The sequence below is a fragment of the Cupressus sempervirens genome, chromosome 8, assembly GCF_028749045.1.
Source record: "Cupressus sempervirens isolate cs-2001-9-10 chromosome 8, ASM2874904v1, whole genome shotgun sequence".
In the NCBI taxonomy this organism is placed as follows: domain Eukaryota; kingdom Viridiplantae; phylum Streptophyta; class Pinopsida; order Cupressales; family Cupressaceae; genus Cupressus; species Cupressus sempervirens.
The window spans coordinates 351,478,615-351,766,972 of record NC_143125.1 but is presented as its reverse complement, the minus strand read 5'-3'; the positions used below and the strand labels follow the sequence as shown (position 1 = coordinate 351,766,972).

At 35.8% G+C, this 288,358-nt stretch overlaps 1 protein-coding gene across 4 annotated transcripts; it reads right to left on the bottom strand.

The window, feature by feature from the left end:
• Positions 1-99,967: 99,967 nt before the first annotated feature.
• On the bottom strand, positions 99,968-226,115 carry LOC149542784 (sterol 3-beta-glucosyltransferase UGT80B1-like). 4 transcript variants are annotated; one of them, XM_089797679.1, is made up of 15 exons: positions 225,894-226,115; positions 224,196-224,734; positions 222,525-222,694; positions 196,465-196,707; positions 183,528-183,639; positions 172,516-172,686; positions 154,370-154,433; positions 153,274-153,331; positions 152,998-153,175; positions 146,618-146,748; positions 138,731-138,833; positions 138,020-138,096; positions 137,610-137,657; positions 135,216-135,365; positions 99,968-100,493 (listed from the first exon to the last, which is right to left on the bottom strand). In XM_089797679.1, exons 2-15 carry the CDS (start codon positions 224,605-224,607, stop codon positions 100,302-100,304), a joined length of 2,109 nt encoding a protein of 702 aa, XP_089653805.1. In that variant the 5' UTR covers positions 224,608-224,734; positions 225,894-226,115; the 3' UTR covers positions 99,968-100,301. The 4 variants fall into 4 exon arrangements, with proteins under 4 accessions (XP_089653805.1, XP_089653806.1, XP_089653807.1 ...); XM_089797680.1 differs by lacking the exon at positions 225,894-226,115 and adding an exon at positions 224,913-225,059; XM_089797681.1 differs by lacking the exon at positions 99,968-100,493 and adding an exon at positions 116,102-116,695.
• Between the last annotated feature and the right edge of the window lie 62,243 nt (positions 226,116-288,358).

Below are 288,358 nucleotides of genomic sequence, written 5' to 3'. Positions count from 1 at the left end.
ATGGAAATAGTGTAATATTTGGTAATGATGCACCCTTTTTGATAAAAGGAAAAGGTTCTATCAAATTTATAGAAAACATTTTATGTGGCAACATTTATTATGTTGAAGGACTTAACTATAATTTGTTGAGTATGTCACAACTAAATAGTTTAGGTCGTAAGGTTGAGTTTGAGAACAAGATTGCTAAGATATATAATACTAATGGAAAACTAATGGGAAAAGGTGATCAAACTAGAGGCAATATATTATATCTTGATATGAATGATGGTACTTGTCTAGTTGCAAAATTTGATCATGTGGGGCTATGGCACAAGATGTTAAGTCATGTTAATTTTGATAACTTGGTTAGCATCAGTAACATGAGAAGAGTTAGAGATTTTTCTAAGTTGAAGAACCTAACAATATAATTTGCAAACAATGTCAGTTAGGCAAAATGACAAAGTCTAGTTTCAAGAGTAAGACTCATACCTCTAACAAAATTTTGGATATTGTTCATATTAACTCGTGTGGACCAATTGATGTGCAAAGCTACAAAAGTGATAAGTAAATTATGTTATTTGTTGATGATTATTCTAGGATGATGAAAGTTATATTTCTAAAATAAAAATATGATGCTTTTTAAATTTTTAAGTGGTACTTAGAAAGAGTTGAGAAGGAAACAGGGAAAAGTCTAAAATGTTTGAGATCTGAAAAAGGAGGAGAATTTACATCAAATGAGTTTGAGATATTTTCTAATGAAAAAGGAATCAAAAGACAAACATCTACCTGTAAGAGCCCTCCACAAAATGGAATTATTGAAAGGAGGAATAGATCTATAATGGACTGTGCTGGGACACTCATGATGGAGAAAAATGTTGTCTTAAAATACTAGAGAGAGGCCATAAGTATAGCTATATATACCTTGAACTATGTGAAATTCAAAATAGGTACCCATTCAATACCTTTTGAACTATGGTATGGATACTCACCCAATGTAAAATATTTTAAGGTATTTGGAAGAAGATGTTATATTCTCAAAGATTCTAGGAATGGTAAACTAGATGCAAAAAGTGAAGAAGGTATATTCCTTGGCTATTTCACAAGAAGTAAAGCTTATATGTGTTTCAATACTAACACTGACAAAGTTGTGGAAAGTGAAAATGTGAAATTTGATGACTATATAAAATTACATCAGGTTGAACCTATAAAGGAACCAAAAAAATACAAATTATTTGTACATTTTTATGAAGGTACGCCTGCTAATGAAGATTTTGTAAATCAAGTTGAAAATCAACAGCAATTTTTAATGACTGTCGAGTCACATATTATGAATGTCAAGTTGTATTTAGGAACCAAGCTATAATTAGATACCGAGTTATAGAATGAAGTTGAGGTACATTATGATTCTAAGATTAGTGTACAAGAAAGAGATGTTGAATTACCTGATAAAGAAGTACATAGTGATTTAGAAGTTGAAAGACCAAATGAGGAAAATAAAGTAGAATCAATATTTTCAAAGTATGTCAAAAGACATCACCATGTTGCACAAATTATCGGAGATAAAGATGTAAGACCAATGACAAGGAAAATGTTGAGAAATGATACATGTTTTCTTAGCATGCATGAGCCTAAAATAGTGAAAGATTCCTTACAACATGTGGACTAGAGTAAAGTCATGAAAAAAGAGATTGAACAAATTGAAAAGAATAAGACATGTACTCTAGTTCCTAGACCAGAAGATAAAAATGTGATAGTGGGTGTATAGAAAGCAAGTTAGATGAAAATGGTGAAGTAAAAAGGAATAAGGAAAGATTAGTTTTCAAGGGGTATGCACAAGAATAAGGGATAGACTATGGAGAAACATTCATTCATGTTGCAAGACTGGAAGGAGTAAGAACTCTGTTTGCTTACTCTACATTCACAGGTTTCAAAATTTATCAAATCGATGTTAAGTCTGCATTTTTGAATGGCATATTAGAAGAAGAGGTCTATATAGAATAGCCAAAAGGATTTTTTGATGATAGCAAAGAAAACATGGTATGTAGACTACAAAAAGCTTTATATGGTTTGGAGCAAGCACCAAGAGCATGGTACAAAAGGCTTCACAATTATCTTGTGAAGATTGGATTTGAAAGGGTTGATGACAACAACAAACAATACTTGAAGACAGAGAAAGGAAAAGGTATTTTACTATCTAAAATTTTTGTTGATGATATCATATTTAGAGGACAAGATACTCTATGTAAAACTTTTGCAAATGAAATAAAGAAAGAATTTGAGATGTCTATGTTTGGAGAGATCAAGTTCTTTGTGGGTTTGCAAATACATCAGATGAAATATGGTATATACATCAGTTAGTCAAAATATGTAAAGGAGATACTAAAAACTTTTTGATTGAAAGATTCTAATCAAGTAAGCACACCTATGGTGAAAATACACAAATTGTCAAAGAATGATGATTTAAGTGAGGTGAATCAAATATTGTATAGGTCTATGATTGGTAAATTGTAATATGTAGTACATAGCAGACCTGATATTGCAATATTTATTGGGATAGTTGAAAGATTCTTTGCTAATCCCAAGGAGAATTTTTTGATGGTTGTTAAGAGAATAATGAGATATCTGAAAGGAACAAAAGGCTATGGTCTATACTAAAAGAAAAATGAAAAATTTGAATTGAGAACCTACACTGATGTTGATTACACTGAAAATATTGATGACAGAAAGAGCACTTGTGGAGGAGAATTTTTCTTAGGAAAAAGGTTGGTTACATGGACTAGCAAGAAACAAAATTGCATATCTCCATCTATTGTTGAAGCTAAATATGTTTTTGTTGCACTAAATTATACAAACATTGTATGGATCAAGCAACTACTCAAAGGTATGAAGGAGGAAATCACTCAACCTATGATACTTTATTGTGATAATACAAGTGTTATAAATATATCAAAGAATTCTATGATGCATACAAAGACTAAGCACATTGCAATCAAGTATCCTTACTTGAGAGAGTTAGTTCAAGATAAATAGATGAAGATGGAATATGTGAGTCAAAAGAGAAAATAGTTGATATCTTCACAAAAGTATTACCTAAGGATGCTCATGAGTATCTAAGAGGTAAACTAGGGGTGATAACCCTATCCAAGGCTATTTAAGAAGCATGAGAAGTGCCCTATGTCAATTGAGATAGTTAACATATGTTGTAAATTGATGTAGTGGATCTTACTTTAGGAGCTGCCTAAAGTAATCAAAATGCTAGAGCTACATATCAATCACAAGCTAGGTGATAGAGGAAGAAGCTAAAAATATGCATATTTACATATTAAGATGACAACTCTTTGGCATTGTTTTCAAAGAGGGAGATATTGGTGGAGATATTATACGAAAAAGAAGGAACATGGAATATTTACTCTGAGGGAGATATTGTACTTGAAGGTTACTATAGAGAAAGAAATGATTACATCTACCTAGTAAGAGGGAGATATAAGAAGTTCATTACAAAGAAAGTGATCAAGAGAAAGTCATAAGGATGATTTGATTGTTTGTCAATCAGAAAGAATTTTGTAACCTATATAGAAAATGAAAGTTGCCGATAGAAGGAGAGATTTCAATACAAGGACTTATTTTCTTTTTGGTATTTTTGTTAGTTGTACTAGTTATATTGGTTTTTCATCAATGCCAAAGAGGAAGATTGTTGAAAACATATTGATATAAGTATGAGAATGTGTTTCAATCACTATTTTTTCATTGATGTCAAACTTGCTACTTGCTAGTAAGATAACCGGTTAGTTGATTTGAGTACTATCATTTGTTTGATTGATGAGAAGGTTTTAATCAAATGACATAAAAAAAGAACCTAGAGAAAAGGTTGAGTTATGGTATGAGAAAGGAATAAAAAGATCAGTTAAGACAGTGATTCTATAGTGCATTGATTCTCTACTTTAGATTGCAAAGGTTGGATACACTAACAAAGTCTAGAAGAATTGAGTTTGCCAAGCTTGACTGAGTGGATAGTAGGTGTCAAGAAAAGTTAGTGCAAGCTAAGCATAAAATTAGTTGGAGCCAAGAAAAGTCAAAATTCAGCATATGTCGAGTAATACAGTAAGCTGAGTAAATTTTAGTTGATGTCAAGCACTAGTAAAAAAATTTGTTTACATGGTGATCTAGTTGATGATGAGTGGAAGAATAGTATGGAAGCCGAGTAACAACATATTGATTTTGAGTGCCACTATTCATGTTAAATTGTGAATTTGACAAATCTGAGTTGATTATTTTGTTTTTTTAAATTTTTTGAAGTGTGTGGAAGATAACTATGATGAGTTGATGGCACAAAGTTCATGATAAACCATTTTTAGGTGAATTCAAAGAGGATTGAAGGAGAAGTTTCTAGAAGGGAATAAAATGAAAAGATGGTTAGCTTCATTGAATCATACCTAACCCTATAATGGATGATAAAGGATGAATGACCTAAGATCTTAATTTTCTATTTATAGAGATGGTTGGTCAGAAGCAAAGGTTGTAATGTGTGATAACCTAAGGAAGACAAGGAGTCTAGGGTATTGCTTTATCAGAGACCAAATAGAAGAGACTTCTATTAGAAAGAAAAGAAAAGGCTTAAGGGTATGGATGCTTGAAAGGTGAACAAGCTATTAGAGTCAAAGTTGTAAAGAAACTTGCAACAAAGAAAATATAACCATTTTCACATTACCCATAATAGATCTGAAATAAATACGAAATTCAAATCTACATGCAAGAGAATAGAGAAAATATCCAAAAAAATTGTGACACAAGATATACCTTGGGAAGCCCCCATTGAGGGAAAAACTCAGCCTCCAAAAGCATCCACTATTAGGAATAAGGTGTCTCAACGTTGGATAATTCCTATTTTTATTATTTGTTTTGTAAAATGTATTTCTTGCAAATAATGTTGATGTGTTGGCATCTTGAATTGTGTATAAGGAGATCATCACTAAAATAGCTATGACGGATTCCTATGACATGTTATAAGCATTTTTAGGGTTGCAAAGAAATGTGATGCAAGAAAGCGTATTGTTGGTACTGTGAGTTGTTATTTTGTGTCTTCTGTTGTCGTTGTTGAACTTGCATTGCAAGTGTATTGTAACCTTGTGTTGAAGATAATATATTGTTCAGGTTTTGGAGGGGTGGAGTAGTTCTACTAAAAGGCTTTTCCCCACCGAAAAATCTTTGTGTTATGTGTTTCCTTCTCTATCTATTTTCTTTATGCTTGGTTTGCTGAAATATTGTTGTTTACATGATATTGAATCTGTAAGTGTAAAAGATTTTAATAGGATTTGCACCATACTTCTCTTAAGATATTAGTGTAGGAAGTTGTTTTTGCACCTGAGTTTCCTTACAAGTGGTATCAGAGCCTGATCAAATTTTGATCCTAGTTGTTGGGTAGGGTTTTTTGAGCTAATCTCAAGTTGAGTGAGAGTCTTGTGTAGAGCATCCTAAATCTTATTTGCAGATTGAGATGGTGAGTTCATCATATGGAAGAATGGAGGTGGAGAAATTTAATGGCACTAATTTTGAGTTATGGAAACTCAAGATGGAAGACATGTTCGAAGATTGTGACCTATGGGAAGTGATTTCAAATGCTACAAGACCAGCAACTGTAGCTCAACCAGATTGGGATATCAAAGATCGTAAAGCTAAGGGTCTCATAAGACTCTATTTAACTGATGTAGTTCTTCTGAATGTTCTAGATGAGAAAATTGCATATAGTTTGTGGGAAAGACTTGGGGTCGTGTATCAGGCCAAATATTTGGTGAACAAGTTGTTTCTAAGGAATAAGTTGTACTCTCTGTGAATAGAGGAAGATGGATCCTTAACAGATCATTTAAATACATTCAATCTTCTGGCTGCACAGTTGACATCAGCTGGTGTCAAGTTAGAGGAGGAGGATCATTGCTACACACTTTTGTGTTCTTTACCAAATTCATGGGACCATCTTGCGATGGCTCTTGAAAGCACGTTAGTCACTTTCAAAATGGATGGTGTGGTGTCTTCGCTGCTATCAGAGGAAATGAGGAGAAAGGCTTGCATTTTGAAAAAAGAAGCCCTTGTTGTTCGTGGGAGATCCACGGAAAGAGGGAAGAAAAATGACAATAAGTCTAACAATAAGGGTAGATCCAAATCCCGTGGGAAGTCAAAGACTTCCAATAAGTCCAAGGAAAAATGTTGGAACTGTGATAAACCTAGGCACTTTTCCAAAGACTACAAAGAGCCGAAGAAGAAGAAGAAAGGTTCAGATTCAGCTTTAGAAAGATCTCAAGAAGATGGTGATGCATTCATCGTAGCTTTGGTAGCCCATGCATCTAATGATGTGTGGTTGGTTGACTCGGGTGCATCTTTTCACATGACCTCTCATCGAAACTACTTCTCAAAATATGAAGAGTTTGATGGTGGAAAGGTGTACTTGGGTGATGATTCTCACCTAAAGATAGTTGGATGCGGAAGGCTCACTATCAAATTTCTTGATGGACGAGTAAAGGGAATCAATGGAGTTATGTACATTCCAGATTTGGCATGAAACCTATTATCTATAAGTATGCTAAATGATGTAGGTGTGCAACTTTTTTTTCTGAAAGAAGGATGCAAGATGATGAGAGGATCAATAGTGCTTGCAAGGAGTACTAGGAGAGGTAACTTATTTTAGTTAGATGCATGTATTCCTCTATGTAATAGTTCTTCATCCTCACCATCTGAACAAGTAGTGAAGAATTATGTGGTTATTGGTTCTTATGGCAATGCAAACACTTTGGAAGTCAAGCTTCCTACAGAAAAGACAATGTTATGGCATTTGAGATTTGGTCACATTGGTGAAAAGGGTCTCAGAACCCTAAAAAATAAAAATCTCGTTGAGGGGTTAAATCATTGCAATCTCAAGTTTGACTTCTGTGAACACTGTGTCTATGGTAAACAAAATTGTGTTCATTTTTACTCTAGTTCTCACAAATCTTCTGATGTTTTGGATCTTATTCATTATGATGTATTTGGTCTTGTAAAAGTTCCTTCAATCTCCAAGTCTATATTTTTTTTATCTTTCATCGATGATTATAGTAGAAGGACATGGATTTATTTCCTTAAAATTAAGACACAAGTCTTTAGTTGATTCAAGGAATTTAAAGCCCTTATAGAGAATCAGACTGGTAAGAAGATTAAGTGTATGAGAACTAACAATGGTGGTGAGTTTTGCTCAGCAGAGTTTGAACAATTCTGTAAAGAACAAGGTATCAAGAGGCATAAGACAACTCCTTATACCCCAAAGAAAAATGGATTTGTAGAGAGAATGAACATGACACTGATGGAGAAGGTTAGGAGTATGCTTAGTGGAGCTAGTTTAGAACAAAGGTTTTGGGCCAAAGCTATGGCCACTGCTTGCTATCTGGTTAGCAGATCTCCTACATCAACCCTTTTTGGTAAGACACCCATGGAGGTGTGTTCTAGTAAGAAGCCTTCAATTAGACATCTTCATTTTTTTGGTTGTGAAGCTTATGCACATGTCCCAAAGGAGAAAAGATATAAGTTGGAAAACATAGTTGTTAAATGTATTTTCATCGGATACAGTGCTAGTGTGAAAGGATACAAGCTTTGGGATCTTGTGACTAGTAAGGTGGTGTATAGCAGAAATGTTATTTTTAGAGAGCTAACATATTTTCCTATTGTGCTACAACCAGATGAAAAAGAAAAGGAAAAAGATGTTGTTTAGTTGCCTCCCACCCCTGAAAAGACTAAATAGAGAGACCATGTTGGGTCTAATGATGAGGAGAGCTCTAGCAGCTCTGATAGTTCTAAAGAAGAGGAAGAACAACCTCAACTGCAACCCTTAAGGATATCCACAAGAGAAAGAAAGCAACCAAAAAGGTTTGGTTATTCTATGTTAGATTCCAGTTGTGCTTTTGCTTTGATTACAAACACTGATGAGCCTAGATCTATGAAAGAGGCTTTGGGCATGGAAGATGCAGGTTCTTGGATTGAGGCTATGGATGATGAGATGGCTTCATTAGAGAAAAAAAAAACTTGGGACCTTGTACCTTTTCCTAAAGGGAGAAACTATGTTGGTTGTAAATGGGTGTTCAAGAAAAAATTCTAAGCAAATGGCAGTGTTAAAAGGTACAAAGCTAGATTGGTTGCAAAGGGGTATTCATAGGTAGAGAGAATAGATTATGGTGAAATATTCTCTCCTATTGCAAAGTTGACATCCATTAGATTTCTTTTATCTCTTGTTGCATCATATGATTTAGAGATAGAATAGATGGATGTGAAGATAGCTTTCCTTCATGGTGATTTGGAGGAAGATATTTATATGTCACAGCCTGAGCACTACATTGTTAAAGGTAAAGAATTCTTAGTTTGCAAATTAAAGAAATCTCTATATGGTTTGAAGAAATCTCCTAAGATGTGGTACCTTAAGTTTGATGCCTTTGTGTTGTCAATTGGATTTGTAAGATCAAAATTAGATCATTGTGTTTATTTCAGAGTTGAAAATGATCGCCTTCTTATTGTTACATTATATGTTGATGATATGTTGTTGTTTGGGAAGGGTAAGGGTATGATTTCTTATTTTAAATCTCAGTTGTCAACATAGTTTGAGATGAAAGATCTTGGGGTAGCTAGGTACATCTTGGGTATGGAAATCAGTAGAGACAAGTCTAACAAAAAACTTTGGTAGAGTTAGAGTAAGTATGTGAAGTCTGTGTTGGATAGGTTCAGCATGGCAGATTTTAGACCACTATGTGTTCCTATTTTTGTGGGAACAAAGTTATCTATAGATGATTGTCCAAAATCTCCTAGTGAGATGGAGGACATGAGTAGAGTACCTTATACTAGTGCATTTGGTAGTCTTATGTATGCTATGGTCTGTACTAGACCAGACATTGCTCAAGTAGTGGGAGTCCTGAGTCAGTTTATGGCTAATCTTGGACGGGTACATTGGGATGCAGTTAAGCGAGTATTCAAATATTTGAGGGGTACATCAGATTACTCCATATGTTATCATGGTAACTCTTTTGGATTTCCACATTCAGTTTGTATTCGTGGATTTGAGGATTCAAATTGGGCAGGTGATATTGATCGCAGGAGATCCACCAGTTCTTATGTGTTCACTATGTTTGGCGGTGCCATCAATTGGATGAGCAAGCGACAACCTGTGGTTGCTTCATCCACTACAGAAGCTGAGTATATGGATTCTACTCATGCTTTTAAGGAATCCATTTGGCTTAAGAGATTTTGTTCTGATGTTGGTGTTGATGCAGAACATATTACTATTTGGTGTGATAGTCAGAGCACTATTTTCCTTATGAAGCCAACTTTCCATGCCAAAATGAAGCACATTGATGTGCAGTATGACTTTGTGAGAGATATGGTGGAAGATGGAAAGGTAAATTTGGAGAAGGTAGATACTATGAAGACTGTTGCAGATGCATTAAGGAAACTAGTGGGCACTGAGAAGTTCAGATGGTGTTCGGAGTCTATGGGCCTTTTGGCCTATAGCGGTTAGTTCCTGTTATGTTCCTGTTGCTCTTACAAGGTGTTTGACAAGTGGGAGAATGTTAGGAATAAGGTGTCTCAACCTTGGATAATTCATATTCTGATTATTTGTTTTGTAAAATGTATTTCTTGCAAATAATGTTGACGTGTTGGCATCTTGAATTGTGTATAAGGAGATCATCACTAAAATGGTTATGACGGATTCCTATGACATGTAAGAGTTATGTCAAGAAGATTCAATGATAGGTGAAGACATGTGGCAACTGATAAATTTGAGTACTGTACACTCTACCCCAATAGTGGGGTTCCTATTTTCTCGAAGAATGGTAAAACCCTAATATAGTTACCTTTCGGAGTAACCCTAAAGTGAAGTGCATGTTATAAGAATTTTTAGGATTGCAAAGAAATGTGATGCGAGAAAATGTATTGTTGATACTGTGAGTTTCTATTTTGTGTCTTATGTTGTCACTGTTGAACTTGCATTGCAAGTGTATTGTAACCTTGTGTTGAAGATAATACATTGTGCAGGTTCTGGAGGGGTGGGGTTGTTTTATCGAAAGGTTTTTCCCCACCAGTAAATCTTTGTGTTATGTGTTTCCTTCTCTATCTATTTTCTTTATGCTTGGTTTGCTGAAATATTGTTGTTTACATGATATTGAATCTGTAAGTGTAAAATATTTTAATAGGATTTGCACCATACTTCTCTTAAGAGATTAGTGTAGGAAGTTGTTTCCCAACCTGAGTTTCCTTACATCCACCACCATGTATTTAAGCATAAATATCATTGCAATATAACCATGGAAACCTTCAAAGCGATAGTCATCACCAAGCAATCTATGTCAACATGCATGAATCCACACATCGCATGCCATGCTTCCAACCTTCACAAATGCTCCCTTGGCTAACCTATCAAGCCTTATCCCGTTCAACTCTTTCCTTTTTCCCTGCTCACTTTTGACACCAACAACTACACTTGTGGCTACTTATTTAGTAGAAAGTCTCACAAAACCACCAAGTGGTACATAAACCATGTGCTACCTAACCCATTGACTCCACATTTAATATTAAAATTTTTAATTATTTTTTTCAATATTAAATAATTGCATGAAATATTATCACAATGTTACAATACAACTCATCAAGTATATCCCATGAGAATATTTAAATGTTGCATATCCATCTAAGTGCTCCTAGATAAAATATTACATAATAAAATAAAATAATACAATATAAAAATATTATACAATGTATGCAACGCCCATTATCTCAACAATCTCCCACTTGTTGTATACATTGCATAGGGTCAATTTGTAGCCACATAAATTAACAAGGAAACAATCCATCCTAACACATCCACCATCAAGGATCAAAGTACACCATGTGGTCCATCCTGGTACCTACAGAAAAACCAAAGTATCTAGCATTTCAAACATGAATGAAGCCACTTTCTATTATGCCATTGCCACTGAACCTACATAGAAGCCATCCAAAGAGAAAGCCACCCACCCTATCACATTAGAAGATCATAAAATCCTATACCAACTAAAATCTCAAGCACATAAAAATGTAATCCAAAGGTAATCACATGTATCCTTAATTTTCAAAATATCCATAGCTAAGATAGGACCCACAACAAGTGTCGAACCCATCCAACTATCCATACCTCCAAAGGTTTATCAAGTGAATCTCACATCATCAACATATCAAATCTGTAGCCTGTAATTATAGGTCTCAAGAGAAATACCTACCACATATATGCCAAGAAGCTCCCACTGCAAAAGATAATGTCAAATCTATAACCAATCCACTCACAACATCTCAAAAAAGTGAGTCCATGTAGTATCAAGGACATCCACAATACATAAACCAATAACCTACAAGAACAACTCTCATAACAAGTCCTCAAAAATCTCTCAAGCTCTCCACAACCAATAGAGGAAAGAGATAAATGGATAACTATGTCATCTCTCACATGACATACATGAACACAAACTAGTGATCACAATCTCTAACCAATCTCAAATCGAACATCTAGGAAGATAACCAAGACCAAAGAGAAACCATGCAAATTGTATGCATGAAAATGTGGCCTATGCTAACACACACACTTCTACACAGTCCTTATTTGTGGATTCATCGCGGAATGAACATTGAATTGTTCATCCAAAATTTGCCCTACAAAGTGACCTGTTGCCTTCTATCTAAAGGGATTTTGCCTGTTAATATCCTCATAATTGAGGTGTAGGCAACCAGACCCTCTAAGAACAAAGGATTTGACAAGGGAATTAAGCTAAGAATGAGTATACAGATTAATCTAAGAAAATGAAAGATGCAATGTAATCTAAGAACAAATGAAGCAAACTAGATTAAGCATATGCATGATTAAACTAAAATGAGATTAAACTAAAAATGAGAATGTATGCAAGAAATGTAAGTAAATATGAGCATGAATTTCAACAGCAATTTGATAGCAAATCAATTCATCCTCCTCCAAATGAAGAGATGAGGGTCTCTTAAATAGAGTTTCCTGGAATCCATCAACTGTTGAGATCGATTTAGATCAACGGTCAGGATTGAAGATGAGTTTCAGTCATAAAGGGAGATTCCCAAGTTAAAGGGAGTTAACAGACTTAATTTGAGATAAATAAGGAGTTAACTGTTTTAATTTGAGTAGAAAAAGGAGTTAACTGTGTTAACTCATTTTTTATCAATAGTGAACTAGAAATTCCCCTTTTTTGAACTGAAGAAAAATTTTGTTAAGATATTTAATTTAATAAAATGAAATATGCTCTCATAATTACTTTTTCTCCTCCAGCTATTCATATCCTGATGATGAATCACAGAGTGTGATTCGAAACGTTGATGCAAAAAAAATGGCACACAATCGAATCCAGAATGTGCATCTTCATACTTTATCTGATTGTGGAAATCTATTCTTGTCTATAAATAATCTTTAATTAATTAGAGACACTTTTGTTTAATTAAATAACTTTATTTAATTAATTAGGAATGTCTTCCCATTTAATTAAATAACTTTGTTTAATTATTTAGAAGTAAGTACTCTATTTAATTAAATAATTTCTTTTAATTAATTAGAAATACCTTTCCCATTTAATTAAATAATTACATTTAATTAATTAAGATAGGCGTATTTATTAAATTAAATAAATTTAATTCCATAGTATATTAGCCTTAGGATATAATTTAATTTAATTAAAGTATAAATACTTAATAATTAAATTAAATATTAATCAAGTAGGTTTAATGCAACCAATATGAGTACGTACTATAGGAATTAAATAAGAAATATGATGAATGCAGATTAGGGTTTTTCTGCATCTGACAATTAAGTCAAGTAGCGAATAGCAGAATGAGAATTGCCTATTAGAATAGGACTTTGGAATTATCAGAAATAGACTAGAATTGGTATAATGGCAATGAGCCAATTTTGGGGTATTACATTTTTCCCCTCTTTGAATGAATGTGTGAGCAACACGTTCAATTCAAAGATAATCAGAAAGCATGATGTGAACATGAGATTGGTTCCGAAGGTGATGACATGGAGACCAATTGATAAGCTTTTTAAGGACCTTCTCTAGAGCAGAGCTTAATCCTAAGGAATTCAAGCAGAGCACTTAGATACCTAAGATCGATAGCATTTAAAAGACTATCTTCAGAATGAAGCGTAATCTTTAAGGATCCAGACAGAATGTCTAGATACCTAAAATTGATAAGCATTTTAAAAGTTTCTTCATAACGAAGTTTAACCTTTAAGGATCTAGATAGAACACCTAGATACCTGAAATTGATAGTATTTAGAAGATTATCTCTAGAACGAAGCTTAACCTTCAAGGATCCAGATAGAACACCTAGATACCTGAAATTAATAGCATTTAGAAAGTTATCTCCAGGACGAAGCTTAACCTTCAAGGATCCAGATAGAACACTTAGATACCCGAAATTAATAGCATTTAGAAAGTTATCTCCAGAACGAAGCTTAACCTTCAAGGATCCAAATAGAACACCTAGATACCCAAAATTAATAGCATTTAGAAAGTTATCTCCAGAACGAAGCTTAACCTTCAAGGATCCAGATAGAACACCTAGATACATGAAATTGATAAAAGATAGCAAGGTCTCATTAGAGTCATAGAATCATCCCCAGAACGAGGTTTGATCCTCAGGAGTCAAGGTTTAGACTGTCCCAATACCTGTCCATCGAACTCTGAGAAGAGTTGTTATAAGGTTGATCAATTGATGAAAAGATAAGATAGATGGCAGAAATGTCAGATAGAAGGGAACAAAAAAGCCCCAAGTGATGAGATGCCCCAAGTGATGAGATGCCCCAAGTGACGAGATGCCCCAAGTGACTAGGACATAAGATGGGAACTAAATGCCCTGAGCAATAAGTATTTAATGATGTAATCATCATGCCCCCTCAGGAGCAAAATTGAAAGATGACACACCAGAAATATGATTTGAAGCAGTATATCATGTAAAGTTGACTTAAGTTGACTATTTTCAAAATGAATTTTGAAAAAATGGAGAATGTAAAGTTGAAAAGATTCCAAGAATTATAAAGTATCAGAAAGATTTGACTGCACAAGCGTTCGATCACATTGGTCAGTTAAATTTTAAAATGCATTTTAAGGCTTTTGGGTGTTTCAGATCTCAAATTTGATCCCGAAAATGGATCTAGAATGGTCCAATTAGCCAAGGGTGCGATTTTTGCGCAAATCCGAGCACTTTGAAAATTTTGGTCAACACCTATATAATGGCTTGAAGGGTCATTTTCAATTCATTTGTGCTTTTGTCTTTTAGTGATTTTGAGCTCTGATATAGACATGGCAGTGAACTTGAGATATCATCGTTTTGAGTGCTCCAGATGACACAGTCGGCCAGCAATGATGGGGACACAACCCAACAACAGAATGGACACAATAGAAAAGGGAAATTATATTAACTGAGAAGATAAGCTAGTACAAATAGTGCAGAGAAAATAAACTTCAAAACATGCCTTACGGGCTTACAATAGCATAAATCTGGAGAATATTTCTCCTTTTAGCACCTCCTCTCAAGCTCCAATCCGAACTACCTTTTACAATGCCAGAAATCTCCTTAAATAGACCCCGGAGGGTTAAGGACTAGGAGTACATTCTAGAAAGTGCTAGTAGGCATCCATCGACAAAATAGAAGGTTCCAGAAGCTGCGTTAGAAGTCGGTGCAAATCTAGAAGAATCCAAAAATGGTAGCCGAACTTTCGGGAGGCATAACTTTTGAACCGTAGCTCCGATTGATGAACCGTTTACATTTTCAGAAAGCTCTAGAAGCGCTCTATAGCCCTATGGACCAGCTTTGCTTGTCCCCCATTTTTTGACCCTTTTCAAGGTCATTTAATGCCCCAAACCTGACTTTGAAGCATTCTTAGGAGGTCTCCAAAACCTGAAAAACTGCAATAACTTTCAAACCGTGGGGCCTATTGACCTGATTCTTTTTTTGGAATTCTCTAAATCATGATTACATTCATCTGGCCAATTCACACCTTCTAGTTTACTGAAATGATGGCCCAAATACATGCTCCTATTTTTTTAGGATTTTCAAACGCACTGATAGTTGAACTATGAGAGTTGGAACCTTTATTTGAGCCAAATGGGTATCCAAAAATGTAAAGACATGAAACAGAAACTAAGTCTAAGTACATTTTTTTGGGTGACACAGGATTGCCTTATACCTCTGGATGCTCCTGCATCAGACACCCAGGGTAGATTGAAAAGTGACCCTGTCACTTTATGGATGGTAGAGGAAATCCCAAATGGGAAACCTCAGCTACTGAAATCCAAGTTGAGTCCTCGATCGGCCGTCCTTTCCATTTGACCAAATACTCTTCATACTACTTGTTTCTGGTACTCCTACCCACACGATGATCTAGAATGTCTTCTATCTCCTCCTTCTTAGAAGCAGGAATTGGACATGGCTCTAAAACTAGCTCCTCATCTGCACCATCATCATGATACTCTGTTAAATCTGCAATGTTGAAAATGGGAGAAATGTGAATACCATCTGGCAGCTCCACCTCATATGCATTTCCTGAGTTATGTTTCTTCAAAACTTTGCAAGGGCCAAATTTCTTCATTTTCAGCTTGTTGTAAGTACCAACTGGAAATCTTTCTTTTCGTAAGTGCACCATGACTAGATCCCCTACTTGGAATTCCTTATGTCTTCTCCTTTGATCAGCCCTAGCTTTATACTCTTGATTCATCTTGATAATGTGTGCTTGAACCTCCTCATGTAGACGCTTGATGTGTTCAGCAAATTCCTCAGCTTCAGCACTTGTCCTCTCCCCTTGTTCTATCTTCCTCAATTCTGGTGTAGTCCTTGGGCTATTCCCATATACAATTTGAAATGGTGATTTTCTAGTACTCCTATTTACAGAGTTATTATAAGCAAACTCTGCCTATGGTAGAATCAAATCCCATCCCTTGGGCTTATCTCCAACTAAACATCTCAACAAATTGCCTAGACTTCTATTTACCACTTCTGTTTGGCCATCAGTCTGTGGGTGATGCGTGGAACTGAATTTCAAGTCTATTCTCAACTTCTTCCACAATGTCCTCCAGAAATACCCCACAAATTTAGTATCTCAGTCAGAAACTATACTCCTTGGAAGACCATGTAGTCTTACCGCCTCTTTGAAAAACAAGTGTGCAATATGGACAGCATCATGAGTTTTGTGGCATGGAATGAAATGTGCCATTTTGGAGAACCTATCAACCACCACGAATACTGAGTGTTTACCCCTTTGTGTCCTTGGCAATCCAAGAACAAAATCCATACTTATGTCCTCCCATGGCCTTGATGGAACAGGCAATGGCTGATATAGGCCAGTATTTTGACTAAACCCCTTGGCAACTTGACAAACCTGGCAACTCTGTACAAACTTCTTCACATCCTGTGTAATTTGAGGCCAAAAATAATGTTCTCTAAGAATGGCAATGGTCTTATCTCGACCAAAATGTCCTGCCATCCCTCCACTGTGTTTCTCCTTAATCAAATTTTCCCTCATGGAACTCCTTGGAATGCACAATTGACTACCTTTGAACAACATGCCATCCTGAATCAAATAGTCTAACCACTTGGTTCTATCTACAGCAACAGGTTCTTTACAAGCTTTCCATGCTTCAACAAAATCAGGATCCTCGGGGTACAAATTCTTAAGTTCATCAAACCCAACTACTTCAACCTGCATTGTTGTAAGCAACAGATGTCTCCTACTTAATGCAACTACAACCCTGTTAGATTTTCCACTTCTATGTTTCAACACAAATGTATAAATCTGCAAGAATTCTACCCACTTCATATGCCTCTGATTCAATTTTCCTTGGCTATTTAGGTACTGTAATGCCTGATGATCAGTATACAAAACAAATTCCTTTGGCAATAAATAATGCCTCAATTTCTTTAAGGCCTGAACTATTGCATAGAACTCTTGATCATAAACAGAATACTTCTTCATTGCATCATTCAATTTTTCACTAAAATATGCAATAGGCTTACCTTCTTGGCTTAATACAGCCCCAATAGCGCTACCACTAGCATCACAATCCACCTGGAATACTTTTCTAAAATTTGGAAGTGCCAACACAGGCTATTCAGTCACCTTGTTCTTCAGCAATTCAAAACTTCTCGCAGCTACTGTAGTCCATTTGAACTCTTTTCTATCCCCTCTTATTGTATCAGTTAAAGGTGCACATATGCCACTAAAATTCTTAATAAACTTCCTATAAAAACTAACCAGACCATGAAATGATCTTACTTCAGTAGCAAACCTTGGAGTAGGCCATTCCAAGATGGCTTTTACCTTCTCTGGATCCATTTTGAGACCTTCAGGTGATATAACAAATCCCAAATAGACTAACTCCCTTTTTGCAAAGACACACTTCTTTAGATTAATTAACAGTTTCTCTTCCCTTAGCCTTTCAAGGACACTACGAATATGTAGTAAATGTTCTTCCAAAGTCTTTCTGAAAATTAAAATATCATCCAAATAGACAATAACAAATTTTCCCAAGAACTTCTTAAGTACCTCATTCATGAGTCGCATGAAGGTGCTTGGGGCGTTCGTCAATCCAAAGGGCATGACTAACCACTCATAAAGACCCTCCTTGGTCTTGAAGGCTATTTTCCACTCATCTCCTTCTCAAATCTGTATCTGATGATAGCCACTCTTCAGATCTATCTTTGTGAAGTACTGAGCTCCACTCAAGCAGTCCATAAGATCATCCATCCTTGGTAAAGGAAACCGGTACTTGATGGTTATCCTATTTATAGCTCAAGAATTTGTACACATCCTCCACTCTCCATCCTTCTTTGGTGCAAGTACTGCAGGTACTGCACATGGACTCAGGCTCTCTCGAATCAAGCCCTTCCTCAATAGCTCCTGAACCTATCTATTTAGCTCCTCTGTTTCAATAGGAGTCATCCTGTGAGCAGCCTTGTTAGGCAAACTAGCTTTTGGAATCAAATCTATTTGATGACTGATTTGCCTTACTGGTGGCAATCCATATGGAACATTATCAGAGATAATATCTCCAAATTCCCCTAGTAAATCTGAAAATTCAAATGGTATTTCACTACTACCTTCTTTATCTTTCCTAGGAATCAAAGCATAGCACATACGCTGATGTTTCATGCCATCTAAAAACTTCCTTCCATCAACAAGACAAATCCTAGCACTGCTACATACCTTTTCACCTTCCTTTTTCATGGGCTTCAATTTGTGGTGAACTCCATCCTTTGTCAGAGAGTATGTGTTTGCATGTCCATCATGTATTGCATGTCTATCAAACTGCCATGGTCTACCCAACAATAGATGGCAAACATCCATCGAAATAACATCACAGAGAACTTCATCATGGTAACTCCCAATTTTGAATTTTACTAAACATTGTTCACTTACCAGGACCTTATGATCATCTTTTACCCAAGAAATCTGATAGGGCTGCGGATGTTTCTCCCTCTTGAGCTTCAACTTAGAGACCATCTCTTCTGATACCAAGTTATCAGTGCTACCACCATCAATGATCACATCACAACATTTATCCTCACACTTGCATCTGGTACAGAACAAACTCCTCCGTTGTCCTGGTTGATTCTCACCACTTAGTAAGACTCTTTCATTTACCAAGGTCTCTCCTCTTTCTGCATCCTCTGAATGTGATGATTGTGCATCCTCATCCACATGAGCAACCCTAGCTTGGCCCTCAGCTCTCCTATATGTCCTTCCTTGTCGTTGAGGGCATTCAAAGGCACGATGACCTTCTTCATTGCAATGGAAATAGGTACCACGAAAGCCTCCTCTTCTTTGTCCACGTCCTCTACCTCTTCCTCTTTGATTTCCAAAGTCTTGATCACGGGAGCGGTTGAAACCCTCATTCCTCTGGTTCCTGCTAGTACCCTCATCTTCTTTTTTCTTTTGAGTTTCATTGCAGCCTCCAGATGATCTACCACTTCCCCTTCCTCCTTGACCGTGCCCTCTTTATCTTCCTTCAAACCTTTTACTCAGCTTCTCTTCAACTTGTAGGGAAAACTGGTATGCTTCTTCAACGCTGGTCATTCTTACCAGACTTAATTCCTCCTGGATGCTAGGTCGCAACCCACTGATATAACGAGAAACCTTCTCCTTATTTGCTTCTGCGTGCCCCGCTCTAATCAGGAGTTGGTAAAACTCCTCTATATATTCTTGGACTAATCTTCCTGCTTGCTTTAACCCATGCATCTTCTTAAATAGATCAAGCTCGTAGTCCACAGGAATGAACTGCTTCTTCAATTTGTCCACCATGCGATCCCATCTGGTGATCTTCTCCTTTCCTCTTCTAAGTCTTTCCAGTTGAATCTCTTGCCACCAGATTTTGGCATGGCCTTTCAGTTTGGCCTTTGCAAACTTAACCCTATCTGGGTCCCTCATATCCTCATACTCAAAGTATTCTTCCAATTCATTGATCCAATCGATCAACTCATCTGGTTTCAAATTTCCCAAAAATATACCCACTTCAATTGTAGGTCTTTTCCCAAACTTAGTAATGGCTCTAAAAATCCTTCCTCTACAGGATTCAGAACTTCCCCGTCAACTTCCATTACTTCCTCTTCATTGTCATCCTCACTATTGTCATCTGCGGCAACATTTGCTCCTCTACGAAGCTCCTCTTGCAATGCTTGTACCTGTCTCCAGAGGGCTCTAACCTCCTCAGGATCAATAGCTTTGGCCCTTCCACCATGCTCTCTTCTTGGAGGCATCTTCTAACTTGAACCCACAACCACACAGTCCTGGTGCAAACTACCTCACAGTCGGCGCTCTGTCTACACACTCAGGAAAACCCGCTCTAATACCACTTGATGGGGACACAACCCAACAACAGAATGGACACAATAGAAAAGGGAAATTATATTAACTGAGAAGATAAGCTAGTACAAATAGTGCAGAGAAAATAAACTTCAAAACATGCCCTACGGGCTTACAATAGCATAAATCTGGAGAATATTTCTCCTTTTAGCACCTCCTCTCAAGCTCCAATCCGAACTGCCTTTTACAATGCCAAAAATCTCCTTAAATAGACCCCGAAGGGTTAAGGACTAGGAGTACATTCTAGAAAGTGCTAGTAGGCATCCATCGACAAAATAGAAGGTTCCAGAAGCTGTGTTAGAAGTCAGTGCAAATCTAGAAGAATCCAGAAACGGTAGCTGAACTTTCGAGAGGCATAACTTTTGAACCGTAGCTCCGATTGACGAACCGTTTACATTTTTGAAAAGCTCTCAAAGCGCTCTATAGCCTTATGGACCAGCTTCGCTCATCCCACATTTTTTGACCCTTTTCGAGGTCATTTAATGCCCCAAGCCTGAATTTGAAGCATTCTTAGGAGGTCTCCAAAACCCGAAAAACTGCAATAACTTTCAAACCGTGGGGCCTATTGACCTGATTCTTTTTTTGGAATGCTCTAAATCATGATTACATTCATCTGGCCAATTCACACCTTCTAGTTTACCAAAATGATGGCCCAAATACATGCTCCTATTTTTTTGAGATTTTCAAACGCAATGATAGTTGAACTATGAGAGTTGGAACCTTTATTTGAGCCAAATGGGTATCCAAAAATGTAAAGACATGAAACAGAAACTAAGTCTAAGTACATTTTTTGGGTGGCACAAGATTGCCCTTATACCTCTGGATGCTCCTGCATCAAGCAGACTACGGACCACCGGTGATTCATCGATCTCCCATCTTTGTACTTTCGATTACACATATTTCGAGATCATTTATGCACATTTTTAGCATATTTTAGGATGTTCAATTCTTTCTTCACGCGAGACTGATCTCTTCTCGCGCGAAGATATTCTTTCTTCGCACGAAGAAACAGGATGTGTTGTTTCTTCGCGCGTGGTCGGGATATCTTCACGCGAGGCAATTTTGGCTTTGCGCGAAGATGTAGATTCTTCACGCGTGGCAAATCCTATTTTGCACGAGAACCTCTTTTCTCGCGCAAGGAGATCTATTTTTGTGCGAAGGAGAGTTTCTTTGCGTGAGGAGAGAACTATTTCGCGCGAAACCATACGTATTCACGCGAGATTTCAGAAATCTCGTGCAAAATTCTGTGCCAGTTTTTTGATTTTCGCATTTAGAAATCGCATTGTATTTTGTTTTGATGCTTCGATTCGACTTGATACTGATCGTTTGTTTATCATTTTTTTTTTGTTGTGCGTGCAGGAGGTATTTGGAGACATATCATTTAGATCTCATTATCTTCCTTATGGAGAGTTATTGCAGAGTTTGGATGACGCAGATCGGGCACACATTGCCCGATTGGGTTTGTCTTCACTATGCCGAATTCCAGCCGTGATGGTGAATCACGGTTTACTGACTGAATTGGTAGAGCATTTCCATTTGAAGACGAACACATTTCATTTGCTAATGGGTGAGATGACCATCACACTAGAGGACATATGGAGGATCTTGAGGATTCCCTTTCACAGTGCCCGAGTTGTATATGATACAGTGCCTCGATTAGGGACAGAGGCACTATCCATTGTTTTTGAGAGAGAGCTACCGAGGGGCAGGGCCATCAACTGGGATGAGCTGATGCATACTTATGGACCTACACACAGGTTAGCATCTATGTTGGGTATTTTCTTGAGCTGCTTCCTATGTCCTGACAGGGGACAGCATGGGTTGGAGTGTGGATGGGGTGTCATGCTCCGTAGGATGGTTGAGGCACCTGAGATCTTTGGGTGGGGTCAGTGTATGTTGGCCCATCTTTTTCATGAGATGCATGAGGTCATCTTCCATGAGAAGAAGACCATGGCAGCAGGTGTTTATGTGTTACAGATCTTGGCTTGGGAGCATCTCCCTATATGTAGACCAATTTTTGAGGATTCTCAGGAGCCCATAGAGCCCTACATTTGCAGATATCGAGGGCATATTACCTAGGCCCACCTAGGTAAGACTGAGCATTTGCAGGCACATCTCGATGACCTGGTGTCTGTTATATGGTGACCCTGGAGAGAGACAGAGGATTGGGATGATGCCCCAAGAGAGCTTCCCTGGATGTTTAATTCTCGACCTCTGGCAGGCAAGACGACATCTGTCATAGAGAGATTTGTCATCTCTCGAGTGTGGCGACAGTATGGTAGACCATAGGACATTGCGGCTGAGTACTGTGCCTATGCCAGGGTACAGAAGGATATAGAGAGGGGATGGCCTCCACGGATGGATCCACGACGATCCATGATAAATATTCGTAGTTTGGTTGCAGTTCAGTGGGACTACCTGCCAGAGGTAGTAGATGTTGGGATGATGCCGCATATCAGGCATTTTTGATGAGCCATCCATTCCCATGCTTCACAGATCCATTAGGGATGGCAGGGCAGGTACAGGGGCAGGGACAGGTATCACAGCAGCAGCAGGCACAGCCACAAGTGCCGCCATAGGTCCAGCACTGGGTACAGTAGATGCCTATTCCCCCATGGAAGATGGGATCAAACCCAGGTGCTGGGGGTAGTGGAGCAGGACACAGTTAGCAGAGGAGGCAGAGGACAAAGGAGCAGGTTCTTCAGCATGAGGTACCATAGCAACAGGCACCTCCACCGTAGTAGGCACCTCCACCTCAGCATGCACCAGAGATGGTCGATGAGGATATGCCGGATCAGCCAGTAGGTGGAGTACAGGACGCAGTATGGTAGTACCGAGAGCGAGTTCGTGCAGCCTCCTAATAGTTGGGAGAGTTGCAGATTGCAGTGGTAGTCAGGGATGCGTAGCTGGTAGAGAGACAGAGAGAGATAGATCGCAAGAGAGAGCGCACGGAGGCTGCAGAGTGAAGGCTAGAGTTGGCACAGGATGAGATTCGCTTCCAGTCTGCTCAAGCTGCATATTATTATGCTGCATACACTAGTGCAGTACCTTATGAGACATTGCAGGTGCAGCGATTCTCTCAGTATGCACGAGAGTCCGAGGGTGCACGACCTCCTGTCAGGTCAGATATGCCACCACCGCCTCCACCACTTGTTGCCCCTGTTCCTCCTGCTCCTCTCGGAGGTGAGAGTTTGGGACAGAGTTAGATGCTCTATGCCTGACTCTTATTTTGATCTCTGGCTATGTATCGATTGGTGTGCCAACACCAGATATATCATTTTTGATCGATTGCGCTCGAGTAGCGCCCATTTTATTTGTACTGACCCATTCTTTGACATATATATATATACGAGATTTTGAGCCGAGTATTCCTGTGTACATGTCATTGTCTATTTTGTTTTGCTCTGATGTATGTGTAGAGAGAATGCATATGTATGAACTGACATCTAACATAGTGTTGTGTGTTTTTATTTGACAGTCACAAGTATTCCATTGAGGAACAAGAATCGATGAACCAAACGCTTGTGCAGTCATGGAGGAATCTGATGCATGTGGAGTATGAATAGGATTACCATCGAATTGTGTGCTAATGCAAATGAAGTAGACAAGACTATGTTAAATGCAGCCTTAGGTCTAGTCACCAAGCCTCGATGATTTATCATCATTGGATATAAAACAAAGCTCGTATGTTACACAATTTCCACTGACATTACAATCATGAAAATATGAATGTAACATACGTTATTGGAATGTCGGGATTAAATGTAAGCATTCGAGGCACAAGAAGCCAGAATGACCAGAACATTTGTCCCTTTTAATGTAACAAGTTAACATAAGCATCAAAGCATGAATGCTAGGATGACCTGAATGTTGCTTGTATGATAGGCACACCAAACACACAGGAGATTGTTCTTATGCAAAGTATTCAATATTCATGTTGTCCACAATGACCCTTGCATTCGTAACTTGAGACAGAAGTGTGCTAAATATACTCGCAGTGACCCGTACGTTCACTTAATAGGATAAGTATCAGTATGTACTATAGCATGAAGAGTTCACTCCAACAAACAAGGAGAAGAACCAATATTGTTGACATATCTGTATAAAAGGAGTCGAGGTACACACGGCCATCCAATACGGAATGGAGGCTCTTATAGTGGACACCCCTCTATCAGAATGTATCAACTTATTGGAACTAAACCGCAAATAGAAAACATATGAAAAGATCATGCCCCCAGTCATTACTTCTCTAGTCGGAGATGACATCATCGATGTTGCTCGAGGAGATATGATAAAGCAAAACAAAGCAATAAGAGAAAATGCTCAGAAGATCCAAACAAGTATATCATTGAGATTAATGTTTTCGGGATGATGTCAAGTGTCAATGTCCAAAATATGTAAGAAAGAAATCTCTTCAGTAGGGTGACAACAGTAGGCAGACGTAGTCAGAACAACTGGTGACTGTCGTGAAGGAGATTCTATGAGGAAAATCTCGAAAAGAGTGACACTGGTGACAGTAGGCAGACGCAGTCAGAACAACTGGTGACTGTCACGAAGGAGATTCTATGAAGAAAATCTCGAAAAGAGTGACACTGGTGACAGTAGGTAGATGCAGTCAGAACAACTAGTGACTGTCACGAAGGAGATTCTATGAGGAAAATCTCAAAAAGAGTGACACTAGTGACAATAGGCAGACGCAGTCAGAACAACTGGTGACTGTCACGAAGGAGATTCTATGAGGAAAATCTCAAAAAGAGTGACACTGGTGATAGTAGGCAAACGCAGTCAGAACAACTGGTGACTGTCACGAAGGAGATTCTATGAGGAAAATCTCGAAAAGAGTGACACTAGAGGGGAATGCCCTCGACCTATGACAAAACTCAGTCCATGGATACATGAGCAGGAAAAGCAGGAAAGCAAAAGCATGAAAGTGACTAACAAGAGGCGCCTATTTACCAGGTTCTCACCTTCTTGGATTTTTTTTTATTTTTTTTTAGGACTTTTTCTAATTTTTAGGATTTTTTCAGGACATTTTCTAATTTTTAGGATTTTTTAGGACATTTAGATATGTACAGAGAGCTTGCTGAGATTGAATCAACTGAAAAACCACTTTAGGTGGAGAGTGTTCATAGGCTCTTTAAGCACTTCTCCTTCAGTTGTAGAAAGTTGATAGGCGCCAGATCCATATACTGCAGTAATGATGTAAGGACCTAGCCAGTTTGGTTCAAACTTTCCCTTTTGCATTCGTTGTTGTTGATTCTTAGGATTCTCTCTTAGGACGAGATCACCAAGCTGGAAGTCACGTGGCCTAATCCTCCTATTGTAGCTTCGTGCCATTCTTTGTTGATATGCTCGTAGATGATCACAGGCCACTTGTCATTGTTCATCCAGCAACACAAGTTCTTGAAGTCGGGCTATCCTACAGTCATCATCTGTGATAAGGCCTTTCATAGAGATTCTTAAGGTAGGAATCTCAATCTCTATCGGAAGCACGGCATCTGCCCCATATACCAACACAAAAAGAGTTGTGCCTATTGGAGTTCTAATGCTTGTTCTATATGCCCACAAGACTGGATTGATCTGGAGATGCCAATCTCGCCCTGACTTACTGACTGTGCGATGAAGAATTTTGAGGATTGCCTTATTTGATGCCTCAACTTGCCCATTACCCTGGGGGTAATAAATGGAAGACCAATGTTGTGTAATTTTAAATTTTTTGCACAGTTCCTTAAGGTCTTTATTTTTGAATTGTCCTCCATTATCAATAATGATTGAGGATGGTATACCATATCTACAAATGATGTAGTTTGTGATAAAAAGTGCTACAGTATTTCCATCAGCAATTGTGAGAGGGATTGCCTCTACCCATTTCGTGAAATAATCTGTAGCGGTGATAATAAACTTATGTCCATTAGAAGAGGTTGGGTGAATCTGTCCCACCAAGTCAAAGGCCCATTGTTGAAATGGCCATGTTGAAGTAGAGGGAATCAACTCTCTAGCTGGAGCGTGAATGAGATTCCCATGTAGTTGACACTGTTTGTAGGACCTAGCATATTTAATAGCTTCTTGCTCCATTTTAGGCCAGTAGTAACCAGCACGAAGGAGTTTGCGAGCTAGTGTTAGGCCATTGGAATGAGATCCACAAATTCCTTCGCGAACATCAATTAGTGCACGTTTGGACTCGTCGGGTTCTAAACACCTAAGGAGTGTTCTATTGAGACCTCTCCTATATAGATCGTCAGCAATAATGACATAATGTGAAGCGTTACAGATTAGGTAACGTTTCTCATTCTGGGTCAGACCTTTCGAAATGGTTTGATTACGAAGGTAGGAGTAGATGTGATGGTAGCAGGATGATTCTTGTCCTATAATAGAATAGATCATCTTGGAATCAGGTGTGTCATAGGCTGGGTAGTGTAACGCTTCCACCAAGAACTCATGTCGGAGATCATTTTTTGGCATTTGTAGAAGGGAGGCCAGAGTGGCCATGGCATCAGCCATTTTATTATCTGCACGTGGAACCTATTGGAAGGTGATGTGTGAAAAATATTTCATCAAGTCATCAACCATGCGCTTATAAGGAATTATTTTTTCATCCTTTGTTTGATACACATCATTTACTTGGTTGATGACAAGCTGAGAGTCACTGAAGATATCCAATTTATCTACTCTCCATTCAGCTGCAATTTTCATACCATTGATCAAAGCTTCATATTCAGCAATGTTATTTGTACAAGGAAACAGAATCTTGTATGCTTTGGGCAATGAGTATTTCTGTGGTGTGATGAAAAGTAATCCAGCACCTAATCCTTGTTGTGTGAAGGATCCATCGAAGAACATAACCCATGTATGGTGAGTGAGTTTTAGAATTGACTCATCTGGAAAATCAATGTTTATTGGTAGGAGACTCAGTATGGGTGCCTCAGCTAGCTGGTCTGCAATTGCCTGTCCCTTTATAGCTTTGCATTCAACATATTGGATGTCAAACTCACTTAGTATCATGACCCATTTAGCCAATCTTCCTGTGAGAGCTGCCTTACTGAGCAAATACTTTAAGGGATCTATTTTAGCCACAAGTCATGTAGTGTGAGCAAGCATGTAGTGTCTCAACTTTTGGGAAGCAAAGACAAATGCCAAGCAAGCTTTCTCAATAATATTGTAGTTTTTCTCATAAGAGACCAATGTTTGGCTCAAGTAATAAATAGCTCTTTCTTTGTTATCATTGTCTTCCTGAGCCAATAGGATTCCCAAAAATGTTTTAGTAGCTGAAATGTATAAAAGAAAAGGTTTCCCATGCATAGGAGGCATCAGGATTGGTGGATTGACAAGATACTATTTAATCTGTGTTAAGCTTTACTCACAATCCTGGCTCCAATTGAATTTCACACCCTTATGTAAAGTATTTGTGAAGGGTTGTGATTTATCCGCCAATTGTGAAATAAATCTGTGAATAGATTGAAGCCTTCCCTGTAGTCCTCTAATCTGACTGATGTTTTGAGGTGGTGGCATGTCCATTATTGCTTGTAATTTTTTTGGATCTACTTCAATTCCCTTTGCAGAAACAATATATCCTAACAGTTTTCCTGATGTGACACCAAATGCACATTTCTTAGGATTGAGCCGAAGACTAAACTTTTCCATACGCTCTAGAATTGGTCCCAAATCGTGCAAATGGGTATTGTGTTTAGCGCTTTTGACCAAAGTATCATCAACATAGTCCTCCATAGTTCTATGCATCATGTCACGGAAGATTGTAGTAACAGCCCGCTGATATGTAGCTCCAGCATTCTTTAAACCAAATGGCATTACATTCCAACAAAAGGTTCCCCATGCACATGTGAAGGCTATTTTCTCTTGATCTTCTGGTGTAATTTTTATCTGATTGTATCTAGAAAAACCATCCATAAGTGAGTACATCTCATAGCTAGCTGTCATGTCCACAATCATATCAATATTAGGGAGTGGGAAGTCATCTTTAGGACATGCCAAGTTAAGATCACGGAGATCTGTACAAACTCTAATAGACTTATCATGCTTGGACACAGGGACAATATTGGATATCCATTCAGCATAATCAATTGCACGAATGAAACCAGCCTTCAAAAGTTTCTCCAATTCGGCTTTGACTAGCAATGCAACATGAGGATGCATTTTGCAGAGCTTCTGTTTAACTGGTTTTATGCCTGGCATTATGGACAAGTGGTGCATAATAAGATCAGGATCCAATCCTAGCATGTCAGAATATGTCTAGGCAAAATTTATTTTCTTTCCCTTGAAAAAGGCAATGAATTGTTCTTTTTCTTCAGTTGACAATGACTGAGCCAAATGTATCACATGAGGATGTTCTTCTGTGCCTAGGTTAATCGGTTGTGTTGGCTCTATTAACACTGATGATCTCTCCTGAAAGTGACTAGGAAGGACATCAAATATCTCATCTACGGGTGCCTCAGAGAGGTTTTCACCCTTGAATACGTCTTTTGTTTTTACTATTTTTGGATCCGACACTGCCATAATGTTGTTTTCAAATCGGACCTCTTCCAATTTTTCCTTTTAATAATGTGACTAAGATATTTGATGTCGGCCTCATTCATGTTGATGCTCTACTCATTGGTGGAAGACGTTACAGGTTTGATAGCATTTAGGTAACAGGCAAGAGTATAGTCATTCTGGAACATGGGGACTTCGTTAGATGCATTGGGGTTCCAGTCTATAAGCTCGAGATGTGCGAGTGAGAGAGTAGTGGTTAGTTCAATTGCGTTCATAGTATAGTTATTAAATGCGCGGACCAACAATTTAAGACCTACGGCGACCTCACCCACAGGTGTATTCAAATGTCTCAGAGTACGAACATTAGTAATTGATGAATCTAAGACACTAGTTGGACCAGACCCCTACGACCTATCCCTAGACGTTTCACTCACTTTGATTTGATTTTCATAGACATGCACTTGGTCAATGTCTTTATCAATAGTCGCTTCTGAAAGATTGTCAAATTCATATTCATGAGAATCGGTGCTACATGGTGAGAAACTATAGAACTCCTCAACAGTGATAGGGATATACTCTCCTTCAGCCTCTGGATTCTTATACAAATACTCAATATGACATGACTGACTAGATTCTCCCTTTTTTGAATGATATTCGAGTTGCTCAGTATTGTCCTCAGAAGAATCACTAGTATCATCCAGAGTGCTAACACATGGCACAAAGTCATCTGGCTTAGCAAAGAATTTAGCAAGATCATAAGGAATAGGATGAGGGTAAGAATCCTCATCATCAGATTCTTCCTTTTGAGTACTTGATTCAGATTGTGACTCATTTTCAGATGAACTCTCAAGTATAGGTATGAATTTATTGGATCCCAAATGGAAAGGAACCTTCTTGAACCCTAGGCCAGTTGTGCCACTGTTGCTTCGAGCTGTTGCTTTGACAGGATCTATTAAACCATTGTTATTGCACCCCATAGGGCCAGTTCCCTTGTAGCCAAAATGCTTCATAAGCTTAAGACCAGGTCCATACTTCTTAGGAGTGATTTCTCAAACTTGTTCTATTAGGTCTACTGGAGACTCTTCTTTGTAAAGCCATGCAGCAATGGCTCTATTTTCGCTTTCATCTTCTAAGGGAACTGTAGCTTTGACAAAAGAACCATTAAACTTGGTATGAGGTGTCAACATGAATGGCTTCTTTGCTAGTGAGGGTCTCCCAAAATGTTGAGGGGATTCTGGAATTGATGTTAATGATAACACTGGTTCCATGTGGTACTCTCCCATACTAGTTTCTTTCAATTTAAATGACTCCTCAATTTGTTTCAACTTATTGTTGTGACAATCAGTAGACTCACGGTTAGCAGGGATGAAAGATTCAGCATCTTTGAGCATATTGCAAGTGTAGCTAGTAGTTGCTGGAATAGTAACTTCAGAGCCATGAAATGGAAATTTAATGCATTGGTGGTATGTCAATGGCACAACGCGCATCTCATATATCCATGGCCATCCTAACATAATGTTGTAGGCTAAGGGAATGTCGAGCACCTGACAGGTGACATCCCTTTCGATAGGACCGATGCAAATTGGTAAAGTCACAAGACCTAGTGACTTTCGTTCTACTTCATCGTATGCTTTAATAGTGATATTTCATCGAGGATCGATAGAGTCCTCAGAATAACCCAATTATCTAAGCAGAGTTGCAGAAACAATATTTAGGCCAGCGCCATTGTCAATGAGTACCCGACGAACACGTGTCTGGTGGATCATAACCTCAATGTGTAGAGGTTGATTGTGTGGGTGATTCAATGAGTTGTCATCCTCCTCGAAGAAGGTCATAAGATGAGGTGAGGTTAGGTGACCTACCATGGATTGAAATCGTTCAAGATCAAGATCCTGAGGAACGTTTGTCTCAGTGAGGGCTCTGTCCAGAATTTGGTTATGAGCGGGCGAGATTTTAAGCAGCTCAAATATAGAAATGTGAGCATCGGTTCATTTCAATTGATCTAGAACACTATAACTGGTTACAGTCAAGTTCGTCGTGTGTTTTGCACCTTTATCGGATGGACCAGCAAGGGCTTTGTCCTTGTGTTGTTCGAGATTTGAAGTAGGAGATGTAGGGCCTTTGAGCACCAATTTCGCATGAGAGCAAGTAACAGCATTAGCACAATGTTGCGAAGATGTATTATCCATGTTATTGAAAGTAGGGCCTCTCAAGACAAATGGTGTCTTGGGTTTATCGTTATCTTGTTTCCCCTTTATGGTAATAACGTCACAGTATTCAAAATCTATAGGTTCAACCATGTGAATGACATTGTCATCATTGGAATACGTATAGTTGACCTTATTGTAGGGTTCTAGTTTCGAAGTCTCTCCTTTTTCATAAGGTGGGAAAGGCTCTTTGAATTCCTTGTGGTCCGAGTTTTTGTTATGTCCATCTACCACAAGTTCACCAGCATCAATCATGTCTTGGACTTTATGACGTAAGTTTATACAGTTGATGGTTTTATGACCCTTGTTTTGGTGATACTCACAAAATGAGGTCTCATTCCACCATGGTGGATGTGGTTGTGGATCATAGGGACAAGGGTTATCCACTCGTGAGATAAGCTTGTGTTGTAGCAATGTTTTGTAAACCACATCCAAAGGTTCTCCTAAAGGCATATACTCTCACTTGGGTCATGTTGCCCATGAGTTTCTTGATTTATTCTCAGATATTTTATTGTCAGGAGGAGGCTTCTCAGCACTTTTGGCCGCTTTGAAGCAGTCTGTGAGATTAAATGCTACTTTAGCAGGTTTTGGTGTGACATTATCAACAACCCCATCATGTACAATTTCTTGATTCTTGTTGACATGTTGTCATGTCCCCTTTTCAAATAATTAAAAAATAATAATCTTTGCTAAGGCAAGCAGGCCCAAGAAAGTGAAGTTTCAGAAAAAGGGGGTTAATCTTAGGAAACCGTTGGACTAATAAATGAAAATTATTATTAAAATATGTTTCATTAACCTCTCTTGGACGTGAGTTACATTTATGCCCTCTTTTAAGGGGTTTGGAGGCATTTTGGGTGGGGGGAGAACTTGATTTTCGCTCATTCTTTGTTATTCTTCAGAGGCTGCCAAACCTGTGGAGAAGGAGACCCAAGAACGGGAGTTTGCAAGTTTCCAGGGAGACCCAAGAATGGGATTTTGTAGGTTTCTAGGAAGGCTAAGGATGGGAGTTTGAAGCCATTCCATGTGCATGCTCATACAGAGTTTGCCTTTGTGCTGAACAGTGTAGATTTGTGGGTTTTTGGGTGTGTTTTTTGCATGAGTTTGGTGTTTTCAGTTGAGCATTTCATATCAGTTTTGGTTGCTGCTGTATTTCAGACTTTAAGATGTTAAAATATAGCTGAATATATGTATTGGGACATGATTAAACTTCTAAGATAGTTTATTAGTGTTTTTGTGGAGTTTTCGGGCATTTTTGTGTTAATTTCGGGAGCCCGATGAGCATAGTTTTTGTCCTACATTTTTGAGCTGTTGTGTAAAGGCTATACGGATCTGGAAATGTCAATTTGTAGGCTTTTATGCTGCTGAAAGTTCTGTAAAAATTTCCATTTTCAGATTTATTAATAATTTGTGAAGTTGTGAAGCTTTTAGCACTATTTTCAGCATACCCGATTTGGGGTTTCATTGAGAAATTGGTGGATCTTTGGGATATTAGTTGTTTGATCTTGAAAATCTGATTAGAGGCATGAAATATCATACAAAATCAGAAAAGGGACATTTCACATGTTTGGTTTTATCCTTGTTGGAAGTGGAACCTTGTTTTGAGTCTCTCTGAAGAGTGAGCTCACCTTTCTTGACCATAAATTCTTTGATACGGATAGCTTGTGTAATCATGTCTTCAAAGGTATGCGGACCTTATATTTGGACTCTATACCCGAAATTAGGTAAGAGGTTATCGGTGAAAATGTTGAGCTTCTCTGTTTTTGGGATTTTACGGGAGTAATTGGTATAAAGCTATCTCCACCGTTGGAGGAAAGTGAGAAAAGGCTCACCCACCTTCTGTTTAAGGTTGCATAGATCTCGAATATTTACAGGGTGTTGAATGTTATGAGAATATTGCTGAAAAAATGAATTAGCAATTTCGTCAAACGTCTTGATGCCAGGAGGTAAATGTGAAAACCACTCCAAAGCTTGACCACCTAGGCTTCTAGGGAATAAACGCATGAGGTACGTTTGATTGTGTATAAACTCCATAGACAAAGCACCAAATTCTCGCAAGTGATCTTGGGGATTAGTAGTACCAAAGTACTTGTCATATTTGGGTAGTTCTACACCTCTTGGGAAAGGCGGCATGTTTATACTTTTGTCAAATGGAAATGAACAAAGAGTGTCCAATGTGTATGTCTTTTTGGGTTTCTCTTTCTCATGCATCATCTAAGCCAATTGGTCTTGCATAATTTTCAGTTTTTTTTGGAGTTTAGTGGTCTTGGTTTCTTCTTCACGTGTGATAATGGTCTCCACATTGAAATGTGTGGGCAATTTAGCTCCCTCTTGGGCGAGTTTGAGAAAGTACTTTTCTTTCTCTTCGTTGATTAGGATTCCCATGACCTTCTGAAAGTTTTTGTCTCATTGACATCTTGCTATGTGTTCAGGAAGGATTTCCACCTCTTCTTGTTCTTCATCAGTGTCATTTTCTTTCTCTTTCTCCTTGTCATCCCTAGGTTGTTCTTGATATCGACTATGGCTACCCCGTTCAGGTTCACGATTAGGCATTATAGGAACTTGTTCAGTTTTTGTATGTTGTGTTTGCAAAGGGTCCGTGGAGAAAGGGTCATACATTGTGTTTGAGAATGCAGGACTCCTACCTGTCTCAGTATCCTTTTGGTAAAAAATATTCTCAATTCGTTGCAAATTGGGAAATGTTCGTTGATCTTGAGATGACCTTGCAGGTGAGGAAGACCGTGAAGGCACCTCACTAGCCAAACTAGATATGGATTGCATAGCGAAAGGTAAGCTACCTCTGTTGTGATTACGACCCCTTGCATGACCATGTCTAATGTTATCAGGATAAAACACGTTGCCACTTCTGGTTGTGATAGTCATAGGCAAGGACAAGAACCTAGAACCTAGACAAGGACTATACTAAGACTGAGTCTCAAAAAGGACAAGATAGTAACAAGAATGTTGTTCACTAAGGCACAAATGGTCTGATTTAAAGGCTAGAATAGCCAAAGATTATGACCACTGCAGCACAAAGTATGGCAAGCATTAAGACGAGGATGTATGAGATGAGACTAGCCAAGGTATAAGACACAAGTTTTCAATTAAGCGAAGTGTCGCTGTTTCAGGACTGTTTGCAAACAGAGAGTGATAAATGGACGCAAAAAAGGACAGCGTGCAGGCTGCAGATAGCTAAAATAGACCCAGATTATAAATGCTGATACAAAACTTCACGCAAAAAACCTTTACGGGTCGCGCGAAGAATTTTTACGGCCCGCACGAAGATGTTTATGTCTCGCTTGAAGATCAGTAATAGTTTTTAATTTCACGCGAGAATGTTTCTGTATCGCACGAAGATGCGCAACAGAACTTTAATTTCACGCAAGGGAAAAATGGCTTTGCGCAAGAGAAAAATGATTTCGCACGAAACCAAAATGATTTTGCGCGAACGAACAGAACAGTTTCACAATAGCAACTAATTTTGACAAAAAATTTGATCGATCCAATAACCAGGCAGATAAACAGGCACGTAGAACAACAAGCAAGTGATTTCAAGCACGTTCGAAAATAATGAGCAAGGGCAAAAGCAACCTTGCGCATGAACAATCAAGTGACTTAGTTTGTGTTTAATCCATAAGAGAGCTATTTGTGTACATTTTCAAAGAGATTTGCAATCATCACACACATTCCTTAGAAAAATAAAAGTTGGCTTCTCTAAGGTATTTAATAATGGTTTGACTCTGCAACTTTTATGACTCACAGGGGTGACCTCCAATCCTGACGCACCGAGGTTTTGACACAGTCTGAGAACTTAATCTTCAAGAGCTGCTAGGGAGATCTGGCAACCCACAATGAACCACACTCGTGGAGATTTCTTCCACAAGGACATTTATATAGCGGTTGTCACTACCATGGCAAAAATGGCTATTACCGCTTGAGGTTCCGTCACCACAATTTTCCCTGTAGATGGATTTTCTGCTATGGTTAACCCTCTCTAAAGGTGACCAACTCACAATAGTATACCACAAGGGGACTTAGCTTCCAGATTCAAGGTTTTGACACCTTTTCACCTTTAGCTCAATCAAAGCAAACAGATTAATTCGACACGCTAGACTAAGATTATCCCTTAAAGATCTATGATATCATCTTCCTGTGATTTATCAACCTCTCCGGAGAAAGGATGCCTTAATCAACAAGTCAAAGATTCATCTATCTCTAAGATGCTCAAAGTATCCTCCCCACCCATAAGGAATCCGTCTTAGAGAGGAGTTTCACTAGGAACCCACTCCCTCAAGATCCATGAATAGTGTTCATGGGGGCTTAATTACTATGTGTGTACAGATGTTAATTCCTGAAAGCAAATATATCTAAAAGTAATCAAAAAGCACAAGGTGATACACTTAACGCTTTAACTAATGTGAGGTGAGTCCAAAGATGTGGAACATTTAACCCCTCACACAAGCCAAAACGAGTCCACAACTCAAAAATTAGTGAGTTCTAAAAAGCACAAAAGGGTTGCCTTGTGGAGCCTTTAACGCTTATGTTTAGTAGACCCCTCCCCTATTTAACGTGGCGCTGAGCTTGCAACCACAGGGTGGAACAAGGGGCCGGCGGATTAGCGAGTCCAATAACCCAAGATAGTTAATCAGATCTATCACTAAAGACTAAGCTTGCTAAATGAATACTAACAGAGATTACACCCTAGTATGAGTTTATGCATGTGTTGTAAAATGGAAGTACAGAAGGAAACACACAAGCTCAACACAAAAGATGTTTGTTTTAGATCCAAATGAAATGTTATCAGCTGATCAAGATTACCTGGTGATCCTCGCAACGCGCTTAGTAGATTCTTACCTGTTTCTGACAACTTTAGCACGCTTTTCCCATTATTCCACAAACCGCTACTATGTTGTTCAAAAAAATAAAAATAAAAAACAAAAACACTAGAAACTGCTAACAGTCAGTAGAAAAATAAGAAAACACGCAAATCAATGCAAAAAAAAAATGTGCCTCTATTAGCAGAGTTTCGCGCAAAATTTCTAACAGTCCACGCGAAGAAGTTTTACGGCCCACTCGAAATCAAATCTGGTTTGCGTGAAATTAAATTTGGCTCGCACGAAGATTTGCGCGCCAAAGAACTTTCTCGCGCGACATGGAAAGAATCTTCGCGCGAAGATTCTAAATTCTCATGCGAAAATGAACAGTTTCGCACGAAGATTCAAACCTGTACGGAACAGTACGGACAGAGAACAAAAATTGATTTTTAAAATATAGAAAGAGGCCAGAAATTTTGATTTTCGCAGCCCCACGGTGGGCGCCAGAAATGTATGCGTGAAAATGTGGCCTATGCTAACACACACACTTCAACACAGTCCTTATTTGCGGATTCATCGCAGAATAAACATTGAATTGTTCATCCAAAATTTGCCCTGCAAAGTGACCTGTTGCCTTCTATCTAAAGGGATTTTGCCTGTTAATATCCTCATAATTGAGGTGTAGGCAACCAGACCCTATAAGAACGAAGGATTTGACAAGGGAATTAAGCTAAGAATGAGTATACAGATTAATCTAAGAAAATGAAAGATGCAATGTAATATAAGAACAAATGAAGCAAACTAGATTAAGCATATGCATGATTAAACTAAAATGAGATTAAACTAAAAATGAGAATGTATGCAAGAAATGTAAGTAAATATGAGCATGAATTTCAACAGCAATTCGATAGCAAATCAATTCATCCTCCTCCAAATGAAGAGATGAGGGTCTCTTAAATAGAGTTTCCTGGAATCCATCAACAGTCAGGATTGAAGATGAGTTTCAGTCATAAAGGGAGATTCCCAAGTTAAAGGGAGTTAACAGACTTAATTTGAGATAAATAAGGAGTTAACTGTTTTAATTTGAGTAGAAAAAGGAGCTAACTGTGTTAACTCATTTTTGATCAATAGTGAATTGGAAATTTCCCTTTTTTGAACTGAAGAGAGATTTTGTTGAGATATTTAATTTAATAAAATGAAATATGCTCTCATAATTACTTTTTCTATTTAATTAAATAATCTTTAATTAATTAGAGACACTTTTGTTTAATTAAATAACTTTATTTAATTAATTAGGAATGTCTTCCCATTTAATTAAATAACTTTGTTTAATTATTTAGAAGTAAGTACTCTATTTAATTAAATAATTTCTTTTAATTAATTAGAAATACCTTTCCCATTTAATTAAATAATTACATTTAATTAATTAAGATAGGCGTATTTATTAAATTAAATAAATTTAATTCCATAGTATATTAGCCTTAGGATATAATTTAATTTAATTAAAGTATAAATACTTAATAATTAAATTAAATATTAATCAAGTAGGTTTAATGCAACCAATATGAGTACGTACTATAGGAATTAAATAAGAAATATGATGAATGCAGATTAGGGTTTTTTTGCATCTGACAATTAAGTCAAGTAGCGAATAGCAGAATTAGAATTGCCTATTAGAATAGGACTTTGGAATTATCAGAAATAGACTAGAATTGGTATAATGGCAATGAGCCAATTTTGGGGTATTACATTTTGCCCCTCTTTCAATGAATGTGCGAGCAACACGTTCAATTCAAAGATAATCAGAAAGCATGATGTGAACATGAGATTGGTTCGGAAGGTGATGACACGGAGACCAATTGATAAGCTTTTTAAGGACCTTCTCTAGAGCAGAGCTTAATCCTAAGGAATTCAAGCAGAGCACTTAGATACCTAAGATCGATAGCATTTAAAAGACTATCTTCAGAACGAAGCGTAATCTTTAAGGATCTAGACAGAATGTCGGATTTGACAAGGGAATTAAGCTAAGAATGAGTATACAGATTAATCTAAGAAAATGAAAGATGCGATGTAATCTAAGAACAAATGAAGCAAACTAGATTAAGCATATGCATGATTAAACTAAAATGAGATTAAACTAAAAATGAGAATGTATGCAAGAAATGTAAGTAAATATGAGCATGAATTTCAACAGCAATTCAATAGCAAATCAATTCATCCTCCTCCAAATGAAGAGATGAGGGTCTCTTAAATAGAGTTTCCTGGAATCCATCAACTGTTGAGATCGATTCAGATCAACGGTCAGGATTGAAGATGAGTTTCAGTCATAAAGGGAGATTCCCAAGTTAAAAGGATTTAACAGACTTAATTTGAGATAAATAAGGAGTTAACTGTTTTAATTTGAGTAGAAAAAGGAGTTAACTGTGTTAACTCATTTTTTATCAATAGTGAACTGGAAATTCCCCTTTTTTGAACTGAAGAGAGATTTTGTTGAGATATTTAATTTAATAAAATGAAATATGCTCTCATAATTACTTTTTCTATTTAATTAAATAATCTTTAATTTATTAGAGACACTTTTGTTTAATTAAATAACTTTATTTAATTAATTAGGAATGTCTTCCCATTTAGTTAAATAACTTTGTTTAATTATTTAGAAGTAAGTACTCTATTTAATTAAATAATTTCTTTTAATTAATTAGAAATACCTTTCCCATTTAATTAAATAATTACATTTAATTAATTAAGATAGGCGTATTTATTGAATTAAATAAATTTAATTTCATAGTATATTAGCCTTAGGATATAATTTAATTTAATTAAAGTATAAATACTTAATAATTAAATTAAATATTAATCAAGTAGGTTTAATGCAACCAATATGAGTACGTACTATAGGAATTAAATAAGAAATATGATGAATGCAGATTAGGGTTTTTTTGTATCTGACAATTAAGTCAAGTAGCGAATAGCAGAATGAGAATTGCCTATTAGAATAAGACTTTGGAATTATCAGAAATAGACTAGAATTGGTATAATGGCAATGAGCCAATTTTGGGGTATTACACAAATCATAACCTTTATCATGTCGTTCTACACATACCTCTAGATGTAAACTATGTAAGTATAATCTCCGCCATCAAACCCCAACAAGAAGCCTCAACAACACCCAAACCATACCATATAAATAATCATGGATTTAAGCCTCTCACAAGAAGATCATACTCATAGACCATTCCTAATCCAAGGAATATGGCCAATATAAAATCATCTCCCAAACTTAACCAACATAACAACATATGAAAATGGAGATAACTAATGCTAAACCATTTCTCAAATAAGCCCTCCAAAACTAACTCATGTACAATAGCTCAAGATCCATATCCATGAAAGACAAGCATAAATATAATGCACCTAAGAGAAACAATAGACTATACCTCTCAAGTAGAAAACCATCGAGTAGACCAAGAGTGGGGAATGAGAATGCTCATCAAGATATCTAAGTCTCTAATCAAGACTCATCTAAGAACAATCTCCTCTCAAGTCTATTTCAAGTGAATGGCCCTCAAAATTTCTATGGAAACCAAATAACTATCCCAACAAATACATCTATAATCCAAGAGAAATCAACATCATCACTGCCTGTAAGTATCCATGCACACCTATAACCAATCAACCCATGCCAACTTCAAATTTAACATAGAAATACCATGAAGTATCCAACTTATGATCAGTGTACTCAATACCAAGAAACTAAACCATGATCAATGTCAAAGTTCCAACCATGGCCTCAAGAACATAAACATGACAACATGATTTAACCATCTCAATCAAAGAGATAACATGTTCCATATGAGAATACTATAACATGTCAAAACTCTAAATGTGTATCAAGAGTATATCATGACATAATAATGAAACCATCCTCACACCAAGTATAACATGTCAAATGAAAGCATAAACGACACCTTTACCAAGAACCTTGTGAGTCCTCAAGATGCAACCATCTCCACACACCATAAAGAAAAATAATCTCCACATACCATGAAGAATCATGTCCATACACCATGAAGATAACCAAGAACCCATGAGTCCTCAAGATCTAACCATATTCACACACCATGAAGATAAACAAGTGCACCATGCAAATGTTAAAGATGTTTTTGTAGCAACAGGATCTAAGAAAAACCTCTAACATCTATAAACACTCAATAAATATATCAATGTCAAAAACTCCCAGTCAACCATTGTAGCAAGGCATCATAAAATTTATCTCCTACATGAAGATTCTCTAGGTCTACACTCACACAACCAAAGTCTTTACACCAAGTGAAACCAAGATCTCCAAACCAAGAAGATACAAACCAAAATAGGAACTAATCATGCACTATCACCTCATCACTAACACAAACTCCTACTAAATTGTGTGTCCAAGCTATCCATGACATTGTGATGAAAAACCATCCTCTAATCAGGAGAATCAACCAAGGCATCAAATCATCAAAGAACTCAAAGTGCACATCATGAACTCTTCAAAAGAAACCAAATAACGATGATCCTCAACCAAGAAGATATACCACCATAATCAAATTAGGAATCCAAACCAATGAACATCAAGGATGTACCTTCATATCCAATCATGTCATGCCAAAATATATGACACCATGATCACATCCCTGAACTAAGCATCTAACTCTCAAAGTGTCCAATCTGTCAGCATAAAAAATTCAACCATAATCCTCCACCATGATTATACCTAATAATAACATCTTATCCCTTCTACATGAAGAAAAAATTAGAAAATCATGTGACTTAGGGCACATATTACCAAAATCCAAGCTACCAATCTGAATATGTATCAATAATGAAAGATCAATTGGCAAAGACAACTCATAACCAAACCATAAATGCAACCTATAAGTATAGACCACTTACAACACTGCACAACTTTTAGACCCAAAAAGACATCATACATATCCAAACCAAAACACTAATAATCATATCATCATGAAATCAAACTCAAATATGAGTTGAGTATACAATGACATCAAATCTTAAATCTCCAAACATACAATGCCATAAACTCACAATGTTACCATAGTCAATATATACCATAAACTATTTAGATTAATATATCATCAAATAAACTATGTCAAACCTACACCAAATCTAAACCAATGTGTAAAGCTCTTCAAAAGCTTTCTATTGACTATTCAAATTCCAAAATCTGACTTTGTATGCCCAAGTTATGCCCTAATCTATACTCAAAATAAATAAATAAATCCAACTTTTAGGCTCTTAAAACCTGATAAAATGTCAAAATCATAGAAACAAACCTACACCATGTTGTAGTACTTTGAATTAGCTTTCCAATGCCTATAAGCAATCTGAAATCTAATATCCTAAGAGAAAGTTATGGTCATTTCAATAAGATAGTCTTTTTACCATTTTTACTACGATTTTTTTTTAACGAAAAATTTTGATGAGATTAAATTTGATAGCCATCACGGGCTAAAACCAAAAAACTCTTACATTTCCTCTAAACATGGCCAAACTAGTGCATATTATATATCAAAATTTGTGGAAACATCAACTTGGATCCAATGGTGAGGTCTGTTTTTATCTAGGAGGTCATTTCAGCAAGCTACCTCATAAAACCCTCATTTAAATGAAACATCTAAAAAAATCTTTTGTCCAACAATTTCACATGCCAAAATCTACCAATATCGCATCATAAGAGCAAAAATAAAACTCTCAGATCTGAAATAAAAACTTATATATCTTGTCATTTCTTTTATCCTCGCATGCATTCTCATGGATTCAATCTAGGGTTACAACAATGAAACCATAGCTCTAATACCACTTGTAAGGAAAGTTGCAACAAAGAAAATATAATTGTTTCCACATAACCAATAATAGATCTGAAATAAATTTGGAATTAAAATCCACATGAAAGAGAATAGATAACGTACCTACAAAAATTGTGACAAAATATACCCTAAGAAAATCTCATTGAGGAAAAAACTCAGCCTCTAAAAGCATCCATCACCATATATTATTCAGCAAAAATATCATTGCAATACAACCATGGAAGCTTTCAAAGCCATAGCCACCATCAAGCAATCTGTTAGGATTAAACCACAGATAGAAATAACAATTACATGCAAATATAACTGATAACAAAAAATAATAGATCACATAGAAAAGGACACAAGGCACCAATATTTAACATGGTTCACCCAATCCCTAGGCTACGTCCACCAAACAACAAGTTCGATATTATTATGATCCAGTGATTACAATCTATAATCCCTTACAGCTCAATACTACTGCAAGAACCAAATTTCTATCACAACTTAATGAAAAATACCTAACCCTAAGCCTTTTTATACAAGTATTTTAACCGCTTTAGGGTTATAATTAATAATTACATGTCGGTCCAAAATCTTGATAAAATAGAGCCCAAAAAAAAATTTAACCCCAAAGAATTTATGAAGTATGTATAGTACTTTCCTCATCAGTCACCACAATCTAGCAATCTCCCACTTGGGGACTGATCAAGCTCCACACTAAAAAACAATCTCCCACTTGGAGATTGATCCTGTAGCAATACCACTACCACATGGGGCTCCCACTAGATCAAACCATCCTGGACTCTACTGTTCATTTATTCATATTCAGTCTAAAAGACCAACCAAAGCTGAAGAGGAGTTCAGCTTCTCCCTAGTTACTACCTTTGTCAACATATCTATTGAATTGTCATTTGTATGTATCTTCTCGAGCTTTTAACTATCCATCCTCCAAAATTGACTGAATGAAATAGTACCGCAACTATATATGTTTGGTCTTAGAATGCAGAGCTAAATTCTTTGCAAGATGAATGGCATTTTGACTATCTGTAAATAAATAATTGTCCTTCTAAGGATGTCCCTATTCTTTCAAGAAGAACTGAAGCCATATCATCCTTTGTAGCAGCTATATATTCTGCCTCTATAGTGGATAAAGCATTAACCTTATGTAACCGAGAAACCCAGCACACAGATGCCCCACCAATAGTAAAGATTTAACCTATAGTACTTCACCTGGTATCAATATCCCCTACCAAATCTAATTCAACATAGCCCTATAAATCAATAGTAGAGCCCCCAAAGTGTAAACACTTATTGGATGTTCCTCTCAAATATCTGAGAATCCATTTGACTGCATTCCAATGCTTAATTCCAGGATGACTCATATACCTGCTAATGACTCCTACTGCATGTGCAATATCTGGCCTAGTACATACCATAGCATACATCAAGCTTCCTACAACTGAAGCATAGGGTACCTTGGACATCTTATCCTCCTCTTCCTATGTCTTGAGACACAGCTCCTTAGTCAACTTCCAATGACTAGGTAAAGGTGTGCTGACAGCTTTAGCATTCTCCATAGAGAAACGTTGCAACACCTTCTCAACATAATCAGCCTAAGATAGTGTCAATATTCTATTTTTCCTATCTATTTGAATCTTCATACAAAGGATTTGTTTTGCTGCCCCCATATCCTTCATAGAAAATGCATGTGCCAATTTCCTTTTTAGCCCCTTAATGTGATCCATGTTAGACCTAGCTATAAGCATATCATCAACATACAAACATAAAATAATGTAGCTATCATCATCCAACCTCTTAAAGTAGACACAATGATCTAAATGACACCTACTATAACCATGCTCATGCATAAAACTGTCAAATTTCAGATACCATTATTGAGGTGCTTGCTTCAAGCCATATAAACTTTTCTTTAATTTTCACACTAAGTTATCCTTACCTTTGACTGTAAATCCCTGTGGCTGAGCCATATATATTTCTTCATCCAAATAACCATGAAGGAAGGTTGTTTTAACATCCAGCTACTCTAAATGAAAATCTTTAGTAGCCACTAGACTTAAAATAGTATGGATAGAAGTCATTTTAACAATAGAAAAAAATATCTCATCAAAATCAATTCCCTTTTTCTGTGCAAATCTTTTTACAACTAATTTGGCTTTAAATCTTTTCTTACCTCCATCCTCTTCTTTTAACTTGTAAACCCACTTATTCTGTAAAGCCTTTTTACCTACAGGTAACTTGCACGAATCTCATGTCTTATTCTTTAGCAAATGGTCCATTTCATCTTTCATTGCAGACTCCCACTGAATCTTAGAATCCACCTGCATAGCTTCATCATAACTTTCAGGCTCATTAGCATCAATAAGTAAAATAGAATACCAAGAGGGGGAGAATCTTTTTGGAGGTCTAATTTTCCTTGTTGATCATCTAACATTCACCGATCTATGTGGTATTTGTTGTTGCAGTTGTTGCTGTAATCACCTAAAAATGGTCATCTAGACTTTTGGCCCCCTTCTCAGCATTTTGGCTAAATTAATTTAATCATTTACCTAGACCAAATTGCTAATAATCAATTTATTTGATTATAACCTATAGTTTGACTATGCTATCCTAAGTTCATTATTTGATTAAAAGAATATGTCCCCTTTTAATTAAATAAAAGACCCCATTCTTCTAAACCACTTAAAGTGCACACATAAAGTCCTTTTTCTATTTTACAATTAAAAGAAAAGGCTTTGTGATTTTTGTCCTATATGACAAGTCAACTTATATTCTACTGGTTGACTTGTGTGTGCACATGGATCACTCCTCTTTTCAAATTCCACCGTTGATCATCCACCATCTTCATCTTGATCTCTACCATCCATACATCTTTAAAAGGGAGAGAGCTTTCTCCCTAAATCAATCCTCAGTTTGAATATTGTTATGATGCAGGTTTTCTAACAGGTTTCTTTGGAGCTTTGTGGAGAATTCTATTTCTTGTCTACATTCTCTCATCCATGGCATCATGGCATTCTAGCTTAGCTTAGCTTTCATTTTTACATGTAGCTTAAATCATATAGTCTAATATTTGGATTATAACACTCTCATCCATGCTTAAAATAGCTGCACTTTTCATATTGATTCTAGCTTAATTTTCATTTGCATTGCATTCTTGAGGAACTCCTTGAGACATTTGCATTCTTGCATCTTGTCTTTGGAACCTCCCATTGCATGGTTTACTAGCAAGAAGAGTATCTCTAAGGCTCATCTAAGAGCCTTCTTATTCTTGAAATATACTCTTTTGCACTCTGTGGATAGGGAGCTCTAAGCCGACATCCAAGCGTTTCCAACTCATGGAATCATTTGGATAGAAGGGTTTAGAGTGGGACACTTTCGAGTGTACATTTTTGGCGCCCATCATGGGGCTTGAATCAAGTTTCTAGCTCCATTTTCTTTTATTTTTCATCTCTGATTTTTTAGAGCAGCATATTGGATCTAATCAAATGCTTTTGTAGAATTATCACTTTGGTTTGAAGGCCAAAAATCTAGTTGGTTTAAAGATTTGATCATATCTTTTAAACCGCTTTGAGTTTGGTTCTGAAATTGTTTTTTCGAGTTGGGTATGTGTTCAAAATATTTCAGTCCGATTTTTAGAGCATTTTGACGTGATTTGCAAAAGTTATGATATTTTTTTATTTTTTCATAAAAAGTCATTTCTGGTCGCACATCAGTATTTTTTTCAAAAAAACTTACATTTCCAAAAATATTATTCAATTCTAATGGGGGTTCTTTCTTTGTGTTTTGAATTTTGAGGTCGTATTAAGGATCAAAAACTCGATTTGAGAAATTTGTCCTGTTTTGACAAAATCAATCTCTAGAGCGCAGATGAAGAGATTTTTTTAAATTTCTTGCATTTTTGGAAAGCTCTCTAATTTTTAATAGGGGTATCTTCTTTTCATTTTCATTTTTTGATACAAAATCATAGTAAACAAGTCCAATCTTGTTGACTAGGTCAAAATCAAAGAGTAAAAATGAGAGCATTTGTGATTAACTTGCACTTTCTTTGCATGCACTTGATTGGAAGATAAATTGGATTTTTGAGATAGCTCACCACTTTTTATTGCAGATTTTTATTTTATTTCACACTAACTTTTGGTGCTAACAAGTTGTGATTACAAGTTGCCATCCTTATGAAAAAAAATTGAAACATTGCATAAAAAGAACGCATGTCAAAGCTTCAAATGCACAAGGGCTACTAACATTGTTTGCAGGGCTGCCCAAAGCATAAAAACCCAAAATTTCTTGCTTTTTTGTTTTTATGTGTGGCATTGACTAATTTTTCATTTTTTATAGGCACATAAAACTTGTGATTGGAGTCTTTTGGTAATAGGAGAGTATGCTCTTCACCCTTGTGATGAATCAGAAATCTTGACTTGCCATTTGGTTTCAAATGCAAGGGGTAACTGAATCTTCTTGACATTTTTGGGAGAAAATAATTGGAATAGGAGAGTATGCTCTTCACCCTTGTGGTCAACCATAAATCTTGACTTCAAAAATTTGATCCACTTTGTGTAGTTAGAATCTTTTAGAGGGCCTGCTCTCGGACAACCTGAGAGGAACGACCCAAGTGGGGACAAGCCGATTACCTGGCTCTTCCAACCCACTATAAACTCAAGGCTACCAAGGACATAAAACTTTGGTAGACGTAGTGTTTGTCTTCACCTAGTGTGATTGCTTATGGGATTTCGACCATAGGGAGATCACTAGGCAAGAATGCTTAAGGTACTCTTGTGATCGTGAGATTGGTTACTCATTGCAAGGTGAGGTGTCCCATAATTGGGAGCAAGAGGAACACTATGAATGGGAAGCCCGATTTAAAAACTCTAAGTTAGTAACTACCTTTTTTTTAGCCACTCAACTTCTTGGTGCAAGGATCGATCCTAGTGGACTACCCGGATCACCCCAAGATTTACACTCACGATATGTGTTCTCTTGGTTGTGCTTATGGAACTTCCATGACAAAGCCAATATCTCTTGTGGGAAACCACTTGGTGTGAGGAAAAGGAGCATCAAGCATGGGCCAAGTTGTTGAGTAATGAACCATGACTTTTAGGTAGATATTGCTTGATGTGTTCTCGAATGTGCTATACCAGTGAAAATGTTTTGAACATACACATGACGATAATTCTAGGGAATTCTTTTGAGACGTCACATATGCTTGTATCATACAAGGTTTCTTTGTCCCTTGCTTGATTGTTTGAAGACTACTTCATGTGTCACTATCTTGCTTGGAAAGAAATTGCTTTTGAACATCAAACTTGCTATGCTATCAATTATTGTCAAACTTTTTCAACCAAGTCAAAGCATCATGTCTTAACATTTTTCTTGTGTTGCTTGCTAAGGGGAGTTTCATCATTTGGCTGTGATTTGTTATGTCTCTAGTGCTTAAACATGCTTAAAGTGGCTCTTTGGTCTTAGTGCTCTTGGTTTTTTTTTGTCTTCATGGTCTATGCATGCTTGCTAGTTATCCTTTTGCTAAAATGGTTACCTTGATTTCTTGACTACACTCTTGGGTTGGGAAAGTTGTTCACTTGTCACCCTGCTTGCTCTATCTATTTGGCTATTTGGGCATCTTGCCTAGCTATTGACTTGAGTCATTCATGTCGTAAGTTTCTTGGACATATTGTTTGACAAGTCACTTTAATCTCTCTCTATTATCTTGGCAAGTGAACTCTCTACCTCCTATAGTTTCACAATGAAGTTATCTTCTAGGCTCTTTTATGCTTGGCTTTGCATCTAAAACTATGGGATCTAAACCTTATGCTACCAAACCTCAAACAAATCTAGATGATCGTGATATCCTTCATATCACTAAAGAGTTCCAAGATCTATATGTGCAATACAAAGAACTAGAAGAGACAAATGATCTTTCTTACCTTCATCTCTCTAAGCGCATGACAGAAATGAAGTCTAAACTTGAGAAAAGGTTGGAGGAGAAGATTACATTGTTACATGAATCTTCCTTAAGGTCTTTATATGCATGTGAGTCACCTTCTTTGAGGTCATCCTCTTCTTCTAGGTCTACATGCTCTACTTCAAGACATCAAATGTCTTCATCTTCTAGATCTAAAGACCTCTTTAGAGAACAAGCAAGTGATACCTTCTTTGAGCCTATGCCAAAATTTCATGATGGACCTATATTTGACAAAGATAATGATGAAGACATGAATACATTCTATTCACTTGAGAAACAACCAAAGGACTCTAGACATACTTTTAATAGAACTTTTTCTCCCTTGGAAGATTCTTATGATGACACTTTGCAAAAACTTCTTAGCAATAAGACCGTCATATTACCAAAGTCTAGCTCATATGAAAACCCATTCTTGGATAACTATTGTGCTTACCATCAACATAATGAGCATAGTACTTCAGATTGCATTGAGCTAAAACATAAAATCCAAGATCTAATTGATGATGAGATTGTTGATCTTGGAACCTATAGTGACTCATGTGCTGAGGATACTTCTCTTGAGCAAGATTACATTGATGAACCTATGTCTAGTAGTGGCTCTATTACATCTTCCACTTCTTCCAACACTCATGCATCTACCAACACTTCAAAGCTTTCCAACTTGCCTCCATCAAATAAAGAACCTAATGATTTCCACATTGAATATGTGTATCATCAAGGGCTACCTCTAAAAGAAACTCAAGCTAACCTTCACTTGGCTGCAAACCTTTTCCATGCTACTAATCCTAAATATCCTCAACCTTCATGCACTACTATGCCTAATCCAAGCACTACTCCATTCACTCTTCATTCTCCCTTGTCCTTAGAAGTGGCTCCATGTCAAGAGGACTCTCAAAAATAAAAAGCTATAGATGTCAAGAAAGATCAAGATCAAGCATCCTTTCATCTCTTTCAATATTTTTCCCCTCCATATCCTAAATCTTGTCCACCTCCTAAGTATGATGAAGATACCACTTCCATTATCTCCCTTGAGCTTACTGAAAATTATGAGAAAAGTTCTCTTCATATGCTATCCAAGGCTACTTGTCAAGATCAAAGCATCTCCTCATGTTCTACTTCTCCATAGCCACTTCAAAATTGTGCTCAAGCTTCAAGTGTTTCTATTAAAAATGTTGTTCCTATCAATGGTATTCATGAGTCTATTGATGGATTTGACCACGTTGCTCACTCTAAAGATGTTGATATCCCTTTCCAATATCCCTTTGTATCTTCTAAATCTATCCTTGGTCCATATCCATCTAAGCTAAAGCATTCAAACCTTCCATCCATTTTGGGGCCTTATGTTCCTCCATCTCCTACATTCACTCATAGCTCATTCCCTAGCTCTCCTATATTACCTCAAGATCAACAAAGACACTCATCCTTGATGACTTTTCACCCATCTATACATTTAAACTAGTCATATCAGCCTTATTCATCCACAAAGCCCAAGTCTTTTGGAAGTGAGAATAAACATAAGAATCCATTGAAAAACAAAGATCACTATGTCCCATCTAATTGACATGTGAATGCTAAGAAGGAGAAAGCACAAAAGAGACTGCAAATGTCCACTATTATAAAAGCTAAATCAAAGAAAATATGGGTTCCTAAATCCATTATTGAAGAAATGTGTTTTGAAGTATCCAAAGGAAAATCTAAAGCTATATGGATTCCCAAGTCTCTTTTAAAAGACTTGAATATTGAAAATACTTCAAAGTTGAATTCAAGCTTCCAAAGGCTTCCGTTCCATCTTCTTCCAAAAATCTTTCTAAAAATATTCCAAAGCCTTCCACTCCACTTTTTTCCAAATCTCTTCTACCAGCTCATACATCTAAATCTCAAGCTATTTCATCCATGATTCCTCCATCATTCCAATACCCTTCAAGGTGTGTGTCAACATTGATCTTGTCCAATATTTCAACTACCCTCATGAAATCCTTTAAAGCTTACACTTACTTTCTATACATGAACTCTTATCCTCCATATACACTTCCTACTACCATTTCTCTTTCATCAACCTATCAACATCTTTGAGCATACCTTTCTATGGTCTTGGCTTATCATGACTTATCTTTCTTATAGGAGCACTATCTACATTCAAAAAGCTTGAGCTCTTTCTAAAATTTCAAAAAAAAAAGAAAAAGAAAAGAAAAAAAGAAAATGTGCCTTGGTGAAAACCACTTCTTGTGGCACCTTGGTAGCAAAAGTAAAGAGAAATAAATCCATCCTATGGTGAAAACTACTTCTTGTGGCACCTTGTATAAGTACCATGATGAAAACCTGGCAAATAGGCATCATGCGTAATTCTTTCATCATCCATCTATCCCTTCTTCTCTCTTTGATCTTGACAATGTTGAGCTATCTTTGCATATTGGCTATCTTATCCACCAGATTTTCTATTGTGCTCTCCCATTCCCGCATAGCCTCCATCTTGAGCTTTATTTTTATTTCTCTATGCCATCACTATCCTATCTAGTTGACCCCTTGGTCTTGATCATAATAAATGAAACATGGTTCTCATAGGTCTCTTGACATGGCTACTCTTTTGGACTACATGCTTTCATGCTATCTTATTCATTAGCTTCCATCGCTTATCTTATATGCTATCGCACTTGTTGGCTTCCACTGCTTATCCTACATGCTTTCTTTCTCATTACTTCCATTGCTTATCCAAAATATGCTTCATATGACTATTTCACTTCTTTCCCTAGCTTGGGTACTCTTAAGGAGTCAGTCCTTGAGGATCACTTTCACTTGCTTCATACTCTTTTTTCATCCATCTTTTCTTATCCACTAGCTCATTGTTCCATCATATCCTATACCTTGCTAGACGTTGGGAGAAAATGATGTGATCTTGCTTGAGAACTAGTAATCTCTAAATTATTCTAAAAAATCCAAAAAATCATATATGATGCTAAAAAAATCCTTAAAACTAGAAAATGTCCTGAAAAAAAGATCTTCTTAGTGAAAACCTAGCAATAGGCACTTTGATGTATCACCAAAGAAATCAAAAATACAAAAATACAAAAAAATTGAAAAAAAGTCCTGAAAAAATCTATCAAGTGGTAAAAATTTGGAAACAGGTGCTACTTGAGACCCTTGCACCTCTGTCTATCAGTCTCAATCACCTCTTTTGCTACACATTTCCTAGCTTGGAATTGTTTTCTATACACACAACTTTCACAGAAATCCATATTAACACATTTTAGACCTGGTAAAACTTTCTTTGAATGAAGTACTTTCATACCTTTCTCACTCATGTGCCCAAGTCTATTGTACCATAGCATTGTATCATAATCTACAATAGCTATTTGTTCTCCCTACTCAACTGCAACAATTATTCCTAAACATTCATTTTTCTCTGAAACAATTAAAGTAGAAGGAACAATATGACCTGTACAAAGATATAAGGTGCCTATTTTCACACCTTTTGCTACTACAAGGGAACTTTTTGAAACCTTCCTATTTTTATTATTAAAGTAACTACACAACCCTCATCACCGAGTTGCCCTACTGAAATTAAATTTCTACTCAGCCTTGGAACATGTCTTACCTCATGTAGTACCCAATGATTCCCATTCTATAACTTAATCTTAATTTTTCCCTTTCCAACAATCTGATAGGGTTCATTATCTCCCAAATAAACAAGCCCAAAATCCCCTTGGACATAATCAATGAAATAACCTCTATGAGGTGTAGCATGAAATGAAGCACCAGAATCTAAAACCCATGAATCATCAACACTTTTTAAAGACAAAAGCAAAGCACCCTCTTCGGATTTGTTACTTACCACATTTGCCTCCTTGTCTCCATCTGATTTATCTCCTTCATTTTTTTTTCAATTCCAACAATCTTTCTTTTTGTGCCCTAGTTTCCCACAGTACCAACAATCGTTTGGTCCTCTCAATTGAGACCTCCTCCCCTTTGACTTTCCTCTTGATTTCCCATGATTTCTAGAATTACTTCCTCTCTTAGTCGTTCTGCCCCTACTTTGTGCATTCAAAGCACTTCCTGATATAGATCCACCTGAGGTTTTCCTACGAGTTTCCTCAATCAAAATAACACCGATCACACCATCATATTTTAGGGTACTAGATCCAGGAGCAAAATTACTCACAGCCATTACCAAGCCATTCCAGCTTTCAGGCAAAGAACACAAAATCAAGAGAGCTCTAATTTCTTCTTCAAAATTGATGCCCACAAAAGATAACTGACTAGTAATAGTATTAAACTCATTTAAATGATTTTTAATAGATCCACCTTCTTCCATTTCATATTAAATAAATGCTTCATGAGAAATACCTTGTTTGAAGTGGAGGGCTTTTCATATAGTGTCACTAGGGTTTTCATCAATTCTTCTATCATCTTTGCTTTTGTAATATTAAATGTCACTGATGGTGCCAAGCATAATCAAATTCTTTCAAATGCCTTTCTATCCAAAAGATCCCATTCATCACTTGACATAGATCCTTGATTCTTAGCTTTGCCTTCCAACAGCTTCCATAAATCTTTCTGATACAGATAGTCTTCCATTTACATCTTCCATAACTAGAAGTTCTACCCATTAAACCTATCAACCCTTAGCTTACCCTCATCTTCCATTGCTCCCACTCAACCGTGAGACTCTCACTCAACCATGAAACTTTCCTACAGAGGATAACTGAAAAATAACTAGGCTTTGATACCACTTGTTAGGATTAAACCACAGATAGAAATAACAATTACATGCAAATATAACCAATAACATAAACTAATAGATCGCATAAAAAAGAACACAAGGCACCAAGATTTAACATGGTTCACTCAATCATTGGGCTACGTCTACCAAACAGCAAGTCTGATATTATTATGATCCAGTGATTACAATCTGTAATCCCTTACAGATAATATTGTCGCAAGAACCAATTTTGCATCACAACTTAATGAAAAATACCTAACCCTAAGCCCTTTTATACAAGTATTTTAACCACTTTAGGGTTATAATTAATAATTACATGTCATTCCAAAATCTCAATAAAATAGGGCCCAAAAAAAAAATTTCAAAGAATTTATGAAGTATGTACAGTACTTTCCTGATCAGTCACCACAATCTAACACAATCTATGTGAACAAGCATGAATCCACACATCCCATGCCATGCGTCCAACCTTCACTAAGCTGTTAAGCCTTGTCCTTCTCGACTCTTTCCTTTTGCCCTTCCCACTTCTCACACCAACAACTACCCTTGTGACTACGTATATAGTAGCAAGTCCCACAAAACCACCAATTGGTATTACATAAACCATGTGCTAAAATCAAGTGCTACCTAACCCATTGACTCCATATTTAATATTAAAATTTTAATTCTTTTCTCCAATATTAAATAATTATATGAAATATTATCACAATGTTACAATACAACTCATCAAGTATATCCCATGGAAATTTTTACATGTTGCACGTCCATCTAGGTGATCCTAGATAAAACATTACATAATAAAATTAATTAATAATATAATATAACAATATTATACAATGTTTGTAACACCCATTATCTCAACAAACATGTGTGAAATCCAAGTAGAATGGAGGAATGAAATAGAGATTTGAAATACGCAAGTGTGTTGTAAGTTTTTTTTAGATCAAGCCTTATTGTTACTTTCTAATCATTGTACCTATTTAGACTAAATCCTTTGGATTAAGGTTGACCTAATAGTCATTTGTAAATCCTTTAACTAGATGACATTCCAAGTGAATGATCTAAAGTCATCTAACAATTCTCACTCCTAACAGAGTGATTGAAATCCTCTAACTAGATCACATTTAATAGTGTGCATAGTAACCCTTAACAGGGTTGGCATTTCACAGAGCATCATTTCAAAAGAATGAAAATGAGTAGCTTGTTTCTAGTGGTTTTTCCCAAACTAGGTTTCCACATAAAATCATTGTGTCAAATGTGTTATTGAATCTATTATGTTTCATGCTTATATTTCTACAAAGTTGATTTGATAGTAACCTACAAGTTTAAGTGATTGTATGATCTAATGGATGCATGCCTGATGAATATGTTTTATGGATATGGGTTCACTAAGCTATGAAAAGTTTTATTTGTACATGTGGACCTTGGATAACTAATTCAACCCCCCCCCCCCCCCCCCCCTGCCCCGGCAGTTGTTCTAAAGAATTCTAACACTTTCAACCCTGCAAGCACTCAAATATGAGGTAGTCTCATAAATGAGATTGAGAACTATCGACCCTAAACAAATATCAGTGTATTCTATCACAATACATAAAGTACTTCCCTATGAGTACAAGGGTGAGAGTATTTTTTAAATGAAATTGAGAGTAAAATTCCCCAAATAGTCACCAAAGTAAATAGAATAGAACAATTGTCTCCTAAAGGTTTCTTCTCAATAGGAGGCATGTGATTATAGTGGGTTGGATTGGTCAGGTTTTCTTGCTCCCACTTGATTCATTCCCACAAGATTTTTCCCTCAATGATGAGCTTGCTGCAAGAGACACTACAAGTCTTGAAAAGGATCAAGGGCCTAGATTTTTTATTGGACCCAAATGGCTAAGAACATACTCTCTTGTCCTCTAACTTGTCCAAAATACACAAGATAGATCTAGTACCATTAATTAACCAAGCTTATTATACATGATCAATCTAATGCTTCTAGGTTCTCTGATAGGACCGAGATGAGAAAGAGTATGTTCCCCCAAAAATGAAGTAAATGTGATACATGAAAACCCTTTAAGATGCCTAGAAATGAAAAGGAGTAAAGAAGATAGAATTTTTTCTTGTAAATCTAAGGCAACCTACAATATAAATCTATTAGTAGTCTGTAAGTGGTATTCTTCACCAAGTGTCCTACACAAAAAGTGTTGTGTTACACAAGAAATATCAAATAAGAGAAGAATAGAAAAGTGTTAGCATCAGTAATAATCCAAAAATCAATTCAAAACCCTAGAATCTCTCTCTAGAAACAAAATGATAGTTTGCAATTTTTAGTAGAAAATCGTACAACTAAATGTTGACCATATACTTGTTTGACAAATAATCGTACGAGTCAATATCAACCCTTGTATGATAAAACACCAAATTGAAAATGCTCATATGAGCCTAAATTAGGCCTAGTATGATTATATGTAAAATTGCAAAGGCTCATACAAAGATTCTCTGAATCCCATATGACATTGTATAAAAGTATATAGACGAAAAATTGAAAATCCAAAATTTGAAGAAATGAGGCCACACATCATAAAATTAGGCCCCACAGTGGGTGCTAGAAATGTGTGTGAAAATTGGTCACGCAAATGTGACACAACAATAAGTCATTACATTCATAGTTAGAAACAATAAATAATCAAATAAATTAATGCAAAAAAATCATTATAATTCAACCTATTGCCTCCTATTCAATAGTAGTATAATTTCTCTCAAATTCTTCAAGCTATAAGTGACTATAGATGTTCTCGAAATAGAGGATTTGAATTTATGCAAATTACTTTATTTTTCCATAATTTATGTACAATAAGGATGAATTAATCTACATGGGAGAACCAATGATTTAAGAATGAAAACATGATTGATAATCCAAATGATATGCAAATTAAACTAAATGAGCATAGTAATCAATTCTCAAAAATGTGATACACACTATCTTCATAGAAAAGCCAACATAATAACTTTACTCTTCAATTACACATGAGAAATTAGGAAAAGAGTCCTATTTTTATACAAAAGATAAGAAAATATACAATCTAGATTGATTGAGATAAACAGTTAACATTTATCCAAAGGTCAGATAAAGCTGATTTTTAAAATATGCACCTTCACTTGAGTATTTTTTTTAAAGAGGTGAAAGAATAGTTAATCAATCACTCTTTTAGTATTTTAGAAGATAAGGGAGCTAACAAATTAAATATCTAATATGTAAAGCTTAGTTAACAACTTTATCAATTTTTAAAATTATACATTCATTAGCTAACTTGCTTTTTAAATTTATGCATTATTGAGTTAATTGTTTTATTCTCTCTTTTATATTTTTATTTTTTTATGGAAACTCAACTTCTCACTCAAACTTGGATTTATCCTTGTTTTATCAATTTTGGAGGATAATTGAATTATTTATCTCAACTAATTAGATTTTGAATATTTTGAATATTTAATTCAATAGGTTAGTATTTTTAGAGATTTAATTCTATTTAATTACATAAAAAAATAAAATCATGTGTAAATGAAAAATGAGTTCAATTTAATCAATGAGCGCTAGGATATTTAATAAAAATAATTAATTTAAGAAGAATTTATTGCCAATTAATGTCAATATTTTGAAATTAGTTGATATTCCATGATTTTGCAAATGTTGATGATTTATGTAATGTAATGATTAGATCAAATTGATGATGGAAACTGAAATTCCTTTTGGTTAGGGCTTTTGTGATTTTGATCAGTATTTCGTATTAGGGGCCTATGGTTTAGAGTACCAATTTTAGGTGATTGCAAGCATGAGATTTCTAGAAGCTCTGCAATCCACTAGACAATTGTGTATGTTCTTACCATAGATTTTCAAAATGAATAAGAAGGGAGCATTCTTAGTACTTTCCTAAAAAATAGTCACATTAGCATCATCAAAGGTGGGTTCTCCAATTTTTACAGGAGATCCCTACTCTACTTAAGAGAGTAAGGCAACACGTCCATCAAGGCCATGGTACTGGTGGTAGCATTTTCCATCATCTGCATGATGTCAAACCATCCCTTCACAATGCTCTATCTCTTCATCATATATTATGGAGAAGAGTTAAAGATGGGCCCCTTTGGAGGGGGTGGGTACATTTTGGCATGGGGATTCAAGGAAACGACAATATTACTTGGTGTGTTTGACATCAAGAAAAGGACCTTTGTTAGATTAACTTCTCATATTGCAGGGAGGCAATGAATTGGTAAAAGAGTTAGCCTCAAAGGCAAGTATGGATTCATCAAAGATCCCTTCTAGATTGGTGATGGAGGGCCGCTCTAATACCACTTGATGAAGGGCCACACCACCCTACCAACTCATGACCAAAAATACAACAATATGGAGACAAGAGATGACAAAATGCTTCCCAAGAAATTATATTATAATTTAAAATCCAATAGCAATTACAATAACATTTCTGCTAGATCTCTCAAGATCCAATCCAAACCCAAGCTAGTCCAAATCCACACTTTGGTAGAAACCTCCAACATCTCAACTTTTTCTCACAAGCCACCAAGCAACCTCCTTGTTTCTAAACTGCAGTCACTAGCTCTTCTCCAACTTTATCCAAGATCCAAGTATAAACTGCCTCACATTCGATGCTCTATCCACACACTCACAACTCCAACACAATCCTACTGTAAACTGCCTCACATTTGGCGCTCTGTCCACAAACTCAAGAAAACTCACTCTTCACTTCCTCCTTCTCTTTCACACCTTGAAACCTTCACACCTTCCAGCTTTCACACCTTGAAGCTTTTCCTTCCAAAGCTTTCACCTTTCCAAGCTTCACCTTCCACAGCTTTCACTCCTTGAAGCTTTCACCTTCCAAAGCTTGATGAGAAATGCTCATATGCCTTGCTTAAATAGGCATATACCACCTAATGCATGACTTATCTACAACCCTCTAGAATTCCACCTACACAATATCCACAACCTTCTAGAATTACAACTAAGCACCACCATGTGGCCCAATTAGAAAATTACATTTTCTTTATGGATCACAACAAATATTAAATGCAAGATTTAAGAAACTTTCCAAAAGCTTCTAAGATGCCACCTACACACCTTGATAAATGGAATGACAACTATTTTTCTTAATTTTCTATTTATGCCACCTTTGAGCCTCGAAAATAGAAATTCCTCTTTTCTCCTTTTTCCCTTTTTTTTTCCTTCTATTTTTGTCACTTTCTCTCTCCTCCAGATTTTTTTTTTTTAATTTTTTTTTTTAATAAATAATTTTCCCATGCAATATGCTCCTACATCAATTGGGTTCTTCTTCCTCTTCTCCAAATAAGAATGTCTCATAAACAAAGGTGGAACTATGAGGTTCTATCAAGGAATCTGGAGTAGCCAAATTAGTATGTGATTAAAAGTTTGACTAGGATATCTAGATGAACTTCTCCAGTATGGACCAATTCACCTCTAAATGTCAACTACTTATTGATTTTTTAAAAATTCAAAAAAAAATGATATATTATAAAAATAAAAAAAATAGAAAATATCCTAAAAAATGATCATTTTAGTGAAAACCTAGCAATAGGAACTTTGATATATCTCCAAAAAAATTATATATTCCAAAAAAAAAAAATTGCAATAAAATCCAAGTGATGAAAACCTGGAAACAATTGTTTCTTAAGGTCTTTGCACCCTTATTTCTTAGTGTGTGTCCTTGACACTTGGCCTTTCTCCATCATGTCTTGTCTTTGTTGCCTTGGCTTGGAATTGGTCTTTGTCTTTGTCTTTGTCTAGGGGGCATAATTATGTTAGCTTTAGTCTCTTGGATGTGACAGTCTTTGGGACACCTCGCAAATGGTGTTTTTCTTTAACACCACCCCAATTGTATTTTTCAATACAACCCCTGACATCGAGAGTTTTTCAACACTTGTCAGTTTGGTCTTACCCAAGTTTGTCATGTGATATTACCTACTTGCAAGGATTTGATCCTTATCCTCAAAACTTGATATTAGTTAACACACTTAAACTTTTAACACAACACTTAATGCTTGAGCTATGTCATGATTTTTCTTTGTGTGCTGATTGTTATTGATTTTCATTGAGTGTCCTTGTCTAAAAGGTCTCTCTAGTATGCATAGCTAGAGGGCTTTGGAAATGGGGCATGTTTTTATTTACTTTCTTCTTGTGGGTGTGGCCTTGAAACTCTAGTGTCTCTTGTTTTCCCCTTGAAACACTTAGGATATTTGAGGCATCATTCTTGACTATTTTTGCATAGTCATTCTTATGGTCATCTTGGCATCCATGCCTTGATGTAAGCCTAATTTTGCTACATTAAATTGGGTAAGCAAACATCGAAGTCATCTTGACCTTAATTTCTTTGATGCTTATGTTAGAATCTTTCCACATTCCAATCCAATATAAATCACATTCATATCTTCATAGTTGCACTTGTGACTAGTGATTATTTTGTGGTTTTATGATGTCAATTAATAATCGCCCAATGATGAAAAATAAGTTTCTTAACATTCTCTAATGAATGACAAACACAAAATCCTATGTTACAATTTCTCTATTGCAAGTAAACCTTTGCATTTTTATGTAGCTTGCATTTTTATTTTTATTTTGTTTGGCAAAACTTTTCATGTAGCTTGCATTGTTAGACTTCATGTTAATTTGCATTTTTAGGCTGCATTATGAGTTTGAGAGGGTTTTCTTCCTTCATCTTTCTTGTGTAATTTTAATCAATTGTGGTCATGTTTTGGTCTTTATTTCCTTATCTTATTTCATGATCCTAAGCAAAGTTTTCCATCTTAAACAATTGATTGATCTTGGGACATTCTCTTTCGTAAGGAAAATTCTCTTTCTTCTCTCCATTTATTTCCACCTCTTCCAAACTTCTATCTTCCATTCTCTTTCACCCCACTTCTTTTCTTATAATTCAACCTTGGGGCATAATCTTTCATGCTTGATGATCTACCTTGGTTCTATGATCCTTATATCTTTCATCTTACATCAAGAACCTTATCTTTAGTTTGATTTTATCAAAATTATCAATTTTTTGTTTCTCTTCTATCTCATTTTAATTTCGGTCACGAGGGGTAGTACCTATCAAACTTCAATCCTTGATTCAACTTTATCAATCCTATTAATTGCTTCACTTGAGGAAACATTGCTTGATATTCTTATCTTGGACATGTCAATTAGTTATTTATAGGGGTGTTGACCTTATCTTTTTCAATCAGCTTATCTTTGTCCTAATGTGTTCTCGTTCATTGATCACACGTCTAGGTTGTTTTGTGATCCCAAATCGATCTCACACTTCAACTGCATTCTTTGACTACATGTATTCCCATAAAGATCACACATTAGTCAAAGAGAGGAAAATGTATGTACCCTAAAATGGTCACCTACGCTATGGGCCCTCATTCTTCAATTTATCAAATGATGGAATCAATTTATCAATTTCCTGAATCAATGTCTTACAATATTTTCAATTCAAATCAATTTTCTTGATCAAATCATAATTAATTCAATTATTTTAATATTTCCTAAGGTTTGATCATTTCATCAATAATCTTATTTAATTAAAAGAAAACATCCCTTTTAAATAATAAAATAATCTTATTTAATTAAAAGAAAATCTCTCTTTTAATTAAATAGTTTTATCTTATCTAATTAAAATCTCTCATTTGATTAAATAATTTTATCTTATTTAATTAAAATAAAATCCTTTTTTTAGTTAAATAAATCAATTCCCACTTAAAGCTCTCTTTTTTATGAAAAAAGGAAATAAATTAAATAAATCAACTAAAAATAAATAAAGATTCTTTTTTGCATGTATTTCTAAATGGTGGGCTTTTTCCTCTCACTTGACTTTTTAGGGATTTATCTCACATTGCTCTTGAGGATGCATTCCTCTCCACACTTTCCTTTATAAGGAGCCCTCTCCTCATTTTCATAGATCAAGATTTTATTATTATGTTGCAGGTTTGGAGAGAAATTTTAGAGAAGATTTTGAGCACTTGAGCTTGGACATTGCAACTTCTCTTTTCTTGTCTTCTCCTCTCATGCATCCATGGCAATCCATTTAGATTACTCTTGAACTTGCATGTTAGATTTGATTTATGTTTTCTTTCATATAATAATCTTACATTTGCATTTCCTTTCATAGATTAGTTTTCTTTCATGTTTTGTTATCATATAGAATAGCTTTCATTTTTATTTTCATGTATATTTGATGATCATGGAGACTAGCACTCTTACTTCTCCTCTTTGAATCTCTCATCTAATGGTGTACTTGCATGGGCAAAAACTAGGTCTAAATTAAGAGCCTCCATTATAAACCCTTGCACTCCATGAATAGAGAGTTATGAGTCACCATTTGAGACCTCATTCTTGAGAAATCTTGGATATAATGATTCATAGAAGTGTGTCAACATTTTAGCACATATTATGTAGCTGAAACCAAGTGGTCAAGGGATGAAATTCAACAAGATGTATGGAGTGACTAAGACTTGCACTACCCCAAGAATCAACTTGGTTAATGTCTACACCCCCATTTTTTGGGTGTGTTCTTCAAATGTCAATTTCTTGGCAATGGATTGACGTTGTAGTTTCCACTATTATAGTTATGTTAATTTTAGGTCCTAGGGTTGTGAGAATTCAGGTGTCCCAAGAAGATTTTTCCTTGTTGGGAGGGGTAAATATTTTGGGATTTAGGTTGTCTCATCTTCATTTTATCCATGTTTATAGTAAGTGGGGACATGATTTACCACAGGGATTCCACCTTGATGGACAACTAGTTGTTTTGGTCATATTGTGATGATTAAGGTTGCAAGCTTTCCATGACAATAAATGTTGCAAATGTCTATCCACTAGGGCCAACCACGAGGTATGAAGGGGCTTCTTTTTATGATGGTTAGACATGAGTGTTAGGTTAAAGAAAGAATTTTTAGGTGTTGGTTGTATTAATTGTGATTGATTATTGGGAGTAACATCACGAGCCAAAGGGGGAGCATATGCAAAGAATAAGTGTATTGGGGGACCAAATTAGAGGTTGAAGCACCCACAACCTTATTAGAGTTATAATTTCTTGGGTAGGGAGGTCCTATGAAATGTGTTTTGTATGGAACAATTTTTCATGTTTCGAGAGAGCATTGGTTGAAGTCCCAAGAGATTTTGAATGCCAAAGAATAAAGGCAAGAGTATCCCAGTCAGTTGTGGGGATTGTCTACCAAATGATCTTTGCAATGAAAGAATCTAATACTTTGAGGTATGTCAACATTTCCACCTCATCCAGAGGATGAATGATGTGGTATGATGTTTTAGGGATCATTGGAATCCATGGTTGTTAGAGGCTCATGGGATTCCTTGTGGATGAAAATGAACTAGCTATGGTACAAGAAGGATCTACATGGAATTGAAACATTAAAAGGATGGTCGTCTCCATGTCATCCCACTTGTGAACAGAATTCTCAAGTAGATTCAAGTACCATATTATTTTGTTTACACCCAAGGAAATGGGAACAACCTATAGGCCTAATCTTCATGTAAGATAGCATGTTGAACCATGGCATCTTCATAAGCTTGGATGTTCTCTTAGGTGGTTTTTGCACCTAGGTCTAATACTTTAGAAAAATATTTTTAGGGTATGTTAGGAGAGCATGCATTCCTTGAGGGAATGTTCTCAATGGGAAACTAGTACCTATGGAGCATTTCATGAGTGGGTTTGGATTAACTAGGGTCACAATAGCCCCACCCAAAGGTTAATAAATTTGGGTACTCTAAGTAGTGGTTGGTCAGGTCCCAAAAGTTTGACCTTTGTTCTTGGATTTATTATTTTTATGTTAGATAGGAGGTCCAAGTTATTTGAACTTAATGGAGTTGATCGATAAATGCAAAAAATGTCAAAGACAAATCAATGAGAATGAGTCCAAATGAAAAATATTTTGGGCACTTACAAGATCACTTAGAAATTTCTAAAGTGGATTATGTTCAAGATCTTCCAACATAGTGCTAAGAGTACCCTCCTTCTAGTTGTAGTTTATGTTGATGTGGCTTGATTGCATGTTATGCCAATAAGATGGAGCTAAGTTTTGGAGATATCTAACTACAGTCCACCTTCATTATTATTTCTATCAACAATACATACTTGAACAAGTAACCTACTTAGCACACGGATGATCCAGAATCATTAACACATGCAAGCACAAGAACGAAACATTTACTCAAAGAAAATAACATCATTTATATAATGTTCAAGAGAAGGAAGAATAGAAAAATAAAATAGAAAAATTTTGATGCATTCAAAGATAGAAGACACCAAGTATGAGGCATTAAAAAACTCTTTATTCTGAAAATAGCTACAAGGGGCCAACATCACTAGTTCAAGATCAAATATCAATGCTTTAAGGAAGCATTCATTATTCATAAATTGGAAACATGATACTAGAACTGAAAAAATATGGACAATAAAATAGTCAATTTGGCGGACCCTTAGGTGTCAAGCATCCTTCTATTTATACACAAGTTTACTATTTTTTATTGGGAAACCAACCCTACTTTACCAGCCTACTACCTATTTACCACTATTTACATGCAAGTACTACCTACAAAATATGCACAATCTTCTATTTACATCATCAAAAGGAACAAAGGAGAAAGGGGGAGAGAGAAAGAGGAAAGGGATTGCAAGGATCACGATCTTGAGGGAGATCATACTCATGTCATCTAATAGGTTGAACCTAGTTATTCTTCTTGAGCTATCTGCCCCATAACAATAGCTTCAACCCCAATCTTCTAGTAGTAAGAACCCTAAATTCTCTAGTAGTGTCTTGGAAAATGTGTGAACACAATGACTACTTATCACCCTCCATAACAAATCTTCATTTCCACATATCTCGGACAACACTGTGTGGGCAATGGATGATCTTCAAAGAATTCATTAACACTTCTCACTGCAAAAGAATAAATGAATAAAGAATATAAACCTTGAATCCATAGTTTTAGTTGCTAATTACTTGAAGAAAAGAATAAAAGAGTATAATTGGTTGGGGAGACAAACTCCCTGTCACCTAACATTTACCTTAAACCTTTCATAGGCCTTAATATAGTAATTTCATAGGCCACATCCTCATAAATATTCTTTAAGCACTTTAACTGGGTCAAGGCCTCATCTAACTAGAAGTGTGTATCTTTAATTACTTTCTTCAAATGGTCACACAACTTTGACAAATCATGAGTGTCAACAACAAAACTCATGATACTTTTATCACCTTATCATCAAAATCTTTGGATGGGTAGAGCCATTGTTCTAAACACTTTTCAAATCTAACAAGTAATGAATCTATCAGGGAAAAACACCTTTCTGCCCATAGATATGCAATTGTGGCCTTAATCATATATTTAGGAAAAATATCCAATAGATGCTAGAGTTCTACATTCCATGGCCATAGGGTATAAATTTTGGCTTCAACATTCTATTTCAGAAACCAACCAATTAGTAGGAGCTCTAGAGGAATTATGTTTCCAAATTTCTCAATACTCTAGACTTCTTAATCATCAGTATGCCCATATTTATTATCTCGTTGAGGGTGTCTCTTTGTCTAGGAAAGATTTAATTTTCCATCTTCTACTCTTCATTCCTCCTACACGTTTTTCCAACTCCACCCCTTGGTAAAATATTTGAAGGGACATGACAAAAAAGCTTCTTATTCTATCTAATTGGTTGGTGACCAAATATCCACTACCAGCATTTTATTCTTCATTATTTGCACCCCTTCAACCTCCCCTAGTGGTATAGGGGTTTTTGAGAATGAAGACTCTTCCATTACCACTAAAATGGATGTCATTAGCTCATTAAGGAGCACCATAAGTCTTACATTTACTTCCTCTAGGGCCCTTTTCTTCCACCCATGATTCTCATACCTCTCCTTTATGAATTCTTTCAACTAGTCAATCATTTGTAAATATATTTCCTTGATCCTTTGTTCCAAGGGGATATCATGAATAGATTATTCCTTGAGATGAACATTAGCCTCATCCTAACCTTCCAAAGGAATCACAACATTGGCAACCATTTCTTCAATTGGCTTCCTTTAGATATTGTAGAATGTCTAGGCCCTCTTCTTCAATTTGTCGGTGGGGATCTCCACCCTCACTACCATGCTACTTAACAATGGGATGGGTGGATGATCTTCACACCTCTTTCTCCATCTATCTTCAACCACCCAATCTAGTAGAGCAAGAAGTGCCAACTCTGTAGCTTTGAAATCTAGTTGTGCAGTCATTGCTTCTGACATCTCAAACATCATTAGTTCTTTTCCCCTTTCAAATTCTTCAGAAGCTAATCCTTTTGGAGTTATCAATCAAAATTTTTGTACATGGCCTTTCTTCTTCTAGTTTTCCTACCCCCACCAAAATTATGAGTGGAGTAAGGATGGATGTTAGAACCTCGGATCTTTGTAACCTCATTTTCATGTTTCTTTTGAGCCTCTTCCTTCACCTTTAACTGGGCTTCATTATCCTTGGTACATTTTTCCTTCTCCTTTCAGAACCTCTCCTTTTATTGTGACTCTTTTCCCTTTCTTTTCCTTTCCTCCTCTTTGAGACAGAGACATTCTACTTCTTTTCTTCTTTCTTCTTCATGGCAGAGGCACATTTCTTCTACTTCCCAAAGCTTTTCCTCTTTTTTCTTCCAGTGGGCTTTCTCTTAATTTTTGTCTTGTGTCTCTACCACTTATCATGATTTTTCCTCAACTTATTTTTTTAATCACTCTTCCTTGGCAAGGCATTATTTCTCATCATCTGAAATCACATTGAAATTTTTCTAAGACTAGTAGTCAATGTTCATTACCACTGGGAACCCTAAGTTAGAAATTCATCATTTGTTATTTCCACCGATATCTCTATGTTACCTTCCCCTAAAGAACCTACATCTCTTCCCTTCAATCCCTTTCTCTTTTTCTTCATCCTTGTTCTTCTCAATAGGAGACTAGCTTCTTCTACACTTGCCCCAACTTCAACATCTATATTTATGGGTATGATTTTTGATGCTTCATCAACTATTAGTGGTGGTGCATTTTCTAGAGAGACAACCACCCTTATTGTCTCAACCTCTACTACAACAATTATCCTTCTTCCTTATTGTATACTTTGTCTCCCACTTCTCCAATAGTTTTCTCATAGGGAGCATCTCCCTCCTTGGGCTCAATAGAGGTCCCACACACCTTTTCTTCCCTTTCTCCTAACATGTCAATTGATAAGAGACTTGTATATAGATGGTTGTTCTAGGTGGAGTGAGAGTCTAGACACTTTTGGGGCACACCTTCTCAAAATAGGTGACTTCATTCCATCACCTAGCGATTGACTGTCTCTATTTTAACCTCTTTCAAAGTGTTCAAATCTGTAATCACCTAAAAATGGTAATCTAGACTATTAGCCCTCTTCTCAACATTTTTGCTAATTTAATTAATCATTTACCTAGATCAAATTGCTAATAATCAATTAATTTGATTATAACCTATAGTTTGACCATGTTATCCTAAGTTCCTTATTTGATTAAAATAACATGTCCCCTTTTAATTAAATAAAAGACCCCATTCTTCTACCCCACTTAAAGTGCACACATAAAGTCCTTTTTCTTTCTATCGTTCAAATTAAAAGAAAGGCTTTGTGACTTTTGTCTTATATGGGAAGTCAACTTCTATTTTATTAGCTGACGTGTGTGTGTACATGGATCACTCCCATTTTTTAACTCCACCATTGATCTTCCATCATCTTCACTTTGATCTCTATCATCCATACGACTTTAAAAAAAGAGCTCTCCCCTTGTCGAAGGATCCATCTTTTGACTGTTGTTATGTTGCAGATTTTCTAATAGGTTTCTTTGGAGCTTTGTCAAGAACTTCCATTTTATTTTCTTTATCCTCTCATTCCACCACATTCTAGCTTAGAATCATGTTACATGTACCTTAGCTTTCATTTTGCAATAGCTTAACTCATATAGCTTAATAGTTGGGTCTATAACACTCTCATCCATGCTTAGTGTGGCTACATTTTGCATACTCATTCTAGTTTAGTCTCAATTTGCATTACATTATTGAGGCATACTTTGTAGACATTTTCACTCTTGCATCTTGCCTCTAAGAGAACCTCCCATTGCATGGTTTACTTTCAAGAAGAGCATTCCCAAGGCTCAATTGAGAGCCCTTACATTCAAATCATACTCTCTTGCACTCTATGGATAGGGATCTCAAAGCCAACATCCAAGGCTTCTGAATTTATGGAATCACTTGGATAGAATGGTTTAGAGTGTGGCACATTCTTAGTGTACATTTTTGGCACCCACTATGGGGCAAAACACTGGGTTTTGTCTATTAATTTGTTACTTTTTGTTGCATTCTCTACATGTTGTCTGCACTTTTCTTTCTTTTTACAACTTCAACTTTTGGGAGACATTTTTTTAGTTTTGTACAATAGTTCTTATAACTATAGGGCGATACATTTTCGAAAATAGTATCGCATGATAGTACTAAACTCTGTTGCACTACTATAGCATTTTTGTCAACCATCTTATATAGAAATATCACCTAGAAGTAAACTGTCATATGTGTATATTGAGAAATATTGCATGACATACTTCTACCAAAAACTATCGCCTGGCTTGAATTTTCTTTTTGTTTGGGTGATTTCTCAGTTGTACTTGTTGTTTACTAGATTTTTATAGGTCTGTAGTTATTTTACACAGGTCTATTTATAGATTATATGTTATTTTGAAGCTAACTTGTGGGGCTAATGGTTGTGTTTGTAGGTTGCTACCTTGAGATGTTTGCCTAATTGTCTTTAAAAAAGAATGCATGCCAAAGCTTCAAATGCACAAGGGCTACTAACAATTATTTGCAAGGCTGCCCAATGCATAAAAACCCAAACTTGCTTGCTTTATCTTTTATTTCATGTGTGGCATCTACTAGTTGTTTCATCTTCATAGGCACATTAAACTTGCAATTAGGATTCTCTGGTGATAGGAGAGTATGCTCTTCACCTTTGTGGAGAATCACAAATCTTGACTCACCTTTGGATTTTGAGAACAAGAGGAATAATTGAAGCTTCTTGGTGTGTTTGGGGGAAGTGATTAAGGTAAGAGAGTATGCTCTTCACCCTTGTGGTAAATCATAAATCTTGACCGTTGAGAGTGGATCCAATCTGTGGTAGTTAGAATCCTTTAGAAAGCCTACTCTTGGAAAACCTAAGAGGAATGACCTAAGTGGGGACAAGCTAATACTTGGATCTTCCAACCCACTATAAACTCAAGGCTATCAAGGACACAAAACCCTTGTATATGTAGTGTTTTTCTTCGCTTACTGTGATCACTTATGGGATATTGACTAAAAAGAGATCACTAGGAAAGAACGCTTAAGGTGCTCTTGTGACCACGAGGTCTATTACCCACCGTAAGGTGGGGTGTCCCTTAATTGGGTGCAAGAAGAACATTATGAATGGAAACCTTTTCTAGACACCCTAAGTTAGTAGCTACCCTATTTTTTCCACTCAACTTCTTTGTGCAAGGATTGATCCTAGTGGGCTACCTAGATCACCCCAAGATTTTACACTCACCATTTATGTTCCCTTAGTTGTTCTTATGGTACTTCCATGACAAAGCCAATATCTCTTGTGGGAAACCACTTGGTGTGAGGTGAAGGAGCATCAAGCATGGGCCAAGTTGTTGAGTAATGAATCATGACTCTAAGGTAGATTGCTTGGCTAATGCTTTTGAACGTGTTGACTAGTGTTAACGTTCTTACAAATCAAACATCTTAGTAAAATTGGTAGGAAGGCTATTCTACTATCACAAATGTGTATTGGCAAGGTTGTTTTTACCCTTGTTCAATTGTTTGAGACATATTAAAAACCCCTACTATTTGCAAACCTTGTTGTTACTTGACATGAACTAAAACTTGAAAATGTCTAGTCCTAAAACTAGTTGACTGTCAAACTGAAACACAACAAAATTGGAGTCAAAAACTTGTCTTTTTGCACAAAACTGGCACATTGTCACCCATTCTTTGAAGAAATATTGCACAAACTTTTTTTAAAAAAATTGTGTCACCCTTCTATTATCAAGTATATCACCTTGCTATAGGGAGATTTTGTGTTCCACCTTGTGAGAACTATCACTCAAGAGAAAAATGTCACCCAATTATTGTAAATTGTGTTATATGACATATTGTGTTGTCATACTATCACCTGGCTACTGGAAAAATATCGTCTGAGACTTTTTTCTACCAAAATAGGGTCTATATTCCATTTTATCCAGTCTAGGGTCTTGTCGCTTAAGTCCTTCCTGGTCCTAGTCACACATCTATATGTTAGGTGTTGACCAAAGTTGAAAATATGGGTTTAGTCTGTCAGACGTAAGTCTTGAAACATCATTGATGATCACTTGTCAAAAATTTGGTTACCATTTTATGCTAGTTATTCACTATTGAGCTTCTTGCTCGCTTTCTCAACATGAGTCACTAAGTGTTGTAAATTCTTGATCACCTTTGATAATTCATTTATTCTATCTTGACAAGTGATTTTTCTTTATTCTAAGAACTTCAAATCTGAAACACTTTTCTCATCCTATTAAGAAAAGATACATCCTTACATACTAGTCACAAGTAGGTTCCAAGTTGGTAACAATAGTCATTCCCCTTTCATTTTCACACAATTAGAGACTCCAGCTAGACGTCCTCGTAGACAACCTTGTGTGAAAGACCCTGATTCTAGTCAAGCATAGATGGCCAATGTTCAGCACAATCTTCTTTATAGTTTTGAGAATCCATTTGGAACACCCTTTGACACATCCATGGGTGAAAACACTTTGATTGACATGCATCCTGAATAGATCAAACACTACTTAGAAGAGCAAGCATGTGAAAATGAAGGACTTTTGGAAATTATCTGTGCTAGGGAAAGAGTGGATCAACAAGCTGATGCTAACCACCATGCATATAATGAGGAAACTAGAAGAGATTATTATCATAATCCTTTTGAACACATTCCTATCAATGGCAACCATGGCAATCACTCACCTCCAAGGACTCCTAGAGTCAATGTGTGGGCATGCCGTTCACCACATAGATAATCACATCACAAAAGTGATGAGGAAATCACTAGTGAGGATGTCATAAAATTTCAACAAGATGAGCTCACTCAAAAGCTAATGCTAAAAGCTTTAGAGCAAAATGGGGATCAGTACTTCTAGTATATGGTGACAAAATGATGGAAGCTCCCCCAAGATTTTGATGTGAAACAAATAATCCAAAAATGAGAGCCTACTAAGGTTGAAATCTTGAGAGAAGAAATGCAAGAACTAAGGAAACAACTAGCACAATTACAAACTTCCAAAGAGCCACCAAAAACTTCATTTATTGAATCAATATGTGCTCTTCCATTTGATATGAGTTTATACATGCCCCCATTTCCTAAGGATATAGAGGTTCCTAAGTATGAAAAATACAACAGAAATGATGATCCTCACAATCATGTGAGACATTTCTATGCTATTAGTATGGATTTTATGCATGAAGAATCCTACCTTATGTGTTTGTTTCCTAGAAGTTTAAGAGGGAAAGTTATGGAATGGTTCACAAAACTAACTCCCTTTCTGAAAACATTTGACAAGCTTTCACAATGCTTTATCCAAAAATACTCTTAAAACATTCAATATCATGTAATTATGTTGGACTTATGCCAAATTAAGCAAAAACAGGGAGAACCCTTTGCAACATACCTTCAACAATGGAGATCCCTATACTCTAGGTACCCTCGGCAAGTTCTTGAAGCTGAGAAATTTGACATTTTTGTCAACACATTTGTTCCAGAGCTATACTTTGACCTAAGAAAATAGTTGTTCACACCCTTTAACTCTATGGTTGAAAGTGTGTATTGCATTGAGGATGTTGCTATCAAGAAGGATGATATTGTTGTGAACAAAGACAAAAATAACAATGGAAATGGCAAAGACAAACGCAAACCTTGCAATAAAAACAAATATGTTGTTAATGATGGGGTAGTGGACACTCCTAAGACCAAGGAACCTGCATTTAACCTTTATAATGCTATCTATGCTACAAAACAAAAAGAAGGTTTGAAACCACAAACATTTGACAAGAGCTCTACATTTACCAAAAAATGATGTGTTTATACACCAATGGTTGAGCCTTATGAAGTTGTCTTAAAAACCTTAATTGCAAACAAGCTAGTTACTTTATGAAATAATTCCCATCCCTATGACCCACCCATTAGACCTCCTTGGTGGAGAGAGGACCACATTTGTAGCTATCACCAAAGCAAGGGTCACAACACTTAAAACTATTTCAAGATCAAAGATGTAATTCAAGGTCTCATTAAGGTTGGTAAAGTTGTCATAGAGGGCCTCGTTAAAAATCATGACCACAAAGCTTTTAAACAACCCTTGCTAGAATATGAGAAAGGTGAAACCTCCAAAGCTATTAAGTAGAATCATGATGCCAAGATTAGCTATGCCTATGTTGACACAAATAACATTATTGGCATGCTTGAACCTATTGAATATTTATGCATGGCAAGTTCTCATGACGATAACCAACCTAAGGATGAAAGACCCAAAGTTGTCCTAAAAATGTGAAATGCTCCTCAACACCATTATGACACTAGACCTAAGGTGGTACTCTGCATGGCCAAATCTTCCTCTTCACAAAGTGAATTGCTTAATGTCGTCACTAGGGGGCAATCTAAAGTTGTCCTAAAAGTTGCTCATGACCCTAAGAATGCTTCATCTTCTAAGCAACCAACCACTTCCAAGATCTCCAACTATGATCTTGTCATCCAACTGCAACATACACTAGCTCAAATTTCCATTTTTGAGTTATTAGAATTATCCCCTTTGCACAAGGGTATCAATGAAAAAGCTCTACATTCTGCCAACATTTCCACAGATATTGATGTATATCTTTACCACTACATCACTTTTTCTGAGGAAGATAAATGTGCTCTTAGTCATCCCCACAACCTCGTTCTAGATATTAAAGTCCAAATCTTCTGTACACGCATTCACCAAGTCTTGATAGATAATGGTTCAAGTGTAAACATCATTTCATTTAACATTATCCAACTATTGGGCATGTCAGAATTTACCATCGACCCTAGGCACAAGATCACTATAAAAGCCTATGATGAGGTTGAAAGACCTTCTAAAGGTTTAATTTTACTTCTAATTAGAGTTGGTCCAATTGAGAAGGATGTCATTTTCCAAGTCCTAGACATACTACTTGCATACAATTTGTTGTTGGGACAACCATTGATTCATGACATGCAAGCAGTACCTTCTACATACCATCAGTGCATCAAGTTCCCTTTCAATGGTACTGAGATAGTTTTCCCTGGTGACAACTCCATGTCTATCAACACATTATCTGTAGCAAAAACATTGGTTCCACATAATCTCTCTTCTCATGAGCTAACATCATCCTTTACAGACTGTAAACAAAAATTGAAATCATGAGCCTTGGTATGGGTGAATACACTCTCGACTCTATTGATACTATACCTATTTCCCCCAGTCTTATAGGAAACCTTCTACCAAAAAGAAGTCTTTTGCTTCTGTAATGACTCTTTTTGGCACCTTTGTGCAATCATCAATTCCCCTAGAAGTGGAAAAGGAGGAACAAGCAATTAAAGATTGGATCTATAGGGAAGAGGAAGATGAGGGGGAAGTCACAATCACTACTCCCATTTTTCCTAAATGCTATGGAAAAGGATATAAATTTCTTGCAAACATGGGCTATTAGGGCCATGGGTCCTTAACTAGTAACAAAAAAATATCTAGTCAAACCTTTAAGTCATACTCAAGGTCGTGATATTCAAGATACAACTAGCCTAGGTTTTGGGTTAGAGGATGACATACCAACATTTGATCGAAGTGCACTCATGTCTATCAAATCAGAGGATGATGATCCTCCATTTGTTGTTGCTACTTCACAATATGAGGACTTTATGCCTATAACTTCTCTCCTTTGGGGAGAAGAAACACTCACTACCAATAATGATGTTGAAGCTTCTATTTCTCAACAACCAAAACAAGATGAATCCAACCATGAAGACATGAAAAAATAATGCATTAGAGAAAATATTGCTCATTTAATTGCTAGATCAGAGTACAGACTCTCACATGTATGAATAGTAAAGCTTGTCAGACATATCTTGTGAGGTAGGAGTGAATCTCATTCATGCCTATGAAACCCAATTAAATGTAGTTAAAGAGTCTAGTATACGGTAAGATGAGTTTGGCTCGCAAAATGTTTTATTGGATCACGTAGGTCCCTCTAGGTCTATTCCTAATCTAGACTCTTTTTCCATGTTCAATATAGGCTTGACTTCACATATCACAAGAGATGACTCTTTTCATATTAACAACCTTGAAGCTTCCTCATCACTCTCATTGATTCACTCTGATCTCATAGATTGGTCAATTCAAAATCAAAGACCTAAAATACCATCTTTTCAAAATGACTATGAGATTGCTTGTTACCTAAATGCCATTGACCCTGTCACTTCGTCCACCAACGAACCCATGGCTAACATGATAGAATCAAATATCAAGTACCTTAGTCATAAAATTAAAAGAAAAACAAGCAGTTAGATGGGAAAAACCATAGTGTGGCAATATCTAAACATAAAAATAGTAAAAACAAAGACGTATCTAATGGTGAAATCCTCCCTGAGACACCTGTGAATGAGGTACTTGGTAGTCTTCCAAGCTATTTTCAAGACAGGTCTTTAGTTCTCATCAAACCTACATAGCCTATCAACTTGGGGACACAAGAATCTCCTATGATTATCCATGTGGCTGAATAGCTATTAACTAAGGAAAAGGAGAATTTTTCCAAATTCTTTCAAGACAACAAGATCAATTTTGCATGGACGTATTCAGATATGCCAGGGCTTGGCATAGATCTTATTATGCATCATTTATCTATATCTCTTGGTATAAAACCTATTAAGTAAAAATTGAGAAAGCTGCATCCGCATGTAGCCTTATTGGTCAAATTAGAGTTGGAAAAACTTTTGAGTACAAACTAAGTCCAAGCTATCATGGAAATGCCTCCTCCAAGAAATATAAGTCAACTTATAAGTCTGCAAGGACATCTCCAATCCATAAGAAGATTCATTTCTCAAGTGGTTGATAACGCTCAATCTTTTAACAAGAATTTTCATAAAGGCTCTACTCATATCTGGAATGATGAATGTCAACAAAATCTAGATCAAATCAAAGGGCACTTGGCTAAACCTCTAGTTTTAATGCCACCCATTTCAAGAAAACCTTTGATCTTGTATATCTCAGCTACAACTTCTTTTCTAAGAACATTATTAGCCCAAATTGATGAGACTGGTAAAGAATGAGCTATATATTACATCATTCAAACTTTGGTAGCTTATGAAATGAACTACACTGCAATTGAGAAAGCCTACCTTGCAATGGTTGTTGCCTCTCAAAAGCTCCAACTTTACATGTTGGCACATACAGTTCACCTAATAGCTAAAATTGATCCTTTGAAATATTTATTAAGCAAAGTTGCACTTAACGGTCATCTAGGTAAATGGATGATGATTCTTTCAAAATTTGACATTCAATTTGTCAAATGTAAAGCCATCAAAAGACAAGCCATAGCTGACCAATTGGCTAATTTTCCACTAGAGAATACAACACCCATGAAAATTGAGTTTCCAGATGCCTCAGTTATGTACATCACTGAGAGAAGTTGGAAAATGTTTTTTCATGGTTCTCATACACAAAATGGGGTTGGAGCAAGTATCCTATTTATTTCCCCTCATGGGTATATGATCCCAAAATGATACAAACTCGTATTTCCTTGCACAAACAAAATTGTAGAATATGAGGCACTAACAAATGGGATCAAAATGGCTCTCAAATAGAGAATCACTAAATTACACATCTATGGATATTCTCAACTTGTTATAAAACAAGTAAACAATGAATATCAAACAAAGGATGACAAGTTGATACCTTACAATAAGTTGATAGACACTCTAAGGAACTATTTCACTTTTGCGACATACCAACAAATTCCTAGAGCAGAAAAAAAACTACTAATGTCATGGCTACTCTAGCATCTATCCTCCAACTACAAGAACATGAATCGCGAATTGAGTTCCTAGTGGAAGAACTACGTCATCCTGCCTATGATTCCTTAGACAACCAGGTGATCTACATTGTTGTAGGTCATGATTCCTCCTGCTATGCAGCCATCTTCTCTTACCTACATGATCAATTTATTCCTTAAACCCACACATGCAACCAAAAATGCCAACTCCTCTGCAATGCTTCACATTACACTTTAGTCTCTAGTAACTTGTATAGGAAGAGCCTAGACGAAACATTGCTTAGGTGTTTAGAGCTAGAAGAGTCCAAAAAAGCACTCGCTAAAGTCCATGATGAAATTTTTTGGGCACATTCAAATGGCCTTGTACTTGCTCAGAAACTACTTAGGGCAGGTTATTACTGGCCAACCATGCAAGTTGATTCGTTATGCCAAGTCCTATTAGAAATATCAACTTCATGGCAATTTAATTCATGCTCCTAGACATGAGTTGATTCCCTCTGTGAGATATTGGCCATTTCAACAATGGGCCTTTGACTTGGTAGGCAAAATTCATCCAAGTTCATCATCACAGCAACTGAGTATTTCACCAAATGGATTGAAGTTGTACCACTATCTACTGCTACAGGAAAACATGTCGCCCTATTTATACTAAACCACATTATTTGTCATTATGGTATTCCTTCCTCCATTGTTATTGATAATGGAGGATAATTCAAGAATAAGGACCTCAAACATCTATGTAAGAAATTTCAAATCAAACAACATTGGTCCTCTATCTACTACCCTCAAGCGAATGGCCAAGCTGAGGCCTCCAACCAAACATTTTTGAAGATCTTACACCGAACGATTCACAAGTCTAGAGAGATTGGCATCTATAGATAAATCGAACACTTTGGGCCTATAGAACTACCATTTGTACTCCTACAGGGGCCACGCCCTTTTCTCTAGTCTATGGCTGTGAGGTCGTTCTCCCACTAGAAGTTGAGATCCCCTCCTTGTGAGTCTCCTTACATGGGTTAATAATTGATGAAGACCATAGAGCTATACAAATAAAGGAACTAGAAACTCTTGATAAATGTCACAAGGCTTCTTTTAATCACATGAAGGCTTATCAAAAGCACATGTATACTCAGTATAACAAGAAAGTTCACCTGCATGAGTTTCAAGTAAGTGAACTTGTGCTTAGAGAGAATCCAAAAAATCAGCAGTATAGAGAATAGAAAGGAAAGTTTGAACCTAATTGGTTAGGCCCATACATTATCATAGCGATATTTGAATCTAGTGCTTATCAATTGTCTACTCCTGAAGGGGAAGAACTTGCAGAGCCTATCAATATCCTACATTTGAAGAAGTTCTATGCTTAGAAGCTTGTAGCTCAACTATCTTGTATATACTTATTGATCCTAAAAAAATCCTAAAAATTAGAAAATTTCTTGTAAAAATGAACATCTTAGTAAAAACTAAGCAATAGGCACTTTGATGTATCACCAAAAAAATCAAAAAAATACAAAAATACAAAAAATTTGAAAAAAAATGTTGGAAAAAAAATCTGCCAAGTGGTGAAAACCTGGAAACAGGCACTACTTGATACCCTTGCACCTATGTCTATCAGTCTCAATCACCCAGTTCGCACCACATTTCCTAGCTTAGGATTGTTTCTTGTCCTCGTCTTAGAGGCATAACCACTTAGCCTAGCCTATTGAGGCGCCCTTGTGCATTAGGGTTTCTTTGGCAACTCACAACAGTGTTCCTCAACACTACCCCCCCCCCCCCCCCCCCAGCACTTGACATCAAGTATTTTTCAACACTTCTCAGATAGTTTACCTACAATCTCTAATGTCATGATATTTCTCACTATTAGAATCAAGTCTTGAAGAAATGGACAAGTGACTTACACGCATGCACTTAAATACTTAAACAACTGACCTATACCAATCTTTATTTTATTTGTGTGTTGTCTATGACGATTTCTTTTCCATATGTTCCCTCCCTAATAGTCTTTCAAGGATTTCATGGACTAGAAGACTGGGGGCATGTGGTATTTTTTCTTGCTTTCTACTTGTGAATATACTTTGTTCGTCTATAGTGTTTAAAGCATTCACGCTTGTCCTATTTGACACTCCGACTTACAAATGCATCATCCTTGATTGTTTTCTCAAGACCACACTTGGGGGTTATCCTGATGCTTATGCCTTGATACAAGTGTAATCTTACTAAATCAAACTTAGGGAATCTAATCGAGTAGTTATCTTGAATTACATGTCTATGATGCTTAGATTGGATTTCACATACCCATCTGATATTGATCATATTCATATCTTCATAGTTATACTAGTGATGGTCATATGATCTCATGATGTCCCTAATAAACACTCAATGATGAAATAAGAGTCTAAATGTTATGTGTTTCTTGCTGGTAAACCACTTTGCATATTAGGTTGCATTATAGGTTCATTCTCTAGTATTGTCTTGCATTCCTGCATATGTGGAGAGCTCTCTCTTCATCTTTTTCAGACATGTCAGATAACTGCTTTCATATCTTTCTTTGCTTTCTTCTTTATCATGTCTTTTCACCTTCTTTCTATCCTATCATCACAAGGGGTTAATCTAAAAAATCACATTTGATCTATCCAAGTGACACATGTTTTAAAAATATTAGTCTATATCATACACATGAGAGCTAAACATCAAACATAAGAGAGATACATGTGCATATATACATAAGTATCAAAACAATGTTGTGTGTTCACATACAGGAGCAAGAAATAGAAACTAAAACATTGCATGAAAACTTAAAATGCTAAAACATCTATCAAAATGAGACAAGTACACAAAATCTTTCAATCAAATCTTGTATCTCATATATATATATATATATATATCAATGTGGCATAGTACATATACAAATGTGGATCCAAAATTTGGATATTCGTCTCAAAAATACATGGAATACACTCAAAACTATCAAAACAACCAAAATCAGCCTATAACTGACTCACACCCTTTGCAACTGGTGATGGCCCTAGTGGCAAAACTTAGTCTACTATCTGGTGCCTGCACCACGCCCTCTAATCTTCTAGCTCTCTCTAAGTACATAGGCACTCGTCAGTCTATTGGGATTGCAACAACATGCACCCCATGATAATATGCTACTCTAGCCATCTGCCACTCCATCTCTCATCAGGCCTCTACTAAATCATCTCTCAAGGCTCACTCCCATCTATTGTCTCTACTCATGCATCTACTCTCTACTACCTCAGTGGCACCTCCTCCTCCTCCTCCTCCTCCACCTCCCTAGTAGCTTGTGCCCACATCTGTCTCCTCCCAGATTGGGAACTATCCCCAACCTCCATTTGTCTCCTGCCTCCACCTCCACTTCCTCCATGTCCCCCTGCTATGGGTAGCGCATCCAACTCTATAAATTGTGGAAAATGATGTCTTTGCATCTCGTATAAATAGGCTAGATCTACCCTTGCATCAACTACATCTAGGTGATAATCCTAGGGAGTCCATACTAAGGCTATTATCTCTCGAATGGCTATCTGGTAATCTATCATAGGCAACCATCCTCATGCCTCATCTGAGTGGAAATGAGCATAAGTGGTAGTCTCTATTGAGACCACCTATCACTCTGCAAACTAGCATCATACTTGGTTGATCACAAATCTCTCCACAATCTTTGACTGCCTGCCTACTAATGGTTTGTTATATCTCATATACTCTATCTCCCATGCATCTAACCATCTATTGCACTCCCAATAAGGTTTCCATGTAAAAATTGTCAACTCATCAAAAATGTGCCAGTAATAAGTGACATCCCCATTATGTGTCTGTGGGAAAAATCTTATGTATCCAAAAATATACGGTTGGCTCTGCTCTCATGGTTACACCCATTGTCGGATCACAACAATGTGCTCCCATGTCCAGATCTATGCTAGTACTGCTCCACATGCCTAAGAGTAACCCTCATGGTACACTATCTCATGTAGCTCATGATACATGTCTACAAGAATCATTGGTCCCCATGCCATCTTGCGAGGCTATGCAATAAGATCTACCACCAATCTATCTCATCCCAGTGGGAAGCCCTTCTGGCCCCTATCAATCGCTAAGGCCTGATCAACTAGAGAGCATAGTAAACATGGGAGGGGGTAATCACTCACATACTCATCAATGAGTCACTCCCAACTCAAATGATGGTCCAAGATGGTGACATCGCAAAATAGTTGTTGCATCACTGCTTGTCGATCTGTCGAGGTCTCATCACAGTACACCTATGACATATAACCAAACCTAGCATCAATATACCTCACATCAACACTTGCAAAACATGATAGAACAATCAAACATACAACTCACTGGATCACAATAGCAAGGTACTCGAAGGATACAATATACATCCTCTAAAGTGATTGAGGCCTCTCTAGTTGGAAGATGAAATGTGTTATGCTCACTATGCCACCACTCAGTAAGCACGGTTAGCAACCCATGATTCACCCATATATGGGGCATCTATATAACCCATCTCAAGCTCGTACTAGATATAGCAGCAATCTCATCATTTGTCAAATACTATACAACCTGCAACCCCACCACTTTGGAGGCTCTGATGAGAAGTGTTGGAAATACTTCCTGCAATACAAGACATGCAAACATCAGCAACACATCAAAAACATGATCAACATGCAAAATTCAATGAAAAAATGCTTCAAAACAAGTTGTGTGACATTTCCTTCTATATGTAGGTGACATAAAATGTTGATTATCTATCATGTGATACTTTTTTATACACCGATGTGATACATTTTTGTCATGCAACATTTCACACTGGCTCCTACAACAAATGGGTATGTCCCATACAACATAATTTAGACTATCTGTGTGATACTCTATTTAATGTGAAGTATTGTGCGATATTTATAAAGTACTTGTGCGATACTTTTTAAAATATCGCATGATATTCCATGCTTTACTTCCCAAACATGCAAAAAAATGTCAAAAAGCTCAAAAACATGATTAAAAAGTGCAAACTTACTAGCACACCATAGCAGTCTGGTCAGTTGTGCAATCAGTTGCGCTCGAAATGGTGTCAATTGGTCGGAATGCCTGTTAATGCCATTTTCTCTCTCCAAAGCACTCTAAGCTCTCCAAATTCACGAAAAAAATGAATTTGAAAATGACACTTGGACCTCCTTTTATAGCCTCTGACCTCATTTTGACCTAATTTTCAAACTCCTTAGAATTTTGCAAAAATTGCACCCTTAGCTAATTTTGACATCCTAAATCCATTTTCAAGATCAAAATTGAAGTTTGAGTTGATCTTGATAGTCAAAATTGTATTTTAAAATTCTACCTTCTTCTGAGCAGTTAGCTGACCTTTTAGGGTCTAATCTTTGAATCATCGTTAGGGCATCCTCATTTCTTCATGTCTTCATGATTTATGCACTTCATATCTTCTTTGATTCACCTTTTCATGTCTAAAATCACTTTTTTTACTCAATTTGACTTGATTTTCATGTTTTATCCTTCGTGGTCAACTTTAGTCAAACTAGGGCATTCTGTCATTCCTTAATGGTCACTTTTTGGTTCTAATTATCTATATGTCATCTTGGACACTGCTATGCCTCGATTTTCTCATATCTAGCTCATTTTTGTATCCTCCTTACCTCATTTCAATTTTGATCCTAAGGGGGCAGAAATATTGTATCATTGCTTGCTACAGCTATCTATTTCTCAAGAGCATATGTTTGATTCTTTCATTTGCTCTCAATCTATCTACTTTTCTAGGTGTTAGCATTCTTCTTGAACTCTGACATCATCTTTTTCCTAGTGTTCAGTACTATCACTATCAAGCTATACATTTAAGATTGTCTATCTCTTTCTGCTTTTCATTCTTCAAAATCAAATATCTATATCTATTGCTACCTACTTGGCTTTTTTTTTCTTTGACATAATATGTTCCCAAATCAATCACACATTAGTCAAAGAGGAGCAAATGTAATCACCTAAAAATGGTCATCTAGACTATTAGCCCACATCTCAGCATTTTGGCTAATTTAATTAATCATTTACCTAGACCAAATTGCTAATAATCAATTAATTTAATTATAACATATAGTTTGACCATGTTATCCTAAGTTCCCTATTTGATTAAAATCACATGTCCCCTTTTAATTAAATAAAAGACCTCATTCTTCTAACTTACTTAAAGTGCACACATAAAGTCCTTTTTCTATCTTTCAAATTAAAAGAAAATGCTTTGTGACTTTTGTCGTATATGGGAAGTCAACTTCTATTTTATTGGTTGACTTGTGTGTGCACATGGATCACTCCCATTTTCGAACTCCACTGTTGATCTTCCATCATTTTGACTTTGATCTCTACTATTTGTATGACTTTAAAAGAAAGAGCTCTCTCCTTGTCCAAGATCCATCTTTTGAGTATTGTTATGTTGCATGTTTTCTAACAGGTTTCTTTGGAGCTTTGTGGAGAACTTCCATTTTCTTGTCTTCATTCTCTCATTCCATCACATTCTAGCTTAGAATCATGTTGCATATAACTTAGCTTTCATTTTTCAATAGCTTAAATCACATAGCTTAATAGTTGGGTTTGTGACACTCTCGTCCATGCTTATTGTAGTTGCATTTTGCATACTCATTCGAGTTTAGTCTCCATTTGCATTGCATTATTGAGGCATACTTTGTATACATTGCATTATTGAGGCATACTTTGTATACATTTGCACTCTTGCATCTTGTCTCTAAGAGAACCTTCCATTGCATGGTTTACTAGCAAGAAGAGCATTCCTAAAGCTCAGTTGAGAGCCCTTACATTCGAATCATACTCTCTTGCACTTCGTGGATAGGGAACTCTAAGCGAGCATCCAAGCCTTTCGAATTTATGGAATCACTTGGATAGAATGGTTTAGAGTGTGACACTTTCTTAGTGTACAAAATCTACTGTTGGGAGGCCTATTTTATCTATATTCGGACTTGTGTACAAAATGTCCACCTTCCCCTCATCTTTGAATTTCTAGGGAAAGTTGCACAAATTTAAGAGCTACATTTGACTTACAGTGAGCCATCTCTATTTTCTTTAAACACTTCCAATCATTTGGGAAATTAGTTCAAACATCCTCCAAATAGGGCATGTGGTGACCCCCAGCCTTGGGCATTAGTTTAGCAACTTGGCCTATGATAATCAAAATTGTGTCAAGTGAGATAGAACTTATTGAACTTGTATGTTTTAAACTCATTAGTGACCTCCTTATCCTAGACCATTGCACAACTATGATTGCCACATTTGTCAAGGAACTAGACTCCTATGATTTTCTTGTTCATACAAAGTTGGTGAGTCACTATGGCACTAACAAAATAATTTGGTCCCAACAGAGACAAGAAAGCATGTGGGGGTACCTATGAAAACCTCCAATCTGGATGTAGATGTTATTTGTTTTGTATGTAATAGGAACCCCATCTTTCAATCAATATCTATGTCTCCTCTAGTGAGACATAACTTAAAATGTCTAATGATCATAATCATCTAGTTGGCCAAGAAACAATCATTGATGCACACAAAATGGTCAAAGAAATCATCAAAGGACAAATTTGGGTAATATGCCCAAGGAGATGAATCTCCTATCTTCAAACTCATTATGTATGTAGTGTTCAAACCTTAGATTCTTGATACTTGTGCCAACAATATCTAGATAACATATTCTTCTCTTCAATATTTCTAATCTAGTTTTGTATGTACTAAGAGATGATGATGAGCCAACCAAACTTATTATTTTCTTTTGTCATTATGAAAATATAATAATACATCTAGGGGCCAAACTCCTTGGCACTGGGTTCCTTGGATATCCTATAGAGAAAGCATATGTGGGTCTAGATGGGCTTGATGAAATTTGTCTAGGGAAAGGTAATAGACATTTTTTGGACCTCCTTCCTTAGCCTCTTGAGCTAGTCATGATTCAAAAAGGGTGGGCATTTTGTTCTCCCTTATCAAATTCTTCTATGGTATCAACCTAAGTAAGGGTAGTTGTACTCTCTCCACAGTTTGTGTCTAGAGAGCCATTACAACAAACTGTAGATCCCAATGATAAGGACTTCACCAGTAGGTCTGACTACCATCATGTGCTTTGACTTACAATTTTAATAAAATAGATAAATAAGCTTCAAACATTACATAGAGTATGGGAAGTATGTTGCCTCGATTAGCCTGTAGATAGATATCTTGGAGGGTCTCGACTCCTTTTTCTTCCTCTCTGAGAAATCCTTTCGAAGTTCCTAGAGATCTCCTCAATATCCACTATCGGTGTCTATAATGTTCCTCAATAGCATATCCATCTTAGAGGGAAAGAGAACTGCATTCTTCTAGTACTTAAGAACAAACGATAGCTTCTCCATTTCTTTCTCTATCTTAGACTTCTTTGTGGAGGAGGCAAAAGGTCTCATATGCTTAAGGCTGCTAGATTCTTCCAAAGAAATCATGGTTGGCATGAATCTATAATTTGTTTAAAATTAATAAACTTTACTAAGTATTTAGAATATTTTGGATAGTGGGTTTTGGAGTTACCTTGCATGAATTAAAACAAATACTTTCCCTTTCAAGCCATGAAAACCCCAAAACCAAAAGTAAGATGAAGTATGACTTACTAAAAAGAGTGTAGTGATTCCAAGAAAACTTACCTTCTAAGATATGAAACTACCTTACACTAAAAAAGGGAATGCTAATCTTTGAAGTTTGAGAACCTGTAAAGCAACAAGCGTCAATATGTTAAGGCAACAATACTTTAAAATGTTTCTTTTAGTTGCTTCTTTCTTGGGATGTCCTATCCTTTCCATCATAAATATGGCAGAGGATGTCGAAAGTAAAAACCCCAACAATGCTAGGGGAGAGGACCCAGTACTTGAGCGCATTCCAATAGTTGTGACAGTAGTTGTTAACTTAATACCCATACTTGTTGATTTAATATCCAACATTTTTTACAAGATTGTACCAATGGATGTGACTTTAAAGTTATTTTTGTTAATGATGATTACCCATAAGTGAATGAAAAGTGTCCCTTTTCCCAAAAAACAACCAATAGTGTGATGCCAAGTCAACTACACAAGTATGGGGGTCTCCAATGCACTATGATTGGTCTCACTTTTTTTTTGGACTATTTTGGACACTTTGACAAAAAGCATGCTAATGTGGCATCATATTTGATGATGTGGCTCTGAAACCTTAGTTATAAGCAGGGGACTTGCCAAGTAAGCTACTATCAAAAAATGAGAGTGATTTGAAATTTTCACATAAGATTTTGAGAAGCGTGAAGTTAAGGTGCACAACTACTAGGTCCTCTCCCCTAGCATGTTTGTTGAGTTGTAATGTGGTCACTTGAATAATCATTAATTGCTTACTGTCGTGACACTTAAGGTGAGTTTAAGGCCTTGTGTACTATCTAAGAATAATGATGTGATATCATTTTGAATTTTGAATTAAGGCATATTCGGTTGATGGAAAAAGATGTTCTACCATGGGCAAAGTAATATACTTGGGGAGCAGCTACTAGAGCCAAAACACCAGCCGCTACCACCCAAAAATTGTTGAGCTTCGTCGATGCACCAAAGTTGGGGTTGGGGTTGAATGAATAAAACATGAGATCTCATCAAAGCAAACCACAAAAATTGGACCAATGCAAAGTCCAAAATAACTACAGAACACACACCTCTACATAACGTGTCAACCCAACTCCACCCTTTAAAGGGATGTAGATGACTACATAGAGGGCATACAAAAATGCACTCTACAACCAATCAAAAAAATTCCAGTTAGGATCAAGGGCCTAACAGCCCAAACACAAACAAAGAAACCAAATCCAATTAGGGCCAAATGACACTAACTGGTGAAAAAGTAGACCACACACACCAAGGATCAAAGAGAAAGTCGCTCTACAAATTGAAACTAGGTGCCATGAATTCAACTTGACGAACGAGCTTGAGTTCAAAGTGCCTAGACAATATTTAGATAATAAAATCTTCTGTCTCCGTCAAACGCAAGTGGAGCAACGCTACACAACGACAAAGAACAAAGACAGAACAAAAAGATGCGAAACATAAACAAAGGCGTGACCCCCACACAAACACGACTAATAAGAAACAAAACAACCAAAACCTCAAATTACAGGCAAATGGTAAAAGGTACAAACCTTTAAACTAGCTCAAGGAATGTACATGACCTTGCAAAGAATGTGAACAACACCTTTGACGTCTGCAACCGCCAGCAACGCAAGCCAACTGATGCAACAAAATTACCCATTAAAGCTTCAAACTAATCATTTCTCTAACTCGCAGGTTGCAAAAACACTGAGGGCACACAAGTTGAAATTCACACCAACTCAAATGATCGCAAGGTAAGTGAAAAGGCCAAAGTAACTCCCTTATATAGCATTGGGTAAATGGTCATTAATTAAGGTACTTTCCACTTTAATATGTCTTATATGCCTCAAACATCAGACTTCGAAAGATCCTTTCCTCCTATGTTGAGAAACACGAAAGGATGACATCTCTAAAGACCCGCAACCCAAACTTTGCTTAATAATTTTATGGGACACCCCAAAATTTGAAATTCTGAGACTCTACTGCCACCACAAGCAAACAAACACAAAAGGAAAGACCCCTAGACAAGGGGTAGTGGAACTCGAAGCCTGAAGACCGAGACACCAGACAAAGGAGAACTTGCCCCATCAGAATGATCAAATTGATGGAATGGTTAAGTGTATAGTGTAGTGGGTAAAATACAAGTAAATTGGATGTGTGGTAATATAGTTGAGTTACGATGAGCGGTTTACACGTTATGTTTGTCAGAGGCATGCAAAAAAACTTGTAAAAGAATATATACCAGAAATTCAGAAGATGTGAAGATTTGATGAAGTCTATAGGTCATGGTGTGAAGAACAAGCAACCAACAAAGTATAATTCTATAGATTTGACAAACCGGTAAAGTCTATGCTGCTTGTTGAAAATCCAAAGTGGTTAGTTGTGATTGGGCCAACATCAAAGCACATAATTCATGGTTTTAGTGCTCGCTTGTGAAATTTGGATTACTTTTCAAGCCAACTAAAGATAACACATTTGAAATTTTTTCACCACCTTAAGAATAGTATAAAAGGGATTGAAAGACTATTATGTGGTGATGGTTGGTGCAATTTATGTTATTATAGTAGTAGTCCAATGTGTTAGAAGCAATTAAAAGCATGGCATCGGTCAGGAACTTATTGTATTTATCATGCATTGAGAGAAAACTTCATAACACCTATCATTTATTGATTTTAGCATGTTGACAAGTTAAATCCCTTGATAGAGTCACTCCTAACAGGATGTACAGGATTCTAGTAAGTCTGAAGAACAAATCCTCTAACAAGGTGACTCTCATAATGAATTTTAAATCCCTTAACTAGGTAGATCCTAGCATATTATCAATGTAGCCCCTAACATGGCCAAAAACTCTTAATCAAGTATACCTTAATTGGGTGGATCTAGTTCTCCTCAAAAGCAACATCTTACTATAACAAAGAGAATGTGTGGGTAGTAATGTGTAGGTTATGTGGATGTTTAATTTACTTTGCTACTACATTGTTAGTTCCGTTGCATGTTATATCTTATGGAAGTTAGTGGTGAAAGCATTTGGATTTTTCATTAGTGGTGAATGTATTTAGATTTTTGAAAGTTAGTTATGAAAGAATGGTTTGAGTGTAGAGCATGTTAAGTAAATAATAGTCATGTGTAGTAAATTGGATGAGCGCTAATATGGTTGATGAGTTATGATGAGTAATTTACAAGATATGTTTATCATAGGCATGTAAATTGACTTGTGAAAGAATATCTACCATTTATTCAATGGAGGTGAATATTTGATGAAGTCTACAAGTCACAATGTGAAGAACAAACAATTAACGAAATATACTTTTATAGATTTTGCAAACCTGTAAAGTTACGTTGTTTGTTAAAAAGTCAAAGTGGTTAGTTGTGATTAGGTAGACCTGAAGGCACATAATTCAAGGTTTTAGCACTCGTGGAATTTGAATTTCTTTTGGAGACGACTAGAGTGTAATGTCCCCTTCTCTGTGCTAGACCTAAGGGCGCCTTATTAGTCTATCTTTCCATTCAAATAGGCTAACAACATTTATTTTGAGGATGTCAACCTATTACAACAGTCTATTTGGTTTCATTGGGGGAGATATTTAAGTGGGAACTCCTAAGGTTAAGTCATTTTATTTTATTAAGTTGATGTATAAAGTAATTTATCATTTAAAGTCACTTTATGACAAAAATGACTTAAAGTGACTAAAAGATAATATAGGCTTTTATCCCATATTGTCCAGTTGTGTGCATCTCCCTTCACATCAAGATTATAAAAACAAGTATCTACATTGGGATTTGTAGGACGATTTATGATATTGATAAAATATAAACAAGTTGCTTAAATGTGACTGTGCTCTCTTAAGGACGAAACCCCTTAAGAAATTTGGAAGGATGGATGTAGCCCCAGTATTCCTTGTGAGATTACATCAAGTTTAGGTATGGAAAGTACAAAATAATAGTGATCCATTAGTTTCTACATTTGATAATAATCGATTGACAGTATTAGTGCATTATTTCCATAATAGTTGATTGGATTGGTTTGTGCATAACTTCAGTGTAATAGCTGGGAGGTAGTATGACATCCCTTTGAGGTGTATGATAGATTAACTAAGTACATTCAGCAAGAAGAAGGTTCTCGGACCTAAGCTTTTGGTATACGATACCACTATAGTGGATAGAGTTAAGGTTGTAGGTAGGGGCAACATCGACTCACAAACCAATGTGAAAAAGGGTCAAGTTAAGAAGCATTGTTATGTGGAAAGAGGAAGACAGACACAATTCCATGACTCCTATTCCAATATGTCGTGAAGTTACATTGTCATCCATACACGGGGTAAAGAGTGTATGGTCATGGCTTGGGTGATACTGTGGATGCAACATCCAAAACTAGGATCAATACTAGTTCGTAGTGTTAACAAGGACATGAGAGGGTAGCAATACTACTCCAGCATGCGGTAACCTCCTTTGGTGAAAATGGGTGTGTACACAATTATCCAATCTTATAATCATATTTGTCAATGTGTCATGTTAGCTTCCTATATGTGTAGGAATTCATTCCATTAATCTTCCTACATATCATAATTAAAAACATTCTGCCATTATATAAATTGAGATTGCATATTCAATACTAATTAATGTTCTTAAGCCATCACTATTGTAAGTTCTTTGGGGACAGTAAGTTAATGTGTGGAATAGTTTTTTATTAGATAAACAAGTTTTATAGGGAACTTGAAACCCAATAGTTAATACAAAAAAGGTTGATAATAAGCATGAAAGCCCAGCCAAAAAAGTTTAAGTTCATAGGCTGATAATAAGCATTAAGCCTAGCCAGAAAGAAGAGTTCTGAGAAAAGACCAGGAAAAAAAGACAAGCAAAGCCACAGTCAAAAGCCAGAACAAAAAGCCAAAAGACAACAATAAACAAAAGAACAGGCGAGAGTTATTCCTCGTTCTTTCACTCCAAATCTTGCATAACTTGAGCAGCCTCGAAGGACAGTTGATTCTCCTCTGCTTCCATCTGTTGCACCCTTTGGTTCCCCTAGTCCTGATCAGGAATGGAGTTGTCCTTTGCTGATTCATCCTCCATTTTGGCTTCATCCCTATCTTTTCCATCCTCATCTTTGTGCAATTCTTTGTCTTTGATCTAGCCCATTAGAGAGATGATGTTGTTGTTAATGAAGCTTAACAAAGAAAACATCTGATTCACAAGGTTGTGATTGTAGTTTTCCAGGTTTTGTATCCTTTTTTCTGCCAGACTGAGCCTGTCAGTCAAATCCGTCCTCATGTTAGCCTCCATCCCTTTCCTTGTTGCCTCAATATATTTCACCTGATCTTTGACCTCCTCGAGCTCGTGGAAAAGCCATTTGATTGATCTAAAATTATCAATCATATTGTCACGAGCGTTATTCAAGAGGTTCATCCCTATCTCCCTAGCTCTATCCAAAATAGCCACAATCGCCAGATCAATGAGTTCTTCCAGCTGTTGTTCTTCTTGATTATCCACGAGGATTTGGGGATTCATGGCCTCCCTGAAGATGCCCATCTTGGAAGTCTTGACATTGAAGTTGATCCACGCTTTCCTCCTGTCATTTGTCTACACTTCCCCTTTCGCATACCCAACTTTCTCCTCTATCTGCTTCTCAGGATGGAGATGGACAAGAGAAAGGGGCAGTACTGACGCCTCCTCAAATTGAGAGCACACATCCTCCAAACTCTCCCTCTTGCGTTTCTTCCTTCCACTTTCCTCCTTAATTCCCTCCTGTGTTTCCTTAACCACCTCCTCAAACTCTGGTTCCTCCTCATCATCGATGTCTCCCTCCTCAACCTTCTCAGGAGGCTTCTGCCCGAGATCCCTAGGGCTTTTTCTGCTAGGGGTTATGGAGGAGGGTGATTTTTTAGCATGGTAAGTCGCTGCTTTCCCTAAAGAAGAAACCCCCCTTTTCTCAGAGTTGAGGCTCTATATTTCATCTGAGTCAGAGGAGTAACTAGAACTACCAGACTCCACATTCTTTGTCTGAGGGGGGGCGATGCTTATAGTCTGAGCCATGAAGTGCTCGTGGATAAGTAGCAGCAGCCCCTCGTGTAGAGCCGGGTTTGCGATGGGCTTCTTTTTGAATGTGTGGAATAGTTATTCACTAAAATGTTGATAATAAATTTAGAACAAATACAACAATAGTATCAACATGTTTGTTATCTAGTTTTGCACACCAACTATTTGTTAAAATCCCAAGTTAGAAATTGATTTCTTCAATCAAATTAAGGGGCAAAATTTTACAGTGGTATCAGAGCCATAAGACCTACCAACTTGTGGAAAAAATTATTACGTTGCAGGATGGATTTAATAGGAATGATGTTAGACAAGTATGAATAGGAAACCATAAAGGTTTAGTCACATCTGTCTGGAACAAGCAAGAGATTTAGATCATATTGATATTGAGGACAGTTACTTAGCTCACGAGGAGTTAACATTTGGGACAAATTTACAAGTTGAATAGGGTAAACAGGTACAAGACACTCAAATGGCTCATAATGAGAATGAGCAAGAACGGGAAGTGAGGGAAACCTTGTGGGCTATTAGAGATGGGCAGAATAATATTGCTATTGCACTTCAGCAGCTTATAGGTGCTATCCAACAATTAGCTTCACCTCACAAGATAGCATCAACTCATCACAATGGAGGTGGTAGCGTGGCAAGATCACCCTAAGCCACTAGGGCCCCCATACAGAACACTGACAAGCCTTTGATGCCCGTCTTTAATGCAGAGGAAGAGGTAGCACCACTCACAGCACCAAGTTTACTGTAAGATAATGTTATGGCTATGTATGATGAATAGGATTCGTTCCCTGATTAGATTAAATAGAATGTGATTTTTTTTCAATACGGGAATTAGAAAAGGGAGATAGAGAGACCATAGTCGGATAGGAGACCTAGATCACAGAATAGGGACTTGAAGCATGCCATGAACAAACTATCTCTGCCTTTTTTTTTTGGCAACAGTAAGACATCTGTGAGAGCTTGGATTCACAAGCTAGACACCTACCTAACACTTGAGCCCATCTCAGAGACACAGCCATTAGATTTGCCACAATGCATTTATAGGGAGTGACATATGATTGGTGGCATCATGGGTTGGTCACCCAGGATCATGGTCTCATTACATCTTACAAGACTTTCAACTCCTGATCACCCGCTTTGACAGGAAGCACATTGAGGTCTATTATAGGAATTCGGTGCAGTTGTGACAAAATGGATCTCTAGATGACTTCATTGATGAGTTTTAGCGAATTTTGGTGATGGTTCTGAATATGTCCTAACAATGTAAGGTAATATTTTTATTGAGGGTTTATAGGACATATATAGAGGTTTTGTTAAGGTCCTCAAACCAAACACTTTAGATGATGCTATTAAGATCACACACGATCTAGACCTACCTTCTTTGATAATACAGCCTCCTAAAAACCTTTATAAGTGGTCTACTTCATTCCAAAAGAACAAGAACCATCATAAGGCTACCCCTCCTAGGTTGGACTTTGAGACACATAATGAACTCAGGAGGAAAAAGTTATGTTTCACTTGCAAGGAGCCATGGACACCGGATCATAGATGTCTTGGAAAAGGAAAAATACATTATGTTGAGGTACTCTCAAAGGAGGAGGATGAGTAGCAGGAGGGCAACGATGTTGATGGCAATGATGAGGAACAAAGTGAGGAATGACCACCTAGAGAGAGAAAGAAGGAATCCACTTAGGGACAGTCTCTTATCATAGCTTCCCTTTCTAGCAATCCAATGAGACATCCCTTTCGTTTGAAGGGAGTAGTTGGAGGATAGTGTATTATGTGTCCTTTAAATCCTTGTGCATCACATAACTTCATAAGCACGCATTGGGTTACAAAAAGAAAGTTACAGATTGATGGTATACTCAAGTTCGAGGTTAGAGTGGCAAGAGGTGAGAGATTGAGGTGCACAAGGAAAGTGTTAGGACTTATGATTCCCTTTGATGACTTTCTTCTTGATGAAGATTTTTATGTGGTTGATTTGGATGGATTAGATGTCATGTTGGGAAGATAGTGGTTGCAGACTATTGGCTGGTACACAGTTGATCATGATAAGATGCAGTTGGAATTCTTACAGGATGGTCGACAAGTGATCCTCAAGGCTATGCCAAAGGGTGAACCCATTTTTATTTCAGCCCATAGGATGGAGGCTATTATGAGGCATGATGACATGAAGTGGGAAGCACATTATTTCATTTCATCTAAGGCTACCTTAGACTTAGGGAAATAGATTCATATCGACATTCAGCAAGAGAGTTTATGAGGACATGCCTCCAGGCGTTCCCCCAGCTAGAGGATTTGAGCATATCGAGTTAGAGAAGGGCACCAAACTCGTCATCACTACACCTTATAGTCATCTCGAGTACTATAAAGAGGAAATAGAAAGGACGATTAAGGAACTCTTAGACATGAGACACATCAGACCTAGCTGCAATCCATTCGCTTCTTCAATCATATTGGTGAAGAAGAAGAAGGATGACACTCTTCGAATGTGTATTGATTATCGTGCTCTCAACAAGAGGACCATCAAGAATAGGTACCCTATTCCTCACATTGAGGAGTTACTGGATGAACTACATGGGGCAGTTTGTTTCTTGAAGATAAACCTCAAATCTAGATACCATCAAATATGGGTTCGTGAAAAGGATTTGCATAAGACAGCTTTCTAATGTCACTATGGACACTAGGAGTTCTTGGTTATGCCATTTGGACTCACTAATGCATCAGCTACATTTCAATCATGTATGAACCATACTTTTAGAAAATAACTGCGAAAGAGAGTGTTACTATTTTTCGATGATATCTTGGTTTTTAGCAGAACTTGGGAGGAGCACCTACAACACCTAGATGAGGTACTTAGTATTATGGAGGAGCACTCATTGTTTGCGAAGGAGTCAAAGTGTGAGTTCGGATTGACCAAGATTCTTTACCTTCGTCACGTGATTGGTGCAAATGGGGTGAAGCTACACCTGTAAAAGATCTAGGCAATCCTAGATTGGCCACCACCAAGGAACGTATCAGATTTGAGGGGCTTCCTTGGTATTTGCTCTTATTATAGGAGGTTCACTAGAGGCTTCTCAAAGACAACAACTCCCCTCATTGATCTCACACGGAAGGGGCATTTAGGTGGATAGATGATGTAGAAGTAACCTTTGATAAGCTCAAGAAGGTGATGAGCACATGCCCAATTTCGGCACTACCTGATTTCTCTTGCCCTTTTGTACTAGAGTGTGATGCTTCAAGGAGCAGAATTGGCATAGTTCTAATGCAAGATAGGCATCTAATAGCTTATGAGAGCAGGAAGCTCAAGGACAGTGAGAGATAGTACTCCACCTATGATAAGGAAATGTTGGTCATTATGCATGCTTTAGCCAAGCTTAGACAGTACTTGGTGGGTGGCAAATTCACAGTTAAGACGGACCACAACAATTTGTGTTACTTCTTAGAACGGAAGGATATAAATGAAAGACAACAAAAGTGGGTCAGCAAGATTCAAGCCTATGATTTTGGCATTGAGTATGTCAATGGTAAGAACAATGTAGTTTTTGATGCGTTTTCCAAGAGACCTTCAGTAGTAGAATGTTGTGTCATTTCTGAGATATTGGCATATTGGAAGTCTAACTTGCTAGTTGAGTATTATAAGAATACTCAAGTGTGTCAAATTATGGATGGACAGCTTTAGGACAGCAGGTACAAGGTAATCGATGATGTGATTTTTTATACGGATGGGATCTACCTCATACTAGAATCTAAACTCAAAGGAAAGATTATGGAAACTCTTCATGATGCACCATTAGTCGAACACCCAAGTTTCTTCAAAAGCTATAGATAGGTCAGGGAAAGGTTTTTATGGAAGTGCCTCGAGGATAATGTCCTCCAGCATATCAGAGAATGTCGGACTTGTCAGCAGAACAAGTTGGAGTACTAGTTTCCAGCCGGATTATTACAACCTTTTCCTATTCCAGTGCAGAAATGGGAGAGTATCTCCATAGACTTCATTGTAGGGTTACCGAGGCTGCAAAGTAGAGATTCCATTTTTGTGGTGGTGGATAGATTGACTAAGTTTGCTCACATCTTTGTTAGAGCAGTAGAATTGATCAGCCTCTCAAGTAGCAGAGTTATTTTTCTGAGAGGTTTTTATCTACATGGTCTTCCTTGAACCATTGTGAGGGACAGATATTGCAAGTTTCTCAACACCATTTGGCAAGTACAGAGTTGACACCTAGCACGAGTTACCACCCCCAAACAGATGGGTGGACTAAGATAGTAAACAAATGGGTGGTGGGTTATCTCTGGAACTATGTAGCAGCGCACCAAAGAGCTTGGGTTAATAGGTATATCTAGGGGAGTATTGCCACAACTCCTACCACATGTCCATCTAGATGACTTCATTTCGAGCTCTCTATGGAAGCGATCCTTTATCGTTCATCGATCTAGCTTTGTAGGACAGTAGGGCACCACTAGCTAGGAATTGGTTACAGAATCAGCAGGACATTCTCAAATATCTTCGAGAGAACATTCTACAAGCTTAGAATCAGCAGAAGATGTATGTTGATCATTGTCGAACAGAGCGGAGTTTTGAGTTGGATGACATGGTTTATCTTCATCTAGTCCAACCTTACAAGCAAAGCTCCTTGAAGAAGAGTGGGTCTAAAAAACTTCAGCCTAGGTTTTATGATCCCCATCGCATTACTTAGAGGGTTGGGGAGGTCACTTATGAGCTGGACTTGCCAGATGATAGTAGAATTCATAACATTTTCCACATTTCTTGCCTCAAGAAAGCAATTGGTCAACATGTAGTACTGATGCAGAGGTGGGGTTGACCAAATCTAATCTTTGAGGAACTCCTAGGTTTTGTTGATCACTAATCCAACTTTGAATGGCATAACACCCAAACTTTACACCTTTGTATGAAGGTGTGATCAAAAGACCATTGCTAGTTCATGTGACTCAAGTTTAGCAAAACTTGGCTTTTCACTTGGAAATGGTGCATTCACAATTTTTGAGTTTACCAATGTGATAGGAGTTGAACTCATAATCTAAAGGTTTAGGATCCAATGCCCAACAGCGTTCTTGCAAAATGTCAGACCAAACTCTCAAATTATGTCCCAAAAAATGCTGCAAGGCCTAGTAGCCCTCTCAAGACAATTTTGTACTCTCAATGCAAAAACTCCCAAAGGACCCCAAGAACAAATTACAGTTTTCAATACCCTTTATTGAGTTGTACATGATCCCAAGAGGACAGGTTCTAGCACCACATTCTAGCCTTCCAAAACAGCAGTTCATAATAGGCCTAATTGCCCCTATTAGGTCTGATTTACAAAGGAAGTACTAGACATTGGGAGTGTAGGACAAAATCAATGCGAGGGATAGTCAGGTTAGGACATAAATGGAAAGATTCCAAAGTTTTATGGACAGATTCAACCCCTAATGCGTGCATTTGTTGATATTACAGTCATTGAACGAGTTCTCACATAGAGATGCCAACTCAAATCTGCTTATTGCGTATAGCCACCAACTGCTCCTTGTACCAAACCACCAAAATCTTATAATGCACCCACATATCTCTCATTTCCATGAGAATCAAATTTTTCCACAAGACGGAATGGGAGATATTGCCATTTAAATCTGAAACCCTAGGTAGTAAGGGTTTGCAGACAGATTTTACAAAAAAGCTTATAACTTTCGTTTTCTACCACTTCAAGGGCTCAAAGTAGGCTCAAATGAAAGAGAACTCCTTCAGCATCACCAATGTCTAACCCTTCAATCAATCATGTTTGTACAACCCATACAAAAAGCAAAAGAAATAGAAAATTTTATAAGGAAAGCAGTTGATTTTATTGATTCAAAAGCCAATCTTACATCTGATCTGTCTTCCACTCGATCGAAAGGGCTTATGAAGACCTTCCCCCAACTGATCCAACCGAAATTTGAAGGTTGTGACCACTGGGGGGAATTATTACCAAACAAAAGTTTAGTTATGTAATGTGCGTATTGCATCATTACAAGATTTATTCAAATTAATTTGATCCTATGATTCTAACATGACCCTAAATGAGTCTAACACACCCTAGGACCTTTGAACATGACCCTAGAAGACTAATAGATCCTTGTGACCTCATGATACAACTGGTTTATGCAAGCACCAAAATTGTTCAAGGATCACACAAACAGGATCAACATAGAAAGAAAGAGCCTAATAATCAAATATGCTAGAATCACAAGGTTTGAAGGCCTAGGAGACCTTTTAATCACGTAGATTTGGTGAGGGTGATCCTGCACCAAGTACCCTCCATTGGATTGGCCCCACTTGATGTGGAAGGAAAGGTAGTATTAGTTCCAGCAGAGGTGATGAGGTTAGAGAAAGGAAGCTGTGTAACAAGGCCATCAGGGAGTATCTAATTTGTTGGAAGGATTTGCCAAATAAAGATTTCAATTGGGAAGGTGAATCAATCCTGCATCATTCGGCACTAAGATTGCTTGAGGGCAAGCAATCTCGATAAAGAGAGGATTCTAATGTTCCCTTCTCTGTGCTAGACCTAAGGGTGCCTTGTTGGTCTATCTTTCCATTCGAGTAGGCTAACAACATTTATTTTGAAGATGTGAACCAATCACATAAGTCTATTTGATTTCCTTGGGGGAGATATTTAAGTGAGAACTCCTAAGGTTAAATCACTTTATTTTATTAAGTTGATTTATAAAGTACTTTATCATTTAAAGTCACTTTATTACAAAAATGACTTAAGTGACTAAAAGACAAAATAAGCTTTTATCCCACATTGCCTAGTTGTTTACATCTCCCCTCACATCGAAGTTATAAAAGCAAGTATCTACATTGGGATTTGCAAGATGATTTATGATATTGATATAATATAAATAGGTTGCTTAAATGTGATTGTGCTCTCTTAAGGAGGAAACCCCTTAAGAAGTTTGGAAGCCTGGACATATCCCTACTATTCCTTCTGAGATTACATCAGATTCAAGTATGTAAAGTGTCGAATACTAGTGATCCATCAATTTCCACATTTGATAATAATCGATTGACAGTATTAGTGCATTATTTCCATAGTCGATTGGCTTGGTTTGTGCATAACTTTGGTGTAGTAGCTGGAAGGCAGTATGAAGCCCCTTTGAGGTGTACGGCAAATTGATAGGGTATAATCAGCAGGAGTAAGGTTCTTGGACATAAGTTTTTGGTATATGGTACCACTATAGTGAATAGAGTTAAGGCCGCAGGTAGGGGTAACAGTCGACTCACAAACCAACATGACAAAAGGGTCGAGTTAGACAACATTGTTACGTGGGAAGAGGAAGACAATCACAATGACGTGGGTAGTAGACAGTCATAGTTTTGTGACTCTTGTTCAAGTATGTCATGAAGTTGCATTGCCATTCATACATGTGGCAAAGACTTTACAAGTCGTGGCTTAGGTGATGCTATGGATGCAACATCCGGAACCAAGGTCGGTACTAGTTCACGACATTAACAAGGACGTGGCACGGTAGCAGTAAATGCATACTACTCCAACATGCAGTAACCTCCTTTGGTGAAAACGGGTGTATACAAAATTATCCAGTCTTATTATCATATGTGTCAGTCTGTCACAGTAGCTTCCTATATGTGTAGGAATTCATTCCATTAATCTTCCTACATATAAAATTACAAGCATTCTGTCATTATTTAAATTGAGACTACATATTCAATACTAATTAGTGTTCTTAAGCCATCATTATTGCAAGTTCTTTGGGGACAATAAGTTAATGTGCGAAATAGTTATTTACTAAAATGTTGATAACAAACACAGAATAAATACAAGCAGTAGTATTAGCATGTTCATTATCCAGTTTTGCATACCAACTATTTGTTAAAATACGAAGAGTCGAAAATTGATTTCTTCAATTAGATTAAGGGGCGGAATCTTACATAGAGTTAACACAATTAGAGTTTTTTCATCGCCTTAAGAACAACTTAAAAGGGATTGAAAGATAAATGTGTGGTTGTGGTTGGTGCAATTTATGTTATTATGGTAACAATACAACGTTTTAGAAGTAATCAAGAAAAGAGCACTGGATAAGAACTCGTTGGATTTGCAATGCACTGAGAGCAAACTTCATATCACCTATCACATGTTGATTTTAGCATATTAATGAGTTAAATTCCTTAATAGGGTCGCTCCTAACAGAGTGTGCAAGATCCTAACAAGCCTAAAGAAAAATCTTCTAACAAGGTGATTCTCAAAAGTTCTAAATCTCTTAACTGGGTAGACCCTTGTTGTCTTCATTGTAAGCTCCTAATAGAGCTAAATACTTTGAACTAGGTATACCCTTAACAGGGTAAATGAAATGCTCCTAACATGGCAACTTATTACTACAATCATAAGAATTTGTGGTACTAATTCCTACTATGATTTTCCCTTCTGAGCAAAGCTTTCTACATGAAAAATGTGTTGAAGTGTTGCATGTGGATTTTTTATTTACTTTGCTACTACACTATTATTTGTATTGCATGTTATATCTTGTGGAAGTTTGTGGTGAAAGTATTTAGGTTTTTTATTAGAGGTGAAAGTATTTAGGTTTTTGGAAGTTAGTGGTGAAAGCATTTAGAAAGGTCAAGTGTGGAGTGTATTGGGTAAAATAAAGTCAAATGTAGTAAATTGGATCAGCGACAATATGGTCAATGAGTTATGATGACATATTTATAGGATATGTCTATCAAACACATGTGATTCAACTTGTGAAAGAATATGTACCAGAGATTCAATAGAGGTTAAGATTTGATGAAGTCTACAAGTCACACTGTGAAAAAGCGGCAATCAACAAAGTATACTTGTATAGATCCGGTGAACCCATAAAGTTCATGCCTTTTGTTGAAAAGTCGAAGTGGTTAGTTGTGATTAGGCCAACATAAAAGCACATAAATCAAGGGTTTTGCGCTCACTCATGGAATTTGAATTGCTTTTGGAGTCTACTCAAGATAACACGTTTAGAATTTTTCCACTACTTCAAGAACAATCTAAAAGAGGTTGAAAGATTAATGTGTAGTGATGGTCGGTGCAATTTATGTTATTGTGTTAGGAGTGCAATGTGTTAGAAGAAATCAAGAGAAGGGCATTCGTCAGGAACTTATTCAATTTGGCATGCATTGAGAGAAAACCTCATCTCACCTATCACTTGTTGATTTTAGCAAGTTGACAAGTTAAATTCCTTAATAGGGTCACTCCTAACAAGGTGTGCTTGAAAAACAAATCCACTAACAACATGACTCTCAGGAATTTTAAATCCCTTAACCAAGTAGATCCTTACATATCTTCATTGTAAGCTCCTAATAGGGTTAAATATTATTAACTGGTCACACCCTTAACTGGGTGGATGTAATGCTCCTAACAAGGCAACTTATTACTGCAGTAGTGAGTTGTGGGTACTAATTCCCACTGTGATTTTTCCTTCTACCCAAGGGTTTCTACATGAAAAATACATGTTAAAGTGTTGCATGTGTGCATGTGTGCATGTTTGATTTTTTTTGCGACTACTTTGGTATTTTCATTGTATCATATCTTGTGAAAGCTAGAAGTTAGTGGTAAAAGTATTTAGAATGGTTAGGTGTAGAGTGTATTGGGTAAAATATAGTCACATGTTGTAAATTGGATGAGGGATAATATGTTTGATGAGTTATGATGACAAATTTACAAGATGTCTATCACATGCATGTGAATTGACTTGTGAAAGAATATCTACCACAAATTCAATAGGGGTGAAGATTTGATGAAGTCTACAAGTCACACTACGAAGAACAAGCAACCAACAAAGTATACTTCTATAGACTTGACAAACCCATAAACTTTGTCATTTGTAGAAAAGTCAACATGGTTAGTTGTGATTAGGCTGACATCAAGGCACATAAATCAAGGTTTTAGCATTCGCTCATGGAATTTGAATTGCTTTTGGAGTCTATTAAAGATAACACGTTTAGGATTTTTCCACCGCCTTATAAGAACTATAAAGGGATTGAAAGATTAATGTGTGGTGATTGTGCAATTTATGTTATTGTGGCAGCAACACAATGTATTAGAACCAATCAAGAGCAGGGCATGGTCAAGAACTTATTAGATCTATCATGCATTGAGAACAAACTTCGTATCACCTATCATTTCTTGATTTTAGCAAATGAAAAATTAAATTCCTTAATAGGGTCACTCCTAACAAGGTGTGCAGGATCCTAACAAGTCTGAAGAACAAATCCTCTAACAAGGTTACTCTTTGAAGGAGTTCTAAATCCCTTAAATGGGTAGATCTTAACATATCTTCATTGTAAGCTCCTAACAGAGCTAAATACTCTTAACCAAGTTGGATGTAATGCTCCTAACATGGCAACTTATTACTAGAGTACTAAGAAATTGTGGATATTAATTCACAACATGGTTTTCCCTTTTGTCCGAAGGTTTCCACGTGAAAAATATGTGTATAAGTGTTGCATGTGTGGATGTTTGATTTACTTTGTAACAAATTGTTATTTTCATTACATGTTATATCTTGTGTAAACACAAGACATGATAGGTGGGATGTTTTGTACTAAGAAATTGTGGATATTAATTCACAACATGGTTTTCTCTTTTGTTCGAAGGTTTCCACGTGAAAAATACGTGTTTAAGTGTTGCATGTGTGGATGTTTGATTTACTTCGTAACAAATTGTTATTTTCATTACATGTCATATCTTGTGTAAACACAAGACATGATAGGTGGGATGTTTTGTTTAAACAAAGAATGTTGTCCTAAAATAATACACAATTTAATCCAAGTAAATGAGGATTAGTCAAAGACTTTGGTGTAAGTTTATCCCCTCTAAGTTGTTATGTATTCTCCTCTCCTATGTCAACTCAAGAAAAGTAATATACATTACTTGAACTCGATTAAGAGAATACGGAAACAATGATCCCTTCTAACTTTTACATACATCCAAGTTTAATGTTTATTAAACCTTCCTCTTACAATTACAGGAACAAAAATTTCACAAGCCACATGATCTAATTTGTATACCTGTATACCTGTTTTCGTAAAGCTTGCATGAGGGGACATTTAGTCCTTCAATATCTCAATCTTTGTAATAGGATACAGATTCCAGAAATGGTGAGTACTAAATCTTGTAGGAAAGCAGACTGGAAAGTGTTTACTTTGAAAGAAGATAACCATACCATTAGGGTGAGACGAAAGGGACTTTGCCTTTATTTTGGCACTAATATGTTATGAATGGATAAAATATGTAAACCTTACAAGGAAGTGGCAAGAAATTATGGTACAAAGGCATAAAAAATGAAGTAAACTGGAGTATGAATTACAATTTCTTTGTCGTAAATGGGAAGGGCCTACTTTACATGCATGCCGCCTTTATAGAAAATAATACACCAGGCAAGAAAAAATGGACCTCGTACACTCAAGCTGCATATGGACAACTGAAAGACTAGTGACAATGTATCTCACGTGCTAATGCTACATTTGGACAACAATTGTAGAGACTAAATGTACATCCAGATACTTTAGTTGATGCAAGGAAAACAGAACCATCTCTCTAATGTGGTGAAAATGCATTCTAAAACACTTGGAGATTCTGGAGTTGGTTCAGGCTCTGGCAATGGTATTGGTAGATGTTTGTGGAAAGCATTTACAGCTGCAACAACACCATCCTCTTCTTCAATATGTTTCGCCAACTCCACAGCCTTCATTTTCACCTGCAAATTAGACTTCAAGTTATCAGACTCCATCCTTCCAAATTCAGATCAGGGTACAACAGAATTACGTCTATTTCCACGTTAAAATAAATGTTTGCAAAAATGTCTCTTTCAATCATTGCAACCTCCTGAATATAAGATTTTGAAAAATATACTCTGAATGAGTTAGTCCGGAGCAAAAGTCAAAACAACTATATAAAAAAAGGTACTAGACTTTTTTTGCATTTTGTTTTCAACTTTCATATTATAATTGCAGCATGCACAAGACGCAAAATTAATTGGTCACAGTTTTCATTGTAGGGGACACTCTCCCAAGAAATCTATATGGAAACATTTTTGACGTTTCCAAGGGCTCCTATGCTTTTTGTCCTATTTTCAATGCCAGTAAAAAGCAATATTATGGCTAGAACATGACTTCTGATTAATTTGTGTCAGCCAAAGAAGCCCTTCCGGTTTTCCTGCGTCTGGCTATTTATTCATAAACTCATCACATCATAAGAGGGGGCAACTACTTCTATGATTCATTGATATTACATAATTATCTTATAGACTGGATTTTCTGCCAGCTCTTACTGTAAATATAAAAGGTTCAGTAACAATGACCCATTATTCTCGGACTGATATACTACTTACATGGTATAGCTGTTTTTTCCTTAGTTTCCTCTTAAGACAGTGCATTGATGCAAGTCAAGTCATGACCCCCAGGATCTAGCTAAAGCCAATAAATCACTAATACCAACTACACTGAAAAAAAGGAATATGAGATCTGTAACCAAAATGAGCAGCATAAGTCAAGAAGGAAATGGGTTTATGAAAATGGTTTTACTAGCCAAGATGAGTTTGCTTGTATCCTCCATCCAACTCCTGTAATTCAGAATGTATCTAGAACACTACATATCGTTTGAACAATCTCCCAGACTACCATAAGCTAAAACTACTAAAGAAAAGATATGATGCCATCTCTATGTGATCCAAGAGAGGTCACTCTTTTATGGTTTGTTAAGGGACTCGGTATATTTTTACCTATTATGTGATCCTCTAAGATGGTTTGATGACCCGTCAAAAGATTCCAAAGTGGGGCACCTTTTAGTCCATTCAAGAGTTTATCATGTGATATAGACTATTTGAATACAACATACTGCAGACAGATGGTATACAATGGTTTCAAACTTTCAAGCTCTTTGCAAAATAGACCTCAAGGAAGAGACTCGGCATCTCAAACTTTTCCCATGGCTGAGTGATTTCAGATTTGGAGAATATTTGTACCTATAACTTCTATAAATAGGTCAGCTTACAAGTTCGTGTAATGTGCTCCCCAAAATGGTTTTATGACCTCTATTAACATAAGTAGCCTACTCAATTCAAATTATGTACATTGAGAAGCTAAGGAGATGCCAGATTGTGATATTGCTACAAGGATTCAACTATGTAGTTTTTGAATCAGACTCATTGACCCATGTTTCATGAGTAGTGGTTCACAAGAACCCATCTCTCATGATAATGAATGGAACATTTAGCACTCATTGCATCTAGGTGATGTTCACAGAGGTGAGGCCCTGCAACTTCACAGATCACCGATCCCAATATGACTCCAGCTCAAGCCTTCTTAACTAAGGAGCTTCCCCCAACGCTAAGCCCACTTAGCTTGCTACCCCATTTGAAAACCCTTCAGCAGGTTTTGTTCCTTGTGAACCGTTAATTATAGAGGCCCTTAGCTCATTAATGATAAGTATGAGATGCTTTCCATAGCAATCAAATTGTGATATTGCTATGTTCCCCCAAGTTTCCGGGACAAGGATGGCAGGGGACAGCACGACGGATTTTTGGGATGGCAAAAGATTTTGCCAATTTTGGGGATTGGGGGGGGGGGGGGGAAGAGCGTGGCAGCAAATGGGGACAACTATATAACAATAAGGAAAATTAAGATATATAGAGAAATCCAAAATATTTATATGAAAACATGGATAAAGCATGTACTTATACATAATAAAACCTCAAAATATAAGAATCAGCAGAATTCACATGCCAAATTGCGTTACTTTGAGAGTCAAAGTCTAATTTGTTCTAGAAGTCAAAGTCAAAGTCCCCTAGGTTTCCCCAAGCCTCCGAGATGTTTCCAGGACAGGGACAGCTGAAAATACATCAGGGATGCATCCCTGGGCAACACTATGATATTGCTATCATGATTCAATTGTGTAGTTTTTTAGTCAGATTCATTGACCTATGTTTTCATGAATAGTAGTTCACATGAACCCATCATCTAGATGATGTTCACAAGGGTGAAGCATTGGGCCTTCTCGAAAGGTCGCCCATCCCAATATTACTCCAGTTCAAGCATGCTTAACTATGGAGTTTGTCCAAGGTTAAGCCCCCTTAACTTGCTACCCCATTTATAAAACCTTCAGCGAGATGCAAAATACTATTTGTATGATCCTGCCACAAGCCCTAGTGGGATACAATAGTTTCAACCATATGAAAATGGTCTTAACAAGTGAGAGACTGAACATCTCCAAATTTTTCCCTTGTACTCAAGTAAGCTAGGAGAATAACCATCTAGTTATGAGATACTAAAAGTTTACCCAGACTAGAATGGCAGGCTCACTTTATGCTTCATGGCCCTTCCTTCACCACAGGCCTAACTAAAGGTTATAGTTCTGCTCCAAGCTGACTGGTTGTGACCTTGCTCTCTCTCTTCACTGGAATATCCACTATTACAAAATCACTGTATGGATCTCACATGCAATTTAAAGACTGTATTTTCCCACCAAAGTTCCACCTGCTATGTGGACAGAAGTCTTAAGTCAGCCTGCATCTGGAGAATATCCAATTGCATAGTTGAACATGCATTTATTGACATGTAATTCAATTTCTGCTAATGGTCAGCCCTACAATGGGACTCCAAAATTATGTGCCATGATGGGTGGAGATCACCCAAGTAAAACTAATATGAGTTTAGATCACTTAGAAGGTTGAAATAAGCTCTAAAAGTTGACCGTAAACAAGTGAACTGTTGAGACATCTTGGTCATAGTTGTCCCCTCACATTTGTCATTGCACATGCATATGGCATTGTGGATAAAGGTTATTATCACATGTCAAAACTAGTTTATGATGTCATACTTGAGCTACATATAGACCCATATTAGACATTTCAACATCGTAATAAGCATGAAGAAATTTACTGGGTTAATAAAAGCAGGCTACTGTTTCAGAAACAAAAGGAGAAGATACACAGACAAGTTTCTATTTGGTCCACAAGCTTTACGGACAAAGCTTCACAAGATAGAAGACATAAGTGCCACATACATTGTTATTCAACTCGATAGCCAGGTTAGTCAGCTACTTTGCTAGATCCAGGTACAAGTTTGGTAGGTGTTTGGGTCCGATATGCGTATGCAAAAAATGACAAAGAGAGGGCAAGCTTCCAAATGAAAACAAAGGCTGAGCATGTTTTGACATTTAATTGTTTTGTAGAAATGACAGACCATTGTGTTGAAGCACCCGCAAGGCTCAAGTCCTTGGAAGAAATGATGGCACCTCTCATTGGTTTTCTAAGAAACTTTGAAAGAATTATCTTAAAAATTCAATAAGAAGTGCCGCATACTTTGTCATTCAACTCGATAGCCAGGTTAGTCAGCTACTTTGCTAGATCCAGGTACAAGTTTGGTACGTGTTTGGGTCCGATATGCTTATGGAAAAAATGACAAAGAGGGGAGAAGCTTCCAAAATGAAAACACAGGCTGAGCATGGTTTGATTTTTAATTGTTTATAGACATGACAGATCATCGTGTCGAAGCACCCGCAAGGCTCAAGTCCTTGGAAGAAATGGTGGCACCTCTTATTGGTTTTCTAAGATACTTCAAAAGAATTATCTTTAAAATTCAATAAGATTGTTTTTTTTAATAACTCTAATTTAATAATTGTCTGTGTGTGTGGGTGTACATATGCATATACATATAAATATATCCAAACACATATATTTCATTTATTTATATAATAACTTCAAATCTGTTGCGAAACTTTGTATATGTGATTTTTACATTCTTTTTGTATGGTGAACCAGCTACTAAAAATATTTAATGCAAACGGCATATAATTCTATAAAGCTCACATTTTGTCAGATTATGTTATTTACATAAGTGCTGATGAGCAGCAGTAAAAGCTGCTTTAAGAGAAGGGGTAAATGGCTTGTATAGGAAGCTATAAAATGTTATTGAATTCAGTCACTGTTGTTTAGTAGATATCTTGTTTTGGAAGCTAGTCTTTTTGTCATAAATAAGGTTTTAAATTGTTGCCTGCAATTTGGAACCAAGGGATTTTAAATTTCCCCTCCCCCATCATTTTCTGGTTCACCAAATTTTAGCCTCGTGATCCCACAAAAGCATGGAGACTTCAGTCAAATGGCTTGCAAAATTTTCAAAACAGTGACTCCAAAGAACTCAGCATTAAAATTCTGTTCACTTTCTAGTATTAAACAAAACTGGATGTGTTTTAAAGGAGATGTCTTCAGTGTGAGTGCCAATTCTAAATTTCTTGGTGGCCTGCAAAGTAGGTCCAAGAACCACACAAAAATATGATTCCTCCAATTCTAATGTAAATGATGTGTTTGACAGATAGATAAGATAATAATATTAATGTCCAACAAGAGGACCAACAAGGGTCTATGGAACTGAAAGATACAACAGTGCAGAGAAGAATAGACCAGCAGGAGCGCCAAAAGGAGTCCAGAGAAAAACCACTAAACAGGAAAACAAGAGAAAGGGAAACAACAAGAAGATAGAGAGAAGGACCATCAATCCTTTCTTGGTACAAAGAAATCTCGCACAAAGGGATAAGGCCCAGGACAAGGGTCAGGGCCTGGCTCCATCTCTGTCTCTGAGTAGCAGTGGGAATAGGGTGCTGCTATCCGAAGAACCCACACCAAGGTCTGACCGATCTGGTGTGGCTAGAGATGCGTGCATGCAGTCGTTTCATGCCCCTGGAATCGGGCATGGATGGATAGAAGTCAGTGATGAGCTGATCCAAGGTCTGGCTCTGAGGGGAATACTAGTGTGTGCTAAAAAGGTTTGGATACTCTCATAAAATACTTTTGACAAGTGGAATAAGCTCATAAGAAATTACTCAAAGAGGTATCATTTTATCAAGACATCAGCATTTTTCATTGTCCATAACTGGCATTGGAACCCGATATGCCGCATAAAACTACAAATATAGCAATATTGAAATGCATAGGTGAAAGTATATATCAAGCTCAAAGAACATCTAGTCACATCCTTGAAGTGAGACATGAACACCTTCAAGAATGATGTTAGTAGAAACAGAGGCCCAAGTTTTGTGAAGCTCCAAAAGCCTCATTGGCTCCCAATGAGGTGATTCAAACAATACCAGGGCCCAATACTTAATCATATCTGCGAAGAAAGTTTTGAAACCCAGCAAGACATGGAGGAAGCGTTGAGAAGTTAGTCTTTTGGAGTTTCACAGCCTATTAGGGCCCCACGTTCATTGACGGAACTATCCTCAAGATAATTCATGATTTTTGCATTTTGTACATTTTCTCAAACAGCCTTTGGAACCCGAAATCAATTCCAAGACCTCATCCTTTCTCTGACAACAAGCAAAAATTCATGTATCCTGACACACGGTTCTACTAGATCTGCCAATTTTGGCATACTTCCATATTTGCCTTTAAAATCCAACATGCCAAACATGGAAAGAAGGAAAGGCTCCAAAGTGAGCAGTGGAGCTCGAAATTGGTTTGGGAACCTCAACATACTTTAAACAGGCATGTTGAGATTTGATAATGTTTTGAAAACTCGTTTGAAATGATGATGGCAACGTTACAATTAGCAAGATTGAGAGGATTTACATCAATCTCGGCAGATCTAGAGAAAGTTCCTAGAACCCTATCAGAATCTGATATTGCATTTTGAACTTTCTATAAAGAGTACAATATAGGCTTCCCAAGTTGACGGTAGCGTGACAATTTTGGAACCATTGCCACCAGTGAGGACATACAAAGCTGAATAAAGCTTGCTCATTGTACACCTCAATTTAGTGGCTACAATCTGCATGGTTCAGAAGAGTTGCTAGCATTTCTATAAGATAGGCTTCATGAAGATTTAAATTATAATGCCCCCTTTCTAGGCGTCTGGAGACAGAGTTGAGGTTGGCCTATGACTCAAGTTCCCATAGGCCGACAGGATGTTTGGGAGACTCACCAAGGCCTACAGAGTGATTGTGAAGTCTTGTGGATCCATTTGGAACTTGGAGCTTAAATTTATTAATTCATAAGAAAATAATTAAATATTTCCTAGGTGGAGTTCTAAATAAATTGTAGTAAGTGAATGTTCTATTCACTTCATTATATAGATTATAACAAGTGAATAAATAAAAATTCACTTTAATAAATAAAATAAACTTTGGCCTTAGCTGCTATTTTATCATTACTTGAAAACAATAAAAAATATATAATAAAGTTTTAGGCTTAGGTATTTAAAAAATGCCTTTAATTTTAAAATAATAGGCCAATACTTTGTAAATTTCCGTGAATGGAATGGCTTGGAAAAGAGTTTCATCTTTGGGTTTCAAGAACTATAGTAAGAATTAAATTTTTCTGTGAACTTTAGAAAGGAGCCTATTATTTGCCAAATTTCCATGCACATGGAAGAGAAGAGAGAGTTTGGGTGCCAAACACCGACTCGCAGGAGGAAATTGTGGATCGCAGGTTCAGCTGGGGCAATAAGAAATGGCTTGCGGCATCATTTCTGAATATCTTGTTTTGGGAAAATTGTCGTTTTTCCCTATGGAGAGCCCAAGTTAAGCTAGCACAGCTTCTACAAGCCCAAGGGCGTCACCCCTTGAGCCTACTAGTTGGGACAACCCCAGCTAGTCATTTAATATGCAAAGATTAATTTCAGACACTTTGCAATGGTGGGAGGAAGGAATTCATATTGGAAAGTCATCATTTTGCAGGGAATGATATTTAGTCCCGTGAACTCAATTTAAGAACTCAGATGCAAACCACACTAGAAACAACATTTGGAAACCAAGCCACAACTTAGAATCCACCTTTTACAATGAAACAAGTACAACCAATAGAAGACCAAGAGTTGCAACTTAGAATTCCACAAAGATGTCCCTCTTGGGATTTGAACTAGGGTCTCCACATTGAGAACTCATTGCTTCAACCAACTAAGCTAAACCCCTTAGACTTAATGCAGAATTATTTTTCAAAAGTCAATTTAATATTATGAAGCGGGATAGTAAGAGACAAAATGGCAAGAAGACAAGGAGACAGGAAAGGAAAGTTGAAGAATCACAACTCAATGCATTAAAATGAAGAAATGAAGACTCATCGGGCATGATAGGATATTGGTTAGGATTTTCAGATTTCTTATCTTGAAGAATTGGAACCTCGGCTTCAGCCAGATTTGAGGACGGAAACTCTCTAGCTAGAAGACAGTGGACGAAAACCCATTGTCTATGGAGACGTCTTATGAGTGTCTCATTTGAGCTTAAACTTTATTTCTATTCTCCAATCTGACTGTCATTTCTGTGTATATGATTGGAGCTGATTAGTATTCTAATGAAAGTTTGATTGTTTTGTTCATTTGGAATATATCATATTGTTGCTGGTTATTTTGTATGAACTACAGAAAATGGAATGAAATAGGAATTCTAAAATTGCCATTTGCTGATGATTTTACACGTTAATTTTGTAAGTACTTGCCTGAGTCATTTGTTTGAATTTCTTGAGAAAACTTGTGTGAGAAATTGGGATAAAATATCCAACTAGGATATTACAGTAGTATTAGAGCAGTGTATCTTGTCAGCCTGTGAGGTTCATAATTAAAGTTCTTTATTCTAAGGTAGGGGTCCCATGGGGGGGGCTTGGGCTCTATATTTAAGGAGCGGGAGGTCCCATGATTATTTTTTGGAGAGGCTAAAGCTTAATTTGGAATCTTTTCCTATTAAGTAGGAGCCCCTACTTTTTAGTTAAGTGGATAAAAATGGGGTGGGGCTGGAAATAGCCACACCAGCTTAGGGAAGAATTCTGCCACTTGGCAAGAACCTACCCTTCATTTTCCCTCCAAAGTGAAATCATCCCGCCAAAAACTCTAAACAGAACAATTTATAATTTTAATATTTCATATGCTGCCTGTGTGTGATTGCGCTTGCACACTACAGAGAGGAGAATGACACAGGAAGCAGAAGAAAGTTACCCGTTAATTTTTTCTATTTGTCTTCGTTGATTTACTACCACTACCAACGAATGTATATTATTTCTACTTTCTCCTTGCAGTGCGTTCTCTGTAAAATATTTTAGTTTTTTAGACTTATGCATGTGCATTTTGACTTTTTTGTCGGGGGAAAATGTATCAGGTGTGGGTTTTTTATGTGGGTCTATTTTCAGCTTGGATTCTATGTGATTTGGATTCTATGTGATTTGTTCAGATTTGTTTGAGTTCATTTATTTGGTCTGTATATCCTCTACCCTGTGCCCCACACCATTAAAAAAAATTCAAAGCCCTAGCGTATACCAATGTGCCTATTCTCTTCACTCCTGTAAGTTTCAGTTGTTCTCTGCGTCCCTTTGCAATGGAAGCCATTACGCAATGTTTTAACATCTTAATTTCTCTGGTTTTCACATCCACTGACTGCTTGGGTTTTCACTTTTCAAAAACATTTGCTGACTTCTCAAAAACATTTGTCATACATGTATAGACATATGTGTAACACCATTTTAAACTGGGCATGCTTCATAATATATTATTGTGGAGTACTGGTTCTGTTTTGTTTGTGTGATTGCAAATTTTGAATGCAAAAGGAGCATCGCACTAATATCTTATATAGGAGAGGTGATTTCCGCGAGCCTCTCCCGTGCTCCTATCATTGATTCAATGTTGGTGTCTAGGTGGATTGGTTTATTGGATTTTCAAACGGTGTATGCTGATGTTGAATCAAAGGGGCATGAAGCCACCTCTGAGTGCTTTTCCTCGGCTCTCTTTTAGAATAGAGAGGTGTCTGTTGGTTGGGAAGGGTGAAGGATGGATGAATGGATACACTTTAAGTACTACCGGGCACTCTTGCATAGGAACACCGGTCTCTAGGGACTATAAGTTATTGTCGGTGCAAACTGCGCTTGTAGGAGCACTAGCAGATTCCTGCCGGTGCATGCAAACATAGGTACTTGCATGAAAATCAGGATCCCATTTCTCATAGATTAGGACCCTCATGTCTGCTGGAGCATCTATTCTTGTTACCTAGACTGAGACCTAACTAAGATACAACAAACAACTTGAATTGAACTGCTGGGTGGGCCTTCTCTGAAGGCAATTCGAGTCTGAGATTTAGTGCACAGCGAATTGAATAATGAGGAAGTGGAAGTTTGTGTATGAGAATCAGCTAGCATATCCATAGCTAAGATGAGTGCAAAAAAGTCCTATAGCTAGATAATGCCTGGGTTTTGTAACTGGCAGCTTCCCCTGCCATTCTAAGGGAAGCATCTAGAGGGATTACATGAGTCTTAGACCTAAATCTACAATTGGATAAACTACTCGGTCTCTAAGTTGGTAGGACCTGCGCGTATCAATGCAGCAGCACTATTGAGGAAATTTTTAGAATTTTGCCTTTGACGATTGGGTCACTTTATAGTCAGGGAGTTCCTTGCAAGCTGTTATTAAGGAAATTATCCTTCTCCAAACTTGTCATGCTAAAATATGTGGCCAACAAATAGTTTGGCAATCACCCATTGCAATCCAGCTGGCATCAAAATAATAGACTGATAAATTATCTGTGACATAGATTACTGCATTAAAAGCACCCACGTCTTACTAGTTAGCCATAAGCTCCAAAAGCTGCTTTTCTTGCAACTTGTCATGCTCGTTTATAAAAATTTACTCAGATACTGACACTAATTTACAAAGAGTAGCAGGTGTCCTTATGAGCCTCTGCATGTCGGGTACCTTTAAATAGTTCACATATTAAGTTACACAAAAGCAGTAGCCTTCTGATTAATAGAAAGGTTGATTTTTTAAAAGAGCCAACACCAAGCCCTCATATAGAAATGTGTTGAAAGAGCAAGCACACAGCTAATATGAATATCTTCATTCACATTACCAAAAATGATTACAAATATGTACCATATTGATATTATAGAGTAATTACATATGTCAGAGCCCAGGAAACGTTATAGTAAGGTTTTCCAACTTGTAAATGGAATTAATCATTGAAAAATTGGTAGGGTAGCGGGCAATATAAGACTACAGGACAATTTTGATAAAAGCTAGCCTTGCTTATTGCAACAAGAATCCTTGAGCAATACAACAACTAGATAGGCATAAAACAGTATAATGCAGGGGTCAAATTATAAGATGAACTCTCGAATCAAATACTTAGTTACCAATCTAGTTAGAGAAGAAGATGACACATGATTCATTTAGCTAGCAACGTTGGAGTTGTATTGATTATTTTGATTTACCTAATGAAGCATGATGGTGGACTCCCCATGACGGAATGTTGTCCAAGCAAAATTCATTTTAATGATAGATATTTGTTTTGTGTTGAAGGTTTTTGCTTGCAAAAATAATTAAGTGATTTTGATTGCAAATATAATGTTGGTATGTATCCTACAGTAAAAAATTATTTATATAATAACAGCCACAATCTAATCTGCAAGAAAATCTCAACCTACGGCACTTCCTGAGTGCCTGAGTTGGTTGTGAAGACAAAGCCTTCATCCATTTTTACTATATTGTTGTTCCTTTAGAAATTGTGTATAGATTCTTTGTTGATTTCGTCTGACTGAAAATGACAGCATATGATCGTCTATTCAGTTGACAACACTTGATATTGACCTCACTGTTTACATATCTGAAAACTAATGTTTTCTGGTCCTTACAAGTTCTTGAAACATATGGGATCTTAACTTATTCTTCGAAGTTCAAGTAGTTTCCAAGAAATGAAGCCAAAATAAAGATGATCAGAAACACCATTTTAACAGCTGGTTCTGCCTCAAATCAAAGAGATCTATTTTTTTGTCTGCAACATGGATTGTTCAGATTGGCTGAAAATTGATCGGCATAACAGTAAATTGACTGAATAATGATCAGCAGAAGTATTGGTCCGGGTGACCAAGTTTAAAACACAATTTTTGATGTCAGCAGAAATGCTTGAGTATTGGTATGAGCCTAAGGTATGCTTGAGTATTGCTATGAGCCTAAGGTACTGGGAACTTTTTGTAGTTCTATTTTTTGGAGTTCACCATGACTATCAACCACTGCCTGTGCTGGTGTATTAAAGTTAAATGTTGTGTTAATTTGTCACTTTCAGCTCTTTTCTTTTGTATATAGATTCTGATGACAACCTTGTCAGTTATACAAAACTCAAAGTTTTTAATCGTACTAGGTTTTCCTTACGTAACTTATGTGTGTCACTCCCATCTTCTTACTAGAAAAATATAAATATTCATCATGTATTTGCAGTGTGGAGCAAGATATTTTGTTGGCAATGGACAGAATATACATCGTCCAATACCAACGAAGAGTGGTTTTAGGAGGTTTACAGCAATGTTATCCCAAAATGACATAGAAGATGATGATATATATTATATTAATGAAGAGTTCATTGGTTTTGTCCCAAGTTCTCAGACAATGAATGGAACATTCAGCTCCGATATTTCTCAAAATATAGAGAGGGAAAATGAGGAAACAATACCATGTACTCCATTTGAACAGCAATCAAAAGTTCAAGAAAAAACACCTATGGCTTCTTCTACACAGAAAGGAAGGACACGATGGACCATTTTGGACACCATAGTCCTCATAGAAGCAAAGTGCAATGAGAAAGACACACTTTCAAATGGTGGGCCAATGAAGAAGGCTACAACATCTACTGAAAAGTGGAAAATTGTGGAGGAATATTGTTCTCATCATGGAGTCTTTCGGACAGCAAATCAATGTCGAGACCGTTGGGAGCATGTTTTACCAAACTACAAGAGAGTAAGAGATTATGAGTTCCATATTCCCTCTGGCCATGATAGTTATTGGACTATGACAACCAAGGAAAGAGCAGAAAAAAGACTTCCATCAAACTTCCCAAAGGAGTTTATGGATGCAATGGAGACAAATTTTGGGAATGATAGAGTTATTGATCCTGGAAACATTATTATTGACACTTCTTACTACACTAATACATCCAGTGACAAAAACACTATCCCAAATGAAAATTCTCCAATGGATGAATTTGATACAATGAATGCAGCATGTCAAGGGTCAATACATACTGACAATGAAAGTGAAAAGGGATACAAGAGGAAAAAACTAAAGGCAACTCTGAAAACATCTGGCATGAAAGATACAATTCTTGAAAACAATAAACTAGTTGTTTCTACATCACAGCTTACTGAAGATGGCCGCATGAAACGTCATGAAAAAGACTATGCTTTGATAGAGAGGTGTCATAAAAAAGACTATGGTTTGATGGAAAGGCGGTTGAGTAAAGAAGAAAAAATGATGAAAATTTGATCAAATTGGAAGAACAAAAACTCAATGTGCAAATGAGCCTAGTTGCTGCCCTTAGTTCTATGGGCCAAGCAATGGTTAAGATATTTGAATCATTTTCAACTAAAAAATGATTCAGCTTAATTTTATTACTTATATAGGTTATAGTTTTGTATGGCATTCAAATAATATTTTGTTTGACATTTGAAATCATTGCACTTGCTCATCTTGTGCACTACTTTCATGGAACAATTGTGCTTGATTTTCAGTTAAATATAAGTTCATAATTTTATATTCTATTACATGGTTCTTGTGCGGAATGCAATCTGTTAGCAGCTCTTCTACATTGGGATCTTTGGTGTCATCTTTTTGAAAGCTTCTGTATTGAGTGGTGTGCTTATATTGTCTTTATACCTGTAAATGAAATTCTAGAATGGTTCATAAATGGGGAGAACTTTAATTTTGTAGATAAAATTCTGGGAGTGTTCATACATGGGGAGAAGTTTAATGCTGAGAAAATAAAGTAGTTTTCTTTTTAATTGCAAAGGTATTTGCTTTGATCCACTGAAGTAAAATCAGAATGTTTTATTGTTAGTTAAATCCTTTATTGAATAGAGTTGGGAATTGTGAGAGTTCTAAAACAGCCAAATCTCTAAAAACATTAAATTTGAAACCAACACTGACATAGCTCTAAAAGATTTAAATCTGAAACCAGTACAGTCATAGCTGTAAAAGCATTAAATTTGAAACCAGTACAGCCATAGCTCTAAAAGGATAAAATCTGAAACCAGTATAGCCATAGGTCAAAATGCATTAAATCTGATTTTGCAAATAGGAACTGCAGTGATAAATCGTAATTTCCTTCCTAGGTAAATAGAGTCCAATTGCTTATTATTATTTTGGAGCCAATCGCCATGTGCATTTTTAGTAAGCACCTTATGAAGTAGAGTTAGATGCCTTATTTATGTAGCTGCCTATAGTGATTGTCAGACTTAGATCAGACTTATTCATGGATGAATACATATATATTTCATAAAGTGTTAGTAGCATCAAAAATCCGGCAAGAAGTCATAACCTCTAATGGCAAGGAAAGTGAAAATACTTGCTTTTGTTTTGGCTATGTTTTTGGTTAATAATGATTTATGATTCCATGTTGATATATAATATTTGGAGCTATTATTTCTGATCTGTTTTTTTTTTTGTGTTCATATTAAAAATGTATTTCTTACCATTTTTAATGTAATTTTCGAAGTGTTAATATTTTTTTGTATTTTGTTTTTGGCAGGGTGGACTTAACTACTGCATAATGACTTCCAATTCAGCCAAAATAATGAAATTTTTTCTTGCTGTTGCATCAAATGTTATCCAGTTGGTATTACAAATTTGGAATGAAACTCAAAGCTCAAAAATTATACAAAACAATTGTAAGAAATGTAGAGTAGATTTCTCTAAAATGATATAATTGACAAAAGTGGACTCAGATGACATGGAAATCGTCCTTCATGCAATCAATTTTGAGCTAGACCATGAGATTATTGGAAATGATTTATCTATTTCTTAGTGGGAAGGAAGAATTCAGGGTGAGTGGTATGTCAAGCCACGCACTTTACATTGGTGACACCACTATATTTTCCAAGTTAGATGTGATGATGAATGTTTTCGCAGCATTTTTAGGTTGCCTTATGCATTATTTAAAAATTTTTGTGAAAATTTGAACGATGAGTTGAAGCAAGGTGTAATACCATAGTCATTTGCTACTAGCATAAAAAGTAGGGTACTGCCAGTCGAGAAACAGGTTGCTGTTGCAGTTTTACGATTGTCATCCAGATGACAATGCTTAACATTAGTGAACTGTTTGGCTGTGGTAAGTCCACTGTGGTAAGAATTGTAAATAAGTTCATTAATGTATTTTATTCTCGACATCGAAATCATATCCAAATGGCCTAGTAACCAGATGTCACTTGAGCATGTGAAAGAAGGTTTCTGTCAGAAACGAGGATTTCCAAAATGTTGTGGAGCGATTGATGCAACTCATATTCAATTTCATCTTCTGCCCAATGAGTACTCTTCTGATTGGTTTGATCATGACCATAATTATAGCATGTCATTACAAGCAATCGTTGACAGCAAATATGTATTTCATGGATATTTTTACAGGATGGCCTGGCTCTGTTAATGATTCTAGACTTCTACGAAACCTAGGTTTCTATAGAATGTGTGAGGGCGGGGAGAGATTAAATGGGCCTTCAATATCAATTGGATCATTGAATATGAGGGAGTAAATTATTGGTGATGGAGGATATCCATTGTTTCCGTGGTTAATTACACCTTTCAGTGGAGGTCTAACAACTAGTCAAAGAGAATACAATTTTAAGTTGTCATCAACACGTATTGTAGTAGAACGTGCATTTGGGAGGCTAAAAAAATGTGGCAGATTTTGGAATCAAAAATGTGGCATCCAAATTTGGAAGTACTTCCAAAAACTGTATTTTGTTGTTGTATATTGCATAACATGACATTAAATGTGGAAGATGAAGATGATACATGTGATGATGTTTTTGATGAAAGTGGAACAAATATGCCAACTAATGAGAGGGCAGATCCAAGTGCAACAATTGCTCGAGAAGCATTAATAGCTATTGTAAATGGTCATATGAATAATGTAAGCATGTAGAGCTGTTCAAAAATCAAAGGTTAATGAGAATTTGACTCTGTTTTGAAACAGTTTATATTTTTGTTTAAGTTTCGGTTATTATATGAATACTAGAACTTTGATGTATACAATTCAAATCAATTTACATATACCTTTCATGAGCACCTATTATTGTAGGTTTATGATAATGTGTTAATGAGCTTCGCACCCATAAATCAACAAAACTAGTTGAATGTGCAGCAATATTGTTTTTTCATGTTGTTTAATATAACAAAAATGTATGAAGATTAAAAAAAAAAAAATTTGATAAATGTGAAATATCATATAATTTTCAAACAATACAAACAATTTTTTTTCAGTTTTATTATATTTAAATAAATTACAATAGACATTGTACAATTTTATTTTATTAAGTATCATGATTCTAAAGAATTCATATATATGCAAAGTACACTATTTATAAAATTAAAAAAATTAATTATGATTATTATAAAACATTATTATCATAAATTTAAAAGTTTAAGCTGATTTCATTTTCAAATTCATGGGACCACCCGCTTCCTTGAATTTAGGAGCTAATTTCTTAAAGCAGATTTATATCTAATGCCCATGCGACAGCTCCCCTTCAAATGTTCCTTAAAAAGCTCAACAGCACCCACTCTAATTTTAAGCAAGCAGGTGCCCATAGGACCCCAGCCTAAGAAGCTGAGGAATTATTTTTTTGTGCTGAAGTTTCTAATAGTCTGGCATGAATAATCTTGCAAATAATTATTTAGGTGGAACCCAATATATTACAGTGTAATGGCTTTAGTAACGAAGAAATTTTACACAGCTAGTGGAAGGTTACATCCATGGGACCTTCAATTTGCGATTCAATAGTTGACAGGTTTCCCAGGTTACATTTTCTTGCTTTTCAAGCAAATTCTGGAGTGCTTCACAAAGCAAAATAAGAAGAGCTTTGTTATGAAAGATCTTTTGATTGTTCTCAAGGATTGGAAGACATCAGGAGATTCCTATTGCGGTTGATAAGAAAGGTGGCACAATTCAAACCTGCATCCAGAAAAGGAACTTCAGATTCCATTTTCTTTATATTCTCCGCATCAAGCTGAAAGAACTACAAGAGCTTTGAGGTTAAAGGAGAAAGAGCATATAAAATATTTCAATGAATTTATCTACACAACTTGGGACGGCATGGTAACATTTGGGGAACAAGAGTTATAGTCATCGTGAATCCTATGCTCATTAAATCAATTTCCAAAATTGCATGAGCTTGGGAGTCGAGATATATAAAATATTCGTAGTCAGCCATTCATGAGAACAAGCAGTTGAAGATTCCTAGTGTGATTGCTATTTGAAGTAGGATTTTCTATTGAACAAATCGGAGGAAGGACAGTCACTCCAATACAAATGGGATATAAACAAAGCAAGGTCGAAATCCTTCGCCAAGAAATGAAATGATGATAATTTGAACTGAAGACTTGGAGACGTCTTGGGTGGTTGAACACAGGGAGAGAAGATTAGTATCATAGTTAGCTTGCAATGTTGTTTTCATTCTTTCCACGAGAGTAAAAACGCAAAGAGTTATCTCATTACGTAGCAGGCAATAGAGTGGTGTCCACAATTTCAGAAAATATTCATTTGCCTTCCAGGTAGAAGATGCAAATATAAATTAAATAAAGATACAATGTGATCAAAAGGAACAAGCATCCGATAGTGAAGTTGGTGCGGAGGTCACTAGTATGCAACTACAAACAATCAAGGAAGCATTCGAAAGGATGAAATCAAATTACTTGAAGCTCTTAGTAGTTAAGGAACTTGCTATCAAATTTGGGAATGACATGGAAAAAGAGGTAGACGAACTTTGTCTTCAACTAATTATGGCACATTATTAATTGCACACAGCTGAAAAGAAGATTTCTATGGCCACCACTCACAAGGGAGATGATCCTAATTCAATAGCCAAGGAGATTATATGAATTGTCGAAGGAATCAACACCATTTGTGAAGATGAAAGTGAGCATATCATACCCCCCTCTACCTACTCAAACAAGACATATTGCGCTAATGATGATCAAAGGGACCAACGAGAAGTTAGAATCCGGAATTATGAGTTTTACAACAGAAGTTGTGTGCCTTCACATTATCATGAGGTAACAAAGTTTCCACATAAGGATGAGGATAAATCAAGTGATACCTTTTCTGAAATTTCATTTACTTATGATCATTTCTTGGGCGAAGAAAATGATTTGATTGATAACTCTTGTAGTGAATCAAAAAGTCTAGAGTTGGCTTTAACGAGTAATGAAGGTTTCTACAGCTCAACTATAGATTTGTTACCGAGTTCTTATGACATGGCAGCAGTTTATTTAGTAATTGGTGATTTTATCCTTTTGCATACTCCAATTATTGGTGGTTAACCTATTTGGTCTAGGCCTACAGGAGATATTGAGTCGCATGGGTATTTGTGAAGGCATGACTTTGGGTTAAATTTTGTACATGGGAACAACATAGCCTACAACATCATTCTTAATGTCAGTATGTCCTACAGCAAAACATTTGGTGGCTTAATGGGCTGATCTTCATGCGTAGTCGGGGTATTTTTGGCATTGTTAAAGTGATATACTCGTGCAATTGGATGATACAGAAGAATTGTGGGTTGATTCTACTCCTAGGATCATGTTGATAGGCTAGTTTGGGATCCAAGAGTTGACAGGATGAATGCTTTGCACTATATGGATTATGACGAGTTACTAAATAGATTGAGGCTTGGAGCAGTTGTGATTAAAGTAATGCTTTAGAGAGGTGCAACTGTGTTTTATAGGTTGACATGGGATCCAAGGATCTTATTGATAGATGAGTTGCAACCTTATCTTTGGTTCCACAGCATGACATGGCATGACTTCCGAGTTACCAGTATGAGCTCTAGAGTGTCTTGTAGATTGATATGGGACCCTAGTATTGATTGCTTGAGGACAAGCAATCTCAAGGAGGGAGGACTATAGTGTGCCATTTTTTGGGACATTAGGAAATTTAAAGCCAAATTCATGAAGCGTTAAAATTGAGTTATGGAGACTTAATACTAAATTATTAAAAGTCAATTTAAATTTTATAAAATGGGTTAGTAAGAGACAGAATGGTAAGACAAGGAGACAGGAAAGAGAAGTTGAAGTCACAGATGGATGCATTAAACTAAAGGAATGAAGACTCAATGGGCATGCTTGAATATTGGTTTGGATTTCAGATTTCTTCTCTTGAAGAATTGCAAGCTCAGCTTCAACCAGCTTTGAGGACGGAAACCCTCTAGCCAAAAGACAATGGACAAAAATCCATTGTCCATGGAGACATCATGTAAGGATTCTCACTTGTGCTTAAACTTTATTTATATTCTCCAATCTGACTCTCATTTTTGTGTTTGCAATTGAAGCTGATTAGTATTCTAATGAAAGTTTGATTGTAACAATCATTTCGAAAATATCATATTGCTGCTGGTTATTTTCTAAGATACCAATGCGTGACATTTTGGCCAAGATGTGGGTGCGGATGGATGGGGATGCACAGATGTGTTTGGAAGCGGCACGGAGGTGGGCAGGAAGCATGGCTTCTGTCTGTGGATGCTTGCAGGATGCTTGGGAAAGCATCCACAGAGCATCTGTCAACCATCCAGGCGAATCCGCAGAGCATCCGGACTGTATACTCTCCTCCATGAATATGGATGACTGGATCCCCTATTTTGTTCCTCCTTCTAATCCCTTCCTTCCGATGTTCTACTTCTCCATCGGAATCTTCCCCTTACCTCAAATGGGAGACTCGAACACTTGATTACTGGTCTGAAGCTTACTGTTTGAAACGCAGTCAATATACACTGCCAAACTGACTAGAACACTTAAGGAAACTCAATCAGTTTTTTGCAGTATTATAATGTCATGTAGATGAACTACTTCAGTCATTGACACTGGCAATATACTTATTATACAAATGTAGCTGAAAACAATTAGATTTCTCAATTGTTACACTAAGTTAGTCAAACAAGGCTTATTCAAAAACCTACCTATAGTTAGGCCTTCAAATTTTCTCACAAACTCTCATCATTCTAGAAGCCAAGTATAAGTGTACCATGTGTTTTGTTGTTTAACTTCTACAATGCATGTCGCTATTGAAAAATATTACCTTATACAAAATAATTTCAATTCTTTGATTCTTTTTCCATGTTATGTCTCGGTCGTTTTAGGGCTGACACGGCAAGAAAAAATATTCAAAAACTAAATTTGCATACATAAATTATAGTGTGTGTGTGTGTGTGTGTGTGTGTGTATATATATATATAGACGCACCCAAACACATCCAAAATCCCCCCAAAAAAAAAATCTGTGCATCCACGCATCAGCACCCCACACCCGCATTAGCATCCGAACCAGCATCACTAACTTAGGTTATTTTGAATGAACTGCTGAAAATGGAATAAAATAGGCATTCTGAGATTGGCATTTGCTGATGATTTTAGTGCTTAGTGCTGTAAGTATTTGCATGAGTTGTTTGTTTATATTTTCTGAGAATACTTGTGTGAGAAATTGGGAAAACATATTCATCCGGGATATTACAGCATAGTTTGGTAGTTCAATCTTTAGCAAAAATCAATATCAAAATCCCCAAAAAATTAGAAAGACATCAAAACTAAGAATAAAACAGAATATCAGAAGAGTTCAAAATAGATTATATGCTGGTCAAAGACTACAAATTGCAAACAAACCCTCAATTCTCAGCCTTAGAGCCGACTGGGATATTTCATAGATCATGTGAAACACATGCCTTACATTGAGTCAAAAGACGCAAATGGGAGACCAGATGAAGAACTAGCTGAAAGAATACCGGGCCAATCATCTAGCACAAAATGACTTCATAATTGCAAATTTGTCAAGGTTAATTTGAGTCAACACTGGTTTGTCCAGATTGCAACAATGTCAGTGACATGTGATCCCCTTATGCACTTATCATTGTCTTTGCCTTCAAATTACAAACAGAACAATGACGGTAAGGGTATTTAGCATACAAGGTGTTGCTCCACCTAAAACTTATACTGTGACTGTGCCAAAGCAGAGAAGACGCAAGGATCTAGTACAGGCTGTAAGCAGTGCCTGCTCATTGAGAAATAATGAGATTCTTTTAGCTACAGAGATACAGTCATAGAGAAGTTCATTACTTAAAGCCATTAGATTTACAATCTCTGATCAGGGATGATCAGGACCTAGCAGCTTATAGGCTACCCAAAGATCAAGAAGAAGCACTCTTGACAGAATTTACACATCATCGGAAGGAAGGTGATTATTTCAGTAGTCAAAGCACTGGTTACTGGAAACCTTCTGGCACACCACTTAAGACAAACCTTTTGGATGGTGTTCATACTGTAGCTGATGTTCATGCTCTTTTTTCTGACCTCACTCCCTGTCAAGAATGAAAAATGTGCCAGGAAAGGAAAATGGATAGAAAACAGGAACAAGTGATGATGTACAAGATGGAAGTGCAAAGGAATATACCACTCTTTCTTATCACATTAGAAGGTGGAGCAGAGATTGACGGATCCACTCCAACTGAATATTGCAAGAAAATATATGCAATATTAGAAGAGTCTAAGTAAAGATATTGGAAATGGTTTGAAAGCTCCTCTAGAGAAAAGATGGTCATTATTACAATAATAGATAAAGTCGTCAATTATTAGTTAATGGTTATCTATTGTAAATATCTAATAAGCTTTAGTTTGCTTTTGTTTTTTACTTTCTCTAGAATAGAATGTTTCGATTCATTACGATCGTTTCCTAAGGAAACATTGTCTCATTCTTTTGTATTAATTGACCTTTTGGTCTCTGTTAATATCAAGCAAGTATTTTACTAATTACTTCCGTAATATGGTATTAGAGCAAATACTTCAAATTTTTTCGAAAAATTTATAATTTCTATTGAAATTATTTGTTAAGATTTTTTGAAATTATTTCTGATCTTTTACCAAAAACCGGGCTAGAGTTTCTGTTACACAAGAAAAGAATTTCGTATGAAACCCGTTTTCTCCACTCACATTTTTTTTTTTACCTCGGCTCGTCTACAAATCGTGGTCGATTTGTCTACACATCGCAATTCCAAAAGGGTCATTTTTCTTACTGCAAATTGCAAGCGAGTTGAAAAAGATCAGAGCTGCACTTGGACACATTTCGCGTTTTTTAGAGGTCACGACCAGCGTTTTTGGGAGCAAACAGAGTTCGTTTTGCACAAACTCATTGCCTATGCTGCTCCAATAACAAACGCTTCTATTCCGAACAAAATAGAACAGTTTTTGCTAGCAACCTCCATTTTTTCTACAAATTCGACCTTCCAAGCCACCGACTAGGGTTTTGCCCAAAACCCTAATTTTTGGGGTTGGAAAAAATTTTACTGCAAATTCTTGGTGGGTTTTTTGAGAGCTCAACTAGGTTGTCATCCGTTTTCTCGAGGTGCCTCGATTTTTGTGCCTCAATTTTCGATACAGTGGATCCAGAAACCAACAGCATATTCCTTCTGGGTTTTCAAGCTCTCTTCAAGGTCACTCTCTGATTCTTCTCGGTCTTCTGTATTTTTGCCTCCAAGAACGTGCCTTCACAGATTTTCACAATTTTTCATTGCAAAATGTGCCATGGCATCTCTGACAAATATTTTGCTCGAGCATAACTCCAAATTCAATGGTCGCAATTATGGCACCTAGAAGCAACGGATCATCACTATTTTTGAATATCGGAACACCGATCTACTTGTTCTAGGTGTTATGAAGCATCCGACTACTCCAAGTCCTGATCAAGATACATGGGATCTGAATAATCAAGAGGCAGTGATGCTTCTCAAATTATCCGTGGCTAATGATCAACTTTCTCAGATTCCATCTGGCAAAACAGCTGCTGAGATCTAGACAAATCTCGAAGGCCTTCATGAGACTTCTAACAAAAGCAGAGCCTTCTTTCTAAAAAACACTCTGTTTTCTATTGTCATGGATGAGTGCACCTCGCTCCAGGTACACCTGAATCGGATTCAGGAAATCCGTGATCAGCTACTTGCCATCGGTCGCAAGATTGAGAAAGAGGATATTGTAGTTATCACTCTTCGGAGTTTACCAAAATCCTATGAGCATTTTATCGAGACTCTCAACATCACATCTACTGGTGTTGATTTGAAGTTCACTGATCTCTACACACTGTTGCTTCAGCAAGATCGGTGGAAACAACAGTTCGGTAGTAGCTCCAGTTCCACCTCCACAGAGCAAGCCTTTACTGCGAAATCCTTTCAGAAGGATAAGGGCAAGTTTCAGCAGCCATCTCAGCGGAAGTCTTCTGCTCCAGCATCAGATGGTTCCAGAAAGAAGAACATTCAATGCAACTACTACCACAACTTTGGACACATGAAGGTTGAATGTAAGAAGCACTTAGCTGCACAGTCTAAGCAATCAGGTTCACAGCCCAAAGCAAACAGTACAGAGCTCACTGAGCAAGCGGAATCTGTCTTTTATGCCTTCATGGCTAAAAGACCTTTAGATCATGTGAAGTCATCTACCTAGTACATTGATTTAGGTGCCTCTCGACATTTCACTCATCGCAGAGACTGGTTTACTGACTACCAGCTTTATAAAGACTGTTATTTTTTATGGCAGAGAAGAGTACACGGTTGTCGATAAATACAACATTCAGATTCAGTCTGTTGGGAGGAATCTCATATTCCTTGATGTATACTACGTTCCAGGGATGGGACTAAATCTACTCTCAGTCAATCAATTCCTGCGACATTCTCCACACTTAGCAGTCACCTTCAGCTCACATCAGTACACCATTACTGATCGGGTGACTAAGTCTATTGTTGCAGTGAGTCTTGAGGATCATGGTCATTTCAGACTTACTAATTCTGGTGATTCTCAAGACTTAGCTATAGCTGCTCGGCGATCTTCTGTCAGCACACTTTGGCATCAGCGATATGCGCACTTAAATGTGCATAATCTCTCACAGCTTGCTTGGGATGAGCTTCTTCTTGGATTGCCAGAGATTCAGACTCGACAGCTTGGAGTTTGTGATGCATGCCAGGCTAGGAAGCAACATCACACACCTTTCACCAGTGGCGATTCATACCGAGCTTCTCATGTACTTCAGCTTGTTCATGCCGATATCTGCAGCCCTGTGACCACTCCTTCTATTCTTGGGTTCAGGTATTTTCTGTTGTTTGTTGATGATTTCAGTCGAAAAATGTGGGTGTATTTCCTTTAAAAAAAATCAGATGCATTTCCTGTACTTCAGAAGTTTAAACCTTTAGTTGAAAAAGAGTTTGGAAAATCTATTATTACTCTTAGATCAGACAATGGGGGGGAATTTTGTTCTAATGCTTTCTCCAGCTTCTTGGATACACATGGCATCAAATGCCAGTTAACCACACCCCACACGCCACAACAGAACAGTGTAGTTGAATGTCGAAACAGAACAATCACCGAGATGGCTCGTTCCATGCTCAAACACAAACATCTTCCAAAGCAGTTTTGACAGAAGCAGTTAACACTACAATTTATCTGTTGAACTAGTCACCCACAGTGGCGCTCAAGGGTAAAACTCTGAAAGAGGCCTGGTTAGGCCGCAAGCCCAGAATCAGTCACCTGAAGGTTTTTGGCTCCCTTGCTTTTGTTTGGATCCCTAATGCGTCACACACCAAGTTGGATGCCAAGAGTCAAAAACTGATGCTTGCTGGATATAGCAGTCTTCACAAAGCCTATCGCCTAATCAATGTTGAGACATCTCGTCTCATCTACAATCCTGATGTAGTCTTTGATGAGCAACAAGGACCATTCATGCCATTTTCTCCTGTTCCTGATCCAGCAAACCAGCCTATTATGGCTATGATTTGGGAGTTCGGCTTCCATTAGGTCCACCTGATGGGAGGGCTCCAGTAGCTCCTACAGCTCCAATTATTCCACTGATACCTGTACAGACACCTCCTGCTTCTCCTGCAGGATCACCGCGCTTTGTAGATGCTTCACCTGAGTTTGATCTAGATTCTTCTGATGAGGATCCTGCTGATCAAGCATCTCCTAGTACTAATGTTGGTCATTCTCCTATCCGGCCTAAGTGGTGGGCTAAAACACTTGCTGCTCTTCGTGATGATGAGCTCATTGATGGGAGAACTGCTTGGAAAAAGAACAAATCTACAGATTCTGTTAACTTTGCTCTTATGGCCAACATTCACAGTGTGTTTGAACCTCAAATGTATTCCGAGGCTAAAGGAATTCCAAAGTGGGAACAGGCCATGACATTTGAACACCAGAGCCCGCTAAAGAACAACACCTAGGTCCTTTTTGATCTTCCACCAGGGAAGAAACCCATTAGCTGCAAATGGGTCTACAAAATCAAATACAAATAAGATGGTACTTTGGATAAGTACAAAGCTCGTTTAGTGGCGAAGGGCTTTTCTTAGCATCATGGCATTGATTATGAGGAGACCTTTGCTCCTACTGCAAAGATGAGCATCATCAGATTAGTCCTAGCCATGGCAGCACAGTTTGGCTGAAAGGTCCATCAGATGGACATCAAGAGTGCTTTCTTAAATGGTGATCTCCATGAAGAGGTCTACATGACGCAGCCTCCTAGTTTCAAGGTTGCTGGTAAAGACCATCAAGTTCTCAGATTGGTAAAAGCTCTCTATGACTTGAAGTAGGCCCCTCGGGCATGGTACATCAAGATTGATAAGTACCTCAGTGATCAAGGCTTCAAGAGGAGTTCATCAGACTCAAATCTATACATCAAAACTACTAATAATGACATCATCCTTCTGGTTATTTATGTGGATGATCTGATCATCACTTGCAGTTCGACATCTTTGATTCAGGGAATCAAACAGAATTTATGCCAATCTTTTGATATGACCAACCTTGGGCTCATGCATTATTGCCTAGGCATTGAAGTTTGGCAACAGTCTTTTGGTATATATATCTCTTAGTCCAAATATGTCAGAGCCCTGTTAGACAAATTCTGTATGCAGGATTGCAAACCTGCATCTCCACCTATGGAGAAAGGTCTCAAGTTATCAGCAAAGTCTGATTCTCCTTCCGTTGATGATACTACATACAGGCAACTAGTAGGCAGCCTCATCTACCTCTCTGCTACTAGGCCTAATATCAGCTTCGCAGTCAACTATATTTCACCATTTATGACAGCTCCTAAGGCTGATCATTGGATAGCAGCAAAGCGTGTGCTTCGTTATGTGAAGGGCACTTCAAATTATGGACTTTTGTACTCTCGAAATTCTAATCCTAAACTCAGTGGGTTCACAGATTCAAATTGGGCAGGCTCTGTTGATGATAAAAAGTCAACATCTGGATATGTGTTCAGTTTGGGGATTCGGTGCAGTCACATGGACCAGCAAGAAGCAACAGGAAGTTTCTCTCTTTTCTACAGAGCTTGAATATAGAGGGACTGTTAAGGCAGGATGTGAAGCTATTTGGCTTCATCGAATGCTTGGGGATATGCAAATGTCACCAGCAGGACAGACTACTCTGTTTGTTGATAACGAAGGCGTTATCAAGTTAGCACAAAATCTAGTCTTTCATGAACGAACCAAGCATGTGGATGTTTAATGTCATTACATACAACAGCTGATTGAAAACGGGACTATAGATTTGCAGTATTTCCTACCATAAATCAAACTGCAAACATTCTCACCAAGCCTCTTGGTCCTGATAAATTTTTCAAATTCAGAGAACAGCTTGGTGTTTTAGATAGATTAACCATTAAGGGAGGGTATTACAATAATAGATAAGTCATCTATTATTAGTTAATGGTTATCTATTGTAAATATCTAATAAGCTTTAGTTTGCTTTCGTTTTTTGCTTTCACTAGAATAGAATGTTTCCATTCTTTACGATCGTTTCCTAAGGAAACATCATCTCATTCTTTTGTATAATTGACCTTTCAGTCTCTGTTAATATCAGGCAAGTATTTTATGAATTACTTCCATAATAGTCATATAACTCTAGTTCATATATATGTTTGAATTTTCAAATAAACGTATAGCTAGTATTATCCAGGCTTTACATGATCAGGTATGCTGAGTACAAGGATTGGGACAACAAGTTTGTAGTGCAGAACTGTGATGAGGTATTGCCTGCAGGCTATAGACCTACTACTGTTCAGTAGAAAGACCTTGATTGATGCAGTGTCTGTCACTTGGAAGAGGAATATTTGAACATTGTGTTTCTTCGATATGAGAAATATAGAAAGATAGTGCATGTGAATTGCTGTGGTGAGCTAGAACCTCTGGATGGGAAGCTTTGGCATTGTAAATTGTGTCATCAAGGACAACTGATGCAGGAGCATCCAGAGGTATAAGGGCAATCCTATGTCACCAAAAAAAAAAAAGTACTTAGACTTAGTTTCTGTTTCATGTCTTTACATTTTTGGATACCCATTTGGGTCAAATAAAGGTTCCAACTATCACAGTTCAACTATCAGTGTGCTAGAAAATCCCGAAAAAAATAGGAGCATGCAATTTGGCCATCATTTTGGTGACCTAGAAGGTGTAAATTGGCCAGATGAATGTAATTGTGATTTAGAGCATTCCAGAAAAAGAATCAGGTCAAAAGGCCCCACGGTTTGAAAGTTATTGCAATTTTTCGGGTTTTGGAGACCTCCTAAGAATGCTTTGAAGTCAGGTTAGGGGCATTAAATGACCTCGAAAAGGGCCGAAAAATGGGAGACGAGCGAAGCTGGTCCACAGGGCTATAGAGCGCTTCGAGAGCTTTCCGAAAATGTAAACAGTTCGTCAATTGGAGCTACGGTTCAAAAGTTATGCCTCCCGAAAATTCGATTACCGTTTCTGGATTCTTCTAAATTTGCACCGACTTCTAACGCAGCTTCTGGAACATTCTATTTGGTCGATGGAAGCCTACTAGCACTTTCTAGAATGTACTCCTAGTCCTTAACCCTCCGGGGTCTATTTAAGGAGATTTCTGGCATTGTAAAAGGCAGTTCGGAGTAGAGTTTGAGAGGAGGTACTAAAAAGAGAAATTATCTCCAGATTTATGCTATTGTAAGCCCTTAGGGCATGTTTTGAAGTTTATTTTCCTGTACTGTTTGTACTAGCTTATTTTCTCAGTTAATACAATTTCCCTTTTCTGTTGTGTCCATTCTGTTCTTGGGTTGTGTCCCCATCAAGTGGTATCAGAGCCAGGTTTTCCTGAGTGTGTAGACAGAACGCCGACTGTGAGGCAGTTTGCACCAGGACTATGTGGTTGTGGGTTTGAGTTAAGAAGATGCCTCCACGAAGAGAGCGTGGTGGAAGGGCCAGAGCTATTAATCCTGAGGAGGTTAGAGCCCTCCAAAGGCAGGTACAGGCATTGCAAGAGGAGCTCCGTAGAGGAGCAAATGTTGCCGCAGGTGACGACAGTGAGGATGACAATGGAGAAGAAGTAATGGAACCAGAAGGGGAATTTGACGGGGAAGTTCTGAATCATGCAGAGGAAAGGCTTTTTAGGGCCATTACTAAGTTTGGGAAAAGACCTACAATTGAAGTGGGTGTATTTTCAAGAAATCTGAAACCAGATGAGTTGATCGATTGGATCAATGAACTGGAAGAATACTTTGAGTATGAGGATATCAGGGACCCAGATAGGGTTAAGTTTGCAAAGGCCAAACTGAAAGGCCATGACAAAATCTGGTGGCAAGAGGTTCAATTGGAAAGAAATAGAAGAGGAAAGGAGAAGATCACAAGATGGGATCGCATGGTGGACAAATTGAAGAAGCAGTTCATTCCTGTGGACTACGAGCTTGATTTGTTTAAGAAGATGCATGGGCTAAAGCAAGATTAGTCCAAGAAGATCAGTCCAAGAATATACAGAGGAATTTTACTGACTCTTGATTAGAGCGGGGCATGCAGAAGCAAATAAGGAGAAGGTTGCTCGTTATATCAGTGGGTTGCGACCTAGCATCCAGGAGGAATTAAGTCTGGTAAGAATGACCGGCGTTGAAGAGGCATACCAGATTTCCCTACGAGTTGAAGAGAAGCTGAATAAAAGGTTTGAAGGAAGACAAAGAGGGCGCAGTCAAGGAGGAAGGGGAAGCGGTAGATCATCTGGAGGCCGCAATGAAACCCAAAAGAAAAATGAAGATGTGGGTACTAGCAGGAACTAGAGGAATGAGGGTTTCAACCGCTCCCATGATCAAGACTTTGGAAATCAGAGAGGAAGAGGTAGAGGACGTGGACAAGGAAGAGGAGACTTTCATGGTACCTGTTTCCATTGCAATGAAGAAGGTCATCGTGCCTTTGAATGCCCGCAACGACAAGGAAGAACAGATAGGAGAGCTGAGGGCCAAGCTAGGGTTGCTCATGTAGATGAGGATGCACAATCATCACATTCAGAGGATGCAGAAAGAGGAGAGACCTTGGTAAATGAAAGAGTCCTACTAAGTGGTGAGATTGAACCAGGATAACGGAGGAGTTTGTTTCGTACCAGATGCAAGTGTGAGAATAAATGTTGTGACGTGATCATTGATGGTGGTAGCACTGATAACTTGGTATCAGAAGAGATGGTCTCTAAGCTGAAGCTCAAGAGGGAGAAACATCCCCAGCCCTATCGGATTGCTTGGGTAAAAGATGATCATAAGGTCCTGGTAAGTGAACAATGTTTAGTAAAATTCAAAATTGGGAGTTACCATGATGAAGTTCTCTGTGATGTTATTTCGATGGATGTTTGCCATCTATTGTTGGGTAGACCATGGCAGTTTGATAGACATGCAGTACATGATGGACATGCAAACACATACTCTCTAACAAAGGATGGAGTTCGCCATAAATTGAAGCCCATGAAAAAGGAAGATGAAAAGGTATGTAGCAGTGCTAGGATTTGTCTTGTTGATGAAAGGAAGTTTTTAGATGGCATGAAACATCAGCATATGTGCTATGCTTTGATTCCTAGGAAAGATAAAGAAGGTAGTAGTGAAATACCAGTTGAAGTTTCAGATTTACTAGGGGAGTTTGGAGATATTATCTCTGATAATGTTCCAGATGGATTGCCACCAGTAAGGCAAATCAGTCATCAGATAGATCTGATTCCAGGTGCTAGTTTGCCTAACAAGGCTGCTCACAGGATGACTCCTACTGAAACAGAGGAGCTAAATAGACAGGTTCAGGAGTTGTTGAGGAAGGGCTTGATTCGAGAGAGCCTGAGTCCATGTGCAGTACCTGCAATACTCGCACCAAAGAAGGATGGAGAGTGGAGGATGTGTACAGATTCTCGAGCTATAAATAGGATCACCATGAAGTACCGGTTTCCTTTGCCAAGGATGGATGATATTATGGACTGCTTGAGTGGAGCTCAGTACTTCACGAAGATAGATCTGAAGAGTGGTTATCACCAGATACGGATTCGAGAAGGAGATGAGTGGAAAACAGCCTTCAAGACCAAGGAGGGTCTTTATGAGTGGTTAGTCATGCCCTTTGGGTTGACAAATGCCCCAAGCACCTTCATGCGGCTCATGAATGAGGTACTTAAGAAGTTCTTGGGAAAATTTGTTATTGTCTATTTGGATGATATTTTAATTTTCAGCAAGACTTTGGAAGAACATTTACTGCATATTCGTAGTGTCCTTGAAAGGCTAAGGGAGGAGAAATTGTTAATTAATCTGAAGAAGTGTAACTTTGCAAAAAGGGAGTTAGTCTATTTAGGGTTTGTTATATCACCTGAAGGTCTCCGAATGGATTCGGAGAAGGTAAAAGCCATCTTGGAATGGCCTACTCCAAGGTCTGCTACTGAGGTAAGATCATTTCATGGTCTGGTTAGTTTTTACAGGAAGTTTATTAAGAATTTCAGTGGCATATGTGCACCCCTAACTGATACAATAAGAAGGGATAGAAAAGAGTTCAAATGGACTGTAGCAGCTGCGAGAAGTTTTGAATTGCTGAAGAAGAAGGTAATAGAACAACCTGTGTTGGCACTTCCAGATTTTAGAAAAGTGTTCCAGGTGGATTGTGATGCTAGTGGCAGCGCTATTGGGGCTGTATTAAGCCAAGAAGGTAAGCCTATTGCATATTTTAGTGAAAAATTGAATGATGCAAAGAAGAAGTATTCTGTTTATGATCAAGAGTTCTATGAAATAGTTCAGGCCTTAAAGACATGGAGGCATTATTTATTGCCAAAGGAATTTGTTTTGTATACTGATCATCAGGCATTACAGTACCTAAATAGTCAAGGTAAATTGAATCAGAGGCATATGAAGTGGGTAGAGTTCTTGCAGAGCTATACATTTGTGTTGAAGCATAGAAGTGGAAAATCTAACAGGGTTGCAGATGCACTAAGTAGGAGATAGTTGTTGCTTACAACAATGCAGGTTGAAGTAGTTTGGTTTGATGAACTCAAGAATATGTACCCCGAGGATCCTGATTTTGCTGAAACATGGAAAGCTTGTAAAGAACCTGTTGCTGTAGATAGAACCAAGTGGTTAGACTATTTGATTCAAGATGGCATGTTGTTCAAAGGTAGTCAATTGTGCATTCCAAGGAGTTCCATGAGGGAAAATTTGATTAAGGAGAAACACAGCGGAGGGATGGCAGGACATTTTGATCGAGATAAGACCATTGCCATTCTTAGAGAACATTATTTTTGGCCTCAAATTTCACAAGATGTGAAGAAGTTTGTACAGAGTTGTCAGGTTTGTCAAGTTGCCAAGGGGTTAGTCACAATACTGGCCTATATCAGCCATTGCCTGTTCCATCAAGGCCATGGGAGGACATAAGTATGGATTTTGTTCTTGGATTGCCAAGGACACAAAGGGGTAATGACTCAGTATTTGTGGTGGTTGATAGATTCTCCAAAATGTCACATTCCATTCCATGCCACAAAACTCATGATGTTGTCCATATTGCAGACTTGTTTTTCAAAGAGGTGGTAAGACTACATGGTCTTCCAAGGAGTATAGTTTCTGACAGAGATACTAAATTTGTGGGGTATTTCTGGAGGACATTGTGGAAAAAGTTGAGAACAGACTTGAAATTCAGTTCCACGCATCACCCACAAACTGACGGTCAAACAGAAGTGGTAAACAGAAGTCTGGGCAATTTGCTGAGATGTTTAGTTGGGGATAAGCCCAAGGCATGTGATTTGATTCTACCACAAGCAGAGTTTGCTTACAATAACTCTATAAATAGGAGTACTAGAAAATCACCATTCCAAATTGTATATGGGAATAGCCCAAGGACTGCACCAGAGCTGAGGAAAATAGAACAAGGGGAGAGGACAAGTGCTGAAGCTGAGGAATTTGCTGAACATATCAGGCGTCTACATGAGAAGGTTCAAGCACACATTACCAAGATGAATCAAGAGTATAAAGCTAGGGCTGATCAAAGGAGAAGACATAAGGAATTCCAAGTAGGAGATTTAGTCATGGTGCACTTACGAAAAGAAAGATTTCCAGCCGGTACTTACAACAAGCTGAAAATGAAGAAATTTGGCCCCTGCAAAATTCTGAAGAAGCATGACTCAGGAAATGCATATGAGGTGGAGCTGCCAGATGGTATTCACATTTCTCCCATTTTCAACATTGCAAATTTAACAGAGTATCATGATGATGGTGGTGCAGATGAGAAGCTGGTGTTAGAGCCATATCCAATTCCTGCTTCTAAGGAGGAGATGGAAGACATTCTAGATCATCGTGTGGGTAGGAGTGCCAGAAACAGGCAGTATGAAGAGTATTTGGTCAAATGGAAAGGACGGCCGATCGAGGACTCAACTTGGATTTCAGCAACTGAGGTTTCCCATTTTGGATTTCCTCTACCATCCATAAAGTGACAGGGTCACTTTTCAATCTACCCTGGGTGTCTGATGCAGGAGCATCCAGAGGTATAAGGGCAATCCTATGTCACCCAAAAAAAAAAATGTACTTAGACTTAGTTTCTGTTTCATGTCTTTACATTTTTGGATACCCATTTGGGTCAAATAAAGGTTCCAACTCTCACAGTTCAACTATCAGTGTGCTAGAAAATCCTGAAAAAATAGGAGCATGCAATTTGGCCATCATTTTGGTGACCTAGAAGGTGTAAATTGGCCAGATGAATGTAATTGTGATTTAGAGCATTCCAGAAAAAGAATCAGGTCAAAAGGCCCCACGGTTTGAAAGTTATTGCAGTTTTTCGAGTTTTGGAGACCTCCTAAGAATGCTTTGAAGTCAGGTTAGGGGCATTAAATAACCTCGAAAAGGGCCGAAAAATGGGGGACGAGCGAAGCTGGTCCATAGGACTATAGAGCGCTTCGAGAGCTTTCCGAAAATGTAAACGGTTCGTCAATCGGAGCTACGGTTCAAAAGTTATGCCTCCCGAAAGTTCAGTTACCATTTCTGGATTCTTCTAGATTTGCACCGACTTCTAACGCAGCTTCTGGAACCTTCTATTTGGTCGGTGGAAGCCTACTAGCACTTTCTAGAATGTACTCCTAGTCCTTAACCCTCCGGGATCTATTCAAGGAGATTTCTGGCATTGTAAAAGGCAGTTCGGAGTAGAGTTTGAGAGGAGGTACTGAAAGGAGAAATTATCTCCAGATTTATGCTATTGTAAGCCCTTAGGGCATGTTTTGAAGTTTATTTTCTTGTACTGTTTGTACTAGCTTATTTTCTCAGTTAATACAATTTCCCTTTTCTGTTGTGTCCATTCTATTCTTGGGTTGTGTCCCCATCAAGCACCCAAAAGATGGCCTGTGTTGTTCGTACCCCATCACTGGAGATGCAATGAAGAAAACAACCTGTGGACGCTGGGCTCACTTAACTTGTGCAACATGGCCTGAGGAGAAACTTCCAACCTTCACCTTTCAAAGGCCAAACCTAGCCTCTTCTGAACTGCCAAACAACAGCATTTGTGATCCTGATGATAATCATATTCAAGATCAGTCTACACTAGCTGCATGGGGCCACCTAAAACCGCAAGTCCTTTCCTATGAGGCAATTAATAATTGATACAGTTTATTGATATTTTGCAAGATACTGTCAAATTATTCAATCTTACAGATTGAGGATGGTTAGACTCGCAAGTGGATTAAAATGTATGCGTGAGGATATGAAAAGTCTATTATTTATAATTAATTCTTCAAAATAAAGAAATGGTTCTAGAAGTTCAACCAAAAGGTCTCATCAAGGAATCTCTAAATACATAATGGAGAGACATTTTTGAGGATCGGGTTTCTGATCCCGCTTTCCCTGTGAGGTATGAGTGAGACTCAATCAAAGTCAAGGAATGTTAGATTTCAGTTTTGTAGAAAGAAAGAAGCTGTGATTTTCTTTCTGAACACAATCTTTGTATGGAGATATTGAGTCTTTGAATTTCAATTTAATCGAGAAATGAGAGGCAATGTAAATCTTTGCATTTATTTCTTGTCTTTGCAATTGTAATATTCCTATGAGAAGTTGCAATTGTTCATGATTACCTCCATTATATCTGGCTGTGGCTATAAATCTTCAAATCTTTGAGTTCTGACTTGCATATGCCATCTGGAAGGGATTTTCATAATTATAGTTTCTTGTGAGGTTTGAGTAGGATCTCTGTGTCATTTATCTCTTTTTCCCCTCTTTTTATAATTTCATAATCCCATTCGTATCATGGTGATGACTGAGTGTTAGTTGCCTTTATTTCTTTTTTATTACGAGCACACCCGAAGTAGTGACGGAGTTGTGCCTCTAAAATTCAGAGGCGAATCACTAATGTAACAGTGATTTGTCCAACTGTTAAAAACAGTTTGTGTTTCATAATCATGTTGAAAGGGACCAATCTGTTAACTAACATACACGCTTTGCAACAAATCCTATTTTCATCTCGATACAAATAAATGCAATATTTTCACATCTTTTAGAGAATCATTTCCTCCCCAATATTTTCAGTTTGTAGGTAACAATTCATCACTTTCGAAGTGCAACTGCCCCACAGTTCCTATATTGTGAGTAGTTATGCCTCTTGTGTTCTCAGGGTACACAATAAGTACTCTTCTAAATAAGCGATTTTTCTTTCATATATATTTATTTATTAATATCAACTTTCATATTCATGATCATTACTTGTTCTAAAACAATTAAAGTCTAAAAGCTCTTCCAACGGATCCTTGAATCCAGAACTTTGTTTTTTTGATAGGTAATACCCTTGAATCCAGAATATTGTTCATTTATAAATGAGTTAATTAGCTTCTCATTCATTTACATAGACTTATGATCTATATATGAAATATTTGTTTGATCTCTCTTGTGTCACAAATTGGTTAGCTATTTCTAAAATTTAAGACAAAAAACGATTTATTAAAGAGTATATACACATAAGAAAGCAGCGAATTCCATTGTTGGAAAATCATGTGTATCACTATTGAAAAAGAAAATGCAGACAGCAGCACTAACACTTTTTTTCCCAGACAAAATTAATAGCGTACAAAGTTTGGCAAAATGATGGAGCTTAAGTGTATTATTCAAAATTTGAAACAAAATAATGATTCTCTCCTGCCTTATTTAGCTCCCCACCTCTCTCCTCAAATAATCTGAAGGATAAGCAAAAGAGAAGTTTATACCTGTGGATCAAGCATGAATCTTATGGCCTCGCAAAGTGCCTCCTTTGTGAGTAGGTTGATGGGAATAGGTGTTGGTCCAACTCCTCTATCATGAACTCTATCCCCCCAAAAGTATTGGTCACCAAAAAATGGTACAATTGTTGTTGGGCACTGCAAAACAAGGACCCCATCTATAGATCTTGCACAGGAAAAGATATATATAGAAAATATATGGACTTGAATGTTCAAGAAAAATCAATTATGAAAACTCTTACTTGACAATAATACCACAAGTGCCCTAAAATACTGTTATAAACAATAACATTCAAGTCAAACATTAAAATTAACATATTGATAAAACAGTTGATGTTTTTCAATTGATGCACTGCATGTTGCCCATGGGCAAACACCAAACTATGCAATTAAATCAATACTGTACATTAAAAAAATGCATATGCACCAGACAATTGATTGAAAAAAGTGATCTCACATTTTCTTTTCAGAAATGTTTAGGATTTACTCGTTTTATGTTACCACCCTTGTTAATTTCAATTATTTTGTACTATAAGCTCCTTTTTTCACTCCATGCTATTGCTATCAATTGTTATCATCTTTTTGATCTTGCATATAAAGAATATGATTTTCGATCAATTAATCCAGAGAATTTTTTAATCCAAATTTTGGTGTCTTCCATGGGTTCTCATTGGGTTGATTAATATTCTTCCTTATGACTCCGTAACCATGATCACTCAGACATAATAATCTCATGTGGCCCCACATAACTAGTGGAGCCCTTTGAAATAACTAAAACCTTTAGCTAGTTGCTACTATCTAGGAGCTACCATTTTCAGTTTTTCACCTTATCTTTGTTGGATACGTGTTGTACATTTTCCATTTTTAAAGTAGGGTGGGGCCAACCCCAGCAATGATCTCAAAAAATGTGTTTGCATTTTTTTTGAAAAATAAAATTATGGCTGCTATTTTTTGAGATTTTTCTTATTTTGGCCTTACTTTGAAGCCAATCCTTTATCTTTCACATGAATCACACTATCTGTAAAATTGCTTTTGATGTGGCTGTTTATATCCATAGACACTTAAGCATGAAGTAAGAAAGTTCTATTATTTTATTAGAATAAGTGATTTTTTGCAAACATAAATTAGTTTTACTATGCTAAGGTTTTTTTAACCTAAGAGGATCTTCGCAGGTGAAAATACTATATATTGTCTTTGCTTTCTACTTATTCTATTATTGTTCCAGATTATAACGCATTACTTCTATTGTACAAGTTTATCAGTCTTCTGTTTGTCCACAAGCTTTTGCTAGTACTAGATTCTACAAAACAGAAGTCTGCTAGACTGCCCAAAAAATAAACTTATTAAAATTTCCATATATTCATAGAAATATTGTTAAGTTCTCCATAAGAATGAAATATATATTGCCCTCAAGGAGTTATGATTTTTACTTTGTAAAAAAGAAGGCAAAGAACTTGTTCTGGGCCTCTTTAAAACAAAGTAGCCAGATACACACATATCCTCCATATACTGCATACATATATCCATCAGATACTATATTGACATGTGCCCAAAATCCACTAATTTTCCAGTCCCGTCAGATACTGTGGGACTCGATTTTTTTTTAAATTGAAATAAAACTTCGAAAACTCAATATTAAAAACTTGATTCATGCAATTTTTATTTTTAATTCTGTTTTTTGTGAAATTTTATTTTAAGAATTTAGATAATTAATGTTTATTTAGTTCTTTCTATTAGTTTTTTAATTAATATCTAAATTTTACTTTATTTTATCTTAGTTTAGATTCAAATAACATTATTATCAATTCAATTATAGCTTATCATTTGTATTTTTTCTAATTTTTTTTGTATATAGTAAATTGTTAAATCAACTTGTAATTATTTAAATAGCAATTATGTGTCCATGTTGCTTTTAAAGAAATGAAAAACACCTCTAATAACTTAGAAGATTGTGATAAATATCTCTGGTTTTCATGAATTTCTTATCTGGCCATATCCATATTAGGGGTCTTAAAAAATGGGCGATACTATCTCCATATTTGAATTCATATCTGTGACCATCCAGTTTTGCTTTAAGTATTCTGCTCTCAATTGCACACCATTTATTTGGAGAATTGCTAGGAAAGATTTTTACAAAAAGTTAGTAGAGTTTAGTACACACTTAAGTATGTAGTGTACTACTTGGAATCTAATGATAACTCCTGTAGAACAGAGATCAAGATAGAAAATATGTTCTGGATTTCCAAGCATATCACTACAGGTCAGAGTTAAATAGAGTGAAGTACTAGTCAAATCCAAAAGAACAAAGAGTGGGACAACAATCATGGACCACAAAGAATTGAAGATGAGAACCAACACCCAGAAAGAGGTCTCGTCAATTACCCCTGCTCTTAAACCTGCAGCTGTTGTACCAGCTCCGCCATGGTGGATCTGTTCAGAAGCAATAAGTAGGTTACAATCAAGAAGGATAATGAATATAATAACAGACTAATTGCCTGAAAATAGGAAACGCTTTCAAGTTCCTCCTAACATCCATAACCAACACAGAAACATTACAACTATTAAAAGTTAAAACAATTCATTCATAACCAACAAATTTTTTGATCGTTATTCCAATTGAACTAGATGTTTTTCAAAATTAAGTCTAAATATAATAAAGCGCAAGAATCAAACCACGAAATCGCTAAACAAAATATTGAGGGAGAAAAGTTTAAAACTTTAATAAGGTGAAACTGTTTCCACCTATACAGGCTTACTATAAAATCTTCTAAAATAATAGAAATACTACATACCACAGCAACACATTGAGGGAACAGCCAATCATGTGGACAATCTTCAAGAAGGAAGACATGCTTTGGAATCTCATTAACTGCAAAGTGCAAATCAAATGCTTAGGTAAAATAATGTAGAATGAAAAAATATATTTATTTACTTTAAAAAAGATACAAGTTACAGGGAAAAGATTCTGTCCATAGTAGAGTTTCAAATTTGTGCAGATTAGTGAAGTTTTACATTTGTGTATTTTATAAAGAAGCATGCCTGGAAAAAGATCTCACACAAGCACTGATCCCTAGGCTGACCCTGAAGAATAGTGAAATTCAATAGGTAAATCGTAGCTGTTTACATAAAATTGTGGTATAGATTCAAGGGTGTACATTCATCCAAAGTTTGGAGATTACAAAATTAAAAAAGCACACAATGGAACACATTGGTGAAGGAAAGTGAAAAGCTTCTGGGAAATTAGAGTATGAAAAATCAACACATCTACCTTTTCCAAGTGAGCTTTCAACATGACCTTATTGTGAAACTAATGAAATCCTAATATGTTCGAGTATAATATATATAAGCCACTCCTCCAATGTCACAACTGAAACGCTAACCATGTGTACATTGGAAAGAAGTCGGTTAAAATTGGGAAAAAAGAAAAGATCAAGAGAAATGTTACTTATAGAAAAAGAGATAAACTGCAGAAAAATAAGGTAGTATTGAGGAATAAGGCTTACAATTTCCAAGATTGCCCCATCCTTTGTCAATAATTCCTCTTTGGTTTGTCTCTTTTAATGCCTCAAGGATGATCCTGGTGGTCTTCAATGGATCTTCAAGAGGCTTGACAAAATGGCAAGAGCTCTATTTGTTAAAATTGCAGGCCGTAACAAAATTGTCAAGCATATAATACATAACCATCCACTCAAAAGTGAGCCAAGAGAAGTAGCAAATTAGCAATACTTGTATTTAAAATCAAGATATCTGAAACGAAAATGTAAGATTTGAGCTTTGTGTTGACACAAATGAGATACCAGAATAGCATTTTTTGAGATATAGCAACTTGCATAAATAAAAAATATAAATTAAAAAGGATTCACAAATATATCTTATGGCACTAACAAGTTGCAAGCATGACATTAATTATTAACCACATATTGATTCAGACAATAACGCCTGCAATAAATTATACAAAACATCCTCTTGATAACGAATTTGAATAATAGTCTCAGATACAAGATTACTAGTCAGTGTTTCTATTTTGTTGATACTGATTTTATTTCACTCATGCTATGCGCTGAGACTGTGGGCCTCCCATGTTGTAGTGTGGGGCTCAGGACGTACACCACCAGCTTTGTAACCATCCTGTCAACTGAAGCTGTGAATGTTCCACACAATCAGCTTGTCCATGCAAAAGATATAAGTATTCTATTTTGTTATTCAACTAGAAATGGTATAGGATTTGGCAATGTTCCCTATGTTAATCTCTCTTGTTTATCCTTCCTCATGTTGGGAAACTACAAGATGAAGATGTTGCCTTAGTTCAAAGGTAGATGTTCAGCCTCCGAGGGAGGTTACATCCACCATCTTCTTATGATGATTGAAGTTATTTAGGTTGAGAGGGAGTCTTTATCCCCTTTATTCCCATATATGTTAATTGGTTAAGAATTATAGAAATTGAGACTCCTGTTGGAAACAAATCTCAGCTGTGATTTACATTCTTGTTAATTTTGAATTCTTATTTATGTGAAATAAACTAAAGTTGTAACATCAACCTGACAACTCTTTCACTTATGAGAGATTCATAGTGAGCATTATGTAGAGAGAGAGTCCATGATGTCATCACATTGAGAGATTCCATGATGGGAATTGGGAATCATGTTGAGCGAGTCTATGATTGCTTCACGTTGAGAGATTCCATGATGAATACTGGTTGTAACTCTTACTGGTATGTCATGTTGAGAGATTCCATGACAAACACCACATTGAGAGAGTCCGTGATGAAAACTAATTGTAATTCATGCAGTTTTTTCACGATGAGGGATTCCATGCACTATTTTCTTTGAGAATCTATGTAATTAGATTTTATCATTGACATTTTTAGTTGCAGCCTTGTGTGACTGTTTAGCTAAAGATCTCTCTCTTGCTAAGAGGGAGTGTTGAAGATTGTAGCTGCAATAGAGATCTTTATCTTTAGAAATATGGACGTTATTATTGTTATGGTCACCTTCAGCTGAAGAGGACATTTATGATAATAATTGTAATATTCAAAATTATGACATGTGTCATATGGCATGCATTGAGGCATGGAAATACGAAGAGTTGTGTATTTGAAAATGAAGTCACGTTTTGGGAAATTCAGAGACCTTCGGTTGTAATGTGAAGAGTCTCTATTTGTTATAAATATCACATCAAGCGAAGAACATTGCACACCAAAACATTTTATGATCAATAAAAGTGGTATTTTTGGTTGGGTAGCTGGGTTTTTTCTCTTCATCTTGAAGGGTTTTCCGAGGATAATTCTGTTTCTTTTGCATCTATTTTTGGCTCTTTATTGTTGTTGATCTTAATTTTTGGGCTAAATTAAACATTTTTTGTCCTATGATCTATGATCCATTTGATTTGATTTTTCATTCTTTTTCTGCATTGCATTGACATCAAATTCCAGAAAATCTTGAGAAAAATATTTTAAGGCTTCTTCGATTGTAGATGCAGTGCACTGACCACAGAAAACTTTATTTGAGTTCCCTTCAACTACCTCAAAACCCAATGATTCCTTCAACTTGCATTGGACTGAAATCATTATTTTCTTCCCCTTTGAAACTTCAAGGCACCCCTCAATCTTCATACGACTGACTTTTTGCAAATGAATCAGTATGGCAACATAGGGACAGTTTTTTTATTATTACTATTTCTAACTCTTGATGGCCAAGTCAATAGATTGACCAACTCATTCAATTTATAGATCTGCTGAAACAAATAATCCTGTCACTTGCAACTGAAATTTTAAAAAAATCTGTAAATACCCATGAATCCAAATTTTGGCATTTAAATGAGGTGACTCATGAAATCAAAGAGTTATTTCCCTCCAATTTCCAAAGCTCTAGGAGGGTTTTTGTCTTCGCAAGAGATCTTGAACCAGAGCTTTGGACAAGAGTTTCTGAAATTTCAGCAATGATAGAATGAATTCTTTTCTCCAACAGTTTCCCTTTTTCCATAAACACTAAAAAGTAATTATAATTTTTCTTTTTATTTTATTAGGAATATTCATCCCTCTTTCTTTTAATTATTAATTAACTTGAAAGTGATTAACTTTAATTTATTTGACTATTTAGTATTTTCACTTTATGATTTGTGCATTTAGGTATGTAGAGAGCTGGTGTATATCAGGTAATATCATTAAATATGTAGGTATATCAAAAGGTGGGAGTGATTATGATGGAGCAATAAGGATTTCTGCTAGAAGTGTTCAGGAACAAGTTAAGGCCTTCAAATATTTGAAATCCCAAACCCTAATATTATAGTGAATTTGGACATCATATTGCATGAGAATTTGACATGGGAATTAGACATATTGATCCCCAATACAATCAAAGTGAAGTGAAATTTTTTCAGTTTCGTATGCAATCAAGGCATTTTTATCTTCAAATGGAATTTAGCAATGGAGTCCAGACGTGAAGATTGGCAATAAGAGCCCTCTAAATGTTCACCTATAAGGCCTTGATGGTTTTTATGCCTAATCAATAAGTGCCCTCGAAATGTCACCTATCAAGCCTCGACAGTTTATTATGCCTATTCACAAAGGCAAAGAAGGAAAGGGCAGGTACACCAATTATATCAATTCCTCATGAAGCCAAAGCTGATCATTTTCATGAGGAAGACCAATCATAGCAAACTGCATATGACAAAGATTTTTATGTACCTTCTTCTAATCTAACACAAGGGAAAACATTAATACCTAGTTTGCACCATATACAACAATTAGCACAGCCATCTTTAAAGAAAACAACATGGAAGAGGAATATGCAGAAGAAGACCAAAAAGGACACCATTAGAAATTTGTGGTGCAATTCTAGCATGTCATTCCATATTGTCAAGTTTCTCATACCAACAAGCCATAGTGGATGCCCTTCATAATAGATCCACAAAGTTTTAACTAGATTTCTCAAATTTGATCAAAAATTTCAATTCCTACACAAATTTCACAAAACCCCAAATATTTGAAATCTTCTAACCTCCCAAAACCTAAACAAAATTTTAGAGCAGGTAACTATGATGTCACTGCATTTGCAAGTCCTAGGTTCAAGACTCATTCCTTCAAGTGTTTGAACATGCATGTTGATAAATGTAGTTGAGCATTCAAGAACTGTCATTGTGAGCCATCAGCAGGAATAAGACAAGTTGCACAATAATTTAAAATGGTTGGATGAATCGAAGAAAAAATACTCATCAATTTCTTGGTTGCATGGCAGTTTGGCATCGTGTTTACAAGATCAATGCATAATTAACATATTTAATAATTACTGTAATTGAGAGGTGGTATAAATAATATAAATATTATTGGTTGCGTTGTTGTTGGGAGACTATTGATGGAAAAATATGTTTCTTTTGGAGTCCATACACAACTCATTGGCTAATCTGAACCTAGAAGCCATTGGACAAAGTCAATGAGATAAATATATAGTGGAGGAAGTCAAAAGCATCACAAAATCCATCTACAATCACACAAGGGTGTAAAAATGGAAGGCAACTTCTTTAGCTATGGGCCACAAGATTTGCCACCCACTTCCTTACATTGCAAACTCTCATTACCTAGAAGGTCAATTTAAAAATGAATCTTCATTTCCCATAAGTGATTAGAGTTTTGGTTTGTTGATAATATGGATGGCCAAATTGTGGTAAACTGCGTTTTTGCCACAAGTATTTGAAGAGAGGGAAAGAAGAATGTGCTGTTTTCAGACCCTTCAATCAAAGTTTTATGACCACTCAATAAAAGGAATCTCCAATGAACTACTTTTATGAAGCCATGGATAGAGCAAAAAAGGATACTAATACAAAGATGGATCATGAGTGGGGCATGTGCATACTGATAAAGTTATTGATCAAAGGTGGGATAGGCAAATGCATTCATCCCTGCATTTTTCTCAATACTTCCTAAATCAAGTGTTTTATGGTCCTCTTTCAATCTTACTAAAGAAATAAAATTAGGGCCTTTTCCAATGCATTGAGGTGCTTTTCTTTACACTGTTATCAATAGCACAGTGGCTGCCATGTTAGTAGGGAAGAAGGTTTTTTGCCACAGAAAGCAGGCATACTTTGAAACTATGCATTTGCAATCAATTTCTCGTTTTTCATCTCTAAAAAGTATAATCCTCGTTTCAGTGCTTGAAGATATTTTCAATGATAGAATATTGTTAAATTTTTTCTTTTGCTAACCAAATAATGCAATTATTTGAGCAAAGATTCCTAAAATCTTACAATGGATGGCAATGTGCATTTTGAGACAGCCATGTCATTCGTCTACTTGAGAGAGTTTTTGGAATGTGGTAAACCGTAAAACCAAGGAAATGGGACTCGCCAAGACTCGCCAAAACTTGGCAAGTCTGGGATGAGGCACCCTGACTGAGTTTGGCCTCGACTACCAAGTGCCACTAGACTCGCCAAACTCACCAAAAATGAACAACTAAATTAACCCAAAAAAGAGTTATCCAAATTCAAAATGCATTGCAAATGATGCCACATTTTATGATGATTACCCTTCTATCTTCAGAGAGTTTGAAGTATTTGATAAGAGCACTTAGATCAAATCACAAGAGAGCATAATTTTGGAGCTTGATTATCAAGAACTGCATCCCCTAGTGCATCATACTTGACAAGCTTAGCTCAATGCCCTCGTCCGCTTTGTATTGCTTTGTAGTTTGTACTTTCTTAGATGAAATTCATATTTTGAAATGTGCAATTGAAACTGAGGTTCAAATTTTTATGCTGAAAAATGAAGTAATACACCATGCCGTGAGCATTGTAATCAGCAATCTCAAAACTAATGGAAAAAATCTATATTTCAAACTCCATGTTGTAGACTAGTTTTCTTCCATCCTCTCCCTTTCTATGCAATTAAGGTGGTTTCAAATATTTTTTTAAATTCAGTTATTCTTCATTTTCATTCCTACATTTTTTGGATTGCAGTAAATTTTATATAAAATATTATCTTTACCTTTGCCAAGTTTTTTCCCAAGGAAAAGAATAACTACTATTTTTCCACCTATTCACTTCTTACTTTATTTAAATAGGGTATTTTTACTCAAAAAAATTATAATGACCAAGTCCGTATTGGCCTTTGTGATCTTATTTCATTAGGCTCACAAAGATTTCTTCAAATGCACATAATGCAATCACATAAATCTCAATATAAATTGGGAGTAACTACAAAGATTTACTGTTATCTACCATGCACTCCATATCTTCAATAAATAAAAAATGCCAAAGTGAGGTGGTGTAATTGGAAAGGTTATGAAAACGAATGAATTATAAAATATTAACTCTGAAACCAACTTTTGTTAACAATTTAAGGTGAAGGTGGTTATGACAAATTCCTTCCTGAACTGAATTTTGAGGCTAGGTAATTTCTCTCTACTCAACATGCATCATTAACATATCTTACCTTAGGCCAAGATGCTAAGTTCCTAGCTAAGGGGAAATGATTTCCTCGATTAGGAAAGCAAATACAACAATCACATTTTAAGAAACTATACAGAGTGGTCCTGATTTGAAGGAACTTTTAAAGATATAATTTTGCAGCATTCCATCTGTCTTTCGACGTTTTAGTCTTAGCCTTGTGACATGCTTCACATAATGCTTTTATGTGAATCATTTTATTGCCCTATACCCTTGATGTAACTACAACTTTGTAGAGCTAAAGTAAATGATAGTTTGACAACAAAAACTATTGCACATAAAACTACGAATCGAGAGTTATTCAACAATTTTTAAATTTTCCATCCCTTGTAGAAAGAAAACTGACTTTTAAATCGAGTTTTCTTACTTTTTCACTTTGTTAATGCTATCAAACCTCAGTATGACAGCAACACTTGCATCTAATGCCATATACAAATGTTTGTTATATCCAAGTCATTTCATCATATATATAGTCAGGGTTTCTTCCCTATGACCTTCACTGACTGCAGCAGATGAGCGTTCTGCAATATTTGTTCCCTGGTTTTTGAAATCCCTGATATTGACATCAGGAATACAGCACAGAGTAACCCAATAGGTAAGTCCATGTGCATATTATTTCACTTTAACTCTTAAAACTACAAGAAAGATGACAATACAAAAGCAACTCAACCAATGGAATGTAACGCACTCTTGGCTGCTGGAAGGCCTACTGCGAGTAGAGCCTGATACCAATAATTATCGAAAAGTGCCCAATAAACTAAGTCAAAACCACTCAGCAATCAAACCAACAGTTTGTAATGAGTTTGACTATGGTAAGGCAATTGGATTTCTTTTCAGGTGTTGGTTGGAATCAGTGAGTTGATGGGTTACTGCACGACTATTTTAAAGAATTTATAAGTTGACTGGTATTGCAACTGTTCATTGACATTAAAAAGTCACCAACACCCTAGAAAAATTTTGTGTCATTTACTAACTGCGAGTGCTTTTGATATCAGATGAGACTTCTTCTGACATTATGAGTGCGTTTTTTATTCAACTTTGACTACAATTACTGCTTTAAAGCTGGAAAAACATAGAAAATTTGGGTGTTATGTTGATAATTGATTATTTTTTATGATAAATTGATAAGAATGCAGTACTATTTCCCTTCTATGATATTTACTGTCAGAGAGCCTCTTTGCGGAAAGGATCTACAATTCAACGAGTCCCCTCACTAAGAAATACATTTCAATAGCCTTTATCGTGGAAAAAGATGAGGAAGTCAACAAGCCTTTATTTTTGGATGGTCACCACAGCTCCAGTGGCCTACATTTGTTAAGAAGAGTCTACAAGTAAAATTGACTCCCTAGATAAGAGCCTACAGGACACATGTCCTTCCTTGTGGAGTAATGCCAAGGAATCAAATAGCATGCCTCCTCGGAAAGGGACTACCAAAACAATAACCTTCTTTGTAAAGAATTAAATAGTTTGTTCATATTAGAACTGAAATTTTGACATATGATTCAGCATTAAAGGATCCAATGTTATGTTTATTCCACGAAGTACTGTTCCAGGTATCTATCCCCATTACTCAGACCAAACTTACCACTATTGTGTTTGATGGGTTTATTTGTGTTACAAGTATTAGAAGTTGAAACTGTTTTGTAATGACCTGTGAAAGATGCACAGTAACTGTATTATCACAGATCAAGCACAATATAAGAACTACCCATGTAAGCTTTCATTGATTTTATTGAGGTCTCAAAACTATTACAGCATATAAAAAGCTTTCTGAAATTGGAACTACTGTCAGCTCATTCAGATTGAAAATAACCAGTCTTGTGGCATACAGAAAACTAATATGATGCTTGACATTGAAAAGATACAAGGTACACATAATATACAAAATAAATATAAAAGCTTTAACCATAGTCACAGACAAATATTCATTTTTATGATTAATCAAAACCTACCATGCTTCCGAAGCCAACATATACAGGTTTTGGACCTTCTTGAAGCCACTGAAGAAATTTTTCACGTGGGCTATAATTATTTCCCGAGTTCAAGAAACAATAGCCAACTACATCCACTAAATGTCCCCAGTCTACAAGAAAATAAAATAGTTCAGTTTCAAATGTAACTTGTCTAAGCCCAAAACTATCATAGCTCTATTTCAACTCCAAAAAAGTACAACTTAACAAAAGCTAATGCTACCATACACCATATAAATATGTTAGAAGCTGCTGCAAAAAATTGAACAAACGATTTCTTCTACCTAGTTTTCTGTCCATGCCTTACATTCAAGCTTCCAAGCTGTGTAAGCCTTCTACATTAAGTATCTTATACCAATAAAGAAAAGAGTTATATTTTTAAGAAAGACTTAAATGCAGCATTACAAAAAATATAATCTTTTGCACTCACGAGTAACTTAACAAATGTAAAAGAGCTGCTTTTAAGGAAGCATAGCCAATTGCACACACAGATGCCATGGCAGATCAAGTTTGTCCAGCACCATTTTGAAACCAAATAATCAAGACATTGAGAAATATTTGGAAAAAAAAGTTTATCAAACTTCATACAGACAATTTACTCTACCTATTAAAATTAGTTGCACACCTTTATATATCAGTTATAAAACCTGCCTCTTTTATTAGAAGCAATTCAATTCACACCTAAGCTCAAAATCTTAAGAATGCATATACAAACTGGCAAAATCTTCTTGCATTTCCAAAAGATAAAAATTACAATGAACACCCTCCTTTATTTATAGGTGAGGGGCAGAGAAAAAGGTGGAGAAAGAAGGGAAAACCCTTAACTACCTTTGACTTATTCAAGAATACAAAGCCTAATGCACTTGCAGTCTGATTACATGTTACAGCTTTGTGTGTGGTACTATTACATGCAATTACACCTGTTTCACAATTACATGCAATTTGTCAATTACATAATGAAAATAAACTAAGTCTCTGACAAGCATGACTGCTATTACATCATCCTTTGTCGGTCTTCATGCTGCATGAGTGGTGTTCAGGTTTGGTGAAAACATCTTGAACCGAAATATGAATCTGCATCCTTGATTGCTTTGTCTTGATAGTATCAATCACCAGCTTGCATTCAGTCCTGAAAGCTTTTTATTTTGCAAAATCTAACCTCTTTGAACAAGCATGGGAAGATATCTCTCTGGTAAGTGGGATTTTTAGGTCCCATTACCAGTCATTTTAGATAGTACTTGCCGCCACAAATGGGTTTTAGGAGTCCATTTACAGCCTTGAAAAGGGTATCAAAAGTGCATGTAAAACATTTAGAGGTGGGCATTTTAGCTCATCTTCATAATGGGGTAAAAGAAATCTTGCTCTTTTTATGCAAGTTTATGAACGGGATTTTTAATCTTGACTAGATATGAGTAATAGGAGATTTTTCTTCATAAGGGGAAGAACTTGCATTGCGACTTTAAGGAAGATCTTTGACAAACAATGTTCTCAAACAAAAGATCACACAAATTTGAAGATGAGTTTCAAAAAACAAGAAGGTATACACAAAACAAAAGAAGTCCTAGTTTGCACCAAAAAGAATTCAAGAAGGACAGCATAGCTCTTCTTGGGAATGCAATGAAGAAGTCTTTGAATCTTTGAAAAAATCCTTAAAACATCCTAAAGAAAAGAAATTTGGAAGCGAAACTCCAGGCCTCAGCTATATAGGCAACAAGATTGACCAAATCCCCTTGCATATTCAAGTCAAGATTGAATGCTTAACAAATGTTCATGATGGAGAACAAAAAAGCACAAATTTAGCAAAAAGAAATAAAGATTTAAACCTGCAAATTGAATCTCTTGAGGAGATATGCAATCAAATCCAAAAACAGTGCCTAGAGAGGTAGAACACAATTTTCGATGAATGCAATCAAGCTAGAAAAGCCATTTTGTGCCCTAGAAGGGCTTCTAACTCCCAAGCGCAAGTAAGAAGGCTTGCAATCTTCCTAACAAATCTGGTTTTTATGCAAGGAATGCCTTAGACAGATTGTTTAGAAGAAAATGGAGGTTTGAAATAGCATGTCAAAAGAACCAAAATTGTCACTGTAGTGCTGGAAGCAAATTGCATTGCATGTAGAAGTTAAAAGTGGCTTTTGAAATGCAATTTAGATGTGCATTTTAACCCAAAATCGCCACCTATGGATTTTGAAATGAAATGCAGCCTTGAAGAAGTAATGATGCATTTTTACAAAGCATTTACATGAGATTTTAACAAAAATCACTGCCAATAGTGTTTAATATAAAAGGCATGTATAAAGAGGTAATAAAAATGTGCTTTGATTAGTCATTTGCATATGCATCTTGGCTAAAAATCACCACCATGCTCTCACGTTGAGTAAAAATGGGCTTTGGGAGGAGTCTTGCGTATGTTTTAATTCATATTAAAACATGTAATTGAGACAAAAAACACCACTTAGCAATTAGTTGGACTTTTAGAAGTAAAATGCATATACTTTAGGTATGTAAAGATATGCTAATTATTCTAAAATCACCACTATTAGTATAGACGGGTTTTTGATTGCCAAATGCATGTATTTGCAATGTGCAACGGCTTTTCAAATTGGCACCAATAACTAATGTTGGGCTGTTCTTGTCCATTTACATGTGCTATTGTCTTTATTTTTTAAATACATGTAAATGAATTTAAAATTACCACAATTGACTCATAATGGACTTTAAAACAACACATGATTAAACACAATTTAAGATATGTAATGGACACAAAAATCATCACTTTTGCACATGTTTTAAACACTTATAGGTATTCTCATGTGTATTTATGAACAAACTTAAAGAGAAGACATGTAATCAGAGTTTATAAACCACAATTACATGAAAAACTAATTGAAGCTTCATATACTCAATGCAAGTATACAAAGGAGTTTTATTTCCATTTCACATGTAAATGCCCCATGTGTTATGCAATGGTCAGCGAAAAATCCACTTACGCAAGATTTTAATTAAAGAATAATGATATGCAAATAGGTTGAAAAAGCCCAATGTTGAACACTTAAATTCTTTGAAGTCTTTCAATAGACAACTCCGATTGAGGCAAGAATTGAATATGTCATCAATCTAGGACAAAAAGAAAACCATAAACCAAACAGAAGACCAAGAAAAGCAACTAAGGTTAGAGAATTTATCCTACAAAATTTTCCATAGGATTGCCCCAATTTTGCAAATACGAAATTGAGGACAACACATTCTCACTCTTTCCTTGCTTTGTTTTCTAAATTTCTACAATAATTTCATTGTCATCTTTGAACAATCTAAACTCCAACTTACCCAATTCTCCCCCTGCCCTTTGAACCAAACGAAGTTCAAATTGGTACTTGGTCCTAGTCTTGGCTCACATGTGGGTTCCACTTGGATCAAATCCAGGCAAGTGGGTTCCTCCAAGCCAAGCCTAGGTTGACCATGGTCGAACCAAGCAAACCCAGGAAGACCAAGTATGAACCAGGTACATTTCCACTAAGAAGCATTCTATAATTTAGAGCAGAAAACAATTACTACAAAATTTGATTAAGATCTTTACTATTGCAAAAAAAATTCTGAAGCCTAGATATTCATTACATAGAATTAAACTAGCCCTCAAGATTTCTTCCAATGAAATTTTTATATACAATTGTTGATAATGACCCCAATCTGATAAATTGGAAGCTTTCTACAATGATAAATTGTATTTTAAACATTAAACAATATCTTTAATAGGTGAAAGGAGTTGCAAGCTACTTTTACAACATTTTTCCATTAAGATGTTGATTACAAATAAACAAGATCTCTATACAGTGAAAAAGTAATAAGCATTTGAGGACTTGAAAAGTGAGATAGTTATTAGTGCAGTAGGTCCCATTGGCATTGACATTGATTGTGAATCAACTAATACCTTTGATGAAGAAGAAGAAAATGAAGGTTTAGAAAATCCATTAGATGATTGAAACTTGGTTAAATGTTCCAATCATTGAAAGTCAAAACAATGATACTTGAACTCAATATTATTTTAATACTTTTTATGTTGATAATATATATGATGCTATGATTACTAGTTTATAGGATTTTCAATGATTTTATGATATCATGTGGGATTCTAATCTGAATTCCTTCGTCGAGGTTGCATAAATGTTTGTGCATATATGTTTTTGTACTAACGAACCCAAACCCTTTTCTTAAATTTTGTTGTATTGGCGAACTAGTTCTTCGAACCCAAACTGAAACCAGCAACTAAGTTTAAACTCTTTATAAAATTCCTTTTTGAGATTTGCGCACATCAACTTTCTTTATCCAATAGGCATGTTTACCTATCAAGCGCAATTCCATATTCTATGGTGGGAAATGCCTTCAAACAATACTTATCATCTTGTCCACTAGCCTCCCATATGATTATGCAGATTTTGCAATGGCATACAGGGTCCTGTAATTTGAGCAAGTGTTGCCTCTCTGAGGTGTTCATTGACATTTTTACTTGATAGGCACCGTGTGCATACAACTAAATCAGTGTCTCTCTTGGCCACATTCCATTGTCTCTTTTGCACTATCCGCCACATGTGCGTCCTCTACATGTCCACTTGCATCTTTTACACCATGGTCGCCTTCTTTGATCCTATACTCTCCTCCCTAATGTCTTCATCCCTAGCCCCCATATTCTTAATTCTTGTTTGAGGGTGAATTCTCAATATGGCATAAATTAATTTCAGCAAACCTCAGTCTAGAGGTTTTGTTATTCCCTTTTGTCCAATTGTACAAACAAGTTGGTGGTACCGGGTATTGTCTATAGACCCAAATCCTTCATTGGAAGCAAAGTGTGTGAGTGCTACTTGGTTACTTGCTTAATCAGCGAAATCTTCAATTCAACATCAGACAATGATAGCTTTCTAGAAACCTCTTCAATTTGTGTCTTTCTATTACTAGCACTTGTTCATCACCTTCAATTTACTGGCCCACTACTCCACCATCTTGCCTTTTTCATTGTGTCAAATCTCCAGGTTCAATGCAACGACAACAAAATGTTTACTCCCTAAGGAGTGTTCTCAAAGAGTAAACAGAAATATAACAATGAGCATATTCAATAAAATAATTCAAGAATAACACATCAATATGGTACAAAGTTATAGCTTTATTATCAAAATAATGTGTACATAAATATTGTTTTGGTTCCCATACAAGCCATAAATATATAGCACTCGACGACTGGTCAAGGGTACCAGCCACCAACAACTAACTACTTGAAAACTACAATTAATTATTAAACAAAACATTTATCCTTGGTTTGCACCTTGTTCAGTTTTTGCATTTTGAAACACTCTTTCATCCTAATAATGGATCATAGAGTATGATCTAAAAAGTTGATGGTAAAAATTATTCACACAATCATTCCCAAAAATATATTAGCATTTCCATGGATTGTGGAAAGCTGCTATCTTAGACAAACAAAACATTTTATTCTTATCGGCAAAACTATTGCCGACAACCCTCTCAAAAAAATGTAGGAATGTGTTTTAAAAAGAACTATTAAAAAATATGAATAGTATATATATATATATATATTCACACATAAATCTACATAAATATATGTACATATGTATATATAAATAGTTTATATATATAAAGTATATCTATGTACATGGATATATACATCTCTCTCTCTCTCTCTCTCTCTCTCTCTCTCTCTCTCTCTCTCTCTCTCTCTCTATATATATATATATATAGACACACACACACATGTACACATATATGTATGTATATATAATATACATATACATATATACATGAGCGTGTGTGTTTTGATCAGCTATTGAATCTCTCACTAAATTTTATAATTCTTTCAGTTAGAAAATAATAATTCATCTCAATATCTGACAACATCCTCTCACGAAAGATTATTTTTATTGAAAATACATAATCAAGGGAATACAACACATTGAAAGAAGCAACAGCAACTTATAGTGGAAATTGAAGAATAAACTTATATATATATGACATGCAAACAAGTCATATGGAACAAGATAAATATATATGAAGTGTGATCATAAACACAAGTGCAACTAAGTCGGACAGAACAACACTTTTTTGCTGATACGGTATATTTCAATCCAAATTTCAATGAGATACATTGCTGCTGATTGAATGATGTGATAATTTAATCTTTATAAGCATTTACTTCATCCTCGAGCTTCACCAAGAATTATTCAATCTTTTAGTTTCTTTATCATGTTGAATCTTCTACCACCAATGTCTAATTAGGAATATACTTTTATAGCTTCTTCATATGTTATTGCTCCCAAATCCTAAGTTTCTCAATTTAATGGCTTTCAAAAACTTTGTACCTTTTGGCTTCGGTACAAGATGTGGACTCCACATGTATCCTGTTGGCAAATCTGAGATTGACCCATAGTATGCACTCAGGTATGCTATAGGAGGAAGTTTCAGCTTCTTCTTCCTCAAATCATTTATAATACCTCTTATTCCCCACCATATTAATATGTCCACAACCAAATATGATAACTGACCCAAACAAGACAAAACGCTGTTAGTACATAAATACAAAAGATATAATTGAAAGCATGCATTACCATATAACAACAAAAAAGCTTTGGACATACCCAATAACCAGCACTTTGTGTCCCTCGTGCCAAAGGATGAGGAAATTCAGCTGTGGGCCTATATATAATACAAAAAAGTTGAAAAATGCACATATCTAATAAGAATCTGATAAAACATCAGCATAAGAATTTTAAGATAAAGGGGGCAATCTGAGAAAAAAAATTAAAAAGTCCTAAAATTAATATTGTTTTGCTATTATGATATTCAAGTAATAGAATTCTACTTCAAAGAGTTTAGATGGAGTTCTAAATTACAAACAAGAGGGAAAACTATATGTTCTATGTCAATAATCAAATAAGCAAGGCTGGTTAGACAGGATTCTGATATTTTCTTGAAATAAAATTCAATGCAATGAAATAAAAAGTTATGAACCGTCATTGATTTCACAGATAAATTTATACATCATTTCTATAGGAAGGAGACTTCTCCAAACATATTTCAGTGTAAATGGGCTACATTCAATGTTCTGTAGAATATATCAACTTGCCAAACATTTGAAATACTTTGGAACCATATCTCTGTGTTCTGATGATATTTATCTATAGTGAACCTATTTCTCTTACTTATCAGACGAAAAAATAGTGACATGACATATTGTGGTGTTGCCCCATAAATAAGTAAATAGTACATAGCAAAGGGAAGAGGAAATACTTAAATAATTAATAGTATTCATGCTTTAGTTGTAAGATGATGTAAAAGAGGATTCATGAAATGACAAAACAAAAAATGTAGGGTGGAATATTTACATAGATCGGTAAAAACAGGAACAAGATTATATGATGTGAATTTCTCAAATCTGGAATGTTTTCAAAAATAAATAAAAGAACTGTTTACCCCATTTTTCACCTTGACAGTTTTCAGACTTTTTGCAGCAAATCTACAAACATCTCAGTGTGTCACCACATTATTTTAGCCACCTAATTTGTCTACTTTTTATGTATAAATGTCAAAAAATCTTAGAAAAAACTGATTTTGTATTGTACATTCATCATGTTCATGTTAGTTTTTATATACAAAGAGTCTAGTTTCCTTTACTCTTTCTAGAAAAAAGCATTAAATTTTTAAATATCTAAATGTCAGGATCAAGAGCATTACGTCCAAGGCATTGTGAAGAAAATATGTAGAGGCGCATGGAGAGCTTCTGCCACATGTACATGTCCTACAGACAAAAGAATGTCACCATTAGCTGCTTTGCTTTGCATGACACAATAAGTAGCCCAATCAAACCTATCAAATTAACATCAACAACTATAATAGACACACATATTGACCATTTCAATAACCTAGTGTTAATGTTAACGATCAAAACAAGAGCTCGGGAAAACCAAATGGTTAATCCAGCCAATGAAATTAAATCGCTACTTAAGCCACAAAAAAAAAAAGTTCTAAACTGCATGATACCGTATAACTTAAGCCATTAAATGCTGGTAGTAAATCATTTATGCTGTTCTAGTAAGAAACCACCTTATAAATGTCAAAACAAGAAAAAGTTAGCCAATGCAATTAGCATCCCAAAAAAGAAATGTTTTGAACACAGATAAATCTATTTAAAGCAATGGTTTTCAAAAAACAGGAAAAAATGAAAAAGAAATGCAAGAACGGCTCACATTAAGAAATATAGTTCAAAGCGAAGTTGCACAATGCTTGCAAACAGGTATGGCTTCTTAAAAAGATACTATCAGAAATTACACTTTCATGGCAAAATTACACAGGAAACAGGGAGATTTTTTTAAATTATAGAAAAAGTAATACACAATACTAAGAAAATTATGACAAGTGTAGTGAAAGAAAATAATGGTATTAGAAAATAATTCAAGGTCCAAAACCAGATGAGGTACATTCCGAAGGAAGAAGAAGAAAATATCCACAAGAATTATAAAATTTATGTTGATGAGTGAGATCTCACACATGATCCTATTATCAAGAAGCTGTTGTTAAATAAATTTGGAAAGATATCATGTAATTGAGTTATGATATTTCGATAAATAAACTGACATTAGAATTAAAATAAGTTAACCAAATTTTGGAAGTCAATACCTATAGTGCATGTGTATTATATGAAAATCAAGACAAATGGATAAATTATTGAGTAAAAGGCTTAGCAAAGATTATGCACAATAGAAAAGTATGAATTGTGACAATACTGTTACTCTCTCTGAAGTTGACAATAATGAGAATATCATTGCCCATCACAGCACACAGCTTGAATGGATGAAAAAAAATGTCTTCATTGAGGGCCATTAGAAAGAAAAGTCGCATACAGAACAGTCATAAACTCTTTCTCTCAAACAAAGGATAAATTGTTTGTATCTTGATAAAAGCACTTAAAGAAGTGGAACAGCAGCCTTGTTCATTGTTTCCAATGATTAATCAAAGATGGAAGTATAAAAAGGAACACCAGGGCTCCTTGCAAGAGATCGAGTTATACAAATTTAAGCTAAAGGGAAGATCTTCAATACCATGTCCTAATGTTTGGCTCCAGAAATAGAAAACAAGTTTCCTCTTCATATAAAATAGAGGGAACTCTAATTCCTTGAGTGATGAAACTGGCAGAAGAACCCCATTGACTATAAAGGAATAAACTGTTAAAGTTGCTTGCAGACTTACTAACTCAAGGAATGAATTATACCAGTAGGATAGCTTAAGGGAGACCAACACCAGTTAAAGATGAGGCTCAACATGTCCTTTTTTTCAATTTTGAAAAATTCATTAAAGTTCAATTGCTGACAATCATACACTAAAAGGTTGAGCAAAGGCCACTAGCAAATTAAGATCACTCGATAACATCGCCAGGATAGAATGGCCTTTTACGTCATTGAAATCCAATGCCGGTGACTAATATCAAAAGTAAGTCACTGGTGAAAATTATGTCAAGGAACAGATGTTGAGTTGGTAATACATGTGCAGCAAAGTATCATCACTACAAAGGCATTGCTGGGCAAAATGGAGCAGTACAAAGGAACAGCTTGCATCAATCGACACCTGAGCCTGAAAGTTGATGCAAAAATATATATTGCTGAAATATAAAAACTTAATTAGAATTTAGGAATATTTTCCAATAAATTCCACCCTACCAAAGAATAATAGTAGTTATAGTAGCATATGTAACTATATAATACCAAGAATATAGAATGATCAACGATTTTGTTAAGTATCTCTCATACAATTTGTACACTTTGTGCTAAAGCACTAATTCAGTGCTCTTCACCTTGTTGGAGATTGTAGCCGCAATAGAGATCTTTATCTCTAGAAATATGAGCGTTATTATCTTTATAGTCACCTTCAGCTGAACAGGACATTTATGATAAAATTGTAATATAAAATATAAAAACATGTGTCAATTGACATGCATTGAGGCATGGAAATTCGAAGAGTTGTATATTGAAAATGAAGAGACCTTCGGATGAGATTTCAAGAGACCTTTGGATGTAATGTGAAGAGTCTCTTTATTTGTTATGTATATAGCATCAAGCGAAAGGCATTGTACACTTGAACATTTTATTATCAATAAAGAGTTGTTGTGTGGCTGGGTTTTTCCCTTCAATTTTGCAAGGGTTTTCCAAGGGTAATTTTGTGTCTCTTGTATCTATTTCGGCTATTTCTTATTGCTGATTATCTCAATCTCTGGGAAGTAACATTAACATGCTATCAGAGACGAACTACAAATCTGGAGGTTAAAGGGAAGATAAAGTATTTTGTGAGTAATGGTGTGGACGGTAGGATGGAAAAGGATGTTAGATTTCTTTCTCTGTTGATCTTTCTCAGATCAATAGGATTTTTGTTAGGAAAGCATAACTGAACAAGACCAGCACATATTATGCCACAATCTTGTGCGTAGTTCATTTCGAGATCACTGAAATATTCCATGGACTCGTAAGTGTGCTTCCTTGTCACTAGCTCAATGTATCTAAATACGTGATTATTATCATCAAGTAATGCTTGGAATATAGGCTCGTGGAAAACATAAGAAAGACTGAAGAAATACGGGTGTCCTTTGAGATGTCCATGAATATGAGTTACAGGGAATTTTTTTGTCATTGTTCTCATGGCACCACTGTAAGCTTTCTTTTCTTCAGCTCTGGCATTAGTTATGTATTCCTCATACTCTGTGACAGATTTATTAAGGACACTTGTCAAGGCTCGTGTGATATGAATCACTCAGATCTGCCTTCTATTTCTTGTGGTGATGATGGAGGCATGGCTTCGTTCTCATCCTATTTCTTTATTATTTTGTGCAGTTATAATTTCCCTTGGCTTCCGTCTACGCAATTTTTCTTCTTGACTAAATGTTATGTGTGTGTTTTCTATCTTTGCTGGTAGTGTTGATCATGCAAGTGACCATGGAGAGGAGTGGAGAATCATGTTCTCCTGAGATGTCTCTGAACTGGTTTCGTGAAGCTTTTCCAGATTGAGGTTTGTAAGTGGCGTGTTGTAGATTCTAAAGCATTTGGATTTGCTGTAAATGATGACAAGAACAGCAAATGAGCATTGTCTCAGCTGGGCCTTCATGTATTCCACGTTTCTGCATAACATGATGTTCTCACTGTTGGTTTCGCTCATCACTCTACCATCTTGTTTTGTGGCAAGATATTTTAATAACTACTTCTTTAGGCTCATCGGTTTTCCTTATTTTGTCGATTCATATCTTCAACATCATGTTGGCTACTACTGGTTCGTTTAAGGGGCTCATTTTGCTCTTGTCTTGATGACTGGGCATCATGCACAAACATCAGTTCCATGATGATACGTGCCATGTGTTATATTTGAAAGTAACGGTTGTTAGTTGAATTTCTACAGGAGAGCTGCATCAGTTACTTTGTGAGGGAAAATTTGATCCTTGAGGGTGGGAACAGTAACTGATTATTCCAGTAATGTTGTTTTCGTATGATCAAAAATATGGTGTTAATATCACAAAGTTTCTTTGGGGTCTTTTATATCACCTGGTAAGAAAGGGTCTTCTAGATGAGCCAAAAAGTATTTGTACCATATATGCCATCATCCTTCAATGGACTGCAAATTGCAGAAGTTTGAAAATACAAATGACTAAATGAATGGCAACAGTGGGCGTTTCAGCTGAAGCTGAACCTGTTGACGAGAAAGTCCGAATGGGTGGTGATGGAACCTAACCCTTGCGAACAAGAAGACGAGTCACTAAGGGACACACATCTTACTTGAACATGCTGAATGACACTGACAGGAATTGAGCCTATGAAATTACCATGCTCTCAAAATAGGTGCAGGCAGTAGCTTGTTATCCATGATGAATGTCTGTAGGGAGAGGGGAGACTCTAAACTGTTTCAGATTTCTGAGTCAGTGTATAAATGACATGATCTAGGAGATGAGAATATGGAGCTTCTAGTGCTCAAGACATTACTTTCTGCAGCAAATTCAGTGTCAATGCACATTCACGGGGATACCCCGCTTCGGATTGTGAGGTCTTGCTATAATATTTACTTGGGGAGTAAGAATGTTGTTACCACTAAGGCTTCGCTGATACAGATGCTTGTTTCTGTGTTCATAGAATTGAGAATTTTATTAGCAGAGTAATTGAGGATATTGAAGGGGTGTTGAATCCCCGTACATCTTTGAAGTCTATGGGGCATGATGATGATGACGCATTTAAGCCCAATACTTCTGCTAATGGTGGCACTGCTTGTCTGATCTACTGTCTGGAAAGGATATGCTAGATGCTAAATATTGGGAAAATGCCATTTTTGAAAGAACGAGAAATTTGAAGAGACATGTGAAAAAATACATTCAAGATATATATCTCTTGATGGCATGCATGGTGTCTTCTTGCAATTTCTTTTTTACTTTATTTCTCAGCCTGCATAGAAGTCTATATGAAAGAGATTGTGTGATATTGATTTTTGTCCTTTCACTAGGAATAGTGAATATAATGTTGGTCCCTATTAGAGCTGATCATTTTTTCAGCTCTGGCATTAGTTATGTATTCATCTGAAGTGCATGATTATCATTGCTTACAACATTTTCCATGCAATTTATTCAAGACAAAAGAGAAATCATAATGGAGTTCCTGTTCTACAAACTATCCATTTCCACACCAGGAAAATCTTAAATACAAAACCATTTATATTAAACCAACTAAAGCACAGAAATATTTAAAAGGACTCCAATTAAATATATCATGTCCTGAGATAAATCTTCTAAAAGGTTATCTCACAACTCTCTTCCAATAATAGCAATTGCTAAAAAAAGCCATCTAATGATGAACAACCTCTCACTGATTCAAATGCAACATATCCATTCCAACCATTACAAATCCTCTAAAGAAACTTGAAAATGAAGAGGTTCATTCTTTTGTAGGAATGAGTTTTTCCACAATCCATGAAACATTGATGCAAAAATCTTACATAGTTGAATCCAAAAGCACTTATTGTTAAATTCATTCTTTACTCAATCACAGCCTCCACACGCATTGAAAATAATAACATTGTACCAAAGCACCTTAGTGAAGAGTGAAGGAAAAGACAAAACAACCAAAGTTTTATCTTATAAATCATTCTGATGACAACAGAAAGTATACTTATAACTAATGTAATCCTCATTAAAATTTGCAAATGTCTCACTTGGGAACATATCTCTAATCTACAAGACCTTTTTGTTATGTTTTTATTTTCAATATTTCCTTGTTGCATCAAGTGCATGTTGTTCCATTTCAAAAAACATTGTTTTTAACGTACAAAACTTGGTCATCACTCATATGGTCATGTATTTTAACTTTTTTCACTTATGAGCAATATTTTGTTGTGTTTTTAAGTTTACTTGGAACACATTTTGTAGAGAAGCACTTCAATGGTCTAGTGCAACTCTTATCATTTGATTTTCAGCTAAGCTGGCCGTGCATTTATAAGGAGCACCCAACATGCCACATAACCAATTTTCATTTAATTCTCACTTGACTTCACCTACTTTGTGACAGGGGGTGATCTTTCTCATTTATGCATCACTGTTTGTTTTAATTTGATGTTTACATTGGACAGCTTATGAAAAGGAATGCACTTTCCGTTGTGGGCAAATTTCATTTAATTTTTTCTTTATGCTGGACATTCAAAAGAGGCACATAAATTTTCAGAGATGCATACTTTTCTCCTTGAAACCAACTTGTTGATTTGAGTACAAGTGTGGGTATAAGGTACGAGTTTGTGTATGCCAGTACAACAATTTTCTACTTGGGTTCAACTACAGGTATGTCTATATATATATATATATATATATATATATATATATGAATACATACATATATGAATATACATATGCATATATGTTCAAACATCTAAATTCTAAACTATACCTATAATTGTAGAACTATAAGAAAAGCAATCCTAATAAATCCATAATTGCCAATAAATTTTATTTTTAAATACCTCATAATATCATACTCATAATTTGCAAAACTATAATATTCAAGACTCAAACTGTCATAATGTGAGTTTAAATTACAATATCCATATTCATTTTAAATGGGCTTTTTCTTGCTTGCAATGTTCTTTTCGACACCCACAACACCCAAAACACCCTAGTTTGCTTAGCTTTTGACTTCGGCACCTAACTTTGAACCAAGGGTGAACTTGAGCCTTGAACCAAACCCGAATCCATACCCAAACCCAAACACACAAATCCAATAACTTAATTTGAAACTTTAAAAAGTGTCCATCTTGTGGAGAGAAGCACTTCAACGCACTATCTATCTACCCATTTTTTTACTCTCTTTCGTATTTAATTTGCATTTTACCGAATCATCTAGTGCATTGGAAAGAAAATCCTATTAGTTGTGTATTGACATTAATCAAAGATTGATAAATAGGAGATTTATAGAAAACAAGGATTTGATTAAGATTCATTAAGGAATAAGGACTTAAGTTTGACTCAAAATGACTCCATACTAAAATGTTCACATGGGTATAACAATTGACTACATTTAGGGAGCATGACACATAATTGGGGTGTAGGAAACTAAGGTAAATCAATATCTGGCCAATTGGGCATGGAGTCAAGCTATTCCTAGATCATCCCAACAAAAGATTATCCTAACTAAATAGTCATGAACGATCAAAATGAAGTAAACAAACACATTTACAAAACCTATCCACTTTTGCTAACAGTAACTTAAGAAAGCATGATTCTATTGTGGATCCTTATAAAAGAACCTCCCTGGTCTAGTTCCTTATCATATACTTGGGATTCTTCATCTTCCATGATAAAATATACCTTTTCACTGTCGATTCTAGAAATGAATCACCCTTGATGATATGTTCATCGTCATCATGATGTTGCAAAAATTGTTCCTAAATGATGACTCCATTAAAGACTTTGAAATCAACAATTTCATATTTCACTTGATTAGTTCTTCAAGTGTAATATCCCCTTTTTGGGACAGTAGGAATTCTAACGTCTAATTCATAAAACATTAATTTTGGCTTAAGTGAAATTAATGCAGAATTTATAAAATGGGTCAGATTAATATTAAAGTGGGTTAAAGGTGACAAAAAAAGGACAAGACAGAAGGATAGGAGGAGGAAATTGAAGGGTCATTGTATTGCACATAAATGAAGAAAGCTTCATTCATTTGAGCATGCTTGGATTTAAGATTGATTTTCTGGTTTCTATTTGGAGAACTTTGGGAAACTTCTAGCTTTCTCTTGTTGAAGCCTGAGGACAAAAAACCTTTAGGATTTCTAGTGAATTGGATGCAGCCTTGATTCATCATCTATGGGGGATTCGCATCAGAATTCACATCTGGGATTACAGGTGCATCTTTTAGCTTCTCTCCAATGTGACTATAATACTGTTTCTACGATTGGATGTAATGCACGTGTATCGCATTTCTGGTTTATAATACAATAACAAATCTGAAATTGTATTAAACTGAAGATCTTTATGAGTATCTACTAGTTTACAATGCAATAACAAACTCTGAGATATTTTGCATGGGTATTCTTCTAGTCATTTGCTGGTTTATGTTGCATGAAATATCTGTTTTTAGCATAGTAATGAGAATTGCCATGCAATCGCTTGAATCATCGGTCCGGTGATTTGGTTCACGGTTCCTTTTTTTTGAACCGGTGTACCAGATCATTGATTTCATCACATGAATCACATAAATCCCTGATTCATGATATTCATTCAAAAAATCGCCAAAATCACCTTTGTGAATCACAAAAAATAGGTTGCGTAGGTAGGCAAAAAGACAAGTCAAATTTTAATAAAAACACAACCTCTGCCTTAGGATTAGACAAATTTTGGGCGCTGACTCCTCTCTGATCATTCTAAAGGAGATTGATCTAGAATCAGAGTGGCTCACTGAGGTTGTGGCTCTAGTCTTTACTAAGGTAGACCATGAGTGGGTTGACCAAGTAGATACAGAGGCTAAAGCTGTGGCCATAGCAAAGGAGGCAACTAGAGCACTTTGAGGCACTCGCAAACGCACATGCGCACACACAAACACAGGCCCTAGTGATGTTGTTCGAAGCCCATCTTACATGCAAGGGCTATGACTCAGCAGTCCTCTAGGACCTACCTTAGACGCCTTTGTAGAAGGCAGACAGGATACTTAGAGGCTGAGGTTGAGGCTGTGGCCGAGCTTGCGAATGATAATGAGGCTTCACCTGGAGCCTTGTTTTTTCATTTTGTTTACAAATACTGATAGACATACATTTCATGGATCTTTATCTTACATACATTTATGATTTCATGTCTTATGGATGTTCATCTTACATACATTCTATGATTTGACTCATTACAATCCTATGATTTCTATTTACTTCAGCTACAATTTACAATTTACATTTTACGTGTAACATAGTTACGTATGTGATGGATTTATCATTTATGTTCCATGTTTATGTATTTTAGCTTCTAGCGTGTTTAAGTTCTATTCAATAAAGGGTGCATGCAATAAGTTTTAAATTGTTAAAATCTCTAAATTTCAAGGGTTTTTTTAATTTTGGTGATTTGTGGCCGATTCGATTCTGATTCATCGTCGATTCATGATTCGATTCGGCCTTGCCGATTCTGATTCTCGATACTTTGATTCCAATATCCCTAACCAAATATTTTCCCCAATTTTTCTCGAAAATGCAATACTAACAACTGATTTGCATGCAAAGATTTCCAATTCATTCAACAAATGCCAATATCCAACTGAAAATATAAGTATTATGAAAATGATATTGCTTTACAATCCTTCAGCAAAACAAAACAAGAGTCAATCTTAAACAAAAAAATACAATCAAATTGGTATTAAGAAAAGAAGGATTTAACCAAAAGTGAGATGCTCGTGTGATATCTCCAACAAGACAATGGGTTCCAGTCCATTTCGAGCTCAAGAGTTTCTGTCATCAAATTGGCTAAAGCTTTCTGATACACTCGAAGAGAGAAGAAATCCAAAATCATAAAACCAAGTATGTTGCAAATGCATCCTTCTTTTAAGCCCAACCTGGTGACTCTAAACAGTCCTTTCTTTGTTCTTTTATTTCCTTTTAAAAATATCCTTTTCCCACTTAAGAAAATAAAGTGCTCATATAATAATAAAGTGACATTAATAATATAAACTTACGTAATATTGCAATGAGGGGGAACCTGCTATGGATGATGGTAAGATTTATAGTAGCATCTTATTTAGTGAATTGGACGTATTGGTTCCCAAAACCGCAGATTGGAAATCCAAGAGCATGTCACTTCTCTGATAGGATCTCTCAATCAGTTTTTGCCAACGAACAAGAATCACCTTGATTCCCCTGCACTTCAAGCTCCACTACACCTAGGCGGGTAGACCTTCTCCTCGAACCTGATGTTGGTTACCAAAACCGTAGATTAGAATCCTACGAGCCTTGCCTACTCAATGCTGGGATATCTAATCGGTTGTGGCCAAATTAACAAGATCGATCAATTCAATCTAGATCCTCTGCGCTTTCCGCTCTGCAAAACCAAGGCCTATACGCCTGATCTTGGACAACAAACTTGGATCCAAGATGTTTATAGCAGATAGATTCAATGCAAAGACAATTTCCCGATATGGCAAGATTTTAATGAAATTTCTGAATTGATAGTTGTGAGTATTAATCTTCAAAATATGATTACTTTAATAAACTTGTGAATGCTGAAACACGATTAAAAGTGAATTACTAAAACGAATAGATCTCAAACCCTTAAAAGAAACAGATTAGAATATTGCTGGCATATGAATTGAGAAATATGAGTAAGGTAATGATCAGTGCTGAAATTTGAAAGGGTGATAGAGTGAAAACTATATATTTTCACATGCAACTTTATGAGTTTATGTATATTAAATCTATAAACAATTCAATTATCAGGATGCGTCAAATTATTTCATTTTTATGCGTATTTAAACCAATCTATGATGTTTTAACCTTTAAATGGACCGAATAGATACAAATAAGGAAACAATTACAATATTCCACAATATTTGTTTTTGTCGGGTTTAAACAGCAATGAACAATTTGATTTAGTTGCCCTTTTAGTGAAAGGGTTCTAGTCACATTATTAACCTCATATGCATTTATTAATGCACTCATCATATTGAATGTTGTCTAATGTTTCATTAGCATAGCTACTATTTCATTTTTAACTCCATCTACTATGATCTTCATGGCTTTCCTGTTTCCCTTGATCTAGTTAGTTTTATAAGGATCAGCATCAAGTTGCTTGGATTCCTTATCAACAAACTGTTTAACATCATTTTCTTCAAGAGCCATCAAAATTCTAAATTTCCATGCAACGAAGTGGTCTTTTCCATCAAACCTGTCTTGGGGTCTGATTGCATTGGCCATTGTCAGTAGAAGGATGTTGCTAGAAATGTTTTAAATCTGATTATCAATTTGCAGAGCCAAGGTTCGACAACCAAAGCTCTGGAACCATGTAAAGTTTCTGCAAATTCTGATAATAATAATGCTTATAAAGTACTTTCCTTATGTAGCAACTGATCTTCAAATATTCTGGACTCAATATGATCGATCTAGGAAGGTTTGAATTAAATCTATAAATTGTTATATATCTCTACAAGAAATCGCCAAGGGCAAATTGCTAGGACCACACTAGTTAGGTTACAAGATGCATTTAGTCATCTATTTAGAGATCGTTGATTTGACTAAAAGGGAGCAAATTCAAACAAAACAATTTTATAAAGAAGAAACATGCTTTTCAAATCTATTCGATCAAAGAAATCAAAACATTATTTTATCACAGTTACTTAGAGAATTAACACAATGTGCCAGGATTGTGCGGGTTGAAGGACTGATTATTTAATTCAATAGATAGACCACACGAAACTATATGATCGTGAGCCCCTTTCTTGATGATATTTGGTTCAAGTAGTCATCGACTGCGGATTTGATTGGGAGCCATAATATTCAGGATAAGCAATGATGATATGAAGGACGGATTTAGTAACAATATTGCAATCAAACTAATCATCCATAAAGTAGTACCTGTGCCGAGATACAAGCATAGTATGGGAGTAAATACATCTGCAGATAGTTCCTTCGATAATCCACAAATAATACCTTTGTCAAACCAATAGATGAAGAGTTGTTGAGTATGTGTATAAGATTTGAACGAAATTTTGAAACTTACCGACATTGTCAGGAATTTGACATATACGAGGATTGCTATTCCAAAGGATCATGAGCATAATAATCGAAATCTTAATTTTTGTATCTTGCAGAAGCCTCCCACACAAGGATTTTTACCCATCATTATTTGATGATTACTATCGTACGTTGCTTTGTGTTTGATGCAGGAAATAGAACCACAAGGATAAAACGAAGATTAGTTGTTCGAACCCATATCAACATTGCAAGGATACAGTTAATGAACAACATAAACGGATGAAGGATCACTATCGAAGTAGAGAGAACACACTCGGGAGGAGGATTTGCACGTATGTGCGAACTTCCAGAACTTCTATTGCACTCTTTAAAAGGCCACAAAATCTTCTTATATTGTCTTTCAAATTCCATTGATGGAACTAACGTATTCCTAGAATCCATTGGAATTTTGAGAAAGCAGAAGTGGCTGTGTTTTGGGCAAAGTTGATGGCTTAATTAGACACTCCTTTATTGGTAAATGAGCAGTTGTAAATTGTTAAATTGTAATTAGGCACTCTAAAAGCATATGTTGTTTTATTAGGCACCTCTTCACATTTATAAATAAGATATGTATGTCAAAGGAAAGATACCGATACAATTCCTACAAATTTCTGCATATTGAAAACTTTATATATACTCTATTCACATGTTATACTTCCATTGGCGAGGATTGGATTCTTGAACCAAGCTGGATGTTAGAGTATTGGGCAAATTTTTATATGCTATTTGGGATCGAATTGCAACAAATAGTGCATCAATGCTGAGTGTCTTCATTGCAATTTTATTTCTGGCACAACCCGTAAGAGTTTTTATTTTAATTAAAGCTTTAGAATCAAAATATTATATAGTTTGTCCTTTATGATCATTTTTATTTCTGCAAGTAATTTAATATCAGATAAGTAGATTGAATCAATAGTGGCTTTTCAAACTCGATAATCACAGATATAGTGAAATATTAAATTGTTTTCATATTTGTGTTTATTGTCTCCGTAGGATTTTTTAAACAATATAGACTAGTTTGAAATGGCATAAGTATAATTCGTCACATCTTGGTAATTAAATTATTTAAAGTTCAAACATATAAAATTTCACGTTAAAACTTATAATATTGACTCTATTGCCCTTTTTTGAACTCTGGCACTAGTCATTAAATTGCTCATAGTTCATAATCCATATGTTGTCAATTATTCCTGATCTTTCCATTGAAGGTTAATATATTCATTTGTTTAAACAATCCATAATAACTTTTCATTTCACATACTCTCATATTTACATTATCATTCATTTTTGTTCTTAATTCAGAATCTACAAGTTTGAAGTATTCATATTCTGAAGTTATCATTAAAGTTGTACTTATTTGAGGAAGTCAAAAGTTTTCTAACTTTCTTGCCATTTTGGAAGACTTTTGTTGCATTCAAATCAATTTGTTATACGTAATCGTGGGTTCAATTGATTGGTTCAAGATTAGGTGCACCCAACTTGGCTTTGCAGAGCCAGAAGCATAGGTGATTTCGATCATATCGATTAATCCCGTCACGTTGGCCATAACCGGTTGGATATCCCAACATCTAGTTGACAAGACTCGTAGGATTCCAATCTGCGATTTTGGGAACCAACAATCCCAACAATTCCAACTCACTACAATCAAACCATCATTATGTATTAAAGTGACCACAATAACTCAAATTCCCTCACATGGAAGTGAAGAATAATTGAGTTGTGCCCAACCAATGCCCCCCAACTAATTGTATTGAAGTTTGCAAGTGCACCAAATCAAATTGCTCCATGTTTGAGGTCAACACAAACACTGCAAAGGCTCTAGTACAACAGTAAACAATATGAAATGTCATTGAATAAATAGGAGTCATGAGCATGGAAGTAGCTGAAAATCCATCTCCAATGATCAAATTGTATCTATCATCCACCCTCAACCATGAACTACTCATCTACTAAAGCAAAGAAACTATCCAACTCATCTGTAGATTAGAATTTGAACTCATGTGTAAGCTGATTGGAAAATGGGCAGCAGTACTATTCCAATCCGGTGACCAAAACTCATCACTAAAAACTAAACCTAGGCCCCAAATCCTCCAATCAATTCCATTCTCATCAATGGAGTCAAAAAGGACTTTCTCATTCAACTCAAATGGTGAATTAGCAATTGATCAACACCTACTTTAAACTAAGAATTGTCAACAAACTGAAGATTATCCTTTACTCCAAACTCATACCAAAGTTCTGGCTGGTCCAAAACTTCATTTCTTGATCTTTTTGGATAGTTGTCTGAATCATAGGTCTTTCTTTTGTTTTCGAGTTCCTTAATCACTTGATAAACTCAGTCCTTCCTTTGTTCTCCTATTCTCTAAAACGATTAATGAAAACAATCTGAATTTTGGCTTCTTGAAGAGCCCTTGATGATTATCCTTTACTCCAAAATCATACCACAGTTCTGACTGATCCAAAATTTCATTTCTTGATCTTTTTGTACAGTTGTCCAAATCATAAGTCTTCCATATGATGTCAAGTTCCTTAATCACTTCCTTGATAAACTCAATCCTTCCTTTGTTCTCTTCTTCCCTAAAGTGATTAATCAAAACTATATGCTTTTTCGCTTCTTGACAAGCCCTTTACGTGTTTGTCAATATTGCATCGGTATTTTAAAGCTCCATGATGATCTTATTGACCTCAGCCTCCTTTCCTTTTAATTTATCAACATACACTTCAGCAACCTCTAAGATATGATGCCAGTCTAAAAGTAAATACAAATAGTCAAGTTCATGGATCCGAGACCTACTTTGACCACCTGCAAATCTACAAAATAAGAATCGCCTTCAATGCACTCTGTCTCCTTCCAATCTGAGCCTTCCACTAGAGGTCTACAATGATCTGGTGAGTGTTTTAATAATGTACTAAGGCTACAACAATCATATCATCAATGATCTTTGACTGATTCTTCAAAGTATGTGTCTCAACACCATCATCTTGGAATATGTATCTTAACACCATCATCTTGAAATGTCTTCTTTGATTGGTCCTCCAAAACACTATCATGCATAAGTGAAATGTTGCCATAAAGAACACTTAATTTCGTCACACTTTTCAAGGACGTCAGCAATGTCATCATAGGCCTCAAACTCCTTGTTTGATTTTTCTGCATACAATGTCAAACTTGCTGCTAGGTCATCATTCCCAAGCAATTTCTCACCATATGAAGATTGATACCCCTCATTGGAAACATCTTGAGATGCAGACATGTTCTCTCCTTCAATAGTACCATTCTCATCAAATAAATTGTCAATCAAAACTTTAATGTCACCAATATAGAAATTCATATATCCCCAACCTATAACAATAGTTGAACCCATCTCCTCACAAACATTTGTCATTCTGTTGGAACAAAGCGATGGAATTCCTATCTTCTTCATCATTGGTCCAAACTTCTTTGGCTAACTCATCTTCCTTACTAACTCCACAATTGAAATAAGATATCTAAGTTTCACGACATGTGCAACAAATCTGCTCCCTTCTCATTCAGTTCTTACTTTTTTTGGCAGACCCTACAACTTGTAAGCCCATTGAGATTCGTTCATTTTCAATCATTTGTTTCTTGAACTTTTCAAGTTTATGCACAATCAACCCTTTTGAGAACACATAAGCAATCAGTGAGATATTATGGTCCTTTCTCCAAATTGCCAACAAGCCTGATTGCAACTGCTTGCACATATCTTCATCCTCGCCTAAGATTAAAGACACCCGTTTGCACACAAATCCTCACATTGGCTAGATGTAATTTTCAGGTTTTGGTTTTAAAAAAATTGAAATATTTGTAGAATCAATTCGTCACATTTGAGATCCAACGTAATGATCTGCCCTTGTCTTCATTTTGTTTTTATTTTTTAACTGAGTTCACACTTCCACAGGGAAGATGCTACTCATCTTCTGCCCTAATTTAAAAAAATCTATTTCAACACATTAACAATAAGTACATTATGTCAAAAAAAAGAAAACTTAGAGGTTTCTGTTAACTGGAATGGCTTCCAAACATATGCATATTCCAGTCATTCACTTACTAAAACTATCAAGTCTTTGCAACAGTAACTCCGCTCCACTAGAAGTCCTATCTTGGCAACTCAAAACCAGATCTAGATAAAACTCGATGAAGACTATGCACAGATGCTCAGCTAATGAGGGGGCTCATTTCAAATATTTCTCTCCCAAACTAGATTTTGACACTAACATATTTCTGATTAAACCCAAATGAAAAGAAATATTTAAAGAAGTCCCACAATAGTTTTTATAGCAATTATGGAGCAGTTTAAATAATTCAAACACCATTTACATATATTTGCTTCTTACAATTTATTCCATCCTCCGCTGATCATTCCTGAAAAGAATATTTATACACTGATTTTAACAATCTCGCTTTATTTCCATATTATATGATGTGGGAACCACAAATGAAAAACACAGCACATATAAACTTCTCCACAATTAATAATATCCTCCCGCTATATGTCCCACAGCAGAATGTTAACTTATGTACCCAATTTAAATGGGCCCAACAATTTTAAGCATTACAGCAACAATAAGGAGAAAACATTGATTTAATGCAACTTCATATAAATTGAACATGACAAATATTATTCCTTTGAATGAGGTTCCAAAAATTCTTTTAGAAAATATTCTTATTTGAATCGGCTCCAATAATAATATTTGCAAATAAATACAATTTGCAAAATCCCAGTTTAATGTCAAGGATAAATCAAACATATATAATCAAGATAAAATATTTCTTTGTTTCCCGAATTCAGATATTTAAAACTTCAAAACTATAAATATATAATTACATTTACTCATGAAACCTCACAGGCTGGCAAGAAAATCAACTCCGAAACCACTAAAATATCTCCTATAAATATTTGCTCCATTTTTTTCTATGCGTTCCATAGGAATTTAAGCAAAAAATTTACAGGTAAGCCAATTTCTATTTATCCAACAAATTATACTCTAAATCATATAATATCAGACTGAAATATAGATATGAAATTAAATATAAAGATAAGGCATTACAATCTTCTTTTCAGAATAGATATGAAATACCTCTATTAGTACAAGTTTGTCTTCAAATGAAGACTTAACAAATTTGTCCACCTGTGAAGTCCATCATAAATCTACCAAAGAAATGACTTGGGTTTACATCCAATCCACCAAGATGACTTGAAGGTTTTTGTCCTCGGGTTTCAAAATTGAAAGCTAGAAGCTCCCAAGATCTCCAAGACAAAATAATAAACCAAATCTGATCAATAGCGCATCCATGTGACTCTTGTCTATCTCTTAATATTCCTTTTCTCTTCATTTTTATTTACACACTTTAGATTAGAATGATTTTATTAATCTTTCAGTAAGCTCCATTAATGTTATTTTAATAATTAAATTAAGATGCCATTGAATTTGATATTATTTGACAACTTAATTATTAATTGACTTCCAATGTCCTAAAAAAGGGAAAATTACAGCAAATCAGTCAATGACTATTTCATTCTTTTTGTGAGATGTAATGCAAATATCAACAGCTCCCGAAATAAATTCTTGTAGCATGCACTTAATAGGGCTTATTCTATGCTTTAATTACGTCAAAAATGTCTGTCTTTCTTTCTTGGGGAGTAATTATTAATAATCCACACTCTAATGCCCCATCCCTATGGGTGTGCAAAGTACCTTTCCATGACATATTATCTATAATTATTGTCCAAAGAAAGGAAAACTATAACAGTAGCTTTGCAGCATTTTCACTCTAAAGACAATGTATGTAGACATAATGACAGTTTATCATTTTTCACATTTTCCCATTCAAATCAACAATATGATAAGTTGCATCCGCAATTATTGACATGTTAAATAATGCACATCAGAGAATTAAAAAAGAAAATAATAATAAATGATTTCATCTATTGGCTAAGAAATTATGAACTCCGTTTTTTGATAAAAGAAAAACAAACGATATGCAACAATCTTATGCTGGCAGATTATGGTTCCTTTACTGTAAGTACTCGTAAGGTCCAATATTAAAGCTTTACCATGATTATTCTGATTAGTACGCAGCTACACCAGGCATCCGTGCTCATAATGCTTAACTGGTTGATTTTAGTCTACACTATTTGATGGCACAGATCAACAAGCTAAAGAATTCTGAGAATTTATTAGCTAGCACTCTATCATCCATTAATGTTCTAAATAATAGAATGTGCATCCTCAACCATATACAATGCGTCTCTCATACACTATATCAATACTGCAAGTCAATTTTATGTAAACAAATAGCATATGTTCTAATCATGTTCAATGCATTCTGAGAATATTTGGTGTCTATGCCATGTAAAAATCATGTGGGATTACGATAGAAGCTTTACAAACAAGATGTAACTTTGACTTGTTTCAAAATGACTAGAAATGCTGAAACAATATTTATAGATGACCCGCGCTTATAATCAGGATGAAAATTTGCAGGAACGTATAGGGGTGTGTGTGTGTGTGTGTGTGAGAGAGAGAGAGAGACAGAGAGACAGAGAGAGCGTGTGTGTGTGAGAGAGAGAAAGAGAGAGAGAGCCCACCATATGCAGGAGGATTTGCAATAATTGCTTGAGCTCTAAATGGAACACCTGAATCAATATCGGGTTCAGTACATGCCGGAAGCAATGAATTGACAATGGCTTTCAACTGTTTCCTTTGAAAGGAAATTTCTGATGGCCCTGACGGTAGAAACCCCTTATTCCTCGCCATATCTGCTCAAAAAATAGATACATGCAAATTTGAAAACAAATGCTCAAATTTGAGAGAAAATCACCCAGAGAATGACTAATCCTTCTTAACATTAAATAAAGGAATGGAAGGAAAGTAACACACCTCAATAGCGGAATAATACATATGGAAAGCAATAATCCAAGCAATGGAAATAGTGATATTATAGCAGGTCTGACAATTCCAAAAAAATTTGATCCTATATATATATATATATATATATATATATATACTGCAAAGCCAATAATTAAGTGTTTTGCCAGGATTATTTGTGATAATATCCAGATACTATAAACTTCCATGGCAGTCCAAGCAGAAGCCTCTATTAGGTCAGAGATGCACTTTTAATGTACATTCTTGTATTTAATGCCCCATTTTATTTAGCACTTATATATTCTATACCAGCTGCTTAATTGCATAGTCACTTGTTCAATTGTATGTCTAGATGCAACACTTCGATTTGACATTGTGATTCCCAGGAAAAGTCCTTGAAATACTACCTCCTAAGATGGGAGAAAATTAGAGAATGGGGAAACAGGGACAGAATATACCCATTACATACACATTTTTTTGGGGCAGAATCTGAGGATGTCCAGAGGATGCTCCCTCAACATGGAGGAGTCTCCCTTGGAACATCTTCTAAAGAGAGACCCTGACATCCCAGGAACAACTTAATGTCTCCAATGGGCTGTCAATTTTAAATTAATTAAAAAACCACTTATTTTCAAAATAACAAAATTTAAGCATTCTTTGATGCACACAGCCCCTGAAGATTTTGATCTATTTAAAAACATATGATTCATATGTAAACTAGAATAGTAGTAAAATTATATATATCAAATATAGTTTTTCTAAGTTGCCGGTATGGGTATGGGAATATTGGTACGATACGCTGGTACAACAATATTTTGGGGGAAGATTGGGTACGTTTGGGTACATAAGTAAAGAAAAACATTAGAAATTATAACTCTATGAATATTTGCAGGCTTCAAAGTAAAAACAAGATTAAAATTTAGAATACTACAGATCATACATGCTAAAAAACTCAGAAAGGCCACTAATATTAAAAATCCAAAATACAAATACCAGTTTGCTATCAATTTGTCAAAACTTGAATTTATGAAAACTTATTCAATTCATTTTTCAATGGTTCAACATTAAAATAACACACTTATAATTATTAATCACTTATCAATGATATAGGCATCATATATAATCATCAACATCAACATTGTCAATGACATTAAATAACGTAAGTAGATTAGAATCACATGCAACCCCACTGATACTTGCATTAGGAGGGCAGCGGCTACCCAATTGCACATCCAATAAAAGATTGAGTGGCAGCTGAAAAATCCAAATCAGTTCGCTCTGGCTCTACATCCCAAAACTTTATACCCCCTTGTACTCATTCTGACGATGAGTAAGAAGGCGCAAGTTGGAATGCACATAAACTAATTCTTTTGCCTTACTTGCAGCCAATTGATTGTATTTCACTAAGTGAATATGTAGTGCCTACCCTTAGTTTTCTTTTCAGTTATTATTGTCGAACTCTTTTAGGCCAGCTTTATGATTCTGTTTGATATTTGGTGGTATTTGATTTCCAGATTGTTGGATATTGTTTCATACTCAGTTGATTATATGATGAGATTACTTTGGTACTAGTTATTTCATGTATGCATGATTATTCCTTGTTGATGAGGATTGTTTATAGTGATTTCAGTTATTTCATGATGTTCGTTAGATGGATTATTTATATGTGTTTTCTATGGATGCTTACCCCATACTTGCATGTGTATGGTGCACCTGTATGTTTTATTTTATGTATGATGTTTCTAATATGGTTGAGGCGTTGAATCGTAGTCACCTACTAGTCAGGATCTACACGATGTACCACTTCCCACCATTGTTTGTTTAATTTAGATTATGTGTATGTACATGCATGGATTTTATGCAAATTGCAGGTACCAAGTATTGACTTCCCTGAATTGCTAAGACGAGTGTACCCTCAATATCTCAATTGTAAGAGAGGGAAGATAACTCTTGAGTCCAAATCCTACACTTAAGCCAATCGTCCTAGAAAGTAGGACAAGTATCTGAGTTGTCTACCCTTCCGAATTTGTCAAGTGACGTAAATTCGTGATTTTAACCCTTGAGCTTGATAATGGGTTTTCATTTTTAGTCTTGTGAGTCTTTGACGATTTTCTGTTATAATTAAATCGATTTAAAAGAAATAATTAATGATTTAATTTAATGTAAATTTTATGAAGGATTCAATATTTAATTAATTGAGAAATTAATTTAATTAAATAATTAAATTTAAAGAGTTAGTTAAAGTCTAATTTTGGGCATAATAATATTTATTTAATTTAATAATAATATATTTAGGAGTTCATTTTTAAATAAATGCTATATATTATTATTACTTAGTTAATAAATATTTTTATCAAAAATGTCTCGAGAATTAATTAAAGAGAGAGAAAGTTATTTAATAAAGATATTTTAATTAATTGGCAAAAAGATTGTGCATGAAAATTAAGATATAATTAAATAATAAAGGTAAAGGGCTTTTCACATGATTGCACAATCAAAGCCCTAAATTTGGGGAAAAACTCTTTATTAGCAATTTAGAGTTCATTTCTCCATAACCGGGTTTTGGAGGAGCAATTTTCCGAGAAGGGTTTCAAAAGGAAAGGGGAATACTTGCGTGCTACGTATGTTGTCGTATTAGCATCAGATTCGAGTAGAATCTTGTGGGTTATTTGCGCAATAGTTTTCCATTCTTCAATTTTTTGTCTTCTTCGTGTCTGGATAAATCTGTTTTCAGAATTTTAGATTTGGTTGAAACCCTTGTGTTGAAATTTACTGTTTTTCTATTATTGATTTCGTCTATGAATGTATTAATTAAATTGAAACCCTTGTCATATATTTTAAATGTTCTTCATTCTAAGATTATCTATATATGAGTACTAAGAATTTAGAAACCCTTGTTTTGTTAATAGAATGATATTTTTAATCGAGTAGGGTTTGGAAAAGAAGTCAATTTTCTAAAAGGCAAATTCAATTGTTTACAATTAATTGTTCTTCATTCTGAGATTATCTGTATATGAGTACTAAGAATTTAGAAACCCTTGTTTTGTTAATAGAATGATATTTTTAATCGAGTAGGGTTTGGAAAAGAAGTCAATTTTCTAAAAGGCAAATTCAATTGTTTACAATTAATTGTCCTATCAGATCTGTATTAGAAAATTTATTTTTAAAAAATATGCTAATAAAAATTACCACAATAAAATATGTATTGTGATAATTCTTATCACATATTACAAAAAACATGTTATTACTTTTTATTAGGGGGGCAAGCATTTTATGTTTTTTATTTTTAAAAAACATATTAAAAAAAAAAGTAATAAATATACATTTGGGCGAGCGAGGGCCACCACACCCCCACCCCCCTTTCTCCCTTCCCTTTTTTGAATGCCGACAGCGATGAATTGCTGCAGCAGCTTGTGGGTAGGCTGGCGGGCCTTTATAAATCCTTTGCTTTGTTTTAAACATAATTCCAAGAATCACGGTGATTCGCATGATTACGCGATTCGGCGATTCGATTCAAGCCAAACGATTTTTTCTGAATCGATGAATCGAATCAGCGATAAAGGGTTTATGAAATAAGTTACTAAATTTCAAGGGTTTTTTTAATTTGCCAATTTGATTCCGATTCATGGCTGATTCATGATTCGATTCGGCCTTGCCAATTCCGATTCTTGTTACTTTGGTTTTAAATAATTTTGGTAATTAGTGCTTTTAATACATTAAATTTTCTAATATGTTTTTTTTATATAATGTTCCAATATTAATTATTGTTATTGTTAAAGTATTCAATAATTGTTATTATTAATAAATAAATGAATATTATTTATTAGAGATTATTAATTATTATTAATAACAACTTAATAATTAGTATTAGATTTTTTTAATAAATGTTTAATTGAAGATTTGCATAAATAGAATTACTTTTAACATTTATATATGTTATACTAATAATTATAATTCAGTATGAAAATTGATGACATTCAATGAAACTCGGGTTTTGGTTGACAATTCAATGTCATATCTAATTCACTTTTAATAAGATTTATGAATCTGGTATTCTTGTGAACTCAGAGACTTTTGCAAATCAACACTAGGGAAATTTTATGATTCAGAAACCTTAGTAATTATTATACTTTGAGAAAACGAAAAAAGTGAATCCTGATTGAAATCAAAAACTCTGTAAACAGTAATACTTGAATAAGTGAAACTGAAACCCTGATTGTTATTGAATCTTTGTGTTTTGAAAACGAAAATGAGAACTTGGAAACCTATAAGTAAAAATTGAACTTTGGTGTTCTCAAAACCTAACGTATTGAGAAAGTTACACTGCATGTACTGTATGTGATGTGTGATTTACTGAGGTTGGGTTCCGGTTGACTTAATGCTTTGACTAGTCAGGATGTTTACCAAAGGCTTGGGGAGTTTGTTCTATGATGATGTTATGTATCTGATCTTTTATACCTAACCATTGTGATGTAGTCACATGTTTTCTTTGATGAGTTTGATTTGTTGGTTGTTATTGCTTTCCAATTTCTCTTGTGTAGAACTGAAGTGAATGGTATGACTTTTCTGGTATAACCTTTGAGTCTTCGACCAGTTCTCTTTGGATTGCTTCTCAGTTGCTTGTATAGGACTAAAGTAATTATGTGATTTTTTTTTGGTGATGCCTTGTTATGTCATGGTTTGGTATATATGTACTTGATCTTGGATCAATCCTGTTAGGATGATTGTATTGGTGAAATCTGTGAATTTGATCAGTGATATTTTAGTGCTTTCCAGTTGCTTGTTTAAAAACTGATGTGTGATTTATGGTCATATGAGACCTTCTGCTTTTGTTGAGCTTAGGGTAGGTTATCTGTATGTCATGTTGGGAAGTGACTTGCAATGGAGGTTGGAGCCCTAAAGAGGCTGCCTAGGTAACCCATTGTAGGTTGTTTTAATAAATGATAACATTTCATTAAATGGATTTTAAAAGAATTAATAAGATTTTGGTACCACATAAAGTCACTAGGGGGTTGGAGTCTTGAGAGACTACCAAGTTAACCTTAGAGTTGACTCATTAGTATGCCTTGTCTATACAAAAGGATACCGATGCTGCATAGAGACACTAGGGGGCCGAAGTCCAACGAGGCTGCCAAGGTAACCTTCGAGTTGGCTCATGCGATGACACTTACCCACTTGCATAGTAGATTTCCCACATGTTTGTGTTGCCTTTGGGTTTAGATGTCATTTGTCTCTTGGTACCTTGAGTTAGATTGCTTTCAGGTTTTCCTTGACCTAGATGTTGGATTTGACTTTTGAGTTTGTTATCCTATTTGGGACTTGAGACTATCTCCTTAGCGCGGTGGGAGTGGACCCTTTTGGGTTACCACGAGGTCGAGTGGTAGTGCTTTTATACTTTTACCATTGAGATCCGATAGTTCGATGCTGTGGCTGGAGTTCCTTGTTCTATATTTTCTTTCATTTTGTTCTGGTGTACTATGATGAATGGTTGTACTATTGTATTGTATTTGATTTCATAGATCTTACGAGATGATGTAATCTATTTTATGATGTATATTCTTTCAACCTTTCATACCCTGTGACCTGTACAGTGGATGATTGTGCATTCTGATTAATTGCCAAGAGACATTCGAGATAATTGTATATTATTTAAATGCATTTGTACTTGTTGTTATTCTTTAATGTGGATGTGTTATATATTGGTTTTAGTATTAATTAAACTTAAAAGTGATTCAATGTCATGGGACCCTTAAGAATTGTAATATGTTTATGTGTTGCTTATTTATGAGTGTATGTTATTGCTTCTGCTATATTATATCTGTTGCTGTTAAGTTATTATCTTTCAAAAAAAAATGTTTGGCAAACTTAGTGAAAACTTTAGGTTAATTTCTTTTGAGCTCCCTGGCAGGGCGTTATAAAATAAAGAAGTATGTACTCCAATTTCGCTGAGATATGGAGGAACTAGCAACCTATTGAAACGAAGTGAGGAGCATAAAAAATGTCATTCACATTTCAAAGTTAATATTTTTTGTTATTTTTACAAATAGTAAATAACATAGATTTAGAGACTGCAATGAAAATGGAAAAACTTACTTGTGATAAAAGTTTGATTGCATGAGTTTGGAGGTGGTGATGTATGACCATTAAGGTACCACCAAGAATGAGCATCCTTCGTATACTTCTCACAGAGAACAAAAGCACTTTGACCATTGGAAGCTACAAAACCAGCAAGCTTACTTGTAACTATATTTTCCATTTCACAATCGAGGAAGAGTCTTGCAAGCTTTCCTGCACCCTTCACTAACTTTTGCATCTCTATATGGTTGTACCCTTGATGGCATAGCAAGAATTTCATGACTAAAATTTTGGAGTCAATGTGAATGCAAGAAGATAAAGTGGAGTGGTCATTCTATTCCACCACTCAACACAAATTGTTTGCACCTCTTTGAAGAAATTTTCTTCAGGATCTTGCTCCTTTTGATTGATGACGTGTTTCATTTTCTCAAGCATTGAGTCAGTTCCATCATATACCTCTCCCAAACATGGATGATCAATGTCAGTATAACAGAACAAACTCATGATGGGTTTAGTGAAACTAAGAAAATCTTCCACTTGTTCTCACCAAGTGTCATCCAAGATCATTCGTTTTACATTTGTAGCCCTTTCAGTACTAGATTGCCTCCATAGTGCCCAACTTTGACTAAAAACCATACTAGCAAGTGACTCTCGCACCTTCACAAGTCTCCTCAACACAATTGTCTTCTATGCAAATCAAATCTCAGCAACCTAATACAAGAAGAAAATACTGAAATAGAAAGATGTGCTCAAGTTTAAAACCAAACTCATAATTATTGAAGTGAAATACAAAATTCAAAAGTTAAGGACTCGAGTATTTGAATTACCTTTAGCAACTCCAATTGTGAAAATGATCTAAAAATGGCCTGTGACATGTGATGGTTTGTGATGAACATTTAGATCTCTTCAAATTTATATAGATTTCTATGATCAAATTTATTTTCCTACCCAACTTTTGTAGCATAAGATTGAGAAAGTGCATTGCACAAGGTGTCCAAAATATGTGTTCAAACTGTGTCTCAATCAACATGCTTGCAACTTGACAATTATTTGCATTGTCCATTATTACTTGGACAACAGGCCACATCCTAAATCCATTTTATAAGGATGTTAGCAATAAATTGTGCATCCTTCACAATCCACAGCTTTAAGAAACATTAACCCTTTAAGGCACACTGCAATTATGTTGATTAATGGACGATTTCTGGCATCCTTTCACCCATCAGAAATATTGACACCCTTGTTTGTTTCCATGAATTCCAAATAGGAGTCGTTGAAGTGTCTATGCTTTTTACCTCCTTTGCTAATAAGGTGCTACGCACCTTCTCATATCCTGACCCCATGTAGCCTTTTGAAGCCTCATTTACTTTTCTCAACATATCTCGCCAATATGGTGATCGTACAACATTAAATGCCAAACTATTTGCATATAAACATCTTGCAAAACTTTGATCTACAATCTCCTTATCATCATTCTTAAATGCACTCTCCCATAGCCCCTTGCTTCTCCCCACATTAATTGGTTCTTCTTCAGTTCTACACAAAAATAGGTGGCTCTCTACTACAACATTTGGAAAATCACTATGAGATGGAGGAAGCTTACTTGATCTCTTCCCTTTCTTTAAAGAATGGTTTGGTGCCACGAGAAACTCTTGCATCTGCTTCCTCTTTCTCTCTAATATAGGCTGCTATTTGTTGAGGTGGTAATCCATTACCATCCTCTCTTGGACATGCTTTGATACCCTGTTGGGGAATCACACAAAGATGAGCTTTCACATGACCATATAATTTTTTGTACCTCACATTACAAAAATTCCATATTTAAACAAATGTTCTACCCCCTTCTACTTGTTCTATCATTTGGACATATTTCCAAAAAGGTGAATTTGGATCAGTTTTGAAGGTGCAATAGGTAACATTAGTTGTTATTATCCTACTAACAACAAATTCAAAAACAAATTATTAAATAATTAAGGTCAAACATTTGATCAACTCTAAAAAGTTAATTAAAAAATTAATATTATTATTTATTTAATACTTCTATTATTGATCATTTAATATTTTTTATTATTTCATTAATACATTTATATACAATATACTAATTTTATTTATATTTTTTCAACTAAATATTAGAATTAATTTATATATCTATATATTATAGAGTTAACATCATTAAATTCAAAGATATGAATATAAATTAATTTCATAATATAGTTTTAGTACTTTAATAATATGAATATTTTTCACTTAATTTTTTCTATATTGAAACATCAAAATTTTAAAATACATGAATACTAAGTCTAACCATAAAACTATTAAATATAAAATAAAGGTTTGTACTCTTCAGATAAGAAAAAATAAAAATAATATTAATCAATGTGTATATCCCATTTAGTAAAGAAATATCAAATATAAAGAAGTAAAATTTAATAAACGACATTAAAAACTGTTCAATAATCTAAAATTTTCAATTTAATAAACATATTAATAATAATAAATGAATGACATTAGAAACTATATTCTAATATCATTATTGAAGAAATATTTACGAAATGCAAACACAAATCTGGAAGAATGAATTTCCAACACCATGCCTCATCAGTCATCTATAGCTGGGAAAAAACTATAGAAAAAGGATTGTTCATCCTCTAACCTCTGCCCTTTGTTCGTCCTCCTACTTGTGGTGTTTGCCCCCGCCTGTTGTTCGTCCTCTGCAAAAGCATTTGCAAATGCTTGCAGATTTGCCTCCACCAGTTGCTCAAACTCACCTCAGACTTGGAGACTTCAAAAAAATGTTGCCAGCCAAAACCGCCTAAGACAAAGACTCCTACTTGCTAAAATGAAAAGAGAGGGTCCCCATTTCCAATGGGGCGATGATGTGAAAACCACACAAGTCCAATTACTGACGAATAACTTATAGACTGAAAATTAACAGAGGATCTCTTTCTTATGGCATGATCAAATTGCAAAAAACACAGTTCTGAAACTTATTTATACCCACAATCTTATTGTGACGGAACAAGACATTAATAAATGATCACAAAGGTTCAAAATCCATTTGCAACCCATTTGCCAATGCTTTCCACTGTCTTATATGTATCGAGATTGCGGTGATGTGGGAATGCGCATGCAAACCTTGAACACTTGAAGAAGCATACATTCCCACACTTCTTTCTCGACAATTTGAACAACGCCGCAAACCAAGTCAGGCATTTGAAAGACCTCAAAAATTCTTCTTGGTCAATAGAAAAGTGCCCCAATTAAATTATTAGAGTCGAGCCTTCGCTCTTTGTCGGAGGTTTTGAAGGATTTGGAAGAAACATTTGTTGAGCAATCGATGCACTCTTGAACTCCATTAATGACTCGATAATAGTATTATCGCAGAGTTGGGCTTGGTGAGAATTTTGGAGCTGCACACTTCACCCAATCTCCTGACATAGGCATTGCCTTTAGAAACTTTTTAAATCATCGAAACATTGATCGATGTATCAAGTTAAACAAGAACTTAGGCACCGCCTAATGTTGTCAATCACTTATTATGGGCAAATGCTAGCTTGGGGGGGCCGATAATGGTTTGATTGCCAAGTCGTGGAAGAGAAGAAATTCGGAAGTATTCCCCACTTTCATCAAACTCTGATTTGCCTATCACATGTGGATTTCAAACTGAAAAAACACGCCTCTAAATTATGACTATGGGGCCCGCAAGCATGTTTGAAACATATTGAACCATAGTTTATTGGGTTTTCCTCCATCTTTCCCAGTTGATACCTTTACAAGAATCACCATTCCTCAATTCTGATATAGACAAATAAAATTCCAACCTATAACATCTTTCAATGTGGATCAAGATAGTGTGGCAGTTTTCTTCATGAGAAAAGTTACATCAAAGACATGCAGAAAACTGAATCTGGTTATAGCCAATGAGAAGGGAGTATAGTTTAAAAGTTCAAACTTGGGCCAGTTTTTTAATTTAGGCAAACACAATGTCATATACACACCCAAGATGGGGACTAGACTTCATGTGGTCATAATGCTTATGGTTGTTGTCCATTTGCATTCTTGTAACAGCTCTCACATTTGCAATTTCAAATATTGCTTCCACTAGGTCCTCGTAGATTAATTGAAATATGTTGTTTACTTATAGATCAATTTTACAAAAGCAAGGGCCAGGGAACTCGTGCATTTACTCATCCTTAGCAAGGCACATGAATTGCGACCTCTTTAATGTGTTCAATCTCTGATTCGCATAATTGTGCTATAACGATCAAATTAGCTTCATATGAAAATAAAAAATACGAAATGAACCCCCTACCAAAGCCTATTATTGTGGGTTTAGTCTTGTTTATAAAATTATGATGTCTGGTTGAAATCCTAATGTTGGATGAGTTTCTCTTTAAAGAAACTTGTTCATTAAATTTCACACTCACTAAAAGAAAATTTTCAGTCCCTTCTCAAGTGTAATAAATCAGGTTGTGATCCATGAGCAAGAATAATGAAGAAAATTCACTGTAGTTAATCACAGAGAACAAGGGACCAAACATCTATTTAAAACTCAAAGACAAGAAGAAATAGATTTCCTTATCAACCATAAAAGTGTGTGATAAAATAAATAACAAAACCTTTCACTATTGAACTGACTACACTAAGAAAATCTTACATTCTGCTAAAGCCCTTGGATCTCCCCCAAGAGGGTAGAATTCAATCCCAGAGGAAGTTACAAATGAACGGAAATTAGCATGTGTTGCCAGTCGAACACGGTGTCCATATTCCTACAAGGCAATCAATTTGAATGTCAAAATACTTACTGTTCAAATAAGTACAGACTTTAATAAATGCCATTTTCTGTAATCATGGAAGCAAAAAACCAAAAGTAATCGCTACATGCATCATATTATTGACTATTTAGACGAAATATGCATACTGACTCCATTAAAGAAAACCATAAAATTTCTAATTCAGTATCACATTTGAGGCCCAAAACAATCTTGCAACTTCAATTAAAATCAGAATTTTTCAAACACAAGTATATACTGTGCTATACACCACATGTACAGATTGGATAAGAAGATTGGGACATTAGAAAGTAGCACCACCATAGTAATAATTACAGTTCAAACTACAATTTTTTACATCCATCCGAATCATAGGTAGCATCACCTTGGCTTCTAAGGGTCCTTGCAACGATCATGGGCAACTGATTAAGCTCACACATAATTTAGCAAGTCAATGAGCATTAGCCATTTCCAGCAGTTGAAGAACAGAAGAATCCACGCCAGAATTTGCTATAATAAAATTCCTAAAAGGAAATTAAGGTAGAGAGCTAAAACTCTCTGAAGGAAACCACAAGACATTCTGAAAATTGATTGCTACATACGAAGGGAACAAGGCAGGGAATCAGATATTCTCTAAAGAAACTAGTATGTACTGTTAGGAAAGAAACGTGTGCATATTTGAGGATGGTTACACCCAGAGTGGATATCTATAAGGCCTAGGATGACAAGGATGGATATTTCAAGTTTGGTTATCCATAAGGCCTTCAGAGGAGTTGTGAGGAGATGGTGACATGCCTGTAGGATTGTTCTATGTTGAACTCGAGACAACTAGAGCCCTAGAAAGTCCTCCCACATGAGCCAAGAACCTGATTACAAACCCTCCCATAAGGATTAGGAAGGGTCTTTATGGGAATTGTAATTTGTCTTTATTAACGAAATATACATGTACAAGTGTCTATGTAAATATCTATGTATGCATATGTGTATTCCTTCGAAATATTTACATGTGTGCAAGTTGATTCATCAAGGAGCTAACAAAGTTCAACATTGGAGGTTTGGGGGGAGGGGGCATTATGCTGGTATGAGAGCATGATCCCATCATCTTGTGAAAAGTAATCTATGCAAACCTATCAAAGAAGAGCAAAGAAGACCACCATAAACACAAGGTGGACATTACGGTGGTACCAAAGCATGATCCTATCATCTTGTGAAAAGTAGTCTATGCAAACCTATCAAAGAAGAGCAAAGGAGACAACCATAAATGAAATGGTCAATAAACTAAGAGCTTTTATGAAACAAATAGATCAAATCCTTGTGAGTCCAATGGAAAAATCAAACCAAGCACTCCTATAGGCCTTCCAAAATGTGGGAGACGCAATTAACAACCTTTGGAAAAAATCTTCATATGGAAGAGACACAAGTTCCAACCATCCTAAAAATAATGGATCATCAACACCTAGGGTACCTAAACCCTCGTTCCTACCTAGAAGGCTACACAAAGACAATACAGAAGAATGGATCAACCCATAAATAGTGTTGAAGAAATTGTTAGAGCTTATGCAAATCTTAGGGTATAATTTAGTGGCTAATATTCGTAAATTGGCTAATTTTAGAATTTTTTGGCTAGTAATTTGGCTAATAATTTAAGATTTAATACAACCTAAATCGCCATAGTTATATAAAATTCAGTTCTAGAATATTTAAAATCGTTCAATAATTTATTTTATTAAAAAAATTTAACTCAAATATTCACCACAATATTTGTTACATGAATAGATTTGAGTTACCTAAATATAATATATTATTAGAGAAATTAATTTGAACTAACCAATAATTATCATAATTATTAACTACTTTAGGGATATATCACCAATATTTATTTTTCATTATTGATTTAAAGTATATTTAACAATTCTCATAATATTCCATAAGGTAAAAAAATGTTCAATTTTGATTTGTAATATTCCATGGTGATTAATGAACTTCCTATTATTATTGAGATTCGTAAATATTTTATACAAAATAATATTTTGATTAAAAAATAATCGCCAATATTAATCATATTTAGAATAAAAAATTGAGAGATTTGCCGATAGAAATAATTTTGTTTTTTCAAAATAATGAAAAATTCGCCAATATTTTATATCTTTTTTCGGAGGTGGCTTTCTTAAAGTTTACTCTGGCAAATCTTGAGCCAAATATTAAAGAATGTGTATCCTTTAGAAAATTTTGTGAAGCCAAAAGGCAGGAGGTGCCTAAGAGACATAAATAAGGATCTCAAGCATAAAGTAAATAAAGTAACACTTTGAATCCTCGATGGATTAGGAAAAATTAACAACAAATGTCTAGTTGCACAAATTGAATACTTTTTTCAACCTTAGTCCAATGACAAAAGGAGATGCCCTCCAACTCTTAATACTCCACCTAGAAGGGGTGGCACATGATGATGGCATCATGGACTCCTCTCTCTAGGTCACCAAAATATAACCTCTTGTCAAGAGCTCTCTTAAATACTCATTAATTAGTCTAATCATCTAGGATTGTACTTCAAAGAACTTTCACACCTAAGAGAGCATGGGACAATAGAGGAGTTTGCCAATGTATTTCAGAAGCTTTCCTTCGTAGTCCCTAACCTATCCCAAAGAAGACTTGCGTGTTTATTTATTAAAGGGCGTAAAGACTACATCAAGAATATAGTAAAAATTGTACAAGAAGCAATACAAAAGGTAAGAAAGGTTGAATCCAATGCCTCAAAGGAGAAACAAATATTGTGCATCTAGGAAGTCACATAAGCCTATAGGTCCACGAAGAGACAAGAGAGGAATAATGTGTTATTTCTGCAATTGGCAATGGAGCCCAAGACATTGATGACAAGGTAAGAAAGCATTCAAGCACAAGGATGAATTAACAAAAAAGGGTTTATGCTTCAAATGCAAAACAGCAAAAATACATAAAATTGAGGAATCTTATAAGGACAAAACACCTAGCAAAAAGGAAAAGATCGATGAGCAAGAACATGGATCCTTAACAGTCATCGCTCAATAAAATAGGCAAAGGCCCTTTCTTATCAAGGGAACACTAAAGGGATAAAAAGTGATTTGCTTAGTTGATACAAAAGCTTCCCAGAAATTCATTAATAAACACTTTAAAATGGAAAGGAGACTCAAGACCCAATATTTCAAGGGTTTCAAAGTGGTGCTAGCCAATGATTTCATTAACCAATGCACTAAGATCATTCCCCAATTAAAGACTACCCCAAATGATCACACAATTAAAGATAATCCTAATTTATAAATATGTTTCAGATATAATGAAAAAGAAATAGCAACTAAAAGGGTTACCTAACAATTCCCTGAAGGTGGTATCATGTAATAGAATAGAACAAAGTATGATTCTAGATAACTCGTCTAATAATGAGCAAATTGTACATGTAGATATCCACCCCATCCTGAGGAATACAAGGTCACCCCATCCTCCTAAGGAATACAACAAGGTCTTTGAGCACTTTATAGAGCTACAAAAGGGAGCAAAATTAGTCATAACAACACATTATGGACATCCTGATACATTCAAGGAGGAAATTGGAAAAAGATCAAATAATGGGTCACATTATGCTAAGTAGTAGTCCCTTTTCTTCTTCAATAGTACTTGCTCAGAAAAAGGATGGAACCATCAAAAATAGGAAGTGGGCATCCAACAAACTAAAACGTAAAATATATAAAGAGAGTTTGAAAAAAAAAAAAAAAAAACTAAGTGTCCTCCTTGGTAAGAGATATGTTTTAGTTTGTTGTTTAGATGTTGCCTAAAGAATAGGCACCCTTTCCTAGAATAGATGACGGATGAACTACACAAAGCCTGCTACTTTTCCAAATTTGATTTAAGGTCAAGGTACCATCAAATCAGAATGAGGAAGATGTACCTAAAACAACTTTTAAATGTCATTATGAACATTTTGAATATTTAGTCCTTCCATTTGACCCCACCAATGATCCAACAACCTCCCACTGATGCATTAACCACATTCTTAGGCAGCAATTAATAAAATTCTTACTAATTTTCTTTGATGATATACTTATCTGCAATAGAACATTGTAAGTAAATCTTTGTCATATTGAAGAAGTTTTGAATATTTTAGAATCATAATCACAATGTGCCAAAATCTCAAAGTGTGAGTTTGGACTATAGGAAAAGATAAGATAAGATAATGATATTAATGTCCAATAGAAGACCACCAAAAGGTCTATGGGACTGAAAAATTACATCAATGAAACTGAAAACAGAAAGAGCACCAAACAGTGCCCAGAAACTAAAGCAAACAACAAAACAGAAAGCAAAAAGAAGAAAAGAAGAGAAGAGAGAAGCAGAGAGAAGGCCAATAGAAAGACTAGGGGTCCTTTCTAGACAAGAAGAAATCAGTTACAGAAGGATACGCTTGTTCATGGGTAGAAGCTCTGCTCTGTCTGTGGAAACTCGTAGAGGAGTGTCCAAAAATCAATGCAAAGCGAGTAAGTGTTGATGAAGAAAAGATAAAGCCCATCCAAGATTGTTGCTGCCCTCACTGATTTGACCAAGAAAGGGTCTTTCAATGGAATGACAAAGAAAAATAAGCCTTTGAACAACTTAAGGAAACCTTGAGTTCATGGCCGATCTTGGCTATTGTAGATTTCACAATGTCATTTGAGTTACAATGTTATGCATCAGAGAATGGATTGGGGCAGTCCTCATGCAAAAGAAACATTTGATTGCATTTGTGAGCCGCAAACCCGCAAAATCAGAAAGACACTTCCATTTATGACAAAGAGATATTGGCCACAAGGCATGCCTTGGCCATATTTTGGCAACACATAGTCAGTGGGAGATTTATCATCAAGACAAAGCATAATAGCCTATATTTCTTTTTGAACCAGATGGACCTCAATGATTGACAACAAAAGTGGGTAAGCAAGATCAAATCCTATGACTTCGATATGAAGTATGTAAAAGGTCAATATTCAGCGGATTTGAGAAGTATTTAACTAGTGTCAAATTACACTGTTTTGTGTTTTGCAAACCCTAGCGAATTGAAATGGCAGCTAGTTCTTCAACAGCGGTTAGGAAAGAAGGAAAGGAAGTTTTCAACATTCAATTAATTAGCAATGATGTGAGACAACCTCCAATTCCATGCCATCCCTGAGATCGCTTATAAAGGAGATCCATCTAGTGCATTATCTATGATACCACCAAAGGTTTTAATGATCTAGGATGTGTGATGTTGTTATACCTGCAAGATACATGAGGTTGGTGAAATGGAAATCAAGGATACTTATGAGAAGTTGTGTGATAATGGAGTATTGAGAGAAGAAAACAAGATTGTAGAACAAAAAGGGTTGACGCGTGCCCTAGATTTCCCACAAATGTTTAAAACTGAATGGATAAGGATTGTGTTGAGCAAAATACATGACAACCAATAGATAAGTAGGAGATAATTTCCATAGTAAGTCAAATTGTGATATTGCAATTAGGATTTAACTGTGTGATTTTGAGTCAAACTCATTGATCCATGTTTCATGAGTCGTGATTCAACATGAATCCATATCTCATGAGAATAAATGGAACACTTAGCACTCATTGGATCTAGGTGATGCTCACAGGGGTGAAGCATCAGGACTACATAGTTAAATCTTGATAGCAATCACAATTTGACTTACTGTGGAAATTATCTCCTACTTATCAATTGATGTGCTTAAGGGCCTTTCTAATGAATGGTTCATAAGGCACAACACTTGGTGAAGGTTTTGCAAATGGGGTTGCAAGCTTTGGGTTTAACCATGGAGGAAACTTTGTAGTTAAGCATGCTCAGGCTAGAGTAGTACTAGGATGGGTGACCTCCCGAGAAGTCCCGGTGCTTCACCCCTGTGAGCATCACCTAGATCCAATGAGTGCTAAGTGTTCCATTTATTCTCATGAGAGATGGATTCACGTTGAATCACTACTCATGAAACATGGGTCAATGAGTTTGACTCAAAATCACATAGTTAAATCCTGGTAGCAATATCACAACATGACAATCAAATATGGTTGGATGGTGGACCTCTCAGAATCTCTAATAGAATCATTCACAGGGTATCAAGGTATCCTACCCTTGACAAATTGAAGAGTATGAGGAGCAATGTAAAGGAAACAATCAAGAAGAACGCTAGATCCATGTGGAACAAACGAGGGATGTCTATTAACACAATCAGAGATCCTATTGTAGCGTTTGCAGTAAGAGTGATTGCAAACAAGTTCTTTCAGCCTATCCGACTGAATAGTGTATCTTTTATGGCGGTCGACCTAGGTTACAAGATTGTGAAGCGCGATCATTCCTACGACAATCATGAACACTCACAAGATATGTCTTTCCATTTGTCCCAACATGTCATAAGATATATAGTAACACTAATCACATGAAGAGGGAAGATAGTCATGAGCACGATAAAACAACATCCACAAATAGAAGAATGGAATGGAGAAAAACCTACACACAAGGAGGAAAACAAATCTTATGAGAGGATGATACATAGATTTAGACTAAGAGATTTCCAGCAATAATCATGGATGGATCAAGAAAGGGGATTGCCACAAATGTATGGCCAATAATTGCAACAACTTGGCAACATAGTCATCCCTGAATCGGAATAGAAATAAGGTGGTGATCTACTGAATATTATTACTTAAGGAAGGGTGCTTATCTATTGAATAATATTGATGGAAGGCGGTGACTTGTGTGAAGGCTGCATAGCTCAAAGGCAACGTGTGTATGTGTTTAGAATTTTACAGCAGGATAAGTGAACATTTAAATCAGCATATTGACAGCATATACAAATTTTAATATAAAATAGGAGATGTGTGCGATTTGGAGGAAGATATGGTGTTGGAAGAATTAATAGCAAGAATGATACGGGGCAAATATTGGATGTATTTAGTCAAGGAGCCCGGTGAAAAATTTACAACAGTGATTCATGCTATGACAAAAGGAAATCAAATATGTGCACCAATTATAAGATGTGGAAATGCAGAATTCTCTGGTTTGCAAATAAACAAAAAAGATATTGTAGATATAAAATAAGAATATGAATGTTGAGAAAACAGTGGGAATTATAAGGTATTGAACAACATCGAATTTGTTGATATCAAAACTCAGAACAGCTGAAGAAGCCATGTGAATGAATAAATTGAATCAGCCATTCAAGTTAGCAGATGATTTACGGCATCTACAAAATATTAAAATAAAGCCATCAAAATAATGATATAATATGTATCATTTGTCAAAGATAAGGGAGCAACTGAAAGTTCTGATTACTGACGACAAGGCAGAGATAGCAACAGAGATGATACTTGGTCAAGGAATATTATCGGAAGTTTTAAGTTATATTATTGGAAGTTTTAAGTTATCATATAACTGCACTAAATATACATGTCAGTGACTATGAATATGACATCGTGATTGGAAGCCATGATGGAGTTCTGCAGTGAACGCTCATGGCATAGTGTAGAGATATAAATCCAACAAAATTATTAACAGCATGGTGCGATTTAAGGAGGCAACACTATCATGATAGAAAGACTGAAATGTCTATAGTCAAAGCAGCACAAAAATCATATGGATATATTGCGGCATCAATGAAGAGCAACAAATATGTGTGAATACAAGACAGGATAGCATGTTCAAATCCATAGACATCCATATCATACAATATACAGTGATCCAAATATTAAAGAAACGAAAGTATCTTTCATTGTGGGCTCAATTTTGAATTTTGTGACGGTGAAGCTGCAGCAACAAAGATTACAAAATATATTGAAATGATTGAAGTTTACGATCAGTCAACAGCAAATACAAAGTCATCTAGAAGACGTAAGTCTCAACCAATAAATGACAAAGCAGATTTGCAGCCCAGAAATATATTACCTATAGATGAATATGCCAACAAAGTATCATCAGCACATACAGGCAGAAGAGGATGTGTATGTTGCGAAGTGCGCCAACAAGAATACCATATGTCAGAAATAAAACATTTAGTGTCAGATTATAGAATGATATACTGCTGAGGATTCATCGATACATATTGGCATTGTCTTTAGTATTTAGTATGTACACATTAGATTACACACAAGTGTGACTAAAACATGATATGATCATGAAGCCATTAATGTGTGATTAAAAGAGACTAATTAAAATGATATTTTCTATAAAGAAAATTAATTTTTGGTAAAGATAGAAAAAAGTGTGATTTGAATAAGAGATGTAATCTTTCATACTGAAAAGACGCATCTATTTATGAGAAAGATATATAAGGGGAAAATAAACCATTCTCAAAGGATGTAAGAAGAGAATAAGTAGAGTGTGAAAAGGGTAGGCAGCAGACACAGAGATGTGAGCAGTGGATAAAAGAGCAGATCAGAAGAATGTGTAGAAGAATAAAAATAAAAGAATATTTGCAGTGAAAGTTCAAAAAAGAAGTGAAAGTAAAAAGCAAAGGATATGAAGTAAAAAGTGGTGTGGGAGGTGAATGAAAGAGGAGTGAAAATTATATCAGAATATTAAAAGGGAGAATAAAGAATATATATAAATATATTTATATATTTAAATCAAAGTAACGAGAATCAGAATCGAATCAAAATCGCCAAGGCCGAATCAAATCGTGAATTGGCCATGAATTGGCCACGAATTGGCAAATTTTAAAAACCCTTGAAATTTAGTAACTTATTTCATAAACCCTTTATTGCTGATTCAATTCATCAATTCACAAAAAATCGTTTGGCTTGAAACGAATCGCCGAATCAAATGAATCGCTGCGATTCTTGTTACTATGATTTAAATATATAGTGACATTAAAGAGAAGATATATATTGGATTAGAAGGGGTGCTGCTCTTGTGAAGACTTACAAAGACGGGTATTTTCAGATACAAAAGTGAATTTAAAGTAAATATATATATATCCATTTAAAGGTGAAGTAGTTGTGCTCAAGAAACATCCATCATCAATTGGGTAAGCAACATTGGCAAGGTGGAAAATAAGTTTGTGTGCAGCGAGTTGGTGCTCGTGAAGACAAGCAGTGGAGTTTGGTGCTTCTAGTTGGTTGGAGCCACGAAGTGTGGAAGTTGGAGCTTCCAGTGAATCGGTGCTCATAAACATAGAGGTTGTAGCCTACAAACCAATTTGTAAAAGAACAGATTATATAAGAAAGCATTTACTTGCCGTGGTTTTCTCTGGCATTGGGTTTCCACGTAAATCTTTGTGTCATTGTGTTCATGTGCACAATTGTTGATTTTAGCATTTAAAGTAATTGATTGGATAATAGTTTTAGATTGGCAAAAGTTGTTAATATACTGATTCAAACCACCCCCACACCTCAATATATTCGTGTGCTCTTCAAATATCACTTAAGGAAGGGTGCTTATCTATTAAAAAGACAATCTAAAATATCATTGGATTGACAATGATTAATTATAATAATAAATATCTAATCTAACCTATTGGAAGATGAAAGAGTGCGGTCAGTATAAGGCATGATGAATACCATGAAGAAATTATGACAAATTCTGAAAGAAATATATACACAAACATGTGAAGGAAAGCCTACAAAATTATGAGAAGGACAATGCAAATTTGAAAGGATCATTCCCAACATTTTATGATCGTAGCAATGGAAGTGTGGAAATTGATATATGTAAATAACTTCTTGCTGTCATCCATGTTGAAGAATGTAGCTGCAATAAATTTATCTCTGATTTTGCTATATGTTGAAAATGAGATAATAACTATATATTTTGTTTACAGCTGAAGAAGATATTTAAGATATTTATTTGAGATAATATATGAAGAGACATGTGTCATGCGTCATGCAAAGAGGCATGCATTTCGAAATATGAAAAGACTAATTTTTAGAAATTGAAGAGACCTTCAGTTGTGAGATGAAGAGTCTCAATTCTTTATATATATTGTATTCAGTGGAAAGCATTGTCCACTCGAACATTTTATTATCAATTAAAATGATATTTTTGTGGCATGGCTGGGCTTTTCCCTTCAAGTGGAAGGGTTTTCCCAGGATAACCCCTTGTGTCTTTTGTACCTATTCTTTGTTCTTCCTTATAGTTGTTTATCTTTATTTCTGAGCAAAATATAAACACAGTGTCAGAGCCAGGTTGACAGCAATATTAGAGTGTTGAAATGAATAAGCTGCGAGTTAAATCTTATCATCTGAATTTGTCTGCTGTAGCCTCTCAGAATTTGTTGGTGCTCTATTTTCAATAAAGAGAGTCATCTTATTTAGGTTATACCTGGTTTGGTTGTTTCCAGTATAATTGCCTGGATTGCATCCACTCTCCTAAGCTTGTATGTTGTGTTCTGTTGCTTCCGCAGTATTATGCAGTTTTTCTATCTGCCATGTTCAAACTTTTGTTCTTCGGACTCCTTTGTGTTGTATGGTTTTTTTTTTTAGGTCGGTGAAATTATTTCTGATGGCACCATTTCCAACCGGCTCCTTCTCTTTTCACATTTTCTTTTTGATGTTGCTCATGTCATTTTTGGAGCTTGTCGTTTCACCTTGTGTCCTAGGTACTCGTGGCATGATCAATATTCATAAGATTGGGCGCTTCATATATGAATGGTCTCTCTTGAAGAAGAGACACTACCATATGAAAATCAAAGATTGATGTAACTGACAAAGCATGAAGGAAGGTGTTATACATTATATGCGGTAATAATAATATGAACTGATGCCTCATTGCAGATCATGAAAACCAGAGATGTATTCATCTCTTTGCAGAATGCTTCAAGTTATTGTTTGTGGTAGATGATGGAAGTATTATCTGCAGATTTTTCATAAATCTCTCAGACTGTATAAAGGCAGGAGAAAGGAGGACGGGTTGACTGTAGCCTTATAGGAAATTCATGATTACCAGAGCAGTTTAAAAGAGATCGAAACCCTACAGAGGCTAAGAATGAACGATGCAACTTTTTTGACAGCCGTGGTAATCCAATGATTGAGATATGTGTCCTGTTTGATTATCAGCATTTATTTTGTACCACATCTGTTCTTATTACCATGTATAGATTCTCTAAGCTATTGATTCTACGTTATCAATTTAGATTCGCTTTATTAAATGCTGCCATTTTTCAGACTGACTTAATTATTTATCGTTGTTAATCATCGAGCAGTGCTTTTCTTAAGTTTTCTTTATAGAACAAATTAGGTAATATAACATTAATATTAAGTTATTGATCATATTAAATTTTTGTTTCTGAAGTTTCCTGAAGGGGGCATCTTACAAATATTAATAATAATATTAGTTTATTGATCATAAAAATTAGGTAATATAACATGTTCATATCATTTTTTAATAAGTATACCAATTAATTAATAATTCCTATAGGAATACTGGTTTTAGTACTAGTCTTGGGAATAATGTCAAGAGCCAAATTTTTAGCAACTGAAAGCTGAAAAGTGGAACCATAGCTGCAAGACTTAAACTAATTGTGGGCAAGCCAATGTTTAATGTTTTTTCTACACATGTTTCCCTTGGCACATGCTAAACCTATCCAATGGAATGCAGCTTTCTTAGGTAATACTCTTTCAAGTAATGAGCAATGCTATGAAATTAATTAAAACCAGGCACAAACAACCCTTGAAAAAACCCCAAAAATATTATTTAAAATGTCAAATTAATGTTGGGCTCAAATTGCAAGTTTTAAGAAATTCCTTCAGGTTTGATGAGGGGTCACTTGGATTCATCTCGGGAAAACCCTAAGGGAAAATGATCGTAACTAGATCCAAATGTCTGAAAGGAAGAACTAGTAATATAGGTCCATGATATGAGCAAAGTACTGTGTTGTCAATTTGGGTTCAATTATAATAATTTGTTCATTTATGTATATTCAAAAAATGTACAAAATTGAGGACATGAATGTAGTGATAATTGATAATTCAATGTCAAATGTCAAATCCATAGATAATCAATGCCATTGATTAATTTGTTAGAACCACAAGCAGTACCAATGCCACTCCCAATACAAAAGAGTCCAAGTTCACATACTCAAGAGCTTCATCTCAATGCCTCACCACCCCCTTGTATTATTTTTACCTCCAATGTGTTTTTCTAAATCTTTTTGTTTTAACTCGCTTTCTGCAAGGCTTGCCCTAGGAAAGCAAGTAGGCCTGTACAATCAGCCCACATACATTTAAAACATACGAAGGTCAAATGATTTCTAGCCCATGCCCTTGTTAGATCCATCCAAGGACCCAAACCCATATTGGGCCATTTTGAGTATGACAAGGCATCTTGCACATAGCCTAGCAACATAGATGAAGCATAATGTTTACAAACAAATAATAGCTTGAAGACTTAAACATGTAATAAAACACATGATGATGAAAAGTTACATGTCTTTGGGTTTAGAGTTAAATTTTATTCTATCAAGACCAAATTACTTCCCACTAAAACCAAGTTAATATTCCCAAGAGCATAAATTTTTGCTAAAGCTATGCTCTCATAATCAGATTAGTTCAGGAGCCCTAACATCATATTAGAAACGAAAAATGAATTTCTAGTAATCTCTACATGCCATAAAACTTGGGGATGAAATCTGTGAAAACAATCTATATACTGATGATACATTAAAAAGCAACAAATATTATCATCAAATAAACTCTTATTCTATGTTAAAGGATTCACAATTTGCATCTTGAGAGAGTATATTGCATTAAATAGATTACCATAATCAATATCAATGAAAATTGGATATTATATCCATTTGTAAATACATTCACTAAAAACATGACAAACATTATCAAACTAACCTGGAGGCGTTTTGCTATAGCAACAAAAGGTTGAACATCTCCCCTAGTTCCCACAATAAGCATTGCAATATTCAGCCTCGGTATTGCTTTAACATCTTGATCTTCTTCACCCACTAGACTGCTAGGTCTTGTATCAGGCACATCTAAACCAAGCAATTCTGATGCAACTGGAGCACTCCGAGCGACATCAACTTCCACAGTGCCATCATTTTTTATTTTGGCAAGTTTCTCAATGAGTATTTTCTGCCAAAAAAGACAATATCTGTCACATTGATCTGTTTACGATCTAGAGACAAGCCAAGTTCACAAAAATAATAAAGGCTCAAATAAAATTTCCAGCCTTGTAGTTTTGAGGACTATAAATACTAAGAATTGAATGCAGTATCCAGAAGATAAAAATAAAATGTCATCATCTAAACTAGTCTTTCAAATTTCAATATTTACAAATAAAAATAAGCTTCATTTAGATGAATTCTTGATTTGAAACTCTATTAGAATTTATTTAGCCAATAAATGTCATGCACTAACATATAATCCCCCACTTAAAAATCAATAAATATGACATGGATTTTTATAGGTCAGTCAAGAAATTTTTTAAAGAGAAAACCTTTACAAAACCATGCTAAATTTCAGGCAATCAATGTAATCAAAGAGCCACTTGTTTCAAATGAACCAGATTGATTGGCAATCAATTGACATTCTTTAATGGCAATCCTTCAATCTCCTTTTTTTTTGAGGAATCAGCGTGTAACAAGGAACCAATTATTTCAAATAAAGAAGATAGATTGGCAATCAAGCTTGAGACCTCAAATTCTTAAATCTCTTTAAAAAAATTACTCAAATTCAGATAAACAATAAGTTATTACCATCAAAGTATCAATTACATAAGTTTCAGCTTCATGTGCTTAAATTCAGAGTTACAATAATTAGCCTGCCATATCAATTTCGAAGTCGAAAACAAGTTTTCATGAATGGTACTTTAACTTCACACTTGGTATAGAGGGTGACTGCAAGCTTTGGTTGAGTGGAAAACATTTAATCTCATCTTCTAGGTGCTACTTTCTCAAATTTGAGAGCACAGACCTTACTATGTTTCTTCTTGCATATGTATGTGTGTTTTTTGATGTGTTTTCTTTAATCCATTTGAGCCTTATTGAATTTCTATAAGTAGTTCTTGTAGGTGCTACTTACGAAAAATCCATGTCAAATCCTATGAGATAAAAAAAATTATAATTTTAAAAAGGCTAGCTGGGTGTGATGGCACTGCGTGGCTGTTTGAAACCCCCTGGTGCAGGGGCTAGGGTTTTCTTCCACCTCCCCAAAAATAAGGTCAAGTTTTCAAACGCCTCCTGGCCTGGTGGTGCAGTGCCAATGGAAACACAGCTACAGTCATGGAGAGTTGAACAAGGAGGGCCTGCTGCAAAGAATGAAGTAAAATGAATTTTTTTGAGAAAGGCGGCCCTTCTTGTCCGGTCTCAGGTCAGACAGAGCTGAAGGATTTGAAGGATGCTGTCATGCATCGAGGGGCTGAGGGCACGAGGATGGAGGAGTCACAGCCTGCTCATGATCAAGTTGCTCAGGAGCAGCAAAGGCCAGCGGCACAGAAACGGGCCAAAAAACAACAGAACAATTAGGGTTTTAATCATGCAGCCCAAGCCAAGGACATTTTGCTGGCTAAAGGAGAAAATAGGCAGCTTTGAACGCAGATAGAGTTTCATGTGCCCGCTCAACCGTCAGCAGCCATTTCACGGAGTTCTCTTCCTCTGTCTGCTAGGGCCATCTCGGTGGCTTTGGATGCAAATGCCGAAGAGCAAATCGCCCATAATATCTCCATTTTGAGATTGGGCATTTTCGGGGATTCTGGCCAAGCTTGCATGATTTACATGCTTGGATTTCTGATCAATGGGAGGGATTGCTACTGGGTTGTGTTCAAATTTATCCGGCAGCACGTGGGTTTTTAATTGTTGTTTTTGAGAATAGTGAAGACAGAAACAAGATTTTGTCAAACATTTTTGGTGCTGGGAGGAAGGTATGCCCTAATGCTGAAACCTTGGCATTCAGATTTTAATCTGACTTCTGAAGAATTTGATAAAACCCCACTTTGGGTTCAGCTTCCGTATTGCCCTTCACATTTACGGTTTGATTCCTGTCTTGAAGCAGTGGAGAATTCTTTGGGAATTTTTTTTTGTGTGGATGAAAGCTCTTCTAATCAGCTAATTCTACCTTCGCCTGGATGCTTGATGAAATGAATATTTCTGAAGGGCTCCCCACAGAAGTTACGATCAAAACCTCGAAGGGTTGCTGTGTGCAACCGTTGGATTATGAAGGGATTCCATTCACGTGTCCGAAATGCTTCCAAACAGGGCATGTGGCAGTCAACTGTAGTAAAGAAAGAATCCAGAAGGAAGCATCGTGGTGGAGAGATGTGTCTCAACAGCATTATACAGTTGAAATGGAGGAGGATGGAGAGAAACAAAATAGTTTCTCCCAAATTGTTGCAGAAGATCCAGGGAAAATGCCTAAAGATCCAGCACCTCAGGGTGTGCAATGAACAGTGAGTAATAATAGGCCTATGGGAGATGAAGGGGTTAGGGAGTTTCAACTGAGCACTGGTGCAGCGATGGCCGAAGGGAAAGAAAAATGTAGGTCTCAGAACGCTATTGAACCAATCGAGGATCTATTAGATGATTCCAATAAGCAAACTGGGTTTTCAGAAATAGGGGACGAGATTGAGCAGGCAAAGTGAGGTTGCAAGAATGGAAGAGGGCTGGCAGGTTGTTAAACCAAAGAAGGATAGTAAATCGAAGAAAGTGTCCTTTGAGATGATCCTACATTCCAATTCAAAAGGAAAACGCAAATCTGTAGTTTTGACTTTGTATGACTCGTCGTTGTTTATGGATGCTTATGTGTTATTAATATATTATGTTCCATTACTGGTTTTCATGGTTATGTCTAATTTCGGAATGGTAGTATCCTTCCCTGTTACTACCCTTGGTTCTGGCCGAGTCACTCCTGGTTACTTTTAATAAATAAATCTATTACCGACCAAAAAAATATGATTAGAATTTTGTAATGCTCTTTTGGGACCAGATTTGGATTATGGCATTTATGATCTCACTGTAGAACCATCATCAAGGAAAGGGTCAAAGTCAATGCATCAGACTACAGAGAGAGGTAACAATTGTATAAATTGCAGTGTACTGAGACAGAATAATTAGTGGTCGATTCATCAAATGAATGGAAAAGAATGAGATGCTACATTAAGCTTAAGGGCAGCTAAAATTATGATATCAAAAAACCAAAATTAAAAAAATTTAAAAATAACTATAAGAAATTGAATCGTTCAATAACTAAATACCTATATAAGACAACTGACACTAATGAATATAGTTCCTTGAGGGTTTGGTAATCAATTAATTAATTGAATTATAAATAAATAATTACTCAATCATTAATATATCTCTCAGTAACAATAAGGGAATGAATGACAACTAATATAGCTAATGTGGGAGAACAAGGGAATTTATGTTGGTCTTCAATCTGGCCTGATTTAATTACTTCCTGATTCAGCTTGTGGAATGGTGATTTCCATGACAGACATGGTATGAAGACAGAAATTTCTTTGTCCGTGCCTTTTCTAATCATTATATTCTTATTATGAACTTAGATGGTGAGAATTTTGGCAAGAATCTTGGCATCCTCAAAACGGAACCCATACAACTTACAACAGAGTTTATTTGTGCTAGAACTGATTGCTTCTCTCAACTATGTTCAATATATGAGGGGGTTCCATCTATCCTAGTTTATAAAGATATGCATCTTTCACTGACACCCGATAACACAAGAGCCTCAGATTTTATAAATTAGTTTTTTGCATTTTCTTCCAGATGGTCTTTGGCACTTTTTAACTTATTTATGACTCTTCCAATGTTTAAACTTTAGAGTGTGTTTCGATACCATTTTGTAATGATGCACCCCGGATGTGACACTTTTGCCGGGTCTGATTATGCAGATAATTCTGATTTTTTTGTTTTTTGTATTTTTAGGGTTTTTTTTTGCGTTTTTTTATTATTGTCTTTTTTGCCAATAAAGATTGCAATGCATAAAATAACTAAATGCTGGTACAATAACCAAAGACTGAGTCTAATCATGAAATCTCTGATCTTATTAATTTTTTCCAACCCAAATACATGGGCTATAGGCTGATGTGGGAAGTTTATACCCATAACTGAAACTTAGTAACTGCTGATGATGACAGGCTTCCTGTAGACGCCCAGAATTTATTTATCACTGCTGAATATACTTAATGTTGTCCTGCATTTTGTCACCACAAAATGTAGGTAACAATACGAAACTTTTCCAACCTAGTTTCACATTTCTCTAAGTTGGTTCATTATTTAATTGGTTAACATTGATCAACCAATCGATTCCAATTGATATAATAAATCTTTTTACTGAAAGTTTTTGTCAAGTCTTTTGTGTTTCTATTTGTCGAGCCTATGCTTGATTTTTGAAGCTTTCAACATCTCTTTTCTCATTTTTGAGTGTGTCTGTTAGCTTTTGATCTTTTGGTTTTGCTCAAACCATTGCTTTCAATTTTTCCTTCGATTCGAGCTATCTTAGGCCTTAATCGGAGTTGGCAATCAAAAGATATGATCATTTTAGTGCCCAAAAAGTGGATTCTCCAGGTGCAGCTGCATGATTTTAAAAATCATGTTATATTTTAATGTTGACATTAACTTTTTGAAAAATATGACTTAAAATCATTTTATTTTATGTTTTTAAGTTACTTTATCATTTGAATTTATCACTTAAAGTAACCATAGTGCACTTAATGTTATATTTTTAAATTGAATTGCTTTTTTATTTTTCACTTAAGTGACTATATTAACTATATAGTTTGATTTATTTTTGGAGTAACTTTATATTTTATTTAATTCATATAAGTTAAATATTACTTTTTAAAATAATATTTGCTCATAATGTGTTAAGTCTATTATGCAAATGTTATTTTTGACTCACTTAAGTCACATTTCCTCAAAAATCAATTAAACATGTGGTTAATTGATCACTTAAGTTGTGCAAAACATGTCTATCAACCCATTTGCATGTAAATATGCAAATGCCTTCAGAGACCATGTTTTTTAACTAAAGGCTTGCAAATGCATGTAACTCAAAATATGCAATGGGCCCTCTAGAGTGAGACTTACATATTTGAGACTTTTTAAAATATGCAATGACCTCCAGAGAGTGTGTTTTGCGCTAAAAGTTTTTAATAAGTTTTTAAAATATGCATTGCTCCTCCTAGAATGTGTTTTGCATCTTAAAGGAAAATGCATGCTTTTCAAAATATGCAAATACACTCTAAGAGTGTGTTTTGCATGAGGAGCACAAAAGCATGTATTTAAAATATGCAAGGCCACTCTAAGAGTGTGCTTTGGACCAATTCTCATGTTTTTAAAACATGCAAACTTTCCATTATTACGACAATAGATAGTTTCTATTATCTTTGTTTAGTATCTAATGGTTATCTATTGTAATCTTTTGTAAATATTAGAATGTTTCTAATATTTAGTTTTTTGTTTCTAAAATAGAATGTTTCTATTATTTACGATTGTTTCTTAAGGAAACATCGTTCAGCCTCTTGTACAAATTGATCTCTTGATCACTGTTTATAACAAGCAAATATTTCCAATTACTTCATAATATGGTATCAAAGCCAATACTCTAAATTTTTTTCGAAAATAATTATAATTTCTAGGTTGAAATTATCTGCCTTTTATTTTTGAAATTATTTACATGCTAATTTGCTTCCAACTCTCTCTATAATCTAACTAGGGTTTTCGTTCTAAGGGATTTGAATCAACCAACTTCTGGTTTGATCCTACAAACTGTTTTTGTCTAGATCCGTCTATTTTTTCTGCACATTTCCACTAATTTTTGTGTTTTTTTGCAGCAGGGCCGTTTTTGTTCAAAACCCTAATTTTCTATACCGGATCAAAAAAATTATAGATTCTTGGTAGGTTTTTTGAGATCTTAACTGGGTTGTCATTTGTTTTTTCTAGGTGCCTCAATTTTTGTGCCTCAATTTTTGAGCAAACGGATCCAGAAATTGACAACATATTCTTTCTAGGTTTTCAAGCTCTCTTCTAGGTCATCCTTCAAATTTTTTGGGTTCTCCATTTCTTTTGCCTTGAACAACATGCCCTTATAGATTTTTTACGCTTTTTCACTAAAAAATGTGCTATGGCATCTCTGACTAATATTTTGCTTGAGGGAAATCAGAAGTTGAATGGTTGCCATTGTGGCACGTGGAAACAATGGATGCTAACCATCCTCGAATATCATGACAACGATAAGGTGGTTATGGTTCTCACCAGTCTTCTCAGCAGAGGTCCTCTACTCCAGTTTTAGAAGGCTTTCGAAAAAAAACATTCAATGCAACTATTGCCACAAGTATGGGCACATGAAGCTTCAATGTCAGAAGCGCTTAGTTGTCCTATCTAAACAATCTGGTTCGCAGCCCACAGCGAACAATGCAGAGCACCTTGAGTAGATAGAATCTGGCTTTTACGCTTTTTGACAGCTTCGTGCTCTGGATAGATAAACCATTAAGGGAGGGTATTATGATAATAGATAGTTTCTATTATCTTTGTTTAGTATCTAATGGTTATCTATTGTAATCTTTTGTAATATTAGAATGTTTCTAATATTAGTTTTTTGTTTCTAGAATAGAATGTTTCTATTCTTTATGATTGTTTCTTAAGGAAACATCGTTCAGCCTCTTGTACAAATTGATCTCTTGATCACTATTAATAAAAAGCAAATATTTCCAATTACTTCATAATACCCATAAGAGTGTGTTTTGCATAGAAAACCCAATCCATCTTATTTAAAATATGCAAACTCTCTTCTAGAATGTGTTTTGCATCTCTTTCATGCATTGGCAAAGATAGAACCCGAATATGAAGATTCAAAAGCAAAAAACTTCATGTTTTCCTCCTCCAAGAACATATTTTTCACCAAAAATGCCTAAAATCTGCCCATGTTTTGGCTTAGAATCTCCAAGATCAAGGTTGTTTTTGCCTCTGTGAACATTTCCATGCATCAAACATTGGAATCCATGCAAAAATTGCTACTCTTGGTGAGGTTTTGAGACCATGTTTTTCCAAAAAAGTCCATTTCTTAAGAGTTTTGGAGCATGTTTTGGCTCAAAGAAGGGTCGTTTTGGAGTTTCAATCCATATCTATGCCTTTGAAGAACACATTTTGGTCATCCAAGAACAAAAACGCCTCATTTTATGGTGCTTTAAAATCACATTTTTTCCAAAAAAAGAGTCCAAATTTTTGTTTTTTTGCAAAAACATCTCATGTATTGAGGAAGAGAAAGCACATTTTTGGCATTCTCATGCCAAATCCAACAATTGAAAGCTCATTAACCATCCATTACTTGCAAGTGTGGAGGAAGTGAAATAGTTGTTTGTAGATCTGCCTCTGGTTTTGAGGGAGAATTGGTCTTCAAGTCTTTAAATCTTGCTATTTTGGCTCATTGATCTCCAAATGAACATTTTCAATCTTGCTCATCAATTCATGCTTATCTTGCTATTTTGTTGCATGTTTTAGCTTAGTGTTGCACACTTGTTCAAAGGTATACCATGAAAAGTGCATTTTGCCTTTACATATAATGAGAACTTTCATTTCACATATTTGGATTTTTCCCAAACTCCGAATTCGAATTTGCACTTGAAAACAACTTGCTTGTTGACATGTTTGAGTCTAAGACCAAAGGTATGTGTTTGTTTTGTGCTTGTTTTCGTTGTTTGTTTGCTTGCTTTCTCATTTTTCTTCTGTTGGAAGAAGTTGCGAGTTCTTTCCCAAGAACTTAAGTGCATTTTACTTCACTCCACTTTTCACCTTTTCATGCAAGTGCATCATTTCATTTCATTCCATGTCCATCATTACATGCCAGCATATTGCATCTCATTCTCCACATGTGATTGCATGTAATCTCACCCTCCATCCGCACTTGCATGTAATCTCATTCTTCATTCCCACTTACACTCATTTCCATCCTCCGAACCTAATTGCATGTTCGCATCAAGTCACAATTACATGTAAATCACTTTACATGTAGTTGAATCTAGCGAAACCGATTTTGGCTAAAGGTCACTGTTTAAAAGTCAAAAGACATCATTTGCATACATCCCTATGTGCCTAATTTGCATTCTTGGCCATTTACATGAAAATCCTTCTTTAGCCCACATGCAATCCATCCTTCTAAGTTTGACTTTGGCCCTTTCCATCCAAATACACATGCTTTCCAGTTCATTTCCAGCCATCATATGTGTGCCATAAGTGTCTAATCCATACTTCAAACACTCATCCCTCATGGATTTGTCATTGTAACTCAAATCCCAAAGTTTTCATGGATCTAATCTCATAGGAAGATGTTTTCATCTTCATGTTGTGGCGCACTCCTCAAGATATGTCCGAACTTCTTCAAAAAATGGAGATATCCCGTCAAGAAGACATGCTTTGATTCTCAAGAAGCAATAATTCATTTGATCTTCATTTTCCTAATGGTTGTCCGAGAACCTAACTTCTTGTGGGAATACGCCGAACAGTTCACTTCAAAACCAAAACAAACAAACAAAAAAGTAGTTGCTGATGTTGATGGGAAATTTGTTCAAATTCTACATTCGGACATCATCAGGAAGGTTTTCAAAGGGCCAGAGACTCCATTTTGTGTTAATCTACAAAGAAGAATTCACGACAACTTGAATGTGAAAAAGCTTGATCACATCAAGTTTTCAAATGATAATGGACAATTCATCAAAGAGAGTCAGAGGCTATCAAAAGATGCAACACCATGATTATTAAGGTGAATGCAGTGGCACAAAATACATGAACTCCCAATCCTATTATCATATGGGATCGTATCAGCAAGTACAAGGCCTTTGCCGACAATCTACAGGATTGATTCATTCAAAATCAATAGTTTTAACTTTCTTCTTCTTCTTTCATGTTTGTAGATTGGAGAGAATGTACTACATGAAATTGTGTAATTACATGTAATTCGATTTACATGTCCTTATGACATGTAATCCAATAATTTCTCTAGTTTAGTTAGAAAAGGTCAAAGTTGGTTAAATTACTCCCACTTTTTTTCCATCTTTCTCAACTCCTTTGCCTATATAAAAGAGTGCCCCCTCATAGCAAAAATCATCTTTTGTTGTATGCAAGAAAACTCTGCCAAACTTGTCCAAGCATAACTTTGATAGTGTAGTACAAATTTGGGAGAAAAGTGAATAAAAGAAGCAATTGGATTCGAAGTTTTCACTGGAAGCAATTGTGATAGAGCAAATTAGAAGCTTTGATTGTAATTTGTGCCCATTGTCTTTAATTCATGTTATTATTCTGTGTTCAATAATAGAGCATAGTGAATTAAGAAGCAATCGGAGTCGAAGCTTTGACTGGGAATGATTGTGGTGATACATAGACTAGAAGCTTTGACTATAGCTTGTATTACCATCTCAAATTTATGAAAAATAGTTAGAACTCCCTACTTCTGGAAGCCTTTGTGCCCCAATGGTAGATGTTATTCTTATAGAATACATTAAAACACGACTTAGAGCCAAACCGGTAAGTTTTCAATTGGCCTTTGAGTTACTGTTGGTTTATCGATATCACCGTTTACAACTTAAGATAGAAGTGTAGTTCAAGGTTTCAACTTGCCCATTACTCGCTCTGCAAATAAGTGGATTCTTTTTTGAAAACTAAGAGGAAAGAATATTGATAATACCCTTTCAAATCTCTCAACTTCTTGCCAACTTTGAGTTGATCCAAGGAACAATGAGAAGAGGGAGCTTTCCCTTTAGATAGGAAAGACTTTGTCTCACACACTATCGTTGGTCACCCTATTTTGTGACTGGATTTTACTCAAAATTGTCGATTGCAAAACATCCACCCAACACTTAATATTGTCTTTTTAATTGGTATCTCTCTATCAGCAATGATCGGTTACTTATAATGGTTTCAAGAGTCATGCTCACGTAGAGACATGACTCTACGTGGCTATTGCCAACTAGGGTCATGTGCCTAAATGACATGACTTAACTAATACTAATGCTTCCCTTAGATAAGTGTGTCGGCTACTTTGAACACACCCGATACTCTTTGGATGGTGCCCAATAATATTAGCAATGAAATATCAAATATATAAAAAAGGGATCAATCTGAATATATTTCAATTTACTCCTGTAGATGTGAGTGTGTGTACATGTATATGCAATATATACATATATATATATATATATACTGTAGATGTGTGTGTGTGTACATGTATATGCAATATATATATAATGCAACTATACATACATTATTATATATCTAATATGATCCACTAGATGCTTCAATTTGACTGAAGCTACAACTTTAACAAGTATAACTATCTAACTGAATTTTGTCAAAGTTCAGGAAATTGTTTCTAATGTTAAGTATAATTCAATGTCAAGTAAATTGATGTCCCAACGATGTTTCTCTGTCTACCAAGTTTACCTCATAGATTGAGCTTGCTCAATATTTAGGTTGGCAATCAGGTCAAACTTTACTAATGAAAAACTGTAAACGACTCCAAAATATATTGAGTAACAAGACAATTGTTAACGATTTTACAATTTAGCTGAAGTATGATCATACTAGACATAATTAGGTCTTTACAAGCTACAATAGTAACATTGAGTTCTTCCTCTCTTTGTTTATTTCCACTTTTTGGGTTGCCTTTCTTAATTTTGTAATCCATTTAGCTAAATTTATTTACTTGATTGTACTTGTTGCAAGTACCAAATGAGTTTCTCTTCAATGAAAACTTAATTTTGTTTAATTTATTTTATTGTTTCTAATTTGTGACTCATTTTGTTTCGTTGCCTCTAGTATTTTATGTATATTTGTCAAATGCTTGGTTGATTTTATTAAATATTTTGTCAATGATGTCAAAGGTCATACAACTTTTGGAGGACTACTCCAGTAATAAAGAATTGGAATGAAATGCTAATCAAGTTGTTGTTTATTCTATTAATACTAAGTTGTCGGTTCAGATTCCGGTAGGGATTCAGGTCTGAGATTCGTCCAAAACAAATTTGGTTTGGGTTCGGATTTGCATGTATGTATATATATATATATAAGCAACATTGCAAAATACACCAACAAATATAATAATGCTTCAATCCAACTATATATATATATTAAAGCAACACAGCAAAATACACCAACAAATATAATAATGATTCAATCCAACTAACATGACAAAATGCCAAATACACCACCATATCAATGTTTTGGCTCAAAAACAATGATATCAACATTAATAATCAGCCATCATAGATCAAAAAGCATCAAACAAATCATCATCATTCTGCTCTTGCAAATTAGAAGCACAAAATGACACATGCACAAATGCACAAATGGCATATAAAACAACCTTTTTCTTTTCATTCACAAGTGCACAAATGACATATAAAACAACCTTTTTCTTTTCATTCACAGATGCACAAACAACAAATGAAGTTTTTCTTCTCAATCACAAATGCACAAATGACATATAAAACAACCTTTTTTGGTAGTTTTAGTGGTCACTTTAAGGGCTCAAGGATCAAAAAGACCTAATTTGGCAAGAAAATTTTTTGAAAAAGTCAATGAAAATGATGCTTTCGGTAAAATTAGCCCAAAATTCATTCCAGGTTCCTCCATTCAATTCAAAAGCCTTCAAAATTGGTCCAAAAGTCCACCCGGTTCCTTCTAAGAGAATTTTGAACAAATTTACCTAAATGTAGCAGAATTTTGAGCGAATTCAACTTGAATCCAACTTTTTAACGAACCAAATCTCAAATTCCACCTTCTAGGAGCAAATGTGGAAACTTAGAATTAATATATTATATTATTTCTATAATGGTCATTTTAGTTGTCATCTTATGACTCTGTTAGAATAGCATGTTGCTATTTTTAGCTTTTGTTTTAGCTTTAGTTAACCAATTGTTTCTTTTTAAAAACATAGTCATGTAATCACTACTTAAGGAGCGTTCATCTCCTCTATTTAATATTGGGTTATTTGAACATGGTATAAAAGCAAGGGTTGGTCTAGGTCTGACCCCCTCGAAGAAGGGCTCAATTCTTTTTGAGGAAGAATTAGTGAAAAGATGTTTGAGGGTTTCTATTGTAGTCAGTTTTTCTAAGGAAAAATCGTGACCTCTACACCACAATTTGCACTCTTCAACTCTGCGAGCTCCTATTTATGGTCGCCTAGTGTTTTTGGGGCTTCTTCTTCAATGCACTTCTACATTTGCCTTATCTGTGTCATTTATGGTTCTTTCCACGCCACAAAAGGCTTTGTTTTTCAAGTGCCTATCAGTGTTTTAAGATTTCTGTGACTCTCAAGGTCATTTGCTTGTGAATTTTTGTGGTTGTTTTCTTCTTCCTACGACTAGGTTTTTTGTCGCCATTGTCAAATCTTGTTCGTGCAAGGTTATGCTTTTGTTCACATAAGGTTATTCTATTCATTCCACAGCTTTGTGCCTATCCTCTATGGTTTGCACAACATTTTGATCTTTGACCTCAACAAGTTCCCCAACCTTCACCATCTAAAACACCTTTGGAATTTTTTGGGCTTTGTGCATGAAGTTCTCATCGTGACAGGAGGTTTATGTTTCACGACATGAGCTTTTGTTTCTCTACCACCTAGCAAATTTATAGCAGATTTTTATTTAGGGGTATCTTAATATTGTCCCTTAAAATTTATTGTGGGTTTATAATTTTTCCCTCAAAAATAACTGAATTTTTTTTTTTAATTTCTCCTTAAAAACTCTAGTTTTTTGTTTTGCCATTGGCTCGGATTCCATGTTTTCCCATGGAAAATCATCTGTAATTTGTGAAATTGATTGTTTATATGGGACTTTGTTTTCTAGGTTATATAATTCTTTTACTAAAAATGCTTTCCTCTAAATATTACAATGGGCTTTGTATGATTTTTCCCCAAAAGTTGATTTGAAAAGTTGGTTTGTACAAGGCTTTTACTATTTTTCTGCAAAACAAAATTCGTATGCTGGTTTGCGTCTCAAATTTTGTGTCAACTACTCACTAATGTTTCAATTTCTGGATTCTTACAATATTTTCTTAAATAAATAGTCATTGATTTTCCAACAAAAAAATTATTACAATAATAGATAAGTCGTCTATTATTAGTTAATGGTTATCTTTTGTAAATATTTTAAGCGTTAAGTTTGCTTTCGTTTTTTGCTTTCTTTAGAATAGAATGTTTCTATTCTTTACGATCATTTCCTAAGGAAACATCGTCTCATTCTTTCGAATATATTGAACTTTCAGTCTCTGTTAATATCAAGCAAGTATTTACCAATTACCTCATAATATGGTATCAAAGCTAAATACTTAAATTTTTAAGGAAAATTTTAAAATTTCTTCTAGAAATTATTTGTTTAAATTTTTTCCAAAATTATTTCAGCTACTTTCTCCAAACACCTGCCTAGGGTTTTCTGTCTAGAGAAATTCTGAACTCGGGTCTGCAAATCGCATGAAAATTGGGGTTTTTTTTTTACCATTCTCAACTAGTATCTGAAAATCACGATTTCGTTTTGCCCGACATCCTCTGCAAATCGCATTTTTTACTCTGAGACGACTACATATCATAATTTCGGCTGCCAATTCATCTGCAAAAAACCGCGTGTTTTCTCTACTCCAAAATGACGATTACTCACATTACCGGGTTTGTTTGAGACAAACGCAAGTTGCAGACTCATTTTTCTTTGCAAATCATGTGTAACAAACTCATTTTTTCTCAAACTCGTGTCGGGGCCCTAAATCCAACTGGTTCTACAACTTTTTTTTTCAACAAATCTGACATTTTTTGTGAAAATTCGACTCTCCAATCCGATGGCTAGGGTTTTGCCCGAAACCCTAATTTTTGGGGTTAGAATTTTTTATTGATTGCAAATTATTGATGGGTTTTTCGAGAGCTCAATTAGGTTGTCATCCGTTTTTTCCAAGTGCCTCGTTTTTCGTGCCTCAATTTTCGAGCCAACAAATCCAAAAATTGACAGCAGATTGCTTCTGGGTTTTTCAAGCTCTCTTCTGGATCACTTTGATTCTTCTGGATCTAAAGTTTTTTTGCCTCAAAGAACGTGCCTTCACAGATTTTCACAGTTTTTCATTGGAAAACATGCCATGGCATCTCTGACAAATATTTTGCTCGAGCATAACTCCAAATTCAATGGTCGCAATTATGGAACCTAGAAACAGCGCATCATCACAATTTTTGAATATCGGAACACCGATAAACTTGTTCTAGGTGTTACAAAGCATCCGACTTCTCCGAGTCCTGATCAAGATACATGGATCTAAATAATCAAGAGGCAGTAATGCTTCTCAAATTATCCGTGGTTGATGATCAGCTTTCTTAGATTCCATCTAGCAAGATAGCTACCAAAATCTGGACACATCTGAAAGGTCTTCATGAGACTTCCAACAAGAGCAGGGCCTTCTTTCTGAAAAACACTTTGTTTTCTATTGTCATGGATGAGCGCACCTCGCTCCAGGCACACCTAAATTGGATTCAAGAAATCTATGATCAGTTACTTGCCATCGATCGCAAGATGGAGGAAGAAGATATTGTGGTTATCACTCTTCGGAGTTTACCAAAATCATATGAGCATTTTATCAAGACTCTCAACATCACATCTATTGGTGTTGATCTAAAGTTCACTAATTTTTGCACCCTGCTGCTTCAGCAAGATCGGTAGAAACAACAATTCGGTAGCAGCTCTAGTTCCACCTCCACAGAGCAAGCATTTGCTGCGAAATCCTTTCAGAAGGATAAGGGCAAGTTTCAACAACCATCTCAGCAAAAGTCTTCTGCTCCAGCTTCGAATGGTTCCAAAAAGAACATTCAATGCAACTACTGTGACAAGTATGGTCACATGAAGGTTGAATGTCGAAAACGCTTGGCTACCCAGTCTAAGCAATTAGGTTCGCAGCCCAAAGCGAAAAGTGCAGAGCACACTGAGCAAGCGGAATCTGCCTTTTACGCCTTCATGACTAAAAGACCTCAGATCATGTGAAGTCATCTGCCTAGTACATTGATTCAAGTGCCTCTCAAAATTTCACTCACCACAGAGACTGGTTTACTGACTACCAGCCTTATTCAGACTCTATTATTTTTGGTGACGGAGAAGAGTACACGGTTGTTGGTAAAGGCAACATTCAAATTCAGTCTGTTGGGAGGAATCTCATATTCCTTGATGTGTACTACGTTCCCAGGATGGAACTAAATCTACTCTCAGTCAGTCAACTACTGCGACATTCTCCACACTTGGCAGTCACCTTCAGTTCACATCAATACACCATCACTGATCAGGAAACTAAGTCTACTATTGCAGTGGGTCTTGAGGATCATGGTCTTTTCAGACTTACTGATTTGGTGATTCTCAAGACTTAGCTATGGCTGCTTGGAGATCTTCTATCAGTACACTTTGGCATTAGCAATATGAGCACTTAAATGTTCATTATCTCTCATAGCTTGCTTGGGATGAGATTGTTCTTAGATTGCCAGAGATTCAGACTCAACAGCTTGGAGTTTGTGATGCATGCCAGGCTATCGCACACCTTTCACCAGTGGCAATTCTTAGTGAGCTTCTCAGGTACTTCAACTTGTTCATGCCGATATATGCGGCCCTATGGCCACTCCTTTTGTTCTTGGGTCCAGGTACTTTCTGTTGTTTGTAGATGATTTCAGTCGAAAAATGTGGGTGTATTTCCTTAAAAGAAATCAAATGCATTTCCTGTATTTTAGAAGTTTAAACAGTTAGTTGAAAAAGAGTCTGGGAAATCTATTATGACTCTTGGATCAGAGAATGGGGGGAAATTTTGTTCTAATGCTTTCTCTAGCTTCTTGGATACACATGGCATCAAACGCCAGTTAACCACACCCCACATGCCACAACAGAACAGTGTAGTTGAATGTCATAACAGGACAATCACCGAGATGGCTCGTTCCATGCTCGAACACATACATGTTCCGAAGCAGTTTTGGACAGAAGCAATTAACACTGTCGTTTATCTGTTGAACCAATCACCCACAGTGGCGGTCAAAGGTAAAACTCCGAAAGAGGCCTGGTCAAGTCGCAAGCCCAGAATTAGTCACCTGAAGGTTTTTGGCTCTCTTGCTTTTGTTTGGATCCCTGATGCTTCACACACCAAGCTAAATGCCAAGAGTCAAAAATTGATGCTTGCAAGATATAGCATTCTTCACAAAGCCTGCCACCTGATTGATGTTGAGACATCTCGTCTCATATATAGTTGTGATGTAGTCTTTGATGAGCAACGAGGACCATTCATGCCTGTTTCTCCTGTTCCTGATCCAACAGACCAGCCTATGCAGGGTCATGATTTGGGAGTTTGGCTTCCATTAGGTCCACCTGATGGGAGGGCTCCAGTAGCTCCTGTAGCTTCAGTTATTCCAGTGATACCTGTACAAACACCTCCAGCTTCTCCTACAAGATCACCTCGCTTTCTAGATGCTTCACCTAACTTTGATCCAACTTCTTCTGATGAGGATCCTACTGATCAAGCATCTCCTAGTACTACTGTTGGTCATCCTCCTATTCGACCTAAGTGGTGGGCTAAGACGCTTGCTGATCTTCGTGATGATGAGCTCATTGATGGGAGAACTGCTCGAAAAAAGAGCAAAACTACAAATTCTATTAACTTTGCTCTTATGGCCAACATTCACAGTGTGTTTAAACCTCAAACATATTCCGAGGCTAAAGGAATTCCAGAGTGGCTACAGGCCATGACATCTAAACACCAAAGCCTACTGAAGAACACCTGGGTCCTTTCTGATCTTCCACCAGGGAAGAAACCCATTGGCTGCAAATGGGTCTACAAAACCAAATACAAATCAGAGGATACTTTGGATAAGTACAAAGTTTGTTTAGAGGCAAAGGGATTTTCTCAACATCAGGGCATTGATTATGAGGAGACCTTTGCTCCTACTGCAAAGATGAGCACCATCAAATTAGTCCTAGCCATGGCAGCACAATTTGGCTGGAAGGTCCATTAGATGGACGTAAAGAGTGCTTTCCTGAATGGTGATCTCCATGAAGAGGTCTACATGACACAGCCTCCTGGTTTCAAGGTTGCTAGTAAAGACCATCAGGTTCTCAGATTGGTAAAAGCTCTCTATGGCTTGAAGCAAGCCCCTCGGGCATGGTACATCAAGATTGATAAGTACCTCGGTGATCAAAACTTCAAGAGGAGTTCTTCAGACTCAAATCTGTACATCGAGACTACTAACAGTGACATCATCCTTCTGGTTATCTATGTGGATGATATAATCATCATTGATAGTTCGGCATCTTTGATTCAGGGAATCAAACTGAACTTATGCCAGTCTTTTGATATGACTGACCTTGGGCTCATGCATTATTGCTTAGGTGTTAAAGTTTGGCAATAGTCTTCTGGTATATTCATCGCTCAATCCAAATATGCTAGGGCCTTGTTAGACAAATTCCGAATGCAGAATTGCAAACCTGCATCTATACCTATGGAGAAAGGTCTCAAGTTATCAACAAAGTCTGATTCTCCTTCCGTTGATGATACTACATATAGGCAACTAGTAGGCAGCATCATCTACCTCTCTACTACTAAGCTTGATATCAGCTTCGCAGTTAGCTATATTTCACACTTTATGACAGCTCCTAAGGCTGATCATTGGATGGCAGCAAAGCATGTGCTTCATTATGTGAAGGGCACTTCAAATTATGGACTTTTGTACTCTCGAAGTTCCAATCCTAAACTCAATGGGTTCACAGATTCAAATTGGGCAAGCTCTGTTGATGATAAAAAGTCAACATGTGGATATGTGGTTCAATTTGGGATCCAGTGCAATCACATGGACCAGCAAGAAGCAGCACGTAGTTTCTCTCTCTTCTACAGAGGCTGAATATAGAAGGACTGTTAAGGCAGGATGTGACGTTGTTTGGCTTCGTCGGACTCGTCGGATGCTTGGGGATATGCAAATGTCACCAGCATGACCGACTACTCTGTTTGTTGATAACGAAGGCATTATCAAGTTAGCACGGAATCCAGTCTTCCATGAACATACCAAGCATGTGGATGTTCATTGTCATTACATACGACAGCTGGTTGAAGACAGGACTATAGATTTACAATATGTTCCTACCACAAATTAGACTGCAGACATTTTCACCAAGCCTCTTGGTCCTGATAAGTTTGTCAAATTCAAAGGACAGCTTGGTGTGTTTGATAGATTAACCATTAAGGGAGGGTATTACAATAATAGATAAGTCGTCTATTATTAGTTAATGGTTATCTCTTGTAAATATCTTAAGCATTAAGTTTGCTTTTGTTTTTTGCTTTCTCTAGAATAGAATGTTTCTATTCTTTAAGATCGTTTCCTAAGGAAACATCATCTCATTCTTTTGTATATATTGACCTTTCAGTCTCTGTTAATATCAAGCAAGTATTTACCAATTACCTCATAATAAAAATTGTGTCTAGTTTCTTGCAATTGTTTTGGATTGCACCTAGAGTTACTAGGACAACCACCTGCACAAGGATTTGCCAAATTTTCCTCAAAATTGTGGTTTCATTTTCATCTCAGCGTCTCTAGCCACATGGAGTGAAACCTTTGTTTCTGTACATCAAGCTGGCAAGTTTGTGGTTATCTTGGTCTACATGGAGTGATACCTTTGTTTCTCAACACCAATTTGGCAAGTTGGTTATCTTGTTCATTTTTGCAGAATCAAGGAGAGTCTTAGCAGCAGCCTCATTTTGCAAAAAGAACTGAAGAGAATGGGGCAGCCTTCTATGCATTCATGATCAAGAGGGGGGCATCCTTCTATGCATTTGTGATCAAGAGCGGATAGCCTTCTATGCACTTGTGACCAAAAGACTTGTAGGAACCTTTTGCAGGTAGTTAGTATGATGACCATTAAAAGAGGGTATTAATATATTATATTATTTCAATAATGGTCATCTTAGTTGTCATCTTAAGATTCTTAGAGTTAGGAAAGTTTGTTGCTATTTTTAGCTTCTATTTTAGCTTTAGTTAACTGATTGTTTTTATTATAACATAGTCACATAATCTCTATTCAAGGAGCTCTATTTAATATCGAATTATCCACACATATTCATCAGATCTTTATCAGCTACTTGGTTGTCTGATTGAGCTACTTCGTCACTTGGTTGAACTCCTTGGTTGTGTAGTTGAGCTACTTGATTGTCTGATTGAACGACTTGGATGCGTGCTTAAGTTGTGTGGTTGTCTACTTATTGGTTGTGTGTCCACTTCACCTACTTGCTTGTCTATTTCTTGTAACAAGTCAGATTGAGGTGGTGACAATATGGTCGAATTTTAAATATGGTAGCCAAATTAAAAGAGCATTCACTATATATTTACACAATGTTTGCACATAATCTTTTGTTAATATTAAACATTTATGACTGACATGACATTGTCACTAAAAGTCTGAGCAATGCCTAAATGACTTGCTTGGAATGATCTACAACTGAAACTGCCTAGGCCAAATGATCTCAAAGTCCCTTAAATGTCTTGTTTGGCCTACGAGACCATGAGCAAATAGGCTAATGACAAAATCATGCTATAAGCGTTAGAAAGGGAACATTACAATTTTTCCTCTACTGAACTATTCTTGATGGAGTGGTTTTTGAGATAGACCAACATTTTCTGCTGTTGTATATTAAAAGTTGAGCAGTGTACATGACTAAAAGAAGGCATGATGGTGCCATTTCAAAAGTGTTAATAAATGATTTTATTGTGAGATGTTTTAATTTTATCATTGTTTCTGGGTAGTATGTGTCTGGTTGTCTTGAGTGTTGGGCAATAATTTTTTTGTAAGTTGTTGGGCGTGCAGTTATTTGCCGGGCAATGAAAAGGAAGTTAGGTATAATAAAATGGGAGACTTAATGATTTTTTGTGGAGCACTTGGTATTTGCATTGATGTAATGTCCCCTTTTTGGCTAAGTTAGGAAAGCCGAGACAATTACATCAGCTTCCTTTTCTACTATGTCAATTGAGTACTATTTAAGGGAAGATAAACCAAGCTCAATTGCAATTGCTGATATAATTAATATAAATATGTGTAAATGATATAGATATTAGTATATCAATAGCAATATCTGATGTAGCTGATATGGAGTATGCTATATAAATCATGTTCCTTATCACTTGTAGTACTATTATGCAATATCTGATATACAATACCAATATGCGATCAATAATTGTTGCTTTCAGCAATGGCTTCAAATTCTGATAAGTCTAATTATGTATGTACCAACTGATGAGAGGATGTCGCCTATGGCAATGCAAATTGCTAGATCTTATCTTATCGTTATAGTATATGCAGTGAAGTGAGATATGTTGTTTATAGTAACAATATTGTGTTTCAGATCAGATGGAGTTAAGTATTTGCAATGTCTGATATAGAGATCGATTTAGCAGCAATAGAGTTCCTGTGTCAAATATGGATATATATTCTTGCGAGATTAATCTGATGGCATTTCTTATATGTTCATGATTATTGCTAGCAACCAATGATGGATGTTGTGTCTAATATATCTTAGTGTCTGCAATCCTTAGATGTTGTCTCCGATTCCCCAATATACGCTTGCACCAAAATGCCAATGGTGATTCACTCTAAACAGAACAGATCTGTATAAGGATTAATAAATAAAAGAGAAGTAATCAATGATGCTCAAATGAGAGCAATTGAATGCCCTCTTATATCTTAACGGTGGACTGATAAGACATGATGCCAAGATGCATGTCTCATCTCTTCCCACAACCAATTCTTTTAGGATTCACACCACTAATCATATCCCTTCATTAAGGAATCACTTAGACTCCCATTTCCATGTTAACTATGCAGAAATCATCTTTCATATGATATTCCTCCGATGTTATTTCCATATCCAAAACCTTCTTGGTACATAGAAGAATGAAGCCCCCTGTTGTTTTGACATTGAACCCATTGATTGGCACAGTATTCAATTTCAACCTTCTGACTATTTTGTCAGTAACATAGTTGTAGGTATCACTGCTATCGATGAGGATATAATTCTCTGTCTCTAGCTCTATGTATAGCTCAAGATCCTCGTCATCAACAACTTCGATGTAGTGGATGTGTCCTTCTCCCATGCATCGATGTCCCCATTGCCACAGTTCCTTACATGCAAAACACAAGTTCTGCCTCCATAACTAATTTCTAGACATATCATGTAGTATTGGAGGACCCTTTGGAGGTGGATTTGTTTTGATAAAGGGCTTTTGTGGCTGCCCTACCAGTGTACCCTTGGTAATGATTTTCCCTTTCTTTGTGGAATCTTCAAGACTTAAGGCCTTGCAAATCACTTACCTTAATGTTTTTGGTTCCAAAGCTCTTGGCACTCCACAAAATATTCTAACAAGCCCTCTACGAAAAAGAACACAAGCCTTTTGTCTGAAACATCTGTCATCATTACTACAAGCTTTGGGAATTTTGATACATAGTCATTATGGTGCTTGTTTGTTTGAGTTGAGTCAATTCCAGGAAGTAAGCCTTGGGATCTTTTCTATCAAATCTTTCTATGAGCTTATGTGTGAAATCAGCATATGTCGTTATTTGACCAAATCTGTGGGTTACAAGGCCATGGTGCCACCACTCATGGGCTAACTCCTCCAAGTGTAGAATAACAAATTTGACAGCTTCTTCTTCGATCATGGGACTGAGACGAAAATAGGTATCCAACTTTTGTATCCATGCTTATGCAATAGCCTCTCCAAAGCCATGATAGGTTGGAGGTGACATCTTGCTCACTTTATGTTGCAAACTTTATTTGGGAAGTAATCTTTCTAACCTCCTTTTGATCCATTCCTTATGTTGTGAAATTGTATAAACGGAAGTTGGTGCCTTATCTTGGAATTAATCTACATAGAGGCATCCGTACTTGCATTTATGTCTCCTTCTGCTAGCCTTGGCTCTTCGCCCCCATTGTTTGCTGTATGCTTAGGTAAAAAAGTGAGTTGTGTGGGGCATGAAACTTTGTTGCTTTGGTTCTCAGATCCAGAATGACTACCCTCAGGACCATTGTTTGGTCTAACGTTATTGTTTTTGTCATGCATGGACTGCATCAACAACTACGTTACCTGGTTTGTTTGCTCCTATTGTTTGAGCATTAGTTCTTGCATTTGAGTCATCTGCTTCAAGAAGTTCTCAAATTATTCATCTTTGTTTGCCATCTTTTTCTATTCTAGAAGTCTCAGCAACTGCCTTTTTCCTTTCCCTCTCAATTGATCTGTGTTCCCTGTGACTTAATTGCATAAGACACCCTCAGGTTGGCAGGTTTGAGGCTTTGATACATTGTAAGGTTTCAAACCCGAGACACAAAAAAACTGGATATAATGTCAATAAAAAAATTATAGTACTAAGACAGATTCACTCAATCTGGAGCTATGCACCAAACAAAATATTACTGCCTGAGCAACTATGCCCTCAGAGCAGGCAAATGAATTTATTTTCCAAAATTGTCCATGTCAAACACAAACTTGCAACAAACCTAAATACCCACCATAAATGCTAAGCCCAAGGATGTCCTCCACCAGAAAAAATGAAGTAATTCAAATTTAATGCTTAATAAATTGGACAAAACCCAAGAAAGGTCGGCCCACTTATTTTGGGACATTGCAGGAAAGGTTGTCTCATGTGCAGGCATTGACTGGTGGTTTCTGCACCAGAGAAGGAATTATTTCCACAGCACTTGAGGAGGCATTAGACACACTTAAAGAAGATGTCGAAGGAAAGGTGTCTCATGCGCAACATTGGAGAAGGCATTAGACATACTCGAAGGAGATGCGGAATTTTGAAAGAAATAAGCTACTTGTGCATGGGAGGTGAGAAAACTTTTATGTTCTCTCATGTTGTGTACATGATTGCAAGTTCTGCAGTCAGGAGATCCACTAATGCAGTTAGTTTGGCGTTTCCTAGAGGATCTATAGTCAAGGATTCCACTATTGCAATTAGGTGGTGTTTCTTCAGTGAGTAAAGACAATTGGTGAAGGTGCTTATTCAAAGTCTCCAAAAGGGTTGGGTTCAAAACCCTTGCAATGTTCCACTCTTGTTCTAGCATTTCACATTAATTATGAAAGTTTTTAGGTTTGGATTAAATAGAATAAATTAGTTAGATATTTAGTTGTTGGGAATTTTACATTCCCGTAAGGAGACTTTGATAGTACTTTAGGAAAATAATGGCTTTATATAGCCTATATTGATCAATGTAAAGACATCCTAATGACATCCAAATGAATTTATTGATCAATAAAGTTTTCTATTTTCACAATCATAGTTTAATATTTCTCTATTCTACTCCCAACGGAGGACACAGATTATGGTAGAACAAATTCCATATTGAAAAAATGGAATGCAGACAAGAATTGTTGAAGAAATAGTAGTGACTTTTCCGGCTAGGTGCGGGAAGAGAAAGAAAAGATAAAAGAGGAATGCTGCAAATAATAGCATTGGAGAATGCTATAGATAATTTACTATCTAGAAGAATGGTCCTACTAAATTCCACTTTTGTGAGATATGCTCACAAAACTCTTATCCAGCAAGTCTGAGATGAACAGCAGAGGGAAAATCAAAAGGAGCATACGAATTTTTTTCACACAACTGCTTGAAATGAAGGGACAAGAAAACAGAAAGTATGGTAGATGAAGGGCACAGCTAGAAGTTAAAGAGACAAAGATAAGAAAGAAAGAAAGGAGTGTACATGGCACGAAACATGAATCATTCAAGAACTGAAAAGATTAATATAGAATGCAGCACTAAGGGGTTTAATAGCAGTTGTAGATAAGAGGCGTTGGGAAGAAAAGGAGTAGTTGCAAGCAGGAGAGCAGAAATTGAGGAAGTTTTTTCTTCACAGGGAAGTCAAAAGAATGAAATTGGCAACCAAATAGGTGCACAGCAAAGAAAATGATATAAGAAGAAGTCAAGCGCCATAAGTGGAAAACAAAGAAATATTCCAAGAAGAGCAGGGTTAAGGAAGTAAAGAGGGGGGTGCCCAAGCAAAGGGAGCACTAGAAACAAATTGAGATCCCTGTGAGGCCTAGGAGATAGATCTCCAAAGTGGGATTAAGTCAGTAGTAGAAGGAAACAGAGGATGATGACTTGGAAAAGACAGGCTACTCTAATAAAATAGAATGGGAGCTATTAGAGTGAGAGAAGAAGCCATGGAGGGGAAAATGGGGGACGGTGAGGAAAAAGAAGACAATATACAGATATTAGAGACCGTGCTGGAAAAAGAAGTTGGAGTGCACGAATTGACTAGCAATTTGCACATGATGAAGAAAGAATACAGTAGAGTGCAAGAATATTGCAGAGTTTGCTGTGGTGCATGGAAGGGAAGAGGAGATGGAAAAAAAGAGGCATAGCAATTAGGAGGAGAATTGAGAACTCCATTTGTACAGTAATAAAAAGAAGAAAGTTGAAGAAGATTAGTGGCAGATTAAATCAAAGAAAGAATGGTGTAATAACAGTAGAATATATGGCTACCTGTGAGAAGTATCAATAAAAAGAGAGTGTATAATGTATAGCTGCTTGTATAAATTATATGTGACTGCAGGGCATATGACTTTGTTAGCTCGGGATGAATATTATAATTTTGCCTTTTTTTTGTTCTGTCATAAACCAGAGAATTTTATTACAGATATCTGTACATTTTTTATCGCCAGGATTGGCAGAATGTGTGTAAGTTGCACCATAACAAATTGTGAATAAATGGAGCATGTAAGAAATTTATGTTTTGAAAGTAAAATAAAGTTTGAAGATTGTCATTCACGTCATGAATTCCAGATGTGTAAAGTTGCATAGCTGCACACAAAGACAGTCTGAAAAGACTCTCTGTGTATGGTCTGCATTAATAAATATTCACATATACATAGAGATCAATGCATACACAATAAGCTCAGCTATCCCAAACTATCTATCAGAGTATGACATACGAATTCGGTGCCTTCCATCCATGAAGGACTATCAACAGAGACATGTTACTAAAAGAAAGAAAATAACACACTATTTTGCAAATATTGATTTGTTCAAAAGAGAATAGCAATACATGTACTTATAAAAGAGGCACACTCATACAACCACAAGCCCACCCACATATTGGCCACACTGTTTGACAAGAACTGATAATTAGCAAAACATTTGCCAGTTCACTAACAACAAATAGTAATATACCCATTGGAAAGTTGATTAGTTTCTACACAATATGATGTGTAATACTCAATAAAATGTTTGTATTATGAAATTTTGCCGGATTAAACTTTAAAGATTTTTTTAAAATTGCTACTTTACCTACCACTCCTCTTATTTGTGGAATTGTGGACCTAAAATAAGCTAGCTTAGCTATGATACAATTACTATCATAATGAGCATAGAAGTGAAAAATATGGAGCAAAACATGATCCAGAATTGGTTTACATGGCCAATTCTAATCTTTACACCCAAAACCTGTGTCCGTACCTAGCATCTTTAAGTGGACTCTTATTCCACTACAAAATATACTTAAATTAATAGAAGTGAACATAAATTATGAAAACTCGTAGATCCATTTCTCCTGTATGATTACTAAAAATTTAAGCATACTAATTAAAATTCATTTTAGTAGACTAAAATGATAATAGTATTGTAACATGATTACAATTGCATTAAACAATGTCTGTTAACTACTATGCATCCTTTTTCTGCTTTCTGTGAAGGTGCTCGAGTCATGTATAGATTGTTAAATCAATTAAATGTGAAACAAAGAATGTGGATAAAATTATGAGCTTAAAGGCCAGCCTTAGGACCAATGCGGCAATGTTCAATGAAAAGTACTAAACCAATAAATGACGATCCTTCCAGGGAACTTTTATTTGCTACTGAACATCAGTATTAAATATGTAGCTTTGATATAAACAAATTCAGTCAAGCACTATACCTTTTCGCGCTCAGATAGCTTGTCCAATTGCATGCCAGATGGTTTTGTATTATGCTTCTGACTCTCCTTTTTTTCTGTCTTAGACCTACCTAGATTGAGATTGTTGTTCTCATCTAGTTGACCGTCACAGTGATGAAATCTGCTAGGAGCTGTTTGAGAACGCCCAAGGCCTGCAAATTGTAGAATTAATTTAAAACCGTACTTAAGATAATTATATTACAAATTGTAGAATTAATTAATTTGGAACCACAATGAAAATAAAATTGCATTGTCTTATATCCCTTGAGTTTCCTCATAAAAACGTACACATAATATTCCTACAACCTGCTATTAATGTGGTTGTGATACAACAAAATTCTACATGATATCATCCAAATACCTTCCATGTGTAAAATAGCAAGCACTATAACAGTTTTCTTACTGATGCCTGAAGTTTATCAACAGCAACGTTCAATTAGCACAACTTGGACAAGACATGGATCATAACAAATTTTAAATGCAATAGGAATGAAAGAAGGGTTTGCACCCGGCCCATCAAACTGATGATAGCTAGTAGTTGCTGAGATTGCAATATCTTGCAAGATGTGGATGGTTACTAATGTTTTTAGAGTGGAAAATTATGAGTATATCAGGAAAACTGTGATTTTCTGGCAATCTCTGACAATTTTTTCATTAAAAAATTACAGTTTTTGGACTTTAATAATTTTTGCACCAGTTGTTTTTTAATTTTGCCTTAACCTAACCCTGACCAATTTTCTTCCCCAAACTTAACACTAACCCAATGTTTTCCTATTATTTGAAAAAAGAAAAACATTTGTCTTGCCAAGTTATTCACAAGAAAGATATTTGCTACTCAGATAGCTATAATGCAAATATTGTTAAGACTTGGAGAAATATCAATGTTGAATTCATCCTATGTTAAGGCTTGGAGGAAAGCTAACTTAATTCAATACGAACTAATCCTATAATTAACCAAATTTTGAAACATGATTTTCATTAGATTAAAAAAGAAGCAGTCAACACTCCTACACATAACGTCATCTCTTTGTTCAACAACAGTTTCCATCTAAAGAAAGACGCTGGCAAGGCCAGAATATCCACATAGTTATTCCGGAAAAATTTAACTGGAACTAAACAAGGGATATATAAGCCAACGGCAACTCCTCGCTAATCACGTCCTTAAATTATATTCCAGACAAGAAGCGGGTCAAAACTCCAGGGTACTCACAAAACTCTGGCGAGGAATGCTTTATACTTGGACAAGCAATTTTAATTGAAATAGACTGTAAAATATATAAAATGTTTCCAGACTTCATTCTGATCCCTGACCTTCACGGGGATAAAATTAAAATAGGTATAGATTGGTAGGAGCCCTCGGCCCTAGATCCACATGACAATGAAATAAAAATAATAATAAATCAATCAAACATGTTCATGATAGATTTTAATGAGAAGCATAAAAGATCTAGTAAGTAGCATTCAGTCCTTCTTAAACATATAACAGCTTCTAGCGAAATTCAAATTACAATTTTTTTTGGGCTGTCTTCAGAATATCTCTTTTTCTCGGTAGGTATACATGAGATCATATTCATTGAACACGTATTTCTATGGAAGGTATGTAGCCAATACATAACATTAATGATGTAGAGCTCCAGAGACATGAATGCAAACCTTGAGGAGATGAGGGGCCTGACATGGAAAGGCACTGCTTTTCCAATTGCAATGCAGAAATGGAATGCAATGTCTCTTCATTGTTTGGGAGAGAAACAGATTCCGATCCACTGGCCATCGTCACTGCCAGGGCCTTCCCTGTATCTTTTGGATCACTTTCCGAGCTCCTTGCCAGAAAACCGCCATTACTTGATTCGGTGTTCACGTGCGAAGGCCAAGATTCAATTTCATTTGATGTAGAAGTTGAACTCGAATAATCATAGTGATGGTTTTGCCTCTGAGCCCATTCATTAGTTCTTCTGTAACTATCTTCCTGCCCGCCATCGCCTTCTGAATACGTCTCTACAGACTTATTGCGGCCCTCAAGATTACTCAAACTAATCATTCCATTGCTGAAAATTTTAGCATCCATTACCACTTCAAGGAATAGCCAAATCTCCACTGATAATTTGTTCAATACGAAATAAAGTCATTTCCTTCGTCACTAGGGAAACCGAATGGAGAGGAATGGGCCCTACTTAATCTTTTCCTGCTATGGCCTGCAAGTCCACGTCAATGCCAATGTTAGCCCCAAATCAGTTAAGTTTAAAGTTCGAAGCTAGAAAGAATAAAATCAAATCTTGTGCAGCTCCCGAGCAAACGATTTATAAGAAGACGTCATTTAATCCTATATTGTTTTTGTACAGTTCCGGTGTAGTTATGGAGACAAAATTATACTCGACATGCCCATTCCCCTTTACAACAATGCCAATCGAATCCAGTCCGCCTTCAGCACTGCACCGCTCTCTCATCTATTTTGACTTTCTTACAACCGAACGATAATGTCCGCACTCATCAACAAGAAAAATTTGCTCGCCTACCAGTCAGTCCAGCTTGTGCGCGCGTGACTCGTTGTTAAACACGCATTTCGTTCTCGTCTACGTATCTGGTCAAAACGGTGTAAGACTTGCCGTAGCAAATCAAGTTTTCAATTAAAAAATACTAAAGTCATAATCTCGTGCTTAGACGGAGCGAATATTCTTTTACACCGATTTCTGAAAATAATTTCATTGCTAGCAAATTCGGAATTTCTATTGCCCAAGAATATAAGTGTTTATTTATCTGGTACTTGGCTGTGGATCATTATCAAAACATCGGATTGGAAATGCGTTTGTGTTTAAAATTATATGAACCCATATAGGTATCACAACAACCAGAACTGCTAAAGCGTATTGGCATGGCGATGAAAACAAGCAACATAAGCCACACTCGTGCCAAGTCCAGTGGCAAAAGAATCGCAGCTCTAAAATTAGGGTAGAAATGGCAACCGTTATGCAGCTCGACTGAAGAAAAAGATGATTTTCACATACCCCACAACTAACACCAAAAGACAAAATATGAACGACCAATTAATTTCTACGAGGAAACATTTATGCTGGGATAGGGTGAGGAGATGATCGCCCACAGCAACTCCCACTGCAATTGATTTCCATTTCAGTAGACCCATGAACAATTTCAACCGTATACCTAAATTGCAAACTGTATATAAGACATTAATTAGTCTGGATTTCGAGAAACGAAAAGGTATTTACGTAAATAATACTCAGAAACGCCATTTTTCCCCACCCATACCGCGAAAGATCAAAACGCTTTCAATTCTTGACCCTGAATCAGAAAAAATAAACCTTATAAACAGAAAACTCTGACAATGATATTAACCTATACAGCAAGCTCCGCAGAAATCTCGGGCACACCGATTCCACGCAGCGACAAATTTAATTGGATTAGCTGGAGGCAGTAGAGAAAGAAATTGCCGAACGATAGTGAAGTAAATGCTGAATGCTCGCTACATAGAAAACATGGGAAGAGAGATGCGGCGGCAAAATTGATTATCCGTGGGAAGAAGCATCGGTACGACAATGTTTACCGTGTATTTGGACTGCAGGTGTCTGCCATGGCCCCCACCATTTAAGCGGTAATTTTCCTATCCACGTGCTTAATCCTTACTTCTGTGATTCCGGCGTTTCTTGTTTCCATCTTTAGCTTCAACAGTTTTTATTTTATTTTATTTTTAAAATCATACAAGAAACCAGAACTCTTCAAGAATTTAAGTGCATATTCTTTGAAATATTCTTACAATGCTTTTCTTGTAGTATCTGCCACTTGCCAGCAAGGATTTAGTATGAGTAAGAATGATATGTGGATGGAATTTCTGGCTTTTTATTCGAGGTAGAATTCGGGATAGATTTTTTTGAGATGAATGGTTTTATTTTATTTTAGAAATATCTTCCCATTCACTTTTGATAAATTTTGATAGGGTTTTACGAGGGAATTTGGATTAGCCAAAATTGAGGTATGCCATAAAAATAAAGATAATTCTAGAGTTGATAAATAATTTCAAAATAAATCATTGTCATCTTTTATCTTAAAGATAGTGAAATGATCATTCTTCTATCAAACCAAAAGATCATTAAATATAAAAGCTTACTAATGAATCATGATGAATAAGCAAGACATGGGAACGTGTTGGATTAATGGCACAAATCTTATTACATGCTCAAACATATGGGAATGCATCAACATGTTATTGAACTTTGTGACTCAAGGCTTAGCAACTACTCTGCTACATCTCGCTTAACATTCCTACCTTATTGTCCCTAGACACAGTGATGGACAAAATTATGAAATTATCAAGAAACTTATGCTAGGTGGCATTTGAACGAGAAATAAAATCAACATAAGGATGAAATGAGTGTTATTTTGCCAAGATGGCAATTAGTAGGGGCTATTATACAATCTAAAATTGGACACACTCCAATTTACTGAAGGTTTAGCACCTATTTAATGCGAGATCATCAATCTTCTTGTGTCTTTCATTCATTCTTCCATTTTCGGTCCTTCCTCCTAGGTGGAATCGGGGTAACACCTAGTAGATCCTATTTAAAGCTCCTATTTTCATAACATTAAGCTCGAGGTAGGATTTACCCTCCTAAGTCATTCTTTTCATTCATCTATCCACTTGGAATCTACTCCTTGCACTGTAATGGTTATATCTTAGACTCTACACTTGATTCTAGAGATCTGAGACCTAATTTGGGATCCCGAAGGTTCTGGGACTTCGTTATTAGGGGCACACTACACCACTAATTGGGACATGTTTTGGGTCTCCTCTTCAGGTCCCATGTCCAAGTATGTTCGAGGTGTTAATTCCTAGGCAAGTCAGCATGTGGCAGTGTCAATTCTAAGCTCTATATGAACCCTTCCATTTGCTCCATTTTTAGCTATAATTCTCAAGTGTTCAAGTATTCACAAATTCAAGCTCTCAAACATTGTAACATTCAAGTTTTCAAGCCTTCAAGTCTTCGAGAATTCACTCAAGCATACTTGCATTAGAGATCAAGGATTCAAGCATTCAAGAAATTGAAGGAGTTTATCTTCAAGATCTTCCTCAATTCAATCAAGGTCCTTAGTTGCATCTTCTACATCTGTTCATCTTCATCTTCTTGGTCCAAATTAATTAGTGAAGTATGTACATTGCATTTGATTCGAGAGATCTGACTATTGTAAGGTGTATTTGTGCATTCACTTCACATTCAAATTAATTAGTGAAGTATGTACATTGCATTTGATTCAAGAGATTCAACTATTGTAACGTGTATTTGTGCATTCATTTTACATTCATGCTATTTCAATTGAAGGTTAATTCCTAAACTAGGGTTTGACCAAGGCAAACCCCCCATCAACAACAAAAATCCTTTTTTTTTATCACAAGTCGTGGATGTCAAATCAACAAACAGGTTGCACATTTGAGTACCCTTTTTGACTTCCTTCGAAACTACAAATTCAAAACCAACGTCACACAAGGTCAATCACTAGCACACTACACCCTTGATGCTCCATTTTGCCCCTGAAGATCCATTTTACCCCTGACAAATCGTTGAAAGATTTTTGGGTTTTGTCCATTACATAGATTCATTCCTAGATACGAAGATTTTCATTCATTCTAATCATAACACCAACCATAAAACATATTCCAAAGGTGTGATATATATATATATATATATATATATATCACCTTCTTTGTGCTTTCAACATATTTACATATATCTAGCTCTAGCTTATTACATTCATCTAGGGTTTTCAAGGACTTGGATTCCTTTCCCTTATTCTTCCTAGGCCTAGCTTGCATTTGTGCTCCTTACTTACTTGGGTTAACAATAATCTCTCTAGACCTAGTTCTCTAGAATTGGGATTGAAAGGAATTTTTTCCTTGACTTCCCTTCCCCATATGTATATGTAGGTTGGTCATGCAATGAACTTACGTCGTGTATCCTTGATTCACATTTCCACGCTCACATTTATTGGTGAATCCAACTTATGACATTTCCACTTTTGATTTGGTGTTAGATTATTATTCAAAGTTACATATTTTCATTCTCTTGTATTATCTTGTGATGTATCTTTACAGGATTTATATCTTGCTTTACATTGCATTGGATTTGAGTTCATATCACAAGGTTAGTTCTCTTTGTGTCTTCTTAACTTATTTGGTCTATGATCTTTACTACTTTTAGTCCTACTTTATAGAATTCATGTTAGGAGAAGTCATAGACTCATGGCTCTCTTTGATCCAGATTCCTCTTCTCCTCATCTTGGAAACCTTGGTAACCCTATGGTTTCTTGTGATCCTAATCCTTCTGTGGAGCATGACTCTTCTCACTCATCTCATGACGAGGATGAGGCTTTAAGGGTTCCTCCCAAACAAGTTGACAAGCTTGCTACTAAGATTGATAAAATGCATGATTAACTTTTACAAGAAAATCATAATACTGAGACTATTGTTGCTTGTGATCCTCTTAAGAAAGTAATTTGTAATGATGAACATGGTGTTAATCTTTTACATGGTCTTACTTAGCTTGTCCATACTCATGTTAAGCATTTAACTCAAGTTGTTTTTTAAGTAGGAATGGCTCTGTGTGTTTCTAATTTGAGTCGATTTTGCATGTTCCTATTTTCATATCTATTTCTAGAATTTCTACTTATTTTGCTCCTATTATGACTAATCTGGTTCAGGCATCTAATCCTCTTAGTAGTCTTCCTATTTCTTCTTTGCCCATAAGTGTTTCATTTTCGAATTCACAACCCTCGTATAATAGTGTTCCTTTCACTTATTGTATTGTGGTTCCTAGTATTCCACCCATACTTCATTCTATTCCAACCAATCCATACACCCTTCCTAGTGTATCAAGTATACCTATACCACCTGTTTCTTCTAACGATTCCACTATCCTTAGTCTTTCTCAAATTGTGTCTTCTTTGCAACAACTTGCTTCTTTCACTCAATTTAAGTCTAATGTTCTTGCATGTGATATGGGTAGTCCTTTATCGTTTGACATTATTCATATTGTTTCTACTCAACAAGTTGATATGCCTCGCCTTGACACTTATAATGGTAAAGGTGAATTTGCGACACATCTTAAGACTTTCTAAGTTCTATGTAGTAATTACGCTCATAATCATAGGATTTTAGCTAAGTTGCTTTCCTGCACCTTCTGTGACAAAACTTTGCAATGTTATTTCTCTTTGCCACCTTATTCCATTGATTCCTTCATAAACTAGTTAATGCCTGTATACAATAGTTTCAAAATAATATTGGTCATTTTGTTTCTCTGACTGATTTGATGCATTGCAAACAAGGTCCTAAGAAGAAGTGACTGATTTTATTGGTAGATTTAAGCATTTGCATGCTCAGGTTTCTTATCTTGTACCTGATCTTTATATTTACTATATTTTGTTGTGAATTTATAAAAAGACATTAGAGATAATATTTTGCATATTGATTTCACATTTTTTCACAATTTTGTGCAATGCTTCATCATTATCAATTACAAGTGAGTTAGTTTGAGAATGCCACTACAATGGCTCTTGTACCTATTGATAAGAGTGATGTCACATTTAATCCTAACAAATTTCACAAACCTAACAACTGCGTCAATATTAACAAGCCACAAATACAGTAGATGATCAAGTAGTTGTTGTATCTTGAGGTGTCACTACTCCTTCCTCTATTTTTTGGATGAATCATCAGTTTACTCCTCTTTCTGAGTCTTTAAATTCTATTATGAGTAGTTTGGTTAGTGCTAATTTTAATACACTTCTTCTTGTTAAGTCACTTCTTCCTTCTACTACACCAAGTATGCACTTTAATCCTAAAGCATGTTGTCAATTTCATCACTAACCTAGACATGAAATTGAGGCATGTTATTCTTTGGAACATAAGATTCAGGATATATTGATTCTAATGCATTATCTATTGATAATCATGATAATGGGAATAAATCGATGGCACCTCCTAATTAGAATCTTCAAATCTACACTAATCCTTTACCTGGGCAAACTGCTAATGTTATTGTTTAACATCCTCATTCTTCTCCTTTTGAAGTGAATGTTGCTTATGACACCTTACGATGAGAGAATTATAATATTGTTAATGTTGTGGAACATGTAGTTCAACCTTCACCTCCACCCAAGGAAGACATTCCCTCATGTCTAATGTTCAACCTAAACCTAAACCTAATCATAAGAATTACAAAGCCCTTACTATCTCATTCACTGATGCTGATAAGTTCAAGACTCCTGATGGTCCTCTCTATATTACTCCTCAAATTGCTAAATATCCTTCTTATGGGTGTCTTTTTTAATCCTACTTCCATGGTCAATATTATTACTAAGGAACATTTATATGCTAAGCAAAAACATCATGGTTTCTATGACTCGACTGACACTCAGATTCAGACTTGTAATGGTTTCTTGTATCCTCCTCAAAGGTCCATCTCTTTTCTTATTGAGCTCTATGGTGAAGTGGTGAATAGTACCTTTGTTGTCATTCATACTTTTGATCAGTTCCAAGTGAAGCTTGGTTTACCTTGGTTGACTGTCATGCAAGCCATTGTTGTACTATCTTAGATTGGACGCACTTTGATTTATTACCTTTTAGGTCCTCTTTAGAGTGTTTTTATTTCATATTCACACCTTAAGCACACACTTCGCTATTTTTCTCATCTTTCCCCTAGGCAAAACTAATGCAGGACCTAACAAATCCTCCTCGATTTCCCTCCTTCACACATTCACTACATAGGACTTAATCTATGAATATCCTCTCCTCTTAGGATGTTAAAATCCTAGATTGGATCTACGGGCAACAATTTGTCACACCAATTCCACCCCTGACCCTTACTAGTTTGGAATCTGGAATAGGGAGACCTTAAAGATTGACTTTCTGGACTAGGTCAACCTGGTCCAAACAAGGTCGAACCAGATCGACCTAGTCCAAACTAGGTCAACCTAGGTCAGCCTAGTCCTAGAGCTTCTAATTACTAAGGGTTCGATGATGTTTAACTCCTTTGGTAAAATCTCACTTGTGTAATCGACCCTTGCAAAGTAATTTCACAAATATTCCAAAGAACTACTAAAAAAAGGCATTCAATCCCTCCTTTCTACATGAGAGGAGCAAGGAGCAAGCACTTGTGGACACCTCAATTGCAAGATGAAAGCAAGGGCTAGTTTCTTATTCTTCATTGGAAAGCGAGGTTATTATTCTTCATCAAGCATTCAAAGGTGAATATATCAAACATGGAGTTGTAAAGGGATCTTGAAGATGGTTAGAGTACTTTAGCCTTGGCGGCTTGGTATGATTTCTACATCACACTTCATATCTGATTCTTTGCACCTTCATACATTTACATGCTAGGGTTTCACTCACAAAGTAGATCCTTAGCATTTTAGTATATTTGCATTCTAGATCTACACATCTAAGATACGCATATACACATGTCATTCTTCCCAACAACTATTCATGGAGGTGGAAATCACCAAAATGGGGGGTTGACTAAGGCAAACCCTTTATAGCCATCCACACACAAAACTTATTATAGATTTGCAGGATATCAACAAAAGGTTTATAGATTTGGAACCTATTTTTCGAGAGCTTTCTGGAGAAGTCAATTTCAGGTCACTAGACTATGTCAACCTAATTGCAGGATGTTTTCCCAAGTTGACCTAGTCCTTCAATCTCCATTTTTTGGGATATTTATGGGTTTTGTTCCTTTCATCATTTTATTTCGAGATCCACGGTTAAAAGTTTAGAAATAGATTAGATCTACAAGTTTTGGAGCTAAATTGCATCTTCATCTTTGTATCTCAAGGTGAGTACCTTATCTCTTATTTTTCCTCTTATCATAAATTTATTATCATATCTCTATTGGGAAATTTGTGTGTATTTCATATCTATACTTGTCATATATCTTGTTTACATTGCATGAAAGAGAACTTGCTAGCATACTTCCTTTATGAGTTTCTATATTTTGCATTGGCATCCATTTATCCTCTTTGGGGTTTTTGCTAATCAAATTTAGGGCTTATTGAGAGTTATGCTTGTAAGCCTCTTTTTCTCTTGTATTGATGGTTCTGGGAGAAAGTGTTTAACTTGTTTAGTCTTGTTTGCATTGTTATCATCGGTGTCAGTTTCCTCCTAAACATTTTGGTGAACCTGATGTAAACACTCCTTTTGTTTGATCTTGGCAATTAGATATTTCTTTTATGCATTGCATTCATAAATTCTCTCTCTCTCTCTCTCTCTCTCTCTCTCTCTCTCTCTCTCTCTCTCTCTCTCTCTCTCTCTCTCTCTCTCTCTCTCTCTATATATATATATATATATATATATATTGAATCCATTCCTCCTATGACTTCCTCTGCATCTTTTACAACCAACCTTTACAATAGGGTTATATCATGGCTTCCTATGTGTGATATTGTGTGAAGTATTGAACCTATGTAATTCTCTCAACCCCTTATCACTCTTAAAGGATGTCCAACTCAACAATTTGTTATTGCACTTAAGGAAATTCCTCATAATGATAATACCCTTATAGTCCTTAAAGGGGAAACCCGATTACACTTTATTTTATCACACTTATTGGATACAAAATAATCCTTAGCCAAACATTCTTGTAGCTCCTACACCTTTACCACCTTCTTAACCAGTGCTTCCTAAAGCACCTCATTTACCTAGATCCTTTGGAAAAGAGTATACTTTTGATGTAGTACAAGACAGGAGAATCCCCAAAGGAGATGTCCTAGCCCCCAACAAATAACCACACAATGGAGGAATACTAATAACACATAGATTTAGATCCAAAATAGTGCTAATTCTCATAATATAATTGTAATCACCTAAAAATGGTCATCTAGACTATTAGCCCCCTTTTCAACATTTTGGCTAAATTAATTTAATCATTTATCTAGACCAAATTGCTAATAATCAATTTATTTGATTATAACCTATAGTTTGACTATGCTATCCTAAGTTCATTATTTGATTAAAATAACATGTCCCCTTTTAATTAAATAAAAGACCCCATTCTTCTAACCCACTTAAAGTGCACACATAAAGTCCTTTTTCTATTTTGCAATTAAAAGAAAAGGCTTTGTGACTTTTGTCTTATATGACAAGTCAACTTATATTCTATTGGTTGACTTGTGTGTGCACATGGATCACTCCTCTTTTTGAATTCCATCATTGATCATCCACCATCTTCATCTTGATCTCTACCGTCCATACATCTTTAAAAGGGAGAGAGCTTTCCCCCTCAATTGATCCATCTTTTGAATATTGTCATGCTGTAGGTTTTCTAACAGGTTTCTTTGGAGCTTTGTGGAGAACTTCTCATTTCTTGTCTCATTCTCTCATTCCATCATATTAGTCTTAAGATCATATTGCATGTTAGTGTAGTTTTTTCTTTGCAAATAATTAGATCACATAGCTTAATAGTTGGATTTGTAACATTCTCATCTCATTTTAGTATAGCTTGCATTGTGCATCTCATCCTAATATAGTTTCATTTTTGCATTGCATGATCGAAGAGTTCTTTGACACTAGCACTCTTGTTCTTGTCTAACGAATCTCCCATTTTGTGGTTTACTAGCAAGGGTTGCATTTCTAAAGCTCAGTTGAGAGCTCTTATGTGTTCATTTGTATGCCCCTTGCACTCCATGACTAGGGAGCTCTAAGTCGGCATTCGAGCTTTCCAATCTATAGAGAACCTCGGATAGAATGATTTAGAGAAGTGCACCTTTTCGAGTGTACATTTTTGGCGCCCACCATGGCTCTTTGGTCTAAAGTGCTCTTGGTCTTTTTGTCTTCATGGTCTATACATTCTTGCTAGTTAACCTTTTGCTAAAATGGTTACCTTGATTTCTTGACTACACTCTTGGGTTGGGAAAGTTGTTCACTTGTCACCCTACTTGCTCTATCTATTTGGCTATTTTGGCATCTTGCCTAGCTATTGACTTGAGTCATTCATGTCATAAGTTTCTTGGACATATTTTTTGACAAGTCACTTTAATCTCTCTCTACTATCTTGGCAAGTGAACACTCTACCTCCTATAGTTTCAACATCAAGTTGTCTTCTAGACTATTTTATGCTTGGATTTGCATCTAAAACTATGGGATCTAAACCTTGTGCTACCAAACTTCAACCAAATCTAGAAAAGAGTTTCAAGATCTATATGCACAATACAAAGAACTAGAAGAGACAAATGATCTTTCTTACCTTCATCTCTCTAAGCGCATGACAGAAATGAAGTCTAAACTTGAGAAAAGGTTAGAGGAGAAGATTGCATCATTACATGAATCTTCCTTAAGGTCTTTATATGCATGTGAGTCACCTTCTTTGAGGTCATCCTATTCTTCTAGGTCTACATACTCTACTTCAAGACATCAAATGGCTTCATCTTCTAGATCTAAAGACCTCCTTAGAGAGAAAGAAAGTGATACCTCCTTTGAGCCTATGCCAAAATTTCATGATGGATCTATCTTTGACCAAGATAATAATGAAGACATGGATGCATGCTATTCACTTGAGAAACAACCAAAGGACTGTAGACATACTTTTGCGAGAAATTTTACTCCCTTGGGGAATTCTTATGATGACATTTTGAGAACACTTCTTGGCACCAAGCTCATCATGTTGCCTAAGTCTAGCTCCTATGGAAATCCATTCTTGGATATCTATTGTGCTTATCATTAACATAATGAGCATAGTACTTTAGATTGCATTGAGCTAAAACATAAAATCCAAGATCTTATTGATAATGGAATTATTGATACCTCTAGTGACTCATGTGGTGAAGATACTTCTCTTGAGCAAGATTACATTAATGAACCTATGTCTAGTAGCAACTCTATTACATCTTCCACTTCTTCCAACACTCATGCATCTCCCAACACTTCAAATCTTTCCAGCATGCCTCCATCAAATAAAGAACCTAATGCTTTCCACATAGACTACGTGTATCCTCAAGGGCTACTTCTAAAAGAAACTCTAGCTAACCTTCACTTGGCTGCAAACCTTTTCCATACTACTAATCCTAAACATCCTCAACCTTCATGCACTACTATGCCTAATCCAAACACTACTCCATTCACTCTTCATTCTCCCTTGTCTTTGGAAGTGGCTCCATGTCAAGAGGACTCTCAAAAAGAAAAAGCTATAAATTTCAAGAAAGATCAAGATCAAGCACCCTTTCATCTCTTTCAATATTTCCCCCCTCCATATCCTATATCTTGTCCACCCCCCAAGTATGATGAAGATACCACTTCCATTATCTCCCTTGAGCTTACCAAAAATTATGAGAAAAGTTCTCTTCATATGCTATCCAAAGCTACTTGTCAAGATCAAAGCATCCCCTCATGTTCTACTTCTCCACATCCACTTCAAAATTGTGCTCAAGCTTCAAATGCTTCTATTAAAAATGTTGTTCCTATGAAAGGTACTCACGAGTCTATTGATGGTTTTGATCATGTTGCTCACTCTAAAGATGTTGATATCCCTTCCCACTATCCCTTTGCATCTTCTAAATCTATCCTTGGTCCTTATCCATCTAAGCTAAAGCATTCAAACCTTCCATCCATATTGGGGCCTTATGTTCCTCCATCTCCTACATTCACTCCTAGCTCATTCCCTAGCTCTCCTATAATACCTCAAGATCAACAAAGACTCTCATCCTTGATGACTTTTCACCCATCTATACATCTAAACCAATCATATCAGCCTTATTCATCCACAAATCCTAAGTCCTTTGGAAGTGAGAATAAACATAAGAATCCATTGAAAAATTAAGATCACTATGTCCCATCTAATCGACATGTGAATGCTAAGAAGGAAAATGCACAAAAGAGACCACAAAGGTCCACTATTAAAAAAGCTAAATCAAAGAAAATATGGGTACCTAAACCCATTATTGAAGAAATGTGTTTTGAAGTATCCAAAGGAAAATCTAAAGCTATATGGATTTCCAAGTCTCTTTTGAAAGACTTGAATATTGAAAATACTTCAAAGTTGACATTCGAGCTTCCAAAGGCTTCCATTCCATCTTCTTCCAAAAATCTTCCTAAAAATATTCCAAAGCCTTCCACTCCACTTTTTTCCAAATCTCTTCTACCACCTCATGCATCTAAAACTCAAGCTATTTCATCCATTATTCCTCCATCATTTCAATACCCTTCAAGGTGTGTGTCAATGTTGATCTTGTCCAATATTTCAGCTACCCTCATGAAATCCTCTAAAGCTTATACTTACTTTCTATACATGAACTCTTATCCTCAATATATTCTTCCTATTACCATTTCTCTTTCATCACCCTATCAACATCTTTGAGCATACCTTTCTATGGTCTTGTCTTATCATGACTTATCTTTCCTATAGGAGCACTATCTACATTCAAAAAGCTTGAGCTCTTTCTAAAAATTCGAAAAAATAGAAAAAATAGAAAAAATGAAAAAAATGAAAATGTGCCTTAGTGAAAACCACATCTTGTGGCACCTTGGTAGCAAAAGTAAAGAGAAATAAATTTATCCTATGGTGAAAACTACTTCTTGTGGCACCTTGGATAAGTACCGTGATGAAAATATGGCAAACAGGCATCATGCGTAATTCTTCCATCATCCATCTATCCCCTCTTCTCTCTTTGATCTTGACAATGTTGAGCTATCTTTGCATATTGGCTATCTTATCCATGATATTCTCTATTTGTGCTTTCTCATTCCCTCATAACCTCCATCTTGAGCTTTATTTTTATTGCTCTATCCCATCACTATCCTATCTAGTTGACCCCTTGGTCTTGATCATAATAAATGAAACATGGTTCTCATAGGTCTCTTGACATGGCTACTCTTTTGGACTACACACTTCATGCTATCTCACTTGTTTGCTTCATTGCTTATCCTACACGTTATCTTGCTCATTTCTTCTGTTGCTTATTCAAAACCTACTTTATATGGCTATCTTTCCCTAGCATGGGTACTCTTGAGGAGTGCATCCTTGAGGATCACTTTCACTTGCTTCATACTCCTTTCTTATCCATCTTTGTCTATCCACCAACTTTCTGCTCCATCATGTCCTACACCTTGCTAGACATTGGGAGAAAATGATGTGATCTTGCTTGAGAACTAGTAATCTCTAAATTATTCTAAAAAATCTAAGAAATCATATATGATCCTGAAAAAAATCCTAAAAATCAGAAAATGTCTTGAAAAAAAGATCTTCTTAGTGAAAACCTAGCAATAGGCACTTTGGTGTATCACCAAAAAAATCAAAAATACAAAAATACAAAAAAAAATGAAAAAAGTCCTGAAAAAATCTGTCAAGTGGTGAAAACCTAGAAATAGGTGCTACTTGAGACCCTTGCACCTCTGTCTATCAGTCTCAATCACCTACTTCGCTACACATTTCCTAGCTTGGAATTGCTTCTTGTCCTCATCTTGGGGCATAGCTACTTAGCCTATTAAGGTATTCTTGTGCATTAGGGTTTCTTTGACAACTCACAAAATAGTGTTTCTCAACACTACCCCCATCCACTTCGACATCAAGTGTTTTTCAACACTTTACAGATAGTTTACCTATGGTCTCCGATGTTGCGATATTTCTCACTATCAGAATCAAGTCTAGAAGAAATGGCCAAGTGACTTACACACACGCACTTTAACACTTAAACGATTGAGCTATGCTGATCTTTATCTACTTTGTGTGATGTCTATGATGATTTCTTTGCCATGTGTTCCCTCCCTAATAGTCTTTCAAGGATGTCATTGACTAGAAGACTGGGGGCATGGGGCATGTCTTTTTTATTTCTACTTGTGGGTATACTTTGTTTGTCTATAGTGTTGTAAGCATTTATGCTTGACCTATTCAACATTTTGACTTACAAATGTATCATCCTTGACTGTTTTGCAGGACTGCACTCAGGGTTTATCCTGGCGCTTATGCCTTGATACAGGTGTAATCTTGCTAAATTAAACTTAGGGAATCTAATCACGTAGTTATCTTGACTTACATGTCTCTGATGCTTAGATTGGATTTCCACATACCTATCTGATATCGATCATATTCATATCCTCATAGTTATACTAGTGATGGTTGTATGATCTCATGATGTCCCTAATAAATTCTCAATGATGAAATTAAGAGTCTAAATGTTATGCTTTTCTTGCTGGTAAACCACTTTGCATATTAACTTGCATTTTAGGTTCATTTTTTAGCTTAGTCTTGCATTCTTGCATATGGGGAGAGCTCTCTCTTCACCTTTTCATAGACATATTAGCTAACTCCTTTCATATATTTCTTTATTTTCTTCTTGTTCATGTCTTTTCACCTTCTTAATCTTTCACTTCATCTCTTTTCTATCTTATCATCACATTATATAAAGTTTTGACCTCTTAAATAATTTCAACGTCCTAGATTCATTTTCGGGATCAAAATCCAAATTCGAGTTCATCTTGATGGTCAAAATTATCTTTTAAAAATTCTACTTTCTTCTGAGCAGTTAGCTGACCTTTTGAGGTCTAATCTCTGAATCATCACTGGGGCCTCTTCATTTCTTCTAGTCACCTTTCATGTCTTCATCATTTCTATGCTTCATATCTACTTCTAGTCACCTTTTCACATCTAAATCATCTTTCTACTAGATTTGACCTAATTTTTATGCTATATCCTTCAAGGTCAACTCTAGTCAAACTGGGGCATTTTATCATTTTTTTATAGTCATTCTTGGGTTCTAATCATCTATCTGTCATCTTGGACATTGCTATATTCTAATTTTCTCATGTTTAGCCAGTTTTTGCATCGCCTTACCTCATTTCAATTTTGATCCCGAGGGGGCAGAAATACCCTATCACTGATTGCTACAACTATCTATTTCTTAGGAACATTTGTTTGATCTTCTCACTTGTTCTCGATCTATCTACTTTGCTAAGTGTTAGCATTCTTCTTGAATTCTGACATCATCTTTTCCTAGTGTTCAGTACTACCACTATCAGGCTGTACATTCAGGACTTGCTATCTATTTCTGCATTTCATTCTTTGGAATCAGATATCTATATCTATCACCGCCTACTTGGCTTTCTATTTTCTTTGACATAATGTGTTCCCAGATCAATCACGCATTAGTCAAAGAGGGGCAAATGTAATCACCTAAAAATGGTCATCTAGACTATTAGCCCCCTTTTCAACATTTTGGCTAAATTAATTTAATCATTTATCTAGACCAAATTGCTAATAATCAATTTATTTGATTATAACCTATAGTTTGACTATGTTATCCTAAGTTAATTATTTGATTAAGAGAACATGTCCCCTTTTAATTAAATAAAAGACCCCATTCTTCTAACCCACTTAAAGTGCACACATAAAGTCATTTTTCTATTTTGCAATTAAAAGAAAAGGCTTTGTGACTTTTGTCTTATATGACAAGTCAACTTATATTCTATTGATTGACTTGTGTGTGCACATGGATCACTCCTCTTTTTGAATTCCACCGTTGATCATCCACCATCTTCATCTTGATCTCTACCGTCCATACATCTTTAAAAGGGAGAGAGCTTTCCCCCTCAATCGATCCATCTTTTGAATATTGTCATGTTGCAGGTTTTCTAACAGGTTTCTTTGGAGCTTTGTGGAGAACTTCTCATTTCTTGTCTCATTCTCTCATTCCATCATATTAGTCTTAAGATCATATTGCATGTTAGTGTAGTTTTTTATTTGCAAATAATTAGATCACATAGCTTAATAGTTGGATTTGTAACATTCTCATCTCATTTTAGTATAGCTTGCATTGTGCATCTCATCCTAATATAGTTTCATTTTTGCATTGCATGATCGAAGAGTTCTTTGACACTAGCACTCTTGTTCTTGTCTAAAGAATCTCCCATTTTGTGGTTTACTAGCAAGGGCTACGTTTCTAAAGCTCAGCTGAGAGCTCTTATGTGTTCATTTGTATGCCCCTTGCACTCCATGACTAGGGAGCTCTAAGTCGGCATTCAAGCTTTCCAATCTATGGAGAACCTCAGATAGAATGATTTAGAGAAGTGCACCTTTTCGAGTGTACAATAATCATAAGATTTACATCCACCATGCCCAACTATAAGGCCTTCCGGGTTATGGCCAAATACATAAGCAAATACAATAACCACTCTACAAGATCTCACAAGATCCAAACCCTAGCTAGCCTACATCCGCGATCTAGTAGAAAACCCCAAGAAGAATAAAAACTTCTACTCACAAGCCACCAAACAACCTTCTTATTTTTTGAAGCTGCAACTACTAGCTCTTCTAACAAACTTTGCTCTTCTTAGCTACTCCTCTCTAGTTGACTTCCTCCATGTTGAATGAAATAATGACTCTAGACTCCACAAGACCCTCTACTTATACTAAACCAAGCCAGAAGTCAGATTGGTAGCAAACATTAAATACGTAAAATAAGTAACTTTCCACTTAGTTCTATAATGCTACCTTGGTAAATGAATGCCTTTTTCCCTTTCTCTCTCCATTGTTATTATTATTATTTATTTATTTTTTCTCCAATTTGTGTCACTTTCTCTCTCCTCTTTTTCTTTTAATTGTTTTCTTATCATGCCCCCTTTTATTTTATGATGCAAGATGCTCCTACATCATATTTAGTCAAGAAGTTATGCACTATGCCTACTAAGATCTCATTATGGTAACTTCTTCAGACATTCACTACTTATCATGAAGCTTTACAAAAGGCTTTATTTACTCTTCCTGAACCTCCAGCCAATTAGGATAACATTAATTATTTCTTAGAGTGGATGTATGTTATGCCTACTCCTATTTAGATTGTGTTTATTGAAGATGATCTGCCACCTAAAGAAGTTCAATATTAGTATGACGCTCTTATAGTTGTGGTCCTTATCAATGGAAATCTTATTCGAATAAATTTAGCTAATAATGGGTCAAGGTTGAATTTTTTTAACTTGGATATGTTGAAAGCTATCAATGTTGACATGTCTTCTATGAAGCTGAATAGTCTTCCTATATGTGGATTTGACAACATTGCTAAAAAAAATCTGGGAGTTATAACTCTTCCTATTAAGGTTGGTCCTATTGTACTAGATACATTAATTCATGTGATGCATGGACCTCTCTAATATAACCTTCTTTTGGGAAGATCATGGTTACATAATATGCATGTTATTTCCTCTACTATTCATCGCAAGGTTAAGTTTATCTTTGACAATGTGATGTATACTCTACATGCGGATGATAGGCCTAATATTTTTTATAATGTTGAATCTTCTAATGTGTCAAGACCTAAGGAAGAGAAACAAAAGGATAAAATTGAAACTAAAAATCAATCAAGTGAAGAACCTTCCTCTTCTTTATTTTAAGATGACTAGGGTACTTTATAATTTAATCTGACATTAATTGAAGAATACAAAGTTTATGATCTCTCTTTTATGAAGGACCCTGAGCAACCTAAGGATGAAAAATATATTTCAACTCCTCTTTCTAGAGAGTTAAGTAATAACTTTATCATTGCTTCATCTAAGGAAACTATTGAAACTATTAAATCGAATTGTCGAGAGGTAGTTTCTTACGAAGCTCCCTTGACTATCTTTATACATGCTGATCATTATGGTCTTGGATATTGTTTTCTTGCTAAGCATGGGTTTTTATGGTCAAGGGGTGGAAATTTTGAACAAGGAATACATGTTCCTTTATCTAATGATTGTTGTAATTTTACCTATGGTTTTGGATTTAATCCTTATGAGAAATGTTTTTTCTTTCCAAATGTGAATCATAGTTGGAGTGGTCCATTAAAGTTGTCAAACTCACATCTTATCACATTTGATCAATCACCTTCTTTGGATGTTTTCTCCTTTGATGATTCTTTGGCTAACTTTTTAGGTGCATATGAGGTTACCTTCTTTTTATCAATAGAAGAAAAAACCTTATTCTTTAGATATTAACAGATATTTTGGATAAGAAACTAAATCAAAACAACATGTTGATCCTCTTCCTTCTTTAGAGGAAGTACAAAAGCGCAATATTTTGATCACTAAAATGATAGATGTGCCTATTGATCAGGATGATTTTGAAAAGGTTATTAATATTGAAAAATGTTTGGATAAAATGGAACAAAAACAATTTACTAAGCTTCTTTTTGAATTTTCTGATATATTTGCTTGGAAATATTCTGATATGCTTGACATTGATAAAAAAAATTATCACTCACAACATAGTTTTAACACCCGATGCTAAGCATGTTAAACAAAAGATTCATAAAACATCCTAGCATTGCTCTTCTTGTTAAGGGTGAGATAGAGAAACTCTTGGACACTAGTTTTATATGTCCTATAGATTATTCCCCTTGGATTTCTAACGTTGTGGTTGTTTCTAGGAGCAAAAATAAGATAAGATGTGTAGTGATTTTTGTGATTTAAACAAGGATTCTTTAAAATATGACTTTCCTCTACCAAACAATGATATGACAGCAGACTCAACCATTGGACATGCATTATTATCTTTTATGGATGGATTCTTTGGGTATAATCAGATCTTTGTTCTTTCTTATGATCAATATAAGACTACTTTCATTACTACTTGGGGAACATTTTGTTGGATAGTGATGCCTTTTGGATTAAGAAATTCGGGCACTACTTATCAACAAGCTATGACTTTAATTTTTCACGACTACATGCATAAGATTCTTGAAGACTATGTGGATAATATTGTATCAAAATCTATGTAATGTGATGAACATGTTCCTCCTCTTAGACAAATCTTTGAGAAAATAAGGGAATTATATAATATGCATCTAAATCCATGAAAAATGTGTCTTTGGCATTGACAATGGAAAGCTCCTAGGGTTTATCATATCTAATAGAGGTATTGAGGTCGATATAGAGAAAATTGATACTATTGTCAACATGCCTCCTCTGTGCAATATCTCACAACTTCTAGCTTACAAGGAAAGATACAAGTTATATGTAGGTTTGTTTCTAATCTAGCAGATTGTATTATCCCCTCATTTCCTTTCTTAAGAAAGATTATACTTTCTCTTGGAATGAAGGTTGTAAGATCTCATTTGAACAATTCAAGACTTATCTTGCCAATCCTCCTATCTTACAACCGACTTAGCCTAATAAGTCATTCTTTCTTCATACTTTTTCCTCTTCTAAAGCATTGAGTGTTGTCTTGGTTCAACATGATCAAGATGGTAAGGAATATGCTTTTTATTACATAAATCTTACATTGATAAATTATGAAACATGTTACATATAATTGAGAAACAATGTCTTGCTTTAGTTTTTGCTTGTCAAAAACTTAGACAGTACCTCCTTAATGCAGAAGTTAATGTTTATGTGAAGTTTGATCCTTTAAAGCATCTCTTTTATAAAAAAAAAATTACATGGATGACTTGCTAAATGGTTCATATTCTTGACAGAGTTCGATTTAAAGTTCATTTATCATAAATCTTTTAAAGAGAAAACCCTGACTAATCATTTAAAAGAGACTCCTTCTCCTATGTCAACGATGGAATCTATTGAGTTTCCTTGTGAATTTGTCTTGACTATGAATATACATGGGAATTATATTTAAATGGATCTAGATGTCAAACTAGATCTAGAGTTGGTGTTATATTAATACCCCATCTAGGAAAACTATTCCTTTGCCTTACAACTCACCTTTTTATGTACTAACAATGTTTCTAAGTATAAAGGCCTTATCATTGGTTTAAAAGTGGATTTATCCCTACACATTAAGCATATTGAGATATTTGGTGATTCATAACTTGTTATAGAATAAATTAATGCTACATATTAGGCTAAGAATGATAAATTAACCAAGTATCAGGATCTAGCTATAGATTTATCTAACTACTTTAGAAGAAGGGGTGTTAGACTTTTAATTCACAATTCATACTCTTTTTGAACCTGCGATTTCACATGATAACCCATTAAATGTAACATGGCTTAATTTATATTTATATGAGTGGTACTCTCGCATTTATCAGTATCTTAAAGATGGATCATTCTCCGAGTCTGCAACTAGGAATTCTAGGAATTGGATCTAGAAACTCACAACATGTTATATCATCCTTGTTGATTTTCTCTATAAGAGATCTTATGATGGTCCTCTCCTTGATGCCTTACTAAAGTTGAGATCCCTATGGCTTTGGAAGAAGCTCATGTTGGATCATGGAGGGGGCATTTTGGCTAAAAATATTTAGTTAATAAACTCCTTTGAATGAGATATATTGACAAACTATGGAATGAGATTCATTCACCTTTGTCAATAACTATTTGCAGTTTCAACACAATAATAACCTTATCCACACTTGTGTATGCTTTGAGTTCTCAAGTTCCACCGTGACCTTTTAGTGTGTGGGGTTTTGATCTTATTGGTAAGATTTATCCTCCCTCTTCTCAAGGATATATTTATATTCTCACCGTGGATTACTTCACTAAGTGGCTAGAAGTTGTGCCTCTTCACTTTACTACTAAAAATGTAATTTGTGACTTTATGCTTCTAAATATTGTCACCAGATTTGTTATCCCTATGGCTATCATTTTAGATGATGGGGCTCAATTTAATAACAAGGAAGTTAAGGCCTTTTTGGAGAGATATTGCATTCATCATCATTTTTTTCCCCTTAATTCCCCCAATCTAATGGACAAGTTGAAGCTTCTAATAAGGTTATCAAACAGATCCTTTAGAAGATGGTTAATAAACATGCTAAGGGTTGATGCACTCAGTTGGTTTACACTTTATGGGCTTATAGAACTAGTGTTCCAACTGCGAGGGGAACATCTCCTTATAACTTAGTGTATGGGGTAGATGTTGCAATACCTTTATAATTAAAAATTCATTCTCTAAGAGTTTATTTCAAAGGTATAATTAACAAAGACACCTTTCGAGAACAATGTTTGCAAGAGCTTGAGATGTTGGATAAACAATAAATCAATGCTTTGCAACACATCATAGCTTATCATAAAATGGCAAACAAATGATATAATGGTAAAGTGATTGAAATTCTTTTTTTCAGTAGATGATTTAGTTCTTTATGAGAACCAAAGGAATGTGAATGCCCTAGCTAGTGAAAAAGGGAAATTCAGTCCTAACTGGCTAGGTCCTTACATTATTACAGAAGTACATGGATCCGATGCATACAAAATTGCTGATATGAATGACATGTCTTTCAAGGAACCTATTAATATTATGCATTTACATCTTAATTATGTATAATAATTTATTTTTATATATTATGTTTTTAGATTTTTCTTTTTGTAGCATAAAAAGTGATGTTAAAAATGCTAAGTACACGATATCTTCATTCCTATGTTTTCTTTCTTTCTTTATGTAATTAGTTGTGCAAATTAATCAAAAGAAGGATCAGTAAAACATGTTCATATATATCACCATCAAACTGTTTTGGTATAAATAGTAGGCATTGGATACAAAATGGCCCTATATGAATAAATACAATCAACTCTCATTCATAGGATGGTGAGATCATGATCTCTCTATTTTATGATGTGATGATGGGGTAGTTCATTGTGTTGTCGACACAAATGTGTGACTCCCAAATGTACTCATGTCTAACCGACTATGAGATCTATGTTGGTGTACAGTAACTCTTTTAGCTCGCAACCCTATTGATCTAGCTTCTCTTACATCCATTGTAGCTCCACTACTATAGGTATAAAGATGTATGAGTGAAATCTAGGATCTCACCTCCTTGCATAACAAATATGTGAAGTGGAAGGAATCCTTACATGTGTGTCCATGTCTGTGAGGATGTCCCTTACAAAGGATCTCCACTCCTTTGTGCTAGCTACACAAGTAATATTTTATTAGTCATATATTTTATGTCATTATCCATGTAATAAATCTATACTATCCTTCATACCTATATCTCCTTTCTTGAGCCTGGGAACTATATCTTGGATATGGGTAGTTGGGGGTGGTCGGCTTGACTCTCCATGCTCTTCCTATCTGATCCTAGAAGGAGGGGTCCCAGTTTGACCTTGTGGTGTGCAGGATTGTAGTGGTCTGGCTACTATAGGAGATGACATCCTCTCCTATTCTCTTTTACCCACTGCTAGTGTATCCTCCTCACCCTTAACATTCACCATCTCTCCCTCTGGTGTAGCCTCATCATCATTATAATCGTCATCATCATCATCACTATCATTTATGTCATTTTCTCCTTGTGATACTCTATAATATGGATCTGGATCACTTGTAGGGTAGTCATAAGTGAATATGGGTCTCACACCCTCAACATTTAAATATTGTAGGTAAGCTCTAGATATTCTTGCATCCTCCAATGTAGGGGGCACCTTTTTGTCATCTAGACCCTCAGTATTCGTTAGCGTTACATCATCTACTATTAATCAATGCCTGGTACTGGGCATATCTCTGTATCTAGCTTCATAAGAATATTAGGACACAGACAGAGGAGGACCCTATTGAAGACTAAATTGGCCTAACACTCAATATTAATATTAGGGCACTACTATGTACTTGTGCCTTCCCTCTAAAACCCTCTTCCTTTATATCCATCTTAGCTGCACTTTTGAGTCTAACCTGTTATCATGAGACGGTAACATTAGTAGACTATAGTTGGTTGACTCTAATCCTCTAGTATAATATATCTCCAAACTACAAGGGATGGCTCAGTGCATAAGCATATGCTCTTAGTGACTTTGCTAGTATCTTAGTCAAGAACCTAGATGGTCTAGTGCATGTGAAGTGCTCAAAGGCCAACACCTATAAGAGTGTACATGCCATAAGACTCAATAATTGATATCTCACAAACTTCCCTATCTCATAGTACATATGTGATATAATGCTCTATCCCCATGCATACACTGTTGACTCTCTTTCCATATGCTTAACTATATGTGCTTGAGGAGTCAAGAATATCATATCCTTCACGTCGGGTATAGAAGTAGTGGTGGTAACACATAACATAATCTTCCTAAGTAGAGGTTTTCACCTAAGGATAATGCCCTTTAGGCACACCTGATATGGTCTATGTTTTTCTTTGTATGGCATACCCATACAATACTCAAAATGTGTACCTATCACTGCACATGATCTATGTCCTCAAGGTCTCACTACCAGTTAAAAAAATGGAAGATGCAAGATTCAGTACACATCCTCTAAGGTAACTATCATCTCTCCCACTGGTAAGTGGAAAGAGCATGTGGTTTCATCCCATCTCTCCACCAATGATAGTAGCATACCCCTACGAAACCTTATATGTGGTTGTTGTGCTACCCAATATAACCTTGTATCCATGAGTATTTGGATATTTGTTGCTCTTAGATCCTAGATGTGCTCTTGGATGTAAATTAGCACATCTAACATGTAGTTCTCTCTCATGATTGGTGGATCCTGTAGAAGCATCAAACAAGAGATCTATTAGTCCAACATACCAACTCTGTAATCCATCTAGTTTGCACCTGGACTACGTTAACCTCCTAGGGACTAGGTTGACTTCCCTAGGACTATGTTGATGTCCCTAGGGACTAATTCAACCTCCATTAGACAAGATAAACCTACCTTTGGACCAAGTCAACATGAGCCTAGGACACCCTAGATGCCCTCAAGACTAGGTCGACCTAACCCAAGACTAGGTCGACCTCCTCCTCAAAATCCTACAAGTAACCTCTATAGCTAAAATCTACATCAACAAAAGTAGAAATGAAGAAAAGGCATGAAATGATGTAAGGTATAGATATGATGCTTATCTCCTCAAGTGCAAAATCATCTAACACATCCTGTTAGAGCACCTCTATCTGTGTTGGCTATAGTGGCTTTGTCTTCAACATCTCTTCCTTCAAGAACAAGGTAATAGGTGAGATTTCAAAAGGTTACATGAGATTATGTAACATTCATTTAGGTTAAATTTTGAATATGTGTTACAAAACCCTAATTTGCTAGTAATACACCTATTTACTCTTTCTATCATATCTTGAGCTTGAGTTACCTAACCATCCAAGACCCTCTCAAAGAAATTAAATCCCATATAGTATTATTTTGGGGCCTTCTTGTCATCATCTTTTATCTATAATTTGTTGCATTTAGCATGATCCCTTGTTTCACCTTTTTTGCATAAGCAAGTCAAGACAAGGGGGGGGCATGATTACCCGTGAGCTTCACCAGCCTCCTATGGTAAGTCCTCAGTGATTTTTTATTATCACTAACTTAAGGTTTTGTAGGATGTGGTTACTAATGTTTCCTTGCAGGATTTGCACATAAGAACTTTGCCATATCCTTTTTACAAGTTCTAATTATGTTTTCTTACTTTAGCTTGCATATGCCCATAATGGCATATCCTGCTAAAGTGGGGGTTAAATGTACCATCTTAAATTGGATGCACTTTGATTTAAAACCTTTTAGCTCCTCTTTAGTGTGTTTTCATTTCATATTCATACCTTAAGCACACACTTTACTTCTTTTATCCTTTTTTTCTCTTAGGTGAAACTGAGGTAGGACCTAACAAATCCTCCTCGATTTCCCTCCTTCACACATTAACAAAATTAGGACTTAATCTATCAGCATCCTCTCTTCTTAGGACCCCAAATCCTAGATTGGATCTCCAGGTGATAGTCTAGCACACCAACTCCACCCCTAACCCTTAGTAGTCTAGAATCTAGAACATGGAGACCTTGAAGGTTGAACTTATGTACTAGGTTGACCCAGGTTGACCTGGTCTAGGCAAGGTCAACATACTAGGTCGATCCAAGTCATCCTAGTCCCAAAGCTTCTGATGATAAAGGGATTAATGCCATTTAACTCCTTCAGTAAAATATTTCTTGTGCAGTTGACCCTTGTAGAATAATTTTGTGAATATTCCAAAAATCTACTATAAAAAGATATTAAATCCCTCATTTTTACATGAGAGGAGCAAGGAGCAAGAATGTGTGGACACCCCAATCTGACTTAGAGAAATTGAAAGGTGAAAGCAAGGGTTATTTTCTTATTCTTCATTGCAAAGTAAGGTTATTATTCTTCATTAAGCACTTAAAGATGAATATATCAAACATGGAGTTGCAAAGGGATCTCAAAGATGGTTAGAGTACTTTAGCCATGGGGGCTTGGTGTGATTTTTGCATAACTCTTTAGATATGATTCTTTGAACCTTCATATATTTTACATACATGCACACTTACATCATAGGGTTTCACTCACAAAGTGGATTCTTAGCTTCTTAGAATGTTTTCATTCTAGATCTACACATCTAGGATACACACATACAAACAAAATTATTCCTAACAACTATTCGTGGAGGTGGAAATCACCAAAATAGGGGTTTGACTAAGGAAAACCCCTTTATAGCCACCCACACACACACACACAAAATTATTTTAGATTTGCAAGATATCAATGAAAGGTTTACAGATTTGGAGTACTTTTAGGGATGTTTGGAGAAGTCAGTTTCAAGTTGCCAAACCATGTCAACCTAGTTATAGGACGTCTTCCCAAGTTGACCTAGTTCTTCAGTCTCTATTTTTGGGGAGATTTCTAGGTTTCATTCCTTTCGTCATTTTATTCTAGATTAGCGGTTAGAAGTTTAGAAATAGTTCAGATGTATGACTTTTGGAGATAAATTGCATCTTCCTCTTTGTATTTCAAGGTGAGTACCTTATCTCTTAGAAAGCATTTACTTTTAGATCTCTATTGGGAATTTTTTTTTGTATTTCAGATCTATATTTGGCATATCTCTTATTTACATTTCATGAAAGAGAACTTGCTAGCATACTTCCTTAACAAGTTTCTAGATTTTGCACTAGCATCCCTTTATCCTCTTTGGGTTTTTTTAACATCAAATTTACGGCTTATTAAGAGTTATGTTTGGAATCCTCTATTTCTCTTGTATTGAATGGATCATGGAGAAAGTGTCAACTTGTTTAGTGTTGTTTGCATTGTTATCACTGATGTCATTTCCCCCCTGAACATTTTTTCCCCCTATTCATCAATACATTAAATTTCCTAATGATGGTGAGATTAATCATAGTCTTTATCATACTTCTAGACCTCAACATTGTGCTACTCTAGACTTCTTTTGGTTTTCTATTCCTACCACTCCTTTTGCTCCTTTGGATTACATTTTTCTCACTTATTAAGCTCATAAATGTCAAAAGTTTGTTGAGTTTAGTATGCCTAGGGATATTCTTGTAGTATTTTTTCTACACCTTTTGCACCTATTTATTCTAATTCTTATATTTCTAATGGTCAATCACCTCTTGCATCTATTTCTCCTCATAGTGTGGATCATTCTCCTAGTGTGGTTGCTACTCCTAGTACAGTTCCTCCTTCTACTTCTTAGCCTCATTTTGTGCCATTAAAAGGTAAGGAACCTATGGTTATGGATCAACCTTCATCTTATAAAAAAGTCTCTAATAAAACAAAGCATAACTGACATGCTCATGAACGTAAAAAAAATCCAAGCTTGTGCAAAAGATCGTATGAATACTAATCATTAGCCCATGTCTGTTGAGGAAGTTAATCATGAAATGCATATTCCTATTTTGTATTGTATTGCTATTAATTTAGATGGGAAATATACTTTAGATTATGATGAGCGTGAGATTATTGATCTTGATGTTGATTTACCTAGCATACTTGCTATGCAACTTGTGCTTACATCTATATCTGAGCATAGTGACTCTCCCGAGAGTCCTTCTTTGGACTTAGATATTTTTCTTATTGTGTTGGCTATAGCTCCTCTTGCAAGTTATCCACCTTCTCTTATTCCTATTAGACGAGATAGGGGATAAAATCAACATGCTTGAAGTGAGTGCTCTAGCATAGTGGATTTTTGTGCATTTTCTTATTGTTATGTGATTCCCCTGTATCGTACCAGCTTAATGTTTGTTTAGATTTTTTTAAATGACCCTTGTTTCTTTGTTGACTCAAGGTGATAAAGCAATTGAAAACATTGTACTATTCTTCTATTTGTATCTTATTTCTTCTATCTATCATTCTACATTATGTTGTACATATGTTATTGTTCATACTTGTATCATTGTGTGTTTTGCTTGGACTTGCGACATGGTAGTATCGATTCTTTTTTATCTCTGTGGTGCTAGTCCCAAAAGACTCTTCTTTGTAACTCTCATGCATCTTTCTACCATTGTGTTGTAGTTCTACTTCCTTTAGGGGATGATGACATTTCATACTTGATATTATATTTATATGATCCTACTGACCCCAAAGTTAGTAGGTCTCTTTTGTGCTCTTGGATGCTATGATTCATTTTACTTGATTTTTCTTCTCTTGGGGACATCTCATAGTGGAAATATCGTTCAATGATTGTACATATACTATGTTAAAGACATTGATCCTATTAAAGTTCTAGCAATGACTTTAACACTGGGGTATATGCTTTGCTCATTTTTGCATTCCAGTCATGGGGTAGTGAATACAAATTTTGAGTATAGCTTGGGGTAATTTATCCCTGGATGCTTAGTATGCTTCCTATGTTATCCTCAAATCTATGCATTACTACTTCATTCTCTTTTTTAATGCACATATATTATGAATCCCCTTATGGATTAAAAACAACCCTAAAGAATAGATTCTCTATGCACACATTCAATTCTAGAAGTGAGCATCCTTGACATAAGGTCTCTCTTTTCTTTACATGCACATATGCTAAATCTCATATATGGGTAACAACTAACAATTTGCTCATTGTTATACATAGGCAACACAATTGTACTAGACCATACCATGGTGATATGAGGAATATTGATCTATGGGTAGGCCTTCTAATGGCATGACTAGCAGGTTATCACCCAATTGGACTATTTCAATGTCATCTTTTGTAGAATCTCTTTTCGTGATTCACAGTAGGGTGGGAACTCTATTGGGAGAGATAATCACTCCTCTCTTCTTTATTTCTAGTTAGCAATTTCTCTTTTATTATGATTTGGGAGTTAGCAAAGATTCAAACCCTTGGGGATTTTATGAATTCTTTATCTCCTAGATTTTAACAAGAGTATTTTATGCCTTGTACTCAACTCTACAAAGAGTTTGGATCAAGTCTCGCTAAAGTGGGGGCTAAATGTGTATGTCTTAAATTGGGTGCACTCCAATTTAATGAAGGTTTAACACTTGTTTAATGCGAGATCATCAATCTCCTTTAGTCTTTCATTCCTTCTTCCCTTTTTTGTCCTTCCTCCTAGGTAAAATTGAGATAAAACCTATTAGATCCTTTTTAAAGCTCTTATTTTCATAATGTCAAGCTCGAGGTAGGATCTACCCTCCTAGGTCATTTTCAATCATCTATCTACTTGGAATATACTCCTTGCACCGTAATGGTTATATCTTAGACTTTGCACCTAATCTTGGAGATCCATGACCTATTTTGGGATCTTGAAGGGATCCCGAAGGTTTTGGGACTTGTTTGCCAGGAGCACTATGTGCCGTTGATTTGGACCTATTTTGGGTCTCCTCTTTACGTCTTGTGTCTGAGTATGTTCAGGGTGTTAATACCTAGATAGGTTGGCCTGTGGGAGTTAGTCAATTCCTATCTCTATGTAAACCCTTCCATCTACCCCATTTTTAGATCTAATTATGAAGGTGTTCAGGTATCAACAAATTTGAGCTCTCAAGCATTCTAATATTCAAGTTTTCAAGTCTTCAAGCATTCATTCAAGCATTCCTCTATTGAAGGTCAATAATTTAAGCATTCAAGAAATTGAAGGAGTTTATCTTCAATATCTTCTTTGATCCATTCAAGATCCTTTGTTGCATGTTCTACATCCATTCATCTTCATCTTATTGGTCCAAATCAACTGGTGAAGTAAGTACAATGCATTAGATTTGAGAGATCCAACTATTGTAAGGTGAATTTGTACATTTACTTTACATTCATGTTATTTCAATTATTTCAATTCAAGGTTAATTCCTAATATGGGGTTTGACCAAGGAAAACCCCTTGTCAACAACAAAAGCACATTTTTATTGCAGGTTGTGGATATCGAATCGACGAACATGTTGTAGTTCTAAGTACTCTTTTTGGCTTTCTTTGGAACTATGAAATCAAAATCAATGTCACACACACTCAATCAGGGGTGCATTGCACTCTTGATACTCCATTTTCCCCTGAAGATCTTGCTTTCCCCTTAGAGATCGCTGAAATATTTTTGGGTTTTGGCCATTGTGTAGTTTCTAACTTAGATTCGACGATTTCCATTCATTTTAATCAGAACACCAAGCACAAAACATATTCCAAAGGTGTGTTCTTTTCCTTTTTTGTCCTTTCAACATATTTACATATATTTCGCTCTAGCTTCTTATATTAATCAAGGGTTTTCAAGGACTTTGATTTCTTTCCCTTATTCTTCCTAGGCCTAGTTTGCATTAGTGCTCCTTACTTGGGTTAGCACTAATCTCTCTAGACCTAGTTCTCTAGAATTGGGATTGAAAGGATTACTTTCCTTGACTTCCCTCCCCTATATGTATATGTAGGTTGGTCATGTGATGAACTTAGGTCATGTATCCTTGATTTGCATTTCCACACTCACAACTACAAATGAGATCATGCAAGGAGGCTACATTATGAAAGTTGTGCAAACTTGACAAAATTTAAGACATCCTACAAATTTGTCTTTGGTATTTTGTCAATTTCTAGTAACAAGGAGGTTAGGACAATGCTTGATAGGTACTAAGTCTAGGTATTTAAAATTTACTATTATTTTTTTCATCATAATTATCATTTATTCTACTTGAATTAATTTAAAGAAAATCATTATTTAATTAAAGGTAACACCATTTCTTCATTCATAATTCAAATTCAAAATTTCCTTCCATGTTCAACTTAACAAATATTTTTATTCTTTTATTAATTATTTATTTCTTCCAATATAAATAAAATAATATTAATTTTTTTTATTAATTTATTAGTTTCCTCTCAATGGGCAAAAGATTTATGTGGTAAAAATAATTCAATGATTAGAGAAATGCTTTGCTAAATAGGTAAGCATATATGCCCTCTCTGAATACTTTCTTTTTATTGGTCACTAAGATATCAATCTTAAAGAAAAACCATTAGTTGATAATTATATATATTTCAATGGGCATGACTTTAAGTATCTGAATTGGAAATCATGTTTTAATCCATTTGATTATCATGACATCAAAACTAACACATAGTAAAATTTTCATGAATATAAGAAATTTTATGGGTGCATTTGTAGGTTTAGAAGAGCACTTCTTAAAATATCCAATGTTAAAATTGCGATCAATCTAGGATTGAATACAAAATATCGTGGATTGTTGAAATTGACAACCAATTACTATTAATACACCATCAAATCCCAAATATACAGATGAGATGTTAAATTAGATATGAATATAAATAGAAATGGTATACCTCTTATTAAAAAGGATAGCAAAGGATTCCACAACCGTACAATAGCTAGGAATCTCTCCAAACCCTTACACATCATCTAGATTTCCTTTAACAAGGAGATGGGTATCTTTATTATTATATAAGTTATAACTCCAAGCTCTATCCAACTTGCAATAGGCAACACCCCCTCTCAGCTAGAGTTCAATAGGGCACCAAATATTATAAAGGAGGCTCATACAGATAAAACAATGTCACAAGAAACCCCCATTATCAAGAATATGGCTCCCAACAACCAACCATGTTTATTTTTCACATTGGTAAACACCTTACTAGTAAGGGTAGGAATTAAGGAAGGTAAAATTATGGAGGGTGAACTTGCAACAATCCTGTTATTGATAGATAATAATTAGGGGGAGTGGGGAAAGAGGAGTATATATAACATTAGAGAATAGGAAGTGCAGAAGGTCAGTCCACCCTTATAATATGATTTGGGTGAGCTCAACATTGACATAAACTCCCACATTGAGACTAGTGTACAACCTATGGTTCATACCACTATAGAGGAATGCCCCATGATACTTATTGAGATAGATGTTACAAAGGATGAGGACCTTGAAGAAAAAATTAGGCATGCATATAGTGAGGTCATAGGTGTACTTGGTTGAGGGATAGTACATGACTTTATTAACACAGAGGGAAATTGATAAAGAAAAGTGAGTCCTTATCAATAAATTTATTAACATAGAGGGAAATTAATAAAGAAAAGTGAGTCCTTATGAATCAGATCATGGAGCTAGAAATGGTTGACAAAATCCAAGAATAAATTGAGAAGGGTATCATTTTTCACTAAAGATTTTCCCTTAACCTTTTTAGAATATAACTAGATATAATTGAAGAAGAACACATGACTTTTTGAGGTAGAACTGCCTATGCCAATGGCTAAGAATAGCACCCCAACAAAGTTGGGATTAGAAGCATGTTATTTAGATAAATCTAACCCAAACTGTGGTGAACTCCAAAAAAAATAAGAGGGATAAAGATTAGTGATATATTGATTAAATGGAGGACTAAATTAATATCATTTCACTTATATATGTTAGCAAGGGGAAGATCCTTCCCATGGAGAAATAAGGATTACTACCTCGGATGCTAGGGGCCTAAATGCCTCTAACAAAACGTGTTTGTTAAAACAAGATTTGAATACTTTCCAGGTTGATGTAGGGATGATAAAAGAGACTGAAATAAGCCAAGAGAAAACATCAAACTTTAGTAATAAATTAGGAATTTGGAGAATCCATTTTTTGTCCATAGATGGGGCCTCTAGAGGGTTAGCAGTTATTTGATATCCAAGAAAAGTGACTTATGAGAATATATTTCATAATAAGAATTAGAAAGGCAGTTGGGTTAAGAGTAAATACAATAAATTATGTTTCTTCCTCCTTACCATTTATTGTCCGACCCTATCACTAAAAAAAAGAATTATGGCTAGAAATCAGAACTTTTCTAAATAATAACCTAGATGAACACATTATCATTGGGGGGACTATAATTGTATGTATTGTATTGCCATGAAAATAGAGAAGGATCTTCTATACAATCATAATCATAGGTGGATTACAAGGATTGGGTATAAAATTCAAATCTTATGGATATAGCTAGAAATTATGGTTACTACACTTGGAATAACTTCACAACTTAATTTACCAACATAGTAGAAAAACTAGACAAATTCTTTTTAAGAGATAACGTAGGCACTTTCCAATGCAATTTGTTTGGAACTCAATCTTACCAAATAGAGGATCATATCACTTCTTGGTAGCCTTAGAGGTGGAGGAGGAATCTTAACCTAAAAAGCCCCCTTTAAGTTTGAGGAAATGTGGCTGCAAGACCAAAGTTTTTGTAATGTCCCCAATTTTCACAAGTGCCTTGATTAGGTTAATTAATTAAGTGGTCCAAAAATTCAAATATCATGAGGATTTATTTAAATATTAAATATAAAGAGGCCCAAATGTTGGAAACATAAGAGGACTAACTGAGAGGGGAGGGGTGAATCAATTACTACTAAAATAAATCCCTGATCCCTTAGATGTCAGTACAAAATAAAGTTTGAAAACTGAATATTGTTGATGCTTGATAAACACACATAAAATGTTGTAACTTGGTAAGTACTAATTATGCAAATATTTAAATATTATTTTTGATTACCCTTACTTTAACTTAGCTGCAAACACATAAAAGAAAATAGCATGAACACATTTGACACCAGGATTTAACATGGAAACCCTATTTGGAAAAAACCACCAATTGCAACTAGTTACTATTTTCACTCTTCTGAAGTGAGCCTTATTAGGAGCCAACCCTATTAAAGGTTACAAAACACACTGTTAGGTGTGACCCTGTTAAAGGATTTAATCACCTTGTTAGGAGTGGCTTTGTTAGAGGTCTTAAGACAATTTAGTAGAACTGTCACCTTGTTAGAGGATTTAAAAATAGCTGTTAAGCCAACTTTTTCAAGAGATTTAGATCACTACTACAATGATTAGAGAGTAACAATGAGATGGCTTGATTTGAATGCAACTGAATTTGTTGATTACAGATCTCTATTTTGGCTTGTACTTGATCCTTCTTGATTGAATGTATATTTTATGCTCCACAAGGATATTCTGCTTATCCTTCAAATTCACTTCCTCTCTTCATCATTAAATGTTCAATACATTCATAACTTCTTACACTTTTTGAATTCACAACTTGATCTTGTACTTATATCTTTCATATTGCTAAGTCAACTCATATACAACTTAGAATAACTAATATTCATCACCTCATTCGGCTAGAACCAATAGATAAACCAATTAAGCTTAATATGCCAAAATAAGAAAATCCTTTATTAGCTAACCCAGTTAGGTAGACACTAACTCAGAAACAATTTCCTATGTTAACCAACAGAAGCTCAGTTAACACTACAAACTTGCAAAGATCCTTTGGCAACTGAGTGAGCTTGGTTAACACTAGTTCCATCTAACTTTATTTCATTAACTGAGTGAGCTCAGTTAACACTCATCTTTTGCAAACTATCCTTCAACACCTGAGTGAACTCAATAGATACTGCCTTCTGAACTAGGTAAACACAGGAATGCTCAGTAGACACTAAAAATTGTCTTCATTGCCTGAGTGAGCTTGACATACACTAACTGATAATGATATGACATTTGTGTAACATCAAAGACAATACACAATTAATCAATTGTATCCAACAACTCCCTCTTTGGAATTTGATGACAACACAACATGTCACAACACAGTAAAATTTTGGAATAGGAATAAAGTAAGGAACATATCCTTAGTTTCATTCATGAGAACTTCCTCTATTAGTGTAAGCTCTTCCTTTCTTCAATTTCTCCCTTTATCTACAACAACTTTTTCCAAGTTCATTCTCCCTCATAGATAATTCATCATAAAGTTTCTATGCTAGCAAAATTCTCCCTCTTACAACAAACTTCTCCTTCTTTGGAATGACACAAATTTCTATGAGATATGACAATAAACTTCTCCCTCTTTGACAACACATTCCAAAGACAACAAATCTATTAATATCAATGTACCTTAAGTATTGATTCATTTGCAATATGCCCTTGTCAATTTTGCACCAACTGATTGATCTTCAAGTAGCTCTTGTTGATGCATCACTAAACTTTATCTAGTGAGCTTTAGATAAGGGAATGACCCCTAGCTTACCTCTTAGATATACAAATGCATCCTTAGGTAATGGCTTGGTGATTATGTCTACAATCTATTCTTTTGTATTTACATATTCCAATCTGACTTCTTTATTTCGCACCAACTCTCTTAAGAAGTGATATTTTATAGCAATGTGCTTTTGTTTTGGTATGCATCACTAGATTCTTTGATATATTGATTTTGCTGGTGATATCACAGTATATGACTACTAGATCCTTGATTTCTATCTTCATTCCTTCCAACAATTGTTTGAACCAAACAATGTTAGAAAAATTAATTGTTGTTGCCACATATTCTGCCTTTGCTGTGGATTGAGAGATGCAATTTGGTTTCTTGCTTGTCCAGGAAACTAGTCTTTTACTAAGAAAAAATGCTCCACCACTAGTTCTTTTTCTATCATGAAGACTTCCTACCCAATTAGCATCTGTAAACACCTTCAAGTCCAAATTGCCTCCAAGTTTGTACCATAAGCCATAGCCTTTAGTACCTTTCAAACATCTCATGATTTTCTTGATTGCCATCATGTGATTTTCTCTAAGATTTGTTGAGAATCTTTCCACCATACCAACTATTAGTACAATATCAGGCCTTGTATGTACTACATACAACAATTTTCCAATCATTGATATGTATGTGGTTTGATCTACTTCTTTGGAATCATCATTCTTGGAAAGCTTATGTCCAATAGACATAGGGGTTCCAACTGGTCTTCAATCTTCCATTCCAAACTTCTTCAGTATCTCCTTGATATACTTAGACCGAGTAATGTAGATACCATTTTTGTTCTATTGAATCTGCAACCCAACAAAGAATTTTTTCTCACCAAACATGGACATCTCAAATTCTTTGCTCATTTCTTATGAAAATGCTTTGCACAAGTCATCATTTCCTATGAATAAAGTATCATTAACAAATATTTTTGCCAACACAATCTTCTTGTTTGGTCCTTCTTTGATATAAAAACTGCTCTTATCATTTGTTCTTTGAAAGCCAATCTGTAATAAGTAATTATGAAGTCTTTCATACCAAGCTCTGGGAGCTTGCTTGAGACCATATAATGCTTTGTGTAACTTGCAAACCATGTCTCTTTTGCTAGGCTTTACAAAACCTTTTGGTTGTTCAATGTAGACTTCCTCATTGAGAATTCCTTTCAAGAATACAGATTTAATATCCATTTTATATACTTTAAATCCTCTGTGTGTTGCATATGCTAGTAAAGTTCTAACACCTTCTAATCTTGCAACAGGAGCAAAAGTTTCACCATTATCAATAACTTCTTCTTGAGAATAACCTTTACATACCAGTCTTGCCTTGTTTATGGAAACTTTTCCATCTTCATTCATCTTATTTCTAAACACCCACTTTGTGCCAATTACATTTTAATCCTTAGGTCTAGGAATAAGAGTCCAGGCTTTGTTCTTTTCTATCTGTTCTGTCTCTTCATTCATTACTTCAACCCAACTTTCATTTTCCAGAGCATCTTTAACATTTCTTGGTTTAAATTTAGTAAGTAAACATGTACCTTTTAATTTGCTTCTTGTCATTGTCTCCAATGATCTGATTAGCTTGCTAACATAGGTTCTTTGGGTTTTGAATGAGTTCCACTATTTTCATCATGAACTTTAGTATCAAGCTCAGTTCCCACTATCTGTGACTTGGGCCTATCAGACTTAGTTTGGACTAGCTCAGTAGCCTTTGATTGTGACTTAGGTCCTTCAGACTATGACTCGGGTTGCACTGTTTGCAACTCAGTAACTGTTGGAGATTTTGGGGACTTGGGAGATGAAGCCTCCTTTCTTTCAAATAGGTTTGGCAGGGTATCAGGTTCATAGTAAACAAATCTTCTATAATCCTATGGCTCTTTGTTGCTTTCTTCTTCACTCTTTTATGTAAACTCATCAATTCTAACATGTGCACTTCCTATTATTTTTTGAGTAGACAAATTCAAAAATTTGTATGCTTTACTTCTATAGAGTATTCTAGAAATATGCCTTCATCACCTTTTACATCAAAATTTCCTTTTCTAGATTCTTTCAAGATATAACATTTGTTGGAAAATACTTTCAAGTAACTTACATTAGGTTTGCAGCCATACCATAGTTGATAAGGAGTTTTGTTTGAATCTTTCTTGAACAACTGTACTCTATTTAAGGTATGAACTGCAGTGCTAATAGCTTCCTTCCAATATTTGATAGCAACATTCTTTTCAATCATCAGGGTTCTTGCACAATCCATGATGGATCTATTTTTTCTTTCAGCTATACCATTCTGTTGTGGTGTGCTAGGGGCTGATACTTGTCTTTTAATTCCTCTTTCAATGTAGAAATTATTGAATTCATTGGAGATGAATTCAACACCTTTGTCTGATCTTAAACATTTCAACCTCTTTCTAGTTTCTTTTTCTACTCTTTTCAGATACCACTTGAACTTTTGAAAGGCTTCTAATTTTTCTTTTAGATACATTACATTCATCATTCTATAATAGTCATCAAAAAAAAAAATGAAAAAATTTTCTCCACTGTAACTCTCTATTCAAATAGGTTCACATAAGTCTATATGAACAATTTCTAAGACTTCTTTTGACTGATAGTTTTTTCTTTTAAAACTAGTTTTTCCCATCTTACGAATTTGGCAATTCTTGCATAAACCCATATCAGGTTTCTTCAAACTAGTAATACCTCTTACTCTTCTATGTTTTCTTAGCTTAACTAGATTATCAAAGTATACATGACATAGAATTTTGTGCCATAACTAACTCTCTTCTACTTGAGCAATAAAACATGAACATTCACTAAGATCAAGATAAAATAGATTACCTTTTGTTTGCTTGCCAGATCCAACTAGATTTCCTTTTCCATCTAGTAGTTTGGCCTATCCATTCATGAATTCTACTTTGAATCTAAGGTTATTCAACTATGCCACACTCAGTAGATTATGCTTTAGTCCTTCAACCAAATAAGCATTGTCACATACAATTTCTTTAGTCAATGAAATACATCCTTTTCCTTTATGTTACAAGGTTCATTGTTTCCAAATCTCACACTACCTCCATTATAATATTCTATGTGCTCAAATTTTGTTTTATCTCCAGTTATATGATGTGAACAACTACTGTCAATAATCCATATATCATTTTTGATAACATGAGAGATACATGCCATCTTGTCTCCTTCATCATCAGATTTATCTTTTACAACAATATATACCATTTCATCTTCATTGTTATCAGAATCTTTAGCTATAAAACAAGATTTCTTACCTTTGTCCTTATAGTTCTTGTAGTTCTTGGAATCCTTCTTGCCTTTGTTCTTATTGCTTTTCTTTTCATCTTTGATTTCTTTGTTTGGACACCTTGCAACAATGTGACCAGCTTCTTCACAAGAAAAACAAATCAGAGGAACTTTACCTTTGTACTTTCCTCTGCCTTTTGAATACTTTCTTGCAAGTAGGGCTTCAACAACTTCAAGATCACTTTTTGAACTTTCTTTCAATTCTTCTTCTTCACTTCTTGATTGACTAGACTTTGATTTCTTAGCCTTTTCTTTAAGTGAGAGTTTAGCTTTAAAAGTAGACTCAATAACCTTTGAACTAGGAACATAGTTATCAAAATTATCTAATTCAAAAGCTGTCAATCTTCCAACTAGAGCATCCAAAGAATTTTATTATTTGGATCACATCTCATTTCTTGAATCGCAGACACTCTAATTGCATAAATAGGAAGAAGAGTTCTAAATACCTTGCTTACAATTGTTTTCTCTTCAATGTCTCCTCCAGATGCTTTGATTGCACTTACACTTGCTTTGATTCTTTCCACATATTTTGCAATATTCTCATCTTCTCTCATTTTCATCTAATCAAAATAAACTCTAAGACTTTCAGAATTAGCTCTTCTTACATTGTCATATCCTCCATATATATCTTTTAGTTTGGTCCACATCTCATGAGTTGTTTTGCAGTCTTTAACTTCATCAAATTTAGCATAACTAAGAGCAAATGCAATATCAATCATCATGATGTTATGATTCTTCTTTTTAGTAATATATTCATCTAATAATGTTCTAGTGGGAGTCTTGTATTCAACATCAAGATATTTGCACCCTAAGTCATTGATAGTAGCCAAATGTAACTTCATAAGTCCTTGCCATGTTGCAAAATTAACTTTGTTCAGCTTGGAAATCTCTCTTCTGTAAGACATCCTGATCTTTAGCTTAGGTCCTTGAAACCTTTTCTGCAAGCACCAAAAGCTCTGATACCAAATTTTAAAAATATAAGAGGAGTAACTGAGAGGGGAGGGGTGAATCAGTTACTAAATAAATCCCTGATCCCTTAGATGTCAGTACAAAATAAAGTCTGAAAATCGAATACTGCTAATGCTCGGTAAACACACATAAAATGATGTAATTCGATAAGTACTGATTATGCAAATCTTTAAATGTTATTTGTGATTACCCTTACTTTAACTTATTTGCAAACACATAAAAAAAAAAAAGGATGAACACATTTGACACTAGGATTTAACATGGAAACCCAATTTGGGAAAAACCATCAATTGCAACTAGTTACTGTTTTCACTCTTTTGAAGTGAGCCCTATTAGGAGCCAACCTTGTTAAAGGTTACAAAGCACACTATTAGGTATAACCCTATTAAAGGATTTAATCACCCTATTAGGGGTGGCCTTGTTAGAGGTCTTAAGATAATTTAGTAGAACTGCCACCTTGTTAGAAGATTTACAAATAGTTGTTAAGCCAACTCTGTTAAGAGATTTAGATCACTGCTACAATGGTTAGAGAGTAACAATGAGATGACTTGATTTGAGTGCAACTAAATTTGCTGATTACAGATCTCTATTCTAGCTTGTACTTGATCCTTACTGATCAATTTTTTTTTTTACTCCACAAGGATATTCTGCTTATCCTTCAAATTCACTTCCTCTCTTCATCATTAAATCTTCAATACATTCATAACTTCTTACACTTTTTGAATCCACAACTTGACCTTATAGTTATATCTTTCATATTGTCAAGTCATCTCATGTACAACTTAGAATAACTAATATTCATCACCTTAATCGGATAGAACCAAAAGATAAATCAATTAAGCTTAATATGCCAAAAAAAGAATCCTTTTTTAGCTGACCCAGCTCAGTAGACACTAACTAAAAAATGATTTCCTGTTTTAACCAACAGAAGATCAGTTAACACTGCAAACTTGCAAAGATCCTTTGACAACCGAGTGAGCTTGGTTAACACTAGTTCCATCCAACTTTTCTTCATTAACTGAGTGAGCTCGGTTAACAGTCATCTTTTGCAAACTATCCTTCGATGCCCAAGTGAACTTGGTAGATACTGCCTTCTGAACTATGCAAACATAGGAATGCTCGGTAGACAGAAAATTGTCTTCACTCCCTAAGTGAGCTTGGCGTACACTGACTGATAATGATATGACATTTGTGTAACATTGAAGACAATACAAAATTAATCAATTGTATCCAACACCAAATCAATAAAATAACGTTGCCCTGTTGTAAATATCTAAATGCTTCTTGGAGGCCTTTATAAGGATATTTGTGGGAGTCATTCCTCGCTCTAGTCTATAGTTGGAAATATGATTTTGGATATTTCAGATTGTGTTTCAAGTTTGTGAAATTTTCTATTGAAAGACAAATATGTAATATTTACAAATATTATTTAAAGCTATTATAATCTAAAGTGTTATCATTATTAATACCATTTCTTTTGGCATATGTGAGTTTCCATACTTGTATTTCTATCTATGTACCTTCACTATTTCTTGTAACAACCATCTTACATTTGTTCGTTTACATTATGATATTTTCAAAAGGAAATATTTATTTAACAAACCAAGGGAGTTATATTACTATATCACTTCCATACAAGTCAATTGACCATACAGATGGTTATGTTGCTAACCATAATAGACTAACTATATGTATGTGAGAAATTACCATAAAGGTGAGGGGAGTGTATGTCATACAAAAAAGGAAAGAGTTAAATTTTCATATAGAGGTAAACACATAGATATATCATACACCAAGCTAAGTGTATGTCATGTGCCTAAAGTTAACTAGCTTGACTGTGTGGTGAAGGATTTTAGTTGTCATGTGGATAAGTCATTATCGTACACCCAAGCTAATTGTGACTATCATACAACTCATGGGTGCTTCCCTGGAGTACTTCCCTTGGGTACCTTTGACCTTCTTTCCAAGGATCAAGGAATACATTTTTAATAAGACCACTTTGATTGAGTCACTAAAGAAAATTAAAATGGTTTGGGATAATGGGACATAAGATAAACATATCTCTCAAAGATTATATAGAACTGTGAGTGAGGTATTTGTCCTCTAAGTATGATACACTCTACAAAAATGATCTAAAGTTGGAGATTAAAAAGTGGATACATGACACCTTAAATCACAAAGAGAATAAGAAAAAGATCACACGTCCACGGAGGGATGTGGACAATAAATGTACAATGATTGTCCCTTCAAATGGAGATCACCTAAACCTTCAACACAACTGCAAAGGTTAAAATGATGACTGCATGAATTTCATTAATCTAACACTTGATGAAAATGTAGGCTCTATTATTAATGATTCAAATGAAGAGGCTCAACCAATGGTTTATCAAACTCATGGAGATACACACTCTATTGATGATTCATTAAAAGAGAAATCTCTATAGTTAGTTCATCATAGATTTTTCCCTTTGGCTAGGCATGAAGCGAGCATCATTTCCATCTCTCCATGTAAGGGGTTTCCTCATGGGAATAACAAGTTAAACATGAGTTATGAAGTTCTAGAAGATATTATTGGGCATAACAACATGATTTCTTTGGATTTGAGCATTGATGTGCTTCAGTGAGATGTTGATGTATATGAGAATGACAACATTTTTATCAGAGTGATGGAGTAGAAACTTGTTACATATTTGCAGGTTGTGCTTGTAGTAATGGTGCAACATTAGAATTTCAATCTATACTATTACCAACATCTACACTTAGTTTGCGATCTTGGAGCTTTGGAGCAATCAATTTTTTTGGTGATAGATTGCTTGAGGGAAATAAATCTTTTGGTGAGGAGGATTTATAATGCCCCAAAATTTCATAAGTGTCTTAGTTAGGTTATTCAATTAAGTCATCCCAAAAGATAAATCAAAAGAACTTATTCAATTAATTAATTTAATTATTAAATAAAATAATAAAATAATGTTGACCTCTTGTAAATCCCTAGACACTTCTTGGAGAACTTTATAAGGATATGGTTGGGCATTGTAAATATTCATGGATGCTATTTGATTCTTCTTTGTATTTTTGAAGGATAGAGGTTGAAGGTTATTCATCTACAGTTTCAAAGGTGAAATATCCTCCCTATTTTTTTTATTTTAGTTCTAGTGGGAGTCATTCCTCACCCTAGTTTATAGTTAGAAATATCATCTAGATATTTCACATTGTGTGTTTAGTTTTTTAAAGTCTCCATTGGAAGATAAATCTATATTTTCTTGGCTCCTGACCAAAACTATTGTAAACTATTGCGTTATCATTATTAATACCATTTATACCATTTATTATGGCATATGAACATTTCTACTATCATGTTTGGGTGTTATCTTTATTTCCTCTTGCATGTTTGTTTATCTAAATATTCCTTGGAGAAATCATCAGTCCTAGGTCTTTTTACATTTTGGCATTCTTTGAAGGCAATATTTCTATGAAAAACTAAGGGAGTCACATTACTAAATGGATGTCATACAAGTCAATTAACCATAAAAAGAATTATGCTAGTAGTAGTAATTCATTAATTGTATGGATGTGAGTATTATTGTACAAGTGTATGACATACAAAAAGGAAGGATTTGAATTTATATATAAAGGTAAACAAAAATATATATTATATACCAAGTTGAATGTACAATGTACATCTATAATTTACCAGTTTAACAATGGAGGAGTTTTATTTTTGTATGATTAATTTATTATTGTACGCCTAAGATAATGATGACTGCCATACTCCCATACAACTTGCAGGTGCTTGCATTAGGTACTCATACCTTCTTTTGGATTCCCTTAGGGACTTCCCTTGATTACTTCCCCTAGGTATTTCCCCTTGGGTACTTCTTTTGTGTACTTTTCCCTTAGGTATAGTGGTATGTGATGTGCAGTGGAAAATTTAGGTACCGTGTGATTTGATACATTATAATTTTCTAGAATCAGTTGAAAAATATTCTAGGGAAGAAGAGGTGGAGGGTCTAAAATGTTATATTTCAACAATAAACTAAATAGAATAAATCAAAATATTATTTAATGAAATTAAACTCATTTCAAAAACAACCTCACATAAAAAAAAGTGGAGGAAGAGATCCATGCCCTCAATTAGGAAGTCATGAAGCATGACATGGATGAAGAAAGTTATATCAAATAAAAATAGGTATGAAATAGATGCCAAGAACACCTAACCAAAGAAGAAACATATTGGAAAAAAAATCTACAGAGTTACAGTTAGCTAAGGGGGATAGAAATACCAAATTATTCCATAACAATACCAAATTTAGAAGATCAATTAATAAAATCTTTGGTGTTAAAATCGCTAATGATATAGTACACATGATTCCCTTTACCATTTCCTTAGAATTAGTGAACTATTTTGATAAGTTATTAAATGACTATGAAGGATCAAACCTATTGGAACATGTAAAGGTAGGTAGATCTATTCCTAAGGTCATTACTAATGAACATATTAAAATTATAAATTAGCTATTCTCTATATTAGAAAAGTGGAATTAGCATTAAATTAACTCCACCCAAATAAAGCACATGGTCTAGATAATTTCCTTACAATTTTCTTCCAAAAATGTGTAACCTTCTTAGGATCTAAGCTAAGAGATGCATTAGAAAGTTTGATAAACTTGTGTTCCATCTTGGTTGAACTGATTAATGCCTTTATTAAATTCATTCCAAATAAAGAGAATGTTGAAATCCTCGAGGACTGCAAACCTATTTCTCTATGTAATATAGTTTACACAGTCTTTACTAAATTATTAGTTAAAAGAATCAAACCTCTCCTCCATCTATTAATATTTAAAGAGAAATCAAGATTTTGACCTCGTTAGGTCAATATTCAACGAGGTGATTATTATCCAAGAAGTCATTCATTCTACACAAAATAACCTTTATCCTAGCTTGTAAAATAAAATTGGACATTAATAATGCTCATGATAAAATAAACTAGAGATGTTATCCAAATGATTGGAAGATTTTAGTTTCTCCAAACAATGGATTAAATTGATCTTTATTTGTATATCCACCCTTGGATTCTTACTATTGGTAAATGCTTCCATTAGAGCATACTTTAGTACCTCTAGGGGCCTCAAGAAAGGGGACCCATTTTCACCCTTCCTTAACATCATTATGACAGATACACAGGATATGTTCATTACAAAAAGTCAATAAAGTCAAAACCATTTATGCTATTACCAACATTACACATCAACAATTTTTTGGTGATGTTATATGTATTGTCTCTCATGTTTGTAGTTTGTACTTTGTTTATTTTGACTCAAGGGATACTTGATACTCTTATTTCATGTATTTTGAGATGACCTAAGGGTCGGGTGTTATACTTGATTTCAATATCATAGATGCTTTAATATTATGCTATTTAGTTTATCATATTTTTATGTTGATGCCATTTTGAGATGACAGTAGGTCTATGATGATATCTGGTTAACTAGTATTTGAACATATCTCTGATTCTGTTAAGTGATGGATTTTATGCCATGGATATTTACTTTATTCTCGTTTCATTATGCTTTATGTGAATGTGAGTGATGTAAATGGATTATATCAGTATAATTGAATAAATGGTTAAATTAGTCATTTTATGCATTTATTGCTTTGGCTATGATATTATATGCAATTGCACTTGTGCAAGAATCATATCCCTGGCAGTGGCACACTGAGTTAGTGATTCAACTATTCATATTTTTACCAATGTTGCCCCTATACGGTCAATGTATCCTTATTATTAATTGTTTAATTAAACCTTTCGATGATTATTAAATCTAAACTCATCTGCATTATGTGATTAGACTAGTGAGCGTGTCTATGCATTTAATGGTGCACATTATCGCGTAAGTGTTTAAGGAAATTCTATGATTTTGGGTTTTCGAGCTTTAATTTTTATTGAATTTAATTTTTGACAACTTTTCCATAAATGAATTCCCATTTCTAAGAATATCCTATTTTCGTTTGGGTTGATTCGGATTTTAGCTTGTCTAACTAGCTATTTGCGCTAATCGATTATTCACTCGAAAAGTGAATAAGTATTCGAAGAGGAATTTAATTCCTCACTTCTCACTTTTGCAAACACAAATTTGAGAGCTTTTTTAAGAATCCTCTTCTAGAGGATCACATTTCTATTCATGGTTAGAGCTATGGGTGTGGGATCTTCACGAGGTCAATCTCAATTGATCCGGCTTGGGTAGACCTTGCTTTGTCGAGATTTTTGGTAGTTTCCATGGGTGAATTATTATATTGTGTTGTTTCCTATTTTAGCCTCTTTTATTGTCAAGTAGGGCTCTCCCATTTTCTTGTTTCATCTAAGATTATGTTTCAATTTTTGGTAATTGTCTACCTAGAGGCTGACAACTAGTGTTTCCCTCTATTTCTATTTGCTAGTTTTGCCCGGTTGGTTAGTGATGAACATTTTCCCTATTTTGGGATGAGGGTTTGGGATTTCACATAGTTATGCTAGCCATTTTTGCATATGGTGTCCGAACCCAAATTTTATTGGATTTTCAAGGCTTTTGTGCCCAGAGACCAAATGGGTTTTAATTTCAATTTTTTCTACTTTTGGGATTTTTACCTCATTTTGTGTGCCACCCTATTTTCTTGGCATAATGTTGGTCATGGACCTAGATCATTCTTTGAAATTTCAATTAGACCATTGTTGCACTTTTATGCTAAATTGGGATGCATGTTGCATCATTCCTCCCGAGTCTATTTTCAGTTGAGTGTATTTCTGCATTGTGTTCTCATCCAATCCTTGTGTTATGATCTTTGTGACGGTGGTGTGCCACACATGAGTATGTGTGTATACATTTTTTGGGTGACTTGTGAGGCTCGATCTTCTGTGGTACTTCTAGGATTTATGATCATTAGGGTTGGGTTGGGAATATGCATGCGTACGAGCACTCATCATTAGATGAGCATGGATAGGCTAGGGTAGTATATCGAGGGGGCTTCTATCTCGCAGCCTGGTGATCATGGCACCATAGGTTGGCAGAGGGAGTTTTAATCAAGTGATAACTAAATAAAATATTGGGTGGTAATAAAACTAAGATAATAAAACGGTTTAGGATGCACTCCTTTTGTTGGGAAGTTAGAGCTGCTAATACTAGCTTGGGCTTGTTGATGCCAAGTGACTTTCCATGATGTCAACCCCTACTTAGTAGCCCATTGAGTTTTTGACCATGACCTATAGTTTATGCATTATTTCTTATCTTGGTTTCAATCATTATTACTATCTAGTGTGAGTGTTAGCCATGGATGTTTGCTTTGAGTGTGTTTGTGGTTGGATCATTATCTCCATCAGCATGACGAGAGTGGACCTATAGGTTTCACATGGTTGGGAAGCATAGATACCTTCACCACTATTGGGGACTAGTGTACAAAGATGGTCTATTATCCCAGTGTGACCGTTACTGGATGTTTTCACTTGGTATTTCAGGTTCTGGAGTATGCTTCCTTGTGATTTATGCTTTCATTGGAATGCTTGTATATCATGTTTAGATGATGTTAGTATTGATACATTTCCTTATTATGATTTTTAGCATATGATATTATGATGTTATCTTCTTTGTTGGAGTATCTATTGCTTATGTTTTAGCATGTTAGATTTTATATTCTTATGATGTTATTACGCTTTAGCAGTGATGTCCTTATAAGACAACTCTGACTATCTAGTTTGCAGTTTGGGATGTTACATGTGAGGGATGGCTAGGACCTTCAAGGTCTCATGATGCTATTACAATTGGGATGAACCACACACTTAGTTCACTGTTTCAGTTTATTGCAATGTTGCTTTCTGTTCTTTTCCTTCACTGCTATGTTAGATGGTTAGTTGTAGTTTCTGTCTAGTAGTTACTGGATCGAGTACCTTTCCTTGATATGTGGATTTGGTACCCCCTGGTGTGGAGGTTATATCTTCTTATTTTATCCCTATATTTGTCCTTGGAATATTTCTTATTGTTCTTGGGTGACCATTCATCAGCATTGCATGATACTTTAAACTATCGCATGCCCAAAGGAGAAATATCATGCGACCCCTAATTGTATCACACATCTCTTACAATAATGTTGTGTGATATTGGAAAGTATCTTACACACATTGGAGAAAGGTCATATGATATTTGTGAAGTATCACACACCTTCTTGAGAATTTTCACCTAAACCCTAAAAATATCACACTTCTTCATTAGAAAGGCCGCACGATACTGGAAAGTATCACACAATGTTGTATTAAAGTATCACCTGAGTTTTGGAAAAACTTGTCTGGGCTGACAATAGGAACTTTTTGGTTTGACTGAAAGTTTTTTTGAGGTGTTTTTGATACCCTTTATAGTGTTCTTGAATACCTTGGAATTGGGTTTTGATTTTAGAATGTTTTTGGATTCAAAATCATTTGTGTCCTTTCGTAGTTCATCATTTTGGTCAGTAGTGGAGCTTGGAGATTTGTTGGTGTTTAGATGTTTTTTTAGTCTTTTGTTGCAATCTTTGTGATCCTAGTATGTTGTATGTCATGTGCATCCATACTTGTTTTAATTTTAATTTTAATTTTTTTGGCTTATATTTATCCTTGTTCCAAGGATCTCTGGGCGAGCATTACATCTGGTATCAGAGTCCATGTTGCAACATTAAGATTTGTGTTATGCTTCCACTATGGTTTTTTATTTCTATTTGTATATTGTTAGTTATTGGTTACTATTTTGATATCTTGTTGTGACTCTTTTGTTTTGACCTTACCTTGTTGCTTCCATAGTGATGCCTCCTGCACATAGACCTAGTGGTTGGGGTGGTACCCGTAGTAATAACCATGAAGAAGAACACCAAGAGGAAGAATGTCAGGTTGGTGGAGAACATTAGGGTAATAACTATTAGGGTGGCATTGAGGTATTGATGTTGGTGCTTTAGGAGATTCTTGCTCGATTGGGCCCTCGTGTAGAGGAACACCGATAGGATTGTGATCAAGAAGTGGGATCCCATCATGGGGATTCCCACCAGTTAGAGCATATAGAGGAGGAGCATGAACGCAAATGTTCCCATACTCCACCGAGTGGCCAAGGGTACCATCAGGGTGGTAGGGACCACAATAGTGAATATTCCATCCATTTGGATATCATGAAGTCTCTTCAACAATGCAAACTGCCATTGTATGATGGTAAGAGAGGTGGCCTCAAGGAAAAAACTTGGTTATTGGACATGGAGCATTGTTTTACCATGTACCATGCAACCAATATGAAGGTATGTTGTGCGATTATGCAGTTGAGGAACCACACATCTATATGGTGGAATATTGAGGGGCATAAGCTCCAGATCAACATTGAAGATCTTGCCTAGGAGATCTTTGAAGAGAGGTTCCCAGAGAGATTCTTATCTCCTTAGTTTAGAGAGGCCCCATGTTGATGAGTTCCATGAAATTAGACAAGGTAATATGATAGTGGATCAATACAAAATTTGGTTCTTTGAGCTTAGGCAGTACTCATGCTACAATCATGATGATTTACTCTAGACTAAACATCTTATCCTAGGCCTTATGAATGCCCTTATTGGTGAAGTTCGTCTCTATTAGCCTAGCACTCTTGTTCTTATTGTCGAGAAGGCACGTATTGCAGAGAGTAATTTGGCTAGAGACTATAATGGTAAATCTGGTTCTCAAAACCAAAGTGCATGAAACTCTAGATAGGATGCACAATTCACTTAGTCCTTAGGGAAGGGCTGAACCCAGTCAACACCCTCTTAAGGTGGTGATCACCACAGGAATAAGAAGAGGTTTTAGAGAAAGGGGCGACAGTCTTCTGGTCCCACTAAGAAGAAAAGAGATAACCAAAGTTGAGGACAAAAATATTAGTAGGATTGTCCTTGTCAGAGTGGTTAGCAAAATTCTAGCAAGGGTAGTGCACCATATCTTAGCACTACTCAGGGTGGCAACAAAATAAGTTCCAACTTTGGGGGAAACTGTTATTCTTGTGGTCAGCCCGACCATAAATCTTTTGAGTGTTCTATCAAACCATCTATAGAACCTAGTAAGAGTGTAGCCAGATCTAAACCTATTGTGGGAGATGCTGGTAGGAATCATTGAGTCTTTGGAATGGTTAACAATCGTCAAGCTAAGCATAAAGGTACAATAGTTGAGGCTATAGGTACATTGCATGGTATTTCATCTTCAATATTATTTGACTTTGGTGTCTTAGATTCTTTCTTTTCACCATCTCTTGTTCAACAATGTGGGCTAATGGCTATAAGTCAGGTCGATAGATGGCAGGTTGAGTTAGCCACAGGTTCCAAAGTGGTTGTGGACTCAACAGTTGTAGTTTGAATTTGGGAATCTTCACCACCACAATAGATCTTTGTATTCTACCTCTAGGATCGTATGACATTGTCTCAGGCATGGATTGGTTAGCCGCTCATCAGGCGAATATAGATTTATACAATAAGTTGATACAATGTGTTGATGACACAGGTGGGTAGGTGGAACTATGGGGAGTCTAGAGGCCAGTCTCACTTCGAATGTTCTTAGCTAATCAACTAAAGTGGAGTGTGTGAAAGGGTTGTCAGTTGTTTCTTATTTTTATCAATGATCTTGAGGAAGCTGAGAGTTGTATGGTGACACTAGATGATCAACCACTCCTTTGTGAGTATGCAGATGTGTTTCCTGATGAGATTCTAGGTATGCCACCACAGTGTGACATTAATTTTTAGATTTATCTTGTACTAGGAGCAGAGCCAATTTCATGAGATCCTTACCACATGACTACTCAGGAGTTGAGTGAGCTTAGATTGTAGTTGGAGGAATTGTTGGCCAAGAGCCACATTCATCTTAGTATATCCTCGTGGGGTGCACCAGTCATCTTCATGAAGAAGAAGGATGGATCATTGTATTTGTGCATTGACTACCAACATTTAAATAAGGTGACGGTGAAGATTCAGTATCCTTTACCAAGGATAGATGACTTGTTCGATCAAATAAAGGGAGCACTAGTGTTCTCTAAGATTGATCTAAAGTCAGGATACCATCAACTTCATATCTAGGAGGCTAACATTCATCAAACAACTTTTCGTATACAATATGAGCATTATGAGTTCACGGTTATACCCTTTGGGTTGACCAATGTGCCATCAGTGTTTATGAGTTTGATGAATGGAGTATTTCACACTTACCTCGATTAGTGTGTCATTGCATTCTTGAATGACATATTAATTTATTTGAAGACTATGGAGGAGCATGAAGTCCATATATATTAGGTGTTGCAGTGCTTGAGAGACCATTAGTTATATGTGTGGGTTCTTTCAATCAGAGGTGAAGTATTTGGGACACATCATCATTGGTGATGGAATTGCGATGGATTCATATAAAATTTGTGCCATCATGGATTGGCCAGTATCCACTAATGTCTTTGAAGTTTGCAGTTTCATGGGATTGGTGGGCTACTACTGTCGCTTTGTGAAGGACTTCTCACAAGTAGCCCATTCCATCACTTCTCTTAAGTGGAAAGGGAAGAAGTATGTTTGGTCAGATCAATGCGAGGTAAAATTTAATGCTATTAAGGAGTATTTGACCAGTACACCAGTCCTTGCAGTGCCTAATCTTGTAGTTGATTTCATGATTTGTATAGATGCTTCGTTGGAAGGCGTGGGTGTAGTGTTGATGCAGGATGGTCGAGTGATTGCATATGAGTCTAGAAAACTAATGCAGGAGCATCCTAGGTATAAGAGCAATCTTGCATCACCCATAAATATTTTCTTTTTAGTCTTATCTATTTTAATAAGGAGTAGTAGACAAGGTGGTTACTATTTATGGGAACTTGCTATTTTTAGTAAGTTTTTCATATGAGCTTAGAATATTCTCATTTTCTACATGAAGGTTCATTTTAGAGTTTTAAGTCCACTAAAAAAAATTCTTTGCTCCATCTTAAGTATTAGAGAAGTTTTTATAGATTTTCGATGGAAATATTTGCAAAAAAATCTTTAGGCTCACTGTTGGAGGTCTTAGAGTGCCTGGATGAGGTCTGAAAACTCACTGGAAGGGCACTTATGTACTTTTGAGCCTATAGATTAGGAGCTAGCATTTTTGAAAAGTGGTTATAATAGCCAATTAGAGCAACAGTTCGTGAGTTATGGCCTTTCAAAGTTGGGCTACCTGAAATATCTAAAATAATTGTCAAAGATGTATTTGGCTGACTCTATATGTATTGTTAGGGTCTGTCGGCCCTAGGTATTAAGTTTCAATGTCTAGAACCTTCCCAGGCGGCATAAAATTGTTTATTTAAGAAATGCTTGAACATTGTCTAGGACAACTCTGGGTGGTAGTTCGCAGCTTAGTCTTGCATATTACTGTAATGAAGGTGCCCATGTGGGTTAGCATTTTGTACTTGTAAATTCTATAATTCTGCATTTGTAGCGCAAATAAGAAGTCCATATTTTGTTCTCCCATTCATTATTGTTTCTTTATTTTTGTTATGAGTTTATGGTTTTAAGGGGAGCATCCTTCATCAAAAACTCAAGGACCATGAACTTAACTACCCCACTCATGATTTGGAACTCGCGGCCGTAGTGCATGCTCTAGTTCGTTGGAGACATTTCCTTTTGGGACACAGGTTTGAGTTGCATAGCGATGATAGGAGCTTGCAGTATATCTTTACTCAGCTAAACCTAAATGCACGACAATGTCACTGGATGGAGTTCCTGTGCAATTATGACTTTGATGTTCATTACATTAAAGGGAAGGAGAATGTTGTTGTGGATGCCTTAAGTAGGGATGTGACATGAGGTATCAGTGTTGTCATTGGGAGTGGATCTATGAGGCCATATCTTGGAGGCTTTGCCTAATGACACTTGGTATGAGGAGGTTAGGGTGGAGATTGAGTTTGGATGTACCCTTGAGGGAAGGTTTTTAGGTTATTTTCTTGAGTCTCACTATGACACTTGGGGTGTATGTATGTATCCATGTCGAGTGATCTTGATGCCTTAGTTTTGTTGGAAGTGCATCATGCACCGTATTTCGCATATCCTGGTGTCAAGAAGATGCATGTTGATCTTAAACAACTGTACTTTTGGGTAAGGATGAGGCACGATGTTACTGATTTTGTTGCTCGATGTCTCAAGTGCCAGAGAGTGAAGGTAGAGCATCAGCATTGCACAGGTCTTTTGCAGCCGCATACCATTTCAAAGTTGAAATGGGATACGATATCTATTTATTTCATCACAAGGTTGCCTATGTCATCACAGAGACATGATTGTATTATGGTGATAGTCGACAAGTTGTCCAAGGTAGCACATTTTTCACCCATGAGAGCATCTTACACAACTTCCTCTAGAGCACATGTTTTCTTGAAGGATATTGTTCATTTGCATGGGATTCCTCGTTAGATTATTTTGGATAGAGATCCAGTTTTTACTTCTATACTGTAGATGCCTCTCCGGCATGCTTTGGGTGTGTAACTCAATTTTAGTTCAACTTATCACCTAGAGACTGATGGTCAGACTAAGAGAGTGAGTTAGGTTCTAGAGGATATGCTTTTCATGTATGTTATGAACATGCAGGTGAAGTGGGAGGGCTATCTATACCTTCTTGAGCTTGCATACAACAATGGGTATCATAGTTCTCTTAGCATGTCACCTTTTTAGGCCTTGTACGGTAGACCATGCCGTACCCCTTTGAGTTGGGATCATTTAGAGGATCGAGTTCTTTTGGGTCCAGAGATGCTTTAGGTATGGAGTTGTAGGTTTTTCAGATTAGGGAGCATTTAGTTACTACTCAGTACAGACATAAGAAGTATGCAAATGCCCAAGGTTGGATCGCCACTTTTCTATTGGTGACCGGGTGTTTTTAAGAGTGCGACCAAGGAAGAGCCCCATCTGTTATGGGAAAGGCTCTAAGATGGCACTACATTTTGTCAGACAATTTCAAGTCCTCAAGAGGATCAGTCCTATTGCTTATTGACTAGTGTTGCCACCTAGCCTATCACGCATCCACAATGTCTTTGATGTTTCTATTTTGAGACAGTATATTCCTGATGTGATGCATATTCTTGATTGGGATGCTTTGTAGGTGGTGGACGAGAAACTTTATTTAGAGCCCATTCATATCCCACAATAATGAAGGCTAACCTTGTGAGGTTAGGACATCGGGCAGGTAAGGGTCCAATGGGACTCAGGTGATGAGATCTCAGTAACTTGGTAAGATGCTACACATTTGAGAGGATTGTACCCCTATCTTTTTGCTAGCTTCCAGGAGTGATCCTATTCTAGTGTGGGAGGATGTAGTGCTTGTTGTGTTTGTAGTCTGTACCTTGTTTATTTTGACTCGAGGCATACTTGATACTCTTATTTCATGTATTTTGAGATGACCTAAGGGTCAGACATTATACCTTGATTTCAGTATCATAGATGCTTTATTGCTATGTTGTTCAGTTTATCATATTTGCATGTTGATGCCACTTTGAGATGATAGTAAGTCTATGGTGATATTTGGTTATCTGGTATTTGGACATACCTCTGATTCTGTTAAGTGATGGATTTTATGTTATGGATATTTACTTTATTCTTGTTTCATTATGCTTTTTGTGAACGGGAGTGATGTAAATGGATTATTTTAGTATAATTGAATAAATGGTTAAATTACTCATTTGATGAATTTATTGCTTCAGCTATGATATTATATACAATTGACTTGATTGTGTATTTTAGTGTTTAAGAATTATATCCCTAGCAGTGGCACATGGAGTTAGTGATTCAACTATTCATATTTTACCAATGTTGTCCCTATATGGTTGGTTTATCCTTATTGTTAATTATTTAATTAAAAATTTTGGTGATTTTTAAATCCAAACTCATATGCAATATGTGATTAGACTAGTGAGTGTGTCTGTGCATTTAAAGGTTTCCATTGTCATGAAGGTGTTTAAGGAAATTCTATGATTTTGGGTTTTCAGGCTTTAATTTTTATTGAATTTAATTCCTAGCAGCTTTGCCATAGGCAAATTCCTATTTCTAGGAATAACCTATTTTTGTTTGGGTCAATTTAGAGTTTAGCTAGTCTAACTGGCTATTCACCCTAATTGATTATTCATTCAAAAAGTGAATAAGTATTGGAAGAGGAATTTAACTCCTCACTTATCACTTTTGCAAAAAAAAAATTCGAGAGCTTTTTTGAGAATCCTCTTCTAGAGGATCACATTTTTGTTTGTGGTGAGAGCTGTGGGCATGGGATCTTTGGGAGATCAGTCTTGTTGTATCCAGCTTGGATAGACCTTGCTTTGTTTATATTTCTGGCAATTTCAATAGGCAAATTATTTTACTGTGCTATTTTCTATTTCAACCCCTTTTGTTTTCAGGTAGGGCACTCCCATTTTCTTGTTTCAGCTCAGATTATGTATCTGTTCTTGGTAATTGTTTGCCTGGAGGCTAAGAACTAGTGTTACCCTCTATTTTTGTTTGCTAGTTATGCCCAGTTGGTTGGGTACAAACATTTTTCCTGCTTTGGGATGAGGGTTTTGGGTTTTACACCATTATGTTCGAACCCAAATTTTATTGGATTTTCGAGGATTTTGTGCCCAAAGATCAAATGGGTTTTAATTTTGAATTTTTCCAGTTTTGGTGTTTTTAGCTCAATATGTGTGCCACCCTATTTTCTCAAGTTTTCTTGGAGTAATGTTTGTCATGGAACTGGACCATCCATTGGGATGTCAGTCAAACCATTGTTGCATTTTTATGTTGCATTGGGATACATGTCACATCTTTCCTCCCGAGTCTATTTTCAGTTGAGTGTATTTTTGCATTGTGTTCTCATCCAGTCCTTGTGTCATGATCTTTGTGATGGTGGTGCACCACACACGAGTACGTGCTCACACATTTGTCAAGTGATTTGTGAGGCCCAATCTTCCATGGTACTTTTGGGATTTATGATCATTGGGGTCGGGTTGGGAATATGCATGCCTATGGACACTCATTATTGGATGAACATGGGTAGGGTAGGGTAGCATATGAAGGTGGCTTCTATCTTGCAGCCTAGTGATCATGGCACCATAGGTTGGTAGAGGGAGTTTTAATTAAGTGATAAACTAAATAAAATATTGGGTGGTAATAAAAATAAGATAATAAAAAGCTTTAGGATGTGCTCCTTCTGTTGGGAAGTTAGAGCTTCCAATACTAGCTTTGGCTTATTGATGCCAAGAGACTCTCCATGATGTCAGCCCGTACTTAGTAGCCCATTGAGTGTCTGACTAGGACATGTAGTTTATGCATTATTTCTTGATCTTGGTTTTAGTCATTATTATTGTCCAGCGTGAGTGTTAGCCATGGATGTTTGCTTGAGCGTGTTTGTGGTTGGATCATTATCTCCATCAACACAACGAGAGTGGACCTATGGGTTTCATGTGGTTGAGAGGTGTAGCTACCTTCATCACTGCTAGGGAGCAGTGTGCAAAGATAGTCTATTATCCTAGTGCAACCATTACTGGATGTTTTCACTTGGTATTTCAAGTTATGGAGTATGCTTCCTTGTGATTTATGCTTTCATTGGAATGTTTCTATATCATGTTTAGATGATGTTAGTATTGGCACATTTCCTTATTATGATGTTTAATATATGATGTTATGATGTTATCTAATTTGCTGGAGTATATATTGCTTATGGTTTAGCATGTTAGATTTCCTATTCTTATGATGTTATTATGCTTTAGTAGTGACATACTTATAAGATAACTCTGACTATCTAGTTGGTAGTTTGGATGCTATGCACAAGGGATGGCTAGGACCTTCGAGGTCTCATGATGCTATTATGGTTGGGAGGAACCACACACTTAGTTCATTGTGATGTTGCGTTGTGTTCTTTCCCTTCACTACTATGTAAGATGGTTAGTTGCTATTTCCATCTAGTAGTTATTGGATCAAGTGCCTTTCCCCAATATGTTGATCTTAGATTGGTTTTGACAATTGAGTGTCAACACACTTAAGACATTTACTAAGTTCATACTAAACTAGTAATGTATGTCGAGTATGATATGTAAATAGAGACTGTGACAAGGTGCAATGAGTGTCGAGTCACTCATGTGCCAAGTCACTTAAGTGTTGAGTAGACAATACATGTTGAGTGATTCAAGTGTCGAGAAAATAGTAGATGCAAAGCAGTTTAAATGCCGAGTTAGAGACAAAATTATAGTATGTGCCAAGCATCAGTAACCTCAAGTGCTGAGCAACATAGATTGGACATATTTATTTGTGATTGCACAAACAACTATATAAATTGTTTTTCAACCAACCTAAGGATAGAATACGATCTTTTGAAGATAAGGGAAATCTATATGTATATTCCCTATGTAATTACATACAACCAATGAGAAAAAAGGGAAGGATTAAGTAACAAAATGGATGAATCTCAGCCGTAGATTCATACCTAGCCCTAAGTCTTCTAGTTTTCTTAAGGATGACAAAACCCTAAACTTCATAGAGAATGCATAAGGAATTGAAGGAAGAGAATAACGAAGTTTACATGTGAAAACAAAGCATTCATGGAGACTTAGAAGTTGTAGAGAGCGAATTACATAATCAATTTGAGAAGAACAAAGGAAAGAGGATACATCATTGATATATCAGATTAGAGAGGATCAAGAAGGATACTATACAAATTTGATCTTTAATTAGGCTACTAGAGCTAATCACAATATCTATGCTAAAACATCCTAACAAGTGATTTTAGTTAAATCTCCTAGGTGGAGTATTCCTAACAAACTATTGTAAATCCTTTAACAAGGTGACATTCCAAGTGGATGTTTTGAAGTCCTTTAGCCAAGCACACTTCTAACAGGGTGTTGAAATCCTCTAACAAGGTGAGACTTAACAATATTTGTAAGCCTTTAACAGGGTAGGCCTTTCATAGGACAAATAATGTCTCATGGTCAAATCATTGTAACCTTAATTGGCTACACTTTATTGCTGCAATAGTAAAGAATTGTGGGTGTCATCCCCACCCCAGTTTTACTTTGTCTTTGGAGGGTTTCTGGGTAATCATATCAAGTGTCAAATGTTTGATTACTTATGTGTTTACATGTTTTAGATGTATGTTCTTTGACTGTTATTTCAAGTTTATCTATTGAATGCATGAGATGGATGAGTGGTGAGAGGTTTTATGGGTTCATGTTTTAACTGCTAATTCGCTCCCCCCCCTCTCAGTAGATTACCTTTCCTACTTGTAATTCCATCAATTGGTACCAGAGCTAAGTTCTTAGAAGAAGAAGCTTTGCAACTTAGAGGAAAGATCTTGAAATGAAAGTCTACAAGTTGGGAAATACCATTGAGAACTAGGAGATTGAGATACATCTCATACTACATCAACTGAATGAAGCCAACGATTCTTTGAAGATTTCCCTAAAGAGAAGGAAAGAGATAGTTATAGTAGAAATTGACACACAATACAAAGAGATTGACACCACAAAGCTATTTGCAGATGGTAACTCTAGTTAATTTGGTGCAGCAATTGTAGATATGATAGAAAATGTTACAACTACAAAGTAGGAAGTAGGTAACGAGGAAGAAGATGATGATGAAGATAATGAAGAAGAAGAAGAGGTACAAGCTCAAGAACCTCTAGCTCTAACCCAAGGCATGGGTGAGGACCAAGAAGAAGAAGGTGCCGAGGAAGAGGAAATCAAAGAGACACCAATGCCCTCAGCACCAAAGAAGAGAAAGGCCAAGGCTTAACCTGCGGCTAAACCAAAAGCAAAGAAATTTGTGAAGACCAGCCTAGAAAAGCCAACAACACCAACAACCATGGAAAGTAAAAGGGCTACTACTTAAAAGGCCAAAGAGCAAGCAAAAGAGAAAACAAAGGCTATTGAACAAAAGGGCCTAGTACAAAAGAAATAGAGGAGAAAATACATTACACAACTAGAAATAGATGATGAAAAGACAGAGTCTGAAGATATAAGTCAATTTAGAGTGGTAAGTCATACACCTAAATCTGATCTTGAAAATATCTGTGATAATGTTAAGGATAATGTAGATATGACATGCTTAAATAATATTGATTTTGGAAAACTTGGAAGAATAGAGAAATATTTGATTGAAGAATCAATTTATGCAATGATGTCTAAGTTCAAGAATACTCCACTTGAACTAGAAAATACAATGCCAAAGGAGTTCTATACAATTGTTGAAAATAAGTGGCATTATTGCCTAAACCTGGATAAATAAATAAGGGAATCCACACTAGCATAGGTAATGCCAAATTTGACAAAAAGGTCAAATTGTCAAGGAAAATAAGAAGTATGGTAGCAGATTTGCACCTAAATACAAGGCATTCAACATACTCTAGAACAATATTGAGGATGTTGTGAAGAAATTCACTCAAATGTGGAAGTTAATATATGGTTTGACAATAGTTAAAGAAGGAGAAGAGGATCCCTTTGAGGGAAGAAAGAATGGAGATGGAGAGGAAGACAAGGAAGATGAAATAGTAAGAGGAAAAGATGATACTACTGTGGAGGAGACACAAAAGAAGACAAATGAGACAGCTACAGCTAAAGAGCAACAGGAAGATCAAAGTGTGCAAGACACACAAATGTCAAGCATAAGCCCTCCACATGACACAAGCATGCTTGCAGACACTGTAATTGTAAAGGATGTTTCTGATAGCTCAGCTCAGAACATCAACCCCTTAACTGTAGAAGACCTGAAGAAGATCCTTGACCAATTCACACTGCAAACTAGATTGTGTGAGAATCCAGTATTGGTCAGTGTTGATGAACTTCAGAAGCTAGTAGCTGACATTACAAGGGATAAGGTGAACACACAAGAACCACCTTTTTCTATCCCTTCAGCTATTGGTGCTCAAAATTTAGTATAAACATCAAAAGAAACATCTACAAAGCATGCCATTATTGTTAGAGTTGAACAAACACGGACTGCAACAGAGGAAAAAGAAGAAGAAACAACCAATGCTCAACCTGATGCACAAACACAAGGTGCAAGTTAGAAAACAATAATTAATCAAGGTAGATCTGAAGAAAAGGACATACTAAAAGAAAAGGAGCAAGAAGCCATACAAGCATTGGTAAATCTACCAACATTTGGCTCTCCTACAAAAGTCCTTTAGGAGCTGAGCACTAAAGTTGTACCACTGTAGATCTCAACACCAAGCTCCAGTTCATCCAAGGTTGTAAAGGTAATTCACTATGGAGATGTAACTCTAGATGAAGAAATAGTGATACCTAAATATGATTATGCAACCATTGCTTTGAAACAAATAGGCTTAATGCAACAAGCCTTGGAAAAGAAGAAAAATCAAGAAATACTTAGAAAGGAGTATAAAAAGAGGAAAGCATTGTAGGAAATAAAAGACATTTTCTTAGATGCTTTTAGTTTACCTACACCTGAAGAATCAAAGCCAATATTATAACAACTATCAGATATTGTGGACCAAGTGAATAATGAAGACCAAGATACAAATGCAAAACTTACAGAATGGTTAGAAAGAAAATTTCAAGGGAAAATAAATGAGAAAATATCTGGTGATATAGCATTAGCACAAGTACAATTAGCCACAAAATTGAGATAGTGAAGAAGGTACTTGAGATCATATTCTCATTATACACAAAACTATGTGATCCCACACTCTTCACACAAGAAACAAGCTAGAAAATCATGAGTCTGGAGAGAAAATTGAAAATATTTGGTATGGAACTACCTCAAAACCCAGCTCAAAGTGAGGAGCATTTCCATTCATTGCTTCAATCACAAAGTCAACTAGCTGTGCTAAAAATAGAAGAGGCTAATATAAGAGCCAAGTTGATTAACATTCAAGCCTCCTTTACCCCTCATATGGATATACTTCACAAAGAACTAGGATTTGCACAAACATTATTGAAGAAAGATCCTAATCTTTCTACATCTGATGGATTAGTTCATCTTGCAACAGAGATAGCAATCCAAATAAAGTCACTTGATGTTTCCTGTGACAATTGGGATGCTGCTTTGAAAATAATCATGGAAGTACACAAGTCTTTCTTGGGCAAATACACAATTAGTGTATAGACCCTTTGATATAAGTGTCAAAAAAGGGGGAGATAAATGTGCAAAGAGGGAGATAGAAAGAAGGGGGAGATAAATAAGCAAGGGGGAGATAAAGGTAAACCACAGGGGGAGAAAAAATAAAGGGAGCAAACAAAAGAGCAGAAACAAAGCATATTAGATAAAGAGTATCAACATATTTGAAGACAAAGAGTATCAGCAAGAGACAGAATTACTCACAATGGAGAACATATTTTTGGATACAATACAGGCACATTAACTCGGGGGGAGTTATAAATTTTAAGGTATATAGCCTATTATAGAATTTTGATTTTTTTTGAAGTTTTTTATATAAGCTGAGTTGTGAATATATTATACTCAAGAAGGTTAGATTGATTATGTAAAGTTAAGTGTTTTTTACACTCACATCAAAGGGGGAGATTGTTGATTTTAGATTGGTTTTGATAATTGAGTTTCAACACACTTAAGATATTTACTAAGTTCATACTGAACTAGTCATGTATGCTGAGTATGTTTTGTAAATACAGACTATTTTGAGTTGCAATGAGTGTTGAATCACTCATGTGCCGAGTCACTTAAGTGTCGAACAGACAATACATGCCATGCCAAGTGATTCAAGTGTTGAAAAAATAGTAGATGCCGAGTAGTTCAGGTGTCGATTCAGAGACAAAATTACGGTAACTGCTGAGCATCAATAACCTCAAGTGTCAAGCAACATAGATTGGACATATTTCTTTGTGATTGCAAATGTGTAAACTATTTTTCAGCCGACCTAAAGATAGAATACAATCTTTTAAAGATAAGGACGAATCTGTATGCGGATTCCCTATGCAATTACATGCAGCCAATTAGAAAATGGGAAGGTTTAAGCAAAAAAAAGGATGAATCTCATCCATAGATTCATACCTAACCCTAAGTCTTCTAGTCTTCTTAAGGAGGATGCAACCCTAAACTTCATAGAGAATGCATAAGGAATTGAAGGAAGAGAATATCAAAGTTTACATGCGAAAATAGAGCATTCTTGGAGACTTAGAAGTTGTAGAGAGCGAATTGTAGAATCAGTTTGAGAAGAACAAAGGAAAGAGGATACAAGATTGACATATCATATTAGAGAGGATCAAGAAGGATACTGTATAGATTTGATCTTTAATCAAGCTACTAGAGCTAATCACAAGATCTATGCTAAAACATCCTAATAGGTGATTTTAGTTAAATATCCTAGGCAAGGTAGTCCTAACAGACTATTGTAAATCCTTTAATAGGGTGACATTCCAAGTGGATGTTTTGAAGTCCTTTAGCCAGGCACACTTCTAACAGGGTGTTGAAATCCTCTAACAAGGTGGGACTTAACAATCATTGTAAGCCTTTAGCAAGGTAGACCTTTCACAAGGTAGATCACGTCTCATGGTCAAATCATTTTAACCTTAATTGGCCACACTTTATTGCTACAGTAGTAAAGAATTTTGGGTGTCATCCCACCCCTAGTTTTACCTTTGCTTTGGAGGGTTTTTGGGTAATCATATCAGGTGTCAAATGTGTGATTGCTTATGTGTTTACATGTTTTAGATGTATGTGCTTTGCATGTTATTTCAAGTTTATCTATTGAATGCATGAGATGGATGAGTGGTGAAAAGTTTTATGGGTTCATGTTTTAACTACTGATTCACCCCCCCTTAGTAGATTACCTTTTCTACTTGTAATTCCATCAGATATGTAGATTTGGTACCCCCTGGTGTGGAGGTTCTATCTTCTTTTTTTATCCCTAGATTTGTCCTTAGAAAATTCCTTATTGTTCTTGGCTGACTATGCATTAGCATTGAGCAATACTTTAAAGTATTACACACTTAAAGGAGAAATATTGTGCAGCCGTTGATTGTATCACATGCCTCTTAGAGTAATATCGTGTGATACTGGAAAGTATCACACACACATTGGAGAAAGGTCGTATGATACTTATGAAGTATCACACACCTTCTTGAGAAGTGTTTTCCAAACCCTAAAAGTATTGCACTCCTTCATTAGAAAGGTTGCACGATACTGGAAAGTATTGCACAGTGCTATATTATAGTATCACCTAGGTTTTGGAAAAACCTGTTTGGGTAGACAACGAGCACTTTTTGGTTTGACTGGAAGTTTTCTAGAGGAGTTTTGGATATGCTTTATGGTGTTCTAGAGTACCTTGGATTTGGATTTTGAATTCAGAATATTTTCAGATTCGAAATGATTTGCTTCCTTCCGTGGTTTGTCATTTTGGTCAGTAGTGGCATTTGGAGATTTGTTGGTGTTTGGATGTTTCTTTATTCTTTTGTTGCGATATTTGTGATCCTAGTATGTTGTATGTCATGTGCATCCATACTTGTTTTAATTTTTTTTAATCTTAGCTTATATTTATCCTTGTTCCAAGGATCTCCAGGTGAGCATTACATTATATAGAAGTAAGAATTTTTTATGAAATTCTTGATAGCTAGACAAAATTCTTTGCTAAACTATTTAATAAAGATAAGTTTGAAATTTTTTTTTTTTCATATGGGTAGCAAAGGAGAAAAAACCATTTGCAATATTGGGTTTCAAAAAGTGTTCACTGCCTAGTAGGTATTTAGGAATTCCCTTTGATAAAGGCAATAGGACAAATAAGCTATAGAATCCCTTTAAAGTTAAAAAGGATGAGGATTTACAACTAGATAGGTAAATGACCTACTTTAAAGGGGAAAAGAACTATGCTAAAATCTATCCTAGTAGCGCTTTCAATTTATCAATATCTTAGCTCTCTCTAACATAGGACACCAAATCCAACATTGAAAAAATATTGCACAAAGGCATTTTGGAAAAGAAAATAAATCACTTATTGATATAATCACCCAAAAATGGTTTGGTAAAATATAAGGCCCCTTTATGCATTTTAAATTCCTAAATGCTAGAATAAATCTCTTTTATCTACATATTTGATCAAATCTTGATTTAATTCAAAATACTTTACATTTGACTACCTTATCCTAAGTTCTTATTTAATTAAAATAATCATATCCCTTTTTAATTTAATTAAATCCCCAAAATCCCTCTTATCCTAAGTGTGCACATGAAAATGGTTATTTCTTTTTTGATAATAAAAGAAAAGCATTTTTGTCTACATATGCGAGGCCATACTTTCCAAGGAAAATCGAATCTCTTTTATCCTCCACACATCTCTTGCCTCTTAAACATTACTGTTGATTTTTCCTATTAGAGATTCTTATGCACAAAGTCAACATGAGACTCATTCTCCATTGTAGATTTTGCCTCTTATTCTCTACCATCCATTTCTCTTTAAGAGGAGGCTAACTCCCCACTCTCTCATACCTCATGCTTGCACTCTATTGTTATGTTGTTTTGTGCTTGCACTCTTGAACACTTTACACTCATTTTACTTTTACTCTTAGCTTACATTTTCTTTATGCTCACATAGTCTAATTAGGGGTTTTGTAACTCTTTGTTAGCTTAGATCTTGCATTTGCATTGCATACTTGATTCTTGAATATTACCACTCTTGCCTCTACTCCTTTGAATCTTCCATTCTATGGTGCACCTTACAAGGGTTGCTTAACTAGGTTTATTTGAGAGCCACCATACTCTAGTTTAGTCCTTGCATATTATAGATAGGAAGCTATAGGCTTCCTCTTGGGATGCTCTTCATCATGGGTACTCTCAAATATAATGGTCTATAGAATTGTGTTAATCTTTTGAGCATACAATTTTTGTGCCCACTTTTGGGATCAACCTTGCAGTTTAACTCTATTTTTCTTATTTTCATTTGATTTTGTACTTGCAGATTTTGAATTTGGTTTTGCATCTAGAGATATCATATGAAACTTTTTGTAGTGCAATATGATATTCTATTCTACTGTGGTATGATACTTTACTAGTTTTTCATATTGTACTCCTATATCATGTATCGTACTACCTGCTATAGAGCATCATACTGGTTTGATGTCCTATTGCATACTGGACTTAAGTATTGTTCTACTTTAGTAGTTCATATTGTACAACTTTTTGTCAACTGGTGAAGTATTGCTTGTGTACTAAAATATTGACACACTTATATGAATCATTATATCCAAGATTGTTTAAGAATGAGGTCTCAAATGGTGACTCATAGCTCTCTATTCATGAAGTGCAAAGGTTTATAATGGAGGCCCTTAGTTTAGACCTAGTTTGTGCCCATGCAAGTACACCATAAAATAAGAGATTCAAAGAGGAAAAGAAAGAGTGCTAGTCTCCATGATCATCAAATATGCATGTAAATGAAAATGGAAGCCATTCTATGTGATAACAACAAATGAAGGAAAACTAATATTTGAAAGGAAATATAAATCTAATTTAACATGCAAGTGCAAGAGTAATCTAAATGGATTGCCATGG

What these genes read in the sequence shown, in the direction of transcription:
- LOC149542784 (XM_089797679.1), bottom strand. Translation starts at nt 224,607, where the DNA reads ATGGATGCTAAAATTTTCAGCAATGGAATGATTAGTTTGAGTAATCTT. An exon ending in AGCTATCTGAGCGCGAAAAG is followed by an intron (nt 196,708 to 222,524) that starts GTATAGTGCTTG and finishes CTTTTTTGGCAG; the next exon opens with AAAATACTCATTGAGAAACT. An exon ending in TCCCTCAATGTGTTGCTGTG is followed by an intron (nt 137,658 to 138,019) that starts GTATGTAGTATT and finishes GCTTCTGAACAG; the next exon opens with ATCCACCATGGCGGAGCTGG.